Source organism: Thalassophryne amazonica, chromosome 17, assembly GCF_902500255.1.
Source record: "Thalassophryne amazonica chromosome 17, fThaAma1.1, whole genome shotgun sequence".
In the NCBI taxonomy this organism is placed as follows: domain Eukaryota; kingdom Metazoa; phylum Chordata; class Actinopteri; order Batrachoidiformes; family Batrachoididae; genus Thalassophryne; species Thalassophryne amazonica.
Window position 1 is genome coordinate 54,390,933 of NC_047119.1, and position 276,100 is coordinate 54,667,032.

The 276,100-nt window shown below is 42.3% G+C and overlaps 5 protein-coding genes and 2 long non-coding RNA genes across 11 annotated transcripts in view; 3 read left to right on the plus strand and 4 right to left on the minus strand.

The window, feature by feature from the left end:
• The first annotated feature begins 29,234 nt into the window (after positions 1-29,234).
• On the plus strand, positions 29,235-60,811 carry slc26a1 (solute carrier family 26 member 1). Of its 2 annotated transcripts, none has more exons than XM_034192723.1 (8): positions 29,235-29,461; positions 42,780-43,292; positions 45,035-45,235; positions 51,692-51,938; positions 52,110-52,341; positions 56,566-56,749; positions 56,851-57,138; positions 60,224-60,811. In XM_034192723.1, exons 2-8 carry the CDS (start codon positions 42,885-42,887, stop codon positions 60,803-60,805), a joined length of 2,142 nt encoding a protein of 713 aa, XP_034048614.1. In that variant the 5' UTR covers positions 29,235-29,461; positions 42,780-42,884; the 3' UTR covers positions 60,806-60,811. The 2 variants fall into 2 exon arrangements, with proteins under 2 accessions (XP_034048614.1, XP_034048615.1); XM_034192724.1 differs by lacking the exon at positions 29,235-29,461 and adding an exon at positions 39,673-39,825.
• An 18,587-nt stretch (positions 60,812-79,398) lies between these two features.
• LOC117529713 lies at positions 79,399-103,464 on the minus strand. Its single transcript, XR_004566081.1, has 2 exons — positions 103,249-103,464; positions 79,399-79,514 (listed from the first exon to the last, which is right to left on the minus strand). It is a non-coding gene; the product is annotated as an uncharacterized LOC117529713 (long non-coding RNA).
• LOC117529712 lies at positions 86,545-86,775 on the minus strand. The gene is made up of 2 exons (XR_004566080.1): positions 86,731-86,775; positions 86,545-86,663 (listed from the first exon to the last, which is right to left on the minus strand). It is a non-coding gene; the product is annotated as an uncharacterized LOC117529712 (long non-coding RNA).
• LOC117529711 (progestin and adipoQ receptor family member 3-like) lies at positions 90,923-107,935 on the minus strand. 2 transcript variants are annotated; one of them, XM_034192563.1, is made up of 7 exons: positions 107,793-107,935; positions 102,506-102,745; positions 97,932-98,094; positions 94,263-94,418; positions 93,152-93,349; positions 92,371-92,461; positions 90,923-91,612 (listed from the first exon to the last, which is right to left on the minus strand). In XM_034192563.1, exons 2-7 carry the CDS (start codon positions 102,700-102,702, stop codon positions 91,467-91,469), a joined length of 951 nt encoding a protein of 316 aa, XP_034048454.1. In that variant the 5' UTR covers positions 102,703-102,745; positions 107,793-107,935; the 3' UTR covers positions 90,923-91,466. The 2 variants fall into 2 exon arrangements, with proteins under 2 accessions (XP_034048454.1, XP_034048455.1); XM_034192564.1 differs by having other exon boundaries at positions 102,506-102,748; positions 107,793-107,933.
• A 20,361-nt stretch (positions 107,936-128,296) lies between these two features.
• On the plus strand, positions 128,297-169,700 carry LOC117529714 (anthrax toxin receptor 2-like). Of its 2 annotated transcripts, none has more exons than XM_034192565.1 (17): positions 128,297-128,586; positions 130,000-130,071; positions 137,868-137,939; positions 138,057-138,138; positions 138,987-139,091; positions 140,954-141,022; positions 152,382-152,462; positions 152,556-152,616; positions 152,722-152,817; positions 157,103-157,172; positions 158,596-158,674; positions 164,165-164,260; positions 164,832-164,882; positions 165,472-165,567; positions 166,598-166,771; positions 166,926-167,006; positions 169,536-169,700. In XM_034192565.1, exons 1-17 carry the CDS (start codon positions 128,462-128,464, stop codon positions 169,584-169,586), a joined length of 1,461 nt encoding a protein of 486 aa, XP_034048456.1. In that variant the 5' UTR covers positions 128,297-128,461; the 3' UTR covers positions 169,587-169,700. The 2 variants fall into 2 exon arrangements, with proteins under 2 accessions (XP_034048456.1, XP_034048457.1); XM_034192566.1 differs by having other exon boundaries at positions 169,542-169,700.
• A 2,750-nt stretch (positions 169,701-172,450) lies between these two features.
• Positions 172,451-220,825, minus strand: LOC117529530 (ras-GEF domain-containing family member 1B-B-like). Of its 2 annotated transcripts, none has more exons than XM_034192335.1 (15): positions 220,675-220,825; positions 194,226-194,340; positions 192,474-193,013; positions 191,218-191,340; positions 189,291-189,428; positions 186,903-187,118; positions 185,461-185,535; positions 179,515-179,607; positions 179,221-179,323; positions 176,916-176,995; positions 176,637-176,732; positions 175,874-175,969; positions 174,990-175,113; positions 174,330-174,402; positions 172,451-174,249 (listed from the first exon to the last, which is right to left on the minus strand). In XM_034192335.1, exons 3-15 carry the CDS (start codon positions 193,005-193,007, stop codon positions 174,216-174,218), a joined length of 1,785 nt encoding a protein of 594 aa, XP_034048226.1. In that variant the 5' UTR covers positions 193,008-193,013; positions 194,226-194,340; positions 220,675-220,825; the 3' UTR covers positions 172,451-174,215. The 2 variants fall into 2 exon arrangements, with proteins under 2 accessions (XP_034048226.1, XP_034048228.1); XM_034192337.1 differs by having other exon boundaries at positions 192,474-193,025.
• A 40,946-nt stretch (positions 220,826-261,771) lies between these two features.
• LOC117529106 (chondroitin sulfate proteoglycan 4-like) overlaps positions 261,772-276,100 on the plus strand; it is a 51,105-nt gene continuing 36,776 nt past the window's right edge. Inside the window, 3 exon segments of the mRNA XM_034191807.1 lie at positions 261,772-261,886; positions 269,203-269,217; positions 274,723-274,886. Of these exon segments, the coding sequence (XP_034047698.1) occupies positions 261,772-261,886; positions 269,203-269,217; positions 274,723-274,886 (294 nt within the window).

Genomic DNA, 276,100 nt, shown 5'->3' on the forward strand with positions numbered 1-276,100 from the left:
CTGAAGTCGATCACCATCTCCTTCATCGTACTGGTGTTGAGACACAAGTGGTTGCGCTCACACCAGTCCACAAAGTCTGTGATGACCAACCGGTACTCTAGCTCTTTCCCCTCAGATACATGACCCACAATGGCGGAGTCATCAGAGAACTTTTATTTAACCTTTATTTTACCAGGTAAGCCAACTGAAAACCAATTCTCATTTGCAATGGCGACCTGGCCAAGAGGCAGCTTAAGCAGACAGCACAAAAAAACATAACACAAAGATTCATATAAAAAGACACAATCCAAAATAAACAGAATCACCAGTTTACATCAAACCAAACAGGTTAAAAACAGGTACACTGATCATGGACCACAGAATGCAATGCATTTTTAAAGGTACTGATTGAAACAAACGAGCTGAGTTTAAGTGAAGAAAGCTGTCCGTGTTGTAGGTGAAGTCCGAGGTGTAGAGGGTGAAGAGGAAAGGTGAGAGGACGGTGCCATGGGGGGCCCCGGTGCTGCACCTTATCACCTCAGACTGACAGCCGCGCAGACGCACATACTGCGGGCGGTCAGTGAGGTAGTCGATGGTCCAGGTGGCGAGATGTCCATCCACACCTGCATCCTCCAGCTTGCCCCACAGCAGCACTGGTCTGATGGTGTTGAAATCAATGGAGAAATCAAAGAACATGACTCTCACAGTGCTCCCACCGGTCTCCAGGTGGGTGAGCACTCACTGCAGTAGGTAGGTGACAGCGTCATCTACCCCAGTGTTGGGCCTGTAGGATTTCATTGATGCAGTACACTGAAGAGCAACAGTGACACCAAGTCAGCCAAGTGTCGTTCCACACTTCCTGCTGATGCTCCTCAGGACGCTCCTGCAGGTGTTCCACCTGCTGTTGTGCCTAATGACCGGGAGAACGAGTCTGAGCTTCCTCCAGTCTGGCTCTCTCCATCTCCTCCTCTTCCTTTCTGCACAACTCCATGGCACAGAGCCCAACTAAGCAAGCAATCACAAAGTTCTTCTTCTGCTGCGGATTCATCTGGATGTTGATTAGCAATCTGGAGCAATGTTGTTATGTGTAAACACAGCATTAGGGGCATTTCTTAGCAGAAATGAAATACAGCATTCATAAGCATCTGTTCATAACTGTATAATTTTCTGCAACAAGGAATCTGTGTGTTTTTATGGTCTTAGAATGAGCGCTTCATATCTATATGGGGGCAGGCTCCCTCACGGAGGCTGTGATGTCACAGTATCCCAAAAGGGTCACACTTACTCTGCCTTCTGCAATTTGCAGTGCAGCTGGAGGACTGAACGGAAAAGAGAAACCAGCATTTGCACCCCAATCCGCTGTTTCCTTGTTGCTAGTCCAAACTCTCACGTCACATCACACGCATTGTTTATCACAAGACACGACAAGGACCACGAATCCCTGTTGGCAAAGAAGTGACAACATGAAGGGAAATGAAATTGTGACAGACAACAGCATAATGCAATCTGCAACTTCACCACTAGATGGCAGTCCAAACTACATGCTGTAGCTTTTAATAGTTTATGGTAACGGGTTCTGTACGATATTCTCATGAAGTGAACTAATTGAGGATGAGTGTAACATAATTTTTTAAAATTGTGATTTCAAAAAACAAAAACCTATGGCCGTTGAAATACAAATTGATTGATTTAATGCACAAGGAAGTATCTGAACTAGAGGGGGTAGAGTGTGAAGTAAGTAAGTAAAGTTTATTTGCATATCACCTTTCAAGATAAAATCACAAAGTGCTTTACAGGGAAAAAATAAAATAGAAACACAGAAATTAAAAACAGCAGTAACACAAAACTCATTAAAATCCTGTACAAGTGGATCTTGAGCTTCTCTTTAAAAATTCCAACAGAGTCCACAGAACATAGGTGCAGTGGCAGCGCAGTCTGCAGTCCAGAGAAACAAACCTCAAATGCACAGTCTCCTTTAGTCTTCAGCCTTGACCTTGGTACAACCAACAGGTTCTGGTCCGAGGACCTCAGGGATGTGCTTGTGATTGCAAGAGTTCACTGATGTAGTGGCATTTCACTGTGCAGAGCTCGAAAAATTATCACTGGTATTTTAAACTGCAGTCTGAACTGAATGGGAAGTCAATCCAAAGAGGACTGAATGGGTGTTACGTGAGACCTCTTAGAGGACCTTGTAAGAAGTCTTGCAGCTGCATTTTGGACCATTTTCCAGGTGATCCATAGAGGACTTACTGAGGCAAGGGAACAGCGAATTACAACAGTCAAGACGTGATGAAATAAAAGCATGATGATCATTTCCAGCTCAGCTTTAGACACAATGTTTCTAACACCCAGATTTCTGACTGCTGGGTGAACAGAAGAAGAAAGAGAGCCAAGGTTCTTAACCATTGAGGGAACAAACTACTCAGCAGTGACAGGCAGGTTTGGTAGGAGATAACTGCAAGACTCACTTTCACAGCTCTGTTTGCAAAACGACTTTAATGAGACAGGAAGCAATGGTCGGTACACGGGGAGGTAGTCCAAAAAACAGCAGCAGTACTAAGATCATCAGGCAAAAAAAAAGGGTTGGAATAAACGGGCAGGAGGTCGAGTATACACTGAAGCAGGCAGATCTAGAAAATACAGAAACGAGAACTGGTATGAAGGCACAGGGCGCAACAAACTGGCAAACAACTGACACAAGCTGTGAGCTAATAAAGCTCCAGGTGGCAATCAACAAATTACACACAGGTGTGCATAGCAAGGACGAGAAGAGGGGCATGGCCTGAGAGAGAGAGAGAGAGAGAGAGAGAGAGAGAGAGAGAGAGAGAGAGAGAGAGAGAGAGAGAGAGAGAGAGAGAGAGAACCACAGACAGGCCCCAGCAACAAAAACAAAACAAACCAAAACCCCAGCAACAGAATACATAAACGGTCAGGCCCTGACAGTACCCCTGCCCCCACAGCCGACCCCCAACGGCCCAGGGGAGGAAGGGTGAGCAGCATACAAGGCCCGAAAGAGACCAGGGTCCAAAACAAACCAGGAGGGAACCCACGACCGCTCCTCGGGGCCATAACCCTCCCAATCAACCAGATACTGGACGCCGCACCCGCAACGGTGAGAGGCCAAGAGGCGGAGCACGGCGAAAACTGGACCACCATCCACGTACCGGGCAGGGGGGCGGGGGACCGGCAGGAGAGCACAACGTACTAGACCAGACAGGCTTGACCTGACTAACGTGAAAAGCGGGATGTACACGCATGGACCGGGGACGGCGGAGACGTACAGAAACAGGATTAATGACCTTAGACACCGGAAAGGGACCAACGAACCGGGGAGTCAGTTTTCTAGGAACACCTCGAAGGGTCAAGTGGTGCGTGGACAACCGTACCTTCTGCCCGAGAGTGTATGGCAGCACAGCAGTCCTCCTATGATCTGCGGCGGTCTTATAGGCTGCGGAAGAACGTAACAGAGCTCACCTAGCCCGCTCCCAGGTTAATTGGCAAGGGAGGATGAGACTAAGGGCTGAGGGAACTGACAAGCTATTGTTAACCAAGGGAAAAACTGAAGGTTGGTGACTGAAAACCACTTGGAACGGGGAATAACCGGAGGACACCGAAGGCAAACTATTGTGTGCGAATTCTATCCAAGGGAGTTGTGATGACCTGGATGCTGGGAAGCGAGGATGCGGAGACCCCTTTCCAATTCTTGGTTAAAACACTCTGACTGCCCATTGGCCTGTGGATGGTAGCCCGAGGTTAGACTTAACGTGACCCCGAGAAGGCGGCAGAATTCCCTCCAGAAATGGGACACAAACTGTGGACCCCGGTCAGACACAACGTCCTGTGGTAACCCATGTAATTTGAAAATATGTGACAGCATGACTTCCGCCGTCTCCTTAGTGGATGGGAGGCGTGGCAACGGGATAAAATGGACCATTTTGGACAGTGGGAACGTAAAGATGACCAGGCGGACAACCCGCAGGAGCAGGATCCTTGTCTAATGCTGATTTTACCCTCGATTCTATGTCCCATGTGAGCGCGGACACAAAGCAGGACTCGGGTAGTTTGGTGTCTGGATCAGTGGGTACGTCACCCGAGTCCCCTTGACGGGATAAGGCATCAGGCTTTCCGTTTTTGGAGCCAGGTCGATAGGACAGTGTAAAATTGAACCGACTAAAAAAAATTGCCACCTGGCCTGACGGGAATTAAGACATTTGGCCGATCAAAGGTACTCGATGTTTTTGCGGTCAGTATAGACAATGAACGGTATCTGTGCCCCCTCCAACCAGTGTCGCCACTCCTCTAAGGCCACTTTAACCGCCAACAGTTCACGGTCGCCGATGCTGTAATTCTGTTCCACCGGTGACAGTTTCTTGGACAAGTAAGTGCATGGGTGCAATCTGTCATCTGTGGGATTACGTTGCGAGAGAACTGCCCTGACCCCAATATTGGAGGCATCGACTTCCACCACGAACTGCCAAGCTGGGTCAGGGAGGAGTAGCACGGGGGCTGCGGTAAAGCAATGTTTTAAGGTCTTGAATGCCTCCTCGCATTCCGGGGTCCAGGCAAATGGACGGAGGGATGAGGTGACCGCATGCAGTGGCGCCGCTACCGTACTAAAATTCCGGATGAACTTATGATAGAAATTTGCGAGCCCTAAGAACCGTTGAACCTCCTTATGAGTTACTGGCACTGGCCAATCCCGCACCGCTGCCACTTTCTCAGGATCCATCCTTATTTCTCCCTGAGAAATAATAAAACCTAATGCCGCGTTCACACCTGGCGCGACGCGAGCGACTGCAGCCACAGGTTGCCATGTAATCCCTATGTAAGGACGCGTTTTGGCTCCAAACCGTGCAGCGCGACGCGATGGAGGCGAGTGAAGCAACGCGAGTGAAGCAATTTTGAGCGTTTTGCGCTTTTGTGGTGCGATATTGCGTCACCTCACGTCGTGCTGCCCTCCTCCCCCAGTTCAAAAATCTGAACTTTTTCGTCTCGTCGCACCGTGATGACCAATCAGGGACTGAATATGTGGTAATGTGGAGATGTCTGGAGTTTGACTGAAGATGTGAACATGTCCTGTATCTGGTAGCAGCCTGTGAGCAGGACTTATGTTTCTTTTGTCCTTTATTTCACAATCATGACAGAGTTTTTGGAGTGAACAGCAGCACCACAGCAGCGGGGAGCAGAGTTTCTTTTTCTTTTACGTGGGCGCGTGAATCAAGATTATTTTACTTATTAACTACACAGCTGTATAATAAAGCAAATGGTGACTGGTTTCTAAACACAATTATGACAGTTTTTGGAGCGAGCAGCAGCCCTACTTGCAGCAGCGGTGGCGGAGCTTTTTCCTTTTCTTTTTCTTTTACGTGAGCGCGCGAATCGTCCTGGAGATTATTTTACTTATTAACTACACAGCTGTATAATAAAGCAAATGGTGACTGGTTTCTAAACACAATTATGACAGAGTTTTTTGGGGGGAAGAGCCAGCTGCAGCAAGCAGTGGAGTTTCTTTCTTTTTTCTTTTTTTTTTATTATTTACATGTGTCAATGTCCCTGAAGCAGCTGTGTGACGGACGGATCATCGACTGAAAACGACATGATTCCCAACATGTGACCTCCAGGAGACCGACCTGCACTGCACATCAAGTAAAACCTGGGCAGAGGGTGTCAGTACCTAAGCAGAGTGATTTTATTTAACACTATCTCACGTTAATAAATACCAAATTAAATTCCCTGCTGATTAGGACAAAATTCATTCTTAAATTCCCACAACTAAACCAAATTATCTGAACGTCATATAATCATTGCTCATTGAATTTCATCATCATCAAATTGCTTACTGTTATTTTTCCTGTTATTTAACTCCTGACTGAGTTAAATAAATGTTTTAAACATGTGAAGTTGTCTGTGATTTTGTATGGTTTCACAGAGGGTGTCGGATCTGGCCTGCAGAACGTATGACTGAAAGATTGAGACTGAGTAATTAATGAATGTTTAAAGTACCTATGCTTCAAATAGGTGGTGCCCTTCTTCGAGGCAAAATTATCCACAAGTGATCATTTCAAATATCCTAAAACACATATTATATTCTTCCTGATCCTGCTACATGTTCATTGGTGCCCCGTGTGAGGCATTTATCAGGTCTGAACCTCTGTGAATCATATAAAAATTAAGTGGAAGCGTTATAAAACTTAGTCTTTCATTCTGCAGAACTCTGTGTGTGTGTATAAGAGAGAGAGAGAGAGAGAGAGAGAGAGAGAGAGAGAGAGAGAGAGAGAGAGAGAGAGAGAGAGAGAGAGAGAGAGAGAGAAAAGTGCTGTATTCTTGACACATGAGAAATTCATATTTAATGTGAGGCCTCTGTGACGGTTAAATTCTGCAAGTTTCCAGGTTTAAACTGTTCACCATAATACATATTGCAGAAATTTGCGAGATTCCAAATTTTTGTAATCACTGTATTCTGGTTAAATTAGCTACTTAACCAGTTGCAAACCTTGTGAGTCAGTCAGCACGTTGTGCTTTGATTGTCCAGCCACGATTTGCGTGAGCTGAGATTCTGATGTTACACTGAGCCTATATTCCAGAAAGGATTGCCAGTGAGTTTTCTGACAAGGAGACGTCAGGATCAAAGCTGTTTGAGAGAAAGGGAGGGGGAACCCCTGTGTCCACCATCTTGTGTGTTTTAAGGTGCTGTACTGCTCAAAGGACCGCTGTGTCCTCCATTTTTGGAGAAAGAAAGCACGTTTTTAAGAATTTATTGTTGTTGAGTGAAAAAGTTTGAAAAGGAGGCGTTGCCTGCTTCAAACCCCCTCTGTCTGCGATTTGTGTCACGACGCGCTGACGTCACGGTGCTATCAACAGCTTCACGCGCCGACGTCAACCTGCGCTACGTCACATGCTCGACGAAAACAGCTGCCATCTTAGTGCTCCTGCTCCGAGCTGCTTAGCCGTCACAAGCTGTGTTGAAAATCATTATGATTTATTTCATTAAGCATTACGCGTACTTGGTGAACCAAGTTGCTTTTAATGGTCACTAACTGCACGAAACCTGCATGTTAATCATTCCGTATAATTTCGTTCAATCTATCTCAGCTGTCTGTGCTACGCTCGACAGTACTAGCCTGCTAATCTAGTGCTAAAATGAGCTAGCTTCTACAGCCTTGCTAACGGCCCTTAACCAAGATTGAACACTAATCAGTCATCGGAAAGCCAGAGGCAATAGCGTGCTAACAGGCCGTTAGCTGCTTTCAACCGCCGAGGCTCCGACAATTGAATTAACCCAGGTGCTAATCACCACAGCTAAAGCGCCTAACCAGTTAGCCTAGCTTCTGCTAACAGCCTAATAGCATGCTACAGTAACTGGATAGCCTGCCGACTGCTGGTAGCTAGCCTGTATTGCATGCAAATAATTTCCAGTGACTTTTGACTGTTCTCTACCACTTAAAAGAATAACTACTATTAACTGAAACATTTATTATCAAGTTTTATCTTGCATAATAATCTTTTTAAAATTTTTAAGTCACTTCTCCAATTTGAATTAGAAATATTACACTTTTATTCTACTGTTTCGATATTAATCAAGTGTATACACTTATATTAAATCTAAATCAGTTCATTATAAAGTTCATTAGCTAAATCTAGCTAATGAACTTTATAGTTTCAATCCTATTTAATTAGGATTAATCAAGAGATCATTTAATAACATTTTTTTTAACTCTCCACTACCTCATTAAAATAACATCTCGTGCAGGAGTGATTTCTTTTTAAAGTGAAAGTGCTAAACCTTTACTAAAGTGTAACCCATAGCAATTCTAAACAGAGAATATTGGTGTTACTTCACAATAACTAAACAAAGAAAAGTTTCTACTTGTGTGTACATAATACAACGAATAACACTCCTCTTAAGTTTCCTTTTGCTTTCGTGCAAATTCTTCACTGGTGGTTTCACCTGCAGTTAACTTACTAATCCAGTTCACACTTCTGCAGCTGGTTCATCTGTAAATACTTTTATCGCTCATCTTATTAATTTGTTGTTGGTTCTTTATTGTTTTGTCTCTGGTGTGAACGCTGTCTAACCGCCACCCCAGAAAGCCAACATGGCCACGCCCAGTGACAACAAACCAAGCACTTCTACTGACCTGGAAAGCCAAGGTCGTAGCGACTCAGGTGAGCTTTTAGAAGAGGTATTATCCGACCTAACTGCTGAAATACTGCCTGACTACTTGCACAACATGCAACTAGCCACACGCGAAAGCGTAGTTGCTGAAATGTCCGAACTCATCCGTCAGACATTGGCAGCAACTGTGGAAAAGAACAATCTAGCTACAGTGCTTGGCAAGTTAGCCATTGCCACAGCCCTGAAGCTCAGACATGCAGAATCACTCATGGAGAAATCAGTTTTCTCTAAAAAGGCAGAAAGAACAAAACGCAGAATTGCGTGAGGAGAATAAACTCCTGAGAAAACAATTAGAAGAAAAACAACAGTCTTTGACCCTTGCTGAGGAAAAATTGGAAGACCTGAAGGCTTCCCCAGATCAGCCCACTGAATCACCGCATCTGACCCCGGAGCTGAAGACACCTTACTGCTAAAAGAAACCCTTCGGGAACGTGACCATGAAATTGAGGAGTTACAAAGTGAACTTAGTTCTACGCGTCGGGAACAAAGAGAAGCTCATGATCTACTCAAACAGGCGTACGTTGAGCTTAAAACATTGACGAGTCATGCTGGAAAGCATGAAGCTGAAAAATCGTGAGGTGCTGAGACGTCTGACAGATACATAAACTCTTTTAGACGATACTCGAGAATGAAATGAGCGCCTCAGTGCTGTGCTGAAGTGCAGTCATTAAAGCATGAACTCTAATTAAACTCCCAACCACCGGGAGAACCTGAACAAAGAGTCATGTGGGAAAAAGGAATGCAAACGTTTGCCAGCACAGACCGCAAGGAGTTGCGCCCTGAACCTCTATCATTACCCATGTCGCATCCTCGGGAGCTCCAACCTCCTTATCATGGGTATCGAGAGACACCGCCACCACCACTCATATGCGCGCTACCACAGTCCTTAATGATGGAGAACTGGACAAGATTGCACGACTTATTAACCATTTTGAGCCAACTCCAGGAGGCTCCCCTGACACATGTGCATATTTAAATGACATACGCTATTACTTCAGGGATTTCACTCATGCTACCGGTGAACATTACATCTACCTCATCAAGCAGACTTCCGGCCGTGAGGTTAGCCGGTTCGTTAAGCATCAACCCGCGGAGGTACGACAAGACTTTGCTAAACCTAGCTTAGCATTAGAGAAAGAATACTCGGATCATTCAGTTCAGACAGGCCTAGCCACCGCTATGGCCATCAAAGAAGGCAGGCGCGAACCACCCCAGCAATATTATAACAGGCTTCTCTGTACCTATTTTGGCACTCCAAATGGACCAGGTATGGAAGAAGACCTTAATTTTAAAATCTTGTTCCTTGAGAACCTCCACCCTACCACGAGTCATCATCTGGGAATCCTGGGAGATCCCAATGAGGCTCCCATACAGTACCTGCGTGACCTTGCTGTGAAAGGTTTCGCCAAACAAGAGAGAGGGTAGACCTGAAGACAAAATGATCCTCAGCCTTGAAGCATCTAGGCCTACCCTCGAGCTTGAAGGCACCGCCGGGAGGTCATTTAAACCCCATACCGGCAACAGATGAAACCATCTGTCAGAGGCCGCCCCAAGGATCAAGGTGGACCACGAGCAAAACTGCAGTGGTTCCCACAAAACCAGAGTGACTTCGGAACCAAAGAAGGCTCTGAAACTGGTGAAAATTGGGATAATAAATTCAAACCTAGACAGTGGGAGAAGCCCACCACATGGGAAGATCACCCCAACAACAGACGTGAGTACCTAGGTGGCCGATCCCAAGGATGGCAGGGTTCTAGACACCCACATCAGGGACCACCTGGACGCAACACTAAGAGTACTTGGAACCGAGACTCTAGAGAAAGAGACCGGTCAAAGCACCCAAGTAAGGAGGTGGACTCAAGCCTCCACCAAAAAATCCGCAAGATCATGAAAGGTCTCCTCCAGGAGTTTGAGGACGAAAAGGCCAAAAAGAAAGCTAACATGCTGTGTGTAAACCGCATAGCTCCATCTCCAAACCCGGGGTCTTCACAAACTCCACCAAAGGCATGTGAGGAAGACCTATACCGGAGTGTAGACAACTGCTAGCGGCACCATCCCAGGACCCACATCCTGAGACATCGTACTTTTCAGATGGGGACCAAGAACCAAGAGAGACCAAGTCTGGTCCTCCCAGCGCCATCTTGGTAGTCCAGGTCAATCAGGACAAGAGATCACACACTGATCCAGCGTCCGTTATACCTGGACAACCACCTGTATGGAAATTCTTGGGCAATCTCTCTGAGAAGGGGATTGCAAATAAAATTTATTTGTCACTAACCCTGGAAAACTCCCTCAGACATGAGGCTCTTCTGGATACCACCACCGATGTCACCTTAATGTCTACCTCACTGTATAAGTAGAACAAGTTTTAGCAGCAGCAGATGCTTTAAAGAATGAGAAGGAGCGAGGATGCCTAAGAGATCTACTCTATAAATACAGAGAGTCTTTTGCCAATGATTCATTAGATTATGGACTCACACACATCCACTCTGTGTGCATTCCAAGTCCTCCAAATGCACCGCCCACCTTCGTGCGACAGTACAAAATTCCTTTGGCATCCTGTGAACCTGTACAGGAAATCATAGATGACCTATTAGGAAAAGGGATCATAAGGCCGTGCAACAGCAGCTATTCAGCGCCTGTATGACTGGTAATCAAACCAAATGGTAAGTGGAGACTTACCATCGATTACCGCAAACTCATTCAACAGGTGTCGCTATCTCGATGGCTGATGACTCGGTTAGAGCAGGAATTTCCCAAGGTGAAAGAAGCAAGATACTTTTCCATGCTTGACGTGGCCTCCGGGTTCTGGACAATCCCTGTCCATGAAGACGATCAACGCAAACTGGCATTTACCTTTGCCAACCACCAGTACACTTTCACCAGGTGCCCATTTGGCTATGCCAACTCACCTGCAGAATTCAACATTTCTTGAATAAGGTGTGCCCTGACACTAACGAGCGAGGCACCCTTATCTATGTTGACAACGTCCTAATGTGAAACCCCACATTAGACACACATTTGGAGGAGACAGACCACATTCTGGGCCAACTCACGACTGCTGGTGCAAAAATCTCACTCCCAAAGTGTCAATGGTGTCGGACCAAGGTCAACTATGTAGGCCTCCTTGTCAGGCCAGACAGAGTGCAACCACAAGTTGGACGAGTCCAAGGCATCACCAACATCAAAATGCCTACGAACCTAACAGAACTGCGCAGCTTTCTGGGAGTGTGCAACTACTCCCGCCAATTCTTTGAAAACTATGCAGATTTGGCGAAACCACTGACAGACCTGCTCAAAAATGATATGCCGTTCCTATGGGGTGAACCCCAAGAACAGGCCATGCAAGCTTTAAAAGACAGACTCTGCTCAGTTCCATGCCTGGCATACCCCGATTGTAGCAAAGAATTCCACCTAGAGGTGGGATTCTCCAATCAATGCCTAAGCGCGGGACTGTACCACATGTATGACAAAGATAGGCGAGTGGTTGCATACGCGAGCAAATCACTACAACCGCCGGAACATAAATTCAGTGACTGCGAAAAAGCCCTACTACCCACAGTCTGGGCCGTGAAACATTTCACCAACTATCTGGGCGGACAAAAAGTCATTGTAGAAACCAATCATCAACCAGTGACATTCCTTAACAGTCAAAGACTGCAGGAAGGTGTAGTAACAAACTCACGAGTTGCCTCTTGGTTGATGGCACTGCAAAGTTTTGACATGGAGGTGTGGTACGCACAAGAATGCAAAACTCCCCTAGGCACAGGGTTAGCTGCTCGCCAGCGCTGCACCGAAGACACACCGGCTGCAACCCCGTTGAGTGAAGATGTGTCACCACTCGACTCCCCTAATCACCACTACTTCAACAACAATGCCTGCCGAGGCATGATCATTGCATACGTGGATGGCTGCTCATTTCGCCATGAAACAGTCACCCGGGCAGGAGTGGGGGTTGTGTGGATTGACAACTCACCGCATGATCCACAAAAGTTTCAACTGGGACCACAGTCCTCTCAGTATGCAGAAACTGCTGGCATACTTATAACATGCCAGTTAGCTGTGCCGCAAAATGTCAGAACATCTGTGCTATGCACAGACTCGAAATACGCACACCTTAGCTTTTTGTGCCACCTATCTGGCTGGAAACGCAATGGTCTCGTGACCTCCAACAGGAAATCGGTCAAACACAAAGAACTGTTTGCGGCTTGTGACCACCTCATAATGAAGCACGACCTCCAAATATACTGTAAAAAGGTCAGAGGTCACTCCCGCACACCAGGCCAAGACAAAGAATTTAATGACTTGGTTGACACACTAGCCAAGCACTCTGGACGGCACGCTGTGGGCATTCGATGAGGCACTTTTGCCCCACCCACCCACCAATGCTGTGTCCATGGTGACTCGTGTGAGGACTGCTGCCGCAGACCCTGCCACAGCCCCCATCCCCACAACAGCCTTGGTCACTCCAGCTTTCTCCGACTCCGACCTGGCTTCACTCCAGGCTCTGGACCCGGCCATAAACAAAATGGTGCTACACCTCACTGATCCTCAAGTTCACCCACTCACTGAGGATGATTTTGCTTCCGTCCCCGACTTGAAACAGCTGTACCACGCCTGAGATAACCTACAAGTGCTCCATGGCATCTTGTTCTATGCTTCTGAGGATCTCTCTTCACCTGCAGTTCCTGTAACCACCAGGGGGTGATGTTGATGCACGGGCACGATTCAGCATGCGCAGGTCACAGAGGAACGAAAGCAACATACAATGCGATACGACAGGTGGCATATTGGCCAAAAATGCAGAATGATGTAAGCGATTACATCAAAGGCTGCTTGGTCTGTTGCCAATTTCAACCTGTGAACCTGATTCACAGAGCTCCCTTACAGAAAAGAGGTATTTCCTTCCCTTGGTCAGATCCACAAATTGACTGGGTAGGACCCCTCAGGAGGTCTGCAAGAGGAAACACATATTTCCTCACTGTCACATGTGAATTCACCAAATGGCTGGAATGTCTACCGGCTCCGAACGATACAGCCTTGACAACAGCCTATTTTTGATGAATCACATCTTTTCAAGATTTGGACTACCTAGCCGCATAAACTCGGATGGAGTCACCCACTTCATCAGTGAAGTAATGCAACAACTCTGGCAAGTGCCAGAGTTGGCGAATTTCCACATCAGCCACCACCCTCAGTTGCCAGGACAGGTGGAAAGGGCCAGCCAAACTGTGGTGACCACATGGCAGACAACCACAGAGACTGGGATGTAAACTTTCCTTGGTCCTCATGGCCATCCTGGCGACCCCTCACAAATCGACGGGGTTCTCCCCCTTTCAAATGATGACACGCCATCAGATGACGCTACCTCTCCACCTGCTGTACCAGCCAGGGGAGGCAAACTTTGCGACAGTGTACACGGCTCAACAATACATGACCGACCTGACTGAACACCTGAAAGCCACTTTCTCCTTTGCTCAAAAACAATTGAACAAAAGCGCAGAAGGTCAAAAAGCCTACTATGACCAGAAGGCATCCCACCATGAGATACAAGTGGGGGACAAGGTGTGGAACTACTCATTTGGGCAACCCAGCCAGAAAACAACCAGGTTGACTCACAAGTTGCTACCCCGTTGTACCGGACCGTATTTGGTGACTTACAAACTCTCTGCCGTCGTATACCAAATCAAGGTCAGCAAGGGTCAAAGACAACCAGTTTTCAAGTGGGTACACCGCAACCAAATTAAGCCTCACAAAATCCCAGTGGGACTCGCCGGGGACGCCACAGTCGCCTATAGAACCTAAAACCACTCATTAGATTGAGTGGACAGAAAGAAGGAATATCGGTACCTGCCGCGTCCCAAACAATTGAGTTACACCGATCGAGACAAATTTAGGGAGTAATTTTACCTTTCAACAGGACAAACAAAACTAAGGTGATCTCACCAGCACCACCGCAGTGAGGGTGAGCCACCATGTAATCTCAAAAGCTCCATCCTTAACAACAAGAAAAGAAAAGAGGTGACAGCCTAACGCTCTAATTGAGAATCAGTTCAGATAACATAAACTCAAACGTAATGTAAAAAGAAATAGAAAATCTCTAACCATTTTAAGACAAATTTCTAACCATGTTTGTTGTGTTTGCCAGGATGACCTGGCTCGCAACCCTGCTGTTCCTCGGTGCAATCATCGCCGACACTTCCTCAGACGGACCAGAATCGGGCATCATCCTAAAGGACCAGCCCAGCTTATTGATAACGAACTGCTGCTTGCACACGCAGAGGGTGTTCGTCAAGCTCGAACCCCACAGAAGTGTACAGGGCCAACTTCGCCAGCACTTCAGTAAACCTGGTCTCCTGGGCAGGTAGCTGGTGGACCAAGTCTGTCCTGAAGCATGCTGAAGCAGACATAGTCTACATGCTATGCCAGATAGAGAAGTTCACGGTAAAGCAAGCAGAACTGAGTGGACTCAACAAAAGAGAGAAGAGGTTCATTGGAGGTCTGCTAATGGCAGCCTCAGCTGTAGGATCTCTCTTCAGTTTTGGCTTATCAGCAGTTAACTACTGTCACAATGACAGCAGTAAAGAGACATGTTAGCAAGCTTCAAGAGGTAATCCCTGAAATACAGGCTCAGCTTTATTTACAGAGAGAGGGTCTCGAGACCATCGGACAAACCGTACGAGACACTGTGGTAATCCTTCACCCATACCAACGTGCTCAAAAAGGCCGTGGGTGTACTTGACCAACTAACGTCAGTCTTGCAGGAAGACTATACACACACACAGATGTTGAGTATGCTCATGGCGGACATGACCAGGGACGTCGGATCTTCAATAGACAGCCTCGCCGTCGGTAGGATTCCACTCTACATTGTCCCTTTAACCCTGGTCCACCAACGTCTAGAGTCCACAAGCAATAGCATAGTCATGCCGCTACAAGCCCACCTCGCATATGCATTGGGAAGTTCAATTCCAATCTATGTAGATCCAGAGGATCTGGAAATGGCATTTCTAATTAACTTCCCTATTGTCACTAGCGTAAGCATCTACAGACTCAAAAGTGTTGGGAACGGAGGTCTCTGGCAAGGAGACAATCACCTCAAAATCCACACACCACCCGTGGTGGCTTTCAACAATGCTAATACTGAGCTATACTTAGTGCTGAATCTCAAAATGTGTACTGTCACTAACGATATCCATCATCTGTGTCCCAGCAAACCCTTCATTCGGTACGACACCACCGGCATCTGCAGCCTCAAAACACTTACCGGGGAAAATCGCTGTCCAACAACCATCACACCATTTCGCCAAGTCATGGACAATCAGGTAGAGATAGTAGGACAGTGCTGGTTAGTCAACACCACTGAAAAATCATCCCTACTAGTGTATGACCGTCATGACACATCGACTCATATCGAACTCCCTTGAAAGACCTTATGGGTCACAGTACTTGAAAATGCCCTGCTCTGCATTGGTGAGGTATCCCTCTACCACCTGCACCCCGACCAATATGAAGGAGCCATTGAAGTGTCCGATTTTTATAACCAAACCGCTATCGAACTAGACCAACAAAGATTGGAGAAACTCCAATATGAGGGCTCTCAAGTCATCGACGTGGCCCCAACAGATAAAGTTTTGAAAGAGATTCAAAATCAAGATCTCAGACCATACCAAGCCCTTTCATATGCTTGGTCCACTCCTGACACTCTGCTGTTCGTAGCCACAATCTTCGGTTACTTAACTACCCTCGGCTTAGCTCTGTGAGTGCGCAGATATGCCAACACCCTTCAAAATGGTGTTCTCGAGCCCTGCCAGGCTAGCCCGAAGAAAAAGACGTGCAGCCGAACCGTCCGAAGACATCGAAGGTAACTCAAATTTAGTCTGAGAACTCAAACCCGACCAAGCAGCAGAACTACTGAATGTGGATTAGCCAAACCTGCTGCGAATAGTGTAAATAAATAGGCAAATGTATGATGTGGTACCATAGACGGATCACTTTAGTTACGTAGTAGTCATCCGGAGCCACTCTGCTAGTCTGACACTAACCCTCCACAGCCTCCCTGCCAGTGGAAGACATCACCCTCCAACCTTCTCAGCCTTCTTCATCTTGGCGATTCAACGTTGGAGACCCAAAGTCGAATTGAGTAGGGGAATGTAGCAAATGAAAACTGTAGCGAATGAAAGCTGTACCAACATTCAACATCCTAAGTTTGCATTAAGCAAAGGCCATAAATTTCTTCAAAGAGAAGAACCCAACACAGCAAGGCCTGGTATATCTCCAAGTGTCAAAGGGAGACCCTCCGAGCCAACACAGGATGGCTATATGTCATAAACCCCCACCCTTTCCAGGATTTAAGATTCTCTAAAGTGCATTCCTCATGGAGCTGTGAATTCCTTTATCAGCCCGAAACCAGATGTGCTAACTCCTTTCTCATCTAAAAAAACACAGACACCAGAAGAACATATCTGCCCCCAAAAGTCCTAGAAATATGTCGTTACAAGATTCCAGTAAGTACATCTCACTGAAGAATTGCCATCAACTTGTTGATCACAGTCCAGTTTTTCTGGTCAAAATCAACCCCAAATTGACAGAGTTCACATTTTGTGATGAAATCCAAAACCCAGTCCCTTCCAGTCCATGGAACAAGAGTGACCCCTGTTGGATGAATTGGGGAAGGGCATGTAAGAATTATGTACAGTCATATTTATTGTTGTAACAGAAATAAGAAAAGAAAAAGGAACAATATGTGATCATTTAACCTTACATGTGAGATTTATATATATATATATATATATATAGTATCTTGTGCTCTGATTATAGATTGTAGGAAGTTTATGGAGTGTGTTTTTCACATTTGTGTTGTGTGGTAGTCCTAAGGATATTGTCTACTTGAGTTTCACAAAACAGGACTTGCTTGGTTTTAAAGCGGGAATCTAAGAGTTGACAGTGATTTATTAAAACTAGAGAAAGAAACAAAAAAACTACAGTACCCAGAATTCTTGTGGGTGGAGCTTTTAACCCTTTAAAAGCCTGCGACCCTGGGTAATCGTTCTCTTGCTTCTTCTGTTCTCCTCCGTCTTTCGCTCTTCTTATCTTGGGTCCTGAGATGCTTGCCTTGCGGTCCAGATTTTACGACCCTTTGTCTGCCACCATGTGGCTTAAACTTATTTCTTGTTTGTGCATGCCAACAAGAAATTACTTTTTCCTTTTACTACAAATAACTTTTTCAACTTTTGTAAAGTTAAACGCGCAGGCGCATTTAACTTCCTTTTGTGATTTTTCAAATTAAAATCTTTTTCTTCTTAAGCTCCAAATTCCTCTCGTGAACATTTTTCTCACAAAGTCAACTATTTTTGTATCGAGTTTTTGATTTGTCCTGGCTTCCAAAAGATGACGACGGAAGACGAATTTTTGTTTTTGGCAAATAGAAAATAAAGGCACTCAAGCCTTTATTCTGACAATCGCAGTCTACAAGCACTGCAGAGATAAAAACATCCAGGTCAGCTGAGACATCAACAGCGATTTGAACTGCCGCCGCAAGTCACAGCTTAACAATGGAAAGCGTCCCCGGTAACCAACGAAACCATGCGTGGTGACCAGCAGAGTCTCTTTGTCAAGGTCCCTGAAGCAGCTGTGTGACGGATGGATCATCGACTGAAAACTAGACGATTCCCAGCATCTGACCTCCAGGAGATTGACCTGCACTGCGCAGACCTGGGCGGAGGGTGTCAGTAACTAAGCAAAGTGACTTTATTTAACTCTATTCACCGTCTTTAACAATATCTCACGTTAATAAATACCAAAGTAAATTCCCTGCTGATTAGGACGAAATTCATTCTTAAATTCCCGCAACTAAACCAAATTATCTGAACATCATATAATCATTGCTCATTGAGTTTTGTCATCATCAAATTGCATACTGTATATGTCCTGTTATTTAACTCCTGACTGAGTTAAATAAATGTTTTAAACGTGTGAAGTTGTCTGTGATTTTGTATGGTTTCACAGATGGTGTTGGATCTGACCTGCAGAACGTACAACTGAAAGATTGAGACTGTTTAAATTAAAATACCTATGATTCAAATAGGTGGTGCCCTTCTTTGAGGTAAAATTATCCACAAGTGATAATTTCAAATATCCTAAAACACATATTATATTCTTCCTGATCCTGCTACAATAATAATAATAATAATAATAATAATTGTTGGGAAAGTGTAGTGACACGGACCCACAACAGGGGGCGTGAATGAACGGACAATGAAAATGCCAAAAGATAATTTAATGTTGTGAAAATGTGCACAACGGAATACAGATACAACTTTAGGTAACAGTCAATTAAACAATAGGTGACGTGTGGGCAGGCTCGAGGATAGGAGACGCCTGTCCAGAGAAGAGTCGGCCCCACACGATTTCCACTGCTAGCGGAGACCTGCAACACACCAGAGCCGCCGAGTCCCCAGGTGGCCACTGCCTCCAGCTGTCGGATCGGGTACTGCTAGCAGGAAGCACAAACAGATTATGTGGGTGTGTGAAACACCCAGCAACAGTCAGCAACTCACAGTTCTTTCTGGAGTGACACGTCCTTCACTCTCAGGTAGCAGGAAAACCAAGTTCGTGCAGTGCCTACTGAAACACTAAGAAATTTAGGAGCGGAATCGCCGACTCCTCCAAATTTCCAACACACCAGCTCCAAGCTGTCAGTTACAGCAGGTAGCGACTGCAAATAGTTTAGCATCCAATACGTGCATACGGCACAGAGAAAGGCTGAGAAGGTTACCTGTAGGGTAAGCTGATTTCTCGGCAGGGATGTGATGTCACTGTCAGGCTTTTATGGAAGATGGTGATGATGGATGATTGATGACAGCTGTCAGCTCCGGGCTCCTGGGGCTCCTGGGGGGCGACTGCGCCATCTGGTGCCTGAAGCTCGCCTTCAGGCAAGGCGCCCTCTGGTGGTGGGCCAGCAGTACCTCCTCTTCTGGCAGCCCACACAACAAATAATAATAATAAACAGCGCAATTACAATAGGGTCCTCGTAGGACTTTTTCCTACTTGCGCCCTTATAAAATAGGTCCCAGAATGGAGCCTTGGGGCACATCACAGGGCAAAAGGGCAGAAGAGGATGTATGTTTAGCTCCAACAAGTGAGGAACTCCTGTTAGAGAGATAGGATAAAAAACAATCTAGGTCTAACCCAGAGATGCCCACCCACATCCTTAGTCTCTCAATAAAAACAATGATCAACTGCGTAAAAAGCTGTAGACAGATCCAATAGTACAAGTATCGAATATTCACCTGCATTTCTGCGCATTGAGTATTTGAAAATATACCCCAGGGTATAAACCAGCCTGATCGGCTGATCTGGTTTGCTAAAAGTGGTATTCTTTGTTCTGATTGGTTCTTACAAACTGATCACATCTGATAATGACAGATTTCATGCAAAGTGCTTTGACAATGTTATTTGACAACAGGCCAAAAATGTATGATTTCAGAACAAAGGTCCAGTTCCAGCAGTTGCTCAATAACTGTGTTTAAACAAACAAACTGTTTTATGACTGATGTTAATGATTTAAACACATAAATGACTCAACTGCAACAGCAATTACTTCAACTCAGTTAATTAACCCCTTAACGCCTATTGTTGCATATACTATGCTACAATATTTGACTCAAATATGCAACATACCAAATTGACCAGTATGCCTGTTGCAAATTTGCAACATACCATTATTATAACATAACATAAAGTCATTACCAAAATACCAAAATTACTATTTATTTTTTGTGCAAAAGTGAAATTAATAATCTCAACATTATTTACCATCTACTTAAAGGCAAAAACACACAAAACATTTTTTTACATACAGCTATATAAATCCAGGCGTTAAGGGGTTAAAGATAAAGTGTTTCCATGCGATTTTCGAGTACAGTCAACTGATTTGGGATAAGAGTGTAGAAGACCAAGGCCATACTGGTCCTGGAACTACTCAGTGGTGGGCACAGATAACCAAAAAATTAACTTTGATAAAAGATAACTGAAAGGTTATCTTTAATAAAGCTAAAACAATAAACCACCCAAAAAATGTATCGGAAGTTACAGATAACCGATAAATTCCAGCATTGTCTCCGGTACACTTGCAACTACTAACAAGCTGATTTTGAGTTTTAACACCAAAACGACAGACCCAAACAATGAGTCAGCACTTTTGTCTTTGAGCATCCTGCTCCCCTGCTGGAAGCTCCAGTTCACTACATGGCTTCCAGCACAAACGCAGCTGAGAGGAACCACAAAGCTCAACTCTCTACTCAATCACAACACTGCCGTCAGGCGGAGGTCTTAGAAAATAAAGCAATGCTTGTTGGGGAAAGTGAATGCACGGACCCACGCCAGGGGGCATAAATGAACGGTCAATAGGGTTTCCAAATAAATAACAATTTATTCTGCAAATGTGCACAAACAACTCAAATATGCTTTAGACAGTCAATTCAAAACCATGACGCGTGGGCAGGCCTGAGGGTAGGAGACCTACAACACACCAGAGCTGCCAAGTACTGAATCCCCAGGTGGCCACCGCTCCAGCTGTCAGACCCGGTACTGCTGGCAGGAACAAAACAGGTTAAGGTGGGTGTGTGCACACCCAGCAAATAGTCAGTAACTCACAGAAATCCTCCTGAAGGAATAAATCCAGATACTCCCAGAGTGCAGAGGAAAAACTGGAGGACGTGCAGTGTCAATTGTTATACTTAGTAAGTCAGAAGTGAGGAGTGGAGAAGCCAACTCCTCCAACTTCCACAAACTCGGCTACAAGCTGCAAGTATAAGTCACAACTGCAAAGACTTCAGTAACAATGAATGTGCGTACGGCACAAAACGGCTGAGTTGGTTTACCTGTAAGGAAAGCAGATAACTCGGCAGAGTTATGGTGTCTCTTCCAGGCTTTTATGGATGAAGAGATGAGGTGATTGATGACAGGTGATGACAGCCCCACGGTGCACCTGGTGGATTCTTCCTGGCTACTGCGCCCTCTAGTGCCTGAAACCTGTCAACAGGCAGGGCACCCTCTGGTGGTGGGCCAGCAGTACCTCCTCTTCGGTGGCCCACACAACAATGCTGACTTATGGCTTGGTGTAAATAAAATGAATACTGATAGAATAACTCCACTAATGTCAATTCTGTCATTTGTGCAAAGTTAAGATATAACATATATCTTTTAATGTTGAATAATCCACTAATTCTGAAGTTTTGTAACAAACACAGACAGATGGCATTCTGGGTAAATTGTGCCTCCGCTAACACTGATTGGTTGACTCATTAATTCTATGTAAACCAAGATGTTAATGTGTGGTGTGTCGTGTGTTGGTGTTTACAGATAAATGTGCTTTTGTAAAATATGCTTTTTTTATTTGTTAAAAAAAGGCATTTTCCAAAAAAAAAAAAAAAAAAAGCCAAGTTGTAATTAGATAACTGTCTGATATAACCGGTGTCAAAATAATTAGAACACTGCCATGATCTACTGGTGGCAGTGCGAGTTTTGGCCCTCACCGATCAGGAGGTCAGATGAAAATCAAACATGTTTGATATTCTGGCCGGCCGTCATGAGGGTATCCCGCTGCTGAAGCGCTACAAGCATCCAACCTCTTGCACTGTGCTTGTGCAAACACCGCAGACCTGTCTTGTAATGTTTTTTTGTTTGTTTGTTTTTAATTTTGATGTCTCCCATCGAGAGTTTTGTACATTAAGTTTGAAAAAAAGCTTCTGTTTACATTTTGCTTCTGGAAACACGAGTCCGACGTGTGGTTTTTGAACGTACGTGTGTGAGAACATAAATTGGGCGCTCTGAACTTTTACACCGTGCGGTTCTGTTGTACAGTTTTAGCTGGAACCGAGTACAGTGATTGAAAATATTAGCCCAACTTCAGGGCGAATACTGTCATGAACACTACTGGCCAGTAGATGGCAGTAGAGACTGTGAAAACTTGCCAAAACAAAATTCCAGCTAATCCATGTCTGCTACATTTAAGATGCGTGGAATTTAATAAAAGCAAACACAATAACAACGTCTATTAACCCAGAGAATATATTCACGAGAGTTTTAGGCAATAGAGTTTAATGCTGTTGTCTGTGGAGCCTGATCAGAGTGTCTGAAATGCATTTCTCCTGTCGTGAATGTACTGCGATTACCCTATCCTACCCAGAATTACTTTAAAAATAAAACATATATCTGATATTTCCACTTTATAAAATTTCAGACGTGATGTTAATTTAAATAAGTTGTCCGAAATTAGTTTGAATAAAATTTGAACCATAAGTTAAAAATGTATGCCTCTGCATGACTTGGGTGATATTGCCCTCATATCAGTATGGAGTTAAAAAAAAAAGCGTTTTTTTTTTGTGATAGTTCTCCTTTGACTGCAGAAGATACAGCAGTTTCTTATCAAAGCAGCTCTCCTGCATTTGCAGAGGGTAGCACTATACACGTGCTTCAAAACATTTAACAGGTAGGTGCTCAACTGATTTTAAATTTTATAAATGTTTGTAGGTGTTTAGCTTTGTTTACCATGTTAACAGTCTATCGGACAAGAAGATAATTAGTCCAATAATGGTTTTTAAATTTATCTGAAAAGATAATCCGTTAATAAAAACATTATCTTCAATAATTATCAGTTATCGGATTATCAGAACTGTGCCCACCACTGGAACTACTGTTTATCCCACATTAGCATTTGAGTGGCCTTTGTTATACCAGCCTAAATTAAAAGACAAAGGTTCTATGGGAATTATCGGAGTCACAGATATGGAGTTTACCACTATATGTACTAGGCCTTGTTATATTGCCAGGGCACGTTTGACTAGTAATGACTGAAAACACAAACTGCTGTTAGCATTAGCATATATGTTCACATGTTAGCAATTAGCATATGCATCACACTAATGACTTTATGTTGGTGTCAACTACTCACCTTCATGTCAGGGTTAGCATCAACTGCTAACTGTTAGTGCTAACCATCATTAGCATGACTCGAGTTAGCATTTTAACAAGAAGGCATTTTAAAGAAAACAGGAATTGCTGTTAGCATATGTGGTCACATGTTAGCAATTATAATTAGCATGTGCTCACACTAAAGGCAGCTGATGCTATTTTGGTGTCAACCACTAACCTTCGTGTCAAGCCTCAACGGCTGACTGTTAGTGGTAACCAACGCTCAGGTTTAGAACGTTTTCATCATGATTTTTCAGTGTTTTTTTCCAACCTGTACAATGAGTATATTTATAAGCAAGGCACGTCCACCTTTATCATGTAAAAGCTGGCAATGAACACTGCATTGAAAACTGGTATAAAAGTGAAAGTTTATTCACCATCTATAAATAGACGCTGAATAAACTTTCACTTTTAAACCAGTTTTTAACATATTTTCACCATAACCAGTTTTTAAACATCTTTTCAATGTTAAAATCCTCCTTTTTGGAAGTATTAATTAATGACCAGAACATTTTTGTTAAAACTACCAACACACAAATTACACTTTGAAAGATTCTGACTGTTGAGATACAATTATGCCACCATCAAATATCAAATATATAATCATAATAGTTTACAAAATGACCAAAAAAGAAAAATACAAAAAAAAAAGAAGAAAAAAAAGAAAGAATATGAGCGAAGCTCGTTCATGGTACACTGAGTCCCAAACAGGAAGTGCCAAATTTTGAGTCCACAGTGAAGCAGGAAATGTTAAATGTTGAACACTGGATCGACACTTTCTGGATTGACGTAGACGGGATCTCGCGAGAATTCAGTGGCAAGTTCACACTGAAACAAGAAGTGCCAAATTTTGAGCCCACCCTGAAACAAGAAATGTTGAACATTTCCTGGATTGACAAGCCAGGAGACATCATGGGAATTCAGTGGCAAGTTGAGACTGAAACAGGAAGTGTCAAATTTTGAGTCCACAGTGAAACAAGAAACAGCAAAGTGTTTTTTCTTCTTCTTTTTTTCATAATTCTGCCCTAGTTTTGATCAGTTTTTTTAAATTAACCTCTTCTTTGGTATGTTGATTTTGCTGTTGTATTTAATAATCTGTAAGGTTTCTGTGTAACTTTTTGTTTGTCTCATTAAATAATAATAATAATAATAAAAAAATCAAATGTTGAACACTTCCTGGTTTGACAATAAACAAGATCTCGTGGGATCTTGTGGGATCCCACGGGAATTCACTGGCAAGTTGAGACTGAAACAGGAAGTGCTAAATTTTGAGTCCACAGTGAAACAGGAAATGTCAAATGTTGAACACTTCCTGGCATGGGTGTAGCTGGATTGCACTGTACTCCCCTGAAACCTGATTGGACGCCCCAGGTTCCACCCAGATGATTGACATGTCACGTGTGGTTGAAAAGAGCCATTTTGAAACTGGTGACACATATTGACTGCTAGATCCCTTGGCGCTGTGTTCCACAAAAAGTTCTAATCCACCTTTGTAGAAGAAGAAAAATGTTTGTGTTATGTGTCGACGCGGGTTGAGGAGCGGACCTGCGTCAGACAGAACCCAGCGCTACAAATAACCAGAAAAGCGGTTCCAAAAACAATATATTTATTACACCCGCTGTGCATAAAAAGTGTAAAAACAAAAATAGCGTCCTTCTGGTGGAGTGACTGTTGGCACGCTCTCCAGCGCCCGCAAGGATCAAAGCCTGGCGCTCCTGGACTCACTACCACCGCCAAACACCCCCCAGGTGGACACGACAAACCGACTCTCTGTGAAGCAAAGAAGAGGTGAGGTAAGTCAGCAGTTACAACAATATCTTTCAAAAGACACACGCTATCAGCAACACATTCAGGTCTGTATCTTTTTTAACTTTATGCAAATGAGCAGCTTCTCATAACAGGTGGAGGATCACTTATCCGCACGCCACAGCAGTGAGAAGCAAACTGCACAATTCTCATCACAATTCAAGTATACTGTGTAACAAAACACCAAGTTACTATCAACAATTAGTCAAACACTTAATTACCTTTAATGTGTGCTGACAGCAAGTGTCCTCACCCTTCCTTGCTTCACGGGCTCGATGTGTCAAATACATCACAAGGTCGAGTTCCCGGCAGTTCTGCTTGAATCACACATGACTTAAATGCAGAACGCCATCCAATTATCTGCTTCAGCTGAAAGTCTTTAAGGTTGCATGTGAGCACCCGTCACAGGTGCTACACATGATGTTGATGAGGGTGAGGACTCTTCAGCCAGCACCTTCTCCACAGACAAATCAGTTTCCATGCCACCTGAAGAGCAAAGAAAAGAAAAGAACACCAAAATATCCAGCCACACCCCCCAACACAACAGTTTGAGCCAGATTTGAATCTGAACACATCGTCTGAACCATGGACTCTTAGTTATATTGATGAGTAAACAGCTGTTTTCTAATTTCGAAAATTATCTTCTTGAAACTCAAAATGATAGCAAATCTCTACAACTTGGTATAAATACAATTAAAAATATAAAATACAGCTTCCCGATGGAGTGGTGTAAAGGAGGTTTTTCTTAAAAAGAACACCTGAAAGTTTGTCCATATTGTGCAGCCCTACGTGAAGTAGCTGAAAGGTTTGAATGTGAATTCACATCTACATTAAAAATGGTTAAAGTGGCAGGGGATTAAGAGGGGTGTAGTTGGGGGGAGGGGGGTGAAGCTGAAGATTTTTAGCCATGCTAATGCTCTCCAGAAGCATTTACTGAAAAAAGTCTGAAGTACCGAAATGACATGTTGAGATGCTGAAGAGCTTTGCTCGTTCATGTCCACGACATATACATATAAATAATTAAAATACATAAATAAATAACACCTGGGCCCGGTTTCATAAAGCAGCCTAATCTTTAAGTCTACCAAACTTAGGACTACAGTTAGTTGCCCAACATTATCCGTCTAATCACCATTTCACATCAACGGCTTTACGTTAGTCAACGCTTTTCACAGGCATAATGGTTTTACGAGTGCTGTTGCCAAAAAATGCTCCAATGCGCAAGAGCTTTGTTTACTTCTGGGCTGGTTGCTGTTTTGTTAACTGGCTTTACTAAGCTTTACAGACACATACAATGACAAAACATCCCTCGTCTGTTGAGCAATGTAAGCGGATCCAGTGAGTTGAGGATGGCGGAAGGATCACCTGAGCCGCTCATATTGCTCCCCAGACAAGGGGTGTTGTGTTTTTATTCCTCAGAAAATTACTGTATTTTTATCTTTAAAATGTTTTGTTTTGTGAGTAGACGACAAATTCATATTGCCGTAAATAATGCAGAAAAATAGTTCCACACAACGTGCATCCGCTACAATGGCTACAGGGGTACTGGATCCATTAGTAAACTCGTGGCTCCATGCAACACTGAGTTATAAAAACTGCAGAATGACATGCTTAGCTCTTAGCCTAGCAGTCCTTCTTCTACACCAGGGGTGGCCAAGTTCGGTCCTCGAGAGCTACCTTCCTGACACTCTTAGTTGTCTCCCTGCTCCAACACACCTGAATCCAATGAAAGACTCATTAGCAGATTGATTCAGAGACTTGTTAGCAGACTTTTAATGAGCCTTTCATTGGATTCAGGTGTGTTGGAGCAGGGAGACAATTAAGAGTGTCAGGAAGGTAGCTCTCGAGGACCGAACTTGGCCACCACTCCTGTTCTACACACTTATTATAGGACTTCCGTTAAGCTTCTTTGTACGCACAACACTGCTCAGCGTAACAGCGACACCCAGTGGCTAATGTGAGAACTGACACAAACACATCATGACAGTTGTCTGCTACAAGCATGGCCATAGGCAGAGGAAACTCTCCTTTTGGAGCAATATGAGCAACGTAGGGGTGCTCTTGAGTGTTCCATGAAGTGGTGGTATGTACAGCTGCAATTGTTTTAGGTAAGGTACTGAAATGATGTTGACTAAAATAAGGTTAGCCTCCTCTGTACCAGGCTAAAAACTTTAGTCACTTAACACAAAACTTTAGCCGACTGAGTCCTTTCCAACAACTAACGTCAAAAAAGTAGTCAACGAAGTGAGTCTATTTGACTAAAAAAGATTAGACTGCTTTACGAAATCGGTGTCGTCGACCAAATTCGCCCTATTGACATTTCAAATCCCGCAAAACCCCGGAGAGGTCGCTGCGCTGCGAGATCTCAGTAACATTGAGAACTGCAGAGACACTCTGATCGGGCTGCACTTTAACCGCTGCACTCGGACAACACCATTAACATCGCAACATAAAACTATTTTTATATTGTGCCTAAAACTCTCATGAATATATTCTCTGGGTTTAGAGACGGTGGTTGTTGGTTATTTTCAGTGGGAGCTGCTGTGAGCTACACTCGCTTCCTGATCATGTCGTTCTGGGGGAAAGTGTAGTTTGCTCTTTAACGTCTTGATTATTGTTCTTTACAACACTGTTTGTCCTCTTTGTTCCAGATTAATATATATATGTCTGAAATTCGGTTTCCGTTTATTAAATTCCACGCAGATTAAACGCAGCAGACACGGATTATTTGTTATAAGGAGGGTGATTCTTAGACTACGGGCACTTATTATGTCCTTTGATCATATTGTATGAAAAACAGAAAAAAGGGGAAATTTCACACTTTTATAGTTATCTTTACAATGAAAGTGTGTTAAGAAATTTGTTGTAGTAGTCTATGATGACTTTTTCACCTTTTTTCAGCATCATTATATGCAAATATTGCCGTTTTGTGCTTGTCCCACACCCAGACTTTTGATCTTCAATGATAAAAATGAATGGTAAAGAAACTTTTTTTCTAATGTTTTAAAATATCTCTGAATAAAATATCAGTAAAATAATCAAAACATAATTGGGGTATTCAATGTCATACAACTGTTGTGATTTTTTTTAAACAAAATGTAGTTGTCCCACACTATTGCCGTAATTTCCACCACAACACTGTAATGTCCCTTTAAACAGTTTGTATGAAAGACTGTTTGGGTAGTTCCTATGGAGATAAACAGTGACATCAGAGCACATGTATATAGCGGCAAATCACAACAAACAGTTGCCCCAAGGTGCTTTATATTGTAATGCAATGGTGTGGTGGAAATTACATTTACAAGGCCAATAGTGCCCGTAGTTAAAGAATCACCCATAATTGTTTTAGCAAGTTTTCAGGGTATCATGCAACAGTCTCTTATTAACGTGATGAAAAGCATTAAAAAAATTACATTTTGTAGTATAATATTCATTTACAATTGTCATCATGTTGATTCTTTATATGTTGTTTGCCTGCAGCGACTCTGGCACTCTGGGATTAAGGGATACGTCAATAGGGAGAATGGTCCCCCTTAAAAATCGGTTCGCCCTGCCTTCACTGCACGTGTCATCAGACGCGGTTCACGGATTATCACACTGCTTTAAACTGTACAGCAGTCATCATCTATCTCAGCGACAGATATCTGAAGTTTTTGTACAACAATCATTTCCACATAAATTCAGCGTTATTTTCATCATAAAAGAAGCGATCAGAGCGCTGCGGCTACACCAGTTGCTAGCTGATGCGTTCACTGCGCATTGGTCATTTGCCTCGTTTCTGCTTAAAACTGACTTTAGAATGATTTAAGAGACGTTACCTTGTCATCTGATGGTTAATAATCCCATTAATCCATTTGATCACTTTGGGGGAAGAGACTAGCTGTCTCAGACGAGCTGCTGTGGTCAGAAATGATGCATGCGCAGTGAAGGCATGGCAGACCAATTTTTAGGGGGGGACCGTTCGGTCTGCAACACTGGGCCCAGGGAATCAGTTAATTCCCGAAAGCTTTGATCTCTGTAATAAATAAGCAAATATGACAGAATGCATTTGAACCAAGGATATAAAATCAGAACAAAGTGATCTTGACCCCAGTGCCACCTTTATGCTGTCTCCAATAGCAACCATGCCACAAGAATAAAAAGTCCAAAAACAGAACATAAAAATAAAGAGAACTTTTCAGCCTTTTGTGTTGGACCATAAAACTATAGGTCAAACACACAACGGGCTCACAGTCCACGTGACGCCTGAACTACTCTATCTGCACACATGCCAGCTGGGGACTGAAGTTACCATGGTAACCACCCTGTGTCCTTCCTCTTTCTGCCTCTCTCTCCTCCCTCTCTGCTCAGCTCCAATCAGCGTGCGGGAAGAGAATGCTGCCATGCTTTACATGCGGAAGTGTGATGGAGGCGGTGTGTGGATGGAGGTCCAGAGGAAAACTGGAGCCTGATGTGGAGGCGCTGGTCACGGAGGAATGGATGACATGTCTTCTGGATCACATCACTGCTGCACCGCCTCTCTCTGTGAGTCGTCGTTTTTTTTTTTTGGTTTTGCAGAACAGAAGAGAAACAGTTGTGCTGATCTGATGAATGAAGGGTGAAGCAGACGGACCCTGCTGCGTTAAAGGGGCAGTGAACTAATCCTCTGCTGACACTATCACACAGTCATAAACAACATTTTTATATTCAGGTATCTGTGGATCTTTATGACATCACACTATAATTAGAGCTTTTGTCTGTTTTTGTTCTTCTGTTCCTCGCAGATCCTTTGGCTGATTTTCACCAAATTTAATATGTTGATGACTTAACCCAAGAATTGTTCTTAGGGGGTTTATTTGTGCAAAGTTCAAGGTCATTGCAGTCAAAGGTCATAAATTTAGATCCCCACCCCATGTTGATGCCCACCAAACTTGGCAGATATATGTAGGTTTGTTGTGGAATTGCCCAGGTGAGGTTAACTTTACAACAGGTCAGTCTTTGAGGTCAAGGTCATTAGGGTCAAAGGTCAAAATCACTCAGATTTCCACTCTGATTTCCACCACATAGCACAAAGTCGGAGGTGAATTCTGGATTTTCACAGGTGATGTCCAATTTGCCAAAGATCAAACATTGGTGTCAAGGTCATTGGGTTGAAGGTTAAACTTGGATGCCAATTTGGAGTGGATAGTGCACTTGGTTTCAGTGCGGAAGGTTCCCGATTCAAACCCCACCTCTGCCACATTTCTCCATGTAATGTGGAGTTGCATCAGGAAGGTCATCCGGTGTAAAACTTGTGCCAAATCAACATACAGACCCACCTTGGATCTGCTGTGGTGACCCCAAATGATGACCCCAAGGGAACAGCCAAAGGGACTTACCAGGAGGAGGTGGGTTCTGGAATTGCTCAGCAAGGTCAAATTTTCTACAGGTCAGTTTTTAGGCAAAGGTCATATGTGCCTGTCTGTTTGTTGGTTTACTCCTCAAAGACCTGCCTGCTGATTTCTGTCAAAGCTCTTAGTGAAGGATTGCCCTGAAACGGCCCTCAAAGAATTTGGTTTTCAACCTGATTTGGACAAAATGTGGTGCACATTTAGGTGGACACCAGAATTGCACCGGTGAGGTCAATCAATTGAGTGAAGGTCAAGGTCACTGGGGTCAAAGTTCAGCTTGACATCATCCTTATTGTCTTCATGCCCACAGTTACTATTAACTAGTTATTGATAAAAGGAAAACTGTCCAGGAATCTTAAAGAGGTTAAAGAAAACATACTGCAGCAGATCTCCATAACCACCAAATTTGAATCACCTCTTTTCTGACCTAACAATCATTTTCCATCAAACTTAAATTAAAAATCTATCATAAGTCTTGAAGATATGCAACACACAGGCAGATCCAAGCACATGACCTCTGTCCTCCTCTCCTGGTTGGCTGGAAACTGGGTCCTGTGGCACATGAAGCCTAATTGAATGCAGTCTCACCTACACACTGCACCATGAGCACGCACAAAGACCCACTTATATGTCGCGCATGTAAACCCCATTTATTCTCCCACTGCTTCCAGATTTCATGGCTCAGGACAGTTTTGCCAGAAACTTGCAGACTGATCTTCATTAAACGTGTCAGTCATGCATTTCCTGTGACAACCAGTCTGCAAGTGACACTTACTGCAATAATCAGACACCTGTGCAGCTTTTATTCAGATCTTTTTTTTTACCACAATGCAAAATTCCAGGACTTGTGCACTGACCGCAAGGATTGATCTTTAACTGATTTTGTTGACTCGATTTTTTCTTTAAGTCAAATAAAAAAATGCTAAAAGTGGATTTGAAAGTGTTTTTGTGTATATTTAAATACATGTAGGGAAGAGCATAAACCTGAAACTTTGTATTTCTTCTCATTTTTGACAATATTCACTATAAGTTACTTCAGTATTTGTTTAATGTTGGAGTCACATTAGAATTAACTGTGGACAGTTTATTTGTCTCGTTTCAAAACATGAGGGGCTGGAAGCTTCGTGCTGCAGCTACTATGTTGTCAGTGTGCCGATAATCACTGATAAGATAAAAAATAAGGTCACAGTGTGCAGCAGCCTGATATTACCCAATGAACACGAATGAGCGGAACACATTATTGGCTCATAAATGAGCTTGTAAGGCTAATTTCCAAACCATCTATGCATTAACCTTTGTGACCAGCCAGTCTTATGATATACGAGGTCTGTCAATAAAGTATAGGTCCTTTTTATTTTTTTCAAAAACTATATGGATTTCATTCATATGTTTTTACGTCAGACATGCTTGAACCCTCGTGCGCATGCGTGAGTTTTTCCACGCCTGTCGGTGACGTCATTCGCCTGTGAGCACTCCTTGTGGGAGGAGTCGTCCAGCCCCTCGTCGGAATTCCTTTGTCTGAGAAGTTGCTGAGAGACTGGCGCTTTGTTGATCAAAATTTTTTCTAAACCTGTGAGGCACATCGAAGTGGACACGGTTCGAAAAATTAAGCTGGTTTTCGGTGAAAATTTTAACGGCTGATGAGAGATTTTGAGGTGATACTGTCGCTTTAAGGACTTCCCAGGGAGTGGGACATCGCACAGCGCTCCCAGGCGCCGTCGTCAGCCTGTTTCAAGCTGAAAACCTCCACATTTCAGGCTCTATTGATCCAGGACGTCGTGAGAGAACAGAGAAGTTTCAGAAGAAGTCAGTTTCAGCTCTGTTGGAAGCCTTAAGGACAAGTTGGAACATGCCCAACTGTTAAACAATTTCTCAGATACTCACTCCACTGAAAACCATCAAAAGCCTCCTGGATTTTACAAATGGTTATCAACACGGAGGTGTTTTTCCTGTGCCGCCGCACCGCGCCGGCTGCGTCCCGACGTGCGGACCCATCCGCACGGACCCATCCGCACGTCTTTCATTAAAAAATCTCCTTTAACAGTGGAATATCCGGATAAAATGCTGAAACCGACTTCTTCTGAAACTTCTCTGTTCTCTCACGACGTCCTGCATCAATAGAGCCTGAAATGTGGAGGTTTTCAGCTTGAAACAGGCTGACGACAGCGCCTGGGAGCGCTGCACGACATCCCGCTCTGTGGGAAGTCCTTAAAGCGACAGTATCACCTCAAAATCTCTCATCAGCCGTTAAAATTTTCACCGAAAACCAGCTTAATTTTTTGAACCGTGTCCACTTCGATGTGCCTCACAGGTTTAGAAAAAATTTTGATCAAAAAAGCGCCAGTCTCTCCGCAACTTCTCAGACAAAGGAATTCCGAAGAGGGGCTGGACGACTCCTCCCACAAGGAGTGCTCACAGGCGAATGACGTCACCGACAGGCGTGGAAAAACTCACACATGCGCACGAGGGTTCAAGCATGTCTGACGTAAAAACATATGAATGAAATCCATATAGTTTTTGAAAAAAATAAAAAGGACCTATACTTTATTGACAGCCCTCGTATTTAGGGAATAATCCTGTTGTGTCTGGTGATTTGCAGGCGTTCACGCTGGATTTTACGGTCGCGATATTTGCAACCATAATACAACATGAACGTGTGCAAATCATCAGACACAAGGTGGTTGTTCCCATTCTAGTCCTTTTCCATCATTTGCAAGGTCTATTTTTCTGTAAGTAATTTGGTCAACACATCGTTGTGAAAGGGTGTGGTCGGCTCGTCGAAGCTTACCGTTGCAACAGCGTCTTCATGCCAAACTGAAAATTCTGTGAGCAGTCCCACAGATTTCTCCATCTCGTCAGCTGCACTAAGTTAAATCCACAGTAAATCCATTAAATCCACACATTTCAGGATCGTCGTCACTGTGTTAGTACAAGCAACAATTGTGTTGGTATGAGCAACAAACGTGGTAGTACGAGCAACAAATGTGTTAGTATGAGCAACAAACGTGGTAGTACGAGCAACAGAGCAACAAACGTGGTAGTACGAGCAACAAATGTGTTAGTACGAGCAACAAATGTGTTAGTACAAGCAACAAATGTGTAAGTACGAGCTACAAATGTATTAGTACAAGCAACAAACGTGGTAGTACGAGCAACAAATGTGTTAGTACGAGCAACAAATGTTAGTACGAGCAACAAACGTGGTAGTACGAGCAACAAATCTGTTAGTACGTGCAACAAATGTGTTAGTACTAGCAACAAATGTGTTATTACGAGCAACAAATCTGTTAGTACGAGCAACAAATCTGTTAGTACGTGCAACAAATGTGTAAGTACGAGCAACAAATCTGTTAGTGCGAGGAACAAATGTGTAAGTACAAGCTAGAAATGTGTAAGTACAAGCAACAAATGTGTTGGTATGAGCAACAAACGTGGTAGTACGAGCAACAAATGTGTTAGTATGAGCAACAAACGTGGTAGTACGAGCAACAAACGTGGTAGTACGAGCAACAAATGTGTTAGTACGAGCAACAAATGTGTTAGTACAAGCAACAAATGTGTAAGTACGAGCTACAAATGTATTAGTACGAGCAACAAACGTGGTAGTACGAGCAACAAATGTGTTAGTACGAGCAACAAATGTTAGTACGAGCAACAAACGTGGTAGTACGAGCAACAAATCTGTTAGTACGTGCAACAAATGTGTTAGTACTAGCAACAAATGTGTTATTACGAGCAACAAATCTGTTAGTACGAGCAACAAATCTGTTAGTACGTGCAACAAATGTGTAAGTACGAGCAACAAATCTGTTAGTGCGAGGAACAAATGTGTAAGTACAAGCTACAAATGTGTAAGTACAAGCAACAAATGTGTTAGTACTAGCAACAAATGTGTTAGTAGTAGTAACAAATGTGTTAGTACGAGCAACAAATCTGTTAGTGCGAGGAACAAATGTGTAAGTACGAGCAACAAATATGTAAGTACGAGCAACAAATGTGTTAGTACAAGCAACAAATGTGTTAGTACGAGCAACAAATCTGTTAGTACAAGCAACAAATGTGTAAGTGTGAGGAACAAATGTGTAAGTACGAGCAACAAACGTGGTAGTACGAGCAACAAATGTGTTAGTGCGAGGAACAAATGTGTAAGTACGAGCAACAAATCTGTTAGTACGAGCAACAAATCTGTTAGTACGAGCAACAAATCTGTTAGTACGTGCAACAAATGTGTAAGTACGAGCAACAAATCTGTTAGTGCGAGGAACAAATGTGTAAGTACGAGCTACAAATGTGTAAGTACGAGCAACGAATGTGTTAGTACTAGCAACAAATGTGTTAGTACTAGTAACAAATGTGTAAGTACGAGCAACAAATGTGTTAGTACGAGCAACAAATCTGTTAGTACAAGCAACAAATGTGTAAGTGTGAGGAACAAGTGTGTAAGTACGAGCAACAAATCTGTTAGTACAAGCAACAAATCTATTAGTACAAGCAACAAATGTGTTAGTACGAGCAACAAATGTGTTAGTATGAGCAAAATGTGTTAGTACTAGCAACAAATGTGTTAGTACGAGCAACAAATCTGTTAGTACGAGCAACAAATGTGTAAGTACGAGCAACAAATCTGTTAGTATGAGCAACAAATCTGTTAGTATGAGCAACAAATGTGTAAGTACGAGCAACAAATGTGTTAGTACTAGCAACAAATGTGTTATTACGAGCAACAAATCTGTTAGTACGAGCAACAAATCTGTTAGTACGTGCAACAAATGTGTAAGTACGAGCAACAAATCTGTTAGTGCGAGGAACAAATGTGTAAGTACAAGCTACAAATGTGTAAGTACAAGCAACAAATGTGTTGGTATGAGCAACAAACGTGATAGTACGAGCAACAAATGTGTTAGTATGAGCAACAAACGTGGTAGTACGAGCAACAAACGTGGTAGTACGAGCAACAAATGTGTTAGTACGAGCAACAAATGTGTTAGTACAAGCAACAAATGTGTAAGTACGAGCTACAAATGTATTAGTACGAGCAACAAACGTGGTAGTACGAGCAACAAATGTGTTAGTACGAGCAACAAATGTTAGTACGAGCAACAAACGTGGTAGTACGAGCAACAAATCTGTTAGTACGTGCAACAAATGTGTTAGTACTAGCAACAAATGTGTTATTACGAGCAACAAATCTGTTAGTACGAGCAACAAATCTGTTAGTACGTGCAACAAATGTGTAAGTACGAGCAACAAATCTGTTAGTGCGAGGAACAAATGTGTAAATACAAGCTACAAATGTGTAAGTACAAGCAACAAATGTGTTAGTACTAGCAACAAATGTGTTAGTAGTAGCAACAAATGTGTTAGTACGAGCAACAAATCTGTTAGTGCGAGGAACAAATGTGTAAGTACGAGCAACAAATATGTAAGTACGAGCAACAAATGTGTTAGTACAAGCAACAAATGTGTTAGTACGAGCAACAAATCTGTTAGTACAAGCAACAAATGTGTAAGTGTGAGGAACAAATGTGTAAGTACGAGCAACAAACGTGGTAGTACGAGCAACAAATGTGTTAGTACGAGCAACAAATGTGTTAGTATGAGCAAAATGTGTTAGTACTAGCAACAAATGTGTTAGTACGAGCAACAAATCTGTTAGTACGAGCAACAAATGTGTAAGTACGAGCAACAAATCTGTTAGTATGAGCAACAAATCTGTTAGTATGAGCAACAAATGTGTAAGTACGAGCAACAAATGTGTTAGTGCAAGGAACAAATGTGTAAGTACGAGCAACAAATGTGTAAGTACGAGCAACAAATCTGTTAGTACTAGCAACAAATGTGTTATTACGAGCAACAAATCTGTTAGTACGAGCAACAAATCTGTTAGTACGTGCAACAAATGTGTAAGTACGAGCAACAAATCTGTTAGTGCGAGGAACAAATGTGTAAGTACAAGCTACAAATGTGTAAGTACAAGCAACAAATGTGTTGGTATGAGCAAAAAACGTGGTAGTACGAGCAACAAATGTGTTAGTATGAGCAACAAACGTGGTAGTACGAGCAACAAATGTGTTAGTACGAGCAACAAATGTGTTAGTACGAGCAACAAATGTTAGTACGAGCAACAAACGTGGTAGTACGAGCAACAAATCTGTTAGTACGTGCAACAAATGTGTTAGTACTAGCAACAAATGTGTTATTACGAGCAACAAATCTGTTAGTACGAGCAACAAATCTGTTAGTACGTGCAACAAATGTGTAAGTACGAGCAACAAATCTGTTAGTGCGAGGAACAAATGTGTAAGTACAAGCTACAAATGTGTAAGTACAAGCAACAAATGTGTTAGTACTAGCAACAAATGTGTTAGTAGTAGTAACAAATGTGTTAGTACGAGCAACAAATCTGTTAGTACAAGCAACAAATGTGTAAGTGTGAGGAACAAATGTGTAAGTACGAGCAACAAACGTGGTAGTACGAGCAACAAATGTGTTAGTGCGAGGAACAAATGTGTAAGTACGAGCAACAAATCTGTTAGTACGAGCAACAAATCTGTTAGTACGTGCAACAAATGTGTAAGTACGAGCAACAAATGTGTAAGTACGAGCAACAAATGTGTAAGTACGAGCTACAAATGTGTAAGTACGAGCAACAAATGTGTTAGTACTAGCAACAAATGTGTTAGTACTAGTAACAAGTGTGTAAGTACGAGCAACAAATGTGTAAGTACGAGCAACAAATCTGTTAGTACAAGCAACAAATCTATTAGTACAAGCAACAAATGTGTTAGTACGAGCAACAAATGTGTTAGTATGAGCAAAATGTGTTAGTACTAGCAACAAATGTGTTAGTACGAACAACAAATCTGTTAGTACGAGCAACAAATGTGTAAGTACGAGCAACAAATGTTAATATGAGCAACAAATGTGTAAGTACGAGCAACAAATGTGTTAGTGCAAGGAACAAATGTGTAAGTACGAGCAACAAATGTGTAAGTACGAGCAACAAATCTGTTAGTACAAGCAACAAATGCGTAAGTACGAGCAACAAATCTAAGTATGAGCAACAACTCTGTTAGTATAGGCAACAAATGTGTAAGTACGAGCAACAAATCTGTTAGTACGAGCAACAAATGTGTTAGTGCGAGGAACAAATGTGTAAGTACGAGCAACAAATGTGTTAGTACGAGCAACAAATATGTTAGTACAAGAAACAAATGTGTTAGTGTGAGGAACAAATGTGTAAGTACGTGCAACAAATCTGTTAGTACGTGCAACAAATCTCTAAGTACGTGCAACAAATGTGCAACAAATCTGTTAATATGAGCAACAAATGTGTTAGTGCGAGGAACAAATGTGTAAGTACGAGCAACAAATGTGTAAGTACGAGCAACAAATATGTTAGTACAAGCAACAACTGTGTTAGTGCAAGGAACAAATGTGTAAGTACGAGCAACAAATCTGTAAGTACGAGCAAAAAATGTGTAAGTGCGAGGAACAAATGTGTAAGTATACGAGCAACAAATCTGTTAGTACGAGCAACAAATCTGTAAGTACAAGCAACAAATCTGTTAGTACGAGCAACAAATCTCTACGTACGTGCAACAAATGTGCAACAAATCTGTTAATACGAGCAACAAATGTGTTAGTACGAGCAACAAATCTTTTAGTACGAGAAACAAATGTGTTAGTGTGAGGAACAAATGTGTAAGTATACGAGCAACAAATCTGTTAGTACGAGCAACAAATGTGTTAGTACGAGCAACAAATGTGTTAGTACGAGCAACAAATCTATAAGTACGTGCAACAAATGTGCAACAAATCTGTTAATACGAGCAACAAATGTGTGTGATCATATTGTATGAAAAACAGAAAAAAGGGGAAATTTCACACTTTTATAGTTATCTTTACAATGAAAGTGTGTTAAGAAATTTGTTCTAGTAGTCTATGATGACTTTTTCACCTTTTTTCAGCATCATTATATGCAAATATTGCCGTTTTGTGCTTGTCCCACACCCAGACTTTTGATCTTCAATGATAAAAATGAATGGTAAAGAAACGTTTTTTCTAATGTTTTAAAATATCTCTGAATAAATATCAGTAAAATAATCAAAACATAATTGGGGTATTCAATGTCATACAACTGTTGTGATTTTTTTAAACAAATGTAGTTGTCCCACACTATTGCCGTAATTTCCACCACAACACTGTAATGTCCCTTAAACAGTTTGTATGAAAGACTGTTTGGGTAGTTCCTATGGAGATAAACAGTGACATCAGAGCACATGTATATAGCGCCAAATCACAACAAACAGTTGCCCCAAGGCGCTTTATATTGTAAGGCAATGGTGTGGTGGAAATTACATTTACAAGGCCAATAGTGCCCGTAGTTAAAGAATCACCCATAATTGTTTTAGCAAGTTTTCAGGGTATCATGCAACAGTCTCTTATTAACGTGATGAAAAGCATTAAAAAAAATTACATTTTGTAGTATAATATTCATTTACAATTGTCATCATGTTGATTCTTTATATGTTGTTTGCCTGCAGCGACTCTGGCACTCTGGGATTAAGGGATACGTCAATAGGGAGAATGGTCCCCCTTAAAAATCGGTTAGTGCGAGGAACAAATGTGTAAGTACGAGCAACAAATCTGTTAGTACGAGCAACAAATCTGTTAGTACGTGCAACAAATCTATAAGTACATGCAACAAATGTGCAACAAATCTGTTGATACGAGCAACAAATCTATAAGTACATGCAACAAATGTGCAACAAATCTGTTGATACGAGCAACAAATCTGTAAGTACGAGCAACAAATCTGTAAGTACGAACAACAAATCTGTTAGTACGAGCAACAAATGTGTAAGTACGAACAGCAAATCTGTAAGTACGAGCAACAAATCTGTAAGTACGAACAACAAATCTGTTAGTACGAGCAACAAATGTGTAAGTACGAACAGCAAATCTGTTAGTACGAGCAACAAATGTGTAAGTACGAGCAACAAATGTGTAAGTACGAGCAGTTCTTCCATGAGGCCCAAGTCCAAATCAAAAGACATCACACAGAGACACTGTGCAATACAATAAGCAATGAATGTAGCAGCTTTATAAAACTTGTATTGTTGCAACTTGCAAGTCTATAAAAGGATAATTTGATCAAAGACAAGAGCCCGGTGCACACATTCAGATAATGGAAGCACATCAGAGTGTTTGTGCCTGAGGTGAAGCTTATTTTGTTATTTTTGTAGTAAAAAATGGCCTTGTTTTCACCTCTTACCCAGAGCAGCTCCGCTCTACACACACACACACACACACACACACACATTAATATGCAAATGAAATGAAGAGCCACACCTATTTTTGGTGATCCAATAGGAAAGCGGTCGAGGCTGAGCAAAGGGCTCTTCTTATCGTGCTGTTTATGGAGCAGAGATCACACTCAGGTCTGCTGCCATCTGACTGCTCACATGTCATCAGAGAAGAACTAAGGCAGCCCAGATTTAAACCCAGACTCTTCAGGTGAGAGTGTGCTACTGAGTTTAATACACAGGGTGTGACATTTTCAAGCAGAAGAAAGCTGCTGTAGATTTCTGGTAGCACAGTTAGTTTTGGAAAGTTTTATTTATTTATTTATTTAAAGTGCTGAAATCATTGAATTAATTAGTAAATCAATAATTGTTGCCAATTTTGATAATAGATCAAATTATTTGTATTTAGTATCGTGGGGAAAAATGCCAAATACTAACTGGATATATAGCTCATCAAATTTGATGATATTAAATAAATATATCAGTGTGCATTGAATAATTTTAATTTTTTATACTCCTGGAAGAGTATTTCAGATACTGAAGAAACTACATTTTATTGAATTCTTTTAAATATATATATATATATATATATATATATATATATATATATATATATATATATTTGAAAATGAATAACAACAATAATATTAACAATTTTTAATTTTTACAACAATAACATTTTTACTGCTGGTTTAGGCTTCAGCAACCTCACAGTGTGACCCTTGATTGGAATAAGTGGGTATAGAAATATAGAAATAGTTGTTTATTAATTGTTAGTTATTGTATGTCAAGGAAGACTTTAAGAGCTTTTACAATTGGGGTTTAAACCTATTTGACTGAGTTTAAAAGAAGAGTAAGCTCATTTAAACTGAAGCTCTTATAAACTTATAAATAACTAATCTTAAATATAAATAACTTATTTAAAAGTTGGAGATGCTTTCATTAGTTCTCCAAAAGTAAAACTGATTTTTTTTCCTCTTATAATCTACACATTCCTATATTGCCTTATTTCAGTTAAGGGTCACCTGGGCCTGGAACCTATCCCAGCGGTCATTAGGTCACCTGGACAGGCCGCCAGTTTATCGCAGGATTGACACATATACCGTGCATTCAGAAAGTATTCACAGTGCTTCACTTTTTCCACATTTTGTTATGTTATAGCTTTATTCCAAAATGGAAGAAATTCATTTTTGCTCATAATTCTACACACAATACCCCATAATGACATTATGAAAAAGCTTTTTTGAGATATTTGCAAATTTATTAAAAAAAAAAAACATAACAAATTAATAAATCACGTGTGCATAAGTATTCACGGTCTTTCATGGACCAAATAAACCTTCTATTCAGCAACAAGTGACTCAGCTCCATATATTTATAGCAGACTGTGATTCAGCAAAGGTGTTCGCTTTTTTAGCCACAGACATTTCCAAAGTTTTCTGTTACTTGTCATCATAACGTCATAACATTACATTCAAGATTGTAAAATACAAATTCAAATGAATAAATAATAAAACAGGTTATAAAGTATCTTTTGTCTGTGGTTGTATTTTGTGGTGAAATATGGCATCTAAAAATTTTTTTTTTTTTTGGGGGGGGGGGGGAGTATCCCCTCAGACCCTCCTAGGGAAGTGCTACGAGTCTCGTTCACAAATCCACCCCCACCCTATCCCCCACCTTTGCAAAATCCTTGACCTGTGACCTGTCAGGTTTATCTGTTTTGCTCAAGGGTAGGAAAAGTGTCTTTCTTTTAAATGTATTCATGTCATTGGGGATTGAAACAATGACAGAAAGAAAGGAAAATCTCTATCAAACACCAAATGAATGAGACGGGAAGTAACGCTGTAAAACTGCACAATGAGAGATGTTTACTGAACCTTTGTCCTGTTGGTCAGTGAGTGTTGTGAGGAATTCTGGGAGCTCATGCCTCTGATGAACCTTCATGTGGAGAGTTTGAAGGTTCCTGAGACACGGTTAAGAAGCAGCTCATCACATGACTAATGGCCATTATTAGTCTGCATGCAAACATTAACATCACATGGATTTATTTATGACAGTAAACGCTGCGTGTCAAACCCTGCAGTAATTACAGAGAAATAACTATAACAGCTTCTTTATGTTTTTCTGCATGGTGAATTCTTACTGATTATATTCAACATTTCTGTCCTCAAGTTCTGCAAACTGTAACATTCACATTTGGCTCCGCCTGTTCCAATGATGCAGGCTTTTAATGGAAATACACACGGCTAGGTTTAAAAAGAACTATGAACTAAACGTGACAGATCAAATGCTGGGTTTCAGCTCTGATTCATCATCTGTGTCCCAGGTGAAAAAAGAGCGAGGAAACCGTGACGCATATTGGATTTTCTTACTGAAAAGTACATCATTTTTTATTTACTCACTCATATCAGAGGCAAATCCCTCAGATTACAACCCCAATTCGGTGAAGTTGGGACGTTGTGTAAAAGTAATAAAAAACAGAATACAATGATTGCAAATCCTCTTCAACCTATATTCAATTGAATACACCACAAAGACAAGACACCAGCAATTTCCATAACATTAAAGTGTTTCTGTTTTTGTTTAGCTGACTACAAAACTACAATATATATGTATTTAGAACTGTTTATGTGGTCTAACAGATTCTGTAAATTGACGTGGTATAGCCACTGTTGTCTAACAGGTAAACCATGAGCTCAGCTGAGCTAGCTATGTAGTAATATAAATGCAGTGCTAGCCAATAATTAACTAATGACCTATAATTATCAAAAATCTATTATTATTATTATTCTATGAACAAAAAGATAAAAAAAAAATCTGTTTGCGTAATATGAGAAGGTGCCACAAAGCCAGAAGACTGAATTCCATTCCTTGAAGGGTGCTGTGTGGTTCTTCATAGGAACAAGGCTAAGATGTTGTCTGAACTGCCTAGCAACTACGAAAATTGTTTTTTGGGCTGTAGTTTGTCTTAATTTCTCAGGAATGTATAAAAAGTATATAAATATGAACAATATTTCTGGAACCGTCCATCAGTTTTGTACATTCTAGAAGTCTTGTGCAGTAGAAGAATTCTGATATGGTCTAGGTCCAATTTCAAAAGTTTCCACCTTCTCATACTACATGGAACACTGACTGTTTTTTGTCTTTTCTGTATGTCTCCTCCAGTGTTCTTTTTTGTTGATAGTGAGTTCCCAGGAGTACAGCTGACTGTTTTAGCCTCCACCTCTCTCTGCTTATCCCACATTTTGCCCCCTCATCCTCCCCAAAGCCATGGAGGAGGTCACCAGGGCTACAGAAATCACACCAGTTCCTCTATCGCTCTTGGAACGGCAGGTCCACCAGCGACGACCGACAGTTTCAACGCTCAAATCCAGACTGAAACGGGGTGTAACTTGTTCTGTACCCAGAGTCCAAGCCACACTAACTGGGTTTTTCCCTGTTGTGCGCTGGCTGCCTAAATACAAGTTCCGAGAGTATGTTTGGGGCGACGTGATGTCGGGACTAATTGTGGGGATCATTCTAGTACCTCAGGCCATTGCCTACTGCCTGCTGGCTGGAGTGCCGCCCATCTACGGCCTATACACTTCATTTTACGCCAACATAATCTACTTCCTCATGGGGACATCCAAACATGTTTCTGTGGGGATCTTCAGCCTCATGAGCCTCATGGTCGGCCAGGTAAGCACAGGGAAAGCACAGATCATACCATATTTATCTGATTAATGATAACCTTGAAAAGAAATGTGAAAAGCAACAATGCTCACCAACAAAAGCCATGAATCTCATACCCAAGGCATTGACTCAAAATACAACAAAGCATTTAGAATTAATTAATGATGAAGAAAAATTATATTATGTGTGGGGAATGGTTGGTCCTGTTGTACTGTGATCACATTGATTTGACACTTTCACGTGATCCTTGATAATATGGCGTGAATGCCTTCTGCATGTGTAACCAATTGATATATCTTTGTTGTTTCTGGTGGGTTTTGAACATCAGACTTCTTGCTCATAAGACCAAAGCAGTCCCAGGTCAGCCAATGGGGAATTCCTGCAAGCCAGGATAGTAGGAATATATTTCATCTGGATTTCTCTTTGCCACACGTGTCAGTTGATGCTGAAATTTCCTGCATCCAGTAAACTCCTTGATAGAAGAGGAATAGATTGTCCATAGGCATAAAGCACTTTTCACCCAACCACTAGCATAAAGCCTGCTACCGACAAACATGTGCCCAAAGTTTGATCTGTGCACATAGTAGTACTTAATAATAATATAATATAATAATATAATACCAATAATATAAATTGCATACATCTTGGTTATCCCCAAGATTGCAACAGATAATCATTTCATTAGTTTTTGACAAATTGTTCTGGCAAACCAACAGATGAGTGTGAAACCTTGATGACGTTCATAATATCTTTGTGCTATACATGAATATGCCTGGCAGCCTAGGTTGCTACCCTCAGTCAAAATTCTGACACTACTTCTTACAATATTGCAGCTGTATTTTCTTATACTGGACCTAGGAATGTCAAATCTTGAATTTGTACATGCAATGAAAAATCAATCAATCAATCAATCAATCTATCTATCTATCTATCTATCTATCTATCTATCTATCTATCTATCTATCTATCTATCTATCTATCTATCTATCTATCTATCTATCTATCTATCTATCTATCTATCTATCTATCTATCTATCTATCTATCTATCTATCTATCTATCTATCTATATATATATATAAAACAAGAGAAAACAGAGATTTCTGACATCCGCCAATCCGGATCCAGATCACCTCCAAAATTAAATGGAGTCTTCCATGCCCTAATATCTATCTGTGGTGCAAATCTGGTGAGAATCCGTGAAGTAGTTTTGAAGTAATCCTTCAAAGCCTACATAAACTGAAAACTTGATCCAGAATCCGGATCTGGATTCGGATCCAGATCACCTTCAAAATTCAGTGAAGTCTTCCATGTCCTAATATCTATCTGTGGTGAAAATCTGGTGAGAATCCATTAAGTAGTTTTGAAGTAATCCTTCAAAGACTACATAAAGTGAAATCTTGATCCAGAATCCGGATCTGGATCACCTCCAAAATTTAATGTAGTCTTCCATGGCCTAATATCTATCTGTGGTGCAAATTTGATGAGAATCCATGAAGTAGTTCTGACGTAATCCTTCAAAGCCTATATAAAGAGAAAGCTTGATCCAGAATCCGGATTCTGATCTGGATCACCTCCAAAATTTAGTGGCGTCTTTCATGGCCTAATATGTATTTGTGGTGAAAATTTGGTGATAATCCATGAAGTAGTTTTGATATAATCCTGCTAACAGACAGACAAATAAATAAACGCCAATGATTTTATTACGTACCTGGCGGACAAAATAAGTTCTTTGATCATGTACCTACAGGTGGTGATCAGGGAGCTATACCTGGCGGGTTTTGACCTCAATGAGGACGTCACACCATCTGATGTTTCTAACACCACGGCACTCTCAAACTACTCTGATGGCAAAGTGGACTATGTGGCGCTGATGGGCCTCCATTGTGGGAAGGACTGTTACGCCATCACCGTGGCCGCCGCTCTCACATTTCTTGCTGGTATCTACCAGGTAATGAATGAGACAGAAATGTTGTTTTCACTTCACTTTGTCACAGCTCTACTGCTTGAAACAAAATGTTGAATAGTGGACAGAGGTAGTGGACAGAAGTGGGATTTTAGGATTCAGAGGAGTCCACCTGGATGAGACTTCTTGTCTTCATTGATGTGACACAGACCATAAAGTACAACAAAGAATGAGAAAATAATGGTTTACGTCTTTGAATCTGTATATTTCTGGGTGGAAACAATCAGTTTTTCTCACTGACAACCACACCTGCGCCTAATTCATCATCAATCCAGCATCCAGTAACATTCCAGCAGGTGGCAGACAGGTCTATGGGATATAAAATATTCAATACAAAGTTTCAGTTAATCTGATACATCGAAGTTTACCCTCATTATATGCCTTTTTAATTTAGCGAGTTAGAAGATAATAGCATTTATTGTTTTTGTGTTATGGTGGGTTTGGTGACTTTTTAATGTGTTTTAGATCATACACTGGCTTCCTGGTCTCAGCCATTAAAAATGTATCTGTAACTTGTGAAAATGTCAAACGTGTAGATACATTCACTTACGTCAGCACTGATGTTCAATTTTGCACAAAAGACCCCATTTTCAAAATTGTTTCCAGTTAAACCGAGCGAAACTGTTGTGTGGGCCGCCAGAAGAGGAGGTACTGCTGGCCCACCACCAGAGGGTGCCCTGCCTGAAGTGCGGGCTTCAGGCACGAGAGGGCGCTGCCACCACGGACACAGCCGGGAGTGACAGCTGTCACTCATTATTTCCTGACAGCTGTCACTCATTCTTCATCATCTCACTCCATAAAACCCAGACGTCATCTCCACCTCATCGCCGAGATATCGTACTTCTATGGAGGTAACTTTCTCTGCCTGTATTGATTGATTCCAAGAGCTATTGTGTTGCAGCTGTCTAACCAGAGGACCGGCGTGGGTCGCGACTGTTTCGTCCTACTTCCCATCAGATAAGTGGTTACACAGACGCTGCACGAGTGTGTATTAGAGGTGGAGGTGGCATTCCCACCGTTGTTGTTACGGGGTGTACACACACCCACACTTGACTGTCTTTGCTCTTCGCCAGCAGTACCAGATCCGACAGTCGGGGACGGTGATCACCTGGGAATTTGGGACTTGGCGGCTCCAGTATTCACCAGGTTCGGTGGCGGCGGAAATCGTGTGGTTCCGGGTCTTCTCAGGACAGACGTCTTCTATCCTCGAGCCTGCCCACACGTCACCTTTGTGGATTGACTGTTATCAGATTCTGAGATTGTCTGTATATTCGTTGTGCACCTTCACAACATTAAATTGTTACTTTTTTGGCTCATCTATTGACCGTTCATTTGCGCCCCCTGTTGTGGGTCCGTGTCACTACACTTTCACAACAGGATATCTCGGCCAGCGTCATGGATCCCGAGGGGCGTCACCCATCTGTTGGACAGCCAATGCAAGAGCAGGGTGCACAGGCGTCTGCAGGAGGGGTGCTCGGTGAGCCAGATATTAACATTCCACTGGTCGTTCAACGAACCCCCCCACCATCTCCTGAAGCATACATAAGTCCCCCAGAGCCGTACGGGGGTTGTGTGGAGACGTGCGCGGACTTTCTGATGCAGTGTTCGTTCGTCTTTGCACAACGACCCGTGATGTACGCGTCTGACGCCAGCAAGGTGGCTTATGTTATTAACTTGCTTCGGGGTAAGGCACGCGCCTGGGCTACGGCGCTCTGGGAACAGAACTCACGGTTGTTATCAGCATACACTGGGTTTGTGGGGGAGTTCAGAACAGTGTTTGATCACCCTAACAGAGGAGAGACCGCTTCAACAATGCTGCTGTCAATGCGACAGGGGCGCCGGCGCGCAGCCGAATATGCAGTCGACTTCCACATCGCGGCTGCGAGGTCCGGCTGGAATGACGTTGCGCTCCGCGCCGCCTTCATAAACGGACTGTCATCGGTCCTGAAGGAGCATCTGGTAGCTAAGGAAGAACCGCGGGATTTAGATGGGCTTATCGATCTCGTTATACGGTTAGACAATTGGTTGGAGGAATGCCGTCGGGAGCGAGGCGAAGGACGTGGCTGGGTACGCGCCATCCCTCTCCCTTCCAGGTTCGAAAAGGGGCCGCCCTCCCCACACTCCACAGCCGCAGCGCTCCGTGGGGCAACAGCTCCCCCTGCTGACGTTGCTAGAGAAACGCACAGGGCCAAACCGAGAACAGATGACAGAATGAGGAGGCTGGTCCGCGGGGAGTGTTTTCTCTGCAGCTCAAAGGAGCACATACAGAAAAACTGCCCCAAACGGCCACAACGACAACAACCGCCCTTAGAGACTGGGCTAAGGGGGGGTCATAACATTCATGTGGGACACACACATATTGCCACACAACTCCCAGTTACAATCCTAAGCGGGGATTTAACCTTCAAGCCCCAGCACTGGTGGACACGGGGTCAGAAGGGAATTTGCTAGACAGCAGATGGGCAAGGGAGGTAGGGCTCCCTCTGGTGGCGCTTCCTTCGCCATTGCAGGTGCGGGCACTAGATGGCACCCTCCTCCCTTTAATCACACACAAGACACAACCAGTAACTCTGGTGGTGTCTGGAAACCATCGGGAGGAGATTGAGTTTTTTGTAACTCCTTCTACCTCCCGCGTGATTTTGGGCTTCCCATGGATGTTGAAACACAATCCCCGGATTGACTGGCTGTCTGGGGTAGTGGTTCAGTGGAGCGAAACCTGCCATCGGGTGTGTTTAGGATCCTCGGTTCCTCCCGGTTTACATGCTAAGGAGGAGGTCAAAGTCCCTCCCAATCTGACGGCAGTGTCGGTTGAGTACCACGATCTTGCTGACGTCTTCAGCAAGGATCTGGCACTCACCCTTCCCCCGCACCGTCCGTACGATTGTGCCATTGATTTGGTTCCAGGCGTTGAGTTCCCGTCCAGCAGGCTGTACAACCTCTCACGACCTGAGCGCGAATCAATGGAGACCTACATCCGGGACTCATTAGCTGCCGGGCTGATCCGGAACTCCACCTCCCCGATGGGTGCAGGTTTCTTTTTTGTGGGCAAGAAAGATGGCGGACTCCGTCCATGCATTGATTACAGGGGGCTGAATGAGATTACGGTTCGCAACCGATACCCGTTGCCATTGTTGGATTCCGTGTTCACCCCCCTGCATGGAGCCAAAATCTTTACTAAGCTGGATCTTAGAAATGCGTATCACCTGGTTCGGATCCGGAAGGGAGACGAATGGAAGACGGCATTTAACACCCCGTTAGGTCACTTTGAGTACCTGGTCATGCCGTTCGGCCTCACCAATGCCCCCGCGACGTTCCAAGCCTTGGTTAACGATGTCTTGCGGGACTTCCTGCACCGATTCGTCTTTGTATATCTGGACGATATTCTCATCTTTTCTCCGGATCCTGAGACCCATGTCCAGCATGTACGTCAGGTCCTGCAGCGGTTGTTAGAGAACCGACTGGTTGTGAAGGGCGAGAAGTGCGAGTTTCACCGCATGTCTTTGTCCTTCCTGGGGTTTATCATCTCCTCTAACTCCGTCGCCCCTGATCCGGCCAAGGTTGCGGCAGTGAGAGATTGGCCCCAACCAACAAGCCGTAGGAAGCTGCAACAGTTCCTCGGCTTCGCTCATTTCTATAGGAAGTTCATTAAGGGCTACAGTCAGGTAGTTAGCCCCCTGACAGCCCTGACCTCTCCAAAAGTCCCCTTCACCTGGTCGGATTGGTGCGAAGCCGCGTTCAAGGAGTTGAAACGACGGTTCTCTACTGCGCCAGTTTTGGTGCAGCCCGACCCTAGCCGCCAGTTCGTGGTTGAAGTGGACGCCTCTGACTCAGGGATAGGAGCCGTGCTATCCCAGAGCGGAGAGGCCGATAAGGTTCTTCACCCGTGTGCCTACTTTTCCCGCAGGTTGACCCCGGCTGAACGGAACTATGACGTCAGCAATCGAGAACTCCTTGCGGTGAAAGAGGCTCTTGAGGAGTGGAGACACCTGTTGGAGGGAGCGTCTGTGCCGTTCACGGTTTTCACTGATCATCGGAACCTGGAGTATATCAGGACCGCCAAGCAGCTGAACCCCAGGCAAGCCCGCTGGTCACTGTTCTTCGGGCGTTTTGACTTCCGGATCACCTATCGCCCCAGGACCAAGAACCAGAGGTCGGATGCCTTGTCCCGGGTACATGAAGAGGAGGTCAAAACTGCACTGTCGGATCCACCGGAGCCCATCCTGCCTGAGTCCACTATCGTGGCCACCCTCACCTGGGACGTGGAGAAGATCGTCCGGGAGGCCCTGGCATGAAGCCCGGACCCGGGAACTGGACCAAGAAACAAACTATACGTCCCACCAGAGGCCAGGGCTGTGGTCCTTGACTTCTGTCACGGTTCCAAGCTCGCCTGTCATCCGGGGGTGCGAAGGACCGTGGCAGTTGTCCGGCAGCGCTTCTGGTGGGCGTCTATGGAGGCCGACGTCCGGGAGTACATCCAGGCCTGCACCACCTGTGCCAGGGGCAAGGCTGACCACAGGAAGTCCCAAGGTCTGCTCCAACCGCTTCCTGTGCCTCATCGCCCCTGGTCCCACATCGGCCTGGATTTTGTCACGGGTCTCCCACCGTCCCAGGGCAACACCACCATCCTCACGATAGTGGACCGATTCTCCAAGGCGGCCCACTTCGTGGCCCTCTTGAAGCTCCCTACGGCCCAGGAGACAACGGACCTCCTGGTCCACCACGTCGTCCGTCTGCATGGGATCCCCACTGACGTAGTCTCGGATCGTGGTCCCCAGTTTTCCTCTCACGTCTGGAGGAGTTTCTGCAGGGAACTGGGGGCCACCGTGAGCCTCTCGTCCGGGTACCATCCACAGACGAACGGACAGGCAGAGCGGGCCAACCAGGAGCTGGAACAGACCCTTCGCTGTGTGACATCCGCGCACCCGACGGCCTGGAGCAACCACCTGGCCTGGATCGAGTATGCGCATAACAGCCAGGTGTCTTCTGCTACCGGCCTCTCCCCATTTGAGGTGTGTTTGCGGTACCAGCCCCCATTATTTCCCGTGGTGGAGGGAGAGGTCGGTGTGCCCTCGGTCCGGGACCACCTTCGGAGGTGCCGTCGGGTGTGGCGCACCGCCCGTTCTGCCTTGTTGAAGGCCCAGACGAGGGCCAAGACCCATGCAGACCGCCGGCAGTCCCCGGCCCCTGCATACCAGCCCGGGCAGGAGGTGTGGTTGTCGACGAAGGACATCCCCCTTCAGGTACAGTCACCGAAACTGATGGACAGGTTCATCGGACCATTTCGCATCCTCAAGGTCCTTAGCCCTGCCGCAGTGAAGCTCCAGCTCCCAGCTTCACTGCGGATCCACCCGGTGTTCCACATCTCCAGAATCAAACTGTACCACACCTCACCCCTCTGTGCTCCCGGTCCGGCGCCGCCTCCTGCCCGGATCATTGACGGGGAGCCGGCTTGGACAGTGCGCCGGCTCCTGGACGTCCGTCGAATGGGCCGGGGGTTCCAATATCTGGTGGACTGGGAGGGGTATGGACCCGAAGAACGCTCCTGGGTGAAGAGGAGCTTCATCCTGGATCCGACCCTCCTGGCCGATTTCTACCGTCGACACCCTGATAAGCCTGGTCGGGTGCCAGGAGGCGCCCGTTGAGGGGGGGTCCTGTTGTGTGGGCCGCCAGAAGAGGAGGTACTGCTGGCCCACCACCAGAGGGCGCCCTGCCTGAAGTGCGGGCTTCAGGCACGAGAGGGCGCTGCCGCCACGGACACAGCCGGGAGTGACAGCTGTCACTCATTATTTCCTGACAGCTGTCACTCATTCTTCATCATCTCACTCCATAAAACCCAGACGTCATCTCCACCTCATCGCCGAGATATCGTACTTCTATGGAGGTAACTTTCTCTGCCTGTATTGATTGATTCCAAGAGCTATTGTGTTGCAGCTGTCTAACCAGAGGACCGGCGTGGGTCGCGACTGTTTCGTCCTACTTCCCATCAGATAAGTGGTTACACAGACGCTGCACGAGTGTGTATTAGAGGTGGAGGTGGCATTCCCACCGTTGTTGTTACGGAGTGTACACACACCCACACTTGAATGTCTTTGCTCTTCGCCAGCAGTACCAGATCCGACAGTCGGGGACGGTGATCACCTGGGAATTCGGGACTTGGCGGCTCCAGTATTCACCAGGTTCGGTGGCAGCGGAAATCGTGTGGTTCCGGCTCTTCTCAGGACAGACGTCTTCTATCCTCGAGCCTGCCCACACGTCACCTTTGTGGATTGACTGTTATCAGATTCTGAGATTGTCTGTATATTCGTTGTGCACCTTCACAACATTAAATTGTTACTTTTTTGGCTCATCTATTGACCGTTCATTTGCGCCCCCTGTTGTGGGACCGTGTCACTACACTTTCACAACAGAAACAGTTTTATTTTTTCTTCCCCTCGTCACCAGGTCATCATGGCAGTGTTCCGGCTTGGTTTTGTCTCGGTCTTCCTTTCAGCCCCGATGCTCGATGGTTTCGCCACAGGAGCCTCTTTCACCATCTTGACTGTACAGGCTAAATACCTGCTGGGTCTAAAAATTTCCCGTCAGCAGGGCTATGGCACCGTCATCTTCACCTGGATCGGTATCTTCGCCAACATTCATAAGACCAACCTTTGTGACGTCATCACAAGCGCCATCTGTATTATCATCTTAGGTGAAAACCTCATTTTAGGTTGTAGCAGCACCTTTTCTTGGTTATCAGTTAAAAAAATAAAAATTTTAAATTCTGTTTCTTAAACGGTTTGGTGTGAAATTGAAGCATCCACAAACTAATTTGTAATTTATTTTTTCTTTATGAAAAATTACTTTGAATTTTGAATGCCAGTGGCAGGAAAAGAGATCCAGGAAAGTTTTAAAGATCGTCTGAAGATCCCTCTGCCAACTGAGCTGGTAGTGGTAGCAGGAGCGACGCTCGCAAGCCATTATGGGGATCTGAACCACCGTTACAGCTCCAGCATTTCTGGTCACATCCCCACAGGGTTCATCCCTCCTCAGGTGCCATGTTTTGCTTTGATGCCACGAGTGGCTTTGGACGCCATCCCTCTGGCTGTCATCAGGTATCGTCCAACTACGCTAATACCACGTGCTCGTGACATCAGTATTTTTCACCTATGAGCACCACATGCACTTTAGTAGAGATTTGCCTTTTCACGAAAATGGACTCATTGGATTTGATTTGGATGAATTAATATATGTCGTCCCAACGCATTAAACTTAATTATCTTGCATGGATGCACTTAATTTGAGTTTGGGCTACATATATTTATTAGATAGAAATCCTGCACATAATTGAATTGAGTTCATCCAGTGAGTCATTTTTTTAAAATGTATGTAACGGGGCTTTGCTGTTGCAAACAATGTTACCACATTTTCTGAGAGAAACATGTAACCAGGGTTGTGAAAATAAGCCCAAAAGAAATGAGCTGTCTCCAAAAAAGAAGTCCAAATTGAGTGACTGACCTCCTAAAGCTGTTCAATTTAGTTATAATTGGAAAGATTATTCCTTCTTTACATTTATATACACATATCTAAAAACATTTAAAAACAGTTTCTCTGAGCAGGATCCAGCATACAGCACTCAAAACCCTGTCTTATTGGATGAACTCAATTAAATTATGTGCAGGATTTTCATTAAATAAATATATGTAGCCCCCAACTTAAATAAAGCACATCCATGCAAGATAATTTAATTTTATTTAGTTGGGATTATATATTGTATTTCCATCTAATAATATGTGTAGTCACAACTAAATTAAATTATCTTGCATATTTTATTGTTGTTGTTGTTGTTGTTGTTTTGTGTGTGTGTGTGTGTGTGTGTGGTGATGCATGCTCCCAGGGCTGACCTGAACAAACTCAATACAAGAAACTACACTCAAAAAAATGACTCATTGGAAGAATGAGAAGAATTATGTGCACGATTTCCATATAATACATATAATTATCCCAATTAAAAAAAAAGCACATCCATGCAAGATAATTTAATTTAATTTAGTTGGGACTACATATATTTATTAGATGGAAATCCAATCCAATGAGACAGGTTTTTTTCTAGTGTACAGCACTCAAAAAAAAAAAAAAAAACTGTTTCATTGGATAAACTCAATTCAATTATGTGCAGGATTTTCATCAAATTAATATATGTCGCCCCCAACTCAAATAAAGCACGTCCATGCAAGATAATTTACTTTAGTTGGGAAAACATATACAGTGAGGAAAATAAGTATTTGAACACCCTGCGGTTTTGCAAGTTCTCCCACTTAGAAATCATGGAGGGGTCTGAAATTTTCATCTTAGGTGCATGTCCACTGTGAGAGACATAATCTAAAAAAAATAAAAAATCCGGAAATCACAATGTATGATTTTTAAAAATAATTTATTTGTATTTTACTGCTGCAAATAAGTATTTGAACACCTACCAACCAGCAAGAATTCTGGCTCTCACAGACCTGTTAATTTTTCTTTAAGAAGCCCTCTTATTCTGCACTCTTTACCTGTATTAAATGCACCTGTTTGAACTTGTTACCTGTATAAAAGACACCTGTTCACACACTCAGTCAATCACACTCCAACCTGTCCACCACAGCCAAGACTAAAGAGCTGTCGAAGGACACCAGGGACAAAAACTGTAGACCTGCACAAGGCTGGGATGGACTACAGGACAACAGGCAAGCAGCTTGGTAGAAGACAACAACTGTTATGATTATTTGTTAGGAAGTGGTAGAAACACAAGATGACTGTCAATCTCCCTCGGTCTGGGATTCCATGCAAGATCTCACTTTGTGGGGTAAGGATGATTCTGAGAAAGCTGAGAACTACACAGGAAGACCTGGTCAATGACCTGAAGACAGCTGGGACCACAGTCACAAAGATTCATAGTAACACATGATGCTGTCATGGTTTAAAATCCTGCAGACAGTAAGGTCCCCCTGCTCAAGCCAGCACATGTCCAGCCCGTTTGAAGTTCACCAGTGACCATCTGGATGATCCAGAGGAGGCATGGGAGAAGGTCATGTGGTCAGATGAGACCAGAATAGAGCTTTTTGGAATCAACTCCACTTATCATTTTTAGAGGATGAGAACAACCCCAAGAAAACCATCCCAACCATGAAGCATGGGGGTGGAAACATCATACTCTGGGGTGCTCTTCTGCAAAGGGGACAGGACGACTGCACCGTATTGAAGTGAGGATGGATGGGGTCATGTATTGCAATAATTTTGGCAAACAACCTCCTTCCCTCAGTATGAGCATTGAAGATGGGTCATGGCTGGGTCTTCCAGCATGACAATGACCCCAAACACACAGCCAGGGCAACTAAGGAGGGGCTCCATAAGAAGCATTTCAAGGTCCTGGAGTGGCCTGGCCAGTCTCCAGACCTGAACTCAATAGAAAATCTTTGGAGGGAGCTGAAACTCCAAACCTGAAATATCTAGAGAAGATCTGTATGGAGGAGTGGACCAAAATCCCTGCTGCAGTGTGTGAAAACCTGGTGAAAATCTACAGGAAACGTTTGACCTCTGTAATTGCAAACAAAGGCTACTGTACCAAATATTAACATTGATTTTCACAGGTGTTCAAATACTTATTTGCAGCAGTAACATACAAATAAATTGTAAAAAAAAAATCATACATTGTGATTTTCAGATTTTTTTTTTTTTTAGATTATGTCTCTCACAGTGGACATGCACCTAAGATGAAAAGTTCAGACCCCTCCATGATTTCTAAGTGGGACTTGCAAAATCGCAGGGTGTTCAAATACTTATTTTCCTCACTGTATTTATTAGATGGAAATCCAACCCTAATGCGCAGTTTTTTGAGTGTACGAGGTCTGTCCGTAAAGTATAGGTCCTTTTTATTTTTTTCAAAAACTATATGGATTTCATTCATATGTTTTTACGTCAGACATGCTTGAACCCTCGTGCGGCATAGCGTGAGTTTTCCACGCCTGTCGGTGACGTCATTCGCCTGTGAGCACTCCTTGTGGGAGGAGTCGTCCAGACCCCTCGTCGGAATTCCTTTGTCTGAGAAGTTGCTGAGAGACTGGCGCTTTGTTTGATCAAAATTTTTGCTAAACCTGTGAGACACATCGAAGTGGACTGGTTCGAAAAAATTAAGCTGGTCTTCAGTGAAAATTTTAACAGCTGATGAGAGATTTTGAGGTGATTCTGTCGCTTTAAAGGACTTTTCACGGTGCGAGACGTCGCGCAGCACTCTCAGGCGGCGTCATCAGCCTGTTTCAAGCTTAAAACCTCCACATTTCAGGCTCTATTGATCCAGGACGTCGCGAGAGAACAGAGAAGTTTCAGAAGAAGTGGGTTTCAGCATTTTATCCGGATATTCCACTGCTAAAGGAGATTTTTTTAATGAAAGACGTGCGGGCGGATTGCAGCGTCGGCTCGCAGCCGCCGCGACGCTCTGCCACAGGAAAAACACCTCTGTTGGAAGCCTTGAGGACAAGTTGGAACATCTCCAGCTGATAAACAATTTCTCATATACTCACTCCACTGAAAGCCATCAAAAGCCAACTGGATTTTAACAAATGGTTATCAACACGGAGGTGTTTTTCCTGTGCCGCCGCGCCGCGTCGGCTGCGTCCCGACGCGCGGCCCCGTCCGCACGTCTTTCATTAAAAAAATCTCCTTTAACAGTGGAATATCCGGATAAAATGCTGAAACCGACTTCTTCTGAAATGTCTCTGTTCTCTCACGACGTCCTGGATCAATAGAGCCTGAAATGTGGAGGTTTTAAGCTTGAACAGGCTGATGACGGCGCCTGAGAGCGCTGCGCGACGTCTCGCACCGTGAAAAGTCCTTAAAGCGACAGAATCACCTCAAAATCTCTCATCAGCCGTTAAAATTTTCACTGAAAAACCAGCTTAATTTTTCGAACCGTGTCCACTTCGATGTGTCTCACAGGTTTAGAAAAAATTTTGATCAAACAAAGCGCCAGTCTCTCAGCAACTTCTCAGACAAAGGAATTCCGACGAGGGGCTGGACGACTCCTCCCACAAGGAGTGCTCACAGGCGAATGACGTCACCGACAGGCGTGGAAAAACTCACGCATGCGCACGCGGTGCAAGCATGTCTGACGTACAAACATATGAATGAAATCCATATAGTTTTTGAAAAAAATAAAAAGGACCTATACTTTACGGACAGACCTCGTACATTTTGGAAACAAGCACAATTAACCACTGGTTGTACACACCTGTAATTTATGTAAACCACTTACAATGCAGAGTGGCACTTTCCAAGCCTTGATTGGTTACTTTATTTTCTAGCTTTGCCTTCACCGTGTCACTATCTGAGATGTTTGCAAAGAAACATGGCTACACCGTGCGTCCCAACCAGGAGATGCTGGCCATCGGCTTCTGTAATATCATCCCATCCTTCTTTCATTCTTTCACCACCAGTGCAGCACTGGCAAAAACCATGGTGAAGGATTCAACAGGTTGTCAGACGCAGGTATAACTCCACAAGTACAAAGCTTATATGTATGCAAGCGTATGAGGTAATCAAAACAAAATTTGGTCTTTTCCTGTTTTGGTTTCTCTCACCTCTATCAGGTCTCGAGTCTGATCAGCGCAATGGTCGTCCTTCTCGTCCTGCTCTTCTTTGCACCATTCTTCTACTCACTCCAGAAGTGTGTTCTCGCCTGTATCATCATTGTCAGCCTTCGGGGAGCACTCAGGAAGTTTCTGGATGTCCCTGCAAAGTGGCGTGCAAGCCGGAACGATGCCATTGTTTGGGTGGTAACGATGGCGGCCACAGCTTTAATCAGTGTGGAGTTGGGGCTCCTCGTTGGAATCATCTTTTCCATGCTCTGCATCATCTTTAAGACCCAGAACCCTAAGGTGAGAAATTCATGAAGTAGGCTCGTCTAAATGGTGGTTTGGTGCCAAGACACAGTTAAAAAACAAAACAAAAAAAGCCCAGTATTACAACAATATCATATTAGTGACTAATAATAGCCGTTAGGGGTAGGCGGTACACCTTTGTTATAATGCACCATGATATGGATTGTGAAATGGTGTCAACACTGTGAAAAATCAGGCCAATCAGAAGCCCTGCTAGAATAATGACACCTACAGAAAATAATACCAACAAAATAAGTAGACACTCTATTCTGTGTAAGCATGATCCTGTCAGAACTCAGAAACTAAGCAGAGTAGGTCCTAGTTAGTACTTGGATAGACGATGAGGGGCTGTGTGTGCTTCTCCAGCTAAAACTTGTGCCAGCTGAGCAACAACAATGCCAAATATCTATTAATGTGGAAATCAGTCATTTTTGTAGATCATCAAGGCTGTGATGACCACAGGTCCTTTTTCTTCTCTCTTTCCTGTTCTGTTACACAGTAAATTTTGCTGAGTACAATTTACTCTGGCTGGGATAACATTTGATCCCACTCTAAATAGAGTAAAAACACTCTACTGTAGAGTGAAATCAGCTCTACCGGTGTTGCCAACTGAACCCCCCCCATCTGATGGTTAATAAGTCCCATTATCCATTTGATCACTTTGGATCAAGACAGTCCGTCCACAGAGCGTCTGAGCTCTGAAACGACGCATGCACAGTGAAGGCAGGGCGGACCGATTTTAGGGGGTCCATTTGGTCGGCAACAACCGTCTACTCAATGCAAGTGGTTTTACTCCAAAAAAAGAGTGATTTTACACTATGTTGAGTTGATTTGTAGCCCTGTGGTAGAGTATATTTTACTCTATTTAGACTGGGACCAAATGCTATCCCAGCAGAGTAAATTTTACTCAGCAAAATTTCCTGTGTGAGTTCAACATGAGTCAAAATGCCTGTTAAGAGACTTATAGATGTAACTGGCACTGGCAGGCTTGTTCAAGCTTTAATGATTGTTAAACATGGCCATGGATTTGTTAAACATTTAAATCAATATTGATTCATGAAGTTATTCATCAGATTTTAACTTTGAAGGAGTAACCATCATCACTCATCTTCAACCGCTTATCCAGAACCAGGTCATGTGGGCAACAGCTCCAGTAGGGGACCTTCTTCCACATTAACCACCTCTGACTGGGGGTAGCAACGTGTTTCCCAGGCCAGTGGGGAAGATAATCTCTATCACTTAGTTCCTGGTCTTCACTGGGTCGCCTCCCAGCTGTACATGCCTTTGACACCTCCCTAGGGAAGCACCCCAGGGGGCATCCTACCAGATGCCCGAACCACTTCAGCTGGCTTCTCTCAACACAAAGGAGCAGCGGCTCGAGCTCATCACAAATGACAGAGGTTCTCACCTTACATCGAAGGTAGACCCCGACCACCCTCCTGAGGTACCCACGCTCTAGTTCTTGCAGTCGTGACCCAACCTCATGACCACAGGTGAGAGTAGGAACAAAGATTGACCAGTAGATCAAGAGCTTCGTCTTTTGGCTCAGCTTCCTTTCATTACAACAGCACGGTAGAGTGAATGTAATATCACCCCTGCTGCGCTGATTCTCCAGTCAATCTCACAACCATTGTCCCCTCACTCATGAACAAGACCCTGAGGTACTTGAACTCCTTCACTTGGGGCAAGACCGCATTCCCTACCTGGATTAGGCAATCCATCAGTTTCCTTGGCCAAACCATGGCCTCAGATTTAGAGGTGCTGATCCTCATCCCAGCTGCTTCACACTCAGCTGTGAACAGATCCACTGAGTGACTCAGCTGCGAACAGATCCAGTGAGTGTTGGAGGTCACAGGCTGATGAAGCCAACAGGACCACATCATCTGCAAAAAGCAGTGATGAGACCTTGAGCCCACCAAACTGGAGACCCTCCTCTCCCCGATTATGCCTCGATATCCTGTCCATGAATATCACAAACAGATTTGGTGACAAGGAGCAGCCCTGATGGAGGCCAGCACCCCACCGAAACAAGTCTGACTTACTCCCAAGAACCAGAACACAGCTCTTGCTTTGTGAGTACAGAGATTTGATGGCCCTGAAAAGGGACCCCCTCACTCCATACTACCACAGCACCTCCCACAGTATCTCCCAGAGTACCTGATCATACACCTTCTCCAAGTCCACAAAACACATGTACACTGGATGGGCGTACTCCCAAACACCCTCCAGGATCCTTGTGAGAGTGAAGAGCTGGTCGGTTGTTCCACGGCCAGGACAGAACCCACATTGTTCCTCTTCATCCAAGGTTCGACTACTGGCCGAACCCTCCTTCCAGCACCCTGGAGTAGACTTTACCCAGGAGGCTGAGTAGTGGGATGCACCCGTAATTGGCACACATCTCTGGTCCCCTTTTGAAGGAGCAGATTTGGAAAAATCAAAATACTCCATGGTAAACTCTTGCTTGAATAAACATTAAAGGGTTCGTAATCATGACATAATACCATCATCATCCACAAAGTGAAAAATACAATGATAAGAGGTGTGACAGCTAAGTGGTTTGAGCAGTGGCTTTCTGTGCAGAAGGTTGCCAGTTCAAGTCCAAGCTAAGACTAGCACTTGCTGCCCCCTGCTGCCCACCCTGCAGTGAAAGGTGTATCTGGGTAGTAGTTGGGGAAGGTGTAAGTAAGATAGCAAGGAAAGGAACTGTCCACTCCCATGGAGCTCAGTAAAAGAATATGGGACTCACCCTTTACCTATACCATGGTTAATTTGAGCTCCTATCGCCAAGCCCTAGTACCAAAAAGTGTACCTTTAACTCATTCCATAAAATAGCTATTCTAAATATTCCTTATGTATATGCACTGGACCACAATTCTGACCCTGGCCAGGTGACTGACTTTTAAACATTTTTTTTTTTTTTTTTTTTATCAAATCACTTGTCAAATCACTTGTCTGACCTTTAATTATTTCACAGATAGCAGTGTTAAAAATGTGAACATCTGTCTTTGATCTGATTTGCTGATATCCAGTGTTGTGTGAAAGCCCTTTAATAATTAGATCTTTTTTTTCTATCTGGTGTCAGGTCTCTCTCCTGGGTCAAGCCAGCGGCACTGACCTGTATGAGGATGTGGAAGAGTACAGGAACCTCATTCCACCAGCTCAGGTCCATGTGTTCCGCTTCCAGGCTCCTCTGTACTACGCCAACAAGGATTCCTTCCTCAAATCACTCTACAAAGCAGTTGGAGTTGAGCCATTCTTGGAGCTGAACCGTCGAAGAAAGGCAGAGAAAAAACACAAAGAGATGGTGGAGAACCAAAGCAAGGCAAATGGGGACAAACCCAACGGAGATGTTGAAGTGAGACTCATCCACAAAGAACTGGATTTCCACACAATAGTTTTGGACTGCTCTGCCATCTCCTTCATTGACTCAGCAGGTGTGGCCACGTTGAAAGGGCTCCTCAAGGACTACATGGAGATCGGGGTGACTGTGCTCCTAGCTCGGTGTAACACCACAGTCGTTGATGCTCTGCAGAAGGAAGAAGTATTTGGGAAGGATGGCAGGAACATGGCTGAGCTGTTGTTTCATACAGTTCATGCTGCAGTTCTATATGCCAACAGTAGGGGTGCTACAGCACATAGCATCTCAGTAGACTCTGTAGTGTAGAGAAGGAAAAAAGTAGAAGAAAAAAAGGAGCAAGAACCTTGTCCCTTCCTTTCCTTTAATGTTTCCTTCTCAGACTCTTTGCACCACAAGTGTCCTGAATACTCCACAAGTGGCTTCACTTTAACATCCCAGCAAACAATTCTGTGTTTTAACAATGTTGTAACAACGCCATTTTCAGCTCAGGTTGACGTTAGAAATTTATGTTGCAACTAAGGAATTCTGTAGATTCTCAGTTCCATTGCTACAACGTTGCAAGATCACCAATGGACATGTAGGAGAAAATATTCCTGTTCGCCTCCTGGTTGAATATAATGGAAAATTTCTCTAAACCCCTGAGTAGGATTGAACCTTGGATTATTAGATGATTGTCCCATTGTGCCAGGGGCATAATGGGGCAATCATCTACCACTGCACCATCCCAGTTTTACATAATTGCAAAATGTTCAGAACTACATGCGGTTATGTTTTATAAGACTGAAGATAATGATATAATTGGAAAAGTTGAAATGATAAAACCCTGAGGGGAACTGAACTGGTGACCCTCAGCATATGACTCAGGCATTTTACCACTGTACCACACTTCTTTTCCCATAGGGGATATGGTTCATAGCAACTTGTGGTCTTATGTACATATCATATAAATACAAATATTATCAGATTGCACAATCCAATAATAGGGCAGCACAGTCTCATTTGAACCCCTATGTGATATCACAGGATATCGCGGAGGTGCACAAACCATTCAGCCCGGCTTGGTGAACCTAAAAGCATACTCGCTGTCACCTAGCGGACCTGCTGGTTTAAAACGTGCCGGTTTAAAACGGTTTCCGCTGAAACCCCCATCGTCCGAATGGTTTGTGCTGACACTCCCGCACTCCACCTGGGGATTAGTTTCTTCCCACAAACAGCGTCAATTCTACCGGTAAAATTGTGTACTGTTATGTTTTTAGCTGCAATCACCAAAACAGTTGCAAAAAGTGCAGTTTTTTTTCGGAAGGCAAATGGGAGAGGTCGTGTTTGGTAAGTGTTAGCCTACACAGCTAACCAGAGTAGCTGCGTTCTCTCGCCTGCACAACCGCCTCGACACGTTCGAGCTCCGGGTCATAAACAAACCGTAACACATCTCCACTTTCCCACCGCATCGTCACTTTTTCTTTGCATTTTTACTTTGTTTGCGTGTAATTTGCCCAAAAACTCAGAGAAAGTGCCGTGTTTCTGTCCCCGAAGTAGAGAAATTACATTGTGTGTCATATTTTACCCTTTTAGCGCCCACTCTCAAACGAGACTGTGCTGACCAATTAGTCTACTTTCTTATGGTTGTAAAACCATTTAATTTAGCATTAAAGACGTCTTGCAGTTGAAACGGTTTGACTTCACCCATGCAGGATCAAAGCGGTGACTCCTAATACATTGTCCAAGTGTCTTGTGTACTACACTAAATTTGACTCAACGGGATGGCAGTAGGTGCACTATACCACACAACACTGGTCAAAGTCAGGTAGAAACGTTGTTGCAACATTGCTGGGAGTCTACAGAATTACATGGCATCAACATCATATTTCAACCAACACAACGTTGCAAAAACGTTGGGTGTTTGCTGGGTAATCAAAATGTGGCAGCTATTATTGATCTTTCCAAAGCATCTTATTCCAATGATACAAAACATGCAGCTTTCAGACTGACACGGGAATACTCGTTCCAGTCTGGCATACTGATTCTTGTGCAGTTACATAAGGAGGTTGTGCACTTTTATTCTGACATGTGATTTCTGCAGATATAAGTTCGGAAGAGAAAAAGAAAATTAGGTCATAGTTATGAGAAAATTGCTTGACTTTATGCAATAGGACTGTCTCTATGACAAAACATGTTTCATCCCACCATCAAAGGAAGTTAAAATATGGGCGGGGTCCAAAACAGGCACATTACAGTATGCTGCCACTTTAAACATTCATATTCACATTGTAGTTTATGTCTTCCACTATTGATTTGTGTCTGATTATTGTGTGTTTTTTTTTTTGAGGAATAATCAATTGTTTAGCCTTCAGAAAGAAAAAAAAAATCCTAAATCCAAAGATATGCCTTAATTAATTCATGAACTTGGACACGTAAATGCACTGTACTTACAGTCACTTCATTTGGTAAACAAAAGATTCTTGATTCTTCATGGTTTAATCTGGTAGCTCATTGGGATAGGAGTTAGATTAACAATGTGTTGACCCGGGCTTGATTCCTGGCCACACTACCTGTCTGTGTCCTTGAACAAGATACTTGATGTCCTCTGGCCTACCCACCTGGTTGCCAGTTAGGATGCAGCACAGCTTGGTGGAGTAATGGATGCCACGACATGCAGCAGCAAACCATACTCCTTAACATTGGGTCCCATTCCTGTTGCATTTGCCCAAAAACAAAACAAAAAACAAAGGCATCCAACTCAAATGTCCAACCATCTCTCCTGACTCCCTTCAGTGTGTCACAGCAGTAGGTCAATGCTGAGCTCCATCTTCACAGTGGAAATCCTCATCCAGTCTTTAAATCCAGAAAAATCTTAAATTTGGTGTTACACTACCAACAGCATCAAGATAGACATTTACAGCCTTTGTGGAGATACATATCATTAAATAACCACAAGGAAGTGCACTGTACGTCCACCAACGCTGCCATGCCCACTGCCTCACAATGGCAAAGACTGACCGCTCAGATCCTGAGCTGCAGATCCCAGATCATAAGACTACATCACTGTCAGAGGTGTTTCCTGAGATTATCAGCTTTATCTTGACTATTCATGTTTAAAAGACCAGATCCAATTCTCTTGCTGCCTTACATGTCCATGTGAAGACTCTTGAGCCTCAGCATCAAGAAGGTGAGGGTTTCCATCTTTATCAGTCTGGAGCAGCACCATGACGCTGATGAAGCCTCAACGTCATCATCCTGTTATCTGCTCGCCTGCCAGAAACACACTTCTGATCTTCCCTCATAAAAGTAAATTATTGACATCCATCTGTGAACTCTACTCAGATGCAGGTCATTGTCAAATAGATTATTTGGCCAAAAACAGTAATGGTGAGCAGAGTTTGTGACTGGAAGTCCTCATTGTCAGGAATATCTGATTTAAAACATGTATGTAAAATATTCATCAGTGTCAGTGGTCACCACATTTCACCTAATAAGCTAACAGCTAATTAGCGGAGTTAACTTTTTCATTAGCAGATTGGCATTTCGGCTAACCTTGAAAAGCATTAGCAGGCCAATTAGCTTCCACTAAATTTAGTTTGATTCATTTTGTTTGTAAAACCTAAAAGCATACATATTTGTTCCTTGTTTCTTATTCATTTACTACTTTCAGTACTATGAACAAACTATGCTAAATGTAAGCTATTGTTAATGTAATTTGCTCATTTAATTCTTTATGTACATCACACGATCTCAGCATGCTATGCCTTTTTTGGGAACCCTCATGTTTCCGCTTCAGCATATTAAAATTCCAGCTCTAGACCTGTTTTTCATGATTTTTGAGGAAAACCAAGCTAAAAGCTAAATTTATATAATGAAAGTCAGTGGATGTCAGTAGTTTATCGATCTAGTGTACATTAATGTTTTTGTTAGATTAGGCGGTTCTTGAAGCAATTTTAGTTAGCTGCTTGATCAGTAGAATTGCAAAAACTGCGACACTTATTTGTACTTTGTACTTATTTTGTATTTTCGTACGTTTTGTTATCCAAACACCACCTTAATGTTGAACATTAAACTCTTTTTAGTGACAGGAGCCTTTAGTAGCAGGCTTTTTTCAGCTCAACCTGGTTGATTGAATAACTGAATGGTGGATGTTGGTTTGTGAGTTTTTGACCTGCTCATGTCCTCAGCTCACCGCCGGCACCTTCTGCTTGCTCCAGTCAGGAACATTTAGTCCTTTAAAAGCTCGACGCTCCCTCAGGTGGTGTTGTTCCGGTTGCGCTCAGCTTCACACACATCTCGGTTTTCTGCAGGTTGCACTTTTGAAACCTTTAATTATTTGATTGTGGCTTCTGTAGGTTATAATTCCGGACAATAACCTCATCGAGTGATGATGAGTTCTCATCAAGGCAATGATCTCGTGAAGTTTTGGAAGTAGTCACTGGCCCGTCCCGACTGTAAATCACACACTGTATCAGTGACATGAGCTGTAACTGTGACAGTGTATTATTTCAAGACATAATTAATATGAATATGTCGCGGACAAGACAGCGATCGCTTCAGCATTTCACCATGGTCATTTAGGTCCTTCAGACTTTTTTTTGAGTAAATGCTTCGGTAAGAGCATAAGCATGGCGAAAACCTTTCAGCTTGTGGGGGGGGGCTCCACTCTCCCCCAGACCCTCCGCCTTTTAAATATTTTTTTTTTTCTTTTTTCTTTGCCTTTCAGCTTCTGGGGGAGCTCTGCTCTCCCCCAGACCCCCCACCTTTTCAAGTCAGTTTTCTTTTTTTGCCTACAATATTGTTGGGAAAGTGTCAGTACACGGACCCACAACAGGGGGCGCAATGAACGGACAATGGAGAAAGTCAAATAACAAGGCTTTAACTGTTGTGAACGTGCACAACGAATACCACCAATCACGAAATTGGACACATCAATTCACAAAGTGTCCGTGTGGGCAGGCTCGAAGATAGGAGACGCCTCTCCAAGGTAAGACCCCGAACCACACGGCTGTCCTCCCGCCACAGGACCCCGGAAATACTGGAGCCGCAAGTTCCCGAACTCCAGGTGGCCACTGCCTCCGCGTGTCGGACCTGGTACTGCTGGCGAGGAACAAAGAACAGTTAGATGGGGGCGCGTTTGCACCCAAGACTCCGAACAGCAGGGAAGTTACCTCCACCTCTCGTTGAACAGTAATCCACAAGCTATACACTAATCCAAAAGGATACACTCCGTCAGCTTTGATACGTTACCTCGTAGGTAGAAACGATATCTCGGCAATGAGGTGAGGTGCCGTCCTGCTGATATACCCCACAGATGATTGCCGTCAGCTGTCTCAGGTGATGGGTGACAGCTGTCACCGTATCTGCTCACGTGAGGCGGCGGCGCCCTCTGTGCCTGGAGCCCGCACTCCAGGCAGGGCGCCCTCTGGTGGTGGTGGGCCAGCAGTACCTCCTCTTCAGCGGCCCACACAACAAATATGGCCAAATTATCATATTGCAATATTGTCATATCAGTATGACATAAAATATGACTACGAGGTCTGTTAAAAAAGTATTGGACCTTTTTATTTTTTTCAAAAACCATATGGATTTGAATCACGTGTGATTGCATCAGCCAAGCTTGAACCTTCGTGCGCATGCGTGAGTTTTTTCACGCCTGTCGGTTGCATCATTTGTCTGTGAGCAGGCTTTGTGTGAGCAGTGGTCCACCCCTCTCGTTGAATTTTTATTGCAAATAAAATGTCTGAACGATTTGGAGCTTTGCTGCATCAAATTTTTCCAGAAACTGTGAGAGACCTCCAGGTGGACACCATTCGGAAAATTCAGATGGCTTTCAGGGACGATTTTATGGGGATTACACAGATTAAGGAGTGCTCCAGCCCCGGGTTTAAAGACCACCCCAGCTGCTGAGAGTGCGGCGTGCTCCGACCGCCGATCGAAGAGGCTGAAACAACCACATAATTTCCAACGTGAAGGCTTTGTTGATCCGGGACGGTCCGTCTGACTTACACAAAAATGGCAGAAGACGTGGACATCAGTAATTTTTTGGCACATTCCACTGTTACAGGAGTTTTTTTCATGGAAAGAGAAGCGGAGGGATGCGCCACGGAGCCGTTCATGGCGCGACACAAAACCATCTCCATGTTGGTCTCACAGGACGGCTTTCAGATGGCTTTCAGACGGCACGTCTGTCTCAATGTGCCGAAAAAAGTGCTGATGTCCATGTCTTTCCGCAATTCCTGTGCTAGTCAGAACGACGTCCCGGATCAACACAGCGTCCAGTTTTGGAAATGAACATCACATTCCACTTTTAACAGGAGTTTTTGCATGGAAAGAGGAGTGGAGGAATTCCGCGCATCGCGGCGGTGCCACATGGCGCAAAGCAACGCTGTGATGAAGCCTCACAGGACATGTTCTGGCATGTCCAGGCTCATCCACAATTTCTCGGATAGTCACACGACTGAAAAGCCACCAAAAGCCATCTCAAAGCCATCCTGTGAGACCAACACGGAGGTGGGTTTGTGCCGCGCCATGAACGGCTCTGTGGCGCATCCCTCTGCTTCTCTTTCCATGAAAAAAAACTCCTGTAACAGTGGGAATGTGCCGAAAAAGTAGCTGATGTCCACGTCTTTTGCCATTTTTGTGTAAGTCAGACGACGTCCGGAACAACAAAGCCTTCACGTTGGAAATGATCTGGTTGTTTCAGCCTGTCGATCGGCACTCGGAGCGCAAGCGCGCTCTCAGCAGCTGTGGGCGGTCTTTAAAAACCGGCTGGAGCACTCCTTAATCTGTGTATCCCCATAAAATCGTTCCTGAAAGCCTCTGAATTTTCCGAATGGTGTCCACCTGGAGGTCCTCTCACAGTTTCTGGAAAAAATTGATGCAGCAAAGCTCCAAATCGTTCAGACATTTTATTCGCAATAAAAATCCGACGAGAGGGGTGACCACTGCTCACACAAAGCCTGCTCAACGAGGTGAATGACGCAACCGACATGCGTGAAAAAACCTCACGCATGCGCACGAAGGTTCAAGCTTGGCTGATGCAATCATTCAAATCCATATGGTTTTTGAAAAAATAAAAAGGTCCGGTACTTTTCTAACAGACCTTGTATGATTTGATTCACACAAAGGGCAGCAAAAGTGAAAATTTAAAACATTCTTAAACCAAACAGTAATAATACCACACGCATTTTGCACTCATCATATGCTTATGATACGTGCCCTCCAAAAGTACCGGGACACTTGGAATTTCACACATATATATTAGAAGATTAAAAAACAAAATAAGATTATAAAATCAAACCTTCATTGTGCCTTGTGATAGAATCACTACGATGACCCGCACTAAGATGGCGGCCGCATTTTTGCGCCTCAGCAACCAATGCGGTTTCTACTCCTCTTATAATGTAAATGTGTGTCTACTGTCGCCTTGTGATAGATTCCTACGAGGACTGATCCAAAGACGGCGGCCGCATTTCTTGTGCGCCAAAGCACCATGCAAGAGTCTGCCTTCTTTATAATGTCTATGTTCGTCTAACCGTTGGTTGTGGGCTTTTTTTCCCCAGTGCTGAGATTTTTGTGCCATTTCCGGCGAGCGAAACCTCATGTCGCTGTGCGATGCTCCACTTGTATCAGTTGTCATGGTGTTCACTGGGCCTGGTCATTATTTCAGTTTTTTCAGCCTAACGATGTGTTCTGGGCCATTAATACAGCGAAGCTAGCTCTGTGGGTACATGGAGGCACAAAACAGAAGTGGCACAAAAATCTGCCCGGTGGGGAAAAAGCCACAAACTGGACAACACTGTCGTAAAAACCTATGGTAGACGAAGCCGCAAACCGGAAATAAAGTTTTGCTCCTTCATGTGCGTGACATATACATATTATGTTTGAGGAAATTATACAGGGAAGCAATGGTCAAATGTTTAAAACGTGGGCATGTAACCAGAGGATCCTTGTAATAAAATCAGCCATTTGGGCCATGTCCTTAACCCTTAGTGCTCCAGAAAGATAAAGAAAAGAGTTCATGGACCCTGACAGTCAGGGGCGTAAGTTTGGCATATGGACCATAGGGACAAGTCACAAACCAATATTTTGGGATGGCAAAATAGTCCCTACCAATATTTAGTATTTTGTTTATATAACAAAATCATTCACTATTTTTTTTGCGAACTCGATACTATAATTTTAGTCGTCACGTTTTGCGTTTTCGACGTGCCAGTGACAGGGTTACCCATATTGCAATTTCATTGGCTCACGTTTCTTCTCACATGGACGTAAACAAGCGCATCTCGTGACAGGCAGTGCTTCATTTGTAAAGTGGGAGGTCCCGGAGCGCAGAGGATGGGTGGCTCCGGTGCAGTGTTGCCAGATGTACGATAATTATCGTATTTGTACGATAGTTTTGCCATCTGTACGATGTACGATCTATAATGGGAAAAAACCCAATATGTACGATAATTTCAGTTGGTTGCCCAAACACGCATCTCTCTCTGACACCCAAGAATCATTTTGCAGGCGTTGCACTCAGGCGGCATCAAAGACACCCCACACACAGGGCTGCTGCTGGCTTTGGGCTGCCGGGACAGTCATTTTGAAAGCCCGCCCCCTCTCATACAAAGTAATGAGTTCCCATCCAATCTCTGCAGGACAGGACAGGAAGATTCCCCAACCAACATCTTTTTTTTTTCGAAACTGTATTTCAACAAATGCAATAACAAACGAACAAAACACAAGAGCAAAGAGATATACAAGAAAAATAAAAAAAAGTTCAAGTTCCTTATGGAGGTGTCAACATTTTTTCTGTGTTCAATCAAAATCTGCACAAGTGGCCATGGCATCGGATGACGACAGCGACCTCGAGGTTGAATTCGACTCTTTCTAGTCTGGTAATTAACACGTTTGTGTTACTTCACAGTCTGGTAGTGCATTTGCTTGTGCATTTGCGTTCTTTTGTGCATAGTTTCCCCATTAATATAATTACTGTTTAAAAATGTGACATAAAATTCTTTGTAAATTTAAAAAAAAACCCGCTAAAATAGCTACGTTGTATGCGTTTTGTTTGTGTACGATAATTTCTCCCAAAATACGATAATTTTGAGGTTTTGGTACGATAGTTTCATATTTCATATCTGGCAACACTGCTCCGGTGCAGAAAAACAAGAAGGGCGGGGGGGAGGGGTTGCGAACAATGCTGTGCGCCACACTTAAAATTAACTGCACACCCACACAACCTTCACAAATGACACTAACATCCTGCCTTTTCCTTAAAAAATACATTTATGTTTGCTGTCTGTCTATGTACTTTTCTGTCACTTTTGCGCTCTTTTCATACTTTTCCCTCGTTTCAAAAGTCACCGAACGCATTTTACCGTAATATATGCAACATATAGCATACTGTTGGAAAGCACGGGTTCTTGGCTTGCTGTCAGTGTTGAAATTTTTCAGAGTGAGGGCTTACATGAGAACTTACGGTAATGAGAATCAGCGGCGCACTAGTGTGAAACTTCCGTGTTTTTCCTCTGCGTTATGACATCACAGGCTTACGTTTACCGTAATACACCATATATATCATTGGAAATCCCTTTTTTTTGGCAAATTAGGTTGCCAGATACCTACAACTGCATTATTGATGAAGAGAATAGATTATACATCTTGTTTGCAAAAACTTTTTTTTTTTTTTTTGTTAGCTCCACAAGTATTTTTTTTTGTTGTCTTGTTCTCTCAGGTGTAGGCCTATAGAATAGATTCGTGATTTTGGGTGCAATTTTGTTATTTAAGCTATATGTTTGTTTGCCTACACACTTAATATTGTAAATAAAGTGTTAAATTATTCAGCATTATGTCGTCATATGTTATGTATTATGCTGTACTTGTGCGTCTAATGGTATGAGTGGGTTAGGGGGTGATGGTGGTGAGCAGGGGGGCCAGGTGGGGGGGGGTGGTATTGTCCCTACCAAAGCTGAGACCAAACCTACGCCCTTGCTGACAGTTAATTCCCAAGTAGGTCTTGATATGCACTTGAGCACCTTATGTGACGGAGGCCAGCACGAGTCGCTGTGCATATGTAGTCAGTACACCTAACTCCCCAACGTCAAAAGACACTCTGGCCACAGGCGCCAGGGGTCATCCATCTAATTAAAGGGGAGGGGCCTCTGTGTGTTTATGTATCCGGAGCATCAATTGAAATCCAGAAAGAGCTGACTTTCGTGCTTTGGCAAACTTATGTATTTTTTCATGAGGATTCAAGTCGTGAAAACAGCAAGGTGATTGGGCCAACACTCACTTCCACAATAAGAGCCTGTATGTCAAAATAAAAGCCTGTGAGGTTGCTGCAGACCTGACACAATTCATCAGCCTGTCCATCCTCTAACATCTCAGACAGCAGATTCAAACCTGGAAATTTTCTGTGTGCATGTGACCTCAAAACCAGAATTAACAGGTTCACACTCTGGACAAAATGGCAGAATTGTGTCTCAACAGCCTCTCACAAAGGCTGAAAAAAAAAAGAAATTTTATCTAATGTGAACAGTCACTGTGCAAATATAAAACTTCATTTATTTGTAATTTCGTTATATGGAATCTTGTACTGGTTAAGTAGCTTCAGAAAAACTTATTGATAACAAAAATTCATTTTAGAAAATTGAACACAACTGAAAACAGATTCAACACAAAGACTTTTATAAAAGCCAAGAAATGTTCTATGTCAGTACTTTAATAATGTAGCATAACTGTAACCAGATTTTCCCTAAAAGTCAGCTATCCTCATATATAGTGCAAATGAACACATCTAGAACCCATGCTTCCCCAAGGGTCAACGTCCCAGTAGGTTATAGGCTCCTAGTTAGAGTGCCTGCCTCCGTCCAGGAGGTCATGAGTTTGCGCCTGGAGTGGAGCAACAGAATACAGAGGTTAAACTTGCAAGGTAGCAGCACCCTGGTGTGTGTGAGAGAGAGGCATTGCGGTAAAGCACTAAAGCGGTAAAGGTTTTTCATCCTCATCTGTTGGTTTCTTTATCAATTTGTTAGTTAGTAGGACTATAGTCAAAACAGTCAAACCAGGTTTCATGAAAATCGATGGAGATGTGGAACACGGGCCTGGGAAGAAACTGATCAATTTTGGAGATGATCTGGACAATTCCAGAAAATATCAGGGGGAAATTAATCCGTTAAGAAATGAATCACTTAGTTTGATTTGTTTGGTTTTACACAACATCAGCCCAAAGAAAATGGTCAGATAGTGTGAAGAAATGAAAACTACAGAGATGTCAACAATACATAAGAATATCAAGAAGGAGCTGGACTATGAAATGGAGGACCTGACGTGCAGGAATGATGGCTTTACAAAAGACGTGGTAATTTCTTGGGATCAGCTCCAGAAGAATGTGTCTTCTATGACGGCTTCCTTTAAAAAGAAACTGGGAGCAGAAAGAGTCTGCTACCAAAAGGAACTCAAAACCATGAAGCAGAATTCATTAAAGCAGCTGGAAGATGAACAACTGCCCACCAAGAACCTGGCAGGTGAAAATCAGCTGTTCCTGGAGGAGCTGAAAAAGAAGCTGTCTGACGGACTCCTTGAAAAAGGAACTCACCTGCCTCTCACCTTAGGATGCTGACTGTGCACAGGGGCAGACAGACAAAGGAACACAACACTAGATTAGGGATGCACCAATCCACAATTTTTCACTTCCGATCCGATCCCAATACCTGAATTTGTATCAGTATCTGCCGATACCAATACTTTTCCAATCCGATACCAGAGCTCTGTTTGCTTTAATATTTTTATTATTAGTTTATTTTATATATGGATTTTCTTTAAAAGGAGACCTGAAAGTTGAGCTACAATTTGCCAGAAAGTATATCTAAGATGAAAGCCTAGATTTGATGTTTTGGTGAAAGAATTAAGTACTTTTATAGCCTTATTTTTACAGACTAAAGAGAAAAGACAGCACTCTCTCTCCCTGCTTGTCTCTCTCTGTCTCTCTCTCGCTTTCTCTCTCCCTACGTCTCTGTTTTTCTTCCTCTCTCGCTGTTTTCGTGTTGTGCAAACTTTTGGGAAACACTAAGCCTTTCAACTGTAAAATAAATATCAGTGACACTCACGTGCAGGATTTTAATGTAGACTTTTTCCCTTTCAGCGGACAGAATCTATGTTCAGCTTCTCCTCCTCGGCTGCACGCTGAGCTGGCATTTTACAGCCTCGGGACAGTGAAGCAGCTAACTTTTTAGCACACATTTTCAGCAACAATTCAGTAAATTTTTCAGAAAATCCATGCTCGATGAACAGACAATTTGAAGCCGAGAGCTGAGCAGAAGTTTGCCACTACCCGCAGCTAGAACACTGCGGAAGAGAGCTCTGTCAAACAGCCTGGCATCAGAAAACCTCCCCCCTCCTCCCACTTGACAGTAACAGCAGTCGAGAGGATTCACAGTGGCTCTTCTCTGGTATCGGAAAATGTCGCAGGTTGGATCGGTATTTTCCGATCCGTATCGGAAAATACCGATTCAACAGGGACATTTTCCGATACGTGAATTACGCCGGTATCGGAATCCAATACCGATCCAGGCACATCCCTAGACTAGATATACCCACAGTTAATTCATATTGGTTCCAACGATATTAGGATGTGACAATCAGAGGTCACAAATATGGACACAGAGAGGACTTGTGACCTCACCAGAAAGATGTCAACATCAGTTAATAGTCTCTGGTCTGCTCCCCTGTCGAGGTAATGATGAGGCATTTAACAGGCTGATATCTTTGAACAGGTGGCTGTGTTGTGTGGGCCGCCAGAAGAGGAGGTACTGCTGGCCCACCACCAGAGGGCGCCCTGCCTGAAGTGCGGGCTTCAGGCACGAGAGGGCGCTGCCGCCACGGACACAGCCGGGAGTGACAGCTGTCACTCATTAATTCCTGACAGCTGTCACTCATTCTTCATCATCGCACTCCATAAAACCCAGACGTCATCTCCACCTCATCGCCGAGATATCGTACTTCATTGGAGGTAATATCCTCAGCCATTTGTGTTTACTTATAAGCTGTATATTGTGAGTGTTTGCAGGAGTACCGGTCCCTCTTCCTGTGGAGGCTGAGTGAGTGCAGGACGGCACTCTTTTCCTCTGAGGGATCACTGTAAATTCATCAGCATATTGAGTGAGAGGTGGAGGTGGCATTCCCACCGTTGTTGTTACTGGGTGTGCACACACCTACACTTGACTGTCTTTGTTCTTGCCAGCAGTACCAGATCCGACAGTCGGGGACGGTGATCACCTGGGAATTCGGGACTTGGCTCCAGTATTCACCAGGTTCGGTGGCGGCGGAAATCGTGTGGTTCCGGCTCTTCTCAGGACAGACGTCTTCTATCCTCGAGCCTGCCCACACGTCACCTCTGTGGATTGACTGTAATCTTATTCTGAGATTGTCTGTATGTTCGTTGTGCTCCTTCACAACATTAAATTGTTAATTTTTGGCTCATCTATTGACCGTTCATTTGCGCCCCCTGTTGTGGGTCCGTGTCACTACACTTTCACAACAGGCTGGTGCAGTTTGACATGCGTGGATTAAAGACCCAAGATGTTTTTGTCTTGTTTCATTTAGCGACTCTGTTTTTGTTGCTCTTCTGTTTTTCTTTTTTCTGTTTCTTCTGTTTAAGAAATTCTTGTAAACTTTGTAAAACCTTGTAACTGTTAGAATGGTCTAAGCAGTGGGTCACCCCTCTGAGTCTGGTCTGCTTGAGGTTTCTTCCTCATTATTACCAAAGGAAGTTTTTAACTTACCACTGTCTCCTATGTTCTTGCTCGGAGCGGTTGATGAGGTTAGATCTTACTTGTATGAAGCACCTTGAGGCAGCTTTGCCATGATTTGGCGCAGTATAAATAAAATAAATTGAACTAAGCTGTAAAGGCCTGCTTTAGGGCCCCTTCACACATCATGCGAATAAGTACAACTTAGGGTGACTCCCGGCAGAACAGTTCGTATGAGCGAACCACGCAAACATCGAGCCAATGGACAGGCGTGCATGATCCCCGTGAGATGGTTTGTGCACCCAACAGTGTCTTTCAAGCAGGAACACAGTACAAGCAGCTGCACCACATCATGCCGCTGACGTGGAGAACAATAAAATAAAAAACAGCTGTATAATAATAGAATAACATGCTTTTGGAGGGCGGTATGCATTTTCAGAGGTCCAACATCCATGCCCAGTTGCCCAAAATGACCGATATTCACCTGAGTTCGACGAGGGCGAATATCGGTCATTTGCGGGTACCACGTGTTCCAGGAGGTGTTGACTCACATCAAGGAGTGCTTGCAAAAAGGAGATAGACACCAAAGAAAACACTTTGAGGGAGCAGATGGCCACCATGGCTGCTAAATTCCAGGAAGAGCTAGTGTCCAAGCAAGCTGATAAGGCCAGGCTTTTGAAAGAGAGCGAGGACCTCACGCTTCAGAATCAGCAGCTACAGCTAATTTATTTTAGTGTGTGATTTCACCCTCTAACAGTGATTGTAGTGTTTGTTGCTTCACACTGGGACTTGAAGTGAGTGTGCAGTTTTCTTTGCTTTTCAGGAACTCCCCCCCACGTCTGCATATATAGTAATGGTAAGTGCCACATTGGCAGAACCATTTATGAACATTAATACGCATATATGCAATTTATTCTTGCAAGACAGAAGGTATGTAGTGCATGAGTGAATGTGGTGTGTATGTGACCCCCATCCGCCCTTTCCGATCAGCCTACAACATCCTACTCAAAGCCAACCAACAGCTTCTATCAGGAACGGCCGACCACCAAACAACACAAAGACAGACAAGAAAGAGAGACAAGTGGTGAAGACAATAACCATGACGTGAGACACCGAGGAGATGGGGCCCCAACCATACGACATACCATGACAAACAACCACACATAAACAAACAGTGACGGCAACAGTCTGTTGTCTAATTAGTGAGCATCCATACCCTAATCCAGAACACCGTAGTGTTAATCCCCTTAAGAGCACCCAAAAACCGAATTGTGGTGATGGCCACAAACACGTGACCATCCACACACAGAGACCCAGATCACAGCTAAATATCAGATCACTACTGTGGCTGGTGTGTTGGGCCAAGACAAGAGTACAGAACCTTACCATATGACGTGGACCACTCCGGCACGTCAGAAGCCACACGGCCGGCCGCGAGCGATGACGGATGTGGGTCCAGGATGCAGGGCCCCGGGGGAGCCAGGACAAAAAGGGCAGTGGAAGGACACGGGGGCCAGGAAAGGCAGCCCCCGTAGTCACTGGGCAGCACAGCAAACCAACAGGGGAGCGGCCCGACGGCGCCGGAACGCACCCCCCCCCCCCACAGGGTCACAGAGAGCCTCCCCAAACCTGAGGGAAGCACACAGGGTGCCGGCATGGGCCGACCAATAGGGGGAGCCCCAGAACCACGCCACCTGGGCCACGGCCCCCGAGGGCGGGAGCAAGCGGCGGCAAGGTCGGGGAGCAAAGGAGCCACCGCAACCGAATCCAAAGCACAAGGTAGGGACCACCGAACCACACGAGGGCGGGGCCCAGCCCCCAGACAAGAGGCAAGGCCCGACCCCAGGGCGAGGAGAGCACAAGGCTCCCCAACAGCCAGGCCCCCCAGCGCAGCCAGCAGTGCCTCCCAAGCCTCCCCACCCCCCAACCTACCACCCACCGTGGAGATCCCACCCCAGCCACCAAAGCCCATGACCAGGAGACCGACCAAGTGAGACCCATCCCACAGAGACCACGACCCCCCATCCCCCCAGCAGCCGCCAGCCCCCCAGTTCCAACACCCGCGCCCCACCGCCACCACCCACCCCCACAATGGGCTGCAGGACCCCGGGCCCCACAGGCCCAGAGCAGGGCAAGGGGACCACGGCAGAACCGGCAAGGCAGACCCCCTACCCCAGAGCCCCAGACATTCACAGCCACCCGGGGCCAACCCCACATGCCACACTCACCTTACCTACCAACCCCACCATAGTTGTTACAATTAATCTCCTTTGCTGTGTATGACCCCTTAAGTGTGCAAAGATAAAGTGTTGCATTAAAAGCAGGGCAAGAGACGGCAGTTGCTTTATTGATCTTAAAGTCTGGATTATGCCAAATAGGAGCATCTGTACAGATTTCCATTGGTGAGTTTGTAATTTCTAAGGTTTTCCACCAGGCAGTCAAAGTGGAACAAATCAACAGATTTTTAAAGAATTTATGGCTTTTAATGGAAGCAGTAATAAAGGGTAAATCTGAGAGTTTGATGTTGTTACATTATAACTGTTCTAATTCAATCCAGGAACTGTGGACTGGATCGGGATGAATCCATTTAATCAAGTATTGTATGTGGTTAGCCAGATAATAATGGAGTAAATTTGGTGCTTCCAGACCTCCTTGAGATTTATTTTTCTGAAGAGTAGCAAGACTAATTTTAGCTTTTTTATTTTTCCAGTAAAACTTTGAGATGGCCGAATCTAAAGTCTGAAACCATTTGATTGTGGGCTTGAATGGAATCATTGAAAAAAGGTAGTTAATTTGTGGTAATACTTTCATTTTGATAGTTATCCGTCCTAATAAGGAGATGGGGAGGTTGTTCCGTCGTTTCAAATCATTACAGATTTTGTCAGTGAGTGGGGCGAAGTTCAAATGGGTCAGCTCTCCTAATTTAGAAGAGATGTATATGCCTAGGTACTTAATATTACCAGTGGGAAAGGTATAGTGTGGATCTTGAGGTGAAGTGTTCCATGAATCCTCGGTTAAAGGAAGTATCATCGATTTTAACCAGTTAATAGAGTAATCTGATAGTTGCGAGAAAGTAGTGATCAGTTTAAATACTTCTTGTAGTGATTTTGAGGGTTCTTGGCGATATAGTATGATATCATCACCATATAAATTGATTTTGTGGTCAGACATTGAAGACTTGATACCCTTGATGTTGACGTTCTGACGTATTGCAAATAATAGCGGTGAGAGTGGGCAGCCCTGTCTAGTCCCTCTTTGCAAAGTGAAACTTTGAGAGGTAATCTCATTAGTTGTGACTGTGGCCTATGGTGACTTATATAGAGTTGTGATCCAATGAATAAATTATTCTCCAAAGCCAAATTTATGAAGTACTCTAATAAGAAAACTCCAGCTGACTTTTTCTGCATCCAATGACACCACCATTGTCTTCGTGTTGCTACGCTGTGATTTGTCAATGAGATTGAGAAGTCTTCTGACATTGTTGGTAGAATGTCGACCCTTAATAAACCCAGTTTGGTCCTTATGTATTATCGATGCCAATATTTTTTCCAAGCGAGATGCCAATGCCTTAGCAATGATTTTTACATCGGTATTTATTAATGATAGCGGACGGTAATTAGAGGTCAGAGTAGGGTCTTTTTCTGGTTTCAATATATGTTTTATTGCTGCAGTATTCATATGAATGGGAATTTGAACTTTAATCCAAACTTCTGAAACAGTCCTAAAGAATAGTGGAGCCAGTATCTCCCAAAAATGTTTCAGGAATTCGGGAGGAAAGCCATCTGGACCCGGAGCCCTGCCATTAGGCATTTTATTCAAAGCTGCATGTAGTTCCATGATAGTTATAGGAGTGTCTAATGATTCAGTGTGCTCTTTATAAAGCTGAGGCAGGTTTAGATTATCAAGGAATGACTAGATATCTACTCAGGAACTTTTGTGACAGAAGCCTGAGACCAAAGCTTCTGGAGCTGGTTGAATGAAACAGCTGCAATGACAGGAAGATGGCTTTGGAGCTTTATTTACTGAAGTTGAAGGAACAAAAGAAAGCAAAACAAGTCACACTTTTTGGAACTCTTAGATGTGGCTTGAGAAATATAGATGTAGATTGTTGTAGAACACATGATAATAATAATAATGAATTCTTATCTTGATATACCGAAAAACAAAAACATTTTATCACAACTTTATGTCCCAAAGTCCTACAAAGACCTAAGTAGTCTCCTGTTGATTTTTGCAGTTCCCATTTTTAGTGCAGCAGATAACTGAAATAATCTTTCAAATAGTGATACAAGCACCAAATTTGGCATAAATGCTCCTTAAACATTACTCTTTTGAAAAAGCAGACTATCCACTTGATTGGTCAATATGTAGCCAAGTAGAGCTCAATGAAGAATTACACAGGGCTAGAAATGTACAAATGCTCCAATCATATAAAAATGTATATCACATTATTTGATCATAAAGATTCCAAAAAGGTATAGTTTGGACTATCTTTGATTGAATGTTATAAAGTTATGGGATAAAAACAGCAAAAACAGTGACAAAGGTCAATTTCAGTTTGTACAGGGGGCCAAAATTAAAGTTGCTCCAATTTTGTTAAAAAGTAATGCAAATTATTGGTTGAGTGAATAGGGTTTTAAAAGGAATTGTTTGCACCATGTGTCTTATCATATTACAGGGTAACATATGTCATATGCCACAGAATCTAATGGACTTTGACATACTGAGACAATCTTTCACTCAGTCTGAAGACAGGAAATTCTGCTTCAGAAGATGCTGCATGCTTACATGGGTCAACCTTTGATATGATGGTTCAGCAGGGCCCCTCTGTGAAAACTTTAAGATCACTAACTGAATTAATCACTTGACACTGAGTTAAAAGAAAACCAAACAATGTTGCAAGATTGACCTCCACAGGATACAAGAGACCTCAGACTCCAAAATTAGCCAAAACCTGGTTCCTGACACATCAAGGAAATACTGCCATGAAGGAAATGTTTCACTAGTTTGTCTTCTTGAGCAACTTCTGCTTCAATACTGACCTCTACTGTTCAATAACTTTTTTTAAAGGAAAAATGTGACTTGTAAAGGACAGTAAAATCATTTTTAAGGAATAAGATCTTCAGTCTGCTTTATGGTCATAGATCAAATTAGGAGGAAAAAAAAACTAAAGACAGACAGAAATACAGCAGTCTTTATTTATTCAAACTGCTTTAAAATAGACTTTAACAGGCACTGAAATAAATATCCATATTGCAAACCAGAAATTTAAGAAACAAACAAAACAATCACAAAATCTTTTTGTTTTTTTACATATCAGGCATTTGATGAGAATCACAAAATCACATTCACAAATGAAAACAAATTCAGTCATTTCTTTTATCAAGTGTACACATCACATTCCAACTCTGCAAACTGCAGCAAAAAAAAGTTCTTAGGCTCAATTAACAAAAATAAATAAATAAATAAAAAAAGACAATTTACTGGCATTGTTGCCAAAATAATCTGATCTGTCAAGTTTGATCATTCTCTGACGGCTTCTCACTGCTCATTCAGAAACAAGAACTGTGTGTGTGTGTGTATAACACTCAACAACATTAAAGTGGAGCAAATCTTTAATACAGTATGTTAAATACACCGGCTGCAACAAAAGCGCACAATAATATCTTTAACCACTTCCAACCTTAGTTTGTTCTCAGAGAGATAAAGAATATCAAACCGCAGAGGTGATAATTTTATTGTGATGTTTCCAAGCCAAACAATGAAAATGCAGGAAAGTGTTTGAGGATTGAGTGAGAAGGGAAGTTGAATTACACAGCATCCACATTTACAGCACTTCACTTTATCCACATTTTATATCACAGCCGTATTCCAAAATGGATGAAATTCTTTTTTTTCCTCTCAAACGTCACAACACCCCGTAATGACAACTGCAGATTTATTAAAAAAAAAAACGAATCATCACAGCCTTTATTTTGTTGATGCACCCAGTCGTCAGATCATTGCTGGACCCCCAACAGTTTGCATACCAGCCCAACAGGGCAGTGGAGGATGCCGTGACCTTCACGCTGCACAGAGCTTATTCTCACCTGGAAGAGGCAGGCAGCACTGTGAGAGTCATGTTCTTTGACTTCTCCAGTGTGTTCAACGTAATCCGGCCTGACTTGCTAAGCGATAAGATACGTGACATGAAGGTCAAGGCTCCACTAGTGGACTGGATTACCAACTACCTAACAGTTCACCCGCAGTATGTGAGGCTTTGGAACATTACATTCAGCACCATCAGGAGCAGCACGGGGGCACCACAGGGGACGGTCCTGTCTCCCTTCCTGTTTACATTCTACACCCCAGACTTCAGGTTCTGGTCACAGTCCTGCCACCTGCAGACGTTCTCGGACGACTCTGCTATTTTGGCTGCATCGGCAGTGACCAGGACGCTGAGTACAGGAGTGTGGTTGACTCAACCACCTGCAGGTTAACGTATCTAAGACAAAGGAAGATGGACGAACAGTTACTATCAATGGAACTGAGATGGACATTGTGGACTACAGCAAGTTCCTGGGTGTCTACATAGACAACAAACTGGACTGGCCTGTAAACACAGATGCTGTGTATAAGAAAGGTCAGAGCCGACTGTACTTCCTCAGGAGACTCAGATCTTGTAACATCTGCAGAAATATGTTGCAGATGTTTTATTACTCAGTGGTCTCCAGTTTCATCTTCTACGCTGTAGTGTGCTGGGGCAGCAGGCTGAAGGCAGCTGACACAAACACACTCAACAAGCTCATCAGGAGAGCTGGCTCTGTCCTGGTTGAGCTGGAGTCTGTGGTGGAGGTGTCAGAGAGGAGGATGATGAAGAAACTGCTCAGCGTCTGGGACAGCACCTCCCACCCCCTGCATGCCTCACTGATGTCCTATCAGAGCACCTTCAGCCAGAGCCTGAGACCACCAAGGTGCACCACAGAACACCACAGGAGGTTTTTCCTACCTGTGGCAATCAGACTGTATGCTTCCTCCCCCCTCTGCAGGATGAATACATAATTAAGAGTTATTCAGTCACTCAGAATTATGTACAATATTGCTGAACATCTTGTACAAATGTCTTTTAAAAAACGTTTCCTGTCATTGTTTCGGTACTCTGGCAACATAATTTCTTTCGGGAAAAATAAAGTTGATCTTACACTTATTCTTATTCCTATTCTTTGGCAGCAATTACAGCCTCAAGTCTTCTTGAATATGATGCCACAAGCTTGGTGCACCTATCTTTGGGCAGTTTTGTCCATTCCTCTTTGCAGCACCTCTAAAGCTCCATCAGGTTGGATGGGGAACGTCGGTGCACAGCCGTTTTCATGTCTCTCCAGAGATGTTCAATCTGATTCAGGTCTGGGCTCTGGCTGGACCACTGAAGGACATTCACAGAGTTGTCCTGAAGCCACTCCTTTGATATCTTGACTGTGTGCTTAGGGTTATTGTCCTGCTGAAAGATGAACCTTCGTCCCAGTCTGAGGTCAAGATCGTTCTGGAGTAGGTTTTCATCCAGGATGTCTGTATATTGCTGCATTCATCTTCCCCTCAATCCTGACTAGTCTCCGAGTTCCTGCTGCTGAAAAAATCCCACAGCATGATGCTGCCACCACCAGGCTTCACTCTAGCGATGGTGTCTGGTTTTCTCCAAACATGACGCCTGGCATTCACACCAAAGAGTTCAATCTTTGTCTCATCAGACCAGAGAATTGTGTTTCTCATGGTCTGAGAGTCCTTCAGGTGCCTTTTGGCAAACTCCAGGCAGGCTGCCATGTGCCTTTTACTAAGGAGTGGCTTCCATTTGGCCACTCAACCATACAGGCCTGACTGGTGAATTGCTGCAGAGATAGTTGTCCTTCTGGAAGGCTCTCCTCTCTCCACAGAGGAATGCTGGAGCTCTGACAGAGTGGCCATCAGGTTCTTGGTCACCTCCATGGCTAAGGCCCTTCTCTCATGAACACTCAGTTTAGATGGGTGGCCAGCTCTAGGAAGAGTCCTGATGGATCTGAACTTCTTCCATTTACAGAAGATTGAGGCCACTGTGCTCGTTGGGACCTTCGAAGCAACAGAAATATTTCTGTACCCTTCCCAAGATTTGTGCCTCGAGACAATCTTGTCTCAGAGGTCTACAGACAATTCCTTTGAGTTCATACTAGGTTTGTGCTCTGACATGCACTGTCAACTGTGGGCCCTTATATGTAGACAGGTGTGTGCCTTTCTAAATCATGTCCAATCAACTGAATTTACCCCAAGTGGACTCCAATTAAGCTGTAGAAACATCTCAAGGATGATCAGTAAAAACAGGATGCACATGAGCTCAATTTTGAGCTTCATGGCAAAGGCTGTGAATACTTATGTACATGTGATTGGCTTAGTTCTTTTTTATTTTTAATAAATTTGCAAAAAGTCCCCCCCCCCCCCCCAACCCCCCCCCCCCAAAAAAAACAAAAAAAAAACATTTTTATTATGGGGTAATGTGTGTAGAATTTTGATGAAAAAGATTAATTTTATTCATTTTTGAATAAGGCTGTAACATAAAATGTGGAAAAAGTGAACCACTGTGAATACTTTCTGGTTGCACTGTAGGTGAGCAGCAGCATGGTTTCATGCTTGTAAAAAGCCATAATGATGCCGTCATTGCAGTGATTACTGGGAGGGTCAAGAAGAGATCTGGAGAAAGTGAAAAAGGGGTGCTGAGAAAAGAGGTCCATCAGGACAGAGTCAGAGTTGTGAATTTTATTCTAGAAACCATCAAAACTAAAACTTTGAACCTCAAGGCCCAACCCAAGGCTTTCACCCCTCAAAACCAAGATCAAAGCTTTGACGCCCAAGGCAAAGGCCAAGGCTGTGACTCCTCAAAATCAAGGCCAAACATTGAACCACAAAGGCAAATGCAAAGGCTTGAAACCTCAAAGATAAGGTCAAAGCTTTGACCCCTCAAAACAAAAGACTAGGTTTGAAACCTTAAGACCAAGGTATAAATAAATCATGGATCACACATACAAAGATGGAGGATCACAAAAAAAAAGACAAACATGGAATTTCAGATCCAAATCATGTATAGCTGTATGTAAAAGTTTGGGCACCCCTAACAATTTTCATGATTTTCCTTTATAAATCATTAGTTGTCTGGATCAGAAATTTCAGTTAAATATATCAAATAGCAGACGAACACACTGATATGTGAAAAGTGAAATGAAGTTTCTCATATTTACAGACAGTGTGCAATAATTATTTAAACAAAATTAGGCAGGTGCATAAATTTGGGCACCCCAACAGAAAAAATACATCAATATTTAGTCGATCCTCCTTTGGTAGAAATAACAGCCTCTAAACACTCTCTATAGCTTCCAATGAGAGTCTGGAGTCTGGTTGAAGGTATTTTGGACAACGTACATGAAGCATAGCATGTAATTTGAGCGCAGAGTATTACGGCTTTCAGCTCTACAATGTAAACTGGATAATACGTCGGAACCAGTCCGAAAAGAATCTTGCAAACCAGAGTCATAACACCGAACAGTCAAAGAGGACATGCCAGCTTTGGCATACAACTCACAGTGGTGGGTGAGGCTGTGACAAGCAGTGATGAACCTCAAGGCACAATGATACAGTGGGGTCAAGGACTGTAGACAAATGGTTGAAGGACAAATATACATGACATCGCTGTAGTACAACAGAAAGTCTGCAATAATTATTTAAACAAAATTAAGCAGGTGCATAAATTTGGGCACCCTTGTCATTTTATTGATTTGAATACATTTAGCACTAATTACTGGAACACAAAATTGGTTTGGTAAGCTCAAAGACCCTTGACCTACTTACACAGGTGAATCCAATCATGAGAAATGGTATTTAAGGTGGCCATTTGCAAATGTTTCCCCTCTTTGCATCTCTTCTAATGAGTGGCAACATTGGAGCCTCAAAACAACTCTCAAATGACCTGAAAACAAAGATTGTTCAACATCATGGTTTAGGGGAAGGATACAAAAAGCTCTCTCAGAGATTTCAGCTGTCAATTTCCATTGTAAGGAACATAGTGAGGAAATGGAAGACCGCAGGCACAGTACTAGTTAAAGCCTGAAGTGGCAGGCCAAGAAAAATCTCAGATAAGATGATGCGAAGAATGGTGAGAACAGTCATAGTCAACCCACAGACCTACAACATGATTTCTCTGCAGATAGTGTCTCTGTGCATCGTTCAACTATACAGCGCACTTTGCACAAGGAGATGCTGTATGATGCTGTAATGCAGAGGAAGCCTTTTTTGCATACATGCCACAAACAGAGTCACTTGAGGTAAGCTAAAGCACATTTGGACAAGCCAGCTTCAGTTTGAAATAAGGTGCTGTGGACTGGTGAAACTAAAATTGAGTTATTTGGACATAAAAAGGGGTGGTATGCAGAACACAGCATTCCAAGAAAAACACTTGCTACCTACAGTAAAATTTGGAGGTGGTTCCATCACGCTGTGGGGCTGTGTGGCCAGTGCAGGTACTGGGAATCTTGTTAAAGTTGAGGGTCACATGGATTCCAGTCAATATCAGCAGATTCTTGAGAACAATGTCCAAGAATCAGTGACAAAATTGAAGTTGTGCCAGGGCTGGATCTTTCAACAAGACAATGACCCTAAACACTGCTCAAAATCTACTAAGGCATTCATGCAGAGGAACAAGTACACTATTGTGGAATGGCCATCTCAGTCCCCAAACCTGAATATTATTGAAAATCTGTGGTGTGATTTTAAGCGGGTTGTCCGTGCTCAGAAACCAACAAACCTGACTGAACTGGAGATGTTTTGTAAAGAAGAATGGTCCAAAATACCTTTAACCAGAATCCAGAATCTCGACTAAATATTGATGTATTTTTTCTGTTGGGGTGCCCAAATTTATGCGCCTGCCTAATTTTGTTTAAATAATTATTGCACAGTCTGTAAATACTAGAAACTTCATTTCACTTTTCAAATATCAGTGTGTTCATCTGATATATGATATATTTAACTGAAATTTCTGATCCAGACAACTAATGATTTATAAAGGAAAATCATGAAAATTAGCAGGGGTGCCCAAACCTTTACACACAACTGTATATTACTAAAGTAACTTAGTTGTAATTTAGTTTGTAACTTAGTAACAGTAGTTGTTGCCTGTAAAAGTAGTAGTAGGGGAGGTGATGGTCTAGTGGTTAAGGTGTTGGGCTTGAGTCCAGAAGATCATGGGTTCAAATCCCCCCCTGACTGGAAAATCACTCCGGGCCCATGGGCAAGGCCTTTAATCCCCTATTGCTCCCGGTGTGTAGTGAGCACCTTGTAGGGCAGCACCCTGACATCGGGGTGAATGTGAGGCATAATTGTAAATCGCTTTGAGCGTCTGATGCAGATGGAAAAGCGCCATATAAATGCAGTCCATTTACCATTTACCATTTAGTATGTATTGTACAAGTTGTTTTGATACCTAAACTGTATTTAAAAATTGCTAATTATTACATAAGCTTTGAATTTTCATGCAATGGCCTAGGCTTTCAACCCTCAAGGCCCATAAGACATTGAAGACCAAGGCCGAGGGAAAAAACAAGGCACTACAACACTGTTTGTGAAATGGTTCTAAGTTGTACATGGTTATAAGTTTTCATCTGGGATGTTTGCTATCACGATGAGGCAACTGACAGAGGAAGTTGGCTGCCACAGATGAGGCCATGCTAGCAAGTGAGTGCAGAGAGCAAGGAGAACTGGCATGTTGGAGATGCATGCAATAAAGCAAAGTCATAAAGATCTCATTCAATGAAGAATGAGAATGAATGACAATGAAAATCGAAGCAGAGGAGGACTGAACATGTTTGAAGCGACAGAGAAGATGTGCTGCAGGATGTTCAATTACTTAGAGCAATGATAAATTGAGCGCAGGTGAGATGGAGTGATGAGAAGATTGTCAGTTCTGTATTTTGTCTAAAAAGGTAGAAAGGCAGATTCATTGAATGGTGATACCACCTAGAATAAGTGAAAGTTGCGGGGTTGTTTTAATCAGGGCTTTGAACCTGAATCTTTTCCCAACTGGTTTGTTCTGAACAGAAGTGGTATTTTAACGTTTCTATTTTTGGTTCCACCCCAAAACTGACATTCCTGAACTGGTTAATAACAATGCATATCGGCTGTGGGACACTGAAAACACTGTATGTGCCAGACCTGTATGTGGCGCTATAACGCTTCCTTGAAAAACAGAGAAGAAGACCACAGCGCGTACTGTAGCAGGCAGCAGAAGTGGAACACTGAGTAAAATAAAGTCTTTTAAGAGAAAGAGGGTCGACACTCATCATCTGAAACAGACTTGTGTATTAAAACTGAAGCAGTGTGTTTGTGTATTTTTGTGTTGCTCTCAGCCTCACAGACCAAAATGGACTGAGTTCTAACCAGCAGCTAAAGCTACAGTCCTCACGCGATCCTTCATACAGTTTGACTGTTTAAAATATTAAAACCATTCACACACTGAGCAAATACAAAGTCTTAATCTGATCTGTTACATCGTTTCAGTCAGATTCCTCATCACAGCCTGATGATAAGACAATGTCTGGGAAATACTTTAATTCCTTATCATGGAAATTACTAAAGAAACCCAGTATTTTTAAAGAAGTCCCTTGTCACAGTGCTCTATTCAGGCTTCCGTTGTCTTGAAAATAAATCCCATAAAAATTCCAAATTCCAAGAAAAAAAAACAAAGGATAATAATGACCGGAATAAACTCAGTGTTTCTAAAAAGTCCCTCCATGTTTGTCTGCTTTAGGTGTGTTTCTCAGCGTGAAACACAGGATGCCCATGCTTTGTCCCACCAACAACAACTAAAATAAGGGAACAACAGGAAATGAACCTCACTGGGTCATTCTAAATGGAAACCTTTTCAAGAATGTAAAAAAATAACGGTATTAACTGCTTAGCATTATTTTAAAATAACAATTCTGTTCTGGAACAGAAAAAATATAAAGGTTCTGGTTTCACTTTCATTACAAGAACCTGTTCAAAGCCTTGGTTTTAACATGTAAGTTGAGAGTTTGGCCCTGTGTCCATATAGCATTTTCCTTTATTTTATTTTCTTCTGTTAAGAGTTATGGACTGGGACCTTACCTTACCTCCAGCTTTTTCGGGGTTGCCAAAACAGATCCAGTGCAGATCTGCATGTTGATTTGGCACATTTAACACCGGACGCACTTCTTGACAAAACACAGTATACAAGGAGGTCCCACTGAGGTCCCTAGTTCGGGTCTCATTAACATAAGGTCACTGTCCTCAAAATCACTGTTGCTAAATTATGTAATTGTGGAACACCACTTAGATATGATTGGCTTATATGAAACCTGGCTTAAACCTACTGCTGTTCTCCCCTTAAATGAAGCCTACCCACCAGCGTACACATTTAGTCACATCCCTCGTGATACGAAGCAAGGCAGGGGTGTTGCTCTAATTTATAAAGCTGGATTTAGCTTACTAGCTGTTGGGGGTCTAAAATATAATTCGTTTGAACATCTGACTCTCCACTCTGCCCAGGATAGCCAAGGTCAGAAGAATAAAAATCAACCATGTTATTTTGTCACCGTATATAGGCACCCGGGCCCATATTCTGAATTCTTAGATGAATCTGGTGGGTAATTTGGCAACCTGTGTGGATAACATTCTGATTGTTGGTGACTTCAACATTCACATAAATAAGCCTTCTGATCCCCTCTGCAAATCCTTCATGGATATTATTGATGTATACTCAACAAAAATATAAACGCAACACTTTTGGTTTTGCTCCCATTTTGTATGAGATGAACTCAAAGATCTAAAACTTTTTCCACATACACAATATCACCATTTCTCTCAAATATTGTTCACAAACCAGTCTAAATCTGTGATAGTGAGCACTTCTCCTTTGCTGAGATAATCCATCCCACCTCACAGGTGTGCCATATCAAGATGCTGATTAGACACCATGATTAGTGCACAGGTGTGCCTTAGACTGCCCACAATAAAAGGCCACTCTGAAAGGTGCAGTTTTATCACACAGCACAATGCCACAGATGTCGCAAGATTTGAGGGAGCGTGCAATTGGCATGCTGACAGCAGGAATGTCAACCAGAACTGTTGCTTGTGTATTGAATGTTCATTTCTCTACCATAAGCCGTCTCCAAAGGTGTTACAGAGAATTTGGCAGTACATCCAACCAGCCTCACAACCGCAGACCACGTGTAACCACACCAGCCCAGGACCTCCACATCCAGCATGTTCACCTCCAAGATCATCTGAGACCAGCCACTCGGACAGCTGCTGGAACAATCGGTTTGCATAACCAAAGAATTTCTGCACAAACTGTCAGAAACTGTCTCAGGGAAGCTCATCTGCATGCTCGTCGTCCTCATCGGGGTCTCGACCTGACTCCAGTTCGTCGTCGTAACCAATTTGAGTGGGCAAATGCTCACATTCGCTGCCGTTTGGCACGTTGGAGAGGTGTTCTCTTCACGGATGATGCGAAGGAGATGTGTTGCACTGCATGAGGCAAATGGTGATCACACCAGATACTGACTGGTATCCCCCCCCCAATAAAACAAAACTGCACCTTTCAGAGTGGCCTTTTATTGTGGGCAGTCTAAGGCACACCTGTGCACTAATCATGGTGTCTAATCAGCATCTTGATATGGCACACCTGTGAGGTGGGATGGATTATCTCAACAAAGGAGAAGTGCTCACTATCACAGATTTAGACTGGTTTGTGCACAGTATTTGAGGGAAATGGTGATATTGTGGATGTGGAAAACGTTTTAGATCGTTGAGTTAATCTCATACAAAATGGGAGCAAAACCAAAAGTGTTGCGTTTATATTTTTGTTGAGTATATTATGATTCCAGCAATGCATTCAGGGTTTGACACACATTAGTGGAAATACCCTGGATTTGGTCCTCGTTTGCAGTATTGCTGTCACAAATATTGAAATCGTGTCTCTTGCATTAGTGGTTTCAACTTATATGAGGTCTGTCAATAAAGTATAGGTCCTTTTTATTTTTTTCAAAAACTATATGGATTTTATTCATATGTTTTTACGTCAGACATGCTTGAACCCTTGTGCGCATGCGTGAGTTTTTCCACGCCTGTCGGTGACGTCATTCGCCTGTGAGCACTTCTTGTGGGAGGAGTCGTCCAGCCCCTCGTCGGAATTCCTTTGTCTGAGAAGTTGCTGAGAGACTAGCGCTTTGTTTGATCAAAATTTTTTCTAAACCTGTGAGACACATCGAAGTGGACACGGTTCGAAAAATTAAGCTGGTTTTCGGTGAAAATTTTAACAGCTGATGAGAGATTTTGAGGTGATACTGTCGCTTTAAGGACTTCCCACTGAGCGAGACGTCGTGCAGCGGTCCCAGGCGCCGTCGACAGCCTGTTTCAAGCTGAAAACCTCCACATTTCAGGCTCTATTGATCCAGGACGTCGTGAGAGAACAGAGAAATTTCAGAAGAAGTCGGTTTCAGCATTTTATCCGGATATTCCACTGTTTAAGGAAATTTTTTTAATGAAAGACGTGCGGGCAGACTGCAGCGTCGGCTCGCAGCCGCTGCGACGCTCCGCCACAGGAAAAACACCTCTGTTGGAAGCCTTAAGGACAAGTTGGAACTTCTCATATACTCACTCCACTGAAAGCCATCAAAAGCCGCCTGGATTTTACAAATGGTTATCAACATGGAGGTGTTTTTCCTGTACCGCCACTACGTGTGCTTTTGGAAAATAGCCATTCAGTAGACAGTCTTGTGGACAGCTTAAACTCAGTGCTCACAAGCACACTCGACATGATCAGTCCACCTACATTAAAACCATGCCCTTCCTAAAAAACGTCTTGGTTCAATGATTACTTCTGTGGCCTCAAGCATAAGTCTAGAGGTCTAGAAAAAAATGGCATAGTTCAAATCTAGAAGTATTCCACGTCACATGGCATGATGCTATTCTAGACTATAAGCATGCACTACTGGCTACAAAGCGGGCCTACTACTCTGATTTGACCAACAAAAACAAGCATAACTCAAAGTTCTTATTCAACATGGTGGCAACACTTATTCATGGACGACCACCTCTTCTTTTACAGCCCAAGATCTCTCAGATTACTTTGAGAAGAAAATAGATGGCATTAGGTAAAATCTCTGCCTCAACTTTATATAAATTCTGGGTCTGTTAGTGAAGCTTAGGGAGGGCAGCCGGTGATCACCTCAGTATTTTCTCTGCTTTCCTGTCGATTTACTGCTGTTGAGTTAAACCTTAGGTGGGGTTTTTCCAGCCAACTGATTCTGCTCTTTTCTCTCTGTCTGAGGTTTGGAGGGCACTGCACGGGATTGGCATCTGTGGACAATGGGATGCTAGACTGACCACGAGATGCCATGCCTAAAGCTGATGCAGCAGATGTTTTGATTTCCTGTTTTCTGTTCTTCAGCTTTGTAAAACTTTGTAAAAACCTTGTAAATGTTAGAATGGCCTAAGCAGTAGGTCACCTCTTTGAGTCTGGTCTGCTTGAAGTTTCTTCGTCAATATCACAAGAGGGAGTTTTTCCTTACCACTGTCACCTGTGTGCTTGCTCTACAGGTTGTTAAGATTAGTTATTACTTGTGTGAAGTGCCTTGAGGCAGCTTTGTTGTGATTTGGTGTTATATATGAAATAAATTGAAAAAAAAAAAAGGAGTTTGGTGCAGGAACAGCCTTAAACCTGTGTTGTATGCTAATGGGAGCAAAACAATTAATACTTTCTGAAATTATTCCACTACCAATATTTGTTTGCTACTGTAACACTTAATCAGATCGATCAAGTTTAATTTTTTTTATGTCTGCTATGATTCAAGATCAAGCGCTACATGTCTCATTGTTCTGAGCACCCAGAGGTCTGGTGTGGGGGCGCGGATAGATTTGATCCAATCCACCGCTCATCAGCTCTGCTGACTGTGAGCCAACGCCACCACAGTACAAATCCTACATGTATTGGTTTGGGTCTTGGCCACTGTTCAATATTTACTTAACCAAAGACTGCTCAATCTTTCACTGGTCAGACTACTAGCAGCTACACAACAAGTGCAAGTCTTTGTGAGCTACTCATCAATGAGGAGACCATTTCTAAAAAAATACCTTCCTGGTAAGAAGCCTCGTAATGCTAACACAGTTTACTTAATCAGTGGCTGCGAGATAAAGATGTGTTAGTTGGTAGAGTGTGGAAAACCGTCATTTGCTCAGTTTCATTTGGTTACTGCTGGTCCAGTCGGGCAGGTCCGGCTGTGGCTGAAGTGCATGATGTGCACAGCTGACTGGTGCCACCAGTAAAACATCACAACCACCAGCACGTGCCACAGCTGGTGACTGGCACCCAGGTAGTTGAGCTGACCTAGAAGAGCAGAGGAACAATCACAAAGACCACACATGTGGTCAAAAGCCTCGTGCACTGTGTTCTTGCACTCTGCAAAAGAAACCAGTCCATGCACTGCCGTTTAACACCAGAACTCAAAAACAATCCATGCTGTCTCCTTGTACATCTTCAAATTAAGTAATGATGCATCAGATGAACCCAAAATGCAAACTGCCACCTGCTGAATGGATGATGGAAATGAGGAGCAAGTGTGGCAGCATACATTGAGCTTTAAATGAGCTTGTTTCAGGGGAACCTGAGCACAGTTAATGACAGGTGTTGATCCCTGCATAAGGCAGGCACGAGCCCACAGCGTGCCACTGTGATGGCTGCACCACTCGAGTGTGGTGACTGGTCAGGTGTGTGTTGACATAAGTTGGTGTTAGTCAGATTCTTTCTTTCTTCCTTCCATGCTTGTGATGAGCATGGAGGTTAGACTTTGGCAAAATGTTCAATATATCACAATGATGAGGAAAAATGCTGAACGTGTCCACCAGTAAAATGTACCAGTCACCAAGTGCTGTCCTGCACCCTTTCAGTCCTTTATGGATCAAGTTTGGTGTGATAGGACTACATTTTTAGAAATAAAGGGATTATTGGTTGACGTTAAAACTGATTCTGTGCTACTGTACTACTATGCAATTAGCACTTAAAGTATAATCATGTTTGAGAAGGTTTAATACAACATTTCATGCTTGTGAACATCAACAACAAAAAACAGAAAAAAACAGGCTTGCCTGGGAAGTAGCGTTCTGGGATCTTGGTGACGTAGAAGATGAAGGCAGATCCAGCTATGAGGTACATCACAATAACACGAGGCAGGAACATCTGCACATAAAACCAATGAAGTTTTCTACAAGTAGATAAAACACAAAAAATATCTGAGATTTATAGCCGAATCATGTGGCTAACCTTCAATGAAACGTGGTATTTCTTGGCTATACCACCTTAAAATAACAGCAATAACACTTAACACTTGTTTTAATGAGCTCAGCTGTCAGCCAGAAAGACAGAGAGAGAAGAAATTAAATTTTATCAAGAGAATCACCAGAGTAGCATTTTCCACTCAAGATCCAATTGCCTAAAAAATAAAAAATCCACTTTCTGTGGGAGTCATGAATGGAAATTCGAAAATCTGACTCCATTAGTTTATGGCCTATGGGCCAAGTATGGATGATAAATAATTGTGACTGATCCAGTGAGAAGAGTCCAAGGAGCACCAATCAGAAGATCTGACCTGATTGCCACTATTTATTTCCACTTCCTGTGGATGTTGTGGGTTGAAATTCAGGATTCTGACTCCATTAGTTTGTGATGTACACTGCATCATGGGAAAATCAGACTGATCAAATAAGAACCCTTGCAGGAGTACAGATCTAAAACAAGAGCTTAAGAAGTTTGAGCTTGCTGTGTCAAAATGAAAGGGCAGCTGACAAATGAAGGAGAATCGAGTGGAAATATTGATTGATTTGTTGATTTTTTTCCCTAACTATCAGCTGCTGATTTTCATTTCCTGACCTGCACGACGTCTGATTTGAATCCTTCATTCAGCCAGATCCAGTGGCATGCTGGGATCACACTGATGCCACACACACAGAAGAAGATCGCCATTCGCAAGAATCGCCATTCGCTGCTGAGGTAACTTGGGTGGACCTGAGCACAGAAGACTGCGAGGATCAACGAGAGCACAGTCAGCAGATAAACCTGCCGCCAGAACTGCAAGACAAGGAGGACAGAGGTCAGTAACACAAGAAAATTACCGCTTTGAATCACAAATTATGCCTTTGTACCACTTTACTTATCTGCCTCTCACTAGCCTGAAGTAAGAAAGCTTCATATTTCATCCTTCTTATGGTACCTACCAACCTGTTGATAATGCCAATGCCAAATCAAATATACACTCACCGGCCACTTTATTAGGTACACGTGTTCAATTGCTTGTTAATCAGCCAATCACAAATGCATTTAGTCATCTACACATAGTGAGTACACCGTGCTGAATTTCAAACTGAGCATCAGAATGGGGAAGAAAGAGGATTTAAGTGACTTTGAACGTGGCATGGTTGTTGGTGCCAGACAGGCTGGTCTGAGTATTTCAGAAACTGCTGAGCTACTGGGATTTTCACGCACAACCATCTCTAGGGTTTACAGAGAATGGTCCAAAAAAGAGAAGATATCCAGTGAGAGGCAGCCATGTGGACGATAATACCTTGTTGATGCCAGAGGTCAGAGGACAATGGACAGACTGGTTGAATGGAAAACTGCATGATGTCATCATGTCAGCATGGACCAATATCTCTGAGGACTGTTTCCACCACCTTGTTGAATCTGTCATGAAGAATTAAGGCAGTTCTAAAGGCAAAAAGGGGTCCAACCCAGTAGTAGCAAGGTGTACCTAATAAAGTGGCCAGTGAGTGTATTTACATTCTAGACCATATTATAATCAACGTTGATGAAATACTCATTCAGACTGTGTTGTTAATTGAAATGGGTGATAATCCATTGTGATCTGATTCAACATCCTTGTTGTTTCTCCTTTATAGCACAGTGTATATAAAGAAGACAAAGATTTGTCCTGGCAGCAAACAAACCATCACCGTGATAGAAAAGTCTTAGTTTTGACACTTACTGCATTGCAGTAGAAGGCGTAGAAGATTCCGGGTACATAACAGCCCAGGATACCAACAGATATCCCTGCATAGTCCAACGCCAGCCAGCGACGGCAAGTCTTCTCCGACCGGTGGCATGAGAACAGGTGATACCCCGCAGAGCACAACATGCACGCCTGCAATGAACATGCACAACTCCCTTAAATGACGGACAAAAACCTTAAAGTCAACTTTTCATTTATTACAATGACAAAATGTGCATTTAGCTCAAACATTTTATAACGACAATGAAGGCACCCTAAACATGTTGGAATACAGGAAGTAGAGCTGTAACAATTACTCTATTAACCCACCATCTGAATAATCTGACTTAACCAACATAACATCAAGCCAAATACCAAATATTCATTTCTTTCAGTTTCTTGAATATAAAGATCTGTTGTTTTTCTGTTTTATTTGAGACAAACGGCTTTTAATCTACTTCAAATGTGAAAAATTAGTTTTAAATTGTTGTAAGTTCAGCCAGCGACACAATGCTCTTATACCAGTTTTATTATGAACAAATTAGAAATAATTTGATTTTAAACTGTTCTGTCCCACTACACAATGCATTCAACTGAGTCCAATATTTTTAAAACTGGTTTAAAGAAAAATATTTGCTCATTTTTCCACTGCCCTCAGCTGTTAAGCACAGGTAAAAAGTTTTGTTACTGTCTTTTAATGTTGGTAAAGAATCTTTTTAAAAGTTATATAGCAAAGAATTAACAGATTTAACACAGTTTCAATTAGACATCTTTGATTTTTAATAAGAAGAGCTAGCATCACCACTTTGAGCCGAACTAAACCAAACCAACGTCATGTTCATTCGACAAACCCACAACATTATCAGGATGCTTCCAAAGATAAATGTTGGCACTGTTCCCCTTCTAGAATGCAGTTTGGAGAACAAAGAAATTAGGATGACATACTCTGACATACAGTGAGACAAGTAAGATTTTGAGCCACTGTCAATTTAGCAAGTTTTCACACCTACAAAGAATGGAGAGGTCTGTCATTTTTTATCGTAGGTACACTTCAACTGTATGATTTAAAAATCATACAATATGATTTTCTGAATTTTTTTTTTTAGATTATGTCTCTCACAGCTGAAGTGTACCTACGATAAAAATTACCGACCTCTTTGTCGGTGTGAAAACTTGCAAAATCAACAGTGGATAAAATACTTATTTACATCACTGTATATGGTAAATGATGAATTAAATTCTTTAAAGAAATCTAAACTGTCAATTATTATCAACTACCTAACAGAGAAGACCTTTGTATAAAAGACTACATTATTATTATCATGATTACTGCCACACAGTGGTTTACACACTCATTATAACCTATAAAGACTGATTTATCAACGGTTACAAAACATACCAAAAGAAACACACTCACACACATTCTATGTCATACGCTGGCTTACAGCAGGGACTAGGCTGAACTACGACACTGTTTTCATTTTTGTTGTTTATAAATCAGCACATTGCTCTCTACTGTTAACAGTGGTGGGCACAGCTAACCAAAAAGTTAGCTTCAATAACCGCTAATCCGCTAACTGAAAAGTTAACTTGTATAACGGTAAACTGATAAACCGCTAAACAATTTAGCAGAAGTTACAGCTAACCGGCAGAGGTGTCAAATCCGGCTTTAGAAAGTAAAAACCCTCCCATGTGTTGCTTCTACCTGTACACCTAAAACAGGTGATCTCAATAATTAGCTCATCCACCTGCCTGAAGAACTGAACCAATTACAATCAGCTGGTTTATTGGGAAGATGGAACAAATATGTGGCAGGACTTTTACTTTCTTTAACTTTTAGCATTGATTCCGGTACACTGGCAGCTACTGACAAGCCAGTTTTCAGTTTAAGCGGTTCTGAATAAAATCAAAGGCAATCACAAACCCAACACGAACGAGTCAGAGCTTCTGTCTCCGTGTGCCCTGCCCACTGCTGTAAGGAAGTGTCATTTACTTTCAATATGGAACAGCACAGACGTGTGGCAGAAGACATCAACAGCAAGGTAGTTTTCACTTATGGTTTGATTTATAAACAAAACTAATTCCGGACAGTTTATTGACATTATCGTCAACTCTGTCATTTTTACAAAGTGAAAATACTGCACATATCTTTTTGTTTAAAAATAATGCATGAATTCTGAAGGTCTGACAATTAACACACACATATGCCAAAAGGCATTATGGGAAAATGAGTCTCCTCTCATTACTGGTTGGTTTATTTATAAAAACCAACACACAAGTTACTGTAATGTGTGTGTTGTTTTTTCCAAATAAATGTGTATTTGTAAACATGTCATCTTTTTTCATTTGTAAAAAAGGGCATTTGCAAAATTGAAAATTCTGCTTGCTAAGTGTGTGATTCTGCACAAGGAGTAGTGACCGTGTGATCGTTGGTCACTATTCACACTCCTATCCAGTAGATGGCAGTGTAATGCATTTTGACTCAGTGTTCTATGTATTTTGACCCACATTGCATAGAACACTGCCATCTACAGGATGAGAGTGTGAATTTGACCAATGATCACATGGTGACTTCATGCAGAATCTCACTTAACAGAATTTTAAATTTTGCAAATGCCCTTTTTTTTACAAATGAAAAAATGACATATTTACAAATACACATTTATTTGTAAAAACCAACACACACGTTACAGAAATTTGTGTGTTGGTTTTTACAAATCAAAATCTGGGGCACCGTATGTTGAATGTGAATGACTTTTTTTGTAGCAGCCTGGCAGCCAGGCCGCTTCTGCTGGTGTAGGGTTGAACGCAATGCCTCACAGCTGCCTGACTGCTGCAAAACACGTAACAGACACAAACTAACATGCGTGATTTTAGATTTTAGGGTTCACATACGTTTTTGACCATTCAGCTTTACTAACTATGCCAGCAAAAACCTTAGTGGACTGAAAGTTAGGAGAACAAAATTTAGTGGAAGCTAACTGGCTTGCTGATGGTTGTCAAAGTTAGTTGAAAAGCTAATGTGCGAACAAAAAAGTTAGTTTCGCTAATTAGCGGTTAGCAGATTAGTAGATTAGCAGAACTGTGCCCACCACTGAGTGTTACAATAATCTGACACACACCTGAGCAGGTCGAGACCAACTGAATGCACCTGCAATAGAAAATGTAAGCCAACATGAAACATTTTAGACATAAATCTGACACAGTAAATGCAAAATGTTGACCACTGAAAATCACAATAAATCAATATCTATGCAGCTGAGTAAAATAAAACAGACTTGCAAACTCTAGTAAAATCAGTATCAATTTTTTTAATATAAACATGGATGCTGGGAGGCCTAAATATTTAAAGTAGAATGGTGCAGTCCCAAAGAGTACAGACTGTGAAGGTAGATGAGTATAAATAGATGAGTTGAGTTGTTTAAAGTAATGGAGAGTTTGGTAGAGAGGTGAAAAAGAGTGCAGGCAGGGTGGAGAAAGGTGGCAGAAGGACAGCTGCAAGACTGAAAAAGAAACCAGCAAAATTTGGTTAACTACAAGCAGGTGCATGTAGAGTTGAACTGAGGTTAATGGATTCAGATACATGAATGGGTCTGAAAACAGCTTAAACAAAAAATGTGAGATAAAAGAAGGATCCCTTTCTTTCATCCATAATCAAACTTTTACCTGGAAGCAGAACAGTCCGATGCCATAGATGACGTAATCCTCTCTTTTAGCCCCAGAGGCCGGCAGGATGGACGAGAGGTCGTTCACACCCAGAGAGAAGAAAAGCAGAAACCCCAGCAGGTGGCTCCAGATATTTACCGTCTCATTGGATAAAATAAAGATACTAGGTGGAAAAAAACAAGCAGATATTAACATGGAGCACATTTTGTTGCTCTCACAAGCATTAATAATTTCCTAATAGCTGCAAATTCATTGAAAATGCAGATACAACAATCAAATGCTGGAATCATGCATGGGCACTATCTTGAAAATATCCACAGATTTATGTAATTTGTACAAACAGATCTGAGGTTCTCAGCAGGAAACCGGTGGGTTGCCTACTCCGGGAAGGGAGCGAGGTCTTACCCCAAGTGAAGGAGTTAAAGTACCTCGGGGTCTTGTTCACAAGTGACGGGACAATGGAACGCAGTGGTGGGCACAGTTCCGCTAATCCGCTAATTATCGAAGATAATGTTTTCATTATCAGATTAGTTTTTCAGATAACTTTGAAAACCATCATTGGACCAATTATCTTCTGATAAGTTTTGGTCCGATAATTTTTAGACCGCTAACATTTTTGCAGACATGGCTTTTTGTAGTAGATACACAGTTCTATCCTCTACAAACAGGGAAGAGTTGGTTCTAGAAGAAACTGTTCTATCCTCTGCAGGCAAAGGAGAACTGGTCACAGAAAAGAAAAAAGCTCATTTCTTTTGACCCCATACTAATACGGTGGCAATATCACCTATGTCATCCAGAAGCATACAGTTTTATCTTATGGTTAAAATTTTAACCAAACTAATTTCAGACAAGTTATTTAAATTACCATCACGTCTGAAGCTTTATAAAGGGAAAATATCAGATATGTTTTAGTTTTAAAGTAATGCACTAATTTTGAAGGTTTTAGTGTGGACATGCTGTGCCCAGTGCATTATGGGTATTCACGACAGAAGAAATGCATTTGAGACGCTCTGATCAGGCTCCACTGGGACAACAGCATTAAACTCTTTGTATATTGTGCCTAAAACTCTCATGAATATATTCTCTGGGTTTATAGACAATGTTATTGTGATTGTTTTATGTAAAAATGCCAGAAGAAGCCCAGGTTGCTTCTCCAAAAGCTGAAAAGTCTGTTAAATTGTGATTCAGGCCATGTGATATAACCGGCGTCAAACTGCCTAGAACACTGCCATCTACTGGCAACTGGTTATATCACAGTGTTGTCGACCGTAGGATTTTAAAATTATCTGTAGGTTTCCAAAACCTGAGAGACCACACACGTAGAGATAAAAAAAAAAAGATAGATCTGACAGGTTTAGTTGTACAGTGTGTGGTGTGCAGCCAAACAACACAAACAAACAGATTTCACACACAAACATTCCCAGGTCAAACACTTTGCTTTCTGATTGGCTGCATGTCACATTTAGCTCCTCACATCCTTCTTTAACTTTTTATTTATTAAATTATTTTAACTTGCCTGTTTTTGTTGTGTACAGCGCTTTGGTTGTTGGTGCATTTTAAAGTGCTTTATAAATAAATTGAGATTGAGATTAACACACCACACACGGCAGGAATATCTGATAACATTATATTTAGCGTGATCACGATTGCCGGGGCGTCCTTAAGATTGTCGGAAGGCAAAGATCGGGTCCGATATCGGCCTAATTATCTTGCCATGTGAACCAGGCTTGATGTTATGACGCCTCATGGAGCGACTGATTGATGCGTTATAACACCGCACTGAACATGTTTTCACTATTATTTGATTTCTTTGTCGGACTGACACTGTTATTCAAGCATTCAAACGGCGATTCCTATCGCCACACAACTCCAGCAACCACACATGAGAAAGTTTTTTGACAGTTGTTATTGAAAGAAACCTTGTCTCCCTAATTGGATAGAGTTGTGACGTCATCACGTGTGCTCTTAGGCGCTATCTAACAGGATCTTGAAAATTTCTTTCTTTTTTTATACAAATGAGAAAAATTTTACAAAAGCACAATTATTTGTAAATACCAACACATATTACACTGATTCACTTGTGTTGGTTTTTACATAGAATGAATGAATCGACCAATCAGTATGAGCGGAGGCTTAGTTTACCCATAATCCCTTTGGTGTGTTAATGTTCAAATCTTCAGAATTAGTGTATTATTTTAAAATTAACAGATATGTGTTATATATCACTTTGTACATTTTAAGAGTTTACATTAATGTAGTTATTCTTTCCGGAATAATTTTATTTTTAAAGCAAAACCATAATTCAATCCTGCTTTCCATTTCAAGACCTCTGCCTCATCGCTGGACCACTGTATCCTGTCAAGGTAAATGATGCTTTCCTAAAGCAGGGGGTAGCGTGCACAAAGACAAGTGCTGGCTCATTGGCTGTTTGGGTTTGTGATCGCCATTGGTTCGATTAGGAGCTTTGGCGGTGTTTAAACTCAAAATCAGCTTCTTAGTAGCTGAGAGCGTATGGGAGGCAAAGTTGAAAGCTACCCAGCTTTATCTATCCATGAAGCCAGAGGATACACACCAATTAGCTGAACTGCAGGATTGTCTTACAGACATAAAGACATGGATGACCTCTAATTTCCTGCTTTTAAACTCAGATAAAACTGAAGTTATTGTACTTGGCCCCACAAATCTTAGAAGCATGGTGTCTAACCAGATCGTTACTCTGGATGGCATTTCCCTGATCTCTAGTAATACTGTGAGAAATCTTGGAGTCATTTTTGATCAGGACATGTCATTCAAAGCGCATATTAAACAAATATGTAGGACTGCCTTTTTGCATTTACGCAATATCTCTAAAATCAGAAAGGTCTTGTCTCAGAGTGATGCTGAAAAACTAATTCATGCATTTATTTCCTCTAGGCTGGACTATTGTAATTCATTATTATCAGGTTGTCCTAAAAGTTCCCTAAAAAGCCTTCAGTTGGTTCAGAATGCTGCAGCTAGAGTACTGACGGGGACTAGCAGGAGAGAGCATATCTCACCCGTGTTGGCCTCTCTTCATTGGCTTCCTGTTAATTCTAGAATAGAATTTAAAATTCTTCTTCTTACTTATAAGGTTTTGAATAATCAGGTCCCATCTTATCTTAGGGACCTCGTAGTACCATATTACCCCATTAGAGCGCTTCGCTCTCAGACTGCGGGCTTACTTGTGGTTCCTAGGGTTTGTAAGAGTAGAATGGGAGGCAGAGCCTTCAGCTTTCAGGCTCCTCTCCTGTGGAACCAGCTCCCAATTCAGATCAGGGAGACAGATACCCTCTCTACTTTTAAGATTAGGCTTAAAACTTTCCTTTTCGCTAAGGCTTATAGTTAGGGCTGGATCGGGTGACCCTGGACCATCCCTTGGTTATGTTGCTTTAGACGTAGACTGTGGGGGGGGTTCCCATGATGCACTGTTTCTTTCTCTTTTGCTCCGTATGCATCACTCTGCATTTAATCATTAGTGATCAATCTCTGCCCCCCTTCTCGGCATGTCTTTTTCCTGGTTCTTTCCCTCAGCCCCAACCAGTCTCAGCAGAAGACTGCCCCTCCCTGAGCCTGGTTCTGCTGGAGGTTTCTTCCTGTTAAAAGGGAGTTTTTCCTTCCCACTGTGGCCAAGTGCTTGCTCATAGGGGGTCGTTTTGACCGTTGGGGTTTTTCATAATTATTGTATGGCCTTGCCTTACAATGTGGAGCGCCTTGGGGCAACTGTTTGTTGTGATTTGGCGCTATATAAGAAAAAAGTTGATTGATTGATTGATTGATTGATTGATTATCTGTAGCTTCTGATAAGTTTTTAGACAGTTTATTGGTTTAGCGTTAAAAAATATAACTTTTCAGTTAGCTGATTACCAGTTATCGAAGCTAACTTTTTGGTTAGCTGTGCCCACCACTGATGGAACGTGAGATTGCCCGTGGGATCGGCACAGCAGGAACGGCTTGCATTTGCTCTACCATACCGATGTGACGTAAAGGGAGCTGAGCTAAAAGAGGAAGCTCTCAATCTACTGGTCAGTCTTTGTTCCTACTCTCACCTATAGTCATGAGGGTTGGGTCATGACCGAAAGAACCAGCTCGCGGGTACAAGCGGCTGAAATGGGCTTACTCAGGAGGGTGGCTGGTGTGTCCCTTACAGATAAGGTGAAAAGCTCTGTCATTTGTAAGGAGCTCAGAGTAGAGCCGCTGCTCCTTCGCATTGAACGGAGCCAGCTGAGGTGGTTCAGGTATCTGGTAAGGATGCCCCCTGGGCGCCTCCCAAGGGAGGTGTTCCAGGCGCGTCCATCTGGGAGGAGACTCTGGGGAAGACCCAGGACTAGGTGGTGAGATTATATCTCCACACTGGCCTAGGAACACCTCGGGATCCACCAGTCAGAGGTGGTTAATGTGGCCCGGGAAAGGAAAGTTTGGGGTCCCCTGCTGGAGCTGTTGCCCCTGCGACCTGATCCCGGATAAGCGTTTTAAGATGTATGTATGTATCACAGACAGATCTGAGGATGTAGCAGCAAAAAGAAAGCATCAAAACTGGAAAGCAAAACAAATCCCACCTTTTCAAGCAGAGTCTGGAGGGCAGGTGAGCCCTGTAGCCATCTGTGATGTAAGGATTATCCTTGAGGAAAAGAGGGATCTGATCATAAGTGTACAGACGTATCCTCTGAGGCACCAGCACCGGCCAGTGCTGGTAGCTGCCCAGCTCGATGTAATGGGCTGTCTTCAGCAGCTTCTGTGGCATCTTCAGCAGCATTGTGAACTCGACTTAGGTGCAAGGCAGGTTTGCCACATTAATGCTACTTTCAGGGAGAGGAAAAGAAAAATGGATCAATCAGAAGAGCTACTGCTCTACACTAAAATGCAATTTTAAGTACACATGTGGACAAAATTATTGGTGCCTCTATATTTTATGTACACAGTAAATTTTGCTGAGTAAAATTTACTCTGCTGGGATAACATTTGTTCCCAGTCTAAACAGAGTAAAATACACTCTATTATAGAGTGAAATCAGCTCTACCGTCTTGTCAAATCAAGTGTTTCTACTCCAATAAGAGTTGATTTTACACTGTGATAGAGTATATTTAATTCTGTTTGGACTGGGACCAAATGTTATCCCAGCAGAGTAAATTTAACTCTGCAAAATTTACTGTGTACACATTTTAATATATGGTCAGAAATAATGCAAATTAAGCAATTTTGTTGAATCAGTTATTCATTAAAATGTCAGAAGTTATTTGGCAACACAAATAAAAAAATTCTTCCATAAGGTAAATCCTGATTTGAAATGTGTGCTGGGCACAATTATTGGCACCTTTTGAAGAATTTACAGTGAATCATCACTTTTACAGCCAGTTTTCTTTAAACATTCAGGGGATGAACACATGAACATTTATAAGTCACTGATTAGGTCTTGGATGTCATTTTCATCAATCTTTAAGAAATACAAAGAGTATAGTACTGTATGGTAAATCTGTCTGGAGAAAGCAGTTCTCAAAAAGTGAGTGACCGTGCAAGAAGGAGATGAGTGAGGAAAACCAAGACATCCAGACAACCCAGAAGAAACTAGGTTTCTGTGGATGTGATTGGAGAAATTATACACAGTGTAACTTTTAACTGTTGCATCTCCAGTTCTATAGCTCCATGGTGCTGCGGCACAGAGAAGGATTTTCTTAAAAAGATGTGAAATTTCAGCAACATTTTGCCAGAAAGTAGATGAGAGATGCAAGCCTAGATTTGATCCATTTTGCTGTATGGAAATCAGTACCATACTGTATTTCTTCATAACTGGTGTAAACATGGGCGCAATTTGGTGGGGGATAGGAGGGACATGTCCCCCCCACCATTTCAACCAGGGGGGACAGAATATGGTATGTCCCCCCCACCTTCTGACATATGTGTGTACTTGAAACATGCTATGCCAGTTTTATGTGCAAACCATGTCAGAATAGTATATTTGTTTCTGCAAGTTTGTATTTTTAGCAGCATTGACTTGTTTACAACACCTGTTTCTTGTTTGTCACATTCAGAATTTTCTGGGCCTGCAATTGCCCAGATTTGAAACCAAAAATAGTTGTCTCTCAGGTGGTTTGAATCATATTTGTCTAATAGATTACAATTTGTTCATGTAAATGGGGAATCTTCTTCACAGACTAAAGTTAATTATGGAGTTCCACAAGGTTCTGTGCTAGGACCAATTTTATTCACTTTACTCATGCTTCCCTTAGGCAGTATTATTAGACGGTATTGCTTAAATTTTCATTGTTACGCAGATGATACCCAGCTTTATCTATCCATGAAGCCAGAGGACACACACCAATTAGCTAAACTGCAGGATTGTCTTACAGACATAAAGACATGGATGACCTCTAATTTCCTGCTTTTAAACTCAGATAAATCTGAAGTTATTGTACTTGGCCCCACAAATCTTAGAAACATGGTGTCTAACCAGATCCTTACTCTGGATGGCATTACCCTGACCTCTAGTAATACTGTGAGAAATCTTGGAGTCATTTTTGATCAGGATATGTCATTCAAAGCGCATATTAAACAAATATGTAGGACTGCTTTTTTGCATTTACGCAATATCTCTAAAATCAGAAAGGTCTTGTCTCAGAGTGATGCTGAAAAACTAATTTATGCATTTATTTCCTCTAGGCTGGACTATTGTAATTCATTATTATCAGGTTGTCCTAAAAGTTCCCTAAAAAGCCTTCAGTTAATTCAAAATGCTGCAGCTAGAGTACTGACGGGGACTAGAAGGAGAGAGCATATCTCACCCATATTGGCCTCTCTTCATTGGCTTCCTGTTAATTCTAGAATAGAATTTAAAATTCTTCTTCTTACTTATAAGGTTTTGAATAATCAGGTCCCATCTTATCTTAGGGACCTCGTAGTACCATATCACCCCAATAGAGCGCTTCGCTCTCAGACTGCAGGCTTACTTGTAGTTCCTAGGGTTTGTAAGAGTAGAATGGGAGGCAGAGCCTTCAGCTTTCAGGCTCCTCTCCTGTGGAACCAGCTCCCAATTCAGATCAGGGAGACAGACACCCTCTCTACTTTTAAGATTAGGCTTAAAACTTTCCTTTTTGCTAAAGCTTATAGTTAGGGCTGGATCAGGTGACCCTAAACCATCCCTTAGTTATGCTGCTATAGACGTAGACTGCTGGGGGGTTCCCATGATGCACTGTTTCTTTCTCTTTTTGCTCTGTATGCACCACTCTGCATTTAATCATTAGTGATCGATCTCTGCTCCCCTCCACAGCATGTCTTTTTCCTGGTTCTCTCCCTCAGCCCCAACCAGTCCCAGCAGAAGACTGCCCCTCCCTGAGCCTGGTTCTGCTGGAGGTTTCTTCCTGTTAAAAGGGAGTTTTTCCTTCCCACTGTAGCCAAGTGCTTGCTCACAGGGGGTCGTTTTGACCGTTGGGGTTTCACATAATTATTGTATGGCCTTGCCTTACAATATAAAGCGCCTTGGGGCAACTGTTTGTTGTGATTTGGCGCTATATAAAAAAATTGATTGATTGATTGATTGACTAGTGTCCACACATAAGTATCAATGGACCATATGCTAATTTACTAAATTCTGAAAGTTAGAAAAGGAAATCAGAAAAGCTATCTGGAACCTCAGAAAGCCCATCTGCAATTATTGCTTGATCTCCAAAATCAGTCTATGCAAGCAGAATTATGTTCAGTATGAGTGTTGTCATTAGTGCCACTTCGAAAATTAAATTCATAAGTAATTTATCCTAAACTTATGATCTGTTGTTTTTTCAAACTTATGCAAAAACAAATCTTGAGAAAAAAAATACAGTATGCGATAGTTAATAATTATTAAGAGCCTGTTCTTTCATATTATGAATACATTTTACCACATTGCAGTTGTTTTTTTAATGAAAACTCAACCTATCATTCTTTTTGAGTTCTACACATGTGGTGATACCTTATTTACACCAAGATTGTTGGGAAGGTGTCGTAGCATGGACCCACAACAGGGGGCGCAAATGAACGGACAATGAGTAAGCCAAAAGGTAACAATTTAATGTTGTGATATTACACAACGAAACGTGTCTTAATTTCACAGTCAATAAACACCAGGTGAAGTGTGGGCAGGCTCGAAGATAGAAGACGCCCGATGAGAGAGAAGCCGCGCTTCCACCACCAACGGCCTGAAGAACACCGGAGCCGCCAAGTCCCGAGTCCCCAGGTGGCCTCTGTCTTCGACTGTCGACCCTGGTACTGCTGGCAGAAAGCAGAAATATGATGTGTGAGTGTGAGTCCGCACACTCAGTAATCTATAGTCCAGATACCGTTAGGAGGGAGCACCTCCACCTCCAAATCACACACACTCGTGCAGCTCCTGTTTGTCCCTCTTCTGGGTCTTCACAGGAATGCGACTGCACACAGAACAAAGTTAGACAGCGTATTAGTCAGCAGAGAAATTACCTTGGTTCTGGTAGTCGATTTCTCGGCGGGGAGGTGGAGTTGCAGTCCGGCTTTTATGGTAGTGATGATAACGAGTGACAGCTGGTGCAGAGGATGAGTGACAGCTGTCACTTCTTCTGGGTCTGGCGCCCTCTCGTGCTTGGAGCCCGCACTCCAAGCAGGGCGCCCTCTGGTGGTGGTGGGCCAGCAGTACCTCCTCTTCAGCGGCCCACACAACAAAGATGTTAATAAAATCAATGCTGGCTATTCTCAGAATAAAGTACTTATATCTACAGTTTCAAATTGCAATTTCAAATGGTGTCCACTTTATGGTCTTCTCAAAACATTAAAATTACTGTTCTGGATGGTCAGAATGCATCTGAGCTTATCTAGAAACCATTGGTTTCTGGGGGCCTAAAGCGGCCCCCAGACCCCCGGCCTATGGGCTTCAGGGCTGCGGGTCTTGCACTTTGTCTCCCCCAATTTCTACTTCTAAAACTGCGCCCTTGGGTGTAAATGACGTCCACATTATATTCATTGACTTGTAAATATTCATGTGTTCATCCCCTGAATGGCTACAGAAAAGTGATGATTTACTGGAAATTCATCAAATGGTGCCAATAACTGTGTCCAGCACACATTTTATGTGATGATTTTGTTTTATTCTTGTTCCCAAATAACCTTGGATGTTCTTAAAAAACATTTTGATGAATCAAAATTGTTTTCTATGCATTTAATTTCTGCCCATGTTAAAATTTGCACATAAAATACATGTCATTTAAATATTGTATAACAGACAATTCTGCTGATGTTAACTCAGCTCCTTTAACAATAATGCTTTATATTTATGTCAACAACATTCAGCTACATCACTTTTCACCCGTTCATTTTACCCGTAACATTTATATTATTTATTTTAAATTCCCCATGTTTTATGTACAGAAAAATGAGGCGGACACAATGGTAAATGGACTGCATTTATATAACACATTTCTATGTGCATCAGACGCTCAAAGCACTTTACAATGATGCCTCACATTCACACACACTGATGTCAGAGTGCTGCCATGCAAGTCACACACCAGGAGCAACTGGGGTTTAAGGACCTTGCCCAAGGGCCCTTAGTAAATTTCTGATCAGGCTGGGGTTTGAACCAAGGATCCTCTGGCCTGAAGCCCAACAATTAACCACTAGATCATCACCTCCTACAATATTAGGAACACCACAGAGCAGCATACACAAAGAGCTGGAAGCTAATTATTGCATGACTGTCAGGCTCCATTTTATTATACGTTTGTTTCTAAATTTTATAATCACTACAGTTAAAAAAAAAAAAGCCTTTTATCTGAGAAAATTGAGAATTCACAGGTTCAGGCAAAAACAAACGTTAGCCATGCTAGCTCTTAAAACAAGGTTTCAAACCTCTCCATCAGTCGCGGTCCGACTGTCGGCATCCTTCATGAGGCTTTTCATCCGTATTCAGACGATTATCGTGTCAGTATTTTATTAAAATATTCACATTTTCGCAAAAAATAATACACAAGACATATCAACCTATCACACCGGTGCTCTTCCTCTACAACTGCAGGTTAATTTTTGGTAAACAACAACATGATGCTTTACCGCCACCAAGAGATGACTTTGGATTATTACACCTGTGCCACTGAGCTGAGTCAAACTACAGGAGGACTCGATAACCTACAAAGTTATTATTAACCCACATTACAACTCTTTCAGCTCTGAGACCATATGCATGTTTTTTTTTTCTTGTAAAACATAACTACATAATTTATTTTAGGTCCTGCAAATCATAACAATGAGGTTTTATTTAATGAGGTTTAAACAGTACATTTACTGGTAATTGTCATAGCAGTGCAATTTTTTTTTAAATGAAAGAGATTTGCATATTTTTAAATGTGTCTTCAGTTATTTACCACACTTGCTTATTTATTATTTGCAATTAGAATGTATTGTTTTAATTTTATTGCTAGGGCAGCATGGTGGATTAGTGGTTAGCACTGTTGCCTGCCTCACAGCAAAAAGATCATGGGATTGATTCCCATCTGTGGCCTTTCTGTGTGAAGTTTGTATGTTCACCCCGTGTTTGTGTGGGTTCCCTCCAGGTGCTCCAGCTTCCTCCCACATCCAAAGACACGCAGGTTAGGCGGACTGGAAACTTTAGATTGTCCGTAGTCGTGAATGTGTTTGTTTGTCTGTATATGTCCCTGTGACAGACTGTCGTCCTGTCCAGGGTGCACCCCACCTCACGGTCTGTGACTGCTGGGATAGGCTCCAGCCCCCCCGTGACCCTCAAATGGAGAAAGAGGTTGAAGATGGAGGAGTGAGTTTAGTGTGTTTGCTTCCTAAACAGAAGGTTCCTAGCTAGTTTCAGTGTACAGTGGATTTTAACTTCCGAGGCAGCTGCCCTGTTGACCCTCATGTATTAACTTTATGAACTAATTTTTACAATATAATTTTATTTGTGTAGCAGTTTCACATCATTAAATGCAATAAAACACTAACATTTAAATCACAGCAATTAAAACTCAGTAATAAAGCACCCAGATGATTGCATCACTTTGCAGCCACCACCAGTTAATTTTTAGACTTTACTCGATGATGTCGTCATGAACATCAGAGGTCTGATGCACTTGCAAAGCAGACATCTGTGCAGAAAACTGTGATATGGGCATTAATATACAGTAGATGACAAGCTCTGGTTTGACATTGACCTTTGACCTATGACCTTGAAATAAAGTGTGTTGCAAGAGGATGGTCCACTGAGTTTATCCACAAAGTTGGACTGAAATTGCTTGTTGCGTTGTGAAGATATCACAACAGCAACTAAAAGTCAGTAATAAAGCAAGTAATAAAGCATCCAGATGAACGCAACGCTTCGCCGCCACCACCAGTTTATATATATATATATATATATATATATATATATATATATATCTGTTACCATGTTATAAAACACAAACATGCTCACAGGCCACATGGACATAAATCCCTTAATTTGGTTTGTAATCTAGATGTAATTTTTTTAAGGGTTGCAACCATCTCCTGAACTCTGAAACTTTTAAACAAGCTGCTGATCTTAAACTACATAATTTCTGATGCTACCAGATACATCTAAAGTCTGTCATGAGCTATGATTCATTTAAAATGAGAAAGCAGCTTCTCATGGAGACGTTGGAAGCACAACAAATCTCATTGTTTTAGAGATAAATGGATTATGAGAATAAAAAATGATTTGGTTGGACTGACCTCTTCAGAAGAAGATGAAATAAAGACAATAAATCCCTGTCATTAAAAAATAAAAGTTGTGGTCACTGGATAATTACTGTGTTGGACATCAATAATAAAAAAGTCATAACCACACTGCCACCAAAACCAAAGGCTTAATGTTCATTTTGGCTTTGTGATAATTGTATAAATGGGAACTCAAACCAAAACAATTTAAGTCTTAATTTCCCAGCCTGAGAAACTTTTACAGAGCTGATCTGTATGTGAACATGATGGCACGATTATTTTCTAGACTAGAAAAATGTAATTAACTGACCGATTAATCAAAAACAAATGCACCCCCCAAGTATTCTGATGTCGCGGTTTTTGGGAACGATTTGAGTGACCACTGTGCGATTGCAGTAGTCAGGAATACCAAACTCCCCAAACCCAAACCACGCATTTTACTGAAAAGAGATTTTAAACGTTTTTGTGAACAGACTTGTGTGGGCCGCTGAAGAGGAGGTACTGCTGGCCCACCACCAGAGGGCGCCCTGCCTGAAGTGCGGGCTTCAGGCACGAGAGGGCGTCTGAGCAACCGGGAGTGACAGCTGTCACTCATCAACAGCACCAGCTGTCACTCATCATCACCACATCACCATAAAAGCCGGGCAGCAACTCCACCTCGCTGCCGAGATATCATCTACTAAACTAGGTAATATTCTCTGCTGTGTCTGAACGTTGACTTACGTGTGATCTGTTTGCAGCCCTTGTCCTGTGGTGCCCTGTCAGCTGGGTTGGCGGTCAGTGAGAGTGCCGACGTCTTCGCCTCTCACTCCAACCAGATAAGTGGTAACAGGAGCTGCTGTCGTGTTCCTATTTCGGAGGTGGAGGTGCTCCCTCCCGGAGGAACTGTTTTCTGTGTTTGAGCATTTACTGGGTGTGTATCCACACACCCACCATTAACTGTCTCTGCTTCCTGCCAGCAGTACCAGGTCTGACAGCTGGAGACGGTGGCCACCTGGAGATTCAGGACTTGCCGGCTCCGGTCACTTTTTGTATAAATGATTATCATTCTCAAACTGCATTTGTCTGTATTCCGTTGTGCACATTTCGCAACATTAAATTGTTATATTTTGGCTTATCCGTTGTCCGTTCATTTACGCCCCCTGTTGTGGGTCCGTGTCACTACACTTTCCCAACAGGATATCTCGGCCAACGTCATGGATCCCGAGGGGCGTCAACCATCGGATGAACCACCAATGGAAACGCTAGGTGCACAGGCGCCAGCAGGAGGCGTGTTAGGTGAGCTGCAGCAAATCTTAACCGCCTTCACTGCTCGGTTGGACTTGGTAACCGAGCAGAACGTTATACTCAATCAGAGGATGGAGGCACTCACCGCTCGGGTGGAAGCGCACACACAGGGCGCTGCTGCAGCGCCTCCTCCTGCTGACCGAGTGCCAAATACAGACATTCAAGTGGTCGTTCAACCCCCCCCCCCCCCCCCCATCCCCTGAAGCATACATAAGCCCTCTGCAGCCGTACGGAGGTTGTGTCGAGACGTGTGCAGACTTCTTAATGCAGTGTTTGCTCATCTTTTCACAGCGTCCCGCCATGTACGCGTCAGATGCAAGCCGGGTGGCTTATGTAATAAATCTGCTTCGAGGAGAGGCACACGCCTGGGCTATGGCGCTCTGGGAGCAGAATTCGCGGCTCCTAACAACATATGCTGGGTTTGTGCGGGAGTTCAAGCAAGTGTTTGATCACCCCAATAGAGGCGAGACTGCTTCGAACGTGCTGCTGTCAATGAGACAGGGGCGTCGGAATGCAGCCGAGTATGCAGTCGACTTCCGCATTGCGACAGCGAGGTCCAGCTGGAATAACGTTGCACTCCGCGCTGCTTTCATAAACGGACTGTCTCCGGTCCTGAAGGAGCATCTGCTGGCTAAGGAAGAACCGCGGGATTTTGACGGGCTTGTCGACCTGGTTATACGGTTAGACAACCAATTAAAAGAACACCGTCGGGAGCGGGACGAAGGGCGTGGCTGGGCACGAGCCGTCCCTCTTCCTTCCGGGTCCGAAAGGGTGCCGCCGTCCCCACGCTCCACAGCCAGACAGCTCCGTGTGGCAACAGCTCCCCCTGCTGACGAAGCTATGGACACGAGCAGGGCCAAAGTTAAATCAGATGACAGACAACGGAGGCTGGCCCGCGGGGAGTGTTTTTTCTGTGGCTCGAGTGAGCACATACAGAGGAATTGCCCCAAGCGGTTAAACTACAACACCCGCCCTTAGAGACTGGGCTAAGGGTGGGTCATAACACTCACGTGGGGAAACCCTATAAATCCGCATGCATCCCAGTCACGATCCTGAGTGGGGATCTAACCCTTCACGCCCCAGCACTGGTGGACACGGGGTCAGAAGGGAATCTGCTGGATAGCAGATGGGCAAAGGAAGTTGGGCTCCCTCTAGTGGCCCTACCTTCACCATTGAAGGTACGGGCACTAGATGGCACCCTTCTCCCATTAATCACACACCAGACACAGCCTGTCACATTGGTTGTGTCTGGGAATCACAGGGAGGAGATTGTGTTTTATGTAACACCTTCTACCTCCAGAGTGATTTTGAGATTTCCATGGATGGTAAAGCACAATCCCCGGATAGATTGGCCGTCTGGGGTTGTGACGCAGTGGAGCGAAACCTGCCACCGGGAATGTTTAGGATCCTCGGTTCCACCTGGTGTGACAGCTAATGAGGAGGTCAAAGGTCCCCCCAATCTGACGGCGGTGCCTGAGGAGTACCACGATCATGCTGACGTCTTCAGCAAAGATCTGGCACTCACTCTCCCCCCGCACTGGCCATACGATTGCGCCATTGATTTGATCCTGGGCATTGAGTACCCGTCCAGCAGGCTGTACAACCTCTCACGTCCAGAACGCGAATCAATGGAGACCTACATCCGGGACTCGTTAGCTGCCGGGTTGATCCGGAACTCCACCTCCCCGATGGGTGCAGGTTTCTTTTTTGTGGGCAAGAAGGACGGCAGAAACCGTCCATGCATCGATTACAGAGGGCTGAACGAAATTACGATTCGCAACCGATACCCATTACCTCTGTTGGATTCGGTGTTCATGCCCCTGCATGGAGCCCAAATTTTCACCAAACTTGATCTTAGGAATGTGTACCACCTGGTTGAGATCCGGAAGGGAGACGAGTGGAAGATGGCATTTAACACCCCCTTAGGTCACTTTGAGTACCTGGTCATGCCGTTCGGCCTCACCAATGCGCCTGCGACGTTCCAAGCTTTGGTTAATGACGTCTTGCGGGACTTCCTGCATCGGTTTGTCTTCGTATATCTAGACGATATACTCATCTTCTCCTCGGATCCTGAGACCCATGTCCAGCATGTACGTCAGGTCCTGCAGCGGTTGTTGGAGAACCGGCTGTTTGTGAAGGGCGAGAAGTGCGAGTTTCACCGCACTTGTTTGTCCTTCCTGGGGTTCATAATCTCCTCCAACTCCGTCGCCCCTGATCCGGCCAAGGTTGCGGCGGTGAGAGACTGGCCCCAACCAACAAGCCGTAGGAAGCTGCAACAGTTCCTCGGCTTTGCAAATTTCTGCAGGAGGTTCATTAAGGGTTACAGTCAGGTGGTCAGTCCCTTGACAGCCCTGACCTCCTCCAAAGTCCCCTTCACCTGGTCGGATCGGTGCGAAGCCGCGTTTAGGGAGTTGAAACGCCGGTTCTCTACTGCGCCAGTTCTGGTGCAGCCCGATCCTAACCGCCAGTTTATAGTCGAAGTGGATGCCTGTGACTCAGCGATTGGAGCCGTGCTGTCCCAGAGCAGGGAGTCCGACAAGGTCCTCCACCCCTGTGCCTATTTTTCCCGCAGGTTGACCCCGGCTGAGCGAAACTATGACATGGGCAATCGAGAACTCCTTGCGGTGAAAGAGGCTCTTGAGGAGTGGAGACACCTGTTGGAGGGAGCTGCGGTTCCATTCATGGTTTTCACTGACCATCGGAACCTGGAGTACATCCGGACCGCCAAGCGTCTGAACCCAAGGCAAGCCCACTGGTCATTGTTCTTCGGGCGTTTTGACTTCCAGATCACCTACCACCCCGGGACCAAGAACCAAAGATCTGATGCCTTGTCCCAGGTTCATGAAGAGGAGGTCAAAACCGAGCTGTCAGATCCCACGGAAACCATCATCTCCGAGTCCACTGTCATGGCCACCCTCACCTGGGACGTGGAGAAGACCGTCCGGGAGGCCCTGGCACGGAACCCGGACCTGGAAACTGGCCCAAAGAACAAGTTGTATGTCCCACCAGAGGCCAGAGCTGTGGTCTTGGACTTCTGTCACGGTTCCAAGCTCTCCTGTCACCCGGGGGTGCGAAGAACCGTGGCAGTGATCCGACAGCGCTTCTGGTGGGTGTCTATGGAAGCCGACGTCCGGGAGTATGTCCAGGCCTGCACCACCTGCACCAGGGGAAAAGCCGACCACCAACGGGCACAGGGACTCCTTCAACCGCTACCTGTGCCTCACTGCCCCTGGTCCCACATCGGCCTGGACTTCGTCCCAGGGCATGACCACCATCTTCACGATAGTGGACCGGTTCTCCAAGGCGGCCCACTTTGTGGCCCTCACGAAGCTCCCGACGGCCCAGGAGACAGCAGACCTCCTGGTCCACCATGTCGTACGTCTGCATGGGATTCCATCTGACGTTGTCACCGACTGTGGTCCCCAGTTCTCCTCGCAAGTCTGGAGGAGTTTCCGCAAGGAACTGGGGGCCACTGTAAGCCTCTCGTCCGGGTACCATCCCCAGACGAACGGACAGGCAGAGCGGACCAACCAGGAGTTGGAGCAGGCCCTCCGCTGCATGACCTCTGCGCACCCGACGGCCTGGAACAACCATCTGGCCTGGATCGAGTACGCTCACAATAGCCAAGTTTCGTCTGCCACCGGCCTCTCCCATTGTTTCCGCTCGTGGAGGGAGAGGCTGGGGTGCCCTCGGTCCAGGCCCACCTCAGGAGGTGCCGTTGGTGTGGCGTACTGCCCGCTCTGCCTTGCTGAAAGCCCGGATGAGGGCCAAGGCCCATGCAGACCGCCGGCATTCCCCGGCCCCTGTATACCAGCCCGGGCAGGAGGTTTGGCTATCCTTCAAAGACATCCCACTACAAGTGGAATCCCACAAACTCCAGGACAGATTTATTGGACCATTTCCCATCCTCAAAGTCCTCAGTCTGGCCACAGTGAAGCTGAAGCTACCAGCTTCACTGCGGATCCATCCTGTCTTTCATGTGTCACGGATCAAGCCCTACCGCACTTCACCACTCTGCATCCCCGGACCGGCGCCGCCTCCTGTCCGGATCATCAACGGAGAGCCGGCTCCTGGACGTCCGTCGGAAGGGCCGGGGGTTCCAGTACTTGGTGGACTGGGAGGGGTATGGACCTGAGGAACGCTCCTGGGTGAAGAGGAGCTTCATCCTGGACCCGGCCCTCCTGGCCGACTTCTACATCCGACACCCCGACAAGCCTGGTCAAGCGCCAGGAGGCGCCCGTTGAGGGGGGGGGTCCTGTTGTGTGGGCCGCTGAAGAGGAGGTACTGCTGGCCCACCACCAGAGGGCGCCCTGCCTGAAGTGCGGGCTTCAGGCACGAGAGGGCGTCGGAGCAACCGGGAGTGACAGCTGTCACTCATCCACAGCACCAGCTGTCACTCATCATCACCACATCACCATAAAAGCCGGGCAGCAACTCCACCTCGCTGCCGAGATATCATCTACTAAACTAGGTAATATTCTCTGCTGTGTCTGAACATTGACTTACGTGTGATCTGTTTGCAGCTGTTGTCCTGTGGTGCCCTGTCAGCTGGGTTGGCGGTCAGTGAGAGTGCTGACGTCTTCGCCTCTCACTCCAACCAGATAAGTGGTAACAGGAGCTGCTGTCATGTTCCTATTTCGGAGGTGGAGGTGCTCCCTCCCAGAGGAACTGTTTTCTGTGTTTGAGGATTTACTGAGTGTGTATCCACACACCCACCATTACCCACCATGGGACCCGGCTCTTCTCTGGACGGACGTCTTCTATCCTCGAGCCTGCCCACACGTCACTTTTTGTATAATTGATTATCGTTCTCAAACTGCATTTGTCTGTATTCCGTTGTGCACATTTCGCAACATTAAATTGTTATATTTTGGCTTATCCATTGTCCGTTCATTTACGCCCCCTGTTGTGGGTCCGTGTCACTACACTTTCCCAACACAGACTTTCTTGTATGATCTGTCTATTATCGAGTGGAATTGAACATCTCTCTTGGTTGATACTGAGTTGGTCTGGCAGTTTTTCTATGATGAATTCTTCAAGCTAATTAATAAACATGCTCCATTGTGTAAATTCAGAATTTAGGGGCGGAACAATCCTTGGTTTTCCTCTGAAATTTGAAACCTTTTTAAAGAAAGGGACCATGCCTGGTCCAAGGTACAGAAAGCCAAAACAGAGGTTGATTGGATAACTTTTCATCAGCTCTGCAACAAATGCACCTTCTTAATAAAGAAGGCTAAATTTGAATTTGAATCCAATTACATTTGTTCTGCAAATCTGATTGGTTAATCATGTGAGATTTCAGACCATAAAATATCGAGTAGATGGTGGCAAAATATTCAACCGTTTCACATTTGATGTATAACTCCACGCCCTGACCACGTTGTCAGCTGAGCGTGACAGAAACTGGCGGAGCGACGACACCGAAATAATGGATTTAACTGGATTGATGGATGGATTTACAATGTATTTAACTCAATGCAGCTGACGAGATGGAGAAATCTGTGGATCTGCTCACAGAATTTCCAGTTTGGCATTAAGACACTGTTGCTACGGTAAGCTTCGCCGACTGAATTACTTACAGAAAAATAAACCATGCAAACAATGGAATTAGACTGGGAAAACCCTGTTGTGTCTGATGATTTGCGGACTTCATGCTGGATTACGGTTGCAAATAACCATTTAAAACTCCTTTTTGACCTCATTTTGCCACCGTACATTCCAGCATGAACATCCGCAACTCATAAGACACAGCAGGGTTATTCCCTAATTTTATTTATCCAAAATCACCGAAAATTTAAAAGATCCACAAAAGTTCTCGAAGGTTGGGAGATCTGCTTGTGGTGCTACGTCTCCTAGTGAGCTTCCCAATTTCCTGATCAAAGATTCTACAAATCTGACTGATAACTATGCCATGTTAGATTACTTTAATGAACATTTTATGAATGAACATTTCATTAAGGCAGGGCATTTGTTTGATTCCCTCAACATTTGCTCTAAATAGTGAACCTGCTGGAGTAAGATGTGTCTCTGAGGTCTGTAGTGTTTTGAAGATGCTGGATTCCAAAAGCTCAGCTGGCCCTGATGGTTTGGATGCATTTTTTTTTTCTAAAGTTGGCTGCAAATCTGATTGCTGAGCCTCTAACTATTATTTTTAATTTGAGCTCAAGCATGAACAAACTCCCTAAAGTCTGGAAATCTGCTTTTTTTCGCCCCACTGCTAAAAGATGGTGAACCTTCAAATGTGAATAATTACAGGCCTGTTTCACATTATGCATTTTGGCAAAACTATTTGAAAAGTTGGTCTGTGACCAATTAAATGACTTCCTAAAATCAAACAATATTTTAAACCCTTTTCAGTCTGCTTTTAGGAAGCAACATAGCACTGTAACTGCTATTCTAAAAGTTTTAAATGATGTGTTTGAGGCATTGTGTTCTAAAAAGGTTTGTACTGCACTATTTCTTGATCTTTCAAAGGCATTTGATACTGTGGATCACAGTCTCTCGTTAGAAATTCTTTACAAACATGGTATCTTTACACATGGTGTCTCTTGGTTTGCAGACTACAAGTATTTGGCAAGTACGACGCAGTGCATTCAGATGGCTGGTGTTAATTCCACCTTCCTTGAGGTAGCAAAAGGTGTTCCTCAAGGCTCAGTTTTAGGACCTATTTTGTTCACAAATTATACAACTGACCTGTGTGCAAACCAATCAAAAGCCTTCTGTCATCTTTATGCTGATGCCACTGTAATCTGTTGTTGTTCAAACCATAGAAGTAGAGAGACTGAATGCCAACTTCTGATCTCAGGGGCTGTGAGGTTGTGCCATGCATGCGCGAGAGGACTTGGGGTTCTTTACTTCTGCTCTTTTGCTCTGCAGCCAGCATTTTGTTCACAGTTATTGTAAACTGCAATATTCTCCTGGGAATCAACGATATCAAACATCACAAAATAAGGGTAAAGATTAACATATATTTTGATCAATTAATCTGAATAATTTACAAAGCCTTACATTTTGTAGCTGCCCCAATTATCGCGCGCAAAGTCACCCTGCTGTCAAAATGAAAATGCTTCGTCGGTGCCACACTGTTATTGCTGCAAAGGATTGCAAAGAACCGGTTAGGTTGAAAGATCAAGATATAGCCCACATATCCCACATGTGTTGAACTATTCAGAAAAAATATATCTTATATAAAATATAGATCTTGCAGTCGATTAGCAACAACGCAAGCTTTAAAAGACAGTTAAAGTCAGTTTTATTCAGTCAGCTAAGGGAAAAGGAACGCCACCCTTTTATTTGTATTTTTTTATTGTGATTTCTGGTCCAAAAGATGAGTTTATTTTCTAATCCATTTTTTTATAGCCCGAATCCCGGTGCTATTTGTTGTTGGTGTTCTTGTCTGAAACTTGGTGTTAAATTTGTTGTCGTTTACACTTCCACAGTGATGCTGTTGCTATTTATTTAAATGTATTAAGATCTTACTGTTCTCTGTTCAATTTGTACTTACTTTATTTCATTGGTATCCCAGTGTAAATGGGTCTACAAATTTTAAGAAGTTGTTTGCTTCAGAAATATAATGTGCTTACGATGGATTTTGGCATGGTGAATTCAAATATGACAATAAAAATGACTGGTTGGCTACTGTTTCTAAGATTTTTAAGTATTTTCATGTTTCTCTGTTCATATAATAATATTTCACCTGTTTTGTTTTTTGTAACACTTTAAAAATCATCAAAAGGTAACCCTTAGTAGCATAGTAGTAACAAAACTAGAGCCAATCAACCATTTCAAACATCATTTTCATTCTCAGTGGCCCAAAATGAGTAAAGTTTGACTACATTTATTTCAGAAGCATTTCAACTGTAGACCATTGTTATATATAAACTATGCACTTATTGCTTCTTACATTAATTGATGAGATTATAATGTCTTTGCAATCTGTACATGCTTGTACCCGCGATCTAGTTCTTTCAGTCATGACCCAACCCTCATGACCATAGGTGAGAGAAGGAACGAAGACTGACCAGTAGATCAAGAACTTCGCCTTTTGGCTTAGCTGCCTTTTCGTCACAACAGTATGGTAGGGCAAATGTAATACCATCCCTGCTGCGCCAATTCTCCAGCTAATCTCACACTCCATTGTCCCCATTGTCACTCGTGAACAAGACCCAGAGGTACTTGAACTCCTTCACTCGGGGCAAGATCGTATTCCCTACCCGAAGTCAGCAATCCATCGGTTTCTTGCTGAGAACCATGGCCTCAGATTTAGATGTGCTGATCCTCATCCCAGACACTTCACATTCGGCTGTGAACTGATCCAGTGAGTGTTGGAGGTGACCAGCCAATGAAGCCAACAGGACCACATCATCTGCAAAAAGCAATGAAGAGACTCTGAGCCCACCAAACTGTAAACCCTCTTCCCCTGACTACGCCTCGATATCCTGTCCATGAATATCACAAACAGGATTGGTGACAAGGCACAGCCCTGGCTGAGGCCACACTCCATCAGAAATGAGCCACACTTACTGCCCGGCACCCAAACACAGCTCTCGCTTTGTGAGTACAGAGATTGGATGGCCCTGAGAAGGGACCTCCTCATTCCATACTCCCGCAGCACCTCCCACAGTATCTCCTGGGGTAAAATGGTAAATGGACTGCATTTATACAGCGCTTTTCCATCTGCATCAGATGCTCAAAGCGCTTTACAATAATGCCTCACATTCACCCCAATGTCAGGGTGCTGCCATACAAGGTGCTCACTACACACCAGGAGCAATAGGGGATTAAAGACCTTGCCCAAGGGCCCTTAGTGATTTTCCAGTCAGGCTGAAGGTTGAAGGTACTCGATCATACACCTTCTCCAAGTCCACATGTAGACTGCTTTGTTCCTCTTCAACCAGAGACTCGACTATCAGCCAAACCCTCCTTTCCAGCACCCTGGAGTAGACATTACCAGGGTGACTGAGGAGTGTGATGCCCCTGTAGTTGGCACACACTCTCTGATCCCCCTTTTAAATATGGGGACCACCACCCCAGTTTGCCATTCCTTAGGCATTGTCCCAGACCTCAACGCAATGTTGAAGAGATGTCTCATCCAAGACAATCCCTCCACACCCAGAGCCTTCAGCATTTCTGGATGGATCTCATGAACCCCTGGGGCCTTGCTACTGCTGAGTTGTTTGACTACCTCAATGACTTCTACCAGGGAAATTGATGAAAATCCTCCATCAGCTTCCAGCTCTGCCCCTACTATAGAGGACACTCCGGTCTGATGCAGGATGTCCTCAAAGTGTTCCTTCTAGCGCCAGAATACATCCTCAGTTGGGGTCAACAGAGTCCCATCCTTACTGTAGATAGCTTGCATGGTTCCCAGTTTTCCCCTCCTGAGGTGCCTTACAATCCGCTAGAAGCACCTTGGCGTCTACCGAAACTCCTTATCCAAGACTGCTCCAAACGTGTCCCATAACCGCTGCTTTGCATCCCCCACAGCAGAGGCTGCTGCCCTTTAGGGCTGTCGGTTCCTTGCAACTGCTTCCGGAGTCCTCAGAGATAACCAGGAAGGACTCCTTCTTCAGTCAGACGGCTTCCCTGACCACCGGTGTCCACCACGGTGTTCGAGGGTTGCCACCCCTTGAGTCACCTAAGACCTTCAGGCCACAGCCCCCCGCTGCAGCTTCAGCAATGGAAGATTTGAACATTGCCCATTCTGGTTCAATGTCCCCAACCTCCACAGGGTTGCTAGAAAAGCTCCACTGTCAGTTGAAGATCTGTCGGACAGTGGGCTCTTCCAGATGTTCCCAGTTCACCCGCACTACCCATTTGGGCTTACCAGGTCTGTCCAAAGTCCTCCCCCATCCTCTGATCCAACTCACCACCAGATGGTGATCAGTTGACAGCTCTGCCCCTATCTTCACCCAAGTGTCCAGAACATGCGGCCCCAGATCAGATGATACGATCACAAAATCGATCATCGATCTTCGGCCCAGGGTGATCTGGTACCATGTACATTTATGAGCATCCTTATGTTCGAACATGGTGTTCGTTATGGACAGTCCGTGACTAGCACAGAAGTCCAATAACAAATGGCTATTTGGGTTTAGATCAGGGAGGCCATTCCTCCCAGTCACGCCTCTCCAGGTGTCTCTATCATTGCTCACGTGTGCATTTAAGTCCCCCAGCAGAACAATGGAGTCCCCCACCGAAGCCCCATACAGGACTCTATTCAGGGACTCCAAGAAGGCTGAATACTCCAAACTGCTGTTCAGTGCATACGCACAAACAGTCAGAGTCCCCCCCCCCCCCCCGCCACCAGAAGGTACAGGGAGGCAACTCTCTCATCTACCGGGGTAAACTCCAATGTGGCACTGCTCAGCTGGGGACTTGTGAGTATCCCCACACCCGCCCGGTGCCTCACACCCTGGGCAACTCCAGAGAAGAATAAGGTCCAACCCTTATCAAGGAGAGTGGTTCCAGAGCCGAGACTGTGCGTGGAGGCGAGGCCCACCAGAACTAACTGGTATTGCTCCACCTGCTGCACAAGCTCCGTCTCCTTCCCCCACAGTGAGGTGATGTTCCACAATGTCAGAGCTAGCCCCTGCTGCCTGAGTCTGATCCACCGAGGCCCTTGACTTTCACTGCCATCCATGTGACACCAGCGGTTCCCCCTGCGGGTGGTGAGCCCACAGGGTGGAGATGGAAGGTCCACATTGCCTTTTAGAGGTGTGGCTCAAAGCACCTGGTGGCAAGCCCAGCCACCAGGTGCTCGCTGATGGGCCCTACGTCTAGGCCTGGCTCCAGATGGGGGCCGCAGGCTTTCTCCGGGCCGGGTCACATTTCCTCTGCCTCGTTTTTTCATGGTGTCTTATGAACCATTCTTATGCCTCATTCACACCGGACGGCACGCGGGCGACGGCGGCAACAGGTTGCCATGTAATCCCTATGGAAGGACGCGTTGTGGTGCCACAAAAGTTCAACACGATGGACACGAATTAAGCAATTTTGAGCGATTGCTGCATTTGTGGCGCGATATCGCGTTGTGTTGCCCTCCTCCCCAAGGTGAAAAATCTGAACTTTTTCGTCTTGTCGTATCGCGATGACCAATCAGGGATTGGATATGTAGTGAAGTGGTGATGTCTGGCGTTTATACTTGATGTGGACATGTCCTATCTCTGGCAGCCAGCCTGTGAGCAGGACTTATGTCCCTTTTGTCTTTTATTTTTTAACATAGTTATGACAGAGTTTGAGGGGAGAGCAAGCAGCAGCACCGCAGCAGCGGCAGTGAAAGCAGAGCGACACACTGGCCGATGGTGGCGCGTCCATTGCCAGGCGAGGGATGCGAATTTGTGGCGTCATGTGTCGTCTGGTGTGAACGCGGCATTAGTCTGGCCTCTCGCCTGAGACCAATTTGCCATGGGAGACCCTACCAGGAGCACAAAGGCTCCAAACAACACAGCTCTCAGGTTCATAACGGCTCACAAACCTCTCCACCATGATAAGGTGATGGTTCCCGGAGAGAGTGTTTTTTTGATTTTACAAAATTAACTCAATCCATTCTGTAAATACTGAAAATACTGTTTTACTCTAAATACAGTGGTATTCAAAAGTCTGGGGACCCTGGATGATTTCCATGATTTTCCTTTATAAATCATTGGTTGTTTGGATCAGCAATTTCAGTTAAATATAATATAGCAGACAAACACAGTGATATTTGAGAAGTGAAATGAAGTTTATAGGCTTTACAGAAAGTGTGCATTAATTCTTTAAACAGAAAAAAATACATCAATATTTAGTAGATCCTCCTTTTGCAGAAATAACAGCCTCTAAATGCTTTGTATAGCTTCCAATGAGAGTCTGGATTCCGGTTGAAGATATTTTGGACCATTCTTCTTTACAAAACATCTCCAGTTCAGTCAGGTTTGTTGGTTTCTGAGCATGGAGAGCCTGCTTAAAATCACACCACAGATTTTCAAGATGTTATGCTTCATGTACGTCGTGTCTGCACTGAAGTGGGAAAGAAAGCTTTTACACTCAACAAAAATATAAACGCAACACTTTTGGTTTTGCTCCCATTTTGTATGAGATGAACTTAAAGATCTAAAACTTTTTCCACGTATGCAATATCACCATTTCCCTCAAATATTGTTCACAAACCAGTCTAAATCTGTGATAGTGAGCACTTCTCCTTTGCTGAGATAATCCATCCCACCTCACAGGTGTGCCATATCAAGATGCTGATTAGACACCATGATTAGTGCACAGGTGTGCCTTAGACTGTCCACAATAAAAGGCCACTCTGAAAGGTGCAGTTTTGTTTTATTGGGGGGGGGATACCAGTCAGTATCTGGTGTGACCACCATTTGCCTCATGCAGTGCAACACATCTCCTTTGCATAGAGTTGAACAGGTTGTCAATTGTGGCCTGTGGAATGTTGGTCCACTCCTCTTCAATGGCTGTGCGAAGTTGCTGGATATTGGCAGGAACTGGTACATGCTGTCATATACGCCGGTCCAGAGCATCCCAAACATGCTCAATGGGTGACATGTCCGGTGAATATGCCGGCCATGCAAGAACTGGGACATTTTCAGCTTCCAAGAATTGTGTACAGATCCTTGCAACATGGGGCCGTGCATTATCCTGCTGCAACATGAGGTGATGTTCTTGGATGGCACAACAATGGGCCTCAGGATCTCGTCACGGTATCTCTGTGCATTCAAAATGCCATCAATAAAATGCACCTGTGTTCTTCGTCCATAACAGACGCCTGTCCATACCATAACCCCACCGCCACCATGGGCCACTCGATCCACAACACTGACATCAGAAAACCGCTCATCCACACGACGCCACACACGCTGTCTGCCATCTGCCCTGAACAGTGTGAACTGGGATTCATCCATGAAGAGAACACCTCTCCAACGTGCCAAACACCAGCGAATATGAGCATTTGCCCACTCAAGTCGGTTACGAGGACGAACTGGAGTCAGGTCGAGACCCCGATGAGGACGACGAGCATGCAGATGAGCTTCCCTGAGACAGTTTCTGACAGTTTGTGCAGAAATTCTTTGGTTATGCAAACTGATTGTTTCAGCAGCTGTCCGAGTGGCTGGTCTCAGACGATCTCGGAGGTGAACATGCTGGATGTGGAGGTCCTGGGCTGGTGTGGTTACACGTGGTCTGCGGTTGTGAGGCTGGTTGGATGTACTGCCAAATTCTCTGAAACGCCTTTGGAGACGGCTTATGGTAGAGAAATAAACATTCAATACACGAGCAACAGCTCTGGTTGACATTCCTGCTGTCAGCATGCCAATTGCACGCTCCCTCAAATCTTGCGACATCTGTGGCATTGTGCTGTGTGATAAAACTGCACCTTTCAGAGTGGCCTTTTATTGTGGGCAGTCTAAGGCACACCTGTGCACTAATCATGGTGTCTATCAATCAATCAATCAATCAATCAATTTTATTTATATAGCACCAAATCACAAACAGTTGCCCCAAGGCGCTTTATATTGTAAGGCAAGGCCATACAATAATTATGTAAAAACCACAACGGTCAAAACGACCCCCTGTGAGCAAGCACTTGGCGACAGTGGGAAGGAAAAACTCCCTTTTAACAGGAAGAAACCTCCAGCAGAACCAGGCTCAGGGAGGGGCAGTCTTCTGCTGGGACTGGTTGGGGCTGAGGGAGAGAACCAGGAAAAAGACATGCTGTGGAGGGGAGTCTAATCAGCATCTTAATATGGCACACCTGTGAGGTGGGATGGATTATCTCAGCAAAGGAGAAGTGCTCACTATCACAGATTTCGACTGGTTTGTGAACAATATTTGAGGGAAATGGTGATATTGTGTATGTGGAAAAGGTTTTACATCTTTGAGTTCATCTCATACAAAATGGGAGCAAAACCAAAAGTGTTGCGTTTATATTTTTGTTGAGTGTAGTTTTTCTGCTCCCTCTAAATGGAATGTTCTCCAATCCAATTTGTATTGAAACTGTCTAGGTTGACTTCTTTGAACACCTTCCGCTCTATTTTAAGAGATCCTGAATGGGATTCTTTTGCACAGTGCCTGTGTTTCTAAATTCTAATTTCTTTTAGACTACGCACTGTTACAATTTACTATGACCAAGATGATTGTATCTTTGTATTTTATTTGTTATTAATGTGCTCACGATGATGTTAGTCTGTCCATTATGACGTGTGCTGCTGCCTTTCTTGGCCAGGTCACCCTTGTAAAAGTGGTTTTGATCTCAGTGGGCTTCTATCTGGTTAAATAAAAGTTATTATTATTATTACATGAGTGAATTTTTTCCCGCCTGCAGAGTGCATCAGTCACGAGCAGTCAATCTCTGAGTGAACACGTGTACTGAGCACCTGTCAGATTCTTATTTGCTATGAAGGAAAGGCTTGAAAAAAGGTATTGCATCAAATTTTGCCAAAAGCTTGGTGATACCCAAGTGGAAACCATTCACAAGATTCGTGAGAAGACGTAATGTGGAATACAACGGCCCAGCTAGACCCCATTCCAAAAGAGGTCTTCCAGAAATGCTTCCAACAATGACAGAACTGCTGGGAGAAGTGTGTGCAGTTCCAAGGAGACTATTTTGAAGGATTTCAGACCCTCAGGTTTTGTATTGTATACTTTTTGAATACACCTCGTATATATGGTTTTTGTTTGCATGTAAAGGTTAGCGTTAACGAATGGGACGGCAGCATGGTTGTCATAACAGAGACCAAGCAATCAGAGGCATTGTGTCTCCTGTACTTGTACCCACAGAGCCTAAATATAAACCTCTTTGATTCCTCAGTGTGTTTATAGATTTGACCGGGTTGCTGGCGGTTTGATCCAGTCCTGTTACTGGAGTTTTGTCATTTACGGTTTTTGTCGCTGTATATAAGTTTTCGTTATCCACCCAGGCTGTAATGAAACAATAAATGCTGTTTGTGGATTTGTTCCTTCTGTCTCTGGAACAAAGACGTCACTGAGAAATTTCATCTTTGGGAGGTGCGCTTTCTGGATTAGACTCTTAATTTATTCTGACGTTTCAAAGCTGTTTTGTTGGCCTGCTGATTTCTGCACGCTGGCTTCCATCTGCAGCACATTTGCAGGATGATGCGTTTGTTTGTCCTTTTGTTTCAAAGAATGAAGTCTGGTTTACAAGGAAAGTTTATTGAAAGTGTGACGCAGACATGCAGCCAACATTTGTGCTGAAATACCAGAAATGATTTATATCACTGGGAGGGAAACAGGATGCACCAAATAAATCTGTTTTAAAATCCAGAAGATTTGTCATTTGATCGTCACGTTATCTCATTTCGGCACTATTTGTACTTTGGCCGACTGTTCCTGCAGCTATAAGTCAAGTATAAGACAAAAGGAGCGTTCTTGAACTTTCAAAATAAAGGTCTACAGTACGCATATTTTATTTGTTTCATAATCTCACAGAACACATTCAGAATAAAATAACATTCAAAATGTCCATTGTTGTTGCGACCAAATATTTATTGTATGTGAAACAAAAATAGAGAACTGTTTTTAGTAACTACAATTAAACAACATGGACTTGCCAATGGAAAAATATTCAATGTGATTAATCTGAAATGCGTGCTATTTTAAATTATCTTATTTATTTATTTATTTATTTATGTATGTTGATAAAAATCTACTATTTTAAATATGAATAATTTTATTAATCACAAAGAAAACATCTGTAAAAGCAAATGACAAAATGAAAATAATGGTACTCTTAAAATCACGTTAGTATTATTTGTAGGTTTATTATTTGCATAGTTATCTATGGTTGAAATGTTTTTATGATCAACTTATTATTATTATTATTATTATTATCTGTGTAGGCTCTCAGTTGTCCAGGTGGTTTCCATAGTAGAGAAGCTTGAATCTTCGACTGGACTGGGTTGCTTGACGCGAGGATGTTTTGCTTCAAATCACAGAAGCTTCCTCAGTTAAAATTCTTGCTCTGGAAGTCTGACTTCTGTCTGACTCTTGTAGAGAAGAATAAAACAGAAGCCAACAAAAGCTAGAGTTTTAAACCTAACCAGACCCCTCCTACTAAGAGGCAGACTGCTATAGGCTAGTGACTAAACAATAGCTCTAATTAACAACTATTGTGCTCTAGTTAACACTCTCCTAATGACAGGACAGCTGTCCCTCTAATGATGCGATGGATGCCTTTCTGATGGCTCCCTTGATGATGTGAATGACTCATTACCATGAACAAAAGACTGAAACTGCTTTGACCTGAGTACCCCATTGTAAACGGGATAAAGCGTGTCTCAGACCCCCTCCCCGGTTAAGGCTGGGTTTCAAACATTTCACATAGAATGCCTCCTTGACCCCTCTCTCAAACCATTTCTTCTCTCTGGCTAATATTTTAACTTCCTTGTCCTCAAACGTGTGGTTAGTGTCTTTAAGGTGGAGATGAACTGCAGACTGAGGTCCACTGGCGCCCTCTCTGCGGTGCTGGTATAGCCTTTTGTGTAAAGGTTGCTTAGTTTCACCTATGTAGTGTTCGTTACAGTTTTCCTGACATCAGATAGAATACACTACATTGCTCTGTTTGTAACTAGGGATCATGTCCTTAGGGTGAACTAATTCCTGTCTCAAGGTGTTAACCGGTTTAAAGTAAACTGGGATTTTGTGCTGTCTGAAGATCCTCTGTAGTTTTTTTCTGAGGATCTTCAGACAGCACAAAATCCCAGTTTACTGGGAGCAAATGTTATAACGAAATAATCTAATTACAATTTACCAAGTGATGAAAATCAATCATTTGCAATATGAAAAATTTTGTGTGGTCATAATAATGAAAACATCTGTAAAAGCCTCATGAATAGAATAGAATAGAATAGAATAGAATAGAATAGAATAGAATAGAATAGAATAGAAAGCCGTTTATTGTCATTATACAAACTGTACGAGACTGGCGAGCTTCTCCTTTCGGGTACAACAGATAAAGTTAAAAAAAAAACCCAAAACGTATAAATAGTATACAATTCAACAGGACAGTACAATTGAAAATCTCTATGTACAAATTAAATAAGCTGATTTTTTAGTAGAAGTAGGAGGAGACGACGACGAGGAGGAGGAGCAGCAGAATTTCTTTTTTAAAATGTTACTTCTGAGTAAATTTTGATTATCAACATTTTTAAATCCAAAATTTTCAGTCCAGTCACACAGAATTTGTCAAAGCCATAGACAGAATCAAATTAATAAAATATTATGAATTTATTCATTAATTTATTTTAAATTTCCTCGTAAGTTATTTAATTCTTATCTCTTTGCCGTTGGCTCTGTATTTAATTTTGAAGAGGATTGAAGGAAGTTGGTTTATATTGCAGCTGCTTTGACAGCTGCGAGCCCTGCCCAGTTCCAGCCAGTCACCGTGAACACATGCACACTTTCAAAATTTACACAGTAACGCAACAACCATGTCGTTTGAGCATGTGAGCTGCAGGTCTGATTCTGTGACACAAACCGAGATGTTTGATTTTGGCGTTTTTAAAACGAGCTGCTGCTGCGCGCTGCTGTTATGAAACGCACGGATTATGGATCGGATATGGACATGGAGCAAAATTTTACTTTTTGCGAGTGTTTTGGGGAATTCCTCGTCCCATGATGGAGATGATGCTTCGTGCGACGGAGCTTTTGATGTTTATTTCGTTTTAGACAGGTGAGTGATTTTTTTTGTTTTTTTTTGTAGAAACGCTCTTTGATTCTCTCCTTCTATGGTTCTGTTTGGTTTCTGTCCGTCTGCTGCCAAAATGCAGCTTTTATTTTCTTAACAGAACCTTTGTACAGTGTGAAAGCTTGACGGATTATTTTATGCATTCAAAAATAAATAAATAATGTAAACCAATAGGAGACTGAACTCAAAGATGAGTTATTCACGTAGTGTTTGCAGTATGCAAACTTTAAATTTTACATAACTGTATTAGATACTGTTATGGGAGAACTGGAGTGGCACTCAGAGTGCGTGCTTCTGCCAGAGTACGAATGATGGGCAAATACAACTTCTGCCTGCTGACAAAAGAAGAATGTGAGAAGCTGTCGCAGTGTTTGAGAAAATAAACAAAAGGTATAATGCAATAGGTTTGCAGGAATTCATTTTATGTTTGCTTTGTTGTGCTAGTCTGATTACAAATGGATCATTTCCTTGTCAAACAACTACATCCAGTAACCAGAACATAATGAAATTGAGAAATGGGAGGACAATTCCATTGTTCTTAATGCAATGACAATAAAGGCTTCAATTCTGTTCTATTCTATTCTATTCAACAGTCCAACATTTTTAAAAAGTGAGTGATAGTGCCACCTAAAGGAGATCAGACTCTATCCTGGACATCTTGTGTGTTGTTTTAGTTTTACTATTGTTCTGCCTGTACATTTTCCTAAAATTTTCACAATAGAGTGCACACTAGCTGTTGGTCACAACAGGCACTTCCACGGTTGATGTCGATATTAATGTGGCTTGCAAAGACGATCAAGAAAGTAGGTGTGTGGCAAATGGGGAGTAACATCAAGGCAGCTCACAAATCAAAACCATCACAGAATTTACCAAAAAGATATGAAATTGCTTGCATAACTTGCAACTGTGACTTGCTTACTTTTTCCACACCCAGTAAACATATTCAAGCGTCATGAATCATACTGTTATGAACCCATAACAGTATGATTCATGGTGCCAGTAATTTCCCATGATGCTCGGTGTATTTTGGCCCATCTTTACTAACCAAAAGGTGGCCATTATGGTGCTATGATTAGTTCTAGCTGCTTTGTATTATTTGCATGAATTAACAACATTAAAAACGTTGGAATTAAATGAATATTTGCACAGTTGCGCTATTACAATTACTGTATTGCAGATGGTTCCCCACCTGTCAGCTCTGCCCCCACCCACCCTTTATAACTCTACATACAGAAGCTATATCACATTACAAGAAGTTATTAAGCTATTTTTACATGACTCTTGCATTATTACAGGATAGTATCCACATTATATTGCACAACTGCATTTTTATTGTTAAATCCTGATTTGTTGCATTTCATAATTGAATACAGTCAAGAAATCACTCTGTTTTTGCAGATCTGGCAGCGTGTCAGCAAACTGGGGAGAGATCTACGGATTTGTGGAGCACCTCACCAGCAGGTTTGTCAGGTCAGTCTCGTTCCACGCTTCCTTTATTTTGGTCCACCATGACAGCTGATGAGCTCTCTGCAAATTAATCAGTTACGGTTAAGCAGATTGTTTACAGATTTTATTTTAGTTTTAAAATGTGCGAAATTCATTGAGCAGGTGAGAGAGGTACTGCAGATGTGGTGAGGGAGATAGCTAGGGAAGGTACTGGGTGTGGCATCTGGACAGCGGAAGGAAGACAAGGAGACTTGGTGGTGGAGTGAATATGTTCAGGAAAGGTTGGCGAAAAAGAATTGGGATAGTTGGAGAGATGAAGAAAGTAGACAGAAGTACAAGGAGATGCAGCGTGAAGTGAAAAGTGGCAAAAACTATGGAAAGGTATATAGTGAGTTGTACAAGAAGTTAAAAATTCAGGAAGGAGAAAAAGACTTGTACTGATTGGCCAGACAAAGGGACAGAGCTGGAAAGGATGTGCAGCAGGTTAGGGTGGTAAAAGATGCAGATGATAATGTGCTCACAAGTGAGGTGAATGTGTTGAGAAGGTGGAAGAAATATTTTGAGGAGATGATGAATGAAGAAAATAAGAGAGAGAAAAGGCTGGATGATGTGGAGTAAATCAGGAAGTGCAAGAGACTGAGCAAGGTTGAAGTGAGGGCAGCTATGAAGAGGATGAAGAGTGCAAAGGCAGTTGGTCCAGATGACATTCCAGTGGAGGCACGGAAATGTCTAGGATAGATAGCAGTGGAGTTTCTAAACAGATTGTTTAGTAAAATCTTGGAAAGTGAGAGGATACCTGTGGAGTGGAGACAAACTGTGCTGGTTTCTATTTTCAAGAACAAGGGTGCAGGGCTGTAGTAACTACAGAGGCATAAAGTTGATCAGCCACAGCATGAAGTTATGGGAAGATCTGTGAGCAGCAATATAGTTTCATGCCGAGAAAAAGCACTACAGATGGAATGTTTGTTCTGAGAATACTGATGAAGAAGTATAGAGGAGGCAAGAAGGAGTTACATTATGTGTTTGTGGATTTAGATAAAGCTTATGACAAGGTACCAAGAGAAGAGTTGTGGTATTGAGGAAGTCTGGAGTGGCGGAGAAGTGAGGGTAGTGCAGGACATGTACAAGGACAGTGTGACAGCCGTGAGATGTGCAGTAGGAATGGCAGACTCATTCAAGGTGGAGGTGGGATTACACCAAGGATCAGCTCTGTATCCTTTCTTGTTCACAATGGTGATGGACAGGTTGACTGCTGAGATCAGACAGGAATCTCAATCAGAGGTGTCAAATCCAACTTCAGAAAGTAAACGTCCAGTCACATATTTGTTCCATCTTCCCAATAAACCAGCTGATTGTAATTAGTTCAGCTCTTCAGGTAGGTGGATGAGCTAATTATTGAGATCACCTGTTTTAGGTGCTCAGGTAGAAGCAACACATGGGAGGCTTTTTACTTTCTGAAGCTGGATTTGACACCTCTGATCTCCATGGACTATGATGTTTGTAGATGACATTGTGATCTGTAGTGAGAGTAAATGTGGAGCCTGGAAATGTGGAGATATGTTCTGGAGAGAAGGGGAATGAAAGTCAGTAGGAGCAAAACTGAGTACATGTGTGTAAATGGGAGGGAGCCCAGTGGAATAGTGCAGTTACAAGGAGTAGTGGTGAAAGTAGTAGATGAGTTTAAATACTTGGGGTGAGCTGTCCAAAATTATGGAGAGTGTGGGAGAGAGGTGAAGAGGAGAGTGCAGGCAGGATGGAGTGGGTGGAGAAAGGTGGCAGGAGTGACTGTGACTGAAGAATATCAGCAAGAGTGAAGGGGAAAGTTTACAAGACAGTAGTGAGACCGGCTATGTTGTATGGCTTAGAGACGGTGGCACTAACAAAAAGACAGGAGGCAGAGCTGGAGGTTGCAGAGCTGAAGATGTTGCGATTCGCTTTGGAAGTGACGTGGATGGACAGGATTAGGAATGAACATATCAGAGGGACAGCTCAGGTGGGACGGTTTGGAGACAAAGTCAGAGAGGTGAGACTGAGATGATTTGGACATGTGCAGAGGAGGGACCCAGGGTATATAGGGAGAAAGATGCTGAGGATGGAGACACCAGGCAGGAGGAGAAGAGGGAGGCCAAAGAGGAGGTTTATGGATGTGCTGAGGGAGGACATGCAGGTGGTTCTTGTGACAGAGGAAGATACAGAGGACAGGGTGAGATGTAAATGATTGATCTGCTGTGGCGCCCCCTAATGGGAGTAGCTGAAGGAAGAAAAATTATACCTTTACATGTGTTGTAATTGGATGCATGTTTGTGTTTAATTCACCCATCATTTATTTTGTGGCCCTTTGAGGGACAGAGTTTGAGCTCTGTGGTGAATAATGTATTTTGGAGGTATTTCTAATATAGTCTCAAAATCATTTAAGAAATTCCATTCTGTAGGACCTTTCAAAATAAAGCAAAATACAGCAGTTTACAGCAGTGGAGCAGAATCAAATTTAAAGCTGTTCGGTCTTTCAAATTTCACAAAACTGACATAATTTAGTTTCTACTTAAATCCAAACATTATAATATTAGTTTATTTTTTGAAATGTGTTGCAAAATTTCAGCTCATTTTAATAAAGAGAACATATTTAGGCGGGGGGATTCCATAATGAATATTTTATTTTCCTTCTTATGGCATCTGCAGGATGTATGTGTGCATATGCATGAGGTTTTGAAATGACCAGAAATAACCTTTGACCTGCGTGATGCGTACCATCCTTAAAATGTCTTATAAATCACTTCAGAGGTTTTATCGCGTTACAAAAATAGCATTTTTAAATTTTTAAGTGTTTCTCGCTAAATTTACAAAAGATATGAGAAACATAATACATTTATACAGAAATAAGCTGTTTCAGAACATTTTCTGTTATCTTCATTTATTTTGTTCGGACGAACAGCCAGCTGACGTCCGTCGTGCCTCTCGATTCTGATTGGCTGTCGGCGTGTGCTTCCCAGTCGCTATCACAGACTGTGCATTTTGCTACAGAACGTAGTTCAAAGCCATCTGTTCATTTTAATTTTTTCACTTCAGGATTAATAATTTTAAATTTTTTCCAGACATCGCAAATTTTGATCATATTAGCAGTGTCATATTATAAATCCTTTATTTAAAGGCTAATAAATACAATTTTGGGTAATAATTACGAACAAGCAATAATGCATATCAGATGGCAAGACAGTGTCGCAGACTGAACGGTCCCCCCTAAAAATCACTCCCCCTGCCTTCACTGCAGATGCGTCATTTTGGAGATTCACTGATTATCGCCTCGTTTCTGCTTAAAACTGACTTTAGAATGATTTAAGAGGTTTTACTTTGTCATCTGAAGGTTAATAATCACATTATTCCCTTTGATCGCTTTGGGTGTGGAGAGTCACACTCAGAGACTCAGACTCAGACTTGCTGCTGTGGCGCGCTAATCACTCCCCCATCATTTATGATGAAATAATGCTGAATATATGTGGAAATGATTGTTGTACAAAAGCTTCAGATATCTGTCGCTGAGCTAGATGATGACTGGAGTGCAGTTTTAAACAGAAATGAGGTGATAATCAGTGAACCACTGCTGACGCTTCAAAATGACGCATGCTCGGTGAAGGCAGGGGGGATGATTTTTAAGGGGGGACCGTTCAGTCTGTGACTCCGGTGAGGAGGTGCTAAATCAAGCAAGACAGTTGGCGTGGAAGCCTTCGTCACATCTGCCCAAGTCAGATGGGCGGCCACGTCTGATGAAAGACTGCCAAAAGCAGTCTTTAACGCCAAACCTGCCTCAAGCAGGTGAAAGAAGGATGGCTAGAAGCTCCACTATAAGGATGTACCGAAACACCAACATCAACCCTGGTACATGAGAAAACCAAACAGAGACAAGATCTGTGTGGTGCAGTGTCATCCAAAAACCCAATCACTGCGACTGAGTCTGAGTGGTGTGCCTTCTGTCATGAGCAGTTTGGTCATCATGTAGGCACTTGTTCTCAGTCTGTCCATCACTGCAGACAGTTTAGACAGCCTTGCCGTGGCTGTTGGAAAGTCGGACTATCCGGACATGTACGTTGTAAAGTGTAAGCACACCAACCAGTCAACATCAAAAATGACTTGTGACTTAAATCTTAAAAAGCTTGGTAACCGTACACCTTTAATGAAACCGTGTTTACGCAGTGAGGACTTCAAGTTCCAGCAGGACTGTAGTGAGTAGAAAGTCGGTCGTGTCTATTTCAGGCAGCAAATATCATCCAAGGCCACCAACTGCTCCAAAACCCCTTTGGGGAAACAGTGTGTGTGTGTGTGTGTGTGTGTGTGATATCTTTAGTGTTAATAGCAAGTTACTAAATATAAAAAAACATCCCACCAGACATTGAAGGTGGTGCCAGTGGTGGTTCTAGTCCCTGATCCTTGCCTGAGGGTCAGACCACAGCATCACGCTGTAGCACACGCCAAGTTCTAATAGTAAGACAAGACAAGAGAAAGACTGATCAGGGTCGGCTCGAGCAGCAGTCTGTTCATGCAAAATACAAAGAAGGATGAGTCCAAATCTGTGGTCACTGATGGGTTTGAAGGTCTGAAGAGTTTGGAGATGCAGTCGGGATGGTTCACATTCCTGCTTATGAGAAACCTAATTTTGGTCGGACCATTCACACAGCAGTCAGAACACCAGAGATTAAATCTGAATCAGGTCTAGAACCACACGAGCAGATGGACTAAATCTGATTAGATTCGGGTCACTTTGGCTGATAATGTGAACAGAATATTTCTTGAAGATGAAGAAGGAAAGTATGTGAATGTGAAACAGAAATTAAACAGGCTCTCTTACAATAATTATTCAACAAAACTGGAATGCAGTTTGATGAGTCCACATCCAAGTCAGTGGTGGGAGCCCCGTCTCAGACTTATCCAGTTGGGGCGCTTTCAAAACTCGAGGTGTTGCCACGGTTACGTTGAGAAGTTACTTTTTACAGTTACTTTATCCAGTTACTTCATTAGCAGCTATGGACAACTTGTCGGCAGCTGCTGAATGTAACTAATAAAGTAACACGTAATCTAACTTGGTTATTTTTAAGATTGAGGCACGATTAGTTACTTTGCTGATTATTCTTTTCAAAGTAACTGTGGCAACAATGCTGAGGAACTGTCAGGACTTTGTGCTCATCCAGTTGAGAAATTTGCAAAACTTCAGGCTCCCCCAGTTGGAACGGACGGACTGACGGACAAATGGACTACGTTTATTATTGTAATTTTTATGGGAACATAAACATGACAATATGTTTCACACATCCACCTTTAGTAAAAACAAAGTGTTCTGATGATAAAAGTGTTCATGAATAAGTTAAAATGTAGCAGAATTGAAAAAAATTACACTTTATAGAAAACCATACATAAATAAAAAAGTCAGTTTTATAAATAAAAGTCCATTTATTTCACTTTCTGATTCAGAAGTCTGATCACTGTGGGGGGAAGCTGTTTAACAGGTGAGTAGTCCTTATTCTCATGATCCTGAATCTTCTCCCTGATGGGATGAAAATGAACATGCGTGAGAAGGATGAGTGGAGTCTTTCAGTATGTCATGTGCTCTGTGCGCACGGCGCTCTGTGTAGATGTCCTGCAGATGTGGCAGTGGGACACCATTGATCTTTTCTGCTGTTCTCACTGTCCTGTTGAGATTGCGTTTCTCCCCCGTTGTGCTGTTACCGTATCCTTCTGACTACCAGGAAGGTAGTCAGCTTGCAAACAATTGGTGGTCATTATGACTTGAGACTTGAGTTGGGACTTGTTGATTCATGACTTGAGAGTGACTTGATGGTGACTTCGTCCCACCTCTGCCTGGTAGTCAGGAGGATATCATGATGAGATGCAGTAGCTGGGAATTTTCTCGATGGTGCTCCTATAGAACACAGACATGGCTGGGATGGGGAGGTCTACCTTCTTGGCTGGGATGGGGAGGTCTACCTTCTTGGCAGGGATGGGGAGGTCTACCTTCTTAAGTGTGTTGTGGGAGTGAAGACGCCGCTGGACCTCCTTAAAGACAGCCATGGCGTTGTCTCTGGAGGTTAGCTGGTCTGATAAATGACCCATAACAATTTTGGGCTCTGAACCTTCTCCACCTCAGAGCCATTGATGGTCAGTGGGAGATGGAGCTGGTGACTAGTCCTCCTAAAGCCTATCACCATCTCTTTGGTCTTGCTGGTGTTTAAGGTGAGATTGTGTGTTGTGCACCAGTTGCTCCACCTCTTTTCTGTACGCTCTCCTAGTTGTTGGTAATGAGGCCAACAATAGTTGTGTCATCTGTGAACTTAATGACATAGTTACTGTTAAAGCTGGCAGAGCAGTTTTGCATCAGCAGTGTGAACAGTAAAGGGCCAAGTACACACCCTTGTGGTGAACCTGTACTCACTGTGATGGTTTTAGATGTTTTACTGCCAACATTGACTGCTTGCCGTCTCTCTGTCAGAAACTCCAAGATCCACATTCCTGGATCTACACCCAGCAGCAGCTTCTCCATAAGTTGTGGCAAGACTGTATTGAATGCCAAGCTGAAGCCAATTAGCAGGATCCTGGCATAGGTGTTCTTGTTCTCCAGGTGTGTCAGTATGAGGTAGAGCAGGGTGGAGATTGCATCCTTTGTGAACTGGTTTGATCTGTAAGCAAACTGTAGGAGGTCCAAACTGGTATGGAGATACAATTTAATATAATTCCTCACAAGCTGCTCAATGCATTTCAGAGCTATGGGGGTCAAGGCTACCAAGTGATAGCCATTCATAGAGGATGAATTTGGCTTCTTGGGCCGAGGTATAATGATGGCACTTTTTAAACAGGTGGGTACTCTAGCTTGACTGTGGCAGATGTTAAATATGTCTGTTAAGATGTCCTGCTGCTGAGCAACTGAAAGATGAGGTTTTCAAAAGACCTGAGCCTCAGTTTGGAAACTTGCTAAAGTCGAGTTGCTCTCAGTTGAGGAAAGAACCCTATCCCCAGTAGGGATGTTTGCAAGAACTCAGGCTGCCCCATTGGGGACATTTGCAAGACCTCAGGCTGCCCCAGTTTGGAAGCATGCTAATGTCGAGGTGCTCTCAATTGAGGATGGAACCCATACCCAAGTTGGGACATTTGAAAGACCTCAGGCTGCCCCAGTTGGGACATTTGCAAGACCTCAGACTGCCCCAGTTTGGAAGCTTGCTAAAGTCGAGGTGCTCTCAATTGAAGAAGGAACCCTAACCCCAGTTGGGATGTTTGAAAGACCTCAGGCTGTCGCTGTTGGGATGTTTGAAGGACCTCAGGCTGCCCCAGTTGGGATGTTTGCAAGACCTCAGACTGCCTCAGTTTGGAAGTTTGCTAAAGCTGAGGTGCTCTCAACTGAGAAACTGTCAGGACCTTGTGATCAGCCAGTTGGGAAATTTATCTCAGACTAACTCAATTGGAAAATCGAAACGACCAGCACATCCTGTGTTTTTAATTGAGTGCAACTCTTTGGAATGCTTTGTGTACCTTCTGGTTCAGTAAATGGCTGCCGTATCTTGTTATATAGTTCAAATGAGTATTTTTCACTGTGTTGTTAAATTATAACCCTACAGGACAAATCTACTTGCATTAAGGTGACAAATATATAGCAGCTTCCTCTGCTTCATCCCAAGACAAATTTCCCAGAGAGGAACAATAAAGTTTATTTTATCTTAAATGTTTATTAGCACTTACAGGAACCCTTTCTGCTCCATGAGTCTGAAGTATTCATAAAGGTGTGAAACAGGTTTGTGATGTTGTTCACACTGACCGCTGGTTCTCTCACATGTGGTTTTCAGTCCCAGGTTGAGGGTTTCCTACATCGTCTTTTCCACCAGAGCAGAAGTAATACTCCCGCTAACAGGAGACAGGTTTGGTCTTCTCTCATCAGTGTCTCTCTTCTTCTTCATCATAAGCAGCTCACACAGAAGCCTGGCTGTTGTATTTATTTAAACTCAGCTGTGTTTTTTCTTCTTTTGGATGTGTAGGTCAAAGATAGATGAGGGTTTGAAGCAGCTGAGCCAAATTAAACCTGCAGGTGAAACTTACATGCATGAAGGCATGATAGCGGTACGTACACAAACCTGACGCACCTGAAAGCATCATTGCTTGACGCGCCTGAAGGCATTATTGCATGATGCGCCTGAAGTCATGAGCCTGAAGGCATCATTGCATGACGTGGCTGAAGGCATCATTGCATGATGTGCTTGAAGGCATCATTGCATGATGCGCTTGAAGGCAACATTGCCTGACGTGCCCGAAGGCATGCTCGCATGATGCACCTGAAGGCATGCACCAGAAGGCATCATTGCATGATGTACCCGAAGGCATCATTGCATGACACTTCCGAAGGCATCGTTGCATGATGCCTGAAGGCACGCACCAGAAGGCATTATTGCATGACACTTACGAAGGCATTATTGCATGACACTTACGAAGGCATCGTTGCATGAAGCGCTTCAAGGCAACATTGCATGACAGGCCTGATAGCATCATTAGATGACATGTCTGAAGGTATCATTGTCTGACGTGGTTGAAGGCAACATTGCATGACACGCCTGAAGACACCATTGTATGAGGGGCCTGAAGCCATCATTGCATGACACGCCTGAAGGCCTCATTGTATGTGGGGCCTGAAGCCATCATTGCATGACACGCCTGAAGGCCTCATTGCATCATGCGCCTGAAGACATCATTGTATGTGGGGCCTGAAGCCATCATTGCATGACACGCCTGAAGGCCTCATTGCATCATGCGCCTGAAGGCATTATGTCATCACGCACCTGAAGCTGCCGTTGCATCATCATGTTTAATCAGATCCTAAAGGCTTTGGATTAACAGTCGACATACCGGTGCAGTTTTTATGGTGTATCAACATTTACTGTGTCGTTTGAAGGTGCTTTTGAATCACTGTTCAGGTATCGGAGCAGATGAAGAAACAAAGTTCGCCCTCATCAAGCATCATTATAATCTTGACTGATGGCAAGTTGGACATCTACCCCTACGAGCTGACTGTGCAGGAGGTATCGAACGTGTGATCAGTAATGATGTGATGTGATGATGAACATAAGTAGACAATTTTTTTAACAGGTAATAATATTAATAGTTCAATTACTCGTAACAACAGCAACAGATTTGTTGTTACAGATTTGTTTGTAAATGGTGTGTATGAGTGGTTTCATAGAACTTCCCGTGTTCACCAACTTCCTCGTATTTTTAGCTTTTTTGTAGGGACAAACAAAATCATTAAAGAAGGCAGTTTGGGGGGCGTCATTCTCTGATTACTAAGGAAATTGTAAGTTTCAAAAGTTCCCGTCTGTCCCAGCATCCTGATAGGACATTCTTATATAAATATGGGCTGGTCGAGTAGCCTTATTTGGTATTTTTGGAACATTATTTATGGTAATTCGTTGCAGCCATGCCTGATCCAATCAGATCTCAGAAGTTAAGCAGAGTAGAACCTGCTTAGTAACTGACTGGAAGAGAAGCTTGAATTTTCGACTGGACTGGGTTGCTTGACGCGAGGACGTTTGCTTCAAATCGCAGAAGCTTCCTCAGCTAAAATTCTTGCTCTTGTGGTCTGACTTCTGTCTTGACTCTTGTAGAGAAGAATAATCAAGAAGTCACAAAAGCTGGAGTTTTAAACCTAACCAGACCCCTCCTACCGAGAGGCAGACTGCTATAGGCTAGTGACTAAACAATAGCTCTTATTAGCACCTATTGTGCTCTAGTTAGCACCCTCCTAATGACAGGGCAGCTGTCCCTCCTAATGATGGGAAGGACCCTCTCATGATGGCTCCCTTGACGACTCTGCTGATGACGTGAATGACTCATTACCATGAACAAAAGACTGAAACTGCTTTGACCTGAGTACCCCATTGTAAACAGGGGATAAAGCGTGTCTCAGACCCCCTCCCCGGTTAAGGCTGGGTTTCAAACGTTTCACAAAGAATGCCTCCTTGACCCCTCTCTCAAACCATTTCTTCTCTCTGGCTAATATTTTAACTTCCTTGTCCTCAAACATGTGGTTAGTGTCTTTAAGGTGGAGATGAACTGCAGACTGAGGTCCATTTGCGCCCTCTCTGCGGTACTGGTATAGCCTTTTGTGTAAAGGTTGCTTAGTCTCACCTATGTAGTGTTTGTTACAGTTTTCCTGACATCTGATAGAATACACTACATTGCTCTGTTTGTAACTAGGGATCCTGTCCTTAGGGTTAACTAATTTCTGTCTCAAGGTGTTAACCGGTTTAAAGTAAACTGGGATTTACAGCCTACACAAAAACATACCTGACTGGAAGAGCGGTTAGTACCTTGAGCTTTATGCATTTTTCTCCATGTAGAACTGGAGTTACATCAGGAAAGATCCAGAGTAAAACTTGTGCCAAAATATCAATGTGGATCCACTGTGGCAACCAGGGGCAGGCAAAAGGAAAAAATGCATTTCATGTATCTCACATCAGAATGAGTCAGAGAAAGCTGCAGCCTGCTGACTTCTTTTTCACCCGTGCAGGAGAAAGCAGGCCTGTATTTTGGGAACATAAGAAGGTAGATCAGGGTTTAGAAGATCTGCCAAATAAGAGCGTCTCAGGCTTTAATATTTTACATGCTAACGAGAAAACATTAATTGTCCAGTTTCTCTTTGAAAATCCTGGAGACATTTCTCAAAGATGCACCAGACCGTTCTGGTTTTCAGCCCCGTGAAACATGCGAACGTGTTTGGGGCGGAACGCAGTGATTTGGGGGATGATGTTTCACCCTCCAACACTCATGAAGGAGGGGTTGTTTAGTTATACGATGACTTCATGCTGATCTGTGGCATTCCTATGTTTTGATGTCAGAAGAAATTTGCAGGACCTGATTTTGTGTGTGTGTTTGGTGCCTCCAGGCCGATAAAGCCCGCGGGTTTGGAGCCAGAGTGTACTGCATCGGGGTCATGGACTTCAAACACGAACAGGTGAGTGGACTGAGCAGCGTGAGAAAGCACACACACACGTCTCGGCGGACTGTTTACACACAGAGCTGTGTTTGTCTTTGCTCAGATTTGTTTCCGGGTGCACTGTGTGTTTTGGGTTCTGCTCAGAACAGAGCAGCAGGTGTCCGCCGGGCAGCTGGAGTCTGTGGCTCGTGTTGCATTCTGATTTATGCACAAGGTTCCTTCCTGAGAGATATTTTCTGGTTTGTTACTGTGCAGGTGCCAAGTTATTCAAAGGGTTCACAAAGCTTTGTATCAGTAATGAAGACATGCAGACAGAAAGTGGAGCCACTGGTTGAAACACAACAACAAAAAACTTCAGTACTTTTTCAGCTAAACATTTTTCGAGTGTTTCTTAACCATCTCAGTTATTGTAGCACAGTAATAATAACTGATTACATATCTTACTGTAATGAACCTAACATGGATGTATGCAGCAACCCCCCCCCCCCACAAACACATACACAACCCCCCCCCACACACACACACATACACACAACTCCCCCCACACAAACACATACACACAACCCCCCCTACGCACAACTCCCCCCCAGACACATACACACAACCCCCCCACACAACCTCCCCTACGCACAACTCCCCACACACACACACACACACACACATACACACAACCCCCCAAACACACATACACACAACCCACACACACGCGCACACACACATACACACAACCCCCACACACAAACACATACACACAACCCCCCCCACACACAAACACATACACACAACCCCCCCCACACACACACACACACAACCTCCCCTACACACAACTCCCCCCAGACACATACACAAACCCCCCCCACACAACCTCCCCTACACACAACCTCACACACACAACTCCCCCACACACACAACCCCCCAAACACACGTACACACAACCCCCCCACACGCACACACACACACACACATACACACAACCTCACACACACAACTATATATATATATACACACCCAGGACAGGACCACAAATAGACAAACAAACACAGACACACCCACACACCTACGGACAATTTTTTTTAAAGATTCCAATCCACCTGACCCGCATGTCTTTGGATGTGGGAGGAAACCGGAGCACCCGGAGGAAACCCACGCAAACATGGGGAGAACATGCGAACTCCACACAGAAAGGCTACGGGAATTGAACCCACGACCTTCTCGCTGTGAGGCAATAGTGCTAACCACTAGGCCACCGTGCTGCCCTATGCCCTATATATATATACACACACACACACACACACACACACACACACACACACACACACACACACACACACACACACACACACACACACACACACACACACACATAGTGGTGGGCACAGCTAACCAAAAAATTAGCTTCGATAACAGATAATGAGCTAACTCAAAAGTTATCTTTTATAAAGCTAAACCGATAAACCACCCAAAAATTTATCGGAAGCTACAGCTAACCGATAACTTCCAGTACTGTCTCCGGTACACGTGCAACTACTAACAAGCTGATTTTGAGTTTTAACACCACAATCACTTCTGGTAGAATCAAAGGTGACTACAGACTCAAACAATGAGTCAGCACTTCTGTCTTTGTACACCCTGCCCACTGCTGGAAGCTCCTGTTTATTACATAGCTTCCAGCAGAACATCAGCTGAGAAGAGCAGCAAAGCTCAACTGTCTACTCAATAACAGCGTTGCCGTGAGGCGGAGGTCTTGGAAAATAAAGCAGTGCTCACTTATGGTTTGGTTTATAAATAAAATTAATACTGATAGAATAACTCCATTAATGTCAGTTCTGTCATTTGTACAAAGTTACAATATAACATATATATTTTAATGTTGAATAATGCACTAATTCTGAAGTTTTGTAACAAACACAGACAGATGGCAAAGGATTATGGGTAAAATGTGCCTTCGCTAACACTGATTGGTTGACTCATTCATTCTATGTAAACCAACACGTTAATGTGAGGTGTGTCGTGTGTTGGTGTTTACAGATAAATGTGCTTTTGTAAAATATGCCATTTTTTTATTTGTAAAAAAAGGCATTAAAAAAAAGCCAAGTTGTAATTAGATAACCATCTGATATAACCGGTGTCAAAATAAATACAACACTGCCAACTACTGGATGCTCAGTAGAAGGGCGAATACTGCCATGAGCACTGCTGGCCAGTAGATGGTAGTAGAGACCGTGAAAACTTGCCAAAACAAAATTCCAGATAATCCGTGTCTGCTATGTTTAAGATGCGTGGCATTTAATTAACGCAAACTGAATTTCAGACATCTTATATATATTAATCTGGAACAAAGACGACAGACAGTGTTTGACATAAGCAGGATTCTAAATAGCAAGTAGGAATCGATTGCAATGATTCCAATTGAAAATAATGGAGGAGCAACCTGAGCTGCTTCTGGCATTTTTACATAAAACAAACACAATAAAGTCTGTAAACCCAGAGAATATATTCACGAGAGTTTTAGGCACAATATACAAAGAGTTTAATACTGTTGTCTGTGTGGAGCCTGATTAGAGCATGTCAAATGAATTTCTTCTGTTGTGAATGTACTGAGGTATCCATAATGCACCTGGGCACAGCATGTCCACACTCAAACCTTCAAAATTAGTGCATTACTTTAAAACTAAAACATATATCTGATATTTTCACTTCATAAAACTTCAGACGTGATGTTAATTTAAATAACTTGTCCGAAATTAGTTTGGTTAAAATTTTAACCATAAGTTAAAACTGTATGCCTCTGGATGACTTGGGTGATATTGCCAATATATCAGTATGGGGTCAAAAGAAATGAGTTCTTTTATCGTGACCAGTTCTTCTTTGCCTGCACAGGATAGAGCGGTTTCTTCTCGAACCAGGTCTCTGTTTATGAAGGATAGACCTGTACATCTACTATAAAACATTTAACAGGTAGGTGCTTAACCCTCTGGGGCCGACGCTGTCGTATACGACGGCTAAGACCTAATTATAAATACCTTTTTAATGATATGAGATAGAAACTTGCTTTTTTGCTGAAAAGTTAACTCTGCGGACATTGTACTCCTCTGCTGTGTGATGACGTGCGCAATGTGAGTGTCCAATCGGAATTGGTTCACCGTCACATGGTTTTCCAAAATACATTCGTAGGGCAGATTTACCTCACGTGAAAAGCCAAAGATTATTTTCAGGAGTGATATGTTACTAGTTGGCCCATTTGAATAGCTCCCTGAGTGCTCCAATGAGTATATACTATTGGGTGCCCTGCGCCATTGCGCACAGCGATCAGTGAAAGCAGACGGAGAGCCTCTGATGACAATCTCATGTGCTCAGACAAAGAGTGTGTAACTATCAGGATTGCTCCACTAGTTTGCATGTGAATCTTACTGGATAACTCTGTTGCTTTCTCAGCGTAAAGCACTGGTTACCATATCAATGGAGCAAGGGGGAGGACTGCTCCTCAGACTGTAAGGAGCCAAAGTGGGCCAAAGTGTAAATGGAAGCTGGTTTAGGAGCAGCACAGAACACTCCAAAACACAGTAGAAGTAGAAGTTTGTGATGTAACCTTTGTGTAATAGCAGACAGAAATTGCTTTGAGATGAAGACAAAAAACGCATAGACCATTTTGTATATATTGTTCAAAATGTGCATTTGTGTTTATTGTTTGAACCTTTTTGTTGTACAGTCTTTCACACAAGACCTCAAATTACCTTTATAAAGTGTCAGAACAGTTGTTTATTATAGTTCGCTGTGTGTTTTGAATAAATGTGTGTGGAAAATTATTCTCCGCTTTACTTTTTCCTTTCTTATTTCTGATAGTAAACCTTTATTATACTTATAAAACACAACAAAAGCATATATATTATGAAAGCACAGGTTGTCCTAAAAAAAAAAGAGACATAAAACTTGATTGTGGGATGCAGGGAGAGCTGTTAACAGCAATAATAAAACATTTATGCCAGGCGAGTGAACTGTCCAAAAAATGCCCTCGGACCCCATAGGGTTAACTGATTTTAGATCTCATAGATGTTTGTAACTATTCAGCTTTGTTTACCACGTCTGCAAAAACTTATCAGAAGATAATTAGTACGATTGTTGTATGGCTGGGGGGGGGCCTGGCTGCCTTTTTGTTTCTGTCTTTTGTTTTTCCTTCCAGGTGGCTTGCATTTGGGACTGAGTGGCTGTGTTGCTGAGGTTATCAGGACCTCACCCTGATCACCTGCGGCTCGTCAGGACTCACAGCTGTGGTGCATCTATATGGATTGGAACATGGTGGCATTTAAGACTGGAGTATACAGTGTGTATTTGCCAGAGACTCGACCTTGTGACCAGACGGGTGAGATCGTCGTCTCGGGAGCCATCTCATCATCAGTGGATGCAGAGAACGTCCAGGGTTTGATGCACGGTCTGTAAAAGAGGAGGGGGTGAGGTCTCACGCTCGTCAGCACACTTCCGGAGGTACGTTAGATTTTGTGACTAACATTTATACAGTCAGTAAATGTGGTGTCCCTCACACCTTATTATATTGAGCTGTACGTTAGTCATGTATCGGCTTCCACTGCAGTGGAGTTTTGTGAACTGGATGTTCCATGCCTGCAGGTTGGGAAGCTGATTAGTAATTAAGCCAGGAAGTGTTTGCTGTTTATGTACACCTTTGAGTGGTCTCTCTGTGTGTAGAGTGTGGACTCACATAATGGTTCCTTCTTTCACAGACTCGGTTTGTTGCGGCCACCTGGGGGGTGTCGGCGGGGTCCTTGGGTCCGAACAGCTTCTGGCTCCGGACCGTTAGCGCTGCTGGGAGCGCACCGTATCACCACCACGCCAGACCGCACACTCTTTTGTTGTTTTGTATCACTGTTATGTATTAAATTCAGTTAGCCTTTGTACCGTGCTCTGCTTATTTCATACTGGGTCCTTCAAACGCTGGTCGGTTCTCCGAGCTGCGTCCGACACATAACAACGATGATGGTTTTCAGAGTTATCTGAAAAGCTAATCTGATAATGAAAACATTATTTTCGATAATTAGCAGTTAGCGGATTAGCGGAACTATGCCCACCACTGTATATATATATATATATATATATATATATATACACACACACACACACACGCATTATATAAAAAAGACAGGGGAGCGATCAGAGCACCTACGTCATTTCAGAGCATCAGCAGTGATTCACAGATTATCACCTCGTTTCTGCTTAACCCTGGTCACACGGCACTAACGAAGGGCATTGAAGCCAAAACGAAACTTGAAATCTAGGCTCACGCTGACTTTCGGAGAGGTCGTTTAACCATCGTCCAGCTTTGTTCCTGTAGCTAGCGCTTCGTCAGAATTTTCAAACTGTTGAAAAATGTGAACGAATCCTCACGACAATTAATTGTGTCTGTTTACAGAAGCTCTGAGATATTTGATCTGTTCTTGAGTCAACAGTCAGACGTCTGATATCACAGTAACATTCACAGTCCAAAGAATAAACTGATGACATCACGTATAATGTTTCAGTGCTGCTGCAGGTTGCTGTTGAACATTTTTTACTCGTGTTCAGTTATTGTGTGAAATAAACATTTAGAAGAACATCTGCATCACAAGTCAAAGGTTGCGAGTGCTGTTTGCAGGTTGACTGACCGCCTGCGCTCTGTGGTCTGAGGAGGAAGTACTTAGATCACTGCTTAATGAAATAATGCTGGAGAGGCTTCCTGGAGTCGCCTCATTAAGGCTCCAGATAAAAGCTGCAGGAAGCCGCTCTGAGGTTTCATCGCCTCGAAATAATGTCAGGAAAAGCTTCCATGGCACCAAAATGAGCTCTGCAGAAGAAACAACTTGAAATCACGTTTGAACATGTAGAAACTGTTCTTGGAGTTTAAAGGACAAGTTTGCTTTTTACAACCATTGTCAACAAATTTTTGACTTTTGATGAGTGAAAGAAATGTGTTTTCCAAAAATAATTCCTACAAAGGAGTTTGATAGTGGACAGTACGATGGCTTAGTCGCAAACACTGTTGCCTCGCAGCAAGAAGGTCATGGGATCGATTCCCACCTGTGGCCTTTCTGTGTGAAGTTTGCATGTTCTCTGTGTGTCTGTGTGGGTTCCCTCCAGCTGCTCCAGCTTCCTCCCACATCCAAAGACATGCAGGTTTGATGGATTGGAACCTTTAAAATTGTCCATAGGTGTATGTGCGGGTGTGGATGTGTTTGTTTGTCTGTATATGTCCCTGTGACAAACTGGCGTCCTGTCCAGGGTGTACCCTGCCTTACGGCCAATGATTGCTGGGATAGGCTCCAGCCCCCCATGACCCTTAATTGGAGTAAGTGGTTGAAGTTGAGGGAGTGAGTTTAGTGTGTTTGCTTCCTAAACAGAAGGTTCCTGGTTCAACTCCAGCTGTGCTTCATTCTCCAAGTACATCTAGAGTTGCATCAAGAAGATTGTCCGGTGGAAACGTCGGCTCTGCTGTGGCAACCCCGAGCAAAAAGCCCACATTTATGATGTGATACATTAGAAAAAATATATACCTGACAGCTGTTTTTCTTCAAACGTTTTGTACCACTAATGCGTTAAGTGAGCAACGCCTTAGCAGCTTTGTTGCTAGTTTGAGTATACGGTGGATTTTATCCTCCGAGGCAGCTGCCCTGTTGACCCTCATGTATTAACTTTATGAACTAATTTTTTATAATATAACTGTATTTATGTAACAGTTTCACATCATTAAATGCAATAAAACACCAACATTTAAATCACAGCAATTAAAAGTCAGTAATAAAGCACCCAGATGATTGCAGTGCTTCACAGCCACCACCAGTTAATTTTTAGACTTTACTTGATGATGTCGTCATGAACATCAGAGGTCTGATGCATTTGCAAAGCAGACATCTGTGCAGAAAACTTGGATATGGGCATTAATATACAGTAGATGACAAGCTCTGGTTTGACATTGACCTTTGACCTATGACCTTGAAATAAAGTGGGTTGCAAGAGGACGGTCCACTGAGTTTATCCACAAAGTTAGACTGAAATTGCTTGTTGCATTGTGAAGTTATCACAACAGACAGACACACAGACAAAGGTGGCCATGACAGTAGCCTTTAAATATAACGCAATGCTAAAATACCCTCAGCTATATGAGCACTGTGTTCTTTATAATTTGCAGTTGTTTAATTAATTATTGTACATGTTCCAATCAAATCATCATTTGTTCATGTTGTGCAAATCGAGGAATATTTGTAAATTGCCCTCTGTGTATTTGCAGGAATTATTGAGAGAAATTTAACTGTATAGTTAAGTTAGCTTTGAGTTAGCAACAGTTAGCGTGTAAGGTAACATCCGTAAAATGTCTTGTAAATGACTCCATAGGTGTTATCAGGTTACAAATACAGAGATTTCAGTTTTAGAAGTGTTTATTTTTTGCTAATTTTTACATAATTCTCAACGTCAATGCTACGTCACTTTGGCAAAGTAGCCAGTCAAGAGGTGAGAATTTGTGTTTCCGTGACTGGCCGCTTGGTGAAAACATGCTCGATCTGTATGCTGTTCTATTGAAATCAGCTGTTTTTTTTATTGTCTCTAACTTGCTGCTAACAGCCAGCTGACAGCTATCATTGCCTGGAATGATGAGATTTATACACCAAGCTGACCTGAAATAAACCATTCAACATTAAATTGACTTTATTGATGAGTCTGACCCCTTTGAAAAGTGACCAAATTACATGTATTTGTATTGAGTTTGGCGATGTTTTCCCAGAGAAAACCCGCCCCTCGAGGTTAAATGCCCAGATGACCGACCTTGAGAATATATCAGAAACAAAGCTGTTAGCAAGTGGCTACACCAGGAAGTGACGTCACCATGCTAATCTCAGCGAAATGTCTTGTAAGTAAGTTCAGAGTTGATATTAGATTCCAAAAACAGCATTTTCACTTTTACAGTAGAAGTGTTTATTTCTTGCTAGCGTTTACATAATATATGCATGTATATAAACACACAAAACAAAGCGGTTTTGAAGAGACCAGCGACTGACGTCACACTGCAGCTCTACTCTGATTGGCTGTCACCAGCATCAATCAAAAACAAAACAGATCAGATTGAAACAGAATGTGACTTTTTAACCTCTTAAAATACCGCTTAAAATACATTAAGGTTAGCCATCTTTGAACTTGTTCAAGGTCTGTGTCCCAAGAATGTTCTCTGTGAATTTCAAGAGTCTATCTGGCAGTAATAAGGCTGGACTTATGCTGAGCACAGACAGATGGACGGACGGACGGACGGACTAAAAGCCTTCGCAATACCCGATGGCCATGTTTAATGGCCTCGGGTAAAAGCAAGTTAAAAATTTCTTAGTTAGTGTTATGTGTCGGACGCAGTCGGAGTACCGACCAGCATTTGAAGTAGGCCAGGCACCCCAGCCACAACAGCACCCCACCCTCACGGGAAGCCTCCCGGCGACCACACAAACCTGGCCCAGGAAAAACACCCCCCTCCAGGGACCATGGCTGGAAACAGTATCTGCATTCATCTTCCAACTGAATCTTCATTTAACAGAACTGTTGACGTCTTCACCTCTGACTGCATCTTTGCCTTTGTTTCTGTCATTCAATTTGCACAGGTGTGGCCAGGAGTTCTTGAACCTGTGCGGTCAGCCTTTGTCCGACCATGTTTAAAGTCTGTTTAGTCATAAAACAAAAAAGACAAACACAAACAACCAAACCACCCCCCCCCCCTCCCCAGAGGACCGTCCCATCAAACCCCGGGAAGAGGAGAAAAGAAAAACACAACCCAAACTTAAGCTTGCAAACAAAAGAAAAATGCTAACACCCCCCCCCGGACGACATGTAGGGACCAACACCCCCCAGAGGACATCCCGCCAGCTCCAGGAGTAATAACCACAGCCGAGGTCCCTCTGGGATCCAAAGTCACCCACGGGGACTCCCAGCGCCTTCCAGAGGACCGTTCCATCAAACCCCAGGAGACGCCCCCCCTCATGACTTAACAGACCCAGCCCCGGCCGTCTATGACTAGATGGACCCACAGCCCTTTCCCCCCCAGAGGACACCACAGTCACACCCTGAGGGCGGAAACTGGGGGGAAAAACAAAAGAAAAAAAAAACATACAAACAAAACCCCAACCCCACCCCCTCGGCGCAGTGGAAACTGGAAGTACGTCCAGTGTCACCAACCACGACTATACCCCAGAAGTCAACCGGGAGGAGTGGAACAGCGGTAATGGCAGATGGCACAAAACGGCGCCACCCCTCCGACTTCCAAACCAGCCACCAGCTGCGGGTATATTCCACTGCCCCAAACCTCAGCTACGCCGATGGCATACGGCTCAAAGGCGCGCTGAAGCCGGAGGTGGAACAGGGAATCAACAAAAAAAAAAAACAACACCCCGGTTACCTGGGAAACGCCCAGCATAACCAAACTGCACCACTCCAGCAACGCCGACAACATACGGCTCACACGGCTGGAGCCAGAGGAGAAGAGAGGGCACAACAAAAACAAAAAAAAACCAAAGAAAAAAGAAAAAACAACCCAATTTCCCCCCCCCCATCACCCTCCAGAGGACCGTCCCATCAAACCCTGGGAGGTGAAACCAAAAGAAATAAAAAGAAAGACTGACAGACTAACATAAAGTTACCTGGGTCCTTTCTATGCTCCAGACAGCCTGCACGGTCACGACCCCAGAACACTAATAGTGCAGAAAATCTCACCCAAAAACCAACTCAAAAAACACCCACAAAAAATGAACCAACACAAAACTAATAAGTGACTTATACCGTTAAGCTCAAACAAATGGAACACACCTGTTCCACCTTAAGAGCTATAATGGTAATGTGACTCAGTCACCAACAGGGGGAGCCAAAGTGCTAAAAATAAAAAACCCCTTTGGTAACCGAGAAAACAACTCACGCTGCTTTCCCTGTGCACAGCTACGTGTAACACACAACCAAAATGTGCTTCAACTAAATTACGCCAGAGCTGACACAACAGATGCAGTAGCTATCTTCACCCGGGGAGACGGGGCTACAACTGTAACAACAGGAAGCACAGCGACCCATGCCACAGAACTCCGCCGTGCGCGTTCACCCATTAAAGACACACTCATGCAGCTCCCGTTTTACCTCTTATCCGGTCGAAGTGTGACGCGAAGCCGTCGCTATTCACACTCCACAACAACCCACGGATAAGGCAACACCACAGGAACACGGCTGCAAGAGAGCTCAAATCACTATTCAATAATCGGTTCTCCGACACGCACCATCCGGGCGGAGAGCACCCGCAACTGATCCGGATAACTTCTGACGTCTGCTGCCGCCTTCCCGGCGCAGTACCGCCTCTGCTACCGCTGGGTCCGTGATGTATTGGCCAGAGACTACTGTTATGTGTCGGACGCAGTCGGAGTACCGACCAGCGTTTGAAGTAGGACCCAGCAAAAAGGAAACAGAGCACGGTTCAAAGGATAACAGAATTTAATGACATAACAGTGAGTGCTTAATTAATAACAAATAAGTGCGCGGTCTGGCGAGGTGGAAGAACGGTGCGCTCCCAGCAGCACAAACGGTCCGGAGCCAGAACAGTTCGGACCCAAGGACCCCGCCGACACCCCCCAGGTGGCCGCGACCAACCGAGTCTGTGAAAGAAGAAACCATCATGTGAGTCCACCACTCCACACACAGAGAGACCACTCAAAGGTGTACATAAACAGCAAACACTTCCTGGCTCAATCACCAATCAGCTTCCCACCCTGCAGGCATGGAACACCCAGTTCAATTCTCCACTGCAGTGGAAGCTGATTAAACAACTAACATAACAGCTCAATATAATAAGGTGTGAGGGACACCACATCTACTGACTGTACCCATGTTAGTCACAAAACCTAAAGTACCTCAGGAAGTGTGCTGACGAGCGTGAGACCTCACCGCCTCCTCTTTCACAGACCATGGCATCAAACCTGGTACGGTCTCTGCGTCCACGATGATGAGATGGTTCTCCGAACATCGATCTCACCCGTCTGGTCACAAGGTCGAGTCTCTGGCAAATACACACTGTGTACTCCAGACTTAAATGCAACCATGCCCCAATCCATATAGATGCACCACAGCTGTGAGTCCTGACGAGCTGCACATGACCAGCCTCAGGTGATCAGGGTGAGGTCCTAATAACTCAGCCACACAGCCACTCAGTCCTGAACGCATGCCACCTGGAAGGAAAAATAGAAGCCAGAAAACAGAAGACAAACAAAAGCCAGCCAGGCACGCCAGGCACCCCAGCCACAACAGTTAGTGAGAAATTCTTCTTTGGCTTCCACACTAGTAATTCCTGATTTTATTTTCTTCTTTTTTTAAATTTTGGCTACAGCTTGCTGTAATCGCAGATGGAACAGAGCAGGTTTTCCCAGTGCTCTCAGGGTTTCACGCTCTGAAGAACATCGTCAACAAGGTGATGGCACGTGTTTATTCTTCATACAAACACGCTGCACAGCGACAGTTCAGGTATAAATCTGTTTTTTATTGGGTTTGTCTCTCCACACAGATCCTGCAGCAGACGTGTGCAGAGCCATTCATCATAGAGCCGTCAAGCGTTTGTGTAAATGGTGAGTTAAAGTCCTCATCAGGCCCCCGAGCCTCGACTTTACAAACCACCTGTTGCCATCTGTTTGTGTTATCTTTGGATCAGAGTTCTGATGTGTCTGTCCTAGAGTCTTTCAACGTGGTGCTGAGGGGGCAGGGCTTCAGAGGATCCAGGAAGACGGACAATGTTCTCTGCTCCTTAACCGTCAATCACAGGACATACAGTCAGTTTAACAAAATAATTCATTCCTTTGACATTTCGCTGAATTCGTTTAAAGGTACTTAGCCATTAGTGTCCACACCTGCTCCCAAAGAGCACCTCACCTGCATGTCTCCTCACACGCCCAGCTCCACCCACAGCTAATTAACTCTGTCAGGTGTCCTCAGCCAACCAAGAGCTGGGAAACACCAGATTTAAGTAATCAGGTGTGAGTAAAGTTGGACACCACAGTCTGAAGTGGACCATCACAATGCTTAGTGGAGTCATATGCAGAGAGAAGACAAATTTCAGGTTTATTCAAGCTCACAATATCAATTCAGGATTTTTAAATTATTATTATTATAATTACGTAAGAAGTCATTATTTTTTAACATTTCATTGAATTTGCAAAAGAAAAAGGTTACTCATTCTCCATTTCAAAAAAAGGAAGAAAAATCCATTTTATCCAAAGGAAGAATTAATTAATTTTGCTTATATAAAACCGCTTACTCCAGTTAAGGGTGGCGGGGGGCTGGAGTCTATCCCAGCAGTCATAGGTCGTGAGACAGGGTTCACCCTGGACAGGGCGCCAGTGTGTCACAGGAACACATATAGGCAAACAAACGCATTCACACCCACACGCACACAGACAGACAATCCACCAAACCTGCACGTCAGAAAGGCCACAGGTGGGAATTGATCCCATGACCTTTATGCTGTGAGGCAACAGTACTAACCGCTAATCCACCGTGCTGCCCTGTTCAATATTATTCAGTAAAAAATCCCCATTAAATTCTGGTGTTAAGATCACGATCTGAATTCAAGATGTTTTTTTGTTTGCACTGATCTTGATAAATCTCATCAGTCACACAGATCCCATCATTAAATTTTTTACTGATGGAGATGTAATAAACGTACGTTTGCACAGGAGATATTTTGAGTCATGTCACTGTTCTTTTAAAAAATACAACTGCAAACATGCGGTATTGATCAGTTATAGATTAGAGATCAGTGGATTTAAATACACAGTGCAGTGGTTGAGTGCTTGGTGTCTCAGATGATAGAGAATTCATCTGCAGAGTGAAAAACAGAGCTGGAAAGTCAGAGTCATGACAGATAAACAGTAGCTGCTTTCTGTCGAACAGAGGAGACATTATGATCCTAACGGAGGGAGGGTCGGGAGTTTGTGTCTCATTAATCCGTTAACAGATCATTGGTGGGGGGGGTGCCATTGAGCGGACATAACACATAACGGTCGTGTCATCTTTTCTCCTGGATGTTGTGATATATATGTGTATATATATATATATATATATATATATATATATACACACACACACACAAGTGTGTTGCCCATGAATTTCCACAGGCAACACACTAGTGGAAATTAGTATTATTAGAAGTATTCTTTTTTTATTATTATTTTATTTTTACTTCTGTTTAGTCATTTGCTTTGTAAGTGGACCACAATGGAAATAAGTGTTTTCACTTTCTTGTGTCATCCATGTATTCTTAACATATTTACAGTTATATTATGTACTTACAGTAGTGTTCAGAATAATAGCAGTGCTATGTGACTAAAAAGATTAATCCAGGTTTTGAGTATATTTCTTATTGTTACATGGGAAACAAGGTACCAGTAGATTCAGTAGATTCTCACAAATCCAACAAGACCAAGTATTCATGATATGCACACTCTTAAGGCTATCAAATTGGGCTATTAGTAAAAAAAAAGTAGAAAAGGGGGTGTTCACAATAATAGTAGCATCTGCTGTTGATGCTACAAACTCAACACTATTATGTTCAAACTGCTTTTTTAGCAATCCTGTGAATCACTAAACTAGTATTTAGTTGTATAACCACAGTTTTTCATGATTTCTTCACATCTGCGAGGCATTAATTTTGTTGGTTTGGAACCAAGATTTTGCTCGTTTACTAGTGTGCTTGGGGTCATTGTCTTGTTGAAACACCCATTTCAAGGGCATTTCCTCGTCAGCATAAGGCAACATGACCTCTTCAAGTATTTTGACATATCCAAACTGATCCATGATACCTGGTATGCGATATATAGGCCCAACACCATAGTAGGAGAAACATGCCCATATCATGATGCTTGCACCACCATGCTTCACTGTCTTCACTGTGAACTGTGACTTGAATTCAGAGTTTGGGGTTCGTGTTACAAACTGTCTGCAGCCTTTGGACCCAAAAAGAACAATTTTACTCTCATCAGTCCACAAAATATTCCTCCATTTCCAGTGGTGGGCACACTTTGATAATCCGATAACAGATAATTATCGAAGATAATGTTTTCATTATCGGATTATCTTTTTAGATAACTTTAAAAACCATGATCGGAGTAATTATCTTCCGATGAATTGCCGACCGATAACTTTTAGACCGATAACGTAGTAAACAAAGTTGAACAGTGAAAAACATTTTTAAAGCTTAAAAGCAGTTGAGACCTACCTGTTAAACGTTTCCTAATAAGTATATTGTTCAACCCTCTGCAAACAGAGGGAGCTGTTTTCAGAAAAAACTACTGTATCCTCTGTAAGCAAAGGAGAGCTGGCTCCTTTCAACGCAAAGGAGCAGCGACTCTATTCCAAGCTCCCCACGGATGACAGAACTTCTCACCCTATCTCTAAAGGCAAATGTCAGCTCTCCCCAGTTTGTGCATGATCAAAGAGCTTTTTGTCTTTTCTGCATTCTGCTGTAAGCAGGTGCTTTTAATTTGACAAACAGAGACTGTGGCAGAAGACATTAAAAACAATACACTTTTCACTTATGGTACCGGGAGCATGAAACTTAACTCACTCATGGTAACAGCAACATAACGCTTAATTAAACTGACTAAATCAACTGAAATACAAAGATACGACGGATCAGTAACACTTACAACCAGTGGTGGGCACAGCTAACCAAAAAGTTAGCTTCGATAAGTGGAAAGGGTTTTGCAAATGCCTTTTTTTTTTACAAATGAAAAAATGACATATTTTACAAACCCATTTATTTGTAAACACCAACACACACACGTTACATTAAGTTGTGTTGGTTTTTACCTAGAATGAATTAGTCAACCAATTAATATGAGCAGAGGCTGAGTTTATCCATAATCCCTTTTGGCATCTGTGTGTGTTAATATTCAAATCTTCAGAATTAGTGTGTTATCTTAAAATGAACAGATATGTGGTATATTTTCACTTTATACATTTTAAGAGTTGACATTAATGTAGTTATTTTATCCGAATTAATTTGATTTATAAATCAAAACCATAAGTCAAACCTGCTTTCCTTTTCAAGATGTCTGCATCACTGCTGGGCCGCTGTATGCTGTCAAGGGTAATGGCTTTTGTTTTTTTGTTGTTTTTTTTTTGGTGGCAGCCTGGCAGCCAGGCTCCTTCTGCTGGGGTAGTTGAGCTCAGCTTCTCTCAGCTGCCTCACTGCTGCAAAATACATAGCAGACAGGAGCCAACAGAGTTTATAAATGCTTTTCACCATTACTATGTAAAAAAATGTTAGCGATCTAAAAGTTATCGGAACTAAATTTATCAGAAGCTAAATGGTCCGTTGATGGTTTTTGAAGTTAGCTGAAAAGCAAATCTGCTTAAAAAAGTTAGCTTCGATAATTAGCACTTAGCGGATTATCAGATCTGTGCCCAAAACTGCTTACAAAACGTTTAAACTAACATGAACCGCAATAACAACATTTAAAACCTCAAAACCACAAACTGCTATGGTGCATTGCAGTACAATGTCCATTGTTTACTGGTTAGTTAAAATCTATCATTTAAAAAAAAAACTAGTTTCAACTCATATCAGCTTTTCATTTTTGCAGTGTAGCTGCATCAGGTAGCCTGATGTCTGTGCAAAAAAAAAAAATATTGCATTCCCATCTAATAAGTGGGCGTGTCATTGGGGCTTCTATGGAAGAGTGCTGGGGCGCCCCCTACAGTCAATTCACATGCAGACGGGTGCCTAAAAACAATGGGAATGGGTGTTTGAAACAAAGCCATAAGATGTGGACAGAGGCAAACAGAATAAGCTAATTTATTCCTTGATCATTATTGTTATTAAATTGTTGTATTGTGTGTGTGTGTGTGTGTGTGTGTGTGTGTGTGTGTGTGTGTGTGTGTGTGTGTGTGTGTGTGTGCGCGCGTGAGTCATCCCCGTCATCCCGCCCCCGGCTGTCCTATTCTCTAAAAAACTGCATCCTCAGTTCATTTTTCCTTTCAAAGTGGAATTCTTTTGCAGAATAATTCTTTCTTTGAAGGCTGTAGTATATTCCAGATTTCTCTGTTTCCTCTCAGACCAGAAGCCAACAGTAGTTAGAGACGGCCATCTGCTGTGTCCAGCTCCTGTCCTGCACGAGGCTGGACAGTAAGTTACAGAGACACTCACTTTATTTATCTGTCTGTGCGACGTCTCTTTGTGGGACTGTTTAATCTCTACATCAGAGGATTTGCTTGTCACCAGGATTAATAAACAGTCAGAGTCATTTTTGGGTCGTGGGCCAAAAACGGACCAGTTTAATTTTGGCGGGGACCAAAATATCTCTCAGCTGTGGCTGATTGGACCTCACTCTCATCAGATACCACGCTCTGCTCTTTCTTTCTCTATTAGTCTGTCCACCATGTCTCCCTCGCTCCTCCTTACACAGACACATACTTTATTTTCAGGCAGCGCTGATATGGTTGCAGCCAAGTTCAGCCTCAGTAGTTGGAACAAAACATTTCTTCTATAGACTTTGGGAAGACAAACTGAGCTTCTTGACATTTCAGCCAGTTTAGCGTGAGCCATCTTCAGAGTGAAAGAGAGAGGGAAGGGATGAGAGTTTTTGTAGAATCCAGTAATGTTGAGGAGAACTTGGGGACTAAAGGTGGTCCACCTTTGGCCCTCGAGTTGTCTTCAGCATTACTGGTTTGCTGTTCATGACTGATGAAGATGGTTGATGGTCTCTAATCAAAGAGGTCATCATCATCATACTCTAGACTGCAAAATGAATGTAGACTCAGCTCTCATCAGTGTGCCATCGAAGACTAGGGTGGGCTCCAGCTCAGGTGTACAGCAGGTGTACCATCTCTCTGAATATAGTTTATTTTTCTGGTAAAGTTTCAAAAAGTCCAAACATCTGTCTGAGTCCAAGCTAATGTTGTGTTCTAGTGTATCATGTTTTTGCTGGTGTCCTTAGATGTTGTGGTCAGTTTGTCATCCTTGAGCTGGATATGTGGTTTGGTTGAAGATCTGGTCCAGGAGATGGTTGCTGTAGGTTTGCTGTACAGGGTGTACAGATTGACCTTCAGTCTAGTAAAGCAATGGCTGATGGGGAATGAGCCACAGAACCTTCTCAGCATAACCTGCCCTTCCTGCCAGACTCACCAATATGTGAGGACCCCCAACATCCATATCAAGGAACCTGAACGGGCTGCAGCATCTAAGGACACCAACAACCTCACTGTGTATCTTCTGACATTGTTGCAGGTCTTTGTTGATACATCTGTTTTGAGCCATAACCTCTTAATTTTCCCATCTATATTGGCACATTACCTTCTCTGATCTATGACCTTAATGGTCAAACCATCTTTACGAACCACGTAAAGAAGACGTTTTGTCACTGAGTTGATCTCAACATTGTATTCCCATATAAACTTTGATACCTTTGATAGCGATCTATCAGAAAATTGCTTGGATTAAAATGGTCTAAACATCAGGAAACTCAGTTCGTAGTCCCCACAGAGTGCACTGGATCATATCTGCTGTGGGAAATCTCCTGATGGTTTTTGTGTTGCTCTTATAACTGCAGATCACTTGAAGTGCTGGTTAGCCTGAACAACGGACAGTCCTACATTTCCAGTCCAATCACCATTTACGCTACAAGATGTGTGAGTATCCATCACCGGGTCACGATCAGACAGTGGGTTGGGACTGTAGTGAACGCATATGCTGTAATGTGCGCCTCTACTGGTGGTTTGCTCTCACTGCGGTATTGTATCATTTCCTGTTCCGGAGCACAGCGGTGTTTTGCTGTATCTGTTAGCTGTTTAATCTGCGTAGTTAGATTGATCTAGATAACTAGATAACGATTTATTTCACAGTGTAATCTTCACGTGCCTTAACTAAAGCACTCCTTCTGCTGAATCACCTCTAAATTATTCACACATTATTCACTTTGTGTGTTTTTAGGAATCCGCTAGCTTAGCGCAGCTGTTAGGTCTTAGCCGGTTTAGCATGGCGGCTTCTCCTGTCTCTCCCCCACTTTTCTGCACTGGGTGTGAAATGTTTAGTTATTCCTCGGCCTCCTTTAGCAGTAACGGTACTTGTAATAAGTGTAGCTTGTTCGTAGCTTTGGAGGCCAGGCTGGGCGAATTGGAGACTCGGCTCCGCACCTTGGAAAATCCTACAGCTAGCCAGGCCCCTGTAGTTGGTGCGGACCGAGGTAGCTTAGCCACCGTTAGCTGTCCCCCAGCAGATCCCGAGCAGCCAGGAAAGCAGGCCGGCTGGGTGACTGTGAGGATGAAGCATAGTTCTAAACAGAAGCCCCATGTTCACATCTCTAACCGTTTTTCCCCACTCGGCGACACACCCGCCGAGGATCAAACTCTGGTTATTGGCAACTCTGTTTTGAGAAATGTGAAGTTAGCAACACCAGCAACCATAGTCAGATGTCTTCCGGGGGCCAGAGCAGGCGACATTGAAGGAAATTTGAAACTGCTGGCTAAGGCTAAGCGTAAATTTGGTAAGATTGTAATTCACGTCGGCAGTAATGACACCCGGTTACGCCAATCGGAGGTCACTAAAATTATTGAATCGGTGTGAAACTTTGCAAAAACAATGTCGGACTCTGTAGTTTTCTCTGGGCCCCTCCCCAATCGAACCGGGAGTGACATGTTTAGCTGCATGTTCTCCTTGAATTGCTGGCTGTCTGAGTGGTGTCCAAAAAATGAGGTGGGCTTCATAGATAATTGGCAAAGCTTCTGGGGAAAACCTGGTCTTGTTAGGAGAGACGGCATCCATCCCACTTTGGATGGAGCAGCTCTCATCTCTAGAAATCTGGCCAATTTTATTAAACCCTCCAAATCGTGACTATCCAGGGTTGGGACCAGGAAGCAGAGTTGTAGTCTTACACACCTCTCTGTAGCTTCACTCCCCCTACCATCCCCCCAATACCCCATCCCCGTAGAGACGGTGCCTGATCCTAGACCACCAACAACCAGTAAAAATCTATTTAAGCATAAAAATTCAAAAAGAAAAAATAATATAGCACCTTCAACTGCACCACAGACTAAAACAGTTAAATGTGGTTTATTAAACAGTAGGTCTCTCTCTTCTAAGTCCCTGTTAGTAAATGATATAATAATTGATCAACATATTGATTTATTCTGCCTTACAGAAACCTGGTTACAGCAGGATGAATGTTAGTTTAAATGAGTTAACACCCCCGAGTCACACTAACTGTCAGAATGCTTGTAGCACGGGCCGAGGGGGAGGATTAGCAGCAATCTTCCACTCCAGCTTATTAATTAATCAAAGACCCAGACAGAGCTTTAATTCATTTGAAAGTTTGACTCTTAGTCTTGTCCATCCAAATTGGAAGTCTCAAAAACCAGTTTTATTTGTTATTATCTATCGTCCACCTGGTCGTTACTGTGAGTTTCTCTGTGAATTTTCAGACCATTTGTCTGACTTAGTGCTTAGCTCAGATAAGATAATTATAGTGGGCGATTTTAACATCCACATAGATGCTGAGAATGACAGCCTCAACACTGCATTTAATCTATTATTAGATTCAGTTGGCTTCGCTCAAAATGTAAATGAGTCCACCCACCATTTTAACCGCACGTTAGATCTTGTTCTGACATATGGCATAGAAATTGAAGACTTAACAGTATTCCCTGAAAACCCCCTGTTGTCTGATCATTTCTTAATAACATTTACATTTACTTTAATGGACTACCCAGCAGTGGGGAATAAGTTTCATTACAGTAGAAGTCTTTCTGAAAGCGCTGTAGCGAGGTTTAAGGATATGATTCCTTCTTTGTTATGTTCTTCAATTCCATATACCAACACAGTGCAGAGTAGTACCTAAACTCTGTGAGTGAGATAGATTATTTCATCAGTAGCATTACATCCTCATTGAGCACAACTTTGGATGCTGTAGCTTCTCTGAAAAAGAGAGCCTTAAATCAGAAATGCTTGACTCCGTGGTATAACCCACAAACTCACAGCTTAAAGCAGATAACCCGTAAGCTGGAGAGGAAATGGCGTCTCACTAATTTAGAAGATCTTCATTTAGCCTAGAAAAAGAGTCTGTTGCTCTATAAAAAAGCCCTCCGTAAAGCTAGGACATCTTACTATTCATCACTAATTGAAGAAAATATGAACAACCCCAGGTTTCTTTTCAGCACTGTAGCCAGGCTGACAAAGAGTCAGAGCTCTATTGAGCCTAGTATTCCTTTAACTTGAACTAGTAATGACTTCATGACTTTCTTTGCAAATAAAATTTTAACTATTAGAGAAAAAATTATTCATAACCATCCCAAAGACATATCTTTATGTTCGGCTGCCTTCAGTAATGCTGGTATTTGGCTAGACTCTTTCTCTCAGATTGTTCTGTCTGAGTTATTTTCATTAGTTACTTCCTCTAAACCATCAACATGTCTGTTAGACCCCATTCCTACCAGGCTGCTCAAGGAAGCCCTACCATTAGTTAATGCTTCAATCTTAAATATGATCAATCTATCTTTATTAGTTGGCTATGTACCACAGGCTTTTAAAGTGGCAGTAATTAAACCATTACTTAAAAAGCCATCACTTGACCCAGCTATCTTAGCTAATTATAGGCCAATCTCCAACCTTCCTTTTCTCTCAAAAATTCTTGAAAGGGTAGTTGTAAAACAGCTAACTGATCATCTGCAGAGGAATGGTCTATTTGAAGAGTTTCAGTCAGGTTTCAGAATTCATCATAGTACAGAAACAGCATTAGTGAAGGTTACAAATGATCTTTTTATGGCCTCAGACAGTGGACTCATCTCTGTGCTTGTCCTGTTAGACCTCAGTGCAACTTTTGATACTGTTGACCATAAAATTTTATTACAGAGATTAGAGCATGCCGTAGGTATTAAAGGCACTGCGCTGCAGTGGTTTGAATCATATTTATCTAATAGATTACAATTTGTTCATGTAAATGGGGAGTCTTCTTCACAGACTAAGATTAATTATGGAGTTCCAAAACTTTCTGTGCTAGAACCAATTTTATTCACTTTATACATGCTTCCCTTAGGCAGTGTTATTAGAAAGCATTGCTTAAATTTTCATTGTTACGCAGATGATACCCAGCTTTATCTATCCATGAAGCCAGAGGACACACACCAATTAGTTAAACTGCAGGAATGTCTTTCAGACATAAAGACATGGATGACCTTTTATTTCCTGCTTTTAAATTCAGATAAAACTGAAGTTATTGTACTTGGCCCCACAAATCTTAGAAACATGGTGTCTAACCAGATCCTTATTCTGGATGGCATTACCCTAACCTCTAGTAATACTGTGAGAAATGTTGGAGTCATTTTTGATCAGGATATGTCCTTCAATGCGCATATTAAGCAAATATGTAGGACTGCTTTTTTGCATTTGCGTAATACGAGGTCTGTCCAAAAAGTATCGTACCTTTTTATTTTTTTCAAAAACTATATGGATTTGAATCACGTGTGATTACATCAGCCAAGCTTGAACCTTCGTGCGCATGCGTGAGTTTTTCCACGCCTGTCAGTTGCGTCATTCGCCTGTGGGCAGGCTTTGAGTGAGCACTGGTCTACCCCTCCCGTCAGATTTCTTTTGTCTGAGAACTTGCTTTGCTCAATGAAATTTTTTTCAGAAACTGTTAGAGACAGGCAGTTGGAAACCATTCGATAGATTCAGTTGGATATCGGTGAAGATTCTGTTGGCGTCACGCGGATTATGGACTGTTAAAACCTTTTTAAAGACGGCCCACAGCGGCGGAGGGTGCGCGGCGTGCCGAGTGGCCATTCGACAGGCTGGATCGACCAGATCATTTCTAAACTGAATGCTGTGTTGATCCGGGACATCGTGTGACTACCACAGAAATGGCAACAGAGCTGGACATAGCACTTTTGCGGCACATTCCACTGTTACAGGAGATTTTGTAATGAAAGACGTGCGGAGGATTTCGCGTGTCGGCACGAAGCAGCTCAGGACGCGCAGCAAAAAAAACACCTCCGTCTTGGAAGTGTCACAGGACATGTTGGGGCATGTCCAGCTGTTACACAATTTCTCGGATACTCACTCGACTGAAAGCCATCGAAAGCCATCTGAATCTTCTGAATGGTTTCCAACACAGAGGTTTTTTTTTTTTTCTCGTATCTCTAAAATTAGAAAGGTCTTGTCTCAGAGTGATGCTGAAAAACTAATTCATGCATTTCTTTCTTCTAGGCTGGACTACTGTAATTCATTATTATCAAGTTGTCCTAAAAGTTCCCTGAAAAGCCTTCAGTTAATTCAAAATGCTGCAGCTAGAGTACTGACAGGGACTAGAAGGAGAGAGCATATTTCACCCATATTGGCCTCTCTTCATTGGCTCCCTGTTAATTCCAGAGTAGAATTTAAAATTCTTCTTCTTACTTATAAGGTTTTGAATAATCAGGTCCCATCTTATCTTAGGGACCTTTTAGTACCATATCACCCCAATAGAGCGCTTCGCTCTCAGACTGCAGGCTTACTTGTAGTTCCTAGGGTTTGTAAGAGTAGAATGAGAGGCAGAGCCTTCAGCTTTCAGGCTCCTCTCCTGTGGAACCAGCTCCCAATTCGGATCAGGGAGCCCTCTCTACTTTTAAGATTAAGCTTAAAACTTTCCTTTTTGAAAAAGCTTATAGTTAGGGCTGGATCAGGTGACCCTGAACCATCCCTTAGTTATGCTGCTATAGACTTAGACTGCTGGGGGGTTTCCCATGATGCACCCAGTGTTTCTTTTTATTCACCTTTTTGCTCTGTATGCACCACTCTGCTTTTAATCATTGGTGATTGATCTCTGCTCTCTTCCACAGCATGTCTTTTTCCTGATTCTCTCCCCTCAGCCCCAACCAGTCCCAGCAGAAGACTGCCCCTCCCTGAGACTGGTTCTGCTGGGGGTTTCTTCCCGTTAAAAGGGAGTTTTCCTTCCCACTGTCACCAAGTGCTTGCTCATAGGGGTTGTTTGACCGTTGGGGTTTTTCTGTAATTATTGTATGGCTTTTGCCTTACAATATAAAGGGCCTTGGGGCAACTGTTTGTTGTGATTTGGCGCTATATAAATAAAATTGATTTGATTTGATTTTGATTTAATGTGTGTAGCTAATTTTTGTGTATCTGTGTGTCAGTCGGATGGGACCTGGGTCTGGTGGCTGCTGCTGGCCCTGCTGGTCTTACTGGCTCTGGGGTTCCTCTGGTGGTTCTGGCCTCTCTGCTGCACTGTGGTCAGTTTTTATATTCAGGCCTTGTGGATGTTCTAACTAGGCAGTGTACTATAGAGTAGTCAGATAACTGCATTTCATCCCCAATCATACTTCATATCAACAAACATCATCTGAATCATCCCAGACAGCCCAGCTGTAAATGTGTACCAGCCTTGGCTGGTGAAGTGACCTGCAAAGGACCGGCGCCCTATCCATGAGAAACTGTAGACTCTCACCCGCTTCACTATGGAATCTCAACCACAACCACCCCCACCCCCCGCTGCATCCGACGTGATGCAACTGGCGCGTTGGGAGGCGTTGTCCAATGAGTTCAATCTGAAAGGCCCATTATACCAAATTTCAAAGCTTACTGAATGAAAGCATGAATTACAAAGAGTGTCCATGTGCAACCAATGAGGAATAACTTTGAGCTGATTCATGAAAACAGTCACAGATTTAATCCAAAAGTTATGAAAATTGTCAAAAGAATTTGCTGGAATTGCAGGAAACTCTTACAGCGCGGTGTGTTTCTGTTGTTGATGCTCCTCATGTTTTGACAGACTGATGGTTGTAAAACTGATTGTCATTTCAGGTGATCAGAGATCCGCCGCCGTCTCGGCCGCCGCCTCCACCTCCTGTGATTGTGAGTGAACGCTGAAAAAAACTCACATTTTGTTTATCCTCTTTGGTTTTAACCAGCTGTCAGCTTGTAGAGAGTTAGTGGAGCTACAGAATTGGAATTTTGTGATGACAGCTGGTGCAGTTTAGGAAGGTGTTTTTTTTCTTTGTTTGTTTGTCTTTTCACATTCTTACGTTTTTAGGCATTTGTAATTTTTCTGCTCATTTTATTCTTGTATTATTTATTCTACATTTTGTATGTATTGTGTTTTGTTTTTTTGTTTTGTTTTTGTCATTTGCCCAAGAAAAAAATTCCTTGCAGGGACAAAAATGTATATTTAAAGTAATCTAAAAATTAATAAACCATGAAGGCGGTGATCAGTTAACACTTATACAGAAATTAAAATAGCTATATCATACAATAATTTCGGTAATAAGTAAACTTTACATTTCTACCAAATAAATAAATAAAATCCTACTGAAGATTTTACAGTGTCACCATCTAGTGGGTCATTAGTGGTATTGCACTGTATTGCTTTGATAGAACAAAGACTAATTGAAAATGCACAAAAATAACATTTGCTATAATTTAATTAGCCGTAACTGTTTTTAAGGAGCCAGAAGAAGAACCTTTACCGAAGCACAGGTGGCCGACAGTGGACGCTTCATATTACGGAGGGAGGGGCCCTGGAGGAATCAAACGCATGGAGGTAAATAAAAATACTGAATAATCACAGAAAATAATTCCAGCTTCTGAACCCCTTTTATGATATGTTTTGGGGTATCATTTCATACTGTGTGTGTGTGTGTGTGTGTATGAAAACATAACTTTTTTCAATTTGTACCAAACTTCATTGTATTGAGAACCACAAGTGTTACAAAAGTAGTCAGAAAACTTTTAATTAATTATTAAGTTCTTGTACAAAAAGGCATTAATAAATGTATTTGTAAAATGACTGTGTTAATCTATAAATAAATAGACATTTATTTAGTCATTATTTGACATTTTCATGGGTACAAAATATATAAAATCAAATATTACTCCATCAAATATTTTCAATTCAAAAGGAATTTACAAACACAACAATAAACCCTTAATTTCTAAATATATTAATCAATTCATAGGTAAATAATGTTTTTTAAACATGTAAATTGAAATGAGAAATAAGTTATTACATTTAATGAGCTATTAATTAATGGGTTTTTTTTTTATAACTGTTTCAGTTTTGCATGTGGTCCTCCACAGAGCTGAAGGTCGGTCAAGGACAAATTAATCTGATTTAGAGAAAAATCATTTAAAAACCAAAGTCAGCACTTTGGGCCAGTGACTTCATATTGGCGATATTAAAACTCGCTGTTTCTAGGAACTGGTTAAAGATTGATCTGTGGTTACTGAAATACAGAATGAAGTCATGTGATCACCTTTCTGTTGTTTACAGCTCATTTGACCTTAAGTAACATTGAAAAGTCATACTCAAGGTCATAACTGTTTATTTCAAACAGTTTGGAGCCAATATAGAGTAAAGATGTTGGAAGGGTTGTGTGTGGTTCATTTTTGGAGCGCACATAGACCCGTATCTAATGATGTCATTGAATCACAAATGAAGAATTTGTTTGACTTGTTAAAACATGTCACGCACTCTGCGTGCAAATTTTCTTTACAGTTCGTTTTTCCAATCATTTGAAAGAACAAACTTACTTTTTGTTGAATTTGGTGTATTTCGTACCTGTGACCTGCAGGTGCGCTGGGGTCAGAAGGGCTCCACAGAGGAGGGGTCACGACTGGAGAAGGCCAAAAATGCTGTGGTCACCATGCCCGAGGGAGCGGAGGAGCCCATCATATGCCGACCGCCACCAAGACCTCCCCCAGTGTACAGCCCCCCACCTCAGTCTAAATGGTACACTCCCATTAAGGTGAGACTCCGCCCACATGAACGTGTCATAAAGAACACTGAGCTCCAGGCAGTTTATTTTATTTCATTAAAGGATGATGAAGGCATTCAGGCCTGAGTAAATGTATGCTTTATGTTTTGATTGCTGAAGCTAATTTGATGGCGCTGACTTTCAGGGACGTTTTGATGCTTTGGTGGCGTTACTGAGAAGGCAGTACGACAGAGTGGCGATTATGAGGCCGACGCCACAGGACAAGGTGCGAACTTTCTGCCGTGTTTCTTCCGCAAAGCAGTTCAAATCTGAATCGCTTGATGTTGAATCTTTACGGTTTGACTGTTTGTTTTTCTTTTACGCGTCTGCTCGTCAATAAATAATCTTATGATTTATAATACGATAAGTTTGTCCAGCTGGACTGAAGCAAGAAATTAGTTTTTTTCAGTGGTGTCAAGTTCAAAAGTGGACCCACCCTTGAGTGTAAAAGGACATGATTCATGCATAAAATATCAGATTCTACAATGTCTTATTTTTTCCATTTTTAATTTATTTTCATTTATATAGCGCCAACTCACAACAGAGTTGCCTCAAGGCATTTCACACAAGTAAGGTCAAATCTTACTAACCCCTAGAGCAGCAGTGGTAAGGAAAAACTCCCTCTGAAGAAGAAACCTCAAGCAGACCAGACTCAAAGGGGTGACCCTCTGCTTGGGCCATGCTACAGACACAAATTACAGAACAATTCACAAAACGAATATACAGGAAATGCTGTTGGTGCACAGGACAGGAGGGTCACCAGCACAAATACAACCCCCATCTCTGGATGGAGCTGCACCTTAAACAGAGAGAAAAAAAAAATCAGGCATCAGAAAGACAAGAAATACAGTATAATTTGTCAGCATTAAACAACAAGAAAAACAGGAAATACTTATGTGATTGCCGGCCACTAGCCCTAAGCTTCACTAAAAGACCCAAAATTTAGGTAAAGTTTAATTTCATAATAAAATGAATTAAAAGAGTAAAAAGCGTAGAACTATACTATGCTAGTATGCTAGACATACGAAAGAGAAAATAAGTGCGTCTTAAGTCTGGACTTGAAAGTCTCCACAGAATCTGACTGTTTTATTGACACAGGGAGATCATTTCACAGAACAGGGGCACGATAAGAGAAACCTCTGCGACCTGCAGACTTCTTATTCACCCTAGGGACACAAAGTAGTCCTGCACCTTGATAATGCAAAGCCCGGGACGGTACGTAAGGTTTAATTAGGTCAGCTAAGTAGAGAGGTGCCAGTCCGTGAACAGTTTTATAGACTAGTAGCAGAACCTTAAAATCTGATCTCACTGGGACAGGAAGCCCCTGAAGGGATGCCAAAATGGGTGTAATACGGTCGAACATTTTGTTTCCTGTCAAAAGTCTGGCTACAGCATTTTGAACCAATTGGAGAGCCCTAATGCTGGACTGTGGTAAACCAGAAAATAGAACATTGCAGTAGTCCAATCTAGAAGAGATAAACGCATGGATCACGGTCCCAGCATCAGCCATAAACAGGATGCGACGAATCTTTGCTATATTTCGCAGGTGGAAGAAAGCAGTCCTTGTAATATTTCTAATGTGGAGGACAAAGGACAATGTAGGATCAAAATTTATTCTGCATATTATTATTTAACCATAAGAAAAGAAAGTGCCCCGACCACTGCAGCGCCTCGCTGCCACCACATAATTTTTCAACATCGCTTGATGTCATCACATGGTATCACTGACATCAAAGGTCTCATACATTTGCTATCCCCCCCTCCCCCACCACCAAACAAAGCAGATGTCTGTACAAAAAACTGCATTTCATAATCACATCTAGTTCCTTTGAAATGGTCATGGTTGTACTTTTGATTTGATCTTGACCTGTGTTGCAAGAGGAGAACAGACTGAGTTTGTCCACAAAAATTACTTGCACTTCCTCGTTGTGTTTTGAATATGTAACCTGACACTAGATAATGATCCCTGGTTTGACCTTTGACCTTGACATGACCTGCATTGCTAGAGGACAACCCACTGAATGTGTCCAAAAAATTGGATTGCAATTGCTTGTTGCATTTTATCACCAGAGGCTAGATAATGACCTCTGGCTTGACCTCTGACCTTGACATGACCTGTACTGCAAGAGGACAATCCACTGAATTCATCTACCAAATTTGATTGAAAGTGCTCTTGGGATTTTGAAGATATAAAAATCCAAAGAAATGATGGTCTAGCGGTTAAGCGTTGGGCTTCAGACCAGAGGGTCATCTGTTCAAACCCCAGTCTGACCGGACAATCACTACAGACCCTTGAGCAAGGTCCTTAATCCACTAGTTCCTCCCGGTGGGTAGTGAGTGCCTTGCATGACAGCACTCTAATATCGGTGTGTGTGTGTGTGTGTATCTGTGTGAATGTGAGGCATCATTGTAAAGCACTTTGAGCTTCTGATACAGATGGAAACGCACTACAAAAATGCAATCCATATAGACAGACGAGGCGAAGTCAAACATCAGCACAGATTCAGCTGAACGTTGTTTTGGCCTCTGTAGAATATGACACTGATTGACCTGATGGCTGTGCTCTAATCAAAGCTTCATTATTATGTAAGCAGTGCTGTGTTTTCAGCTGTTGCATTAACTTGCTGCTGGAAATGAACAGAGCAAAACAAAAACTTTGGCTTCAGCTGTGACACAGTTGTTGAGTGACAGATGTTTGTTTTTGGTTGTAACACCATCCTGACTCCACCTGACCTGTTTCTGACCCATTTCTGCTGTGCAGGGTCGCTGTATCAACTTCACCAGAGTTCAGAGCCGCCGACACTGAGGAGTGAAGATCAACACCTGCCACAGCTTTCCTACCAAAGATAACTGACGAGCAAACACAGACAAATGTTAGAATTCACCGCGTGCTGTAAATAAATGTATTTACTGAAAAGTGGTTTTGGTTTGTTTGTTTTTTGTCAGCAGGAGCAGGCGAGCCAAAATTCTGGTGGGGCACAATCATTGCACAGGGATCCTTCCCCAGGAGAAAGAGAGAAAAAGTAACAATGCTGCAGGGTTGCCAGGTGTGCAGAAAACCATACTAGGTTGACTTACCAGTCAGTCAACTCTAGGTTGACTTACCAGTCAGTCAGCTCCACCAGAACTCAAAATATACCTGTGGCAAATCACATACTGTACATAGTTTTTCTTTTTTTTAAAAAAAAAAGACCAACGGTGTTATTGTAATAATCAAACAGTGAACACAAAAATTCAACCCACTGCAGCACCAGTTCTTTGAGAAAACCACAGATCTGGCAACTCGGTGCAGAGAGCGATTTCATCCTATAACTTTTGGAAGAAACTTCCAGGAAAGAGGGGGCGTAACCCTGTGAGGCAATGCTTCTGACATAATTGGAAGAATGTTATTTTCATAATGTAAAACAATAATAATTAAAGTAAGCCAGATATCAAAACGGGGGGACATGTGCCAATAGTTTGAATGGGGATGGGATTATGCAAGAACTGATCTTTTGCAGAGGCTAGAGATCAAGGGCCTCATGTACAAAAACTTGCATGAATTTCCTACTGCAACATGGCGTACTCCAAAACACAGAAAATGGCAAAAGCACAAAAAATTCAGAGGTATTAAAGTGTGCGTACGCATGGATCCAAGCACTTTGTGTTTGTACATCCCAGTCAACGTGGAATTGAGCGCGCATGCAAATGCACCAAGCTCCTCCCTTTCCACACCGCTATTTAAATATGCAAATTAATGTAAATAGGCCCTGGGAGCTGGGAATCCCCACTCCATCAGATCAGTCAACATGAACGCAGAAAAGAAACAAAAGCAATCGGAGACTTCTGACATTCGCCAATCCAGATCCTGATCACATCCAAAATTCAGTGGAGTGCCCTAACTATCTGTGGGGCGTATTTGCTCAGATTCCATGAAGTTGTTTTGACGGAATCCTGCTAACAGTAAGACAAATAATAAGTAATTATACCGACTGTGAGCTACAGATGACTGGAAATGAAGTGGAGACACACAGACATAGTTTATTTGGTACTCTGTCAAACGGAATAAAAATGACCTCAGAACAGTGCACACACACGGAAGTTAAAAAAAAGAGGTGCACCACGGCTGACAGTGTGTGACATCACAACTTTAAGCACACGTTTATTGACAAATACTGAACACAGGGAGACAATCGAGGGCCTGTTAAAAATCTGCAGCTCTAGTTTCACCATCAAGAAAAAGAAAACATTAATAACAGCAAGAAACATTTTTGAATGCACACGTCCAAATATGCTCGTGCTGGTTTTCATTCAGAACAATTACACAAACTATTTACCCATGCAGCCAGCCATCTCACACCGTGTCAGCCTCTAGCCTGTTCCCAACCCAATGCATTTGTGCATCACATATGATTTGAGCATTGATGGAATGAAAATGTTTCCTATGAACAAAAACAAATTCATCATGTGATGGCACCTTCATAGCAATATGTGTGCAGTCAATAGCTCTGATTACATTAGGGAAAATCGCTCTCACTGGAAATTGCAGTTTATGTAATGTACCTGGATGACATTCGGATGATTGCGTTCCACACAGCTGCCATGGCTCGACTCAATTTTGAATGGTACGCTCCTGACCAATTGGTGAGCTCCTGCTGGAATGCCCCTGTTGCCAGGAAGCCCAGCGTGGTAAGCACCTGTGTGGGCACAGTCAACCCCTGACACCTTGCTCTATTGCGCTCTGGGCCGTCTGCAGTTCTACATGCAACTCCAGTAACAGTGGCCTTGGTAATCGAAATCTGCTTATGAGCCGAGTATTGTCATTTCCAAGTAAATCCTCGTGTATCCTGAATACACGCTCACGTGGTGTCGGATTGCACCATTTGCAAGGTCCTCTGACAACACTAACACAACCCTTGTTAGTGCCATTTTATGTATCACTTTGTGCGTGCTTTTATATCCACTCATATAATTGCAAACACATGGGTGTGTTAATTGTTCATAAGTGTGTCTCTGATGTGCACATCACTCTGATGACTTATATTCACACTATTAACAGTTCCCAGCATCACCTCTACGTGTCACCAGTGGAACAGTAGCTGTAGAAACGTGTGTGCACCAGCCAGAATTTTTGCATGAAGTACCGCACATTTCCAGTCATTTCACTTTTGATACATCTGAACATTAGCGTGGAGAAAGGTGTACGCATGCTTTGTACATGAGGCCCCAGGAGTTTAGATGCACCATCAGGAAAAAGACGTTGGGGTTAGGATCAAAACTGTCCAATAAGATTAAAGCCACAATCACAGTGACAAATGAGTGTTCAGGAGCCCACAACTGTACATTCAGCTTTGTGCTTTGGTGCAGGTCATGATCAGGATCTGGTGGGCAAAGTGTATTTTCAGACAGAGGTGCCCCACTAGAGTGGTGTAATGATTGGAATCTGTTTATGTCTTAATTTAAATTAATGTGGCCTGTTTGTGTGTATCATGTCCATTAAAAATAAAGAAAAATCCACTATCCCTTTGTTATGTTTATTCAAAAGAAATATATATATATATTCCTCTTTTCACAAAGATCTTCAATACAAGTACCATGACTGGTCACAAATACACAAAAAAGGTTGAAAAAGGTACACATGAAAAATATTTTATAAAATAGACAAAACAAAGAGCTTTTTTTAAAAAAACAAAAAAAACAATGTAGCTTTAAATTCATCCACATACAGATTTTAAAGAATAACACTCAAAGTGGGAAGATCACATCACTCTGTCACTTAGCTGTGTTTTAAATGGGGTTTAAACATGTTATCACCTAAATTCTTAAAAAATAATCCAGAAGATGTGGATTAAGGCCTAAATAGAGTTTAAACCTGTTATCACACAAATTGTTAAAAACTATAGCCCTTGGTGAAACTTTATTGTACCCACATTATCAGTAAATGTCCACCAGGTGGAGATATTGCTCCATTTCAAGAATATTGAGTATAGGCTGCTGTGAGACATCACTAAGAATGACCAACCTGTTGCTTATATTAGTACATAATCCAGAAGGTGTAGATTAAGATCTAAATCCAGTTTAAAACCGTTATCACACAAAGTCTTAAAAACCTGTGTAAAAATGCAAGTTCTTAAAAATAATTCAGAAACTGTGGTTTAAATACAATTAGTGTTAATTTATTTTCTATAAATAACCCACTAGAGGTCACTGTAGCTGTGGTTCAATTTAAACCAGATGCACTTAATGTTTGTTTAAAAGTCCAACAGATGAATTTAAAGTATAGGAAACACAGCCAGAGTTCTTATAAAAAAGCAGAACACAATTCCAAGTCAATAAAATGTAATCCTAAAATGCTCTCTTTTGTGGAATTTGTCAATTTTTATGATCAATAATCAGCAAAGTTGTTGAAGTTATTTCATCAGATGTCTGGTTTAACTGAGCTCCATCTGTGGCTTAGTTAAGCCTTTATCTGGTCTAAATTTAGGCTAAGTGTCAGAACAACACCCCCATGTATGTTTAAGATCATACACCAAATATTTCATTTAGCTTCAATCATACAAAAACACTTGTCATAAGATGAACCAGCGATGCGTTTAAAAAGAAAAAATATATATCTTACATTTTACAACGTAGAGCGAGCCAATCAGCAACAAGCTCAGTGTGACACCTCAAAGCCACATATTTATTTTAGCTTCTGGTACAAAATACGACTTAATACTGTGTAGAAAGGAGTCAACAAATCCTGTAATACAAAACAAACAGCCACTGATACAATTCATTAAATTTACAGAATTAGCTTCACCAATATGCGCGCAACACAAAACCTTAAAAGCAGAAGAAACTCATCGCAGTCACAGCTACATCCATTTATGATTGAATACAGCTCTCAGTTTTTGATTTTTTTTTTCTTTTTCAGGAAAAGGAAAAATAATTAGGATGTTGTAAAAATATTTTTTTTTATAAGACAATACAGCAAAGAACTGTTTTAAAGAGCATTTTTTTAGCTCTGCGTTTATAAGCAAACAGACTATTAGTCAAGTGTTCGGGGTTGTTTTTTTTTTGCTGAGCTCATCCAGAATAAATGAGGAAAAGAAGCACGTATGTTGCTGGTCTGTGCAGGCCGCAGGCGTCACCACGATGCGGATAAACAAAAACAAAATTCATCCACCAACAACTGAAGGCGCATCTGAAGTCACAGGTCAGTGAGACGTTTGCTTTTGGGGATTATGTATGAAAAAAAAATCTCAAGAAGTCCATGCAGACTCACAAGGCAGAGGGAATAAAGGCTTTGGCAGCTTCATCAAGGAATGTTCTCTGATTTATACAGTGCGATTCATAAGTGTAAAAGTTTGGAGTTGACTCCAGATTTTACTACAGGAACGTTAATGCACGTCCACACCTCCTTAAAATTGCTTGTTCACTGACGCCGTGGAGCACAGAGATGACCGTCTTCCTCTTAGGACCGATTCTCTCGATGCAGGAGTGAAGTTCTGCAGCAGAACACAAACAGCTGTGGTTATGATATTAAAGTAGAGCACACAGGCCGGTTACATGGTGTGTGCACACCTACCTAAGAGACCGACGACTGTCTTTTTCCAGGTTGTTCTCAGGTCCTTCGCTCTCATATGAGGCCAGATGCAGCTCTGCAAAAAAAAAAAACATAAAGGATGAATTTAATTTTAAGAAAGCTAATTCTGACCAGAATCTGGATCACGGATCCCAACTTCAAACTTGTACCATCTTAGGATGGTATAATCTATAATTTCACATTTCATCATGATCCATTATCATATACAGTAGGTTTGAGAGAGACTGCCTCCTGGTGGCCACAGTCTGAATCAAAGTTAATGTTGAACTTGTACAAGATGTTTGTGGAGATTCTCAATCAGGTGGTCGTGGGATCATGTAGTTCTGAGTCACATCAGCTGAACATGTACTGGCAAAGCTGTTTTGTATGAGGAGTGAAACATCTTCAAAGCACTAAACTGCTCTAGTTGTCCTGACTCAACCTACTTAGAAACACGTACGAGCTGTTAGTGAGGTGACTGTGTACCAGGCTTCACTTATTTACTTATTCACTTCACTCATTTAAAAAAAAGAAAAGTCTGTCAGAATATCGTATACATGTTGACCACACGGATTCAAGCACTTCAGACACCCGATCGGCCTTCAGTGACATGTCTGACATCAATATATAACGAAGCGATTTGTGGTATGAATGTGAACTGACCATCTTCGCTGAAGACGGGTGTAGTGACGAGATACTGGAGGATCCGGCGGTCCCTGTCGAAAGGACAAATCACCTGACGCCAAACCAGGAATTCGCTCACCTGTTTAGCTAGCTCCCATAGTTTCTGTAGAGACAACAACAGCAACATTTATTCACATGTCACCAATTAAAATGAGGCATCTGCTGCACTACATAAAACAACCACCACGTCATCTCAAAACCAAAGGCGAGGTCTGGCTACATCCCATTTGACACAGATTTGCATCTCAGAAGGTCACAGACAAGAATAACAACAAATATGATGTAATGCGCTGGATCTGTGCCATGTGACTCATACAAAAACAACTGTAGCACACCCAAAGTACAACTTTAGAGCAGGCTTGGTGCACCCGGAAAACTTCCTGTACAATAAGACGACAGGGATTATTACATCACAGTTTTCCACTGGTGGCATTTCTGAATAAAATTCCACAACAGTTAAAACAAGATGACGGCACAATGATGGAACACATCATCATGGACCCTCCCCACGACCCGCTAAGGTTTTCAAAGTTGTGGACAAGGTTTCAAACTGTGAACTTCAGAACACATATCCATGAAAGTGACTTCAATTTATGACTTTGTCCTTCTGCATATGCATGAAAGAAAATCAGCCACATTCTGGCATCAAAGACATCCAGCATTAAAAATGTGATGGAGAATGTATTACTGTTAAACCACCAGTGGATGCTAATGCACTATAATCACAACACACAAACATTTTAGGGCATTTTAGCATCTGATGTCAATTTTCAGAATTCCTACGATGTATCACGCTGTCAGGGATCCTTCATTGACATTATTTTACTTTTCTGTATATAAAACCACCTGTACTGAACACTAACCTCAAAGTTAATGTGTCCATTAGGCAGTCGGCTCGAGCAGCCTTCGTTCAGGAAGTAGATGTCCTTTATGAGGAGGCTGAAGAAAGGAATCACTATCTGCAGGGAAAAAAAAAATTAAATCTAAGTTAACCATCACATTTTGTATTAGACAAATCTTCCTGAGAGTAAAGACAAAATAAAGTGAATAAAGAGGTTTAAATTAAACACGTCCACCAGGGTTTCCCCAATGTACGTGACCTGCTGGCCACATTTAGATTTAGCCCAAACTCCCTGTTTTATCCCTTGCTGTGATAGTTAACAAGTAGAAGAACAATTAAGTCCTATTCGGATGACAGTCAATGACTCCTCCTGGATCGGACATCAGGATTACTTCCCCATTACAGATTACTTCCCCAGCCAAGGTCAGTGCCAATTTATGACTGGGTGGACTGAGACAATGCTGACGAATTGTTTGTCTGAGCTCTATGCAAATTAATTACTGTTAATCAGATTAAAGAAAAGTGATCTTATTTTAAAATCTTATTTGTAATTCACAAAACATCATCCCTGCATCATTGTTCCCTTATTTTGAGAATACATACATGCCTGTTCTATGTTATATATATGCAAATGCTTTGTATGTTTGTTGTTGTTTTACTTTATATACAACATTGCAAAGATAGCAGATAAACAATTAGCCAGTCATATAAAATATAAAAGAAGATGCATTCTAAAAATGAGAAATAAATAGAGTGTGAAGAGCACAGCTGAGGAGTTTTCTCACCTTTTCTTGGCTGCTATGAGCCATCTCAGACCTCTGGGTGGCGCCACGGAGTGCAGTGCGATAGTTACTGAAGTTACTGGACGGGTCCATCTGATGCTGGATGAGGACAGACACGCATGTTAACACACATCAGTCCTGTTTTGTTGATGGTGTCCTCAAAATCTAAACTGGACATTCTTACCACACAGAAAGACACAAGCATGATGACATCACGTCCTTCATTCCATGCACATAATGGGGCATACAAATAAAAATATCACTGCCAGAAATCGGTCTCACCTCCAAGATCTCAAACTTGTCAGTGTTGACTTTATTCCAGGTCTTCTTTAGTCTGGCAACAGGACTCATGTTCATCCCAGCTGAGACACAAAGAACACAAAAATTTAGTTTACACTTTATTATAGTTACCTTTGAAAGACAGCAAACAGCGACCTCTATAGGCCATGGAAAACGTGTTCCACAGCCCAAAAACCGCAAAGAAAAAAAAAAAAACCCAAACAAACAAACAAACAAAACAAAAACAAACAGGCCATTTCGTCTCTCTCTTATCCTTTGTCTTGATCAATGCATTTTGGGTTTTGCTCACATTGTGTTTTTGATCTTAACCCTATCCTGCAAACCTAACCTTAACCACTTTGAACCATGGACTTCCTTGTCACAATACAGGTACACTAACCAACACGCCACTGTGCTGTTATTAGTAACATAGATACATTAAACTTCATTGTGTGTAAGTAAGAAAACATGTTCTAAGCCTCTTGTTTCCAAATTGCCCAGATTGTTACACCCCGTCACACCCTGACAAAATATTTTTATAATATAGAAGTTTTATAGAAGTTAAGAGTGCATTGAAGCACGCTGATATACATCGTAATACGGTGAGTATGTCAAAAAAGTTTGGGCATGCACAATATTTTCGACATATACCAGCCAATATACCAATTAACTTATTTGACAAAGCTAAAAGAGTCACAGCGCCTGATTGATTCACATCAGCGTTTATCGCAGACATCAGTTGATTCTTCAGCATTCTGCAGATAATGAAAATACATCCAATGATGAGCCACCAAGACAAAAATAAAATAAAATAATATTAAATTACTGTTTTGCCTCCGTGTGGAGGGGCGGGGCTGCGCGACAGTGTACGCGCGTTTGATAACGTGCTCGTCAGTATTTACATGTTTTGTCAGCCAGCGGTGGAAAGACAAACCAAGTCAGACTTAACCATTCCGACCCGTACCATACCATGCAGTACAAACCTGAACCACTTGGTGGAAATGGGGCTCTCAGCATACGCTGTCTAAATCGTCAAGGTGTGACAGGACCCTTAGTCTCTTTTTTAAACTAGTTATGGAGGCCCTCAGACTTATATTCCAGGGTGAGAAAAAAGAAAAAGAAGAATGTCTGAATGAGAACTATCCTGTGTCTTAGAGAATGAGTAAATTTAATATATCTTGCTCTCAAACTGTAAGCCAGCACAAGAATAAAAAACAGTACTATAACCACCATACTACTCAGCACCACACTTGTTTGGATTGTGTGAGACAAGAACAGCAATGAGCAGGACAGCTTAGCTTATACTATTATGTTTTACAAAAGGGCTTTCAAACATGTAATTACAATGAACAAGAAGCAGTTTACTTGAGTTTTTGTGTGTCTGGTAGAGTAGCATGAACCACTGATTATTAACCTCTGCTTGCTAACAGTGCCCATGTTATAAATACATAATGCGTAGTTTTCAAATATTCAATTGCAGTGAACTGTTTACTTCACCTATGATCATCTGTTCAGTGGCAACAAGAGGCACTTTTATTTTCTGATGTTTTGTGTTGAGTGAAAAGAACGCTGAGGTCCTAAGTTAGGGAGTCAGCACTGCTGCACTCACATGTTCTTTGTGCCTTGTACAGTACCATTAATTAGCCCATTAGCTTCTGCTCGATAATGAGGTGTTTGCATTATGAACCAATAATGCACACATTAAATTCACTGTGCTGCTTGTTGCATGAACAAGCTGCAAAGTAAACAAGAAGTAAAGTATTGTTATTGCTTCATAGATAAACTATGGATAAAGCGACCGGTGCAATGTATATTTGTTTTCTTCCTCTTCGTGATGCATTAATGGACAGATATGACAAATATTCAGTCCGGAAAATATAGGAGTATTGTGAAGCAAAATTTTCCTGAAATACTTTTAGAAAATACTCTCAGTCATATGTGAGAGCTTGAACAACAACCTACATGATTGCCTGGATAAGAGGAGTTGTTTTGTATTTTTATACGGTATGTGGCATTGACCCTGTGATAGATAGACTGGCGGCCTGTCCAGGGTGAACTCTGACTCTCGCCTACTGACCGCTGGACTAAGTGAGTGTAGAAAACGGATAAATGTGGCACTGAAATACGGGTTCATAACACTGGTGAAACGTTACTGCTCTGATCTTGAGATGGCTCTAATGAGATTATTTCCAAATATTAAGCACATATTTTAAATGCTGCAGGACTTTTACTCCAAAGTACTGTGATTATTAACTATCACTCAAACTCCCTTTTATGTTGGCCATAAGTGAGTGAGTCTAATACTTACTGATTATGGCCATGAGGGAATTAAAGTTGCCGATGTTGAAACACTCCTGAGCCACATCGATGAAAAACTCGATGATCCGCGCTCGATGTTTCTTCTTCACTGGCTGCAAAGAGGAAAATTAAGAAATGAATCAAAGCGTCACTACTTAGTGATTTTTTTTTTTACCATATTCTTGGGACACCTGCTACATTTCTTATTCTGCTATAACAGTTTATATCACCATATTGTTCCCCAAAGCACACATGAAAGCGGCATTAAGAACATCTGTGAGCCGTTTCTTTCAGCAGAACGTACCATACAGATCTCAGTAGCCACCAGGTACGTCAGTCTGTTGAACCAGTTGATGTAGGCTTCCAGATTACTGGTTTTACGCTTCCGGAAGAATCCCTGAAAGAGACATAAGGGAAGCATAAAATAATGGAAAAACTTACAGACCAAATGATATTATTAAAGTTCATAAACGTATTTGAAAATCTCACTCTAACGACATCCCTACCGTAATGCCCCTATTACATGTGCAGCAAAATGATAGAGTTTATATGTAAAGTGGTTTCACTGTAGCACAATATCGTTGCAGGTATTAATCATAAAGCGTGCAACAGTTTGCAATTACTTGTGACTGAACATGGCGTGCAATAGATTTTTAGTTTTGTGAGATCGTTTGAATAGAACAGTGGTGGGCACAGTTCAGATAATCCGATAACAGATAATTATCGAAGATAATGTTTTTGCTAGCGGATTAGCTTTTCAGATAAGTTTTAAAACCATCATCGGACCAATTGTCTTCCGAGAAATTTAGTTCCAATAACATTTTTTTTTTTTTTTGCTGGTAAAGTGAGCAAAGTTTAATGGCAAAAAACATTTGTAAACCCTAAAATCAAACATTTTGTGCACTGTGGATAGTGTTGTTCAGGTTCACTTTGGACATTACAGTGAGTGTTATCGTCTACTCAACACAAAAACAAAATGGACTAATTTTAACATTATTTTATTTTATTTCTTTGTGGCTGACGGTATAATTTAATCGCAAAGACTTGGTGGGGGAGAGGAGCTCTCACGGTGCAGCTGTGTACAGAGGGACTTTTCTTCACCGTTTAGACACTCTTTTGGATTTTTAAAAAGGACGCTTTATATGGATTCTTTCTTCAAATGAATCCCACTGAAACTAACAAGTAAGAATTTATATTTACTACGTGTCTTTAACTCTGCCAATCACTGCATTAATGGACATATTTCTGTTGTTTAAGCCAAAAGGGTTCTAACTGTGAAAAAAGCAGCAGCTTTTTAGTTGGTACTTCTAATATTGTGTTTTACTGTTTTTGAAAGATGATGACAGTGTTTGGGGTTTTATTTTTTTATTCAGTCATTTTTCATGTGTTCTTATGTGTTTGTGATCCTTGAATTTTCCCAGCAGCGAAAAGTGTAATCTGATGTGGCCACATCCAAATCAAAAGTAAAAGTTATCAGTTATCTGTAATAAAGATACATTTTTTTTTAGCAGTTTATCGGTTTAGCGTCATAAAAGATAACTTTGCAGTTATCGGATTATTGGTTATCGAAGCTAACGTTTTGGTTAGCTGTGCCCACCACTGGCATACAAGGAAAAGTTTGCAGGACCTTTCTTTCTTAGTAGATATATACTGGGTGGCCTTCCTGACACAACTCCACTTTAAATGAAGAAATGTGGCAGGTGTGGGGTCTGAACCGGTGTCGCAGGCCGAATGGTCCGCTCCTAAATATCGGCCAGCCTGTGCATGCGTCATTTCGGACTACAGCAGCTCGTGTGAGAAGAGTCTCTTCACCCAAAGCAAACAAATGAATTAATGGGATTATTAACCATCAGATGACAAGGTAAAACCTCTTAAATCATTCTATTGTCAGTTTTAAGCAGAAATGAGGTTGTTTTAAGCAGAAACTCGGCGAAACACCATGACGCTTTGAAATGACCAATGCCCAGTGAACGCATCAGCTAGCAGCTCGTGTAGCCACGGCGCTCTGATCGCTTCATCTGTCTTTTATGATGAAATAATGCTGAATTTATGTGGAAATGATTTTTGTACAAAAGCTTCAGATATCTATCGCTGAGATAGATGATGATTGGATTGCAGTTTGAAGCAGAAACAAGGTGATAATCCGTGAACCACAGCTAATGATGCATGCGCAGTGAAGGCAGAGCGGACCAATTTTTAGGGGGGAACCGTGTTCTCCCCGTATTTGTGTGGGTTTCCTCCGGGTGCTCCGGTTTCCTCCCACATCCAAAGACATGCGGGTTAGAGTGGGTGTGGCTGTTTGTTTGTCTGTTTGTGGCCCTGTGACAGACTAGCGTCCTGTCCTGGGTCTACCCTGCCTCACGCTCTATGACTGCTGGGATAGGCTCCAACCCCCCGCGACCCTTAATTGGACTAAGCGGTTGAAGATGAATATATATATATATAAAGAGAGATAGCAGCTTTCTTTAACAGAAGCTGAACATCTACACTGTAATTAGCACACCACGTTAAAATTCTTCAATAAAAACACATTTGTAACAAACTATGAATGGAATAAGGGAAGAGTTCTGTTAATCTTGATAGCCTTCATACCCACACAACCTCTGCAACTGGACACTGATGGCTGCGATGTGTTTTCATTATTCTTTTAAATCTAGCTTTGGGGCGTTTTTAGGTTTTCTGTGAGACACTCAGTATTGAAATGTTTGCTGGAGACACTTTTATATAAACATGTTGCATGAATAAACTAGACTTTGCTGCGATCATGCAATCCCAGGGATTCATGGCTTTAATAAGACCTTATCCAACACCGGCAGCCCACTCCACTCTAAACCTCCAGTTTACACTCCAGGACCCTGACGCTGACTCACCCACTCGTTTATTTGAAGCGGGTCTTATATAACTGGCACAGACAGCATTGTTGAGGGGCTGAGATGTTGTGGGGTCATTTTATTGGCGTTGAATGAAAGTGAACAATCAGATGACTCACAGGACCATTTAGCAGGTTAAAAAAAGAAGCTATTCATTTACACTTAAAATGACCCTTTCAGAATGTGTTTGATGCATTTTCTGATGCTCATTAAAAAATGGCACAAATGCACAGCTATCTGCCCAGAGGATGGTTAACAAAGCAGACCACAAATTTAGACACAAAAACTAAAGACACGTTGAATCAATATAGGAAATAATGACAAAAATAACAGAAGGAAAACTGATAGCCACCAGGTTTTTGAGTTACAGTACTTATTTAACAGATCTTACTGGAAAGGAAACACCATGTCAAAACTACAGGATCTACCCATAAAGAGAAAAAAGTTCAAATAAACTTGTTGTGAAAGTGTCGGTACACGGACCCACAACAGGGGGCGCAATGAACGGACAATGGAGAAAGGTGAATAACAAGTTTTACTGTTGTGAAAAGAGCACAACCAATACAACAATTAATAATTTGGAGTTTGAAGCCGAAATCTGCTGGTGTCGTGTGGGCAGGCTCGAAGGTAGGAGGCGTCCGTCCTAGTCGAACCGGAACCACCCAGATTTCCTCTGCCACCGAACCCCAGAAGTACTGGAACCGCCAAGTCCCGAATTCCCAGGTGGCCACTGCCTCCGCTCGTCGGATCCGGTACTGCTGGCGGGAAAGAGCACAAACACACAGGTATGGGTGCGACAGCACCCAGTAGACAGAGAGGGGAGAAGCCGCCTCCACCTCTTGTTACAATGAAGCAGGAAAGGTGAGTACTTATCCAAGCAAGTAGCTTTCTGTAGTCAGCTGTCCTGAAAAGGTTTACCAAGGTTTATCAGAGTCTTCAATATGAGCTTGCAGAGAAGGTTACCTTAATCTCAAGGCGATATCTCGGCACTGAGGTGGAGACGCTGTCCTGCTGATATACCTCCGTCCTGAGTGCAGTCAGCTGTGTCCAGTAATGGGTGACAGCTGTCACCCTGGCAGCCTTCGTCGGCGGCAGCGCCCTCTGGTGCCTGGAGCCCGCACTCCAGGCAGGGCGCCCTCTGGTGGTGGTGGGCCAGCAGTACCTCCTCTTCAGCGGCCCACACAACAAAACTGTTAAGATGTTGCATGTACACCAATGGTACTGACTGCACAAATCTCCAATAACCTCAAGAGTAATTGCGTCAAATTAATGTTTTACTTTGGGAAAGTAAGATGAGGAATATTACTTGCAATGTGAGGGAACAGCAGCTTTGACATTCTGGCTATGTGGTGCACAGGTACTGGAGAAGACCAAGGGGATGCTCATGTTTCACCTGGTTATGAGAGATGGGTGTATACCGTATTTTTCAGACTGTAAGTTGCAGTTTTGCTTTACGAGTTTCTGAGGTCCTGGGGCGCATATATGAAAAAATACAACATTGACAATCTATGGCTATAAGATGGCGCCATCTACAAGCATGACAAGCTGCTCCTGTATACTGAATGAGGTACTGGAATTCACGGTCTGGAGCAGAAAGCGGCGGCAAGGCACCATTAAGCTGGATGCCAAACACCGTAAAACAAGAAGATGGATGATGATCTGAACAAGAGAAGCATTCTGTCTTTGAGAACAAGTAAATTTAATTATATATATATATATTGATTGGCTTAGATTGACTGGTTAAAATGCTCTATGTTGTGCATTTGTGTGTGTGTGTATATATACGAGGGCTGTCCGTAAAGTATAGGTCCTTTTTATTTTTTTCAAAAACTATATGGATTTCATTCATATGTTTTTACGTCAGACATGCTTGCACCCTCGTGCGCATGCGTGAGTTTTTCCATGCCTGTCGGTGACGTCATTCGCCTGTGAGCACTCCTTGTGGGAGGAGTCGTCCAGCCCCTCGTCGGAATTCCTTTGTCTGAGAAGTTGCTGAGAGACTGGCGCTTTGTTTGATCAAAATTTTTTCTAAACCTGTGAGACACATCGAAGTGGACATGGTTCGAAAAATTAAGCTGGTTTTCAGTGAAAATTTTAACAGCTGATGAGAGATTTTGAGGTGATTCTGTCGCTTTAAGGACTTTTCACGGTGCGAGACGTCGTGCAGCGCTCTCAGGCAGCGTCATCAGCCTGTTTCAAGCTTAAAACCTCCACATTTCAGGCTCTATTGATCCAGGACGTCGTGAGAGAACAGAGAAGTTTCAGAAGAAGTCGGTTTCAGCATTTTATCCGGATATTCCACTGTTAAAGGAGATTTTTTTAATGAAAGACGTGCGGACGGGTCCGCGCGGCGGGACGCAGCCGACGCGGCGCGGCGGCACAGGAAAAACTCCTCCGTGTTGATAACCATTTGTAAAATCCAGTTGGCTTTTGATGGCTTTCAGTGGAGTGAGTATATGAGAAATTGTTTATCAGCTGGAGATGTTCCAACGTGTCCTCAAGACTTCCAACAGAGGTGTTTTTCCTGTGGCGGAGCGTCGCGGCGGCTGCGAGCTGACGCTGCAATCCGCCCGCACGTCTTTCATTAAAAAAATCTCCTTTAACAGTGGAATATCCGGATAAAATGCTGAAACCGACTTCTTCTGAAACTTCTCTGTTCTCTCACGACATCCTGGATCAATAGAGCCTGAAATGTGGAGGTTTTAAGCTTGAAACAGGCTGATGACGCCGCCTGAGAGCGCTGCGCGACGTCTCGCACCGTGAAAAGTCCTTAAAGCGACAGTATCACCTCAAAATCTCTCATCAGCTGTTAAAATTTTCACTGAAGACCAGCTTAATTTTTCGAACCATGTCCACTTCGATGTGTCTCACAGGTTTAGAAAAAATTTTGATCAAACAAAGCGCCAGTCTCTCAACAACTTCTCAGACAAAGGAATTCCGACGAGGGGCTGGACGACTCCTCCCACAAGGAGTGCTCACAGGCGAATGACGTCACCGACAGGCGTGGAAAAACTCACGCATGCGCACGAGGGTTCAAGCATGTCTGACGTAAAAACATATGAATGAAATCCATATAGTTTTTGAAAAAAATAAAAAGGACCTATACTTTACGGACAGACCTCGTATATATATAAATGTCAGTACTGTATCTTTAAAAACAAATAGATGGTTAAATTAATTTGATTGAATATAGTAAATGGTTTTGTACAGTCACTTACTGGTATCTGTTCATTTTATTGTAAATAAGACTTTAAAAATACTTTTATGTCCTTGTGATCAGAAGACAGACACACATAAACATCATTTTAATTCTAAGGCAAAAGGTAGTGCTTGACACATCATGAGTGTTTATCAGGAGTTTACTTCAAACCTCAGTATACCTTGTGGTTATCAAGAGGATCCTTCTTGGCGAATGTCTGGATGAACTCCTCAGGACCAATAAAACTCAGCCTGTCCTGAAGGTGGTGAAGACAAAGAAAGACCAATGAGAATGGCAACAACAGCAACACAACAGAACTGTAAAATATTAGATAAAAACAACAACAAAGACGATTCAAAAGATACTGTATAAAACCTACAACAGGAAAAAGGTGATGAGAAAAACACAAACATGACAAAGATGCTGAAGATACTGTTTAAAAAAAGGGATAACTTGCACAAACAGAAACAGGCAGAAGATGCTCACAAAGTTTCATTTTTAAAGCAATAAAAAAAAGTCACATTAAAAACCTGCAACTAACTTTTACAAAAAAAAAAAAACCCTGTAAAATAAGTGATTATGTGCAATTGTTTTAAATATTATTCACCTGTGGAGTAAGCTAATTAAGGGCTACACAGTGTCTTAAAAACAAGTATAAAAACGTGTATGAGAAAACAACTAGACGGCACTCAGAGGGTGCCTACCTTTTCCAAGGCCCATTACACAGAGGAACGTGCTGTTTTTGAGAATATTCATTCAAAATGATGGCATATAGGCTCTAAACCGGATCAACTGCTGCTCAAATCAAATTTGACTCAACTGTGGTTCATTTCCCTGATAGGTTGAGCTTCTCCTACACTACTGAGTCAACCTGGACTCTCCACTGCTCATATTTTGTTTTACTTTAGCACTTTAGTTATAAATAAGTGCTTGTTCAAATGCTCTCTATTTGGCTTTATTTACCCCCCCCGCGTCTCACACCTGACAGTTACACAAACAAAAGCAGGAAACTACTTGTTTTGGTGCCTGTCATTTCAAATGTAAAGGAACTTGCCACACCCACTACCTCAGCAGAGACAGAGAAGGGTGTCTGTGGTAGGTGTATCACACGGAGCACAGACAACCTCAGTGGGCGCATTTCCGGGAGCAAGCCAGACATATATGGATTTCTGATTTAAGTTTGATAACAGCAAAGGATTTATTTATTTATTTTTTACATGTACGTGTACATATCCAGAGTAGCAGAACTTCAAAGATGTTTAATATTATATCCCAGCAATATTTCACTAAGACAAAATGAGGGCAAAGACTGAAAGTTAACAAGTGCGCTTTTAAATCTTGTCACCAAAACGAAGCAAGTAAAAGGCCCATAAGTCTGTAATTATTTTTAAAAACAGACACACAATCACAGACTTCACTGTGAGTTTAGTGGCAGTGGGGCAGAGTCATGGCCCAGGCTTGGTACTGCAAGTCACAAGTCCTCAGGTGACATGGGACTGGATGCGACTTTGTCCCAAGCCTGGTCTTTAGTCTTTCAGTCTCACAGTTACACACCAACATGGCACCACATCAGACCAGGTGAATTCTCATTGGTCACAAATATTATCTCATTCAAGTTCTTACCAGTTCGATGTGTGTGAGCTGCTGAGCGAGGATGAATGGGTCGTCACACACGCTCAGTATGTCCATCCTCTGTGCCGATGTCTGTTTGCTTTTCAGGGATGTAGGACGTTCCATCGCCACAGCACTGAGAGCTGCCACCGCCTCCTCGTACTGTCCGAGGGCTGACAGGCGTTTTATCAGCCGCTGGGTCATCTGCTGCATGGCTCGCCACGAGTACTGAAGCCGAGACACATGAGGAGAACACTCAGGAGGAGGAGCAGGCAAAAATGTTCCACCGCCGGAGGAGTACGCTCGTGATCGCTTTGGTCTCTGCGTAACTCCGTCTTCACGTTACTTTAGCAAGATATCTTAAGCACACCTAATATGATTTTGATCAAACTTGGCAGGTGCGGTGGGACTATGGGTGGTAAGAAGTGACTTCATTTTGGTTAGGATCGGTCAACAACAGAGGTCAGAGGTCAAGGTCAAATATCCAGTCCCATGCTGATATATTGGAACATGGTTAAAAGGAAATGACTTCAAACGTTTTACTGTCAAATAAATCATGAGATGCCTAATAGTTTGGTGTCACTGTGCTCTCTGAGCACTTTTGATCTTGTTAAACTAGAGAAATAAGTCCAAATTACAACAAAGGACCTTCATTGATGTTTCTAACTTGTATTGGGAAACTGGAGGTGTTCAGGTTTTCTGCCGAATATTGGCTGTAATGAACTTGTTCAGTTATATATTTCATACACTCAACAAAAATATACTCAACAAAAATATAAACACAACACTTTTGGTTTTGCTCCCATTTTGTATGAGATGAACTCAAAGATCTAAAACTTTTTCCACATACACAATATCACCATTTCCCTCAAATATTGTTTACAAACCAGTCGAAATCTGTGATAGTGAGCACTTCTCCTTTGCTGAGATAATCCATCCCACCTCACAGGTGTGCCATACCAAGATGCTGATTAGACACCATGATTAGTGCACAGGTGTGCCTTAGACTGTCCACAATAAAAGGCCACTCTGAAAGGTGCAGTTTTGTTTTATTGGGGGGGGATACCAGTCAGTATCTGGTGTGACCACCATTTGCCTCATGCAGTGCAACACATCTCCTTCGCATAGAGTTGATCAGGTTGTCAATTGTGGCCTGTGGAATGTTGGTCCACTCCTCTTCAATGGCTCTGTGAAGTTGCTGGATATTGGCAGGAACTGGTACATGCTGTCGTATACGCCGGTCCAGAGCATCCCACACATGCTCAATGGGTGACATGTCCGGTGAGTATGCCGGCCATGCAAGAATTGGGACATTTTCAGCTTCCAAGAATTGTGTACAGATCCTTGCAACATGGGGCCGTGCATTATCCTGCTGCAACATGAGGTGATGTTCTTGGATGGCACAATGGGCCTCAGGATCTCGTCACGGTATCTCTGTGCATTCAAAATGCCATCAATAAAATGCACCTGTGTTCTTCGTCCATAACAGACGCCTGCCCATACCATAACCCCACCGCCACCATGGGCCACTCGACCTACAACACTGACATCAGAAAACCGCTCACCCACACGACGCCACACACGCTGTCTGCCATCTGCCCTGAACAGTGTGAACCGGGATTCATCCGTGAAGAGAACACCTCTCCAACGTGCCAAACGCCAGCGAATGTGAGCATTTGCCCACTCAAGTCGGGTACGACGACGAACTGGAGTCAGGTCGAGACCCCGATGAGGATGACGAGCATGCAGATGAGCTTCCCTGAGACGGTTTCTGACAGTTTGTGCAGAAATTCTTTGGTTATGCAAACCGATTGTTTCAGCAGCTGTCCGAGTGGCTGGTCTCAGACGATCTTGGAGGTGAACATGCTGGATGTGGAGGTCCTGGGCTGGTGTGGTTACACGTGGTCTGCGGTTGTGAGGCTGGTTGGATGTACTGCCAAATTCTCTGAAACGCCTTTGGAGACGGCTTATGGTAGAGAAATGAACATTCAATACACGAGCAACAGCTCTGGTTGACATTCCTGCTGTCAGCATGCCAATTGCACGCTCCCTCAAATCTTGCGACATCTGTGGCATTGTGATGTGTGATAAAACTGCACCTTTCAGAGTGGCCTTTTATTGTGGGCAGTCTAAGGCACACCTGTGCACTAATCATGGTGTCTAATCAGCATCTTGATATGGCACACCTGTGAGGTGGGATGGATTATCTCAGCAAAGGAGAAGTGCTCACTATCACAGATTTAGACTGGTTTGTGAACAATATTTGAGGGAAATGGTGATATTGTGTATGTGGAAAAAGTTTTAGATCTTTGAGTTCATCTCATACAAAATGGGAGCAAAACCAAAAGTGTTGCGTTTATATTTTTGTTGAGTATATACAACACTATATGTCACACTAACCTCATCGCCTCGAGCCACATGGTATGTCATGTCCTTGAGACAACGCATCATCCTCTCATCCCTGAAGTCATAAGGAAACGTTTCTGTCCACTCGGTCAGCAGCTGCACCAGTTTAGGAGCCACTTCACGAATGCGGATCTGAAAACCACAAGGTTTCATGTAGTCAGTGTGCTTCTGTAGTGTTAAAAAATAAAAATTAATTGCAAAGACAAATTCAGAGCAGTGTGGGGAAAGCACATGATAAAAGCCCATGTTTTTATTCATCTATCTTCAGCGATAAAACTAAAAAGCTTAAAAAGTTTTTTTTAAACGAAAGAAATATGATCAAAATGTCTCAATGCATTGGGCTCATGAAAGAATGTCCCTTATTTGCCATTATGGGTATAATTTTTCTTAGTATGATACCTAAATCTCGTCACACATTATCATCCAATATCATCTAATGCTGTCAGTTTGCAGAAAAGGTACACATACAGAGAGAGATGTGTCTGACAATTGCCCAGATGAGATCAAAGTTGCCAAAGGTCAATCAATGGGGACGATGCCACTGGGGTTAAATTTAAGTTTTCTCTCCCATCTGCCACAAACCTGTTGAACATTATTGATGAACAAATCGTTCAAAAGCTGAGATTCTTTTTACTGACTCGGGCGTTACAAGTCATTGTCTCCATTAACTTGTTCATTGCTCCATTAACAGCGAGCTGCTACCGCCAGCTAAATGCAAAGAGAAGACATGCCACACAACTGTTATTCTAACTGCAACTGTGTCAATGTATCAGACTAATCGCTGTATTAGCTCAGTGGCTGAAGCAAGCTCATTATTTCAACTCAGTTCTCCTGTCTACTCTCCTTTCTGCCCCGAGCTGAGCAGCATCACAGGCTGATACAGAAAAGTACGATTGCCTGACCCAGTAGCTCACAGCTCACTCGCTCTCCCTCCCAGCTCATAGAGCCCCTCCCTTACCCGAGAAACTCAGCAACTCCTCAGTGATGTGGTACTCTATTCCTTTTACTGACTCGAGTTTGTATGAGTCACTCACTAAAGTGAATTGGGCTGCAGTGGAGCGAGTTGAACTCCGACCCCTTCACCAATCAGCAGCTGCAACCACCTGTCAGTCCTGATTTGGGGACTGGAGTGGTTTGGAACTTGTTTGTATATTCCGTGGCGTACACTCTGGGTGACTGACTCAAGGGACTTGAAAGTCTGATTCACTTTAAGGAGTGAATTGTACAAACTAAAGTCAATAAAAGGAATGAAGTGTCCCATCACTGGTGCACATATGGAGACTGGTTATAGAATTCCCCAGCAAGCTCAAGTTGACCAAAGATTAATTATTATTATAAGGTTATGTCTGCTTGTTGTTTGACTCCTCCCAGATCTTTTGCTAATTTCTACCAAACTTGGCATGTCAACGAAGGTTGAGCACTAAATTGCCCGTAAATAATTAATTTTGGCCAAGGTCAAGGATTTTGATTTGCAACCCAATATGGTCTAAAGGTGACACACACACTTAGGTGGATCCCAGATTTGCCTTGGCAACATCAGCCAGAAGTCATTCACTTGCGTGAAGGTTGAGGCCTTTAAGGTCAAATCAGACTGTGGTAGCCCTTTGTGTCTTCATGCCCACACTTAGTATCACCTAGTTTGTAAAATACACAAAATGTAAGATATTGCTCCTTGAGGGTAACGTAGTGCTATTCTTTGTTAATCCACTTCACTGTTCCTACTGCAGGTATTTCATCAACCTTAAAGCGTACATTGAGTGTTTATCTGGAATTTCTTCACTTACTGTAAGAAATATTCAGCACAAACACTCTCTCAGAGGTTTGCATGTGCCTGTGAGTGAGTATGACAATGTTATGTGGGTGAGAATCTGTGTGGGAGAGAGAATTAATCATCCTTCTGTGAGTGAGTGGGTCCTCCCACCTTGTCCAGCAGGGTGTCTCCAGACCGCTGCTGCTCCACACACAGGTGACAAACCCTCATCATCAGTTCGTACGGGGGCAGAAAAAGGCGTGAACTCAGCAGGAAGGTGAACACATATGACCTCTGTTTGTGGGAGAGAAAAAACACACAAGAGGATGAGAACTGATTGACAACAAATAAGCCATTTATGAAACCATGAACATGATACAAAAAAAAAAACACATTAATCCAAACATCCTGAGAACAAACAAGCATGTAATGTTTGGTGAAAAGGTGACATTCTAAGTAGCCAGTAGAGACTTAATTAGTAAGTGGCCCAATGCCGTAACGCCCCCTTCATGCCCATCAGTGCCTTTCTACAAATGCCAGCTTCTAATTCCTGAAGTATACGACTACTTGAGGACAAAAAAAAAAAAAAAAGCCAAGCAATGTTCAGCCATTTATGCTATGACTCTGACGTCAGATGGATGGATCCCTTCTGTATGTGTGTGCATTCCCGCTACACTACTTTCTGTTTGCAGCATTTTTTTTTGTTTTTTTTTTTTGGCTTGAATAAATCTCACACACTTTTCCACTTTTGGAATGCAGAATCTGATTGTTAGAGACAAATTGATTCAACTGCAGGTTGCAGGGCTCACACAATCGCTTTACAGCTGGAAAGGCCCTGTAATTTATGCTGGCACGTTTTGCCGTAACAAGCAAATTTTCATGTTACATCCACTCTAACAAGATGCTGCAGACTTTCAGAAGCTGTGATTTATTTTTTTAAAATCACACCTGATGGGAAACAATGTTTCACAAAATATTCAGTTAGATTCTGGTCATGATGCAGATCCATGGCATGCATGAAGTGCAGATGGACATGTTTTTTTCTTTTTGTCAGAGTTGAAAGAAAATAAGTGCATGGATCATTCTGGCTCTGTTCTTCCCATTTTAAATTGGGTACATTGCTGCATTTAACATCAGTAAATTTCACTTCTCGACCTGTGAAGACCTCAATGTACAATCTTAATGGTCAATGATGCGATGCGGAAAAAAAATGCGCCTGATTAAGGAATCTCAACCCCCATAAATTAATACGCAAAGACCTACCAGATCCATTTTATCCAAGATATTAGTCAAATCATTCACACTTCATGAGGATATCTTCAACTAATCACTCAGGAAAACTGCACAAAAGTCAGTCGTGTGAGAAAAATGTAGGGAAAGTACTACAGCATAGACAAAGGTAATGATAACATTGACTTAACACTCACATCAGGGTAGTAATCGACTGTGGGAACCAGGTGCTGGATCAGCGCCTCCAGGGATGCTGAGACCAAACTGTTGTTGTGGTAACACATCTCCCCGTAGCTGGTAGTGATGCCGCATCCATAAAAGTTGCCTCTGGTTGCAGCGGCACTGTTACGGCACGGCTGCTCGATGCTACTGCTGGTGTCGCGGTAAGAGCGTCCCGGACAGGAAGTGCTGTGCTGTCGAGGGCTGTGAGGCTGCGGTACGGAGTACGAGTTCTCTGAAACCGCACAGTTGCTGTTGTAATAATGCTCCTTCGTGCTCATGGCTTCAACAGAAGAGCTGCGATATGAAGTGTGAGGCTGTGGCTTGTCGTAGGGATTTTCTGACACACAGTAAGCGCTGTTGTAGAACTGTTCCTTTGTGGGCTTTGTGGCCATGTAGTTATGATACGGGCTGTGAGGCTGTGGGTGATTATTATTGCTGCTACTGCTGCTGCTGCTGCTGTAAGGACCACAAGAGCTGAACTTTCCAGCATATGGGGTCGTGGGAGGCATGACGACCTGAAATAAAACCTGTGAATGAATTGAGTTGTCATGGACGAAGAAACTGTTGAACAAGAACAAAACTATTTTTTTTACCAGGCTGTAAGCATGTTTATTTCTGATGTAAGGTTGGACATTTAACATGGTGTCCCACAGGAAATTTCTGTTTTGGAGCCAGCCTCAAATGGCCAGTCAAGATACTACACTTCTGCATCAACCTCAATTCTAGCGGGCTCAGGTTGCCGCTTCGGTAAGACAGAAAAGAAGGTAGTAGTACACACACCTGTCCAGTTCGTGGTGGTAATGCAGTAACAGATTAAGAAGAAGAAGAAGAAGAAGAAGAAGATGGTGACTGGATAAACAAAAATCAACACATAAACTGTAAGGAATGAAGCGGCGTCTGGGAACAATAGACGTGCTGTGTATTTGAAGTGAAGCAGAAAGTAGAAATGTTTTTGAAACTTTTCTGAAACATACGGCCATGCTGCTGGTGAGCTAGCAAGCACTGAATCCCAGAGGAAAAGTAAATTACACACAGGATCTAAAAATTGTTTGTTATTTCTTCTAGACAACTGTAAGTGTTGTGTGAAACCAAAATGACATGATAGCTTATTTCTCTCGTTGCTCAATTTTGTGTCCAGAACAGAAAGATGTGCAAAATCTCAAATTAGCCTTCTTGTAAATTTCAAAGAGAAGTCTCATCCAGCTCTAAAATAAGACAATAGAAATCAAAATGAGGCTGAAGTGAGAATCTCACTTTTGTCTCTGAAGCTGTCACAGAGCAAACTTTTAGCAGTAACATTTTCCTCTGAGATGGAGTTCTGGCTATCAGCTCTGCTGACACATATGTCTTGATTGGACCCAGTACCAATCTTTGAGACATTGTTATATTAAATACAGTAATAGAGTGTACTGTCAAAGTGTGATAGAAAGTACTGGGTGTTTGAAAAATTGCACTTTGGTGGACTTTGGCATGAACTGCTCTTCAGGAAGAAAGTCTCAGTAGTGTAACAGATTGTACCATAGCTTCTCGTTAAAAAGAACGTCCTTGTGAATGCTGGTGCAGTCATACTGAGCTGACTTGCAATAATAAAAACAAGGATAGTGTGATTGTGTAGCTTCCCAAGGGAAAGTCATACTGAATCGAAGGTGGAAAGTGCAGACAGCACATCCACATTTGAAACATCCCATTAAATACAGTGTTCTGTGCAGCTGTCACTTTCAGCATACCTGTTTGGAGGCCAGACTTAAAGCGATGGTGGACTTTCAGAATAGCTAGTTGGTCTCGAAGCCAGGCTGTGTCTCGACTTCAAGTTCTAGTCTTCTAGTACCCAGAGTCCTGTGCCTTTGTAAAGAGAGGGGGTAAAACGATGAGTATGCTGGCACCTGAATATAAATTAATGCATTCAATACAATTTGCCCCAGCTCTGAGCCAGAAACCTGTGATGTCACAGTCATGGAGCCATCTGGGCACACTCTCACGAGCGCCACTAGCTTAGCTTATGACAAGCTAAAAGTGGACGCTCTCGTTATGGCCAAACAACTTTCCACAGTTTCTGGGGATTCTGTGTTAGTACGCGTCCACGGCCGATGTGCTTGATGAATTCCTGCACAAAAAGTAGTTCCCAGATAATTGTGATATATTCCTGTGAGATAATGAGCATATCTCATCTAAATCAAATCTAAATTTACCAGTAATAAAATTATAAAGATAATTGAAGTTTTAAGACTGGCCATAATAAATATTTAAGAAATTTAAAAGTTTATGAGCATTGTAAACATTGACACGATGGAGTTTGATGCGGAAGAGCTCAGAAAGATACGATTGGAATGTTTTGATACAGTTGGCAATGAAAGACTTGGGTGTTAACTTTGTGTTAAAGTCAGAACAAGAAGCTACACTGAAAGAGATCTATCTGAGACAAAGAGACACTGAAATTTTGGTTCCCATGGACTGGTGAAGGCATGAAAAGTAAAAAGTTAAAGATATGCAAAGTAAAATACACAAGAAGTTAAAACTAACTAAAAAAAAAGTTAAACAGAAAAGCCAGTGTGGTGAACTGCAAAAAAATGTATTGTCACCATACTGGACTCAAACCAGTTTAGCAAAAAAAAAAACAAAAACAAATCAGAGAGCGGTGTCAGATACAGTTGTATGCAAAATTTTGGTCACTCCTGGCCACTCCTTTATAAATCATTGGTTGTCTGCATCAGAAATGTTGTGTGTTGGGGGGTGTGGCTGGATATTTTGGTGTTCTTTTCTTTTCTTTGCTCTCCAGGTGGCATGAGAACTGATTTGTCTGTGGAGAAGGTGCTGGCTGAAGAATCCTTCACCCTCATCAACATCATGTGCAGCACCTGTGAATGGTGCTCACATGCAACCTTAAAGACTTTCAGCTGAAGCAGATAATTGGATGGCGTTCTGCATTTAAGTCATGTGTGATTCAAGCAGAACTGCCGGGAACTCGACCGTGTGATGTTCGTTTGTGAGACGCTGAGGACCGCGTCTGGGTTTGACACATCGAGCCCGTGAAGCAAGGAAGGGTGAGGGACACATGCTGTCAGCACACATCAGAGGTAATTAAGTGTTTGACTAATTGTTGATAGTAACTTGGTATTTTGTTACGCAGTATACTTGAATTGTGATGAGAATTGTGCAGCTTGCTTCTCACTGCTGTGGCGTGTGGACAAGCGATCCTCCACCTGTTGTGAGAAGCTGCTCATTTGCATAAAGCTTAAAATACAGACCTGAATGTGTTGCTGATAGTGTGTGTCTTTTGAAGGATATTGGTTGTGACTGCTGACTTACCTCACCTCTTCTATGCTTCGCAGAGAGTCGGTTTGTCGTGTCCACCTGGGGGGTGTTTGGCGGTGGTAGTGGGTCCAGGAGCGCCGGGCTTCGATCCTTTTGGGCGCTGGAGAGCGTGCCAGCCTTCACTCCACCAGAAGGACGACGCTCTTTTAGTTTTACACTTTATTATGCACCAGTGGGTGAAATAAATAAATTGTTTTTGTTATTGGAACCGCTTTCTGGTTATTTTTAGCGCTGGGTTCCGTCTGACGCAGGTCCGCTCCTCAACCCGCGTCGACACATAACAAGAAATTTCAGTTAAATATGTCATACAGCAGATGAACACAGTAATACTTCAGAAGTGAAATGAAATTTCTAGTATTTACAGAAAGTGTGCAATAATTATTTAAACAAAATTAGTGTTATGTGCAGACGCAGGTTGAGGAGCGGACCAACGTCTGACCGAACCCAGCGCTAAATAACCAGAAAGCGGTTCCACAAACAAAACAATTTTATTTCCCCTCCAGTGCAATAATTAGTGTACAACATAAATATTGAGTTTGTCTGGCGGAGTGAAGGACGGCGCACTCTCCAGCGCCCAAAAGGATCGAAGCATCGGCGTTTCTGGACTCAGATTCACCGCCAAACACCCCCCAGGTGGACACGACAAACTGACTCTGTGTAGGATGGAAAAGGTGAGGTAAGTCAACAGAGCTACAGCAAATATCTTTCAGAGGCACACACTATCAGCAACACATTCAGGTCTGAATTTAAGCTTTATGTAAATGAGCAGCTTCTCACAACATGTGGAGGATCATCAGTCCGTACGCCACGGCAGTGAGAAGCAAACTGCACAATTCTCATCAATGTTCAAATATACTGCGTAACAAAATGCCAAATTACTATTAACGATCATTCAGACAATAATCACCTCTGATGTGTGCTGACAGCATGTGTCCCTCACCCGTCCTCCTTCACAGGCACGATGTGTCAAACCCTGGCGCGGTCCTCAGCGTCTCACAAACGAACTTCACAAGGTCGAGTTCCCGGCAATTCTGCTTGAACCACTCATGGCTTAAATGCAGAACGCCATCTCATTATCTGCTTCAGCTGAAAGTCTTTAAGTTTACACGTGAGCATCATCCACAGGTGCAGCTAATAATGCTGATGAGGGTGAAGGACTCTTCTGCCAGCACCGCCTCCACAGACAAAAAACAGTTTGCATACCACCTGGAGAGCAAAGAAAAGAAAACAACACAAAAACATCCAGCCAAACCCCCCAACACACAACAATTAGGCAGGTGCATGAATTTGGGCACCCTTGTCATTTTATAATTTGAATACATTGAGCACTAATTACTAGAACACAAAATTGGTTTGGTAAGCTCATTGTCCCTTGACTTCCTTACACAGTTGAATCCTACCATGAGAAAGGGTATTTAAGGTGGCCATTTACAAATGTTTCCCCTCTTTGCATCTCTTTTAATAAGTGACAACATGGGAGCCTCAAAACAACTCTCAAATGACCTGAAAACAATGACTGATCTACATCATGGTTTAGGGGAAGGATACAAAAAGCTATCTCAGAGATTTCAGCTATCAGTTTTGTTATGCATGGCTGAAAAAGAACACAGCATTCCAAGAAAAATGCTTGCTACCTACAGTAAAATTTGGAGGTGGTTCCATCGTGCCATGGGGCCAGTGCAGGTACTGGGAATCTTGTTAAAGTTGAGGGTCACATGGATTCCAGTCAATATCAGCAGATTCTTGAGAACAATGTTCATGAATTAGTGACAAAGTTGAAGTTGTGCTGGGGCTGGATCTTTCAACAAGACAATGACCCTAAACACTGCTCAAATTCTACTAAGGCATTCATGCAGAGGAACAAGTACAATGCTCTGGAATGGCCATCTCAGTCCCCAGACCTGAATATTATTGAAAATCTGTGGTGTGATTTTAAGTGAGCTGTCCATGCTCAGAAACCAACAAACCTGAGATGTTTTGTAAAGAAGAATGGTCCAAAATACCTTCAGCCAGAATCCAGACTCTCATTGGAAGCTATAGGAAGCATTTAGAGGCAGTTATTTCTGCAAAAGGAGGATCTACTAAATATTGATGTATTTTTTTATGTTGGGGTGCCCAAATTTATGCACCTACCTAATTTTGTTTAAATAAGTATTTCACACTTTCTGTCAATCCTATAAACTTCATTTCACTTCTCAAATATCAGTGTATTTGTCTGCTATATAATAAATTTAACTGAAATTTCTCATCCAGACAACCAATGATTTATAAAGGAAAATCATAAAAATTATCAGGGGTGCCCAAACCTTTGCATGTAACTGTATATTGCAATGTGCCTCATTTCAGTGTTTTACAGTGTGGAAGCCGGGACTTCCAGGTCCGCTTATAGCTTCATATTAAAGCTGTATTCATGGCAAATAGGAAATGCCAATTTGGAAACATCCGAAAACAGCATTCACTTGATAAACTTTGAAAATAATAAGGATGCACGCAGTAACATAGTTGAAGTTTGTTGGCTTTTCAAGGAACACATAAAAAAGTTGTTAATAAGTTGTTTGAGGGGATTATTACATCCAGCAAAGACATAATGAAGTGATCAGCATTTATTTATTTACTTGTTTGACTGTTAGCAGGATTACGCCAATACTACTGCATGGTTTTTGAAGAAATTTTCACCAGCGATAGATATTAGGCCATGGTCGACTCAATTACATTTTGGAGGTGATTTGGATCCGGATTCTGGATCAAGATTTCACTCACTTTACATGGCTTTGAAGGATTACGTCAAAACTACGTCATGAATTCTCACCAAGTTTGCACCACAGATATGTAGATATTAGGGCATGGAAGACTCCACCAAATTTTGAAGGTGATCCGGATCCAGATCCTGGATCAAAATTTCTCTTTATATAGGCTTTGAAGGATTACGTCAAAACTACTTCACAGATTCTCACTAAATTTGCAATTTTGGAGGTAATCTGGATCAAGATTTCACTTTATATATGCTTTGAAGGATTACGTCAAAACTACTTTGTGGTTTCTGAACAAATTTGTGCCACAGATAGAAATTATGTCATGGGAGACTCCACTGAATATTGGAGGTGATCCAGATCCAGAATGGCGGACATCAGAAATCTCTGATTGTTCCTTATTTATTTAGCACTACTTCAGACAGCCTAAAAATAGTCTTTTTTTTTTTTTCTTTTTTTTTTGCAATTCCTATATAAAGTATATGACAGAAAAGTAGGATGTGGTTCTCCATCTATTGCATTCTGAGAAACCAACATTTCTCAAGAATGTACAACCCCTGGCAAAAATTATGGAATCACCGGCCTTGTAGGATGTTCATTCAGTTATTTAATTTTGTAGAAAAAAAGCAGATCACAGACATGACACAAAACTAAAGTCATTTCAAATGGCAACTTTCTGGCTTTAAGAAACACTATAAGAAATCAGGAAAAAAAATTGTGGCAGTCAGTAACGGTTACTTTTTTAGACCAAGCAGAGGGAAAAATATGGACTCACTCAATTCTGAGGAAAAAATTATGGAATCATGAAAAACAAAAGAACGCTCCAACACATCACTAATATTTTGTTGCACCACCTCTGGCTTTTATAACAGCTTGCAGTCTCTGAGGCATGGACTTAATGAGTGACAAACAGTACTCTTCATCAATCTGGCTCCAACTTTCTCTGATTGCGGTTGCCAGATCAGCTATGCAGGTTGGAGCCTTGTCATGGACCATTTTCTTCAACTTCCACCAAAGATTTTCAATTGGATTAAGATCCCGACTATTTTGACATTGACCCTGTGTCTTTTTGCAAGGAATGTTTTCACAGTTTTTGCTCTATGGCAAGATGCATTATCATCTTGAAAAATGATTTCATCATCCCCAAACATCCTTTCAATTGATGGGATAAGAAAAGTGTCCAAAATATCAACGTAAACCTGTGCATTTATTGTGCAATATGCACAATATTTATTATGTAATGACAGCCATCTCCCCAGTGCCTTTACCTGACATGCAGCCCCATATCATCAATGACTGTGGAAATTTACATGTTCTCTTCAGGCAGTCATCTTTATAAATCTCATTGGAACAGCACCAAACAAAAGTTCCAGCATCATCACTTTGCCCAATGCAGATTTGAGATTCATCACTGAATATGACTTTCATCCAGTCATCCACAGTCCACGATTGCTTTTCCTTAGCCCACTGTAACCTTGTTTTTTTCTGTTTAGGTGTTAATGATGACTTTCGTTTAGCTTTTCTGTATGTAAATCCCATTTCCTTTAGGCGGTTTCTTACAGTTCGGTCACAGATGTTGACTCCAGTTTCCTCCCATTCGTTCATTTGTTTTGTTGTGCATTTTCGATTTTTGAGACATATTGCTTTAAGTTGTCTGTCTTGACGCTTTGATGTCTTCCTTGGTCTATCAGTATGTTTGCTTTTAACAACCTTCCCATGTTGTTTGTATTTGGTCCAGAGTTTAGACACAGCTGACTGTGAACAACCAACATCTTTTGCAACATTGCGTGATGATTTACCCTCTTTTAAGAGTTTGATAATCAATAATTATGTAAAACCCCAATGGTCAAAACGACCCCCTGTGAGCAAGCACTTGGCTACAGTGGGAAGGAAAAACTCCCTTTTAACAGGAAGAAACCTCCAGCAGAACCAGGCTCAGGGAGGGGCAGTCTTCTGCTGGGACTGGTTGGGGCTGAGGGAGAGAACCAGGAAAAGACATGCTGTGGAGGGGAGCAGAGATCGATCACTAATGATTAAATGCAGAGTGGTGCATACAGAGCAAAAAGAGAAAGAAACAGTGCATCATGGGAACCCCCCAGCAGTCTACGTCTATAGCAGCATAACTAAGGGATGGTTCAGGGTCACCTGATCCAGCCCTAACTATAAGCTTTAGCAAAAAGGAAAGTTTTAAGCCTAATCTTAAAAGTAGAGAGGGTGTCTGTCTCCCTGATCTGAATTGGGAGCTGGTTCCACAGGAGAGGAGCCTGAAAGCTGAAGGCTCTGCCTCCCATTCTACTCTTACAAACCCTAGGAACTACAAGTAAGCCTGCAGTCTGAGAGCGAAGCGCTCTATTGGGGTGATATGGTACTACGAGGTCCCTAAGATAAGATGGGACCTGATTATTCAAAACCTTATAAGTAAGAAGAAGAATTTTAAATTCTATTCTAGAATTAACAGGAAGCCAATGAAGAGAGGCCAATATAGGTGAGATATGCTCTCTCCTTCTAGTCCCCGTCAGTACTCTAGCTGCAGCATTTTGAATTAACTGAAGGCTTTTTAGGGAACTTTTAGGACAACCTGATAATAATGAATTACAATAGTCCAGCCTAGAGGAAATAAATGCATGAATTAGTTTTTCAGCATCACTCTGAGACAAGACCTTTCTGATTTTAGAGATATTGCGTAAATGCAAAAAAGCAGTCCTACATATTTGTTTAATATGCGCTTTGAATGACATATCCTGATCAAAAATGACTCCAAGATTTCTCACAGTATTACTAGAGGTCAGGGTAATGCCATCCAGAGTAAGGATCTGGTTAGACACCATGTTTCTAAGATTTGTGGGGCCAAGTACAATAACTTCAGTTTTATCTGAGTTTAAAAGCAGGAAATTAGAGGTCATCCATGTCTTTATGTCTGTAAGACAATTCTGCAGTTTAGCTAATTGGTGTGTGTCCTCTGGCTTCATGGATAGATAAAGCTGGGTATCATCTGCGTAACAATGAAAATTTAAGCAATACCGTCTAATAATACTGCCTAAGGGAAGCATATATAAAGTGAATAAAATTGGTCCTAGCACAGAACCTTGTGGAACTCCATAATTAACTTTAGTCTGTGAAGAAGATTCCCCATTTACATGAACAAATTGTAATCTATTAGACAAATATGATTCAAACCACCGCAGCGCAGTGCCTTTAATACCTATGGCATGCTCTAATCTCTGTAATAAAATTTTATGGTCAACAGTATCAAAAGCAGCACTGAGGTCTAACAGAACAAGCACAGGGATGAGTCCACTGTCCGAGGCCATAAGAAGATCATTTGTAACCTTCACTAATGCTGTTTCTGTACTATGATGAATTCTAAAACCTGACTGAAACTCTTCAAATAGACCATTCCTCTGCAGATGATCAGTTAGCTGTTTTACAACTACCCTTTCAAGAATTTCTGAGAGAAAAGGAAGGTTGGAGATTGGCCTATAATTAGCTAAGATAGCTGGGTCAAGTGATGGCTTTTTAAGTAATGGTTTAATTACTGCCACCTTAAAAGCCTGTGGTACATAGCCAACTAACAAAGATAGATTGATCATATTTAAGATCGAAGCATTAAATAATGGTAGGGCTTCCTTGAGCAGCCTGGTAGGAATGGGGTCTAATAAACATGTTGATGGTTTGGATGAAGTAACTAATGAAAATAACTCAGACAGAACAATCGGAGAGAAAGAGTCTAACCAAATACCGGCATCACTGAAAGCAGCCAAAGATAACGATACGTCTTTGGGATGGTTATGAGTAATTTTTTCTCTAATAGTTAAAATTTTGTTAGCAAAGAAAGTCATGAAGTCATTACTAGTTAAAGTTAATGGAATACTCAGCTCAATAGAGCTCTGACTCTTTGTCAGCCTGGCTACAGTGCTGAAAAGAAACCTGGGGTTGTTCTTATTTTCTTCAATTAGTGATGAGTAGAAAGATGTCCTAGCTTTACGGAGGGCTTTTTTATAGAGCAACAGACTCTTTTTCCAGGCTAAGTGAAGATCTTCTAAATTAGTGAGACGCCATTTCCTCTCCAACTTACGGGTTATCTGCTTTAAGCTACGAGTTTGTGAGTTATACCACGGAGTCAGACACTTCTGATTTAAAGCTCTCTTTTTCAGAGGAGCTACAGCATCCAAAGTTGTCTTCAATGAGGATGTAAAACTATTGACGAGATACTCTATCTCCCTTACAGAGTTTAGGTAGCTACTCTGCACTGTGTTGTTATATGGCATTAGAGAACATAAAGAAGGAATCATATCCTTAAACCTAGTTACAGAGCTTTCTGAAAGACTTCTAGTGTAATGAAACTTATTCCCTACTGCTGGGTAGTCCATCAGAGTAAATGTAAATGTTATTAAGAAATGATCAGACAGAAGGGAGTTTTCAGGGAATACTGTTAAGTCTTCTATTTCCATACCATAAGTCAGAACAAGATCTAAGATATGATTAAAGTGGTGGGTGGACTCATTTACTTTTTGAGCAAAGCCAATAGAGTCTAATAATAGATTAAATGCAGTGTTGAGGCTGTCATTCTCAGCATCTGTGTGGATGTTAAAATCGCCCACTATAATTATCTTATCTGAGCTAAGCACTAAGTCAGACAAAAGGTCTGAAAATTCACAGAGAAACTCACAGTAACGACCAGGTGGACGATAGATAATAACAAATAAAACTGGTTTTTGGGACTTCCAATTTGGATGGACAAGACTAAGAGACAAGCTTTCAAAGGAATTAAAGCTCTGTCTGGGTTTTTGATTAATTAATAAGCTGGAATGGAAGATTGCTGCTAATCCTCCGCCCCGGCCCGTGCTACGAGCATTCTGACAGTTAGTGTGACTCGGGGGTGTTGACTCATTTAAACTAACATATTCATCCTGCTGTAACCAGGTTTCTGTTAGGCAGAATAAATCAATATGTTGATCAATTATTATATCATTTACCAACAGGGACTTAGAAGAGAGAGACCTAATGTTTAATAGACCACATTTAACTGTTTTAGTCTGTGGTGCAGTTGAAGGTGCTATATTATTTTTTCTTTTTGAATTTTTATGCTTAAATAGATTTTTGCTGGTTATTGGTAGTCTGGGAGCAGGCACCGTCTCTACGGGGATGGGGTAATGAGGGGATGGCAGGGGGAGAGAAGCTGCAGAGAGGTGTGTAAGACTACAACTCTGCTTCCTGGTCCCAACCCTGGATAGTCACGGTTTGGAGGATTTAAGAAAATTGGCCAGATTTCTAGAAATGAGAGCTGCTCCATCCAAAGTGGGATGGATGCCGTCTCTCCTAACAAGACCAGGTTTTCCCCAGAAGCTTTGCCAATTATCTATGAAGCCCACCTCATTTTTTGGACACCACTCAGACAGCCAGCAATTCAAGGAGAACATGCGGCTAAACATGTCACTCCCGGTCTGATTGGGGAGGGGCCCAGAGAAAACTACAGAGTCCGACATTGTTTTTGCAAAGTTACACACCGATTTAATGTTAATTTTAGTGACCTCCGATTGGCGTAACCGGGTGTCATTACTGCCGACGTGAATTACAATCTTACCAAATTTACGCTTAGCCTTAGCCAGCAGTTTCAAATTTCCTTCAATGTCGCCTGCTCTGGCCCCCGGAAGACAATTGACTATGGTTGCTGGTGTCGCTAACTTCACATTTCTCAAAACAGAGTCGCCAATAACCAGAGTTTGATCCTCGGCGGGTGTGTCGTCGAGTGGGGAAAAACGGTTAGAGATGTGAACGGGTTGGCGGTGTACACGGGGCTTCTGTTTAGGGCTACGCTTCCTCCTCACAGTCACCCAGTCGGCCTGCTTTCCCGGCTGCTCGGGATCTGCCAGGGGGGAACTAACGGCGGCTAAGCTACCTTGGTCCGCACCGACTACAGGGGCCTGGCTAACTGTAGAATTTTCCACGGTGCGGAGCCGAGTCTCCAATTCGCCCAGCCTGGCCTCCAAAGCTACGAATAAGCTACACTTATTACAAGTACCGTTACTGCTAAAGGAGGCAGAGGAATAACTAAACATTTCACACCCAGAGCAGAAAAGTGCAGGAGAGACAGGAGAAGCCGCCATGCTAAATCGGCTAAGAGCTAGTAGCTACGCTAAGCTAGCGGATTCCTAAAAACACACAAAGTGAATAATGTGTAAATAATTTAGAGGTGATTCAGCAGAAGGAGTGCTTTAGTTAAGGCACGTAAAGATTACACTGGGAAACAAATCGTAATCTAGATAACTAGATCAATCTAACTGCGCAGAGTAAACAGCTAACAGATACAGAAAAACACCGCTGTGCTCCGGAACAGGAAGTGATACTATACCGCAGTGACAGCCAACCACCAGTAGAGGCCTAAACAGGCGCCTCTCAGCTGAATGCCAGAGAAAGGCAGCCGAATTTACAGGGTGATTCCATAATTTATTCCTCAGAATTGAGTGAGTCCATATTTTTTTTTCCCTCTGCTTGGTCTAAAAAAGTAACCGTTACTGACGGCCATAATTATTTTTCCTGATTTCTTATAGTGTTTCTTAAAGCCAGAAAGTTGCCATTTGAAATGACTTTAGTTTTGTGTCATGTCTGTGATCTGCTTTTTTTCTACAAAATTAAACAACTGAATGAACATCCTCCGAGACCGGTGATTCCATAATTATTGCCAGGGGTTGTATTATGTTTTGACTCACTGGGTACAATGTTGAAAAATGTTGGTTTCTCAGAATGCAAAAGATGGATAACTGCACCCTATATTTCTGGGTCAGTCTAAGTTCTCACTCACCCCTCATACCTTGCTCTAAGGTATATATACTGTAGTAAGAAAAAAAAACTGTAGTAAGTCCAAAAAGGAGTAATCTGATACTTTCAGACACCTTTATTACATGTGTCAGAATGCACCATTTTGTATCAAGAATTTCAGAATTTTGTGGGCGGTGGGTGGGGCATGCCACCAGAACACCCCTACAGAGGCTTCACTTTTATGCCTTTGGTGCGAGGAGAAGAGCTGCAACATTTCCTTTCAGACCTGCCACAAAAAAAAAAAAAAAACATCCATGCAAAACTTTGCCATGTCTCACAGGGACCTATGGCCATGCACTGGCATTTTTATTTCTCTTTGCAAATATTATCAAAAATGGTTAGTGTTTGGGATAAGGCTTTAATAATTTGAAATAAAATGTGAAGGAAGAAACAATATAAAATACAGAGTATATGTCACACAAGCCTGAATGTATTATACTGACCACTTCTAAACCACAGATTTGTCTATTAAAGTGCAAAATGTGAGGGTTAGCGTTCACATGGCCACGTTAGAGGTCTTTAAGAACTTTGGCCATTGGCTTTATAATAACTAAAATGCACCACAAAGAAATTTAGAAAGAATAAGGAGGAGAGAGAAAGAAAAGAACAAATAAGCCTAAACCTGGCACAGGCACAGACACAGCATCCCCTGATCTGCACAAAAGATGATGGAAATAAAAATATAATATGGTTTTCATCAACTGAAAACCATAAAAAAACACATCTCCAAGATAATTCACTGGAATATAAATACCTGTAAGAGCCGACAGCAAAACACAAGTGTGTGGAGGTGGCGATAAACACATGAACAAACAAGCTCAAAATATACAAGAATTATTGTTGACTAATCTGTCAAGCACCTCGCCAATTCAATGACTAAATTTACAAGAATTAAAATGAATTAAACTGGCAGTGTTTGTTTATGATTTTAAAAGTGCCTCCCTAAATCACTACTTATTATGTCAAGACCTTTATTATCTTAGCTCCTATAATTTTGTTGTTTGCTGCTGCAGCACAACTCTGCATGGCCCTCCCTGCCTGGGAATGTGATGTGGGTTTTGGAACCTTATGAAACTAGTCAATTGAGCAACTTAATTACCCAAAACAATGACTAAGCGGTGCCTTTGAAAGGAATTACACTCAATCACACGATTTTACCCCTCCTCTGTTGATTCACTTTGGCCTTGAACTATACTCAACAAAAATATAAACGCAACACTTTTGGTTTTGCTCCCATTTTGTATGAGATGAACTCAAAGATCTAAAACTTTTTCCACATACACAATATCACCATTTCCCTCAAATATTGTTCACAAACCAGTCTAAATCTGTGATAGTGAGCACTTCTCCTTTGCTGAGATAATCCATCCCACCTCACAGGTGTGCCATACCAAGATGCTGATTAGACACCATGATTAGTGCACAGGTGTGCCTTAGACTGCCCACAATAAAAGGCCACTCTGAAAGGTGCAGTTTTGTTTTATTGGGGGGGGGATACCAGTCAGTATCTGGTGTGACCACCATTTGCCTCATGCAGTGCAACACATCTCCTTCGCATCATCCGTGAAGAGAACACCTCTCCAACGTGCCAAACACCAGCGAATGTGAGCATTTGCCCACTCAAGTCGGTTACGACGATGAACTGGAGTCAGGTCGAGACCCCGATGAGGATGACGAGCATGCAGATGAGCTTCCCTGAGACGGTTTCTGACAGTTTGTGCAGAAATTCTTTGGTTATGCAAACCGATTGTTTCAGCAGCTGTCCAAGTGGCTGGTCTCAGACGATCTTGGAGGTGAACATGCTGGATGTGGAGGTCCTGGCCTGGTGTGGTTACACGTGGTCTGCGGTTGTGAGGCTGGTTGGATGTACTGCCAAATTCTCTGAAACGCCTTTGGAGATGGCTTATGGTAGAGAAATGAACATTCAATACGCGAGCAACAGCTCTGGTTGACATTCCTGCTGTCAGCATGCCAATTGCATGCTCCCTCAAATCTTGCGACATCTGTGGCATTGTGCTGTGTGATAAAACTGCACCTTTCAGAGTGGCCTTTTATTGTGGGCAGTCTAAGGCACACCTGTGCACTAATCATGGTGTCTAATCAGCATCTTGATATGGCACAGCTGTGAGGTGGGATGGATTATCTCAGCAAAGGAGAAGTGCTCACTATCACAGATTTAGACTGGTTTGTGAACAATATTTGAGGGAAATGGTGATATTGTGTATGTGGAAAGAGTTTTAGATCTTTGAGTTCATCTCATACAAAATGGGAGCAAAACCAAAAGTGTTGCGTTTATATTTTTGTTGAGTATATTTTAAACCAACATAAATAAACTCTTATTTGTCGAAATAACCTTTGTAAAACTAGAATAAAAAAAAAAAAAACACCAGGTAGGAAGACAGATGGCTGATCTGGGTACAGCAGTGATTGTTGGTGTTAATGGCGAAGATAATTGGATCTTGGAAAGGTAAGCCGATCCCAAATCACCACTAAGGCACGCTTTAACTCTGGAGCCTTCTTTTCCAGCTACTGTTGTCTGTCTAGGAACCAGATGCCAGTGTAAGTCGAGACGCACGCACGTACATCACACACAGACTCATACCACACACAGCGACGCACATATGCACAAATCGTGTTTGTCCGTCACAGTGCTGATAGAGCAGCATCTGAAAGAGCCAATATCTTATGCACACAACCCCATGTATGCCATGGCGCCTGGCGTTATACTGGTACAGTCCAAACACACATATGTCACACACAAACTATGACTTTCGTGACACACACACTGCTGGTATACCGTGGTGCTTGGCTCTCCGCCAGTGTAAGCCAGCCCGGTGCCAGCTCGTCTTCTGAACTCTGTGATCTCTGCCTGCTGTTCGCCTGTTAACTACGTTAAAAGATTATGTGTTCAGAACAACCCATCCTTAATCTAACAAAGCACAGAGCAGGTTAAGTCAAGATAGCATAACCCGCAATGAGTCAGCTCAGCTGCAACAGGCTTACTGATTCCTGATGGACATTAAAAATAATCAAACTATGTTGACAAACAAGACTTAAAATAATAAAAAAAATTGTTCTGAGTCCTGTAACTGTTATACACTGTGGCCAGAGTGTATAAACTTGCTTAAGGCAAGTATTTTAAGCTACTAAAATACCTTACAGTGTCATTCATCTGACTATTTTAGAGATAATCTCCCTTTAACAAGCTTTAAACTGCTTTCAGAATACTTTATATGTGTTAATAGCTGCCTTGTAACAACTCCAATCTGGTGTTAAACTGGTTTCAGATGGTTACATGAGACAAAATATTTCAACAGGTTGTTTAGATGAATTTTGTTGAAATACACTAAAAAAATAATAACACAATACTCTGATTTGACAGCCAAATTAAAGCACATGCCCCTTTGTTTTCACTCCCATTTTTAATGAGATGAAGTAAAAGCTCTAGGACTTCGTCTATACACACAAAGGGATTATTTCTACTGCAATTTGTTCACAAATTTGGTGAGATGTGTATTAGTGGGCACATCACCTTTTCCAAGGCAGCCCATCCACCTCACGGATTCTGATGATGATAACACAGATTTGAAGTGGAATGGTCACAAAAGGACCTTCTAAAATGTGCAGCTGATGTTAAAAAAAGACATTTGGCACTGAACTACACTGGCTTCACAAGGGGAACTTCTATCTGACACAGATTTCAACAAATTTGTGAAAGAGAGAAATGACTTTTTTATGCATTGGCTTGCCTCTACTGGTGGTTGGCTCTCACTGCGGTATTGTATCACTTCCTGTTCCGGAGCACAGCGGTGTTTTGCTGTATCTGTTAGCTGTTTAATCTGCGCAGTTAGATTGATCTAGTTAACCAGATAACGATTTGTTTCACAGTGTAATCTTCACGAGCCTTAACTAAAGCACTCCCTCTGCTGAATCACCTCTAAATTATTTACACATTATTCACTTTGTGTGTTTTTAGGAATCCGCTAGCTTAGCGCAGCTACTAGCTCTTAGCCGATTTAGGATGGCGGCTTCTCCTGTCTCTCCTGCACTTTTCTGCTCTGGGTGTGAAATGTTTAGTTATTCCTCGGCCTCCTTTAGCAGTAATGGTACTTGTAATAAGTGTAGCTTATTCGTAGCTTTGGAGGCCAGGCCGGGCGAATTGGAGACTCGGCTCCGCACCATGGAAAATTCTACAGCTAGCCAGGCCCCTGTAGTCGGTGCGGACCAAGGTAGCTTAGCTGCCGTTAGTTCCCTTCCAGCAGATCCCGAGCAGCCGGGAAAGCAGGCCGACTGGGTGACTGTGAGGAAGAAGCATAGTTCTAAACAGAAGCCCCGTGTACACCGCCAACCCGTTCACATCTCTAACCGTTTTTCCCCACTCGGCGACACACCCACCGAGGATCAAACTCTGGTTATTGGCGACTCTGTTTTGAGAAATGTGAAGTTAGCGACACCAGCAACCATAGTCAATTGTCTTCCGGGGGCCAGAGCAGGCGACATTGAAGGAAATTTGAAACTGCTGGCTAAGGCTAGGCGTAAATTTGGTAAGATTGTAATTCACGTCGGCAGTAATGACACCCGGTTACGCCAATCGGAGGTCACTAAAATTAACATTGAATCGGGGTGTAACTTTGCAAAAACAATGTCGGACTCTGTAGTTTTCTCTGGGCCCCTCCCCAATCAGACCGGGAGTGACATGTTTAGCCGCATGTTCTCCTTGAATTGCTGGCTGTCTGAGTGGTGTCCAAAAAATGAGGTGGGCTTCATAGATAATTGGCAAAGCTTCTGGGGAAAACCTGGTCTTGTTAGGAGAGACGGCATCCATCCCACTTTGGATGGAGCAGCTCTCATTTCTAGAAATCTGGCCAATTTTCTTAAATCCTCCAAACCGTGACTATCCAGGGTTGGGACCAGGAAGCAGAGTTGTAGGCTTACACACCTCTCTGCAGCTTCTCTCCCCCTGCAATCCCCTCATTACCCCATCCCTGTAGAGACGGTGCCTGCTCCCAGACCACCAATAACCAGCAAAAATCTATTTAAGCATAAAAATTCAAAAAGAAAAAATGATATAGCACCTTCAACTGCACCAACAGACTAAAACAGTTAAATGTGGTTTATTAAACATTAGGTCTCTCTCTTCTAAGTCTCTGTTAGTAAATGATATAATAATTGATTAACATATTGATTTATTCTGCCTTACAGAAACCTGGTTACAGCAGGATGAATATGTTAGTTTAAATGAGTCAACACCCCCGAGTCACACTAACTGCCAGAATGCTCGTAGCATGGGCAGAGGCGGAGGATTAGCAGCAATCTTCCATTCCAGCTTATTAATCAAAAACCCAGACAGAGCTTTAATTCATTTGAAAGCTTGACTCTTAGTCTTGTCCATTCAAATTGGAAGTCCCAAAAACCAGTTTTATTTGTTATTATCTATCGTCCACCTGGTTGTTACTGTGAGTTTCTCTGTGAATTTTCAGACCTTTTGTCTGACTTAGTGCTTAGCTCAGATAAGATAATTATAGTGGGCGATTTTAACATCCACACAGATGCTGAGAATGACAGCCTCAACACTGCATTTAATCTACACTCAACAAAAATATAAACGCAACACTTTTGGTTTTGCTCCCATTTTGTATGAGATGAACTCAAAGATCTAAAACTTTTTCCACATACACAATATCACCATTTCCCTCAAATATTGTTCACAAACCAGTCTAAATCTGTGATAGTGAGCACTTCTCCTTTGCTAAGATAATCCATCCCACCTCACAGGTGTGTCATATCAAGATGCTGATTAGACACCATGATTAGTGCACAGGTGTGCCTTAGACTGTCCACAATAAAAGCCACTCTGAAAGGTGCAGTTTTGTTTTATTGGGGGAGGATACCAGTCAGTATCTGGTGTGACCACCATTTGCCTCATGCAGTGCAACACACATCTCCTTCGCATAGAGTTGATCAGGTTGTCAGTTGTGGCCTGTGGAATGTTGGTCCACTCCTCTTCAATGGCTGTGCAAAGTTGCTGGATATTGGCAGGAACTGGTACATGCTGTCGTATACGCCGGTCCAGAGCATCCCAAACATGCTCAATGGGTGACATGTCCGGTGAGTATGCCGGCCATGCAAGAACTGGGACATTTTCAGCTTCCAAGAATTGTGAACAGATCCTTGCAACATGGGACCGTGCATTATCCTGCTGCAACATGAGGTGATGTTTTTGGATGTATGGCACAACAATGGGCCTGAGGATCTCGTCACGGTATCTCTGTGCATTCAAAATGCCATCAATAAAATGCACCTGTGTTCTTCGTCCATAACAGACGCCTGCCCATACCATAACCCCACCGCCACCATGGGCCACTCGATCCACAACATTGACATCAGAAAACCGCTCACCCACACGACGCCACACACGCTGTCTGCCATCTGCCCTGAACAGTGTGAACAGGGATTCATCCATGAAGAGAACACCTCTCCAACGTGCCAAACGCCAGCAAATGTGAGCATTTGCCCACTCAAGTCGGTTACGATGACGAACTGGAGTCAGGTCGAGACCCTGATGAGGACAACGAGCATGCAGATGAGCTTCCCTGAGACGGTTTCTGACAGTTTGTGCAGAAATTCTTTGGTTATGCAAACCGATTGTTTCAGCAGCTGTCCGAGTGGCTGGTCTCAGACGATCTTGGAGGTGAACATGCTGGATGTGGAGGTCGTGGGCTGGTGTGGTTACACGTGGTCTGCGGTTGTGAGGCTGGTTGGATGTACTGCCAGATTCTCTGAAACGCCTTTGGAGACGGCTTACGGCAGAGAAATGAACATTCAATACACGAGCAACAGCTCTGGTTGACATTCCTGCTGTCAGCATGCCAATTGCATGCTCCCTCCAATCTTGTGACATCTGTGGCATTGTGCTGTGTGATAAAACTGCACCTTTCAGAGTGGCCTTTTATTGTGGGCAGTCTAAGGCACACCTGTGCACTAATCATGGTGTCTAATCAGCATCTTGATATGGCACACCTGTGAGGTGGGATGGATTATCTCAGCAAAGGAGAAGTGCTCACTATCACAGATTTAGACTGGTTTGTGAACAATATTTGAGGGAAATGGTGATATTGTGTAAGTGGAAAAACTTTTAGATCTTTGAGTTCATCTCATACAAAATGGGAGCAAAACCAAAAGTGTTGCGTTTATATTTTTGTTGAGTGTATTATTAGACTCAATTGGCTTTGCTCAAAATGTAAATGAGTCCACCCACCACTTTAATCATATCTTAGATCTTGTTCTGACTTATGGTATGGAAATTGAAGACTTAACAGTATTCCCTGAAAACTCCCTTCTGTCTGATCATTTCTTAATAACATTTACATTTACTCTGATGGACTACCCAGCAGTGGGGAATAAGTTTCATTACACTAGAAGTCTTTCAGAAAGCGCTGTAACTAGGTTTAAGGATATGATTCCTTCTTTATGTTCTCTAATGCCATATACCAACACAGTGCAGAGTAGCTACCTAAACTCTGTAAGTGAGATAGAGTATCTCGTCAATAGTTTTACATCCTCATTGAAGACAACTTTGGATGCTTTCCAGTCGTGTGAATATCCGATTGTGATTGTGCATGAGCTGGACATGCCAGAACATGTCCTGTGAGGCTTCATCACGGCGTTGCTTTGCGCCGAGCGGTTGCACCGAGACGCGCGGTGGAGCCGCTTCTCTTTCCATGACAAAAACTCCTGTAACAGTGAAACGTGCCATTCATTTTTAAACTGGACGCTGTCTTGATCCGGTATGTCATCCGACTAGCACAGGAATTGTGAAAAGACGTGGACATCAGCACTTTTTCGGGACATTAAGACAGATGTGCGGAGGAGTTCCGCGCGTCGCGGTGCAGCCACTCGGTGCAGCCACTCGGTGCAAAGCAACGCCGTGATGAAGCCTCACGGGACATGTTCTGGCATGTCCAGCTCATGCACAATCACAATCGGATATTCACACGACTGGAAAGCAACCGTAATCCGTCTGAAATCCACCTGAAAGCCATCCTGTGAGACCAACACCGAGGTGGTTTTGTCCTGCGTAATGAATGGCTCCATGGCGCGTCCCTCCGCTTTTCTTTCCATGAAAAAAACTCCTGTAACGGTGAAATGTGCCGAAAAAGTGCTGATGTCCACATCTTCTGCCTTTTTGTGAAAGTCAGACAAGGTCCCGGATCAACAAAGCCTTCACGTTGGAAATGATCTGGTTGTTTCAGCGGGGTGTCAGCCTGTCGATGGGGGCTGGGAGCGCGCCGCGCTCTCAGGAGTTGTGGGCAGTCCTTAAAGCGGCAGTAACACTCCGTAATCTGTTTAATCCCCATAAAATCGTACCTGAAAGCCATATTAATTTTTCGAACGGTGTCCACCTGGAGGTCTCTCACAGTTTCTGGAAACAAACTGATGCAGCAAAGCTCCAAATCGTTCAGAGATTTATTCGCAATAAAAATCCGCCAAGAGGGTGGACCACACCTCACTCAAAGCCTGCTCACAGGCGAATGACGCAACCGACAGGCATGAAAAAACTCACGCATGCGCACGAGGGTTCAAGCTTGTCTGACGCAATCACACGATTCAAATCCATGTTTTTTTTTTAAATAATAAGGTTGGATACTTTTCTAATAGACCTCGTATGTCTCTCACAGTGGACATGCACCATAGATAAAAATTTCAGACCCCTCCATGATTTCTAAGTGGGAGAATTTGCAAAATTGCAGGGTGTTCAAATACTTATTTTCCCCACTGTAACAGTGGGGAAAATTCATTCAGTTCCTCCCATTAGGGCAAGCCACAGCAGATCAATCATTTCCATCTTACCAAGTCCTCTGTATCTCACCACTGTCTTGTAAACTTTCCCCTTCACTCTTTCAGATCACTCCTGCCACCTTTCTCCACCCACTCCACTCTGCTTGCACTCTCGTCTTCATCTCTCTACCACACTCTCCAATACTTTGGACAGTTGTCCGCAAGTATTTAAACTCATGTACTTTCACTACTTCTACTCCTTGTAACTGCACTATATCACTGGGCTCCCTCTCATTCACACACATGGAGTCAGTCTTGCTCCTACTGACCTTCATTCCCCTGCTCTCCAGAGCATATCTCCACATTTCCAGGCTAGACTCAATCTGCTCGCTCCTCTCATGACAGATCACAATGTCATCTGCACACATGTTAGTCCATGGAGACTCCTGTCTGATCTCATCTGCCAACATGTCCACTGCAGATGAGAAAGGACTCAGAGCTGATCTTTGGTGTAATTCCACCTCCACCTTGAATGAGTCTGTCATTCCTACTGCGCATCTCACCGCTGTCACACTATCCTTGCACATGTCCTGCATCACCCTCACATACTTCTCTGCCACTGCAGACTTCCTCACATAATACCACAACTCTTCTCTTGGCACACTGTCATATGCTTTCTCTAAATCCACAAACACACAATGTAACTCCTTCTGGCCTTCGCTATACTTCTCTATCAGTATTCTCAGTGCAAACATTGCATCTGTAGTGCTCTTTCTCAGCATGAAACCATATTGCTGCTTATACACATTCATGTTTCCTAATCCTAGCTTCTGCAACTCTTTCCCATAACTTCATGCTGTGGCTGAACAACTTTATGCCTCTGTAGTTACTGCAGCTCTGTAGTCTGCACATCATCCTTATTCTTAAAAATAGGAACCAGCACACTTCATCTCCACTCCTCAGGCATCCTCTCACGATCTAAGATTTTATTAAATAATCTGGTTAGGAAATCCACTGCCATCTCTCCTAAACATTCCCATTCCTCCACTGGAATGTCATCTGGACTTTCCACTCTTCATAGCTGCCCTTACTTCATCCTTATTAATCTTCTGCACTTCCTGATTTATTCTCTCAACATAATCTAGCCTTTTCCTTCTTTCATTTTCTTCATTCATCACCTCCTCAAAATATTATCTCCACCTTCTCAACAGACTCCCAATGCTTGTCAGCACATTACCATCTGCATCTTTTAGCACCCTAACCTGCTACACATCCTTTCCAGCTCGGTCCCTTTCTCTGGCCAACTAGTACAAGTCCTTTTCTCCTTCCTTATTGTTTAACTTCTTGTACAGCTCGCTATATGCCTTTTCCTTAGCTTATGCCACTTCTCTTTTCACCTTTAGCCACATCTTCTTGTACTCCTGTCAGCTTTCTTCATCTCTGATGATCTCAATACTTTTTTGCCAACCTCTTTGCCTTTATGCTTTCTTGAACAGAAGCCCAAGATGTAATCTTCTTAAAAATGCTTTGATCTACAGCATCTACAGTATGACCTTATGGGAGTCAAAAGTACAGCCAAAACCAACTGTTTGGATGTCTAATCTTAAAACACAACTATTATTCCCAGACTGAATTCCTGAAAGGTTTATTCTTTGGGTAGCTGTGGTTTCTATGTAACAGCACTGGAATTTTATTTTCTAAATCATAGGTTGGACTCTTTACAGTCAACTTGATGAGAAAGTTCTATCACGTCACATTGAAAGCATCGTTTATACTTTCACTGTCTGTGTACTTTGACAGATTGCAGCCTCATTAAGGAGTCTGATGTTGGAATAAAACACAGAAAGAAAGAGGCAATGTGCAGCATAAATATATTTTATTGGGATAACCACAAGGTTTAATGTGTGCATATAAACTAGGCGAAAACTAATGTTCATGAATTATGATGAAACTAAAGTGCCTTTTCGCACCATGACTAAAACCAAAACTGGACTCAGATTGGGTGCCAAAATGAAAACCTATTTGTAGGAAGAATCTCAGCAGATTTGAAAGAGCGTCAGCATGAACACAGACCTCATTATGTGGTTTCAGGACAGAGAAAATCTCTTTCCTCCTCAACTTTGTAAAATCACATAATGTGCCTTTCAAAGGTAGAAACATATACCCAGCTACGCTGAGGCCAGCTATAACAAGAGGGGGAAGACAAGGGGGAGATCTTCAACAACAGCGGTATTATCTATCCAGTCACGGCATTAACAAACACACAAAGACCCCCAGGAAGAGATCAGACAAACACAGCAGTCTTCAAACACTCCATTTACCACCATCAGGCTACATGACGCCCCACCTCTCCATGAACCAGGCCTGGGATCCATTTTACATCAGTCATACTATCAGAGAAGATTTCAGCAAATGCCTTGTTACAACACAGCAGACGTCACAACTGTGAGGTCATGTGCCATAAGTCTGCCTTTTCATCTGCCAAGTATAATAAACACAGAGAACACAGAGAACTTTGCCCTACAGTCTTTGGTAAAGCAGCATAATGAAGTTGCATGTTATAATAACCAAATATCACTGCCTATGGCTAAACAAGAACGGTAGCTCAAATGTGGTGCAAGGGAAAATTGCAACTATTATTACAATACATAATAGTGCACAGTGCATTACAGTGCAAAAGTGGGACAGTGCATCCATGTGTAATCATGCAAGCAGTGCGCATTCAGTTAAGTTAGCTAACTGTGTTATTTTAAGATGCTCTTATTCAAGTCCAAAATTACAATAAGCATCAGTGATCTGAGTAGAACAATAAGATGCACTGGTGCAGAAAGTCCCCATGTATACAAGGACAGGAGGAACTGAAAGGATTCATTTGAAAACACTCCAGCTTGTTGAAACCAAAAAGATAAAGCTAATGTATCTTAATGACAGGACTTTTATTTCTGTAATAAATAGCTTTGTCATTTTGAAGGAAGATGAGTATAACAATTTCTTTCACCATCATCGTCAGCAGACAAAACTAGGTTGAGTTATTGTTAATCACCAACTGAGAGTCACTTATAGGAGCACAATAAGGTTTGTCATAATTGTGAAAAAAATAGATCAAATTACAGATTTTACCAGGTGTATTTGCACAAATCTGTTCAGCACTGAATTGCAATGCCTCTTCAACTACACTAACTTGGTTAAAGTTGAGCTCCTGAGCTCAAAGTGCACACATGGCGCAACAGAAAAGTTAACAAGGGAAACAGAATGTCAGGTGATTACAAGCACCTGATAAGAGGACCTGTAAAAGCTTTATCAGGGTGCCACAAAGCAATTTACTCCAACACTATCTTTGTTCAACTTTGTACTTAATGTGCTTTAACGCTACTTGCAGCAGGTAAGGGCATACATAAAACAACTTTCAGTCAGCCTTCTATGTGCAACCAATGAAGTAAAACTCCATCAAAAGAAAAATGTGCAGCTTCATGAATGCACATCTCAATACGAGCATCACCTCAGATGCTAGTTTGACCTACTTGGTTTCCAAAGCATTACCAACCATATCAGTCTACTTGTATGGGTTTTATGACTCTGTCCTTGTTCCCAGTTACTTCTTCCAGTCTCCCAGTTACTTCTTACAAATTGCACCATAGGTTCCATGTTTAGACTCTGAGAAATAAGATTTATACGCACATCAGCCTGGTTATCAATAATCTTCAAGCTTCATCAACTTGACCAACTCAATTAAACTCAAATAAACACAAATCAGCAAATGGATGTAGCCCGCAGCAGCTGTCAAAACACCAGACTGTCAGCCTTAAAAAAAGCACCTGCTCCTAAATTTGATAGAAGACCGGAAGCAAACTCAGACTGGCATGACCGGAATGATTCTACAGACTATTCACTGAAGCATGCGCCATCAGGTTTTTATAACCACAGACAAGAAAACAAACTCAAAGACACACAGGCACACCTGTTCTCTGGATGATACAGTAGACTGGTACAGTATTAACCTGCAGTTAGACCAGATAAAGACACATTATCACCACTGCCGCTAAGGATATTCTAAAAAAAAAGCAACAGCATAAGTTTTATCTCTCACTTGTATTTACCAGGATATTAGGTAGAATGTTCATAGAATATGTTCAGAGGTAAAACAACAACATTGGACTGCTTACAGACCACTTAATGCCCTAAATGCTGTTTACGTTCCTCTGGCTGTTTTATTAAATGGGCTTAACCACTAAATTAGAGGTTTAAGCAGCCTGTGATAAAGCCTGTACATTAAGGGGACAAAGAGGCATTCAATTTAGTAAGTAAATAGATCCTAAGCTTTTCTGAAGGACTTGAGAAATTTGGAACTTTTTCTTGTTTTTGCACAAATAATATCACAGCCTACTTTTTACTGCAAAGCTACATAAAACAAGTACTCAATGAATGAGCCAGTAGAAAAATAAATATTCTGATAACTGATTTACTCATAAAACTGCACAACAGCAGTAACACTTGTAATTGCAAATGTGTTTGTGCACAAAACAGCTCATAAATGAGTGAGCATAGTTACACCAAACTATGTCGGAATATTCTCTGGGTGAGTGTCTGAACTTATGGAGTAAATCGGTCCAAGACTGTTCAAATTATTGTCCAAAAAACACATTTTCAGGAATATTTCCTAACTGACTATTAATCAACAACTATTTGACTCTTAATCAACAACTATTTTGATTATCAATTAATAGTTTTGTGTTTTTTTTATTCCAAATTCTTTGATTTCAGCTTCTTAAATGTAAACATTTATTATTTATTGTATTTTATGAGTAAACTGTGTATCTTTGGGCTGTGGACAAAACAAGACATTTGAAGGCATTGTCATGAGCTTTTTATAACATTAAACAACATTTTAAACCATTTTTTGACATGTTATGGACCTAACAACTAAATAACTGCTCGAGTAAATAACTGATCAACCAATCGATTATGAAAATAATCGTTAGTTGCAGCTCTAATTATGTGCATGAGCAAAGTATACATCACTTCTCCAGTGCCTTTCATTTAACAAGGGGGGACTTGCTACATTCCTGTTAAAGATTAAGTGGTTGTATTCAACAACTTTAAATTAATTCAAAACGAGTTTAAGCAAAAGAATATTCTATTCAGTCCGCTTTTTAAACCAATAAGAAAGTCTTAACCTAGCCTTACCTTGCTTAGTGTCAGCCTGGTTTAATGAGCCAAAGACAGACTGGATGGCTGGGTTTTACACCGAATATTACCTTTTAACCCTCAAGTGATCGAGTGGGGTCATTTATGACCCCGGGTATATATTTCTGTGCATAATTTTTCTCGTTTTAATAGGAAAAAAGTTCCCTACCATGAATTTGTCAATCTATTTGTCCGTTTTTTTGTTCACAGAAGGTTGCAAGGATCAGCCAATCCATGTGACAAGTATAATCCAAACTTCTGCGAGGGTCACTAATGACCCCTCGGGAAGACTTATGAGATTTTCAACATTATAGCTTCAGATGGTATTGCAATTTGTCATGTCTAATCATTATATTTTACTGTTTTTCAAGGAAGCATGGCCAACAGAGCTAGAAAAGCAAGATTTACAGCTGTATAAGCATTGAGACTGAGTCTTGATGCCCAGAGTGAGGGTGAAAAGGATGATGGACAAATATATTAGAGCAAAATAAATATGAAGAATCCTAAAACAATTATTTATATGGAAGTATTCCAATATAAAGTCAATGGGGTCATAAATAACACCACTTGGTCATATTAGTCACTAAAATAGCTTGGTCGCTTAATGATTAACCAGCTCTGAACCTGATTTATTGGCTGGCTGTCAAAAACAACAAGAAAAGTGATTGTTTGACTACTTGTTTGGTCAAAAACCATGTGAAGCTGTCACCTTGTGTTCTGAGAAACTGAATGGCTGAATGTAATGAAAACACAAGAGGCAGCTTGAATGTTTTTTGGGAGCCCTGCGTGGTTCTGTGTGCTGCAGACACCAGGCCTGGAAAACATCATGAGCTTGTGAGTCATCCCACAGTAAAAGTAAAAGCTGAGTGTGAAAAAGCAAGTTGTGCCACCACAATCCCATCACAGGTGCTGGTGGTGAGTAATACTGGGCCTAATTATAAACTAGTGTGACTGGTAAACAATAACAAAAACAAGCAGCAAGAAAGAATTAAAAAAAGTGTGCAGCCAGAATCCAAACGTCACAAACCCTTATGGCTGCTTTGAAATTTCATATATCAGCAAAGCTGCGGGGTTGTAATCACAAGAAATTAATTAAATGCTGATTAAAAGCGGTGCAGTTGAAAAAGTAGAAAGCAATGAAAAAGTTTTATTTTTGTAACTATAAACGTTAGCAATGTCATTATCATGTAATAAAATAATATTAAATAGCTTTTTTTCTATGTATAATCGAGCTTCACCTTACCTCTGTGTTATAAAGCTGGAATTCTGAACACAATCTGCCTGACTGAAACAGTGAAGAAAAGCATAAAAAGACGCTCCAAACTATTCGTACCTTCCAATGTGCGGCTGCGTCCTCGCTTCAGGAAGAAGTCACCCAGTGGGGTTAAACTTTCAGCACTCTGCGTCTCTTGCAATCTGCTCCATTGTGTGCGTCCGCTCCTGATATTTGAAACAGTTTGAAGCAGTAACAGCGTCGTAATGAACCACAAAGCGAAGCGTATTCAAATGACTACCAGAGAGCCGGGAAAACTGTCCAATCGCTCCCCAGAGGCGGGGCCCTCTTTGAAGGGGCGCGGCCCAATCGAAGAACAGAGTGTAAAAATTGAAAATTCTCCTTGGATCTTATTGGCTGTCCCGTCATCTGTCGAGCCGCCTTCTTCTTTTCTTTTCTTTCTTTTCTTTTTTACTCGAAGCAGCAGTAAAATGTTCTTGAGGTGGTGTAAGGTTTCTACTCTGGAATGTGTCTGTATGTGTGCTGTAAATTGTAAGTAAGTTAGTGAGAGTTTATTGACTGGTAATTTTTTTTAATGTTTTATGTCATTAAGGGAACAGCAAAACAAAATGTCAGTTCAGCAGGTTCACTCAGCAAACATCACAATTTCTCATTCGTTTAGTGTTAAAAACAAATCATTTACCTTTAGTTAATTATTTAAAATTAGAAAATAATTATTCTAAGACTAAAAAAAGTTCTTATATTTTAAAAATTTACCCTTATTTTAGTTATGTTTCATGTCACTGACATTAATGAGCGAAGCTGCCTTCTAACCATCTCACCATGTCATTTCAGTCCTTATTTCATTATGAATTTTGATTATTCAGGGTAGAGAAATTTACTTATTTTCAAAGATCCAAATATTTTGACATGTAATTTACACTCTAGATAGTCACTGACTGACCTCAAGGGCTGTCAAGGTGCGCACCGCCTCTCAAGTTAGCGTTTCCGGTTTCAGTGTCAACTGTCCACTGAATTTGCACAAGATCTCCTCTACTAGCATGAGAGGTCTTCTATTATCACTCCAGGAAGATTTCAACATTTGGAATTTCCTGTTTCAGTGTTGACTGTCCACTGAGTTTGTGTGAGATCTCTTATCACTCCGTGTAGAGTTCAACATTTGGCATTTCTGGTTTCAGTATCGACTGTCCTCTGAATTTGCGCAAGATCTCCTCTTGTCAGTCCAGGAAGAATTCAACATTTGGCATTTCCGGTTTCAGTGTCGACTGCCCTCTGAATTTGCACGAGATCTCCTCTATTGTCAGTCCAAGAAGAGTTCAACATTTGGCATTTCCGGTTTCAGTGTCGACTGCCCTCTGAATTTGCACGAGATCTCCTCTATTGTCAGTCCAAGAAGAGTTCAACATTTGGCATTTCCGGTTTCAGTGTCGACTGCCCTCTGAATTTGCACGAGATCTCCTCTATTGTCAGTCCAAGAAGAGTTCAACATTTGGCATTTCCGGTTTCAGTGTCAACTGCCCTCTGAATTTGCGCGAGATCTCCTCTATTGTCAGTCCAGGAAGATTTCAACATTTGGCATTTCCGGTTTCAGTGTCAACTGCCCTCTGAATTTGCACGAGATCTCCTCTATTGTCAGTCCAAGAAGAGTTCAACATTTGGCATTTACGGTTTCAGTGTCGACTGCCCTCTGAATTTGTGCGAGATCTCCTCTGTTGTCACTCCAGGAAGAGTTCAACATTCGGCATTTATGGTTTCATTGTCGACTCAGCATTTGGCATTTCCGGATTTAGCATCGCTTGTGTGTATTGTGCATATCTCTCATAGTGTGCTGGTGCATCAAACTGACTTCATTGTCATGCAGCTATTGATAAAATAAAATGTTGAATGTTTGTATAAAACAGTGAATTAAAATATTCCCCATGGAAAATAAAAGCTTTAACACCAAACGTGAGCTGCTTCGGGCTGTTTCCTGCATGTAATTGCCTGCATGAGCAAGATCTGGCAGATGGTACAGATCTGGTATGATTAGCCTTTTCTCTGAATTATGTTTGATTTTGAGTATTAGAGCTAAAACACACTGAACAAATGTTATTGACAGTTGCATTTTGCATTGCTGACAGGCCCGTACGCTTGGGCAATGTTAGCGTAGCTATGTTCCTGAAATATCCCATAATATCAGCACTGAAAATGTGATGCGAGCAGAGAGAAACATAAACTGGACCTCTTCCAGTGATTTCACATGCCTCGTCCATAGTGTTATGCGTAATGGCAAACCATTGAATTGAGTAGTTTCACAATACGATGCGCCATGTATTGGTAGAGACAGGCAAAAATATGCTGAGTAGCATCATGGGAAATGGTCTGTTGGAAACTCGGAAGTGGATGATCCACCAAGTTTTTATTTGTGTTTTCATATGGAAAACACACAAATCACAACTTGATTCTAGCGGTTTTTTTGCAATTTTCATATCATTTTGATTAAATTTTGCAATGGTTTTAATTTGTGAATCAACTTAGTGGTTCTTCCTATTATCTCTGCCATCTTTGCAACCCACGCTAATGTCAATGTCAACACTGGAAGAGCCATTCGCAACTAACCACTAGCAGCCCACTGTATTATGGATCCATATCAGAGCTACACAGATATATCTAACATTATTCACCTTTGGTAAAGGAATGCACTCTTCTGAGTGTCACTGTTTGTTTTAATTGAAGTGAATAACATTTCAGCATATCTCCCCAAAGCTAAAATCTTTTGCTTGTTTTCAAAAGCTATTGGGTGCCATTCCCACTAGTCCTAGAGTCCACTAGTCCTGGTCCTAGTGTTAAGGAGAGCCTGTAGAAGTTGTTTTTACAATTATGGTAAGCTATATGTTGCACTAAAGTAGGTTAATTCATGTTACAAAAGTGTGACAATTAAAAAAAAAATTAATTATGGTGAATTACCATTATTTGTTAATTTCCAGTGCAAAAGATTTCTAGACAACAGTACAATTAAAGGTGATTAATGGTGTATGTCAACAGAAACGTTTTATTTTTGTAAATTGAACAAAACTGGGTCTGGTTTGTTAGCTATTTGAAAGTATTACATTTATTTGTAAATTTTAAAATCAATATGGAGCTGTAATATACACCATCAAATAATAGAAAGGGGTTAGGATCAGTGGACTCTAGGACCAGTGGACTCTAGGACTACCCTCCCCCTTGCAGCAGTATCAATAGCACTTTCAGCCAATCATGGTACACAAAAAGTGACTTAGTTTCACATTTACAGGTTTTGAGCTGAGTCTATTATTATACTTGGGTGCATAAGTATTTGGACAGTAATTGTCATTGTTGAAGATGAAAATGAAAAAATCAAGATGGGCTTGTAGTGCAGTCTAACCTTTAATTAAAGGGCTTTAAACCAAGTGACTGTGCAAAAAGGAGACTGGAGAAGGAAGCCACCAAGACACCTAAGGCATCAACATGTTCACGGTGGAGTAGAACAGAGAAGGATTTCCTTCCAAAGAATTTCCTTCAAAAGAATATATAAAATTTCGGCTACAGTTTGCCAAAAGGCACATGGGAGATTCAAGCCTAGATTTGATCTCAAAGTTAGAAGTTAGGGTTATTATAATTAGTAAGTTAACTAAAGGATCAATTGACTTAAAAAAATAATGTAAAAATAATCATTAGATTAATCAAATAATTGGAAAAGATAACCAACATTAACTGATTTCTAAATAATCATTATTTTGTGCCCTACTAAAAATCAATATTTGGCATCATGGAAGCTGAAGATTCTCTCACGTCTTTGCATGAGTCTATTACTGTAGATTTCCATTATCTTTGTTTAGTTATTACCTCCGCCAAGGAGGTTATGTTTTCGGTCACGTTTGTTTGTTTGTTTGTCTGTCTGTTTGTCAGCAGGATAACTCAAAAAGTTTTGAACGGATTTTGAGGAAATTTTGTGGAGTGGTTGGAAATGACAAGAGGAACAAGTGATTCAATTTTAGTGGTGATCCGGGTTAGGGTTTGGTTAGTCCACGATCCGGATCACGATGCTAACGCGTTAGCATGTCTATGGCATTTTCAATGTTAAAAGTTAGCATTAAGCAGCTGCAGCTGTCATCACGTTCGGGTGCATTTGTTTTCAAATTGTAATATTTCTTAAATTTATTTTTGTTTATATATTAATAATCTAATGATTATTATATACAATTTTAGAGAAAGAGACAAAAAGAAATAGATCACTGTGCCAAGGAGGGAATCTCTTTAGGGTCAGTGACCCTATGGCTTTGTTTAGAGAAGTGTTTCATAAATGTTAAAAAATTCATATATTTGCAGTTTAGTTGAATAATAAATGGAATTTTGTCTCTTATTTGTTTTTGTTTATAAGCACATGCAATATCATTATCAGTGCTCAGATGACAGTAGGTTCTGGGAAAGGTGCAAGTTGCAATAAACTGTGATGCCAAGTGCTAAGGATACATGCTATCCAGTCACAGCAGACTTTTTTTACTACTGAGCAAACATCATTGTTAGACTTTTTTAGGTTCAATGATTCCACGGCGTGTACGTAGATGTTATGGCGTCAGCGACCCCATGGCCTTGGCGGAGGTTTGCACTTTCTGAGTGCTTCTAGTTTGTTTTTTTGTTTGTTTGGTTTGTTTGTTTTGTTTTGTTTTGGTGGTCATCTTTCATTTGACATTAAAAAAATGCATGAACATTTTTATCTGCTGAAAATGTTAACAGTGAATTAAATGTGATTCAAGCAATCTAATAACAGCAATGTTTTACATATTTATTTCTTCAATGTTGTGTTACTGCAATAAAACCAACTCTTGAAACGCACCATTTTCAGAGTAAGGTCATAGTCTGTTTGGCCTTCAGGTGTTGTTAAACCATCAAATTGTGGACTTTTAGCTGTACAGTTTGAATTTAACACAGCAGACAGAAACAACAAAGATACATCTGACAGGTATTTTACTTGTTTGCTTGAACTGTATGAACTGTTTTTTTCTGCATTACCTTTTTTTGAAATATATTGTTGCTGGTCACTAACAATTTGTTTAGTTTAGTTTAGTTTTGGGGGGTTTTCCCCTCCAATCTAATTTTTTCATGATTTCACAAAGTCCCAATGTAAGAAAATGAATTAAAGTAATTATTGTTTTTTTCCCCAGATGTGTTCATTACCGTAACATATAATCCTTAAATTGAAGTGAAAACATGATGATTATAGGTTTTAATGTGCCACCAGGTATGCGTGCAGTCATTCCTATTGTAAGTAGGTTTAGTTGCGTGTAATTATTCCCCTCTTTCCAGTCTGATTCTTATTTAGGCACCAACATGTATTATCTTACTGGGAGTAAAATGAGCCCGTGGGCTTTGTTCTTTGCCAAAATATAAAATCACATATCATCTTCTTTTCTAAATGTTTAGAACATGTTGTGAACATGTATATACTGTTTTTGCTACAGTGTAATTTTCCCTGAAATACGGCAATTAAAGCAAGGTGGGTGTGTGCCATACCCACCTCCTCATCTACCGCTGCCAGGCCGGCCCCTTTCATTGCATAAACATCAAATTACATAAACGTGGCATTAGATTTACAGCACAGCTGAGCCCTGAGGTTGTGGGCGGTGCTCATATTTTGATCCCTGACGCCTCTTACATTCTGACACATCACTGTTCCGGCAAGAATAGCTGAGTCTTTAGGCTGCAGCGTTATCATTACAATAACTCCTACACCAGGCCTTGAAGCACACAGTTTCCGAGTGCACTCAGTCCATGACGTGGAAGAGAACGCGCATCCACGCTCGTAGCCATCACCTTCTGGTGGTACTTGACCATGGTGAGGCTCTTTGAAGGCCCTTGTGGGATTTGCATTTGCCGCTGCATATTTGATGCCCACAGCTGCCAGAGTGATGGTGAAGAAGACTTTCTACACCAAAGATTTGAACTATGATTGTTCTCAACTGTTGGTTAACGTTATGAAACTATGTTTTAGCACCAGAATTTATTTCATTAACTTGTCCCAAATAAATCTTATTAACGTCACATAATGTTAATTTGAATCTTTACCTTCTTATTGCTCTTTTCTGTTATCTCAGTTTAATGGTCAAGATGTGTTGGAACCAGGTGCATTGTGAGTGGTTTTCTGCCAAGGAAATGAAGAGTTTGATTAACACCCGCAAATATTAAGCCAGTATGAAAATGATTTTGTTCATTTGGATCTCACATGCAAGGTCACAAATATACTCCAACACATTGCCTGCAGTATTTTTCAGTGTACCGTATTTTCTAGAATATAAGTTGTGCTTTCTTGTACTAGTCTCGGGGGTCCTGCAACTTATACTGTAGTACAGCTTGCATACCAAAAATAAATAAATAAATTGTGTGTTCATTATTAATAATAATTATTATTTCAGACCTTCCAAGAATGTGTGGTGGCAGAATTTAAGCAATTAATTCAACAAAGAATTAAACCAATATACATGTATATACTGAGAGAGACGGATGGCTACATCACTGTATATCTGCATATAAATATACTAGTCAAATTATTTGTTGAATTAATTATTGAAACTCTGGTATTGCAAATTTCTGGAGGGATTGATAGCGGGTAAAATGAGTATTGAACACTTCATTTTTTTTCAGTAAATATATTTCTAGAGGTGCTATTGGCATGAAATTTTCACCACATGTCGGTAACAACCCGAGTAATCCACAAATACAAAGGAATCAAACCATGGATGTCCATAAATTAAGTTGTGTGTAATAATCTGAAATGGCACAGGTAAAAAGTAGGAATAGCTGAAAAAAGGGAAGGTGCAAAAGGATATGGATAGAAACCCAAGAGACCAGCTGAAATCTTTCAGTAATTAGAAAGCAGTCTTGTTCCTTGTCAGTGCAAATTAATATCAGCTGGTTCACAGACTGGCGTCCTGTCCAGGGTGTACGCCTCACGCCCTATGACTGCTGGGATAAGCTTCAGCACCACCACCCCCACACCCCGTGAACCTTAATTGGAGTAAGCATTTGAAGATGAGTGAGTCAAAAAACCGACTAACTGGATGAAATCAATTCAGTTGTCCCAAGTAGATTAAATTAAATTATCTTGCATGGATGTGGTTTATTTGAGTTGGGGCTACATATATTTGTTAGATGGAAATCCTGCTCATAGCTGAAATGAATTCATCCAATGAGTCTTTCTATTCTTGAGTGAACTGATGGCCTACAAAAACCAAGGTGTCACAAGATACATCTCATGATGGGTAAAAGCAAAGAGCTCTCTCAAGATCTTTGCAGCCTTATTGTTGCAAAACATACTGATGTCATTGGTTAAAGAAGGACTTCTAAACTTCTGAATGTTCCAATGAGTACTGTTGGGCCATGACCAGGTGGTCCTCACAAGATTACTGACAGTGGACTGAAAAGAATTTTCAAAAGATTTGTCCAAGAGCCAAGGACCACTTGTCGAGAGCTTCAAAAAGACCTGGAATCAGCAGGTACAATTGTTTTAAAGAAAAAAAAACAAGTAATGAACTCAACCACCACATTCTGTATGCATGTTCACCACACAAGACTCCATTGATGAAGAAAAAGCATGTTGAAGTTCGTTTAATGTTTGATGCACAACATTTAGACAAACCTGTGAAATACTGGGAGAATATACTCTGGACAGATGAGACCAAAACTGAACTCTTTGGATGCCAAAATACACAACATAAATGTCACTGCACATCACCCCAAAAACACCACACCAACAGTGACGTTTGGAGGTGGAACATCATGGTGTGTGGATGTTTTTCAGCAAATGACACTGACAAATGTCATATAATTGAAGGAAGGAAGAATGGAAACATGTACAGAGAAATTCTTGCTAAACATCAACCAGGATGATGAAATGAGGGTGAATATTTCAGCAAAACAGTGATACCAAACACAAAGACAAGGAAACTCACCTGGTTTCAGAGAATGAAAACAAAGCTGCTGGAATGTTCCAGTCAATCACCTAACTGGAATCCAAAAGACAATTTATGGAAGGAACTAAAGATCAGAGTTCATAGAAGAGGTCCACGAAACCTTCAAGATTTGAAGACTGTTTGTATTGAAGAATGGACAAATCACACCCATGTGATTTTGTCCATTCTTTTTATTTTGCATGAGACTGGTTTCTCCATACAGGAGGCGTCTGGAAGCTTCATTACCAACAAAGGCTTTTGTACAAAGTATTAAATAAATTTCAGTAAATGTGTTCAATACTTTTTCCCTGTGTCATTTCATTTTATTACACATAACTTAATTTCTGTACTTATTTTATTTTGATTTCTTTGTATGTGTGGATTATTTGGGTTGTTACCGACATCTGGTGAAATTTCATGTAAATAGTAACTTTAGAAATATATTTATTGAGAAAAATGGTGACGTGTTCAATACTTATTTTACCCGCTTTATGTAGGGCTTTCCCAGTAATCAATCCACTAAACAAAATAAACCTCAACCAATAATTTGCATCACTTTTTTTAAACCAAAATTAGAGCAACTTTAACTTTTGACCCCTGTACAAACTGAAATTGACCTTTGTCACCATTCTTGCTGTTTTTAACCCCATAACTAAATAACATTCAGTCACAGATAGTCTAAACTATACCTTTTTGGAATATTCATGATCAGACAAATAATGTGGTAGTTTTCAATATGATAGGCGCATTTTTATATTTTGACCCCTGTGTAATTGTTCAACTGACCCCTACCTGGCTGCCTATTGAAATTTCAAGTCGCCAATTGTTTTGTTTCTTGTTTGTTTGTTTGTTTTCAAAAGAGGAATGTCTTAGGAGTATTTGTGCCAGATTTGTTGCTTGTATCACCATTTGCAGGATTCAGCTGTAAATCTGTTATCTGCTGCACTATATGGCACACACCAGAGTGTGCATGTGTCATGACCTTGTTTGTGTAAGGTGCACTGGAATTTAGATCTAAATTCTTGTTGACCGAGGTGCATACACTTTCTTGTGACTTACAATATGAATACACACCAGTTCATCCTCCCTGACCATACCCCAGAGGCTAAAATGAGCATGAATGCACTTGCTATTTAACGAATGTGGGCTCGGAGTAAAACTGACAACTGCATCGTGTGGAAACTATCAATGACACTTGTATTGCGCTGGGTGGAAGGTGCGCATCGGTGGTATACCATTTACCAACACACTGCAACATTTTTTGAATTTCAAAAACCAAAGCTGTTTTTCCACCTGTTGTAAAATGGTCACTGATTCTAAGAAACAGGAGAACTCGTGGGGTAATGTTTACAAGAACATATTTAATTGAAAGAGTAATTTTCAGCAAGGAATGTTTTTGAAAAGGCAACAAGGCCAAAATGTAGAGAAATGTGTGAAATTGACAATACAAATAAAAAATATGTAATGGTGCTACTGGATTTTAATCTTGACTGGTCTCATTTCAAAGGCTCCTTAGAATTCAGCTGATGAAAGCAGCAAAAACGAAGGATGCAACAGATATAAACTATCGTTCATGGCCCAAACAATCCCAAGATTAATTGAACAATTTTATTGTTTTGTTTTTTTTTTGCTCAGACAAAATGGTTGGTAGAATTTTTTTAAGCAAACAAACAAACAAAATGACAGTTTTGGGCTTTACGTACAATTATAAATAAGTAATGTAAGTACTGAAAAAGACTATGAGTTACACTCACCACGCGAGCTTGTTCCATGCAGCCATCCGGATTGCTACGTAATGGGGGCTAGTGGATGGAAAAGCTAATGACGCAAAAAGAAAATGCTCCTGTCCTTTGTGTCCTCAGAAGGTTTGACCTTCATGGGATGCAGTCTTGGAAGGATGCAGCCCGTGACTTGAGACACAACCCGAGTAACCATCTTATTAGGATACTTGTACAATATAATGTTGTTGTTATTTGTATTTTGGCTGCCCCTGATCATTCAGGGCCACCACAGAATATCCAGTACAGATCCACACCAGGATTTGGCACAGGTTTTACGCCAAATGCACTTGCATGATATCGAGCCCAGTCTGACAGTTTTTTCATGCTACCGTCAACAAATGTGTCAAATTTTCATGACAGGGTTTTTTTTTTAACTCACTATTACTAACCCTATTCCTTCCCACCACCCTAACCATAACTCCCCCCCCCCCCCCTCACTTCACTTTTAATTTTGTGCAGCCATCATGGAATGAATTAGAATGATTTGTGCTGCCGTGATGAAAAATAGGTGCTTTTTGTCACAATATCATCACATAAATCTATAGATTAATGTATATTTTGTGCTGCTGAATCATGACTTGCTGTGAGACCAGGTTGATGATATCTTACCACTTAATAACAGGGAAATGTTGTATTCCGCTCAGGGGCGTCGCCAGGGATTTTTGGCTCTGTGAAAAGAAATCTTACTAGGCCACCCCCCATATTATTTTCTCAGCACTATAATTGTATTATGGGCCTCTCTGGGCCCCTGTCAATCATGGGACCCTATAATCCTTCTCCTCATTCTCCCCTTTTGACACCCCTGATCCCGCTGCATGACACTGAGTCACAATTTTGGCATTTTGTCAATATTTTTCTAATTTATTCCTCTGGGACAGTTTCATGTCCATCCAGTCATCAGAGAAAGCAGCAATGTAAAAAAAAAAAGAAGCATTAATATCTAATAGAATTCACAGCCAGGTATAACCCTCAAATTTCAAAAGGTCAAAATTTAAACAGTTCCTAATTTACTTCCCTGGGTACATGTCTTTATGGAAGTAAATCTGTGTCATCAGAGTTTGAATTTGAATTTGCAAGGTTGAATTTTTTATTTTTTTTTTTAGCATCAAAATCAGAGTTTGAAGTTGAATTTCTAAGGTTGAATTTGTTTAGCATCAAAATATTCAGCCTCAAAAACGTCAACCTAAAAAAAATTCTACCTAAAAAAAAATGAAAAAGCAGGGAGAAGCAATCAATTCCTGTCTCAATCATCCAACATTCATCTAATCACATTTTGCTCCATTGGTCATGTGACATCCAGCCCAAATCGAAACAAGATTGGATGATTGAGACAAGGATTGATTGCTTCTCCCTGCTTTTGTAGATTTTTTAGGTTGAATTTTTTTCTAGGTTGAAATTTTTTTTTTTGCTTAATTTTTTTTAGGTTGAAGTTTTTGAGGCTGAATATTTTGATGCTAAACAAATTAAACCTTAAAAATTTAAATTCTACCTCTGATGGCCCAGATTTACTTCCATATTTCATCTTCATTGCCTTGAGAGCACTTATCAATACTTCCATGCTAAAATAAGATGTTCAAAGGCTTGTGATTGTCAGTGTGTTTTAGATTTCAGGGAAACGCTGACATGGACAAAACAAATGATGTCAGCCTCCAACAGTGGCAACAGATCAGTACGCTGTTGTGAATCTGTCTGGATTATACAATGACAGCCGGGTGAAGTCATTATGGTTCGGGAAGGGGGACAAGGAGGGGTAGACCCAGATAATGGGTGTTTGGGTAAGGGGGCGGTGGGGGTCGGGTTTAGTGGCGCTTAATGGTGACATTCTTTTCATGCATCCGTATATTGAAAAGGTTTCGAAGAACAGCAAGTAAAGAAGTAATCTGTCTGTTCTTTATGTTTGCATGCCAATAAAATGTTGGCTGGTTGTAGAGTTGGGAGTAGATCGGGAGATAAGTGTGTTCCTATGTGCGCAGAACAGTGGTGTCAAAAGTACACACATTTGTTACTTAAGTAGAGGTATAGATACTGCAGTTTAAAAACACTCTGGTAAAAGTTGAAGTGCTTGACCTCTTTACTCAAGTAAAAGTGAAAAAATATGTGCTCCAAAACCTACTTAAAGTATAAAAGTATAAAGTAACCTTTAAAAAAAAAAAAAGGGTAGATGCCACTATATGAATTGAAAGCTTAATTTAAAAACTGATTCGTTCTACAAGACCCAAAACCCAAAACCCAAAATTACCCCCAACACCACCTGCACGAAAATGTTTCAATTCTAGAAGCTCTGAAATGCAATCTGGGACTATTCCAGACAATAAACTGCAGTGAGTGCAGCATCCATTTAGTGAAGGAAAAAAAAAAACCCACAACTTTCCTTATTCAGATTCATTCCAGTAGTATTCTGCTCTTACAAGGATGCAGCAGTTTTCTAGTTTGGCAGATAGTTCTGGAGAAAATCACTGAAGAAATTAACAAATTGAAAATGTGGTTTGTGTTGGGAAGGTGTCGTAGCACAGACCCACAACAGGGGGCGCAAATGAACGGACAATGAGTAAGCCAAAAGGTAACAATTTACTGTTGTGACAAAACACAACTAAATGTACAGAAATTGCAAAGTCAATGAACACCAGGTGACGTGTGGGCAGGCTCGAAGGTAGAAGACCCCGACGAGAGAGACCGCGTCCCACACGGCCTCCACCACCAACGGTCTGAAGAACACCGGAGCCGCCAAGTCCCGAATCCCCAGGTGACCTCTGTCTTCGGCTGTCGACCCTGGTACTGCTGGCAGAAAGCAGAAAAAAGATGAATGAGTGTAACTCCTTACACCTAGTGGTCTACAGTTTGTGCACAGTAGGAGGAGAACCTCCACCTCCGAATCACACACTCGTGCAGCTCCTAGTGTGTCCACTTATCTGTAGCGCGGTTGTCGTCGTCACGCTCCACGCCACTTCCCAGATAAGGGTGAACACCACAGGATACCGGCTGCAACAGAAATTCAGAATCCTACACAACGTGTTAATCAGCAGAGAAGTGTACCTCACGGTAGTCGATTTCTCGGCGAGGAGGTGAGTCCCGATCCGGCTTTTAAGATGGTGATGATGATGATGAACGAGTGACAGCTGGTGCAGGGGATGAATGACAGCTGTCACTTCCTCAGGGTCCGGCGCCCTCTCGTGCTTGGAGCCCGCACTCCAAGCAGGGCGCCCTCTGGTGGTGGTGGGCCAGCAGTACCTCCTCTTCAGCGGCCCACATAACAGGACCCCCCCCTCAACGGGCGCCTCCTGGCGCCCGACCGGGCTTGTCCGGGTGTCGGCTGTAGAACTCGGCCAGGAGGGCCGGGTTCAGGAAGAAGCTCCTATTCACGCAGGAGCGTTCCTCAGGTCCATACCCCTCCCAGTCCACCAGATATTGGACGGACGTCCAGGAGCCTGCGGACCGTCCAAGCAGGCTCCCCGTCGATGAGCCGGGCAGGAGGCGGCGTAGGTCCAGGTGCACAGAGGGGCGAGGTGTGGTGAGGCTTTATATGGGACACGTGGAATACCGGGTGGATCCGCAGTGAAGCTGGGAGTTGGAGCTTCACTGCGGCCGGGTTGATGATCTTGAGGATGGGGAAGGGTCCGATGTATCTGTCGTTCAGTTTGGGGGAGTCCACACAGAGGGGAATGTCCTTGGTCGAGAGCCACACCTCCTGCCCGGGCTGGAACGTGGGGGCCGGGGACCGTCGGCGGTCTGCATGGGACTTGGCCCTCGTCCGGGCCTTTAACAGGGCAGAGCGGGCGGTCCGCCACACCCGGCAACATCTCCGAAGGTGGGCCTGGACCGAGGGCACACCGACCTCTCCCTCCACCAGCGGGAACAATGGGGGCTGGTACCCCAAACACACCTCAAAAGGGGAGAGGCCGGTAGCAGACGAAACTTGGCTGTTGTGGCATACTCGATCCAGGCCAGATGGTGACTCCAGGCCGCCGGATGTGCGGAGGTGACACACCGAAGGGCCTGCTCCAACTCCTGGTTGGCCCGCTCTGCCTGGCCGTTGGTCTGGAGGTGGTACCCGGACGAGAGACTCACGGTGGCCCCCAGCTCCTTGCAGAAACTCTTCCACACCTGTGAAGAGAACTGGGGACCACGATCCGAGACGATGTCCGACGGTATCCCATGCAGCCGCATGACGTGGTGGACCAGGAGGTCTGCCGTCTCCTGGGCCGTCGGGAGCTTCGGGAGGGCCACGAAGTGGGCCGCCTTGGAGAACCGGTCCACTATCGTGAGGATTACGTTGTTGCCTGGGACGGCGGGGAGGCCCGTGATGAAATCCAGGCCGATGTGAGACCAGGGGCGATGAGGCACCGGCAGGGGTTGGAGGAGGCCCGTCGTCCTCCGATGGTCTGCCTTGCCCCTGGCGCAGATGGTACAGGCCTGGATGTAGTCCCGGACGTCGGTTTCCAGGGACGCCCACCAGAAGCGCTGCTGGACCACTGCCACGGTCCTACGCACCCCGGGATGACAGGAGAGCTTGGACCCGTGACAGAAGTCCAATACGGCAGCTCTTACCTCTGGTGGGACGTACAGTCTGTTCTTGGGGCCAGTCCCCGGGTCCGGGCTCCTGGTCAGGGCCTCCCGGACGGTCTTCTCCACGTCCCAGGTAAGGGCGGCCACGACAGTGGACTCGGGGATGATGGTCTCGGTGGGGTTCGACAGCCCCGCTTTGGCTTCTTCTTCGTGCACCCGGGACAAGGCGTCTGATTTTTGGTTCTTGGTCCCGGGGCGGTATGTAATCCGGAAGTCAAAGCGCCCGAAGAACAGAGACCAGCGGGCTTGCCTGGGGTTCAGCCGCTTGGCGGTCCGGATGTACTCCAGGTTCCGATGGTCAGTGAAACCGTGAAGGGCAACGAAGCCCCCCTCCAGTAGGTGTCTCCACTCTTCAAGAGCCTCCTTCACCGCAAGAAGTTCCCGATTGCCAACGTCATAGTTCCGTTCAGCTGGGGTCAACCTGCGGGAATAAAAGGCACAAGGATGGAGAACTTTATCAGCCTCCACGCTCTGGGACAGCACGGCTCCTATCCCTGAGTCAGAGGCGTCCACTTCTACTACGTACTGGCGATCAGGGTCAGGCTGCACCAGAACTGGCGCAGTCGAGAACCGGCGTTTCAACTCCTGGAACGCGGCTTTGCACCGATCCAACCAGGCAAAGGGGACCTTGGTGGAGGTCAGGGCAGTCAGGGGGCTAACTACCTGACTGTAACCTTTGATGAACCTCCTGTAAAAATTTGCAAAACCGAGGAACTGCTGTAGTTTCCTGCGGCTTGTTGGTTGGGGCCAATCTCTCACCGCCGCAACCTTAGCCGGATCAGGGGCGACGGAGTTGGAGGAGATGATGAACCCCAGGAAGGACAAAGAAGTGCGGTGGAACTCGCACTTCTCGCCCTTCACAAACAGCCGGTTCTCCAACAACCGCTGTAGGACCTGACGTACATGCTGGACATGGGTCTCAGGGTCCGGAGAAAAGATGAGTATATCATCCAGATATACGAAGACGAACCGATGCAGGAAGTCCCGCAAGACGTCATTTACCAAGGCTTGGAACGTCGCGGGGGCGTTAGTGAGGCCGAACGGCATGACCAGGTACTCGAAGTGACCTAACGGGGTGTTGAATGCCGTCTTCCATTCGTCTCCCTTCCGGATCCGAACCAGGTGGTACGCATTTCTAAGATCCAATTTCGTAAAGATTGGGCTCCATGCAGGGGCGTGAACACTGAATCCAACAGAGGTAACGGGTATCGGTTGCGAACCGTGATCTCGTTCAGCCCTCTGTAATCAATGCATGGACGGAGTCTGCCGTCTTTCTTGCCCACAAAAAGAAACCAGCACCCATCGGGGAGGTGGAGTTCCGGATCAGCCCGGCAGCTAAGGAGTCCCGGATGTAGGTCTCCATTGATTCGCGTTCCGGACGTGAGAGGTTGTACAACCTACTGGACGGGTACTCACCGCCCGGGACTAAATTGATGGCACAATCGTACGGCCGGTGCGGAGGAAGAGTGAGCGCCAGATCTTTGCTGAAAACGTCAGCAAGATCGTGGTACTCCTCTGGCACCGCCGATAGATTGGGGGGGACTGTGACCTCCTCATTAGCTGTAGTGCCGGGGGGAACCGAGGATCCTAAACACTCCCGGTGGCAGGCTTCGCTCCACTGCATCACAACCCCGGACGGCCAATCAACCCGGGATTGTGCTTCACCATCCATGGAAAGCCCAAAATCACTCGGGAGGTAGATGGTGTACATGGAACACTATCTCCTCCCTGTGATTCCCAGACACAATCAATGTCACTGGTTGTGTCTGATGTGTGATCAATGGAAGCAGGGTGCCATCTAGTGCTCGCACCTGCAATGGTGCCGGCAGAGCCACCAGAGGGAGCCCTACTTCCCCTGCCCATCTGCTGTCCAGCAGATTCCCCTCTGACCCCGTGTCTATCAGTGCTGGGGCGTGAAGGGTTAACTCCTCACAAAGGATTGTTACTGGGATTCGTGCCGATCTGCGGGGTCTCTCCGCGTGTGTGTTATGGCCCACCCTTAGCCCAGTTTCTAAGGACGGGCGTTGTAGTTTGACCGTTCAGGGCAGTCCCTCTGCATATGCTCACAAGAGCCGCAGACAAAACACTCCCCGCGGGCCAGTCTCCTTTGTCTGTCACTTAATTGTACTTTGGCCCTGCTCGTGTCCATAGCCTCCTCAGCAGGGGGAGCTGTAGCCCCACGGGGCCCTCTGGCAGTGAAGCGTGGGGACAACGTCTTATCGGAACCGGAAGTGGGGGGACGGCTCGTACCCGGTCACGCCCCCCGGCCTGCTCCCGACGATGCTCAGTCAAACGGTTGTCTAAGCGTATAACCAAATCGACAAGCCCGTCAAAATCCCGCGGTTCCTCCTTCGCCAGTAGGTGCTCCTTGAGGACCGGTGACAGTCCATTTACGAAGGCGGCGCGGAGCGCAACGTTATTCCAGCCGGACCTCGCTGCCGCGATGCGGAAGTCGACTGCATACTCGGCTGCGCTACGGCGCCCCTGTCTTATCGACAGCAGCACGTTTGAAGCAGTCTCGCCTCTGTTAGGATGATCAAACACTTGTTTGAACTCCCGTACAAACCCAGTATAAGACGTTAGGAGCCGTGAGTTCTGCTCCCAAAGCGCCGTAGCCCATGCGCGTGCCTCTCCTCGAAGCAGATTGATAACATAAGCTACCCGGCTAGCATCTGAGGCGTACATGACAGGGCGCTGTGAAAAGACGAGCGAACACTGCATGAGGAAGTCCGCGCACGTCTCGACACAGCCCCCGTACGGCTCCGGAGGGCTTATGTAAGCTTCAGGGGATGGTGGGGGGGTTTGTTGAACGACCAGTGGTACGTCTGATGCAGGCCCAGGACCAGCCAGAGGAGGAGCTGCAGCAGCGCCCTGATCGTGCGCTTCCACCCTGGCGGCGAGAGCCTCCACTCTCCGATTAAGGAGGACATTCTGCTCGGTCACTAAATCCAACCGAGCCGTGAAGGCGGTTAAGATCTGCTGCAGCTCACTCAACACGCCTCCCGCTGACGCCTGCACTCCTGGCTCTGCTATTGGCCGTTCACGCTCGAGCTGACGCCCCTCGGAATCCATGACGATTGGCCGAGAAATCCTGTTGGGAAGGTGTCGTAGCACAGACCCACAACAGGGGGCGCAAATGAACGGACAATGAGTAAGCCAAAAGGTAACAATTTACTGTTGTGACAAAACACAACTAAATGTACAGAAATTGCAAAGTCAATGAACACCAGGTGACGTGTGGGCAGGCTCGAAGGTAGAAGACCCCGACGAGAGAGAGACCGCGTCCCACACGGCCTCCACCACCAACGGTCTGAAGAACACCGGAGCCGCCAAGTCCCGAATCCCCAGGTGACCTCTGTCTTCGGCTGTCGACCCTGGTACTGCTGGCAGAAAGCAGAAAAAAGATGAATGAGTGTAACTCCTTACACTCAGTGGTCTACAGTTTGTGCACAGTAGGAGGAGAACCTCCACCTCCGAATCACACACTCGTGCAGCTCCTAGTGTGTCCACTTATCTGTAGCGCGGTTGTCGTCGTCACGCTCCACGCCACTTCCCAGATAAGGGTGAACACCACAGGATACCGGCTGCAACAGAAATTCAGAATCCTACACAACGTGTTAATCAGCAGAGAAGTGTACCTCACGGTAGTCGATTTCTCGGCGAGGAGGTGGAGTCCCGATCCGGCTTTTAAGATGGTGATGATGATGATGAACGAGTGACAGCTGGTGCAGGGGATGAATGACAGCTGTCACTTCCTCAGGTCCGGCGCCCTCTCGTGCTTGGAGCCCGCACTCCAAGCAGGGCGCCCTCTGGTGGTGGTGGGCCAGCAGTACCTCCTCTTCAGCGGCCCACATAACAGTTTGACCGAAACAAACTGTCATTAAATAAGACAGGGATAAGTGGAGGTGTTAAGAGTCACGAGGTGTTCACAGGAAACATTTATTATTTATGTATGTATGTATTTATTTATGTATGTTCATTGTTAGCTGCTTTTATATTTATTTCTGCTGTGTTCTATTCAGGTTCTTTTTGCGTCTTTCTCTAAAATTGTATATAATAATCATTAGATTATTAATATATAAACAAAAATAAATTAAGAAATATTACAATTTGAAAACAAATGCACCCGAACGTGATGAGACCTGCAATTGCTTAATGCTAAGTTTTAACATTTAAAATGCCACAGCCATGCTAACGCGTTAGCGTCGCTCCCGTTTTTTAAGTTATAAAATACATTCTATCAACTGTTCAGAAGACCATAACAGGTCGGTTTTAACATAGAAAAGGTAAACAATACTCACAGAAGTATGCTCTTTAGGGTTTTAGCGGGGGAAAATTAAGCGAAAGAAAGAAAGAATAAACGAAGCAATAGGTCGAAGCATTGCTTCAGTCTGCGAACCACTGCTTCGATTGGTTCGGTTCACGGTTCAAAGCAAAGCCGTGCTGCAGAAAAGTTGATTACAGGCGCATATGACGTGAAAAAAAAAAAAAATATATATATATATATATATATATATAAACATTAAACTGAAGCCAAGAGTAACGAGGCTGTTTGTTTTAAAAATGTAAGGAATAGAAAGTACAGATACTTGTAATGAGTAGAAGTCAGAAGTAGGCAGAAAAATAAGTAATGGAGTAAAGTATAGATACCTAAAAAGTGTACTTAAGTACAGTAAGACACCTCTGGCGCAGAAGACCTGAAATGAAAGAGAAACAACATGGGGTGAACTTAAACTGAGAGGAGTAAATGATACGTGTGAGGAGGGGGCAGAGAAGAGCGGACGCGTGACTCACAAGCTTCCAGTAAGAGTTCTGACTCAGCTACTGGAAGCCCCCTGACCCCGTCTGGAGACAGTATGAGGCCAATATGTGTTGTTCACTTTTCTGGAGAAAAACACCAAAGGGTCAAAACACATGGAGAACAAATTGCATAAAGGAAATGTGTCATCCAAACTATGCTATTTTTACCTTTTAGTGTGTTTTAATCCGAGTGACATGTACACGTGCATACATTTCCATTTTAATATGAGTCTCCCTTATCTGTCATTGCTGGTGGGCAGATTATCTCTGGATGTATGGCAATTTATACTGTACATATATTGGGTCTGCTGTCATAGTAGCACTCCATCAGGTCCATGCTGTCAGTCCTTGTCCATGTATGTCTGTTCCAGTAGCCCATTTCCCATCTGTGTGTCCTGGTTTCTCGGCAACAGCTCGGCAACATCCGAGCTGGTATGGCTTTATCTCCCTACCAGCCTACCTTGGAACATAAGCAAGGTAGGTAGGGGTGTAGCCTGGGGACCCTTATTGGATATATGTCTTGACCAGGGATTGAATATCCAACATGGAAGCAATTGCACCACAAATTAGAAGAATGGCTAGACAACTGTGTGTGTGTGTGTGTGTGTGTGTGTGTGTGTGTGTGTGTGTGTGTGTGTGTGTGTGGTGTGTGTGTGTGTGTGTGTGTGTGTGTGTGTGTGTGTGTGTGTGTCCCTCTCCTGTCCACATCATTGGCAAGTGGACTAAAAGTTTGGTGTTCAGCCCTTTCTATTCTCATTTTTCTTTTGAACCTTTTACCTCTTCATTTTTGCAAGTAACACTAGTAGTAGTAGCAGTAGTAGTAGTATTAGTAATATCAGCTGTCTCTCTTGAGGCAGCTTTAGTCATGCCCTAACAGTTCTCTGGAATCCGGGATAGGTGGGAGGTGATAGCTTTGTTGGTGAAGATGAAGTTTTCATTTCAGTCTCTGAGTCAAACCCGTCCTGGAACGGGTGGTCAGCTAGTATATTAAGTAAACGCGTCCATGTCTGTATGACGCATGAATCAGATTCAAGAGTTCTTTGTGAGGGAGGCCTGAACACCTCAAAACTTTGAAAATATTAAAGAAATGTGACACTGTAGTCCAAACTATGCAGTAATCCAGCAACACTTCAGGTTTTATTGGTGCAAGGCTCCTTCATGTTGGCATGTGCAGATCTGCATTCAACACTGCACTATAAAACTTTCACCAAAGCACCAGTGCCTCACCAGATTTTAAGTCTGACAGCGTTGATGAGATGTTCCCTGTCAGACTGATACCTGATAAACGAGAGCTGCAGGCATTTAACACAGATGGAATTATGCATCTCCCACAACGCTTTGTCATTTTTTTTTGCACAGCCTTCTCAGAGTGGTGTAACTCCCATTTTGTTGCTTAATGCTGACAAATTATACTCTATTTGTTGTCTTTCTGATGCCTGATTCTGTTTTTTCTCTCTGTTTGAGGTGCGGCTCCATCCAGAGATGGGAGTGGTGTGTTCTTCTGCAGGCCTCCCATCCTGTGCATCAGCATGAACTCTCAAAATTTCCTATATATTCGTATTGTTAGTTGTGTCAGTAACATGGCCCAAGCAGTGGGTCACCCCTTTGAGTCTGGTTTGCTTGAGGTTTCTTCCTCAAATCATCAGAGGGAGTTTTTCCTTATCACTGTCGCCTGTGTGCTTGCTCTCGGGGGTTGGTAAGGTTAGACCATACCAACCCCTTGAGGCAACTTTGGTGTGATTTGGCACTGTATAAATGAAATGAATGAATTAATTAAAATTATTTAATTAAATTAGTTAAAGTTTTTGTTGTTGGTTTTTCCATTATTACTGATGAAAATCATATTTTAAAATATACCATTCGAAATACCAAGTGCACATATACAGTTGGTGAGGATCAAATGGTCCAATTGAAACTTGAATTTCAGGGGTTTCCTGCTGACTGAGTTCAGCAGAAATTACAGTAATTTTCTCACCCTTGTCTCCTTTCTAACCAGGCCCTTCCATCTAGGACACCTTATGGTTTCTGGTGATGGATGACAGGAGAGAAGGCCTGTTTCCTGCATGTGGCTTAACTTCCATGTCACAGAAACAGATATCCTGTGAGGATGGGAGGTATCCACAGTCACAGACATATAAACGTCCACATATTAACCTGTATCCTCTCACATTGACCTACAGCTGATTCACATTTTGCAACAGCTGATAATGAACAGAAGCAAAGCTTTTAATGACATGAGCGCCTTTTAACATGAAATATCTAAAGGCTATGTTGTTTTCAAGTGTAATTGCGTCCTTAAGTACTGTAGCCAGCAAACATGGTGAAAGTGTGTGAATTTAGTTGGCTATGATAAAAACTTGTGAAATGGTGTGCAGTATAGGGGAACATTCTCTTGTTGTTCTTGTTGAACAGTGTCGCCAAAATCACCAAATAATTTTTTTGGCTAATATATGAATCACTAGCACACTGGCCGTGGGGACCACAGGATCTAGATTGGGTAGTGTTTATAAAATAAATAGCTGACATTTTTCAAGGGTGGTAATAAATTATGCAAAGTTTATATAATGATTTGGAATGGGGTGTGAGTGCAGAATGTAATTATCAATGTCTATTGTTCACTGTTGCTAATATCCTTAGTTTCTCCAAAATATTAGTCTTGTCAACGTTCTGTTTTGGCGGTGTTCATCCTTGACCCAAAATACATAAACATACGAAACGGCAAATGTCAGATATCGCCTAGTTTCTCTGTGATAGAAGTTATACATGCACTCACGCATACACGTACACAGAGGCCACTTGGTTTTTAATATATAGATGATTTACCGCCCCCTGCTGGAGTGGTGCCTGAGTCCAGAATTTAATTATCAAAACATCCATTGTTACTGTTGTTACCTAATATCCCTAATTTCTCCAAAAAATTGTCCTATCAGCTTTCCGTTTTCATGGCGTTCATCCTTGACCCAAAATACATAAGCATAGCAAACAGAAAATGTCAGCTCTCCCCAGTTTGTCCATGGTCGAAGCCATACACACATAAGCCACTTGGCTTTTAATATACAGATGGCTGAGAAAATTTAAACATAACTGGGGTCCCACCTTAACTACATTTATATAACGCCTACATTTATATAACACAATATTGGGATTTAAGTAATAATGTTTCATTTGATTTAATTAATGTCATTGACAATGTTGTTTTGCACTCTAATTAACAATGTTATGTGGAAAACGTTACCTTAACTTTATCAATTAAATTCAACATTTTATGCTTAAGAGTGTATGTTTCATTTCTAAGAGTGTATGGACAATTTAAAGTTTCTAATTTACCTACTCTCAATGTCTTTAGAAGTAAGAAGAAGCCAGAGGGAACACACGCAAACACAGGGACAACTATTTCACACACAAAGGAATGGGAGAGAATCGAACCTGGGACCTTCTTGCTGTGAGGCAACAGTGCTAACCACTAAGCCCCTGTTTCACCCTCCCCATCTTTCAACACCTGCAAATATTCTGATTAAATTAAACCTGACAACCTACGTATATGAAATACATGTTTTAAAAGACAGAGTCAGACATTTTTTTAAGCAGCTGTTTTAAAACGAAAGGCACCGCGTAGGCACTCGGTGCACTTGAAAGCCCACTCATCCTCCTCCCCTTCCTCCTGGCCAATAACGTGTTGGAGCCAATAAAGGCTTGATGTGGGATGTGAGCTGCCCGTACTCTTACTAAAAACATATGTAAACACACAGCTGGGAGTGAATGTTTTGATTACTTCTGTAATTCCACTGTAGCTCTGGCGGTTTTACTGTAAACCACTCCTACATTGTCTACAGATGTGGCACTAGATTTAGTGTGTGTGTGTGTGTGTGTGTGTGTGTGTGCGTGTGTGTGTGCGTGCGTGCGCGTGTGTGTGTGTGTGTGTGTGTAATCAACTGTGTTCAAACCAAAGTGGATTTTTTTTTTTTTCAAAGGAATTCTGTGGGTGTTTTCTTTCAAAGCAAACTGACTGCAGTCTTGACAATGGTTGATCAAGCTGGTTTGTCTGGGACATCCACAGAGCAGCAAGAGCTTGTTCTTCCACATTCACTTCTGAGACTGTGCGTTCATTTGAAATAACATCTGAAGATATCACGAGCTCTCCTTTACAAGGACTGAACTGTCTGACTGTTGAGGAAGAAATCCAGACAGAACAAGGCCTCGTGAGTGAAGCCGACAATGGTTATGTTGACTTTAGTTCATTCCCCTCAGAGTACAACTTTCAAATGGTAAATGAGCTGCATTTATATAGCGCTTTTCTATCTGCATCAGAAGTTCAAAGCGCTTTACAATTATGCCTCACATTCACCCATTCACACAGGACACATTCACACACTGATGTCAGGGTGCTGCTATGCAAGGCGCTCACTACACACCGGGAGCAACTCTGGGATTAAGGACCTTGCCCAAAGGGCCCTTAGTGATTTTTTCCGGTCTGGCTGGGGTTTGAACCGAGATTCCTCTGGTCTGAAGCCCAGTGCTTAATCACTACACCATCACCTCCAACACTTCACCACTGGACCAGAGGTCTTCAACTCCAGTACTGAAGTGCCGCTGTCCTGCACTTTTTCGATGTGTTCTTGGTCCAACACACCTGAATCATATGGCTGAATTACCTCCTCAGTATACAGTCAAGTTCTCCAGAGTGCTGCTAATGACGTCATTAATTGACTCTGGTGTGTTGAAACAGTGTCACCACTGCCCTTGAGGACTGGAGTTGAATACCATGCACTAGACCATCACCTCCCATACCTCTTTCATAGCTACTCTTCCACCTGGCTGGGTTCAGTCAGGTGTACAGTCAGGTGTCCCCTGCACCAAGTCATGAAGGATTGGTTCATCTAATCCAGTTTTGAACATTAGCGCTACCGGTCTCCCTGCCATTGCATTTCGACTTGCACTTGGCTTGAGTAGGCCCAGTGCATCCATGCTGTCCAGTTTTCACACCGAGTATGGAAAAGTTAACCTGATATATCAAGAGTAGATGATGAGTTCACCTGAGGACATGCTAAGGTTGCACAGAGATATGCAAAGTCTCACTGTGTTGTCCCCTTGTTGTTCATGCTGAGGGTGGGCGAGACCAAGATGTGGGGAGTCCAAAATAAATTGACTTTCTCAACTTTTGCCAAGTGATATGCTTGATGGGAAGGACTTGGCACTGAACACTTCCAGATGAGAGCTGCTCAGATAACTCAGCCTCAGTGCGCTGAGTTGTTAATCGACTTGTTACAGCACAAAACTGCTGCAAACTTGGGCAAGTTAATGAGGAGAGGCTGCTAACAGACAAAATATTCAAGAACCAAAGATATGTCACAAATTACTCACCCATTAGGGCCAGATGGTTTCAGATCGGTTCCACCTTTTGCGCAACTCCCACACTGGTGTGCTGGTGAATCAAGTTGACGACATTATCATGCAACTACTACAAATTAAAAAATAAATTAAATTTGTGCATTGGTAAAATAATTAATGAATTTAAAACATATCATTGTTGTGAGTTATTGCAAGTCAACTGGTATATTTACAGAACTTGGGAAAGATCAGAATCCACTGATGTTGTTATCACAGGAAAGATGCAAAACCTATGAGAAAAAAACTGTGAAAACTCAGGATTTTTTGCTTTTTACAATGTGATGGGGTCACAAAAATGCAACCCCAATTCCAATGAAGTTGGGACGGTGTGTAAAATGTAAATAAAACCAAATACAATGATTTGTAAATCCTCTTCAATCAATATTGAATTGAATACACCACAATGACAAGATATTTAATGTTCAAACTGATAAACTTTATTGTTTTTGTGCAAATATTTGCTTATTTGAAATGGATGTCTGCAACACGTTTCAAAATAGCTGTGACAGTGGTATGTTTATCACTGTGTTAAATTACCTTTCCTTCTAACAACACTCAATAAATGTTTGGGAACTGAGGACTCATGTTTGGGTATAAAAGTAGCATCCCCAAAAGTCTCAGCCGTTCACAAGCAAAGATGGGGCGAGGATCACCACTTTGTGAACAACTGCATGAAACAATAGTCCAACAGTTTAAGAACAATGTTTCCCAATGTTCAATTACAAGGAATTTAGGGATTGCATCATCTACAGTCCATATATAATCAGAAAATTCAGACAACTGCAGAACTTTCTACATATAAGCGGCAAGGCCGAAAACCAACTCTGAGTGCCTGTGACCTTCGATCCTGCAGGGACACTGCATTAAAAACCGACATCATTGTGTAAAGGATCTTACCGCGTGGGGTCAGATTCAGGCAAAGTTCAAAAGCCAGCATCTGTGATGGTATGGGGGTGTGTTAGTGCCCATGGCATGGGCAACTTACACATCTGTGATGGCATCATCAATGCTGAAAGATCCATCCAGGTTTTGGAGCAACACATGCTGCCATCCAAGCAACGTCTTTTTCAGCGATGTCCCTGCTTATTTCAGCAAGACAATGCCAAGCCACATTCTGCACGTGTTACAACAGTGTGGCTTCGTAGTAAAAGAGTGCGAGTAGTAGACTGGCCTGCCTGCAGTCCAGACCTGTCACCCATTGAAAATGTGTGGCGCAAAATACGGCAACGGAGACCCCAAACTGTTGAACAACTGAAGTCATACATCAAGCAAGAATGAGAAAGAATTCCACCTACAAAGCTTCAACAATTAGTGTACTCAGTTCCCAAATGCTTATTGAGTGTTGTTAGAAGGAAAGGTGATGTAACACAGTGGTAAACATACCACTGTCCCAGCTTTTTTGAAACGTGTTACAGGCATCCATTTCAAAATGAGCAAATATTTGCACAAAAACAATAAAGTTTAGCAGTTTGAACATTAAATATCTTGTCTTTGTGGTGTATTCAATTGAATATAGGTTGAAGAAGATTTGCAAATCATTGTATTCTGTTTTTAGTTACATTTTACACAACGTCTCAACTTCATTGGAATTGCGGTTGTAGTTTAACGTAGGGTGGGCATTTAATCAACTTGAATAAAAATAATAATTTAATGTAGGTTAGACATTTACACATTTATAATCCCAATGCACAGATATGGTAATTGCCAACACATTTACTAAAGAATGCATTTTTTTTTATCTCTTATTATATAGTTATATTTATGCCTTTTTGTTTACTAAAACATAGAGCAGCTGGATGGTGTTTTTCACATTTCTCCTTCATAATAAGTTGGACATAACGTCTGCATGACATCACGTAATAGCATCCTGGACCTTCTACTCATTCTGTCAAGGATCGCTTGAAAAAACAAACTTGTTTTCAGCCAGGAGGTGTATTGTTTTTCTGCGTGTGTGTTAGACACTCGATGTATTCAGCGCGCAGTTGTTTTTTGCACACTTTGAGATGCAGGTGCATAACAATGAAAGGAAGTAGAGGGGAGGGGTTGAATGTGACACAAACAGGAAACGAGCACCCTCTTGTTCACTGGTGCACACTTCATGCCAAACTTTGTCCATGTTAAAGTTTTTTTGTTGTTGCTGTAGACATGTTTCACACAGTATCCTTTTGCTTATGCAAGACGTAGTACCAGTGAAAGGTATTGACCTTCTAAACACACATTTTTTAACTTGGATTTTCAGTTGGCTTTCTTATTGATCCGTTTTTGTTTTTGTTTTTTGTAATTCAGGCATTTCTCTGAGATGATTACTGACTTTGCAGTTTCAGAAAGAAATAGAGCTACAGAAAAAAAATGTCTTGCAAAACAGGAAATTGTTCTTGTAGCAGTATTTGGACCACCAACATATAGGCCCCAGTTCAATTCTAGGTGGGTTCTTCACACTACCTATCTGTATTCTTGAATGAGGTACTTCTTCTGCAACATCCCAGGCCACCCAGCTGTAAACAGGTACCAGCCCGGGCTTGGGAACTAACCTACTTGCTTCTTCTTATATGTAGGGGTTATTTCGAGTGGCTATTCTCATGAATTGGTTACTATTAAACATGGGCATCCCATCTTAATGCCGTTGTTGAATCTCATCTGCTTCATGCTACTGTATCTACTGTATTTGATGGACTTGGGGCCTGTATAGTATTTATTTCTATTGCCACAAGGTCAAAAGTATTATAAACTATAAGCCGCCGAGACAGGTTAACCAGAACGGAGTGGTTCAGGACAAGGAACCATCTGGAGGTCTGAAGTCATTTTCCAATAGAGACATGGTCATGATTTCAAATGACAACTCGGATCAACACTGATGCTTTCAGCAATTTTTCAACACACAGTTAAATGTCACCATTTGCTGATGACTCAGTTCTCTCCTGTCGGCTTGGATTCAGTTCAGGTGATCCAAGTACAGCTGCCCACTGATAAAATTATTTAACAGGGAGTGTGCAGTACTACTTCTGAATTTCTACAAGCCAGCTCCTCCATTTATGAGTCAGTGTTCCTATGAATTGATAACATTTGACATTGACATAGAAAGATTTCAGATAAACTCACATAAACTGCTATAATTTCAGAGACACTGTCATATTTCCACTGTCTTCTCAACAATTCAGACATGATCTTTTATTTCTTGTGACCGACTTGTCTTTGAAGTTTATGAAAACTTGAGGAACATGATGCTGGAGTGATATATCTGCTGTGTGTATTGCCCGATCCGGTTTGGGAACAGCTCCAACCCTGTACGGGAAACCTATTAGGAATGGCAAAAGTGTGGAGAGAGACAGAGAAACCAAGGGATCAGACTTTTAGGAAAGGGAGTAAACTAAATCTCTGCTCCTCCTTCAGCGCCTTCTCTCTCCACCTCCTCTCAGGAGCACAAAGTGTCCCCGTACAACAAGTGCGCGGCAACTTTGCACAACAAACAGTGCGTCACTAATGAGGCACAGCAAACATTCCTTTCTGTGTGTGTGTATGTTGTGCAGTTTGTTTTTCCATCATGTCATCCAAGACTTCATATGTGTGCTGTCGGTCGGAGACTCTGTTGTTGAATGGGTGTCGTATGTTATCTTATTTCTCAAGAGTTTGCGGTGTTTTACTGACTGATTTGGACGTACTTGTTGATATTGGGATCAGGATCAAGTCCCAAGCAGTGGGTTTTGCAAGAGATCACAACACTCATTTTTGGAATGTTAAGCTCAATAGCCCCTCCACTTTTTGCAAATCTATTACAAAAGGACTGGTATTTGTTCCAGACCAGATCCAGCTTTTATTTATTTATTTTAAATAAATAAATAAAAAAAATTTTGGGTGGGGGGAATAATACACCCAGTTTTGTGCTTTGTAAAAAAAATGTCATATTTTGTTAGTCTGACCTTTTTATGTGGATCTGCCTCAAAATTCAATGGTACAAACTAGACACAACATTATACTTCTGATTTTTCGTAAACAAAATACAGTATAAATTTACTTATGTAGCACTTTAAAAAAAACATCAGAATACAACCATTTTAATACAATCAGTCACATTTATTTATTTTTCTGGACTCACTTATTCCATGTAAGGGTCACGGGGTGGAGCCTATTCCAGTAGTAAATCAATCACGCCAATAAATAAATAAGTGAATCCCCCCCCCCCCCCCCCCCCCCCAAAAAAACAAAAACAATCAAGCAAACATGCACAATGAACCAGTGAAAACAGTCACATCAATAACATTCAGTGTAAAAACTAGAAATTAAATGAAATATAACAAATTATTAGTAATTTAACGACATGAATAAGGTGAGTTTTAAGTTTAGATATATACTCATTGGCCACTTTATTAGGTACACCTGTTCAAACAGCTAGTCAGCCATCACAAAGCATCTAGACGTGGTGAAGACGACTTGCCGAAGTTCAAATTGAGCGTCAGAATGGGGAATTTAGGGGATTTAAGTGACTTTGAACGTGGCGTGGTTGTTGGTGCCAGACAGGCTGGTCTGAGTATTTCAGAAACTGCTGATCTGCTGATTTTCATGCGCAACCATCCTTAGGGTTTACAGAGAATGGTCCAAAAATATTTCCAACACCTTGCTGAATCTATGCCACAAAGAATTAAGGCAGTTCTGAAGGCAAAAGGGGGTCCAACCTGGTAATAGCAAGGTGTACCTAATAAAGTGGCCGCTGAGTGTAAAACTTTCAGTCGAATCAAACTGTCTAATATTGGCATTAAAAGTTGTGATCCCACCTTTTTATCCAGAACCAACCCAAATAACAAAACTGTTTGGGGAAAAAATACCTGATTCATACTGAGGCTCACTTCATGAACAGGTTGTAAGATGGACCTTCTGACCCCAGTTTTTATTGATGATCCTCAGTCTTGAGCTTGTAATTAGTTCAATGTTACAATCGGCTCCTTCATATTGCACTGAGTCCCGCTCGTCTTCCCAGGGACATGGTTTGATTTTAAAATGTAAAGAGCTCGTGGAGTTATTATAGGTTATGCTGTGTTCAGCGGTGGACAATAAAATCTCTAAAATCTAAGTATAAAACCATTGGGGGGTGGAGCTTGCCTGAGAATAAATGCGGTAATATGGATTATAAAATGAATTAGCAATAAAACCACTCTGATTTGTAATTAAAAGGTTTTAAAGACCTTTGAAGAGGTTTTTTTTTATCTGCTCGTCAAGCATCCAGATTTAAAGCATGTTTTGTACTTTTTAGATATTGCGATGTTTCTAGCGGCATGCTGTTTATCTGAATTTCCATCTCAAACACAGAACAAAGTGAGAGCATCTGCAAAAATAGCTGCTGTGGGCCATTTGTGGTGAGTCGCGCATCGCTAAATTGTGTTTGCCGTAGATAATCTAGTCAGCGACGCTGCATTAAAAAGATCAAAGGCTTCAGTATGAGAAACCAGACTGTTGTTCTCGCTGCAACATGTGATATTTAATGCAATTCCTGCTTGGAAAGGAGTGCAACGTTGCTGATATGCTGAAGATGTTTGAAGATTGACAACATGTTGTATGTGCATGCAAAATGTGTGCACCGAGCGTCTAAATGATCTCGGTGAGACGAATTGTTCTCTATCTGTGGGCTTGTTTTTAAATCTCATATACCGACTACAACTAAAATGCACTTGTGTGTGACTACGGAAGCGATGACTCAGAGATGTTAGATTGTCTAATCAGCTGCAAGGTCAAACGATTTGGCAGTGAGCGGAGTCACCAGCTGCTATCAGTTAGTGTGTTTGGGGACTGAACTTTGCCACAGTGATGGAGAGGAAGAGATGAAGTGAGAGCAAAACAATCCTTAAAAGAAAGCAGGATATTTGTCAGGCGGTGAGGCGTTTGTGTTTGAAAGCAGGATTTCTTTCTCCCGCCCAAATGTTTTAGAGCAGTCACAGTTTTCTTTTTTGTTCATCTTCCAAAGGCAGCGTTAAGCCCAAGGCTGCCCGTCATGTGTTTGCCATTTTTTGATCTCATTCCTTCCCTCCTTGCTTCCTTGCAGTTTCCCATGCCATCACTCCTCACAGCAACTGCTGATTTTGCTGATGTGGCCCGTACGTGTTTGTTTTCTCACAGCTATCTGTGTTTTACAGGTTGGCCAGTCACAGGAAAATAAGTTGTGTTGGAAGAGAAACAACCAAAGGACTTATTTTCTGTCCACACTGCCTCGCCATTGTTAGTTCTGTTGAACAAGGTCACCAAATCAATGCCAAAGCTTTGCTACCACCTGCTGAACACTGCCACCAGCTGGATGATTAGTGCATGCTGGATGGATGGATGATGGAAATTAGGAGTCGGTGTGGTTGTCTTGCAGAGGCAGATGGTTTTGCAGCTGCCTCCATAAAAAGAAAAACACTTTTGCTGCTCACCTCCACACCTTTAATCATAATACTGTGTGGCATATTTTATTACAAAATTGAAAATCACAGACTTTTTTGTTTGTTTGTTTATTTCAACAACCTTGAGGCTCACCGTAGTACCTTTGAGGTCCCAAACTAGATTAGATTAACTTATTGATCCCTTGAGAAGAGCGATCCCTTGGGAAAATTGAGGTTCAGAGCATTGTGTAGCAGCACACAAGGTAAGAAGCACACAGATGATCAAAATGGAAAAAAAAAGAAAAACAGTTTGCAAATATAAATACAAATACACAATATAAACACAAGACATATTGATCAATAGGAGACCGTAATATCATTTGACCCCTCGTGAGTATCACTGGATTTGACCACTTACGGGGACTCATTAATAGTATGCAGTTTAATATATACACAGGGTATATACACACTTCATACGGATAATGGTGTATGGTTTGGTTTCGGCTGCAATCACCGAAGCAGTCGTAAACGTATTTTTTTCGGTTCTGGTGGAGAAGAAAGGCGAGGTGGGAGACGTATCGGTAAGTGTTAGCCTACACAGCTAACCAGAGTAGCTCTCGTTCTCTCGCATGCAAAACAGCCTTGACACATTTGTGCTCTGGATCCTAAAAAAATAAAAAAACACATGTCCAACTTTCCCACTGCATCATCACTTTTCTTTTGTATTTTCACTTGTTTGATGTACACTCAACAAAAATATAAACGCAACACTTTTGGTTTTGCGCCCATTTTTGTATGAGATGACTCAAGATCTAAAACTTTTTCCACATACACAATATCACCATTTCCGTCAAATATTGTTCAAAACCAGTCTAATCTGTGATAGTGAGCACTTCTCCTTTGCTGAGATAATCCATCCCACCTCACAGGTGTGCCATACCAAGATGCTGATTAGACACCATGATTAGTGCACAGGTGTGCCTTAGACTGTCCCAATAAAAGGCCACTCTGAAAGGTGCAGTTTTGTTTCATGGGGGGGGATACCAGTCAGTATCTGGTGTGACCACCATTTGCCTCATGCAGTGCAACAATCTCCTTTGCATCATCCGTGAAGAGGAACACCTCTCCAACATGCCAAACACCAGCGAATGTGAGCATTTGCCCACTCAAGTCGGTTACGACGACGAACTGGAGTCAGGTCGAGACCCCGATGAGGACGACGAGCATGCAGATGAGCTTCCTGAGACGGTTTCTGACAGTTTGTGCAGAAATTCTTTGGTTATGGCAAACCGATTGTTTCAGCAGCTGTCTGAGTGGATGGTCTCAGACGATCTTGCAGGTGAACATGCTGGATGTGGAGGTCCTGGGCTGGTGTGGTTACACGTGGTCTGCGCATGTGAGGGCTGTTGGATGTACTGCCAAATTCTCTGAAACGCCTTTGGAGACGGCTTATGGTAGAGACATGAACATTCAATACACGAGCAACAGCTCTGGTTGACATTCCTGCTGTCAGCATGCCAATTGCACGCTCCCTCAAATCTTGCGACATCTTTGGCATTGTGCTGTGTGATAAAACTGCACCTTTCAGAGTGGCCTTTTATTGGGGCAGTCTAAGGCACACCTGTGCACTAATCATGGTGTCTAATCAGCATCTTGATATGGCACACATGTAGGTGGGGATGGATTATCTCAGCAAAGGAGAAGTGCTCACTATCACAGATTTAGGACTGGTTTGTGAACAATATTTGAGGGAAATGGTGATATTGTGTATGTGGAAAGGTTTTAGATCTTTGAGTTCATCTCATACAAAATGGGAGCAAAACCAAAAGTGTTGCAATTTATATTTTTGTGAGTATAATTTGCCCAAAAAGATGCAGTGGGTTGTACCCCAGAAGTAGAGAAATTATGTCATATGCATCCATGTTTTACCCTTTAGCGCCCGCTCCAAACGGAGACTGTGCTGCCCTGTACTGGTTTACTGCCTACTACTGTTCCTCTCATTCCTGACCTCTGTCTTCCTGTTACTCCTCCTCCCCCTGAGTGAAGAGTTGTACAGTCTGATGGCCTGAGTGACAAAGGAGTTTTTCAGTCTGTTGGTCCTGCACTTGGGAAGGAGCAGTCTGTGACTGAAGAGGCATCCTCTGTTGCTTGATGACGGTGTGCAGAGGGCAACTGGCATCGTCCATAATGTCCAGCAGTTTGTCCGTGTTCTATTCTCTGCCACCATCACCACAGTCTAGCTTCATGCCAACCACTGGAGACATATTTGTCTCAGACAGTCTCTTTTAACCTGTACACACTCTGTTTTTTGCTGTGTTTACTACAATTTCCTGTTGGTATCTGGGACATTTTTCTGTTTTGTCAGCGGGTGCACAAGACTGCAGCAATTGCAACCCTACAGCCTAGAAGGCTGATCCTAATTAAAATTAAACACAGGATTGAACCATTGTGAAGGAGCATACGAGGAAGCTGTTCAAATGTTGAAACCCCTGGCAAAAATTATGGAATCACCGGCCTCGGAGGATGTTCATTCAGTTGTTTAATTTTGTAGAAAAAAGCAGATCACAGACATGACACAAAACTAAAGTCATTTCAAATGGCAACTTTCTGGCTTTAAGAAACACTATAAGAAATCAGGAAAACAAATTTGTGGCAGTCAGTAACAGTTACTTTTTTAGACCAAGCAGAGGGAAAAATATATGGAATCACTCAATTCTGAGGAAAAAATTATGGAATCATGAAAAACAAAAGAACGCTCCAACACATCACTAGTATTTTGTTGCACCACCTCTGGCTTTTATAACAGCTTGCAGTCTCTGAGGCATGGACTTAATGAGTGACAAACAGTACTCTTCATCAATCTGGCTCCAACTTTCTCTGATTGCTGTTGCCAGATCAGCTTTGCAGGTTGGAGCCTTGTCATGGACCATTTTCTTCAACTTCCACCAAAGATTTTCAATTGGATTAAGATCCGGACTATTTGCAGGCCATGACATTGACCCTATGTGTCTTTTTGCAAGGAATGTTTTGACAGTTTTTGCTCTATGGCAAGATGCATTATCATCTTGAAAAATGATTTCATCATCCCCAAACATCCTTTCATTTGATGGGATAAGAAAAGTGTCCAAAATATCAACGTAAACTTGTGCATTTATTGATGATGTAATGACAGCCATCTCCCCAGTGCCTTTACCTGACATGCAGCCCATATCATCAATGACTGTGGAAATTTACATGTTCTCTACAGGCAGTCATCTTTATAAATCTCATTGGAACGGCACCAAACAAAAGTTCCAGCATCATCACCTTGCCCAATGCAGATTCGAGATTCATCACTGAATATGACTTTCATCCAGTCATCCACAGTCCACGATTGCTTTTCATTAGCCCATTGTAACCTTTTTTTTTCTGTTTAGGTGTTAATGATGGCTTTCGTTTAGCTTTTCTGTATGTAAATCCCATTTCCTTGAGGCGGTTTCTTACAGTTCGGTCACAGACGTTGACTCCAGTTTCCTCCCATTCGTTCCTTATTTGTTTTGTTGTGCTGTGTGTTTTCTGTCTTGATGCTTTGATGTCTTCCTTGGTCTACCAGTATGTTTGCCTTTAACAATCTTCCAGTGTTGTTTGTATTGGTCCAGAGTTTAGACACAGCTGACTGTGAATAACCAACATCTTTTGCAACATTGCGTGATGATTTACCCTCATTTAAGAGTTTGATAATCCTCTCCTTTGTTTCAGTTGACATCTCTCGTGTTGGAGCCATGATTCATGTCAGTCCACTTGGTGCAACAGCTCTGCAAGGTGTGATCACTCCTTTTTAGATGCAGACTAACGAGCAGATCTGATTTGATGCAGGTGTTAGTTTTGGGGATGAAAATTTACAGGGTGATTCCATAATTTATTCCTCAGAATTGAGTGAGTCCGTATTTTTTTCCCTCTGCTTGGTCTAAAAAAGCAACCGTTACTGACGGCCATAATTATTTTTTCTGATTTCTTATAGTGTTTCTTAAAGCCAGAAAGTTGCCATTTGAAATGACTTTAGTTTTGTGTCATGTCTGTGATCTGCTTTTTTTCTACAAAATTAAACAAATGAATGAACATCCCCGAGGCCGGTGATTCCATAATTATTGCCAGGGGTTGTAGAAGCAGAAATCACAAGTGTTTTGTTTTATTTGTTTCCACTGCACAGGTGTGTGCCTGCACCTGCTTATTTGTTCGTGTTTGCCAGCTCACATACTAATTTATTCATTTATTACTTTTTGGAAGTATTCTTCTTCTTCTTCTTTGTCTTTTGGCTGTTCCCGTTAGGGGTCGCCACAGCAGATCAATCGTTTCCATCTCACCCTGTCCTCTGTATCTTCCTCTGTCACACCAACCACCTGCATGTCCTCTCTCAGCACATCCATAAACCTCCTCTTTGGCCTCCCTCTTCTCCTCCTGCCTGGTGGCTCCATCATCAGCATCCTTCTCCCTATATACCCTGGGTCCCTCCTCTGCACATGTCCAAACCATCTCAATCTCGCCTCTCAAACCGTCCCACCCGAGCTGTCCCTCTGATATGTTCATTCCTAATCTTGTCCATTCTCAACATCTTCAGCTCTGCCACCTCCAGCTCTGCCTCCTGTCTTTTTGTTAGTGCCACCAGGGTCGGACTGGGAACAAATTTCGGCCCTGGCATTTTCCTCTGGACAGCCCACTATTGGCCGACGAATCCACCCCCAAACACGCACACGTACCCGTCATACCGAACCCCCAGTGAACAAATACTATACACCTAAACATCATGAACACACACCTAAACACACACTTTCACTGTCATTTCACCTTGATCATAGTACAAAACGCGTTTCCCCGGCGCCACGAGGGGGCAATCTGATAACATTAAAGGCAATTACATATTTTGACGAAATTACAAGTTTAAAATAACTTCATATATTATATATATATATATATATATATATATATATATATATATAAACATCATGAGGTTTATGTCACAGAAATCCTACTTTACAATCAACTTAGTCCTTGTTAAATTATTTTCCTTTTGGATTTATAATAACATTTGTATTTATTTAGTGTTTGTTTTCTGGTTGAAATAAGATATAAATATACTATCAGACTTCTATTTCTAAAAAAATGTCTGAACAAGGAATTATCTAATCTGAAATAACAGGTGGTTTTAATACAGATGAAAGGTTTCTAAAGAACCATTTATTATTTACCTGTTTTAATTACAAGTGTTCTAAACTTTTTTAACAGTAATCAGAAATTTTGAGGTAACAACACAAAAAAACATTTCCAATGATTTTTCTTCAGAAAACTGCTCTATAAACGAGCAGTCCTGTCACACGTTAATATTTTGTACAGATCAGTGGTTTCTGCACCAATCGGATTGGTCCAATCCATTTTGTAGAGATCAGTGGTTTCTTCCACGAGTCTTCCGTGTTTTGGCCCGACGCATCATTCCTATTGGACAATGTGAAGGTACATCACAGCTCAGAGTGTCGAAAGTTGGCACACCTCATCTCGACAGAACACCGGCTCTGTGGAATGCAGGAGATCACTTGACCGAGCGTCTATACGTTCAAATAATAATTTAAAAAAATACTGTCATCACTCTTCACTCTTAGTCAGTCTTTTACAACGGTGCAGCGTAAATACACGAGCTTTCCAGGAGCGCACGTCTCCTCTGGTGCGCACTTTTTTTTGAGGGGTCTGACAAAACGGAAGCAAAAGTAGCACAGAAGCGGAAAAAAAGTTTTTGTGTCTCCAAAGTATGTGTGTGAGTGAGAGAGAGAGGGGTAATGTGTAACCACTGCTAGGATTCACACAGCAGCAAATTAAGGAGCTGAAGTCTGTAGCTGTTGCATTTAAAGATTAACAAAAGTAAAGCACAGTTAATTAGGATAAAAGAAACGATTCCAACCTTGTAATCAGTAGGAGAGCGGAGAGAAGTCCAGGCGCTGAGGAGTCAGTCCATTCACAGGGGCGGAGCGGCCGCCTGCTCTTCCTGCAATCTGATTGGCCACCCTGTATGCTTCTCCAATTGTCATTGGCTGTTGGTCATGTCAATCATTGTGCTCGATGTAAGTCTCCGTTGTGTGATCAAACGGAAACAAAACTGAAACCTAGAATAAGACTGCGCTGTGTATGAAACACTACAGAACTTTTATTTTGACACAAATTCAGGAAGTGGTTCTGCAGCTGCGCCGATTAAATGCTGTAGCTTCACCGATCACGGACTTTCCTCGTGTTGACAGCAGCGCGGGTTCGAGAACACTGTATATTTCCATAATCTCTATAAATATGGGAGGGCCGGCCCACGCACGTCTAAACGTGCAGCGGCCCACCGGGCAAATGCCCAAAATCACAGATTATTAGTCCGAGTATGGTGCCACCGTCTCTAAGCCGTACAACATAGCTGGTCTCACTACCGTCTTGTAAACTTTCCCCTTCACTCTTGCTGGTATTCTTCGGTCACAAATCACTCCTGCCACTTTCTCCACCCACTCCACCCTGCCTGCACTCTCTTCTTCATCTCTCTACCACAGTCTCCATTACTTTGAACAGTTGACCCCAAATATTTAAACTCACACACATGTACTCAGTCTTGCTTCTACTGACTTTAATTCCCCGTTCTCTTCAAAGCATATCTCCACCTCTCTAGTCTAACTCAACTTGCTCTCGACTCTCACTACAGATCATATTGGTTGTTATATGCAGAGGTACTCCTGGTATTCAGGTTCCAGATTGGGATCTATGGGTTATCACATATTTAATGTAGTCAAGTGGAATCCATTCGATAAAAAAACTTCATATTTATACTTTAAAAACTTGACGTTGTGTTTCATGGATGATTGTGTGTGAATCCGCAGAGATCAAAATGTGCGTATTGTTGGGGCTTTGCGGCACATCTTCTAGTTGTCTTGTGGTTTTTATGTGCTCTCGGCCTTATTTCTTCTGTTCTTATTCAACATGCCGGCTAAATACAGGAGCAGTGACTCATTTCAGTCACTTTCTCGTGCACGTAGGCGCAAATACAAAAAACACGCAAAATCTCTTAATGCATCTTGAAACAAATGTGGCAGCTGGTCCCAGCATCATGTTGCACGGTTTTAGGAGCGAAAGATCAAATATCTAACAAGTTTGCTGAAACATTTAAAGAGGTGCCTCTAAGGCACACAGAGAGTGGGAGAGGTGGAAATAACAGAAGAACAGTATGTGTGAAGGTGTGACTAGCATGCTGCATCTGTGACTGCCAAGAAGAAAGAAAAGAAAATAATTAACGGTTTGATCTGCTGCTAACATACAGATTGTCCACATGGACTTTAAATATCCTGCTTTTGCACTGTGCAGTTTCAGTGTATCATGCATTGTGCAGTTGTGAAAGTTGGAGCCATACCGGCAACTTATCAAGCAGCTGGAACAGTTTCACTGTCTTTGATCAGTTGAGGACACGCCTGCAGGACAGAGTCACAAATCAAAAGGTTCTATAAAGAGTCGGCATTACAAGCATTGAATCTAAGGCTGCCCGAAGAAAAGATTCGAGGACAACCTGAAATTGTACCTGGATTGGGCTGATCTCAACTAAAAATAGCTCGAGGCTGTAGACAGGCAGAATGGGCTGGTACGCCCTGACCAAGAAGTAGCAGCAACTTTTCAAGATGATCGATGTCGCCGCCGTGCTGAGGTGTCGAGAACGCTGCCACAGAACTGTCCTCGCCTCTGTGATGACTGCTGGAATTCCATGTCACACCTGTAAACACATTTATGCTTCAGCTTTTGGATTATGAAGCCACTCAGAAATGACTGCACGAATTGTCGTCCTTGATTCTCAAGAGACTACCCATCACTTAAAAATATAATAAATGCCAAAAGCAAGTTTCTAATGAGCAGGTTATGTTGCTGCATAACAACAACATTACGCAAAAAGTAGTGAAACTGTTTTCACAAATCCTCTTGAGAAGGCCAGATCAGGGCCTGGAATAGAAACAAGTTTTAACCTTTGATGGTCCCAGATGAAGTTCCACCCAGAAGAATGCTGGCTTCAAAAGTGAGTAAGTTCCCATAGAATTCCATGTTAAAATGTCCAACTTTAGAGCAGAAGTAAGCATGTTTACAGCCTGGTACTAGTGGTGCGCCGATCAATCGGGTACCGATTACTATTATCACTTTACCGGGGCGTTGCTAGGCCGGTATCGTAGATTTACGTCGACGCTACCTGGCTGTACCCGCCCGCTGTGTGTAAACAAATGATGTCATAGCGCGCAGCCCAAGAACTGTCCGCGAGGGGGAAAAAAAACTGTCTGCAGAGGAAAAGATGAAAAGGCGAGAAGTGCGTTTTGGTCCCAATAGGATATTCGGATGATTTTCTCATGGATAGTACGACAATGAACAGCAGCTAAATCAGCCAGCTATCTGTCATTTTGGGTGACTGGGCGTGAACGTCGAGCCTCTGAAAATGCATACCGCCCTCCAAAAGCATGTTATTGTGTTATTATCAGCCAATTCCATGAAAAAGTATGTGGTGGCGGTAATGCACCGTGTTATTTGCAAACCGCTAGTAAACTCGAAAGAAGAAGGCCCTATGTGCAGTGTTGCACAACAAAAAATGTCTGCCATGCCATTTTCCAGCAGATTTCACTTTTAGCAAGAGATTTTGTCATGGAAAGCCTCGCGGAGGCGGAGGAAGCGAATCGGTCGTTACGCACGAAGCCTCTGAGCGGCTTTCCATGACAAAATCTCTTGTTAAAAGTGAAATCTGCCGGAAAATGGCTGCTGTCCAGCTCTTGTGATAACCAGAGAAAGTGCACACGACGGCTCGTATCCACAGAGCCATCAGCTTAGAAATGATCTGGCGTTTTCTGCCTCGTCGTCGTCAGCTCGGAGTGTGGCGTGCCGAGCGTCCTTAAAGCCGTCCTTAAAGCTGTAGTAACAGTCCTTATTCTCTTGAAGTCCGTAAAATTTTCACCGAAAGCCAGATAAATTTTTCACATGGCTTCCAGGTGCCAGTCTCCTAACAGCTTCTTGAAAAAATTCTGATGGGAAAAAAAGTCCAAATCATTCCGCCATTTCCAGACAATGAAATCCGACGAGGGGGCGGGACCACTCCTTCCACAAGGCGTGCTCACAGGCGAATGATGTCACCGACAGGCGTGGAAAAACTCACGCATGCGCACTAGGGTTTCAAGCTTGTCTGACATAAAAACATATAAATCAAATCCATATAGTTAAAAAAAATAAAAAGGTCCGTTACTTTATTGACAGACCTCGTATATGACTACTAGAGTCCACACACCCAGTGCTGCCCACTAAACGTGAACGTCCCTTCATGGACAGCGCCATGACACCTCCTAACCGGGCAAAATATCGACAAAGTTCCTGGATGTTAATGCATTTTCAATGGGGATTCGCGACTGAACACATTCAGAAAACACTCGCAAAATATGCCTTAAAATGCGTCTTAAGCATTTATTTAAATTTTAACATTTTATCATTTTTAGTGATTATTTGTGCACATTTTTTGGTGTCACTTAAATGTTTTCAACCTGTTAAAGATTGTAGTACTGATAGCAAGTAAATTTAGGTGTTTTTTCAGTTGTCCTTTTGACTGAATAGTTTTTTTTTTTTTCTTGAAGAATTAAGTAAAAATGTGTTTTGTCTAAATTAAAGTGATTTTATATAGCCAGTAGCACTCATCATAATTAAATCAAAAAAATTTACAGCCAATTTGTGTGATCGGAATCGGTGATTGACACTCAAGGCCACAATCGGTATCGGAATTGGCAGCATAAAACCTGATCAGAGCATCCCTACCTGGTACAGTTATTCATGATTCAAAATGTAAAGGTGGCTGCAGTCATGCAAGCCAGTCCAGGAAACTGGAAGAAATGAAGAACTGATTTATTTTCCCGCTAAACTTACTACAGATGGGACCAGAAATATAAAGCAGCTGTCACACTGTGACGGACTGAGGATATGAGCAACGGAAAAGAAATTTAGATATCCGTTTGTGTCCGTTTTTGTCTTGTAGAAATCTTTTTTCTCATACATTAATTGCGTACCTTGTCAGCTGATGTCTGACAAGTCCATCTAAAAGTTTTGAGCATGCTCAAAACTTTGACAGCTTACCCGGTGATTAGATGTTTGTTTACCATTTTCTCCTGTATGTGTTTGTTATCTTGCCAGTGGATGTCTGTTAGATGTTAGTTTTATCTGTGCGTTATCTATTTGTCTTATAGTTACGTCCAGAAGTGATGTACACCCATTTTTGGTGGTTGTCCACTCATTGCATCAGAGACCCAAATCCACTGGAGACCAAAGGATTCATCGATTTTTGGCACCAGACAAATTAAATCCGTTCTAATGGGTTTCCTCAATCTGTCGCAGTGTGACTCCACCTTTAAACCATGGATGGCCCTGTCTTACCCCAGCACAGTTATCAGTACTAGTTTCCAGCTGACGCCACTGCTACTTTGTGGTCAGCTGTGCACCAACATACCTGTCATGGAATAATCTGAAACTTCACCTCATTGCTTCACCTCAGGGAGCTTTGGTGGCTGCTCTCCACTTGCACTCTTTGATGCTTTGTACACTTTGACTTACCAGAACACATCTCACCTGTGTTTGCCATCAAAGCAACAGCAATGCACCAGGTTCCACTGCACACAGACTCTTAAAGAGAATAATGAATCGTAATCTGTTGATCATAATCGGAGTTGGACAGGCCCATAATGTACTGGAACCATGTACTTAGTCACTGACCAGGGCCTTAAATGAGTGACTGAATCCAGGTAAATGTGCAGTTTTCATCTATACTGCATTTAAAATCTAATTAGACTCAGTGAATAAATATGTGGATTTTCTTTCTGTTCAGCAGTTTGTTTCTCTCTCTGAGTATCTTTTCTCTCTTTTCTTTTTCTTTCTGTTCTTATGCAATCAGCTCATAAAGAGGAAATAGATGTGTCATTCAGTTACTATATTCATCCTGGAAGTGGACTAAAGTCCCAGGCCAGAGTTTGTTCCAACCCACACAGGGTTTGGAACCTTCTTCCATTAACTTTATTTTACTGCAGCATCAAAACGCGGTGAGTCATTCATCTCGGCTGCTCAGGTGGATAATGTGGAGGTTTTGTTCTTTTTTAATATATCATTTTTCAGCTGAAAAATCACCAACAAACACGTGTGCTGGACTTTTTATTTATATTTTTTTTTTCTAAAGGACAGGAAGGATGAGAAGCTTTGAGCGGAAACATAATTTTGCAAATGGGAAACAGTTTTGACTTTTTTTCTTTACATATATTCAACTGTGACCACAGTGAAATGTTGGAGTGTTTTTGTTGTTCTAGCTGCTGCTGGTTTGAACTGGTCCCACTCCTGGACCCACTCCTGGACCCACTCCTCCATCTCTTCCTGGTTTGTGCTGGTTCGATTTATGATCGGGCAGGTGCTTCCTGCTCTCATCCCGTTTCATTCAAACTGTGCTCCTTTTTTCCCCTTTTTCTTTTTGCGCACCCATCCCGGAAGAACCTTGAACATACAGTAATGTGTATTGTTTGCTTTTATTGTAGTTGGTAGCCATTTATAGTGCATTTGTTAAATACAATGGGGGGTCTCCAAGGAAAAACAGGAAAAAAGGTTGGATTGTGGGCTGTCTGTTTTCTAATTATAGGTAAAATAGCTCTGTCAGTGAAAAGTAAAAGCATGCAAACCAAAAACCGTTTTCAAGAAGAGTGGTGTTTGTGTACCGGTACCATCACACACCTGGCGCAAAGCCCAGCACAAGTGTCATTGCTAGTTTTCACCCAACAACATTGTCATTTTTACATTCCTTGCCTGCATTCCTGAAATCATGATACCATGTGGACATGTTTCTCTAAAAATGATGATGATGATATTGTCAATCACAACAAAGCCTTAGACCAACAACAACCTGTTCTGAATTCCACTGCTGTACAAAGAGCGTGACGTAAGCAGGTTCACACTGCATGTACGCTGTGTTTGCCTGCACATATCGCAGCCAGTCAGCAGTAGGGATGGGTATCGAAAACCGGTTCCTGTTAAGAACTGATAAGAAATGATTCGATCCACCAACATCAATAGCCTGCTTAACGATTCCCTTATCGGTTCTTCAGTTCACATTAAGCCAGAACTAGCTGGAGGTCAGAGATAGTTTTGACCACTTGCCATGACGAAAACACATTTGTTTTTGTCTCACGCACACGCCGCAGAGGAAACGAGATTAGCTACAGGTCAGAGTCTGACGATTTACCCAACTGACAACAAATATGAGTAAATTAAGTACTTTTATGCATTTTTGTCGGTTTTTAAGCATTTTGTGAATGTGGAAATGCGTTCTGACCTCAAAATGCTCTCCTGTGATATAAATCAAACGTACCCTCTCTTCTTCTGTGGGGTTCAGTGGTGAACCTGTCCCAGAGATCTAGGATCCAGTGACCATGTACAGATTTTATTTTTATTTATGTCCAGAGATCAAGGATCCAGTGACCAATTTCATATTTATTTACTTTAAGACTCAATAAAATGCTGTTTTATTGACTTGTAAACTTGTAAAGCCTACTTTTAGTACACAGAAAATTCAAAGGAGGTAATGATAAGGGAACTGATAAAGAATCGGCTCGATAAGCAGAAATCGACAATGGCATTGATATCAATAATATCTACAAAAAATAAATGGTGAAAGCAAATTGAAAACCATTAAATGAAATGAGAGCAAACATTTGTAGAAACTAGAAGGTACTCTTCCTTCGGTTGTTCCCGTTAGGGGTCGCCACAGCAGATCAATCGTTTCCATCTCTGTCCTCTGTATCTTCCTCTGTCACACACCACCACCTGCATGTCCTCCCTCACCACATCCATAAATCTCCTCTTTGGCCTCCCTCTTCTCCTCCTGCCTGGTATTTTCTTCCTCAGCATCCTTCTCCCTACACTCTGAAAAAGCAACTGCTGTCTCAAAAAGAAAAATTGATGTAACAATTTGCATAGATTTTTGAAAGTTGTTTCAACTGTTATTTCTGCTTTCAACTGAATAAATGCAACAAGACTTCCATAGGTAATTTGAAATAACTTTAGTTAAGTTGAAATAACTTTTAAAAAAATCTATGCAAATTATTACATCACTTTTTCTCTTTGAGACAGTGGTTCATTTTTTAGAGTGTATCCTGGGTCCCTTCTCTGCACATGTCCAAACCATCTCGATCTCTCCGCTCTGACTGTGTCCAAACCGTCCCACCTGAGCTGTCCCTTTGATATGTTCATTTAATATGTCCATCCTCGTCACTCCCAAAAACCTCCAGCTCTGCCACCTGTCTTTTTGTTAGTTCCACGTTCTCTAAGCCGTCCAACATAGCTGGTCTCACTACTGTCTTGTCAACATTCCCCTTCACTCTTATGATGTTCTTCAGTCACAAATCACTCCTGTCACCTTTCTCCACCTACTCCACCCTGACTGCATTCTCTTTGTCACGTCTCTACCACACACTCCATTACTTTGGACAGTTGACCCCAAGTATTTAAACTCATCTTATGCTTTCTTGGACATCTTCATTCCACCACCAAGTCTTCTTGTCTTCCTTCCACTGTCCAGATGTCACACCCAGTACTTTCCTAGCTGTTTCCCTCACCACATCTGCAGTACTTTTCCAGTTTTCCAAAACTACTTCCCCTCCTTCCAGTGCCTCTCTCACCTGCTCACTGAATCTCATACAAGAGTCTTCCTTCTTCAGCTTCCGCAATCTGATCCTTTGTTGAGCTCACTCTTTTCTTCTTCTTCTTCTTCTTCACCTATAAAATCATCCTACAAGCCACCATCCTATGCTGTCTAGCTACACCCTCTCCTGCCACCACCTTATAGTCTCCAACTTCTTTTAGTTTGCATCTCCTACAAAGAATGTAGTCCACCTGTGTGCACCTTCCTCCATTCTTATATGTCACTTCCCACCAACTTAAATTTAGCATCAACCCTTGTTTCTTAAGAAATATATATATATATATATATATATATATATATATATATATATATATATATATATATATATATATATATACACACACACACACACACACACACACACACACACACTCACAGACACACAGCCCCAATTCCGATAACGTTAGGATGTTGTGTAAAATGTAAATACAATGATTTGCAAATCCTCCTCAACCTATATTCAATTGAATACACCACAAAGACAAGATATTTAATGTTCAAACTGATAAACTTTATTATTTTTGTCCAAATATTTGCTCATTTTGAAATGGATGCCTGCAACACGTTTCAAAAAAGCTGGGACACTGATATGTTTACCACTGTGTTACATCACCTTTCCTTCTAACAACACACAATAAGTGTTTGGGAACTGAGGACACTAATTGTTGAAGCTTTGTAGGTGGAATTCTTTCCCATTCTTGCTTGATGTATGACTTTAGTTGTTCAACAGTCCGGGGTCTCCGTTGTCATATTTTGTGCTTCGTAATGTGCCACACATTTTCAATGGGTGACAGGTCTGGACTGCAGGCAGGCCAGTCTAGTACTCGCACTCTTTTACTACGAAGCCACACTGTTGCAACACGTGCAGAATGTGGCTTGGCATTGTCTTGCTGAAATAAGCAGGGACATCCCTGAAAAAGACGTTGCTTGGACGGCAGCATGTGTTGCTCCAAAACCTGGAGCATATATACATATATATATATATATATATATATATATATATATATATATATATATATATATTATATATATATATATATATATATATATATATATATAAAGACACAGAGGCCACTTGGCTAGTATAATATAGATGTTTTGAGTTCAGCATGGCTATATCGCTAACATTCTTCTGGATACCAATCCCAGACTAAAAATGTACTTAAATTAGTTCCTACAAAATGATTCATCTGCTCACAAAAGTTAGCAAAATTCATTATTAATACATGTTTTAATAAAATGTACCTGTATGTTTAAAATGTCTTCTGGATCCTGGATCTGCTATGTGCCAAACATTCTTCTGGATCTCAATTCCAGAATATATTTAGGATCACCTCCAAAATTTCCCAGAATATTATCTATTGTGTCCACTTATTTAGTTAATTATAAATATTAAGGTCTATGTGAAAGTATAACTAAAAATCGCTGCAATCAAACCCCCTTTAAACACTAAACCATTGTGTAATATATAAATGTAGACACAGATCCATCTGTCAGACAAATGGCGAGGTCCTAGGAAGATGGTTTTTTTTATTATTGTAATGTACGTAGGTATTTAAACTGACGTGCACAGAATCCTGGGGCTGTTCCCTCAAAGCCCTCTTCCCACCCTGTGTGCATGAGGAACTGTTGGAACTTGATCCGCCAGGTCTAAAGTATGGGTGGATCAGGACACAGATCATGGACTGTGTCCTGCACGATGAACAGTCACACCCACACTTCCATGTTCCCACAGTGACCCACTGGCTGTTTCCCCTGTTTCACCTTGTGTTTCCTTTTACGTCCCCTTGTGATTCTTTCTCTTTAATACTCTCTTTTCCTGCTCATTCTCTGTGTTTTCTACCTTCTTTTATGGCTCATTGTAATTCAGTTTAATTAAAGTCACCACATTGGGTAGAAAACCACTTGTTACAGTACTCTTAGTACTCTGGTGATGTTTTTTTATGTCCATTTTTTTTATTGAACATTATATATAATGTGTTGTTTTTTTGTTTTTTGTTTTTTTGAGGTGGGAGGGTCAAAGTCTAAAACTGACGTATTTATTTATTATTTATTTATTGCACATGTCATACACATCAGCATTTTATTTTTTATCAGTTACATAACATAAAACATAAAAAGGGCATATACAGTACTGTATGAGTGTCTAACAGTTTAAGTATTTACAATTTAACAGGCAGCAGTTTCCACTTTTGGGCCCCAAATTAAAAAAGAAGCCAATGGAAAATCTTTGCTCTAAGAAAATAATGGCTTCAGAGAGGATCAGTGAAATACCGAGCAGATGATCGGCTGGGAAAAGTTTCACTGGTTCTGTCAGAATTCCAGATTGGCCCTGCACCAACAATAATCAGAAAGCTTTTGTTGTTCGTGAGCATTTTTCACCGCTCATAATCACATTTGGCATGCGATCGAGTGAGAACCCGCTGCCAAATCAGGAGACGGCAAGCAAATGAAAGTGTATGCTTATATATTTAGAAGAGAAGAAACAGCAGAGTTGTGAATAATAGTCTTGTGTCAGTCAGAAAGTTGATTTTCTTGCCTATGAGTGTGGAAGCACCTGATTTTCTCAGCACATGACAGAAAGAAAGTTTGTGCTGACTTAAAGCTACAGTGTGCAGGGTTTAGTGCCTTCTAGTGGTGAGGTTGCAGATTGCGTTATGCCATTGCTGGTCATGATTTTGTTTCCCTGCATGCTCAGTTGCCTCCTCTTGTGATAAGCAATATGTATAATCCTCCGCTTCACAAAAATGAGGGTTCTTACACTTTTTAGCCTGCATGAGCAACCAGTAGACGATGTACAGTGAGGCTATTCCACAGAGCACCATTTCTTCCCCTTTAATAGTAAATCTGGGCACATTTTAATGCATCAGAGTAACTTCTTGATCTGTCTTTGTCAATTTTGAACAGACTTGGTATACGCAGTAGTTATGGTCATCATGGGCACTGATTTGAAATTGGGGTGAAATTTGCGAGCTGTTTAAAAATTTCATCCCGATTTGCAAAATCTTCACAAGTGCGTGGTAACTTGCAGGTGTTCGTAAACTTACCAGCTTCACATCTTTAAACAGGGTAGGCCTAGTGATTACAGCTTGAAAGTTATTTGATTGTGTTGTATCGGGGAAAAAATTTGAAGCAGAAGCTTTTGTTGCAGTTTGAGGTCTGAGCTCCTTACTTTTTTTTGGACACACTTTATAAGCCAGCCGATTATGAGGCAAGCCAGAGTAAGCCGTTCATCTCATTTTTGCATTTTTTTTTTCTGGATCGTGAACAATCGTAGTAGAGTGGCACCCTGTGGAATAGGAGTGTAAGTGATCAACAGCTGATTCTTCTTCTATTTTCTTCAGTCTTTCGGCCATGCCGCAAAAAAACAACACAAAAGCAAAATGTGTGAAAGTATGTCTCTTTTGGATGACTGTACCAACATGGCATCCTCCATGAGGGGGCCCACTCTCCAGTAGGTATGAAGAGCTCATGCTAACCTTAACACATCAGTTCATTCCATTTATGCTAATAAACATCTGTAAATCCTACATACTGTAGCTTTAAGGTAAAGATCTGGACTCATGAACACATTTGTCATTTTATATCAGAATTATTTTTGCATCTGATTATTTTTATGTCTGCACAAAATCCTTTATTTTTCACACTTTAGTTGTCTATGTATTGGAACTGCGTGTGAAATGTTAGGCTGATCCTGTAGATCTAGCTCCCCTTTCAAAGAGATACATTTAGGACAATGTACACTGTCGTCTCTATTACAACACCACCCCCTTGTGCCCAGTTTTGGCACTGCAGCACCCTGCTCTCCTGGTGTGGATGGGAGGAGCTGCGTGTAGCCCCACCCGTCTGTGCTGTGCTCACAAAGCACAGGTACATTATTTGTTTCTTCTACCTCTAATCCAAAGCCAGAAGAAGAATGTGGACCGTGTCTGTGTGCTGGGAGCAGAATGGACAGCTCAGTCCTGCAGCCAGATGTTCCTCTAAACTGACTTCAAGTTAAATTGTCAGAGCCTCATGATGGGGGGGGTTTGTGTCTTATCTTTTTCTCTTGCTGCTGTTGTCCACAGGACAAGTTGATGGAGGTAAGAAGCTGTGAGTGAGGAAAAGCTGCAGAGCTGCTAATTATGAGGTCAGAATATTATTTTTCCTGATTGCTCCAGTTGCTGGTCTGAAGAAAACCTGCATCATGTGAAAAACAACAAACTGATTAATGCAACCTGTCAGTACAAATGTGTGACACTTGGTAGCTTAATGTTTTTAATCCTTTCTGATGTCTGCAGACATAAGGCAGCCTCATGGATTATATTTTGACTTGCTGTTGGTTATTTTATGCACATGTGGCCACAGGAGTGCAGAATGGTTCCATGGTCATCGTCATGACATTGCTCAACACCAAATCATTGCAGACCCAAGATATTTGTGATATAAGTTCATCTCATGAGTTTCTTACATGAATTCTGATGGTACCAACCTTAAACGATGTTTTCTGCCTTTGCCGTGTCGTTACGTGATAACAAACTATTGGAGAACAGAGATGTTCACAAAGCGTGTTGATGTGGACCTGCTTTTTCTGGGGCAAATTAGAGAGGGTTCAAATGTCAGCGACGGCCCGAATTCCTGTTTTTTGACTCCAATGAACCAATTTAGCGGGAGTTACAGGTCCTTCAGGACTGGTCTCTCAAACTATATTCCAGAGATGTAGGGTTGGAGACAAGGCCACCTATATCAAGTCTGAATCAAGACCAAGCGCTTAAAGGCTTGAGTGTTGGGATTTTGCTCAAGACAGAATCTACTGAGGTCTTTTGATGGCTCACTTAAGAGTATGTTAATAATCATTATCATTTTAATTAATATGTGTTTTTTGGGGGAAGATGATGGTGTAGTGGTTAAGCGGTGGACTTGAGACCAGAGGATCCTCTGTTCAATTCCCGCCAGACTGGGAAAACCACTAAAGGCTCTTGGATAAGGTCCTTAATACTCCAGTGGCTCCTGGAGTGCACTTGAGCACCTTACATGATAACACCCTGACATTGGTGTGTGAATGGGTGAATGTGAGGCATCAGTGTAAAGTACTTTGAAACTCAGAGTCAGGTGGAAAAACGCTGTATATAGATGCTGTACATTTACCATTTTTCTACTTCAAGATGGCATATAATTGCTTCAATTCTTAGATAAGACCAAGTAAGTGAACAGCTGGTCTTAAGACTGGTCTCGAGACCAATTGTGTTTATCCAGAAATTAATAGAAATGTTAAACCAAAACCAAATTAATGTAAATGCAGATACTAAACCAGTGTGTCAGGCTTTAAATTTTGCATCAATGACTGCGCATAAAAGGCCTGCATTGACGGATGTGTGTCAATGACTATAGTAAGATTACTAATATTAATCCAGAGTGCACCACATCATAGAGACAGATTATACATGGATGGACAAACCTGATGGTGAGCTTATAGGCTTTATGCCCAGAGGCATGCTGGGTGGACCTGCTGACTGGGTGTTTCTCAGTGGGACCGGGTTAATAATAAGTTAGACAGCCGTGATGTAAACCTTATTTGTGCACGCATGTCCAAATGGCAGCTGCATGAAGACTGACTAAGATAATGAAGTGATCAAGATTAATCATATCAACTGTAGACAATAAAATGAAGGTAGAATTCAAAGAGCTGTAGAACTTTGCAGAAAAGTTCAAATAGATTAAAAACAAGGTCTCAGTAACCAATCAAAAATAACCTTGATGGGGCAGTCAGTGAGTTCATACCACAAAGGGTGGACAACCCTCAGGTTTCACTCTGGGGCGAACCACATTAAAGTTTACACAACTCCTGACAGTATTCATGTTTACAGTGGTGGTCAGATGTTTACTCACAATGGACACAAATGTCACAGTAAATTTGTACCGTTAATGTCTTTATTCTGTGCTTTGTTAGGATGAAATGATTGTACAGCAAACATTAATGACTTGAAAAAACAAGAACTGCCTGCACAAGTTTGAATTTATTTCTTCTTATTATTTATTTATTTATATTTTTTCTGCAAAGTGAAGGTCACTTTACTTTTTGTGAAAACAAAGGAATCTAAACCCCAACAGCCAGTCTGTTCTTCAAAGTGATGGCATAAAACAAAATTCTCTCCACAAAAGTCATTCAAACAAAATGTATGTGGATTTCACCCAGAACAGTTTCATCAAGTGCTGCCCTACAGATATTTATTGGAAGCCTTATAAAGGCTTGTAGTTAATTTGTAAATCATTTGTGACTGTTTGTAAAGTGGAGTAGGATTTCAGCTGCTGGGTACTTTGAAGCTGAATACAGACCTTTGTCTCTTTAATTTACAGTGTGGGTTGTGCTCACTGATGTTTTTAATGGTTTGATGTGTTGTTGTGATGTGATGTTACAGACTTTTATAATTACGCTGTGAAATTGTTGAGCTGCACACACCTTTTATTTCTCTCCCCCATCATGTAAATTGCCTCTTTTTATTGAGATAATTGGTGCTAAAAAGAGGCTTTTTGTTCTCATAAAACATTTTTTGTGTCTATCTGGTAAATTTCTGTTTGAATCACTTGAATGCTGCTTTTATTTACTGGGTTTAGGTCACATTCATTGTTGATGTAAAGTTGTGTTTTACACACACAAACACACACCACACACACACACACACCTTGTAATCATTAGTCAGAGGACCCCAGCGCAGAGAACCATGACAGAAAGTAGGTATAGAACAGGTTTGTTGTCCCAGAGAGAAAATGTAATTAGCAACAGGCTTGGTGTTAACAGGCAGTGGTCAGGCACACGAGTGATCAGTCCAAGACGTCCCTCGGTCCCGTCTTTCAATGAGAGCAGCAGTGTGTTATCCAAAATACAGGCATTAGATCAATACATAGAACGTTCTCATACCAAGCAAACAAATCCAAGATGGTAAGCAATAAGCTCAGTAACTCTTAATGGCAGGTCTGTAACAGAGGGGAAGAAAAAACACTGGAAAAATCAGTGGGAAAACAAAACACGAGAGAGCAGGATGAACCTATGCAATCTGGCAGTGAGGGAACACTCAATTACTGCTAAATAGGCAACCAAACAGTGTTGTATAAAGTACCGGAAAATCACAATTTAAGTAAAAGTAAAGATACCCAATAAAATGACTTTGGTAGAAGTTCAAGTCACCGATTGAAATGCTACTCAAGTAAAAGTCTTAAGGTATCTAGTATTTATTGTACTTAAGTATGACAAGTACAAGTAAATGTTAATAATCAAAAATGGACTGATTTTTTTATATTATAAAGTTTATCTGGCTTGTAAATGACTGGTAGTATTAGTCAAAATAGTGAAAATTGTGCACATCACACAAAAGTACTTCAGAAACAAGGTTTCAAACCTAAACGAGAGTAGGCTACTCACTAGGTGTTCACAGGAAACAGTTATTTATTTCTATATGTATTTATTTATTTTTTTTCATTGTTACATGGTTTTATCTTTTCTGTTGTGTTTTGTTTCATTAGGTTCTTTTTGTCTCTTTCTCTAAAATTGTATTGTAAGATTATTAGTCTATTTTATTGACTATCATTGTCTATTATGTTGGACTATTATTGTGTTGCTATAATATATGAATAAAATAAATAAAAAAATTACAATTTAACTCTTTTACGACAACGAACGCTGAGCCATTAATTATACAGAAAACAAATCAACACAGACGTGCTGATGCGAACAGCTTAATGCTAACTTTAACATTGAAAACACCATAGACATGCTAACGCGTTAGCATCGGTCCCGTTTTAAGTTATAAAATACATCTATCAACTGTTTCAGAAGACCATAACAAGTCAGTTTAACATAAAATATTAAATATTACTCACAGACATATGCTCTTCGGGGTTTTAGCAGGGAAAAATAGGATAAAGCGAAAATAAACAATGAATCCACGAATCGTAGATCAAAGCTGCTTCGATCTGCGAATCACTGCTTCGATGGTTCAAGGTTCAAAGCAAAGCCGCGCAATTAACGTCGGAAATGTAGTGAAGTAAAAGTGAAAGTAAGCTGAATTAAAAAAACTCAAGTAAAGTACAAAGTCTCCCAAAATGTACTTAAGTACAGTAGTGAAGTATTTTTACTTTGTTACTATACAACACTGCAACCAAACAATCAAACACAGAAGTGCTGGCAGCATAAAGAAAGACTTCAAGCTACATGAAATGAACATGGAAGAAATGTCAAAGTAAAAGCTCCAGAGAATATTAACCTCAAGAGAGAATTAGCCAGATAACATGGTGAATAATAATAACACATAGAAAATAATGCCAGAAACAGAATGGCGCGAAGATCACAACAAAGAGCCATAATGTGACCACGACATGCATTTCTCTCACTTGTCTACAAGTGCATCATAAATAAGTATAAATTATGTATACAATATATCACACTATATCCACAAATCAATCCATCAATCAATGATCAGCTGTTTTTGTTGTTATTTTTATGAATGGACTAAATGCAGGTCAACTTTCAAATCTCTTTATTCAGTTGGAGCAAAGATACATGTTATTGTACATTTGCTCTTTTCTATACTTATTGCTTTATTGATTGATATAGATTATTAGTTTTGTATTGTATTATGTGGCATTCTGCAATTTTATTCACATCTTTACAGATTAGTATCACCATATGCAAGAAAAAAGTAATTGTATTTTTTTTTTTAACTTGTGTTTCTCCTTTGTATAGTTAAAAGTATTTTTTGTTGTTCCAACCTGCTGAGTTTTAACCCAACTCATGTTTATTTGGGGGTTGTATCATTGACCAAAAGTTGAATCTGTGTCATCCGGTCAGTGGTCCAATTAACATCAGATCTTTGCAGGATGACGCACTCCTGAATGCATTAGCGGTCATTAATTGAATTTGGATAGCAGGTTTAAGTACACACTAAATGGCAAACAGACTGTATTTCTGCAGCTCTTTTCCATCTGATGCAGACGCTCAGAGCAATTTACAATGATGCAGCACATTCACCTGGTCACACACCGATGTCAGGGCACTGCACCCTCAAGCAACTTGGGAACCTCGCTGAAGAGTGCCCTCATAATTTTTGTCATATCTAATTGGGGAATTGAACCTGTGACCTTCTGGTCCATACACCATTATTTCAGCAACAGTGGACTCCATATTGACAAGCACTTCCGTGGTCAGTCGATATAGTTTAATGCTGTGTGTCTGTGCAGAGGGCAGGCCTTAGTGTATGTGTGTATTTGTGTGTGTGTGTGTGTGTTGGTGTGTGTGTCCTGCAATTGGTTGCTATAAGATAAATGTTTAATTCATTTTATTATCTAAATCTGTAAAAACCAGAGGAAGCGTCACATAATTTTAATAATTTCTAACATGGTCATTGGTCTAAATTTATTACACAGAATAGTGATGATCCTTTGGCATTTTTTTTCCTCATATTACACTGAAGTATTCATGACATCATTGTTACGTGCATACTGTAGATTTATTGTGTGCTTCTGTTGTTATACTGTAGATTTATTGTGTGCTTCTGCTGTTACTTTACTCTTTGCCTTGTGTGTGATTAATAAACACCACCTAATTGTTGCAGTGTCGTTCTACGGCGATGGCTACATCCACCTGCGGGCCGTGCAGCCATCCAATCAGACACGGCTTCATATACGCTTTCGAACCTCCAGCCCGGCTGGGCTGCTGCTTTTTGCTGCTGGACACAGAGACTTCTTACTGCTGGAGGTGGTCTCTGGACGTCTGCAGGTGCACCCTCACATGTGTTCACACTGAAACAGTCGTACATGTCCAAAAGTCTGCCTTTCACTCATAGTTGTGTCATTAATTGTAAGTTGGGGTACAACTTTACAGTCAGATGAACACAGCGGATTACAGGCCAGAGTAAACTGCCTCATGCCTTCAAACCGTTGGAAAATACTTTCCCTTGATGAGGTTTAGCTCATATAGATCGGTATTTATCATGTTCCAGAGAGGCAGAGGGAAAGCAGCTTGGTGTTGGATTCTTTGCAAAAAGAAGAAGAAAAAATTCCTCTGTCAATGACTTCATTTTAGAACAAGTTCATTCATGATGGCATCTATGAGCGCGTGCCAGAGCAGTTTAATCACGCTGGGCTGAGCAGCAACACATTTCATTCTTACTGTCAAATGATCAGCTAACAATAAATGAATGAAATTTACTACAAACTTAAATTAACCAATGATTAAATTCCCAACTATACTGGGAATGAATAAATATTTTGAATCTTTTTTAAATATTAAAATTCTCTGAAGCTTCTGTGAATATTTTTTTTGTTGTTGTTGTTTTTTTTACTCCTCTCTGACAATAAAGTGAATATTTTTGCATTGTGGTCAAAACTAGACATTTGGGCTTTGAGAAACACCAATCCTTATTTTCATATATGGAACATTTCCTGGCATTTCATGAACCAAACCACAATGGATTAACCCAGAAAATGATCAACAGAATAAATGATGATGAAAATAAATGTTAGTTGCAACCGTATGAAATATTTTAGGATATTCTTTTGTGTTTTTTATGTCTCAGGAAGGGGCAAAGCTGTGTGCAAGAGTTTTTTTTGGTTGTTGTTGTTCCTTTTGTGTTACTGGCACTTTCTATCTTTTGTTAGGATTTGCTTCTATTTTGTAAAAGAGATACTGTTTATGACAAAATATTTGACTGCAAGGTTAAGGTTAAAGTATTTGATAGAATTTTTGGTTATGATTTACTGCTAACTTAACCCGACAGATAACAAACTAATCAAAAACAATAAATAGATTGATTAATCAAAAATGTTAGATAATCAAAATAATTAATTGATTAATCTGGATTATTTTTGATGAATCAATTAATCTATGAATTATTTTTGATTAATCTGACTTTTTTTTGATCAATCAAAAAATCTGATTGATTAAAAATAATTATTAGACTAGTTGATTAATGATTAATTTTAAAAGATAGA

Coding starts and splice junctions, on each gene's coding strand:
- slc26a1 (XM_034192723.1), top strand. CDS start 42,885: ATGGAGGAGGTCACCAGGGCTACAGAAATCACACCAGTTCCTCTATCG. Junction 45,236..51,691: donor TTCTTGCTGGTATCTACCAG/GTAATGAATGAG, acceptor CCTCGTCACCAG/GTCATCATGGCAGTGTTCCG. Junction 56,750..56,850: donor CAACAGGTTGTCAGACGCAG/GTATAACTCCAC, acceptor CACCTCTATCAG/GTCTCGAGTCTGATCAGCGC.
- LOC117529530 (XM_034192335.1), bottom strand. CDS start 193,007: ATGCCTCCCACGACCCCATATGCTGGAAAGTTCAGCTCTTGTGGTCCT. Junction 176,733..176,915: donor ACAAGTTTGAGATCTTGGAG/GTGAGACCGATT, acceptor GTCCTCATCCAG/CATCAGATGGACCCGTCCAG. Junction 175,114..175,873: donor ATGGACACATTAACTTTGAG/GTTAGTGTTCAG, acceptor TTGTCTCTACAG/AAACTATGGGAGCTAGCTAA.
- LOC117529714 (XM_034192565.1), top strand. CDS start 128,462: ATGGATCGGATATGGACATGGAGCAAAATTTTACTTTTTGCGAGTGTT. Junction 152,463..152,555: donor TGAAGAACATCGTCAACAAG/GTGATGGCACGT, acceptor CTCTCCACACAG/ATCCTGCAGCAGACGTGTGC. Junction 164,883..165,471: donor CGCCTCCACCTCCTGTGATT/GTGAGTGAACGC, acceptor ACTGTTTTTAAG/GAGCCAGAAGAAGAACCTTT.
- LOC117529711 (XM_034192563.1), bottom strand. CDS start 102,702: ATGCTGCTGAAGATGCCACAGAAGCTGCTGAAGACAGCCCATTACATC. Junction 98,095..102,505: donor TCCAGACTCTGCTTGAAAAG/GTGGGATTTGTT, acceptor TTTTCCACCTAG/TATCTTTATTTTATCCAATG. Junction 93,350..94,262: donor ACGCCTTCTACTGCAATGCA/GTAAGTGTCAAA, acceptor CTTGTCTTGCAG/TTCTGGCGGCAGGTTTATCT.